This window comes from Ptiloglossa arizonensis, chromosome 5 (genome assembly GCF_051014685.1).
Source record: "Ptiloglossa arizonensis isolate GNS036 chromosome 5, iyPtiAriz1_principal, whole genome shotgun sequence".
Lineage (NCBI taxonomy): Eukaryota > Metazoa > Arthropoda > Insecta > Hymenoptera > Colletidae > Ptiloglossa > Ptiloglossa arizonensis.
In genome coordinates, this window is record NC_135052.1 from 20,273,953 (window position 1) to 20,562,310 (window position 288,358).

General features: G+C 37.5%; 4 protein-coding genes and 1 long non-coding RNA gene across 9 annotated transcripts in view; 3 read left to right on the top strand and 2 right to left on the bottom strand.

Moving 5' to 3' along the window:
- Positions 1-664: 664 nt before the first annotated feature.
- Positions 665-138,670, top strand: LOC143146869 (uncharacterized). Of its 3 annotated transcripts, XM_076311586.1 has the most exons (6): positions 665-841; positions 2,311-2,419; positions 108,319-108,635; positions 111,013-111,224; positions 128,600-128,934; positions 129,773-138,670. In XM_076311586.1, exons 2-6 carry the CDS (start codon positions 2,412-2,414, stop codon positions 129,900-129,902), a joined length of 1,002 nt encoding a protein of 333 aa, XP_076167701.1. In that variant the 5' UTR covers positions 665-841; positions 2,311-2,411; the 3' UTR covers positions 129,903-138,670. The 3 variants fall into 3 exon arrangements, with proteins under 3 accessions (XP_076167701.1, XP_076167702.1, XP_076167700.1); XM_076311587.1 differs by lacking the exon at positions 2,311-2,419; XM_076311585.1 differs by lacking the exons at positions 665-841; positions 2,311-2,419 and adding an exon at positions 2,963-6,432.
- Positions 138,671-139,801: 1,131 nt separating this feature from the next.
- On the bottom strand, positions 139,802-145,600 carry LOC143147661 (cytochrome b5). Of its 3 annotated transcripts, none has more exons than XM_076313108.1 (2): positions 145,396-145,600; positions 139,802-141,132 (listed from the first exon to the last, which is right to left on the bottom strand). In XM_076313108.1, exons 1-2 carry the CDS (start codon positions 145,446-145,448, stop codon positions 140,637-140,639), a joined length of 549 nt encoding a protein of 182 aa, XP_076169223.1. In that variant the 5' UTR covers positions 145,449-145,600; the 3' UTR covers positions 139,802-140,636. The 3 variants fall into 3 exon arrangements, with proteins under 3 accessions (XP_076169223.1, XP_076169224.1, XP_076169225.1); XM_076313109.1 differs by lacking the exon at positions 145,396-145,600 and adding an exon at positions 144,442-144,765; XM_076313110.1 differs by lacking the exon at positions 145,396-145,600 and adding an exon at positions 143,559-143,971.
- On the bottom strand, positions 145,507-145,986 carry LOC143147663 (uncharacterized). The gene is made up of 2 exons (XR_012992315.1): positions 145,865-145,986; positions 145,507-145,747 (listed from the first exon to the last, which is right to left on the bottom strand). It is a non-coding gene; the product is annotated as an uncharacterized LOC143147663 (long non-coding RNA).
- Positions 145,987-162,868: 16,882 nt separating this feature from the next.
- LOC143147444 (uncharacterized) lies at positions 162,869-264,790 on the top strand. The gene is made up of 11 exons (XM_076312690.1): positions 162,869-163,311; positions 184,528-184,739; positions 258,214-258,509; positions 258,664-258,831; positions 258,940-260,055; positions 260,360-260,613; positions 261,039-261,176; positions 262,573-263,129; positions 263,241-263,378; positions 264,071-264,285; positions 264,737-264,790. Exons 1-11 carry the CDS (start codon positions 163,001-163,003, stop codon positions 264,788-264,790), a joined length of 3,459 nt encoding a protein of 1,152 aa, XP_076168805.1. The 5' UTR covers positions 162,869-163,000.
- Positions 264,791-281,187: 16,397 nt separating this feature from the next.
- The window catches only part of LOC143147662 (uncharacterized), a 9,600-nt gene continuing 2,429 nt past the window's right edge, over positions 281,188-288,358 (top strand). The window contains exons 1-2 of the mRNA XM_076313111.1: positions 281,188-281,577; positions 285,512-285,727. Coding sequence (XP_076169226.1) covers positions 281,473-281,577; positions 285,512-285,727 — 321 coding nt within the window. The 5' untranslated portion in view covers positions 281,188-281,472. The remainder of the gene's footprint in view (positions 281,578-285,511; positions 285,728-288,358) is intronic.

The window sequence follows — 288,358 nt, forward strand, 5'->3', positions numbered from 1 at the left end:
ACTAATCGGTACATTCTCATATTTACATTCAAAAATACATCGTACATTCCATAATAAACCAAAGAGGAAGGTAAAACGTTTCGTCCACATTGAAAAATTCTTCTCCATTTTTTCGTTTCACCCTTGCCGTTCCAACCCCTCCGTCCCTTAATTTTCCAGCCCTTCTCGGATATACAATCAAATACATTGTACCTTTCACGGTGAACCAGGAAGGTTAAACTTTTCGTGTACATTGAAAAAAATCTCTTCCATTCTCTCGTGTTCCACTCCTGTCTTCCCAACTCCTCGGTTTCCTTCCCTTCAACACTCCCCCTCCCGTCCCTTTTCCCTTCATTTTTCAACCCTACTCGCATTCTCGCTCTTCGCTCGCACTTCCCCCCACCCCTCGAATCTTTCCACGTTTCGTTCCCCTCTCCGGTGGCTCGCGGGCTCTCCTACCCTCTCTTCAACCCTTCTGTCTCGCGCCCGTACCCCCTCCTTCCCTCCACGGCCCCCCACCACACACCCACCGAGCCCCTCGTCGTCGTTACCCCCACCAGGCTGTCGAGAGCGCCGGCCCGAGAGCTTCGGTCGTGTCAAGCTACGACACGGTTCAGCCGAGTTCAGTCGCGCCACTCGGCCGTGGTGTTCACGTGCCACCGCAAGCTCGCAAGCTCCACAGCGCCCGATTTTCGTCGCCAACCGAGAGAGAGAGAGAGAGAAAGAAGAGAGAGAGGAGACAGAAGAGGGAGAGAGTTCAACCGTTTACCGAGAGACAGAGAGGAGAGGGGCGAAGAGAACGAAGCAGGTGGATCGTACGCGTTCGATGTCCCCGCTCGGTGTGTCCTACCACGATCCCAAGGTAGATCCCTAGATCGTAAGCTTGTCCGTGGTTTTACGGTGGTCGGATTGTTTTGACAGACGAGGACCGCGTGCTCGTGCAAGTGCAACGTTGTTTCCATGGATTTTCACACGATTTTCCACCCCGTCGCGCCGAGTACGAACGAAACGTACTTTCGTCGTTCGAATTTCCCGCGCTGTGATTATTTCTTTCCCTCGAGACACCGTAAGTGTAATTGTTCCCATTTCTCGCGAGTTTCGCGACATCGAAGGATAGTTCGTTTTCTCCCGCGATTTTATCATTCGAACGAGAGAGTAATTTTCGAGGGGGGTATCGATTTTTCGTCGATCGGAAGTTACTCGTGTTTGCGAAGGTTTGTAGAAATTTGGACCGCGTTCGACGCGGTTTCACCGATAGTTTCGATGCAGTTTTCAGAGGCGAATAAATGGTACGCGAGCTTCCGTGATATACAGATGATTTCCAGCAACGGTGGGTAGGTGGTGTTGCATTTTAGAACGCGTCGAATATTACTCGCGACCGAATTTAGCGGCAATTGTTGATTCACGTTCGGGTCAATTCGCTTTGCAGAAGTTACCAATTAAACAACATCGGACGGAAATACATTTTACCCGATTTTACCGCTCCGAATGTTTAACGATCGAGACGTATCTCGTTGCACGGTTGTTTGAACAGTTTTCGTTTCCTCGATGATCTAATTCGCGACTGTTTTACGAGAGTTCGATCGAGCTTCGTCCAACAAGGACGAACAATTTTATATTTAATTACATTTTCAAATTGGAGAGTGTCGAGGAGAAATAGCTAGGAATATTTTATTTTACGACGATTGGTTCCTTTCTCTTCGTTTTTTTTTTTTTTTAAATTTGATTCAACGTATGTACCGCTTCGCGGAATCTTGAAATTTAGAATTTCTTCTTAGCTCGGTTCCCTAATTAAATTGCCAGCGGAACGTGTTCGCTCCAGGGTTGATTCAGGTTGGGAAACTTTGACGCGTTTCGTGGCACGATTCCCGCCGCTATATACAATTCTAATTAATCCGTTCGAGAGTACACGGAACCTGAATTAATAAGGGGCGATTTAACAGTGCGATCGCGAGAATTGGATGGATAAATTTCACAGACCGGGGAACAATGGGTCCGCCATCTCGAGTTGAACAAACCTCTTCGTCAGAAACGAACTCTTCACGGGAGGACATATTACGCGTTTTCGAACTCTCTTTCGCCTCGGTTCGGGGAACAATGGCGCTCGAAATGGAGCCATCGACACTTTCGACGAAATCCATCCTCGAAAACATTTTCAAGTTCCCGCTCTTAACGGTTCGTTATCAGTTACGAATTTGAACGCGACTCGGATCATTTTTGTAAATCGTTGCAAGTCACTTACGAATTTCGGCACGCTTGTTGTGTTCTTTTTCTTTTTGTTTTCTTTATATTGGATTGAAGATCACCTTGTATTTCTTTGCTAATCAACAGAATTAGAGTCGAGGCAGAATAAATTGGCCGCTCAAGGCCACAGAGAAGCTATCCCCACCGTATCGTTTGGCTGTCCCCACTGCTCACGTCTCTCCGCGCAAATGTACAGGTAGGCGTTGTTTATCTCTCAATAGTGAAAGTGTTTAACACGATTCATGGGGAGGGGAACGGCCTTGAGCGGCCAGTGTAGTTTCTTTAACGGAGAATATTCTAGAAAGTTGTCGAAAAGTCACTCGGTTCACCTAACGAGAATTAATTAACACTGTTGTACGAATTTTATTCTATACTTGGAGAATAGTGAAAAAAAAAATTGTTTCTTGGTCACTCGTACGTCCATGAATTATTTAAAAATTACAAGTGTGTTAAACGTTTCTATAAAAGACTATCTTTTCTTTTTATCGAATTCCTGATCACATTACGTGTTACAAAGTTTAAAATTTCGATGTAAAGTTTAATTTACAGTGAGTCAAAGGACAGGTCATTTTTGTGAGTCAAAAGACAGATAATATTTTTCATACGCTTAAACATACTACTCAAAACAATTAGAGAGTCCAATAATTTATGATTACAAGTGTGATATAGTAATTACGAGGTGAGTAGTCATCGGGATACAGTCCGGATATCTTTCCGGGAATTATGAAATATTAATTTTCAAGATTCTCTGATTACTTCACGGGATGATTTATTAACTACAATTAGAAATATTTCCACTTTCCATCAAGGATTAAAATCGTCACCGATGAGAGATACGTACGCGTTTCCATTAATTAAAAAAAAAAATGGAGATCCCACGATAAACTTCCGTAACGGTTTTCCAATCTCTCAACACGGTATTGTTTAGTAACTTTATGACGAATTTGATCCTCGAGTTTACGAGCCAGCTACCCTGTCGAACGAATGAGAAACTTGTAATAACCGTGGCGGTCGTTCGATCGTCGATCGTCGCGTTTAATGCTCCATTGTCCGAGTTCCTCGTCGTGGATCGTTATATAAATATTTTTAGGGCTTCGATAAAATTGGACCGCGTTCCTTTATTGCTGTCCAGTTCACGGAATTTATCGTTGTTCCTGTGCCGCGAGATGAAATGTTAATCCCCATTTTGCGACACGATTTTGCGGTACGCTCACTGTGCAGTCGTTACACCTATCGTTACAGTCCACGCGGAAGAACGATCTACGATTCCATAAATTCTATTAAACGGTTAAGTTAAATTATACACGCCCGATTTGTAGTAACCGTAGCAGGCATGTTTATTAACCTTTATGGGTACGAATTATTTCAGCGTCGAATAAATTCTAAACGATATCGATTAGAATTAACATCCGTCGTAGAATCGAACGCGAACATTGATTCGCGATTTTCGTGACGAGTTCTACGTTAGAATGTTTAAAATATTAACGAGAACGTGTCCGTTGATAATTTTTAATTTAATTCCGGATTTGATACAATATGGTGTACCGAGAATTCTACAACGTGAAAAAGGAAATCAAAGGGGAACGTTGGTTCCCGTGTTTGAATGTTTAAAATAAATCGGGAACTAAATAAACACGTATGCGTCGGTGGCCCTGAATTTAATTTCAAATTCTCCGCGATAAAATACGGTTTAATTAGAATTCCACGACAGTGTAAAAAATATGGAAATGAGAGTGGAGTACCGAGTACAGGGCATTGGTTAATTTAAATAAAAAAGAAAAACGACCGGCGCACAATGCGTGTTTTTGTCGCTAAGTTTTATTTAATTTCCATTTCTATTTAAATGTGCCCCGAATATTCGATGCGACCATAATTGGCCCATCGAATACGACTTCGTTTCCAGCTTTGCTCGTAAAATTTACATTTCACTAGACCCTCGGTGACATGATCGCTCGATATCGTCCCCTAATCGGGGGGTAAAACATTTTTCCACGATCTTTTACGTTTATTCACCATGCTCCCTCTAACAATGTAATTGAAACGTTAAAATTCCTCTGCAGGGGGGTGGGGAGACCGAAACGGTACTCGGTTTCCCAACGAATGAAGTCCGCGTATCGATTTTCCGAACAGATTCGTTTCGTTTCTTATTTCTTCTTTCTCGATCGGCAAAGTTCTTCCTCTTAGACCCGTAGCTAATAGCTATGCAGACTCGAGCAAATTAATTCGTAGAAACGTAGAATAAGAAATAAAAAGAAACGGAGAAGAAGAAGAAGAAAAGAGATAGACAGTGACAGAAGAGCGTCACTGGAGTGGACCCGGGATTTGGGGCCTATAATTAATAGATATGCAGACTCGAGCAAATTAATTCGTAGAAACGTAGAATAAGAAATAAAAAGAAACGGAGAAGAAGAAAAGAGATAGACAGTGACAAAAGAGCGTGATTGGAGTGGACCCGGGATTTGGGGCCCGTAATTAATAGATATGCAGACTCGAGCAAATTAATTCGTAGAAATGTAGAATAAGAAATAAAAAAAAAAGACGGAGAAAAAGAAAAAGAAGAAGAAGAAAAGAGAAAGACAATTGACAAAAAGCATCACTAGGGTGTATCCGTAATTTGGGGCCCGTAGCTACACAAATTCGAGCAAATTAATTTGTTAAACTGTAAAATAAGAAAATTAAAATACGAAGAAAAAGAAGAAAAATGGAAAAAAGTCAGCCTTCAGGGAAAAGAGTATTACCGAAGTGGGGCCTGTGGGCCCACGCAATTTCGAATAAATTAATTTGTAGAAACGTTGAATAAGATAGAAAATAACAAAATACGAAGAAGAGAAAGAATTTCAGTTGATGAGAGAGCGTTACTGAAGTGAGGCCGCAATTTGGGGCCCGTGGACCCATAGCAATGCTAGATGGTGCAAATTAATTCCTAGATATGTGAAATAAAAAATAGAAAGAAGAGAAAAAAGAAAAACTCAATCACAGAAAAGCGTCGCTGATATGGGGGCCGCAATTTGGGGCCCGTGGATCCGCATTAACGCGAGCTGGTACAAATTAATTCGTAGACGCGTGAAATAGACAATAGAAACAAAAAGAAAAGAAACAAAGAAATTTAGTCACAAAAGTGTGTTGCCGAGACTGGGGCCGCAATTTGGGGCCCGGAGCAACGCGAGCTGGTGCAAATTAATTCGTAGACGCGTAAAATAAACAATAGAAACAAAAAGAAAAGAAACAGAAAGAAATTTAGTAACAAAAGCGTGTTGCCGAGACTGGGGCCGCAATTTGGGGCCCGGAGCAACGCGAGCTGGTGCAAATTAATTCGTAGACGCGTGAAATAAACAACAGAAACAAAAAGAAAAGAAACAGAAGGAAATTCAGTCGCAAAAGTGCGTTGCCGAGATTTGGGCCGCAATTTGGGGTCCGTGGACCCGTAGCAATGCTAAGTGCGGTTTAATTCCTAGACACGTAAAATAAAAAATAGAAAGAAAAGGAAAGAAAGAATTTCAGTCGCAAAAGAGCGTCATTGAAGCGAGGCCGCAATTTGGGGCCCGCGATATGGACCCGTATCGACGCGAGTTTGTTCGAATTAATTCGTAGACGCGTGAAATGAAAAATTGGAAAGAAGAGGGAGAAAAAAAGGAATTCAGTCGCAAGAGAGCGTCGCCGAGGTACGGTACCGCGATTTGGGGCGGGAATAAAAGGTGAAGTGGCAATCGAATGGGCGAGGGCGAGAGAACCGCGAGTAAAAAACGATATCGTAATTAATCACGTTGGTTCGAGCTCGCGAAGAAGCGAGGGAACGGGCTCGGAAGAGGGGCGGTGAACCGTGGAGAAAGAGAAGGGGGATGATTGGTTGAAAAGAGCAATTTCTCCTTTCGACTTTCAGCAGTTTCATTTCGTTTCTCCGTGTCGGGGCGTCGGCCCTCCCGCGTTCGTCGTCCTTTCGTGTTTTCGTTGGCAGTTAGTTAGGCTCGATTCTAGCCAGGGGGCGGTGGGTCGTGTGGGAGGGTTGCTGGGATTTCATCACGAACAATTTCAATTCCACTCAGAATGTTGCGACGGTCAGGATTGCATCGTCGGAGTGCATCGACGCGAATCTGTCCACAACGAACCGACGATAATGGAATCGGAGTATAATAAAGAGAAAGAAATAATACGTAACGATAACAAAGAAAGGGAAAACGTGAAAGAAACATCGCCAGGGGGACGCTACCGGTACCGTACCATATTGTATTATTTAACGCGATCGAAATAAATAACAGGAATTGTGAATTAGTAGAACCGGCTGCGAGATAAAAGGTACCAGCGAAGGACAGGGAAAGAGATAATAAATAGAATAAAAACAAAAAAATATGTACCTGTCTCGAAGCTCCTTTTCACAGACGAGCGGCGCTTTTTAAGGGAGGGTTTTCCCGCTTTGGATACGGTTTTCCGGTTATCAATTTCTTTCGATTCTTTCGCAGCCCGCTTGCATATCGACGAATCAATTTTCTTTTCACGATCGAATATTGTCCGTGTACAATGGCGCGATATTCGAATCGGTTTTAAAAGCAGGGGGCAATTTTTAACCGAATGCTTTGCAAATAATTGTTAAATGCATCGTCGGTTGAGATATTAATAATAATGTATTACAGAGTGATGTGAAATCCCAGGTTAAGATTCGTTGATGTTTTAATTCTACCCAGTTATTACCAAGGTTTTTAAATCAGGGATATTCACTTCGAAGAATTTATTACGAAGTATTGTAATCTTTTAAAGAGAACTGCGAACAGCTCGAAACAGTTTGTAGTTTGGAATATAATTGTGTGCAAATACCGAGACTCGAAATTTACAAAGTAATTTTCTTGTTTGCGAATAAATTAGTAGTGCCTTTGTACGTGTGCTGCATCGACTCCCTGAAGACTCGTTGGTTGAAAAAGTGCTCGAAAGTGCATCGCTTCATCTGGATAGAACACTCCAATGTTTGATATTGGAGACTCGAATCGTTAAATTTTATTCGCGCTTACAGTTCCTTCTGTAAATAAAATAAAAAAAAAAATTCGAGCGTACACTCGACTCGAAGCAATTGTACAATTCCAATCGTTGAACTCGATTCGTTCTTGCGTTCGGTGCAACGTATCAGAATTTGGAAATTTCAACGTACACTTGGCTCGAAGATATTGTTCATTTCCATGGGACTCGAAAAGTTTCCAACTATTGAATTTTATTCGCTGTAAAATTCGTAGAAAGTATCGAATTTGAAAGTTTAAGCGTACACTTGGTCCGAAGAAATTCATTTCCGTACCGTTCGAGGATTTTAAGGATCGGCTGAATTTTCCGATAAACGAACGTGATTTTCCAATAGAGTACGCGGCTCGACGCGTGTTAAACCAATCGATCTCGCGAATATAGTTTCGTTGCGCTCAACGCAACGACTTACGCTAACACGGATCACAAGTTTCCCGCATTTTCGATCCGAGCTGGCCCAGCGACCCGGAAACAGCGTGGGCGTTGGAATTTCCATAGATCGTAAAATATACCGAATATTTCCGCGGTGTAACGTGTATTTCCGGGGTTAGTTCCGGCCTCACCGTGGATTCACGGCCGGTTATATTTTTTATCCGGAACGCTGGCTTCAGAATGTATTAAGCGTTGGCTCGTCGAATGAATTATGACAAGGAGGACCAGGATAGAGCGCCAGGGGACTCAGGTACAATAAAAAGGGATTTTTCGTCCCTCGTCTAACCCAAATCCAGCTTAGTGCTCGCTCGAGCCTAATTTAACTTCAACATAGATTTATCACGGACCGCCCTTAACTACTAAATCGGGACTACTCCGGATTTAACCCTAATCTGAACCGTAACCCCGACCCAGACCTGACCTAAATTCAACTTCTTGGACTTGCGAGATGCTTGGCAACTATACCGACATCTTCGATTCTGTGTTCGATCCAACGAGTGGCAATCTTGACCGATGCAAACGCAACTCGGTTGTAAACCGTCCGAATCTTAATCCAGAGCAACTGACACACGTTTGATCTAGATTCAAACCTAATCTCGATCCAATCCAAACCGTACCTCCAAAACTTATCTCGTAATCGAGACACAGACGTAACTCGACTCCGATCTCGCGTAATCTTAATTCGATGGGGATTTAATTTCTATCTGCTCTGGATCTAATTCGGGTAGTTTCTACTTCCGGTGTGTCTCGAAACAAACGATCTAGATTCAAATTTTCGAGTATGGATGCTCGAGTACTTGGTTTCAGGGTTGCGAGTAAGTATCGTGTGGTAAGAATTTTAAACGAACTGGTGTTTCTAGATGGTTGAATATTTATTGTGCATCTATTTGTAATATTTTCGACATCGTTGTAAATCCTCGACGAGACCACCAGCTGTGAATTTTAAATGTCTCGGAGAAATGTTCCGATAAAGTTCGCGTTACGTTTCATGATCTATAATTTAGGTTTACTCTCGTTGAACGCCAGCTGTCCCTTTTCTCTCGCCCCACGGTGGATATTGATATCAACGTCAAGTTTTAAGTAACGATTCTTGTCAAAGAAAAGTACGCGGATCAGTGTCTTCCAAAGTAGGGGATGCTACTTCACAGGGGTGCAAAGTAACATTTTTCTTTTGGAAAAATGTAGGTGTACACTTATTTCTATCGACGTGTTAAACATCGAAGTTTAACTAGTTATATTTCAAGAATGGATATAGTTTGTTAGTATAATATACAATTTGTATAATGTAATAAATATTCTAATTTTAAATTGTAGGAAACTTGAAGGAAACTATATGGATTTTTACATTTTTTAATTGTACATTAAATATTGTATATTATAGAATATAAATAATGTTGTGTGTTCAATAGAAAACAAATTCGATGGAAAACACTGAAAATAACTTAATTTCAAAAAAATTGAAAGAAACGTAACAATTCCTTGTCTATGAATATTTCGAGTGCAGACATTTTTTTTTTTCTTAGAGGGATGCCTTTGATGAAGCTTGGAAGTCACTGACATAGATTATCAAGAATTGTGATCAAAATGAATCTGAAGCTGGCATTTCCTTTCCCTTTGATCAGACTTGATGCAATCGTGGGATCAAAGCGATAATTAAAAGCCGGAGTAGAGTTATTTATTACACCTATTCTTGGTGATCCTGAAACTTAAAAAATTTCCAAGAGTCGTGTTCTTGTTTCGCGTTTGAAAATTTAAAAAATGTTCAAGGGTTTGTTCGTATTCCACTAGCATGGTTTAAAGTCTCTCCGAAGCTTTTCTATTTTCCGAAATTTTCATACTCCATAGTTTTCAAATCCTACGATCTTTATACTTCATAATGTTCTATATATTCTACAATTTCCATAACCCATAACTTTTACAACTCACAGTTTTCTTGTTTCATTATTATCATCTTCCACAATTTCCATAGTCCATAATTTTCGTATTCCACAATTTTCTTATCTCACAATTGTCATGTTCCACAATTTTCATACCCCACGATTTTTGTAGAAAAATCATTTTCCAGCATTTTCGTGTTCCATAATTTTCACACCTCACAATTTTCCTGTCCCACAATTTTCACGTCTCACAATTCTCTTGTTCCATAATTTTCACGTCTCACAATTTTCGTGTTCCATAATTTTCACACCTCACAATTTTCCTGTCTCACAATTTTCACACCTCACAATTTTCACGTCTCACAATCTTCTTGTTCCACAATTTTCACGTCTCACAATTTTCGTCTTCCATAATTGTCATACCTCACAATTTTCCTGTCCCACAATTTTCACGTCTCACAATTTTCTTGTTCCATAATTTTCACGTCTCACAATTTTCATGTTCCATAATTTTCACACTTCACAATTTTCCTGTCCCACAATTTTCACGTCTCACAATTTTCTTATTCCACAATATTCACGTCTCACAATTTTCGTGTTCCATAATTTTCACACCTCACAATTTTCCTGTCCCACAATTCTCACGTCTCACAATTTTCTTATTCCACAATATTCACGTCTCACAATTTTCGTGTTCCATAATTTTCACACCTCACAATTTTCCTGTCCCACAATTTTCACACCTCACAATTTTCACGTCTCACAATCTTCTTGTTCCACAATTTTCACGTCTCACAATTTTCGTGTTCCATAATTTTCACACCTCACAATTTTCACGTCTCACAATTCTCTCATTCCACAATTTTCACGTCTCACAATCATCCATAATTTCCGTATCTCCCAAGTTTCCGCGTTTCCCAATTTTCACGACCCACGAAAATCCTCAAGGTGCACGACAGCTTCCGTAAAATTTCGAAGAATTTCCCCCACTCCGAACTGGCAACCGTGTGCAATTTCCTGCTCGCGATTCTTCGGCCGGCGGAAATATCGACGTCGATATTCAATTTTTGTGAACGTTCTTCGCCGGTACGCCCCCTCCTAAATTTTTGAGCATTCGAAATTACACGTTCACGGGAATCTGTCGGCGAGAATTCAGATTCTCCGATCGGGGGTGTCTGCAAACTCTACACGAAAGGATCGCCGCGTCGTTATTCACGCCGCAAGGAATTCCATGCTCCTTCACTCGATAGAATTTTTCTCGCAGGAGATTGTCTCAGGAAGTCCTTCCACTTGTTTATGCAGTTCCTCGAGGAACTTTGGCGAGCGAGACGAGGTCCGAGCGAGCGTAATAACGCTCCGGAGGTCCAGGCGGAAATTTATTCCCGGTTTTCGTCCTCTTTGTCAATGAACGGCTTCCAATTCCGAGGAAAAGCTCACGGCGCGCACGTGACACGTGACTCGTTCGTAAAAACGAGGGAATCGTCCGAGAAAAACCCGGAACGGTGAAACCGGAAACGTTACACGGTCCATTGTGACCTCGTGGAGGTCGTTAGCGACTGGACTCGATCAACAACATTATTTCGGGCGACAGTGGACCATAGTGTTGGTAACACTCGATTCCTGTTCGCGCGTGAAAGCTCCGTTTAATCGGACCGTGCGTCGATTGTTCGAAGTCGATGAAAATGGCCGCTTCCGCCATTTGTCCGCGTTGGTCGGGCACTGTGGTTGATTCCAGAGGTTTGAACAGCGAAACTGCTCCGAAATAAAACCTTCTTTGGCAATTAATTCCGAGGAAATAAATGCAAGCTTGGACTTCTCATCTCGCACGATGTTCGTTCGTACTTCGAAGAGTAAGAAAATATTTTTTTCGTTACATATACACACGATACAAATAAGCTATGGGTTGGTTTTTTTAAAAGGTTATTTTTAAGAAGTTTCATCGGTTTGGAGACGATCTGAGTTTTAAAAATAAATATATCGAAGTTTCTTTGAAACTTCTAGAAATTGTAATTGCAAATTATTAATTTCTAGAAATTTTTAATTTTTAACCGAACTTGTAAACGAAGAAATTAGAAATTAGTTTACTTTTTTCTCAGAAATTTTACTCGTGAAACGTGACAATTTTGAAAATTATTTTTTGGTCGTTTAATCTAATTAACGGAGAATGGAAACATTTTGATCCGGAGGAGATATTTTTCTGAAGGAAAATGTATTTTAACGTTTTTTTGGTCACTTTTTTGAATCGTAGAAAGGGACTACTAACGAGAAAACTTTTAGTGTCACCAGGTTGATTTAAATTTTTCACATACGACGTGTAATGTCCAAATGCACTGTCCAAGATTAATACGCAAGCAAGATTTTAACCACTATTAGTCGGAGAATTATCGAGAAGATATTTGCGGCAATAAAGTGCGAATAAAAAACCGTACGTAGTTACGATTTTTGCGTTTCGACCCTGATGAGGGCCCCCTTCAGAATCTCAGTTTTATCGAGTACCTTCAAACGGGGTCATATTGCCCACTTTTTATCTTCAACGAGAAATTTCATCAATTTTTCTCGTGAATTTGTAACTCATTTTTTTTTCTTCTTACCTCTGGCTAGGGGTATCGTAAATCATGTACATTATGGATGTATTTTTGAGAAGGTAAAAATTTGCAAATAAAATAAATAGATAACATAAGGGATGGGAATGCAGGGTTGATTAGAAACTATTTTACTCATCGTACAAATTCTCCTAAGAAAATCTTTTTTTTAACTCAATTGTGAAAATTGTCAATTGTTCAATTTATTGTAAGAAAATTTTTTTCTTACAACAAACTCAACTGTAAATCGTCAACCTATCACAATGTTATTTACAATGCTTCGACGAGACGAGAAACACGTATCGTATTGTCTGATTCTGTAAAATAGATTTATAAACTTTGCAAAGGGCAAGAAACTTTATCAATACACTTTCGTATCGAATAATAACAAACAAACTTAGTTTTCAACGAAAAGCTCGCAACAACCGAAAGTTCCCATCGAAACTGTTTAAGTAACGTTATGTTTTTAATAATTACAATTATCTCCAGTTAGAAGAAAATCACAGGAATTTTTAGACCATTAAGAGCAATTTTGCCACTTTAGTAATTTTAATCGGTGAATTAATTTTCATAATTTCCTACACTTAATCTTCGGTCGTTATACTTTTAATTGTATTAAAATTTCCATGCAGCGATTATCGTACCAGAGCTTTCCTGTGTATTTTATTTTTGTAATTGCTGTTATCTGCTTAAAGTTTCTTTCGTGTATCTGCCTGTTCGTGTAACGTAACATTCTCCACGGCATGTGAATCTTACAAAGTGACTCTTTTTATTTTAAACACACTCTATACGGTATGCACTAGCAATGTTCACAATTTGAGCCAAGTGGGAGCCTGCGGGCTTTCCTCGCGAGTTGGAGAAACAGCAATTGCAGCGAGAAGTTCGCAGAAATTGTACATTTGCACGTTTGTGCATACAGGGTGATTCAGCAGAAGCGGAACATCGATGTAATTGTTAGTTTCAAAGATGTAAGAGGTACGTTCCCTCGAACTGCATTCAAAGGTAATTACGATGCACAAAGGATACATTTCTCGGATTAGTAAATATTATCGATCACCATTGAAACATAAATGCAACCAGAGCAGAAATTATCCTGAAACGTTGCTCCAATTTTCCAGAATAATCACTTGTGAAATTTTCAGAGACAAAGTGAACCGCAAAAGTCACCCAAAATCCAATAGAAACAAATACAAAGCATCGACCTTGAAACAAATTCAATCGTTGAAGTTTGGTCGTAGATTCAACGTGATATTTCAACTCGTAAATGATATTCACGGCATCCTCAGACACCCTGTATACACCACAATAGTACCACATGGAGCCTACCTAACTTCGCTCAGATTACATGAATATTCCGGCCCACTTTGCACTAACAAAGTTTCGTTTCCTCGGCCACGAGACTCGAATTTACATTTATGTCCGTGACAGAAACGGAAAAGTAGCGTTAATGTTCGAAACTCGTGTCTCCACTGGAAATATAAATACCACGGCTGGCAAAGACGATTGAAGATCGAAAAATGAAAGCGACTTCCGGGGTTTCTTTTTCGTCGCTGGAATCGATGAACAAAAAAAAAGAAAAATTTTTTTTTCGCTATTTCACGTTGCACCCCGTCGTCCAATGGCTCCCAATTTCGTCTCGCGCGCGACGGGGTACACGCGCTCGCAATTTACTACTTAATCAAACGCCTGGGTAAAAAGCCCGCCTAATTAGACAAGCAGCTGAAAGGCGTGCATTTACTTTGACACGTGTATCGAACTAGGCCATTGCGAGGGAACACCGTCGCCGAGCTCGAAAACTTTCCTTACCGGACTCGACGCAACTTGCCTCTCGCTCTGCTCTGATAATTAAATTTCGAACGACTTACGTGGTTTCGTTCGATGAAAACGTCAAAATTTAACAATCTGGAGGGGGGGGGGGGGTACAGAGGAATAATCGTTAATGATGTAAAAATACTATTCTATGGATTTACAATTTAGAAGTATTCATTACTGACTCAAAAATACTATTTTACGAATTTTTAATTTAGAAATAATTAACAATGACTCCAAAATACTATTTTATGAATGTTCAATATAGAAGTAATCATTATTGACTCGAAAATACTATTTTACGAATTTTCGATTAAGAAGTAATCATTACTAACTCAAACATACTATTTTACGAGTTTTCAATTTAGAAATAATCATTATTGACTCGAAAATACTATTTTACGAATTTTCGATTAAGAAGTAATCATTACTAACTCAAAAATACTATTTTACGAATTTTCAATTTAGAAATAATCATTAGTGGCTCAAAAATACTATTTTATGAATTTTCTATTTAGAAGTAATCATTACTGACCCAAAAATACTATTTAATGAATTTTCAATTTAGAAGTAATCATTACTGATCCAAAAATGCTATTTAATGAATTTTTAATTTAGAAGTAATTATTACTGACCAAAAAATACTATTTTATGAATGTTCAATTTAGAAGTAATCATTACTGACCCAAAAATACTATTTAATGAACTTTCAATTTAGAAATAATTATCAATGGCCCAAAATACTATTTTATGAATGTTCTATTTAGAAGTAATCATTACTGACCCAAAAATACTACTTAATGAATTTTCAATTTAGAAATAATTATCAATGACCCAAAAAATACTATTTTATCATTATCTACGTAGAGATATTCATAAAGATCCATAAATATCTACTAACGTAATTTGCGCGTTGCCTTTGTATTTTAATAATCCTGGAAACAATATAACGTATTGAAAAATTGTATCGATTAATTTATATTTGAATGCATTTGTTCAATATGAAGAGAATCAACTCGCCTCTCGCTTCGCTTTTATAATTAAATTTCGAACGACTTACGTGACTCCATTCGGATGAAAATTTCTAGAATTAACAATTTAAAGGTGGTAGTGTGGTTTCGAGCGGATCTCGACGATTCGATTTCGTCTCAATTACTATTTACTTGTAGTCGCGTGCCATTCTGGATAGTGACCAATCGCGAAACTTTCGAAGATGTTTCCGCATTAGTATTTTACATCGAGCGAAAGAGAAGTACTTTTACTCGATGATTTTCCAAGTAGATAAATTGTCCGTTTGCGTAAGAAATTTATTTAAATTCTCGACGTTTCGGGTCTATTCTCGAGACCCTTTCTGGAGATACGAAATTAGAATAAATATAATAAAAATGGTAATAAGGTAGGGAAAAGGTTAGGGAAGCATAAGCATGGATACAGAAAAGACAAAATAAAGATTTGCTGGATAAATGAATCACAGAGTCGATAGAAAGTATAGATCACTCTTTGGATAGCAAGGATTAATTAACGATTAATTTGGAATTATTAACAATTAAGCGTGGTAGACTTCTAGAGCGAATTTTTATTAAATCGAAGTTTATTAAAACGCGAGCGTGCCCTAGTCACGAACGATAGTCGATTTTCATAGAAATGAAGCCCGGTATAAACCAATTTTTACACCACATTTTCGATTTATTTTTTAATATAGAATCACCCTGGTTTTTACGATCCAATATGTAACACTCTATATTCAATATCGATGATGCTCACTTCATCATTCTTATAAAGATGCTCGTAACATCGAAAAAGCAATACATAACAACGATAAAAAGCGATACAAATAATTCTTTCGAAAAGAGAAAATTTAACACATTTACCTAGAAAACTTTTTCGCCTCCTCAATAGTTTTCAAAGTAGCGTCAGAGATTTGAAGCTTTCAAAGTTTCTTTCGTTCTTCAAATTTAAATTTACATAACTAGAAAATAATAATACATATCTTTTATTTACATATCTTACATCTTATCTTTAATTTACATATAATTTTATTTTTAATTGTTCTACGAATCTGAGAAAAGAGTTAAAAATTTCTAGTCCACGAGCCGGTGGTTCATCCTTAAGAAAGTGATTCTTCTTCTTTGCTTGGTATAGTAACAATACGATGCAACGTGATTCGTGAAATCGATCGTACGAGCATCCCTCGCAAATCAAATTCACTTTCGTAACGGAAAAGTGTACGCGCGATAGATCTACGTGTCGTAAGCTCGAGGTCGCAAATTCAATATGACCATTAAGCTTCATTTCCACTGACAGTACCGTGTTACGACTGTGTATGGCTCGTGTTTCGTCACAACACGTAACACGAGTGTATTAATTCCCATTTGAACTTCATTCAGCCGTCAATTTTAATTTTCTCGTCCCGTGCTGGTCCCGTGTTCTTGGAGATTGAAACGAGTTTCCTCTAAACGACGATGAAATACTGAAGAGACATCGAAACATTGTTTCTGGATACTATAGTACAACTAAGTAAACTATGAAAGGAACGATACACACGCGACAAATGCATATTGTGCAAGTCTAAATAAATAAATAAATAAATAAATATATAAATATATATGTATAAATAATATATATATAAATATTTTTATCTTAGCTGAGTAATTTCTAGGATAGCCTTTCGAGAATCGTGCTCGAGTAATTCCATAATTCGATATTTCTCAGTTAAACAAATTAATACACATAATCTTCGCGATAAAACGTTCATCCTGGACACCTCGGTTAGTATCGTAGCTCCTCTTCGACTCGTAGAATGAAATTCCTTCCACGTCATCGACGAGAAGGATATTTACTTTGAAATGGTAAACGATCGGTGAAAATTGTCCTCAAGACTGCGGGAAATCGTTCGATGATCAAAATATTTTCCTTTCTACGTGGAAAACGAAGAAAAACAGGAAACTAGGACACGTGGGGAAATATTGAAGGTAAATATTGTTTCGTAAAATTGCTTCTACAACGAAAAGACCGAGCCGGGAGTAGAAATAACAATTATAATTATTATAATTCTCAACGGGTTCGTACTGATATTTCGAAATAACATGTTCCGATTAAGAGGGATGATTTTACCAACTGGAATGTAACACTGTGATGTAACACTATAATGTAACAATTGATCAAAATAACCGATGCAATTATCGAGAACACTGCAACACTGTACTGTAACACTATAATGTAACAATTGATCAAAATAACCGATGCAATTATCGAGAACACTGCAACACTGTACTGTAACACTATAATGTAACAATTGATCAAAATAACCGATGCAATTATCGAGAACACTGCAACACTGTACTGTAACACTATAATGTAACAATTGATCAAAATAACCGATGCAATTATTGAGAATTGCCCTCAGTTCTCGTTCTATCTGCTTTTCTAAATCGATTGGTCGCGCGAATTTTTTAGAACGTTCGATGGAAGATGTGTAAGTTCTCTAACGACCGAATATTAATGACGGTGGCCGTGTATCGGATGAAGAACGAAAATGCGGGAAGAAGAAACCCCGGACGAAGAAACACAAACGAGTGGGACTCCTTTTAGTAGAATTGGACCAGATCTCCCAGGGGTTTCGGAGTTTCCAGCGTTTGCGTTCGTTTGAAACGCGTGGGTGGATTCCACGGTGAAGAGTGGGGGGTGGAGGGGTGGTGGGCTTTGGAATTTTAATTAATGCGTCTACGTGGACAATATCTTAGAGCTACCTTCCTCCCTTCCGCATCACCGCCATCCTATTCGGAATATTAAAGCGAAACGGCTTAATTATTTATCCCAGTCCCCTTGTTTTTTCTTACTCGTTTACTTTTCTACTTGAATCCTCCACGCGCTTAAACGAACTTAACGAAACACTCGTCCTCGATGTGGTTCACTTCGTACCTTGTGTCCCGGTCATCCGTTTCGTTTTAATATTTACCTGGAAAATATATCCTTCAGCGAAATTTCCGCTCTTCGACTTCGTTCAACTCTGACGCGCGTGCTCGTTTATCCTGACGAATGATTATTAATGAAAATTAAAGTAGCACGGGATTGTCCAATTCGAAGAACGACGAGCTTGCTAGATATTTGTGTATGCAAATTAATAGTAATTTAATGAACACCGTGGGTCACCAGGAACTGATCGAGTTTCAAAGAAGGAAATGTATCGTTCAGTGTTAAATATTTGCGCATTGCGCGAGACGAACAATAATTCGGGATTTTACGATTTTTTAAATTTCGTTCGATTTTAAAGAAAAAAAAAATAATAACCGACATTTCTTGCTCGTAGATTCAAATTTTTCAAGTATTTCGAGCAACGTACGTTAAATAAGGTTTAAAGTCATTTCAAGGTTATTTCGAAGTTATTTCAAGATCATTTCAAGGTCATTTTTATTATAATCATATAGTACATTTGAATTTCTCAAGGACTGATAATTTGCTGTTAAATTACACTTAAATTACAGTCCTTTGCACGCAACAATTGACATCAAGAAAAAAATTCAGAAGCATGACATTGAAATAACTTTGAAAAGTAATTCAATAATTTCAAATTAAACAATGGAAAGAACCAAGAAAACAATTACTCCAGACTTGACTATACAATTACTTCTATTGGGTTGTTGGGAAAATAATTTCATTTTTTTTGGTGAAAATGAAACACGATTTTTTTAAAGCGTATAAACATTTTATTAAATTACATATTCTCCATATTGGAAAAAAAAATGATTTTCCGAACAACCCAATATATTATTTGATATAAAGTACTATTGCTGTTTTTCGCACCATATTTCTGACAAATAACTAGAATTTGTATACATATTTTTATATTTTTACCAGCAGGCAGGAACAAAACAAAATTGTAAGAATTTGAATTTTTAAGACTTGAATTCATTGTAGCACGCATAATTTTTTTTCAAAACTATTACGACAGTGCTCCCACGATCCTCTTTGGTAAAATACACGAATGTATTTGGTAAAATACAGACATGGAAAACGAAGGTTTTCCAATGTTTACGTTCAAATATAACAATTTATTCTCACGCTGCAACAATTCCACCTCGTCCCTCGAGATCGGAATCGTTGATGCATCGATTGGTCTTCTGGTCCCGGTTTCTCGAGAAAGAAAAAAAAAAGGGAAAAAAAAAAAAGGAAAGAAGGTGGAAGGTAGAAGGCTCTTATTTATTTATCTTTTCGGAAGCCAGAAGTAGGTTGCGGAATGGAGTGGCTCCACGGTAGCTACTAATTACCGCGCTTCGTGCATTCAGAAAGAGAATCAAGGAAAATAACAGAGAGGGGGGGAGGTGTGGGTCTCCCTGAATAAATCCTGGCCAACCGAACTCAATGCTCGGAAGACGCATTATAGAAAATCGGGGACAGGTGGTTCGGTTAAGGGAAAAGAACAACGTACGATTGTTCCCCGATGCGTCTTTTTCTCCAAAATCTCCTTCGTGATCGCAATTTGCGCTCGTGTTTACTTCCTCTCGATCTTTTCGTAGCAATTTAACTTCCGTATTAATTTGGTAACAATGGACAAGCTTTTAATTCGTCGTGATTTAATTCTACCTCGACAATTTATTAAACCGTGGAACGTGCAATGTGTCGAGTAAATTTTCCTCACGTACGTTAGTTGTTTCAGTAGCTTCTCAGAATGGTTATTATTCTTTTTCGTTGCTGTACATTCGGTACGAAGTTTATTTTCAGAAGGTAATTAAGGTTGAGATGTGTAGGGTGTGTTATTTAACACGATGGATGATTTATCAGATATTTGTAGTCTGTCGAAAATAGTTTTCGAAGTATTGATATCGAGTATGTAAGTGGGGATAATAGAAATTTCGAAAATATGTTTTTTTAATGAAAACTATGTCATCTTGAGTTTTTCGAATAGGTTCAGATATTTGTTGTATCGTAGGGGACATTGAGACGAATTTGAAAATCATGTATTATATTTTTATTAACACGCTATGGAGACAAAATATTTTCGTAGGAAACTTTTTTTCGTCAAATGATCGCAAATGGCTGAAAAATTATGTCTCGAGGATCAGTATTCTGTGTACTCTTCTGTGTAAAGAAACATTTAAGAAAAGAAAATTTTGTTACGTACACTTGCACAAAATATGAAGGGTTTGCTACGTGCAACGTATAAATTTTGTCACATAATTTTCTTGGAAATACAAGCGCGTGAAGTAGATGGATAAATGAAAAATGAAATACGAGTGAAAACTTTCGATGGATACTTTTCGATGGAACACCCCATAGAAACGTCCCGATCAAGAGGTTATTCAAAATATTATCGAGAGAGGTGCTCGTGGTATTGATTCTTCCAGGCATTGAGCGACGTTCCGCATTCTTTCCTTCTTTCAGTGAACGTTTTCGATTCAGAGCCCCGGCTCCATTGTCGCGAACATACTCCAGCTTGTAACTAAGGACGCAGTTGTCTCTTCTCAGAGCCATTCTCGCGATGCTCCGGTGAATTCTGTCGTTTCGAGGGAGTCGCATGCAAGCACTCTTTCACTACTCGAAGAAATCGAGCAAAACCAGGGAAAGTAGCAGGCAGCCCGTGGGAAACGAAGGCGTGGGCTTGAAATTCGAGAAACGACCTGGCTCGATACCGCGCGACGAAACCTTACAGCGAATTCTTATTATTTTTCGATTAACGGGATCGTCGGTGTTTTCGAGAAACGTGACATTTTCGCACGTGTGTCACAAAAACGCGCTATCTACGGGAGCTCGAGAAGCTCATAAAATGGAAGCTCAAGGTTTCATTCTCCGTATTTGACAGCTTCAAAAATTTGAAAATTTCGAAAGCTGTAAAAACGTTCGAAAGCTTTAAAAATTTTTGAAAGCTTCAAAAATTTGAAAATTTCAAATAATTTCGAAAGCTTGAACAAATTCCAGAAGCTTCAAATAATTTCGAAAGCTTTACCAAATCTTGAAAGCTTCGAAAGTTTTTAAGTTTCAAATAATTACGAAAGCTTTGTCAAATTTTGAAAGCTTCAAAAATTAAAAATTTTCAAATAATTTTGAAAGCTTTAACATATTTTGAAAGCTTCAAATAATTTCGAAAACATTACCAAATTTTGAAAGCTTCAAATAATTTCGAAAGCTTTAACATATTTTGAAAGCTTCAAATAATTTTCGAAATTTTAACAAACCTTGAAAGCTCCAAATAATTGTGAAATATTCTGGCCCGAAAAGTCAGGATAGAACTCTATTCAATATTAAAAAGCTCATAGACCGAGGGCTCACTTACGAATAGATGCAGTTTTAAAAGTTTTAATTGTAGCGCACTTTAAGTCTGGAAGCTCGATACGAAACAGGTACTCCCAACGAAAAACTCCGAAGTCGAAAGCTCGAAGTGAAATAGTTCCGGTCGCGAAACTATTGTTCGAAAAACGATCAATGTCAGAAAGCTCGCGGGCGGAGAACAACGCGTTTAAATAGATGTAAATTTGGAAGCTCAATGTCAGCACGTCTGGTCCCGACATCCAAAGATAAAACATCTTTGATAGCGAAAGCTGAATGCACAGAAATTCCGACAATCAAAGCTCAAGGTAAAAAAGCTCGAGGGTCGAAAGCCCATCGTTAGGGAGGTCTGGCCTTGAAAGTTGGCCGCTAAGAATTGTTGACCTTGAGAGTTTACTACCAAAAAGCTTCCACCCTTGAAATCTTAATATCTGAAAGCTCTGTCTCCTCGAAACGAAGGTCGAGAAACTCTAAAGTGTAACTTCCTAATATGCGTTAAATTTTATGCCAAGTATTCAATCGAAACGTTTCAATACGAAATCGATTTCACAAATGAAATTATTTCCAAAAATCTTCTACAAATTTTAAAAAATGTGCTTTCGTTCACCCTGGTTACCAATCGTGCTCGTTTGTGGTAAGTTCGATCGCTTTTGGTTGTTTCAATACAAAATCGATTTCACAAATGAAATTATTTCCAAAAATCTACAAATTTTTAAAAATGTGCTTTCGTTCACCCTGGTTACCAATCGTGCTCGTTTGTGGTTAGTTCGATCATTTTTGGATGTTTCTTTGACTTTCTCGTCTCTCGTCCGGTTCATAAATTTATTTCCTCGGGAAAGCAACTGGCACAGCCACGGAAAAAGTCGAAAGCACAGGGCAAATAGTTCAGGTGTGAAGATAACGTGTGCTGGCACCTGGGAAATCACTACCATTGTCCCGGCACAATAAAGACAACCCGGATGCGTCCAGGGAGTGTCAACTGTGTCAGATATCGGGGGAGGTGCACGGCTACACTGCGCAAAATGGAGGTGAATGTTCCCGGCGGTTAAAGAAACAAAATGACGCGATTTTACGTGCCATTAAACACGTAGACGAAAACGAATATTTTTGAGCGACGAATGGACGATGCTCGTCGAATTCGATGGCGTACAATATACAAATACACGATTAACTATGAAAATATCTTACTACTTTTAACGAAGAAAAATTGTTATTTATTCGGTGGTTACAATTGTTCTATATATTTTCAAAGTAGTGGAAGATATAAGTAACGTACACGAGAGATTGATCAAATATTATTGTGTTGTTCGGAAAGTCATTTTCCAGAATGGAGAATATATAATTTAATAGAATGTTTATACGCTCTAAAAACAATCGTATTTTATTTTCACCAAAAGAAGAAAAAAAACGAAACGACTTTCCGAATTTAAATAATTCTTAGGTTCGTTTCGTTAATTGTTATCACGTTTCCAATGACCCAAGATGTAAAATTTCGTGTTCCAAAAGCTTCGATTACTCGATTCGAATTTTTCGAAGCTCTCACCTCGAAAGCTCGAATTCACCAAAACCATTGGAACTCCACGTGCATCGAGCTTTGAAGCATCAAGCGTATTTCCCGCGAAAATTCAAAATCATCGAGAATCTTTCGTCTAGGTGTGTTGCATCCGCTCAAAAATTCACCCCCACTTGGTGTAATTATACTTACAATTATATCGTACAATTAATCGGTCTCGATTACCAAGAATGAACGCAAATAAAAAAAAAGAAATTCTCTAACAACGTTCCCCAAGTCCGTGTTCCGTTCTCCCAGAGACCTGAAACTCCTTTCCAGCTCCAAAATACGCGAGCTCGTTAAAAGTATACAAGCTCCAGTTGAGCCTGGAAGAAGCTCAAGGGCTTCGAAACATCCACGCTTCGGGTTTCGAAACGAATTATCATGCGAAACGGAAGACCTTAACGAAGGAGAGAATTACAGAACGATGGGGGGGGGGGAGGGGACGGTAGGAGTGGGGTTTTGAAATCATAATCGAGTCCAAGAGTCTCGTCTGTACACCCTCCTCCCCCTCCCCCATTTCACCCCCAACTTCTTGGTATCCCAAAGGCCCCCTTTTTAATCCAAGTTAAACGACCGCTTTAATTGCTCCGTTAGCCGATTTGCAATTTCGAACACGCAACTTTCAGCCCCTCGTTGTTTCCTTTCGCTCGTGGGGTGGGGTTTGGAATGGGCAGGGGGATGAATATCGAAGTACGCTCGTTATCTCGCCGCGATTAAATTAGAGAACGACTACTTCCTTTTACCAAGGACTTCCGTGGTCCCGAACCACGGTCCTTGGGCATTACGATGCCTTTAATTGACGTTCGAAGGTCCTGGGGACGATCGAGAGAGCTCGGGCGGTTCCACCGTCGCGAAACAACGAGGATCTCGTCGACTGGGCTACCCTTCGTTCGACGAACCGACGAGCTCTTTGATAGCGATGTTAATTCCTGCCGACGATGCTACCGCGATCGAGTATTTTCCGATGGTTCGTCGGTCTGCGAACGTTTTGCGGTCCGCGGCGATCACGATTGCAACGACCAACTCCGGGAAATTGAGAACGACGACGAAATAAGGGGAAACGAATTAGGAATCGATTAGAACCACGGGCACGTGTTAAACCTTTGACAAGCTCGGGATTAAAAGCACTCGTGGTCCACGAAACGGGAGGATTGTTATTCGGTGACGGGTTACCTGGAACTTTCTACTCACCAGACGAGAGCATATTTGTACCGTGTGTTTCGTGTGTTTCGTGTGTTGCGTTTGGTTGAATAGTTTTATTTTTCGAAACGATGGGAGAGAATTTTAGAATTTTTTGATTGTTCGATGTATCGGGGACGAAGGGTTGGTTGCACTGGTAGTAAACTGGTTTAAATACTGTAGAAATTATTATTATAAAATGTAGATGAATAAAGATTCAGTATGTACGTGAATTGAATGAGGTAGTAGTAGAAACGAAAAAAATTAACAAGGCACATCAATTATAACTACTTTGACTATGTATCAGGGATGAAGGGTTGGTTGGACTGATAGATGTAAATACTGTAGAAATTATTACTGATTATTATGAAATAAAGGTGAATAAAGTTTCAGGATATACGTGTATTGAAGAAGGTAGTAGTACAACAACAAAAAATTAACAAGGCACATAAATTATAACTACTTTGACTATGTATCAGGGATGAAGGGTTGATTGGACTGATAGATGTAAATACTGTAGAAATTATTATTGATTATTATGAAATAAAGGTGAATAAAGTTTCAGGATGTACGTGTATTTGTAATGAGGTACTAGTACAACCAAAAAAAATTAACAAGGCGATAATATAAATAATTTATGTTAATGGTTCATAATTAATCTGTGTGCACAATAATTTATAACATAAATTATAACTACTTTGACTATGTATCAGGGACGAAGGGTTGATTGGACTGATAGGTGTAAATACTGCAGAAATTATTATTATAAAATAAAGATGAATAAAGTTTCAGTATGTATGTGTAAACACGTACGTGAGCACATGAATTATAACAACGTTGACTACACTATTCTTATTTCACGTGACATGACACGCTATTTTCCAACAATGACTGATTTCAAACACGCTTCTCTCGCACCTTATATTCTTACACACGTTCGTTCCCTTTCATTCTAATGCTTAAACTTTCTCACTCCGTGCATCTGGTCTACGTTCGTCCAAAATTTCCCAGTCTGGCGCCATCTCAATTGCTCGTCTTTCACGCCTCGAGAACACTTCACTCGCTCGTCTATTCCAACCACTTTACATTCTCCCCGAACCACACGCAATTCCTTTCATTCTCACGCATTGCTACAATACATACATTGCAATAATGTATACCATTCTTAGGGTACAGTGCGTGTCTTATTTAATGTATCGTATATAAACTGTCCCAAACATCACCGGTCGATTTGAATTTCGCGCCATTTTTAAACCGTTGAACCGATTAATTTGAAACTCGACGTGTGTCATCCAGACAGATGGGAAATCAATCTTGGGGAAATACACGGTGAACGCGTAGAAAAAATACCGAGATGAATTTTGTATTTTTTTAAATAGAATACAGGGATGAATTTTGTATTTTCTTAAATAGAATCTCGAATTCTTTATGCTCAATTTCGATAAAATAACGTACTCCAAGTACAAAAGTACCGAGGTAGAATTAACCAGAACCATTTTCTAATTATCTGATATTATTCTTTATACTGTTACGAACAGAATGAAATATCTGAAAGATAATAAATTTTGTAATGTATCGTAGTACTTGTACAATTACAATACCTAATTTAATCGAAATCGAGCCTAAAAATTATACCTTCCGTTTATAAAGAGCAAAATTAATCTCTGTGCATCTTCTCTACATCTCCATCTACGAAAAGAAAACATTTATACTATATTGTGCGCTTTCTTAAACCCGATGAATTTCACAAGTAACATTGTTGCGTACTTTTTGACGTAACGAAGATATTCCGGACGCGTGAAACCCACTGCACAAGAGATCGTTCACCAACGAATATTTCGACGAGAAATTTCGAAGCGCGTTATGGCACGTAAACCAAAGTTATAATTTGTTACAGTACTACTTTGGCTCTCTTATCGTGTTTTGCACAAGCAACTCACCGTAGAGGGTGGATACGTATGGCCTTCATAAATAACTGTCCACTTTTAGAGGGCGTGTGTACATGTCGTTTATAAATGGCTGTCTACATTCAGAGGGTGTAAGATACGCTAAAAGTTAAGAGGGTGGTCAGGATTAAACGATCATCTTCGAGGTGACCTTTGCGAATTTACGCAAAAGAAATGATCAAGAAACGGAATATTTAACTTACATTATCATCGTGGAACTTTCGCAAACTTTTGATCGAGTCTCGATACTCTTATCGGTTAGAAAATACTCGTTACAAAAATACAAATCTCTCGATTGGATAAAAGAAGATGGAAAAAATGTAGGTCGTCGATTCTAAAGATCGAAAACACGGGACAGCACCGATTCGACCTCGTCGTTCGATAAATGCATCAAGTCCCGACAATCGTTCGTTAATTATGCAAGTGTTTTGTAATTCTTGTCAGAAAGTTATGCAACCGCGACGATGCAACATTGTTCGCGGAAATTCGTTCGATCGACACGCGCCATCGAATTTGAATCCCGCGGAACACCGATTGCTGGTTAACGGTTGATCGTTATTTTGTTCTTGATTTAATTCAACCAGTGACACATTTCGTTCACGTGGGCAGAAACAACGATCGAGAGTTTAATGAAGTCAATTAACGAGCCGGTTGTGTTCGTGCGCGTTCGCGTGCATTCGTTCGATTAACGGTTGTTTGAACTGGAAGAAATTACGAAATAATAAGGGAATAAAAGCGTCAATTGTCGAACGAGCTTCGATCGGAAGACCGACGGCTGCATAAATTACGGAACGAGGAGCTATTTTAATCGCGCGCCACGTGTCAAACATTATAAACGATCGTTGCGTGTCATCGTGCGGCATCACCGCGGCCACAATTCTACACGATGATACACGGAAGTTTACGAATCACCAGCGATTCGGTATTTTACGTTCGAGATCCGTTTGGTAATATTTATCAAATCGTTCTTCACTATGTAATCGTGAACATCGAATAATTTCTGGTCAGTTTTACACTCTTGGCACGTTTGAACAGTCGGTATGCAAATTTGGTTATAAAGGCATGCTTCTTCCGAAGTAATAAATTTATTTATTTTCTCGGTCTTTCGACCATTTGCTGGAACTCTTCGGGAGACACAAAGTGAAAATTAGAATATAATTCTATAGACGTAAGATAATAAATTTTCCATTTTCCTTTATTATTTCGCCGACCTCTATTATTATGTTTCGATGTAAAAATTCTTTTCATCGATGAAAAATTAATATTACTTTTTATATTCTAGAATTTTCAAACGTTGTATTATCAATTATGTTATAGAATTATCGATCGTGATACTATTATTTATATTATAAAATTATCATACGTTATATTTTCTTTTATATTTTCACCGTCAAAAAGTTAATATTACTTTTTATATTCCAGAATTTTCAAACGTTGTATTATCAATTACGTTATAGAATAATCGATCGTTATATTATTATATATATTATAAAATTATCAAACGTTATATTTTCACCGTCAAAAAATTAGTATTACTTTTTATATTCTAGAATTTTCAAACGTTGTATTATCAATTACGTTATAGAATTATCGATCGTTATATTATTATTTATATTATAAAATTATCAAACGTTATATTTTCTTTTATATTTTCACCGTCAAAATGTTAATATTACTTTTTATATTCCAGAATTTTCAAACGTTGTATTATCAATTACGTTATAGAATCATCGATCGTTATATTAATATATATATTATAAAATTATCAAACGTTATATTTTATTTTATATTTTCACCGTCAAAAAATTAGTATTACTTTTTATATTCTAGAATTTTCAAACGTTGTATTATCAATTACGTTATAGAATCATCGATCGTTATATTATTATATATATTATAAAATTATCAAACGTTATATTTTATTTTATATATTCACTATCAAAAAGTTAATATTACTTTTTATATTCCAGAATTTTCAAACGTTGTATTATCAATTACGTTACAGAATCATCGATCGTTATATTATAATTTATATTATAAAATTCTCAAACTTTATATTACCTTTCATATTGTAAAATTATCAAACGTTGTACTATACTTTATATAATACAATTCTTTTATTATTTTTAGTGTTTGTCTCCCGAAAACGTTTAGTAAATGACCGTAACCAAATACCGCGCACAGTGACTGTATTGTAACAATTTCACCCGAAAGTGAACTCTTCGCATCTAAAGAATGCGGCACGAAGCAGAAGGTATTACCTCGTCTCGACCATAACGTACCGCCATAAATGAAACGCAAATCAAAATCCGTTTTATGTCCCCGATTGCTGTCCGCATGAAACTAAGAAAGAAAATAATGAAATTGCGCAATACGACCGCGATCGTTCTGAAATAAATCCCCGGCGGAGGAGGTTGAACAATACTCGCCTCGGCCACAGGAAACGTCTACGCGGATCCTGGTAACAATAAAAAGCGAAAATAAAATTCCGCAGCTTTAAGAAGGGGATTCCCGAGCAGCGATAAAATTCGACGACCGCGAAAGTCGTGAAGGGGTGTAGCTCCTTTCTCTACATCGACTATTTCTTTCCCGCTGCAATCAGTCCGCGCACGTATTGCTCCCTCGTAGAAGTGTGTAACAAAAGCCCGGTAAGACGCTGTTCGCGGATATGTGCTTAGAAGTTGGTCGTCTTCCGGTAAACGAAGCTAAAAAGGATCGTGGAAAAACGATAATGCATTTACCAGCGACCACGGGGAGAAGAAGCGGCGCTCCTCGTCGGCTAAACGAATTTACGAAGCAGTAATTTATCGTGAAACTCGCGTCTATAGCGTACGCCGACCTTTCATTCCTCGTGCCGTGGCTCCTCTTGGGGACTTTTCAATAAAATTATACAAATATTGTCGGCCGTGAAGTTTCCCCGAAGGCGTTTCAATTATCCACACTTTCGCGGATCGTGTTTCGTTTTGAACAAAGTTACCACCCTCACCGCCCCTTTGCGCGTCGAACGGGAGTATTTTTTTTTGTTTTTTTAATTACTTTCCTCACTTTCGTTGATACTCGATGTCGTCTGGGGAAAAACGAAAAGTTTCTCGCGAAGCATCGTGCTTCGCGTTTCGCTCATTCGTGTAATAATAACGACGCGTCCGGGGTCGTTAGACAGTCGAAACGTCGCGGGAGTCGTTTAATTGAACGACACCGAAGAGAGTGTGCGTATTGTGGCTCGAGACAGCTCGCGCATGCGCGTGTCGACAGTCCCTGCGCGTAGACCCCGTATGTGGACCCCGTGTACCGTGTGTGCGTCGTTGGTCGTACGAGACGCGTATTGTTTTCGATCAATTCAAATTACACGGATTGTTACTCAACGTTACAACGCTAGTCGCTGGTTCTTTTGATGAAAATGGAACACGATTTTTTTAGAGTGTATAAACATTTTATTAAATTATATATTCTCCATTTTGGAAAACGAAATGACTTTCCGAACAACCCAATATATTATTTGGTATAAAGTACTATTGCTGTTTTTCACACCATATTTCTGACGAATAACTAGATTTTGTGTAAGTATTTTTATATTTTTACCGGGAGCAGGAACAAAACAGGATTGTAAGAATTTGAATTCATAATAGCACGCATAATTTTTTTAAAATTGTTTTAACAGTGCTTCCAGGATCCTCTTTGGTAAAATACACGAATAATGTAGACATATAAAAATAACAAATATGTACGAGAGGTGTAAAGTTGTAATAATATTTTATATTTGTGTTCGGGAGAAAATGTAGTAAATGAAAGTAGTTTAAATATGTTTTAAAAACAAATAATTAAAAAATGTACATATGGGCAAACTCTGAACATCTGTAATTCCGTTTTCGTGCGAAAGATGAATCGAAGTTAACCGAGATTTAAATCGAAGACGGAATAGGTAATTAAACGAGTATTATGAAGAAATATTACATTCGAATAAACAAGTGTGGATAATTTCCCCATACTTTGTACTATTGCTATTAATACACGAACGAATTACAGATAGAAATATAAAACGATGTCCAAAAACAAATATTAACAACGCGAAGTGTATGTAGATCTGTAAAGGCAATACAACGTGAAAAAGTAAAGTCAATTTGAACATTGAAAATGGATAAAAAATGAATAAAAGAAAAAGTAAAAGGACATATTTACTAACTAGCAATTTTTTTCATCTTTTAATTCAATTTTTGCACGCAGTACGCGTTTTTTCAACGTGATCATACTTATAACTGTAACTGATATTACACTGTCAGTTAGAGTTACGATATAATAATATTACGTTTTTATTACGCACAGACGCACAGTAGTCGCAAAAGGAAATCCGATACAATGGGAACGAGAAATAAAATAATACAAGAGAGAAAGCGAGAACGATGTTATCCGTATTTGTTATTAAATTTAACCCTGGTAATAATACATATGATTTGTAAGCCTGTTGCAAAATTTATAACGCCAACTTCTGCATATCCGAAAGGCTTTTTAATTGTAACCATGCCCAGATCTTGTTACATTGTAATGAAATTGTGCTTTTATCTGGTACACGCTTTCGAGCTTACGCCCACATCGCATGCTCATTTTAGTCGGCGAAAGGAACATCGAAACTTTATTGCGGTTGTAACTTCCGGGCATTAACTTCGATATGTGTGTTTTATTCGCTGGAGTATTTGCGTTCGTAAAACTGCCTCTGTCTTCCACGAAATCGTCGAATTTCCTTCTAAAGGATAAATTTAGTCGGAAATAAAAATAGGTAAAGCTTTCTTTCTGGGTAAAAGTTTCGTTCCGGACAGGATGAAATAATGATAATACTTACTCAGAGACTTTTCGTCGAAACCGACGATTTTTGTCGAAACGAACGACATAAAAGTACTTTAACGAATGAAAGAGGATTTCAAGTAAGTTGACCGCGATGGAACTAATAATTTGATCATTCTGTAGAACATAGAGTTGATTTTATTTATTCGTAGACTTTGATCAAAGTTTCTGAGTATATTCTATACAATTGTAAGAACGAAAGCTTATTATGCAAAGTTTATGGTAGCCAGCAAAGAGGAAGTTTCAAATCTTGTTTAATTCGGCAATTAATGTCTGCTTCTGGACAGAAAGTTACTGAATTTTAATTTTTAAAATCGGATGTTTATTGTCTACAAAAATCGCGCGATATTCGAGTAAATTTTACATTATTCAAAAAGGAATCATGTTAGTATAAGTATAGAAGATTCTCTAGATTTCTTAGACCGTAAAAGGACCATTACAAATGACATTTTCAAAGTTAAAATAATCGCATTGAAACTATATTTATTATCTTTTACACTCCCATTGTTAAGGGTCGAAAAAATTTGAAGAAAAATCGCTCCACAAAAAACAATGATCACCTCTTATCTTTCACAATTCTTTCCAACACGTTTTTATTATTTTCAAAAATAAAAACTGTTTCAAACAAATCTCCAAGAAGATACACATTCGTCCTTTTTAAAAATAGTATACACATTTCAAACACACCTCAAAGAAAGTCAAATTCCCAAAGTAAATTCATATTAAATTGAATCGAGAAAAATTAAATCGAATCACATTTATCGTGTACTGGAACCGCACTGTCGCAATTCGACGAGTACAGCGACGCGTTCTCGTTAACTTTCCACCTACTTTCTCGCGATCAGCGTTGCCATAATTTCTGTTCGACCGTATTGTCGAAAGAAAGAACGAAGATCGGTTGCATTCGCGAGCCGACAATCGAACGTTTACCCGGCAGCTCGATTCGTTCGGCTTTTGCAGCGAGCGGCGTACGCGATGGAATTTATAATTAATTCGCAGTCGGCTGCAGCCTCGGTCTGTGTCGGAGCACTTTTCGCGGTCTGTGAGTGACGGACCGTAACTACTTGCGCGGAAGGCGCGCCTGAGCGCGTTCACGCGCGCGGAATTTGACAGAGCGTGCGGCCGTGTGACGAATTCAACGACAAGCGCGCGAAATCGGAGCGAGGGTTACACCAGGTCACCGTGAATTATTCAAAAAGGGTGAACGACGCGAGCTCACCGACGAAATGCCAGCGAAACGCGCCTCTAATTTAACGACCAACGTTGCTCCGGCTGCAATAAACCATACGTCACGCGTCAACCGAGTCTCGTGCGACCACTGTCACGAGTGTCGATTAACGATCAAGAAATATTGCGAGGGTTAATATACAGAGGGGTTAAATAGAGTTCAATCTTCGATAAACAACCGTTGAGAAATATTAAAACACAGTGGTTTGAACGATCACGAGTAGGATCACCCCCTGGGTCCAAAGTGACCCGTGATTTGATCTCACAGAAAATATTTGGGATGAAAATTATTGAATTTTATAGTGCTTTTTTTAATTTTTAAAGAGAGTTGTATTAAGGGTGTAAGTTTGTTTGGGTTCGAGAAGAGCTAAGAGTGTTAAAAATTGTAACGAAATTGATTACACGAATGATTGTGAAATGAATTATCACTAATCGAATATCGGTTATTGAGGAAATGCGAATCGAAGTGTGTCGATTGTAGCTATCGCGATACGAGCTTTGAAATTTTTTATGAAACTTTGTCAATATCCAGGAGCAATAGTTTGCGATCGATTGTATTCGAAGAAGGATAAAGTTTGTGGAAAGAACGTTTATGGAGCTGTTAAGTTTCGAGTGATGATTTCTGAATCGCGATCGACTCATCTGGTCGTGATTATTTTACGCGTAGAAAATGACGCGAGTATAAAATCGTGCGTTATTATTCTGTATGTATCGCGTCCCACGCGTACACCGATGACAAACAATGACTGGAACGGGGGGCATTTTGGCTCAACGATTGTTTTGCATAATGAAAATCGTCTGCATTCGCAGCTCGCGGACGTCATTTACGTAATATCTATATTTCCAAATGGTCAATTAACCGCGATTAAATCCCGTTTCGAGAAACAATTTTACATATTAACACAGAAATCGTTCGAGAACTATTTATCGCAATACAAGTAGGATAGATGTATCAATTATCGTCAATTTAAGCATACCGCTTAATTTCGTTCAATTATTTCAAAAGATACTTAACCTAAAAATCGTTCCAAATTGGAGCACAACGTTGCTTAACGTTTCCATTATTTGTGAAATTTTTCTTTACACATTTTTTACATTTAACTAATCGATTAACCAGTTAATCGAGAATGTACAATGAGTCCAATTGTATTTTTCTTTTTTTTATTGTAAAAACTTTAAAATACATGTAACTTATTGTTACCGAATGAATGACATTTTCAACTCCGTTCTCGATCAAACTCTGAATAAGTAATAGTTTCAAAATGTTCGTAATAATTTCATCAGCCGCTGTGTTTCGTTTAAATTAGAAACAATTCCTGTATTTCAAATATTCGCGCAGTGCAAATTCGAATAACGCGATCAACTTCTGGGGTTTATTACTCGTGGCCGGGTAGACCTAGCCCTACTCGTTTCGCGGGAGCAATTGTAAAAGGAACGTTATAAAAACGAGGATTGAAAAAAATGCATCGTTAAAATTTTATAACAACAATGTATATGTATACATGTATCGACTTTCGCGAGGGAAGAATCGCGAGCGTTCGTTCGTTGAAATTGTTTTGAAACGTTCGGTTATCGTTAAGGTACACGTATCGTATCCCCCTTAAACTCGTAGCGACGCGAACGTATGACATTTCGATACGTAAACTCTTCGCGCTTTATATTTTTCGATCCACGTGTGTGTTTCTTTTTTATTTTATAAACTCCTTACAGAAATAAAAACACATCGAAGATAGTTCCAAGTCCTACTTGGAAAATTTGCAGAAATTTTACGGAAAATTTTTACGTGTTCTCACGTGTGTGTTTCTTTTTTATTTTATAAACTCCTTACAGAAATAAAAACACATCGATGATAGTTCCAAGTCCTACTTGGAAAATTTGCAGAAATTTTACGGAAAATTTCTACGTGTTCTCACGTGTGTGTTTCTTTTTTATTTTATAAACTCCTTACAGAAATAAAAACACATCGATGATAGTTCCAAGTTCCATTTGAAAAATTTGCAAAAATTCCACAGAAAATTTCTACAACCGACAAACACAAACACACACGTGAAAACACGTGTGGGTTTTTTTTAATTTTATATATTCCTTACAGAAATAAAGACGCATCGATAATAGTTCCAAGTTCCATTTGGAAAATTTGCAGAAATTCCACGAAAAATTTCTACAACCGACAAACACAAACACACACGTGAAAACACGTGTATTTCTTTTTTTTTATATATACTTCTTACAGAAATAAAAACACACCCATAATAGTTCCAAGTTAGACTTGGAAAGTTTGCAGAAATTCTACGGAAAATTTCTACAACCGACAAACACAAACACACACGTGAAAACACGGGTGGGTTTCTTTTCATTTTATATATTCCTTACAGAAATGAAAATACACCTATAAAAGTTCCAAGTTCCATTTGAAAAATTTTCAAAAATTCTACGGAAAATTTCTACAACCGACAAACACAAACACACACGTGAAAACACGTTTTTTTTATATATACTTCTTACAGAAATAAAAACACACCGATAATGGTTCCAAGTTCCATTTGGAAAATTTGTAAAAATTCCACAGAAAATTTCTACGATCGATACACACAAACACACACACACACACAATCAAACGTTCGATCAAGCGTGAAATAAAAGTGTCTCCGATGGTTCGCGTATCATTCGAACGAATATTCCTGGGAACTTTAATATTCCGATAAATTCGTGTGTCGCTGAAAAAAAAAAGAAATAAAATACACGCACGCGCACATCGAGCAAAGTTGCGAACAGAAGCGAAAAATTGGTTCGCGGAGGTGGAATATGCAACGCCAATCAGGAAAATCAATTCAGATGCAACACGCACCGTTTCGCCGGATGCGGATAGTCTTCGAAATTCCCGGTCCGAAAATTTCAATTTTCCCTGTCAAACATTGTCACTCGAAACACCGGAATATTTTATTACCCATCGTCACGGGACGATTCATTTACGCGAAAGTGAAACTCGTTGTTCAACGAAAACCGAAATTCATAGATCCAGTGGAACGAGTAACCGCCCTTCAGCGAATAACGAGAAAATTTCCCTTTAATTGCGGCGCAACGTGAACCGATTGTACACTTCCGGGGAAAAATGAAGAAACGTTAGCTCGACGCGTGTTGTCGCGTGCGGTTGAGTTTGAACGAGAACGTTGAACGAACAGGGACAAATTGCTGTATTGCACCACACATTGTTACAATGGGTTACTATTTACAGGAAAATGTGATTTAAATAAGCAAGGGAAAAATTGAACGAAAATTTTGTTTCGTTAAGGAAGATGGAGACTTTATTTTACTCTCTTTCATAAAGGATGATTCTTGAGGTGAGTTTAAAATACTTTTCATTTTTTTGGAAATAAGGAGTATGTAACAAAGAATCTGAAAAAGTATAGAGGATGATCGGAGGAAGATTATTTAATTTTCTATGTAAAATTGAATTCTCTGTGAGACTTCATGTTGGAATAAGTACATAAGTAATGACCAGAGTATTTTCAAAACAATGTACTCTCTTGTTGGAATTTCTCATCTATATACTTGAGTTATCCTTGCAAATTTAATCCCTTGATAAAAAATTGTTCACTTTCGTCCGTGCTTTCGTAAATTTTCGAATTCTTCTTCGCAACCTCCAGACATTACATTCCATAATTTCTTAAAAACGTGTCTGTGACTAAACAGACTCCAAATCGCTGCTCCAAATTCAAAGTTCATCGGTGGACAATACAAAAGAATTGCTTACGAATAAAACATAAAACGGAGCCGGTTTCCAAAATGAGAATTTCAAATTTTATTGGAATCAATCGACACATATACGTACACATACTACATCCAAAAATACACACGACAAAATTGTTTACGAATGTAAAATGTGAATGTAAACCATAAATTGTGTATTCCATTGGAATCGATCGATGCGCACAATCAGGTGCATACGTAAACGCGACGAAAGAATTGCAAACTGTGTGCCCAAAATTCGAGCCCGGAAAAATATACTCCACGTTACAATAACCTTATTCCCTTTTCAAAAATTGCAAAAAAAAATCATCCACACGGAATATCTAACATTCCAAGAGTATCTTCTCGAGGATCATCCTCGATGATCGACGCTCGGCTAGTCTGGAAGGTCATCGCGAGCATCGTTGTAAATCCCGAGCGTGTCTCGTTAAGTGCAACGCGTATCGCGCGGCTGGCGAAATCGAGTGAATGCATCTCGAAGAGACCGCGGGGCGTTATATAATTCTTCGAAAGGGAGCACACGGAGATCTCGTACTCGTTCGAGCGGAAATCTCTCCTCTAACCGTCACCCCGCGACCCGTGCTTTCATTCGTCGACGTTTCCTTCGCAGCTCCGGGCGGCGAATCGACAATATTTATAATTAATTCGCCAGCGAGCGGATCGACGACGTGGCTCGTTTTATTTGTCGTCGAGGGGCGGGTTGGGTGGGGTACGGTGGCGGTGGCGGTGGTGGTGGTGGTGGTGGTGGCTCAGTGACCTGGCTCTGACCTGGTTTTCGAACCCCCGGATCGACCTTCCCGCCACCCACCTGCTCCCGGTTCGCTGCCAGCGGACCGAATTCCTGGTTTCCGCTGGCCTCTCGTCATTTCCTACGGTCGTCGACGCGTACGACGACCACCCACGACCGAGTCGGTCGTCGGCTGGGGCTCGACACGACGCGTTATTGTTGCCCGCGACGACCGGGGACGTGTCATTTAAATAAACAAGGAATACAATTGCATGGAAATTCACCTCCATTGGAGAAACAGACGGGGAGTTTATTCTACATTCTTCTACAAACGATATGATTCTTCTCGATCTGCGTCCGGAACGTGTTTTTAATCTTTTCGCGGACAAGGAACACTTAATTTTAGGTTTCCAGGGTAATCGGAGGGAAATGTATTGTTATATTTATTAGGACACTTTGCAATTAGTTTGAAGCTTTTATGATAGATATGTGTATGTGTCTGTGTGTGTGGGTCTGTATATACAAGTATTTGATCACCATGTTTTTTGTATCTAACAGAGAGTTTATTTTATATTCTTTAGAAATGATATAATTCCCCTCGATGCTCGTCTGAAATGTATTTTAATCTTCTTGGAGTAACACATATTGGAGAAATTTTTTTTAAAGTTTGCAGGGTAATCAGAGGGAAATATATTATTATATTTATTAGGACACTTTGCAATTAGTTTGAAGCTTTTATTATAGATATGTGTATGTGTCTGTGTGTGTGGGTCTGTATATACAAGTATTTGATCACCATGCCTTTTGTATCTGACAGAGAGTTTATTTTACATTCTTTTATAAATTATATAATTCCCCTCGATGCTCGTCTGAAACGTATTTTAATCTTTTTGCAGTAACACATACTGGAGAAACTTTTTTTAAAGTTTGCAGGGTAATCAGAGGGAAATGTATTATTATATTCATTAAAACACTTTGCAACTATTTTGAAGCTTTTATGATATATATGTAAATGTGTCTCTGTGTGTGTGTGTTTGTATATAGAAGTATTTAATCACCATGCTTTTTGTATCTAACAGAGAGTTTATTTTACATTCTTTTATAAATTATATAATTCCCCTCGATGCTCGTCTGAAACGTATTTTAATCTTTTTGCAGTAACACATAATGGAGAAACGTTTTTCCAGGGTAATCAGAGGGAAATATATTATTATATTCATAAAAACACTTTACAACTACTTTAAAGCTTTCATTATAGAAATGTATATATGTGTGTGCCTACATATATTGGGTTGTTCACAAAGTAATTTCGTTTTCCAAAATGTAGAATGTATAATTTACTAGAATGCATAATTTACTTATACACACTAAAACAATCGTGTTTCATTTTCACCGAAAAAAAACAAAAAAAAAACGAAATGACATTCCGGACAACCCAATATAAATATTTGGTCAGCATGCCTTTTGTATCTGACAGAGAGTTTATTTGACATTATTTCATAAACGATGCAATTCCTCTCCATGTTCATCCGAAATGTTTTTTAATCTCTCTACAAATTAGTAACACGCACCAGAGAAATAAAAAAAAAAAAAGTATGCGGAATAATCAGAGGGAAATATATTGTTATATTCGAAAGAACATTTCACAACTATTCCAAAGCTTTCGTAACAGAAAAAAGGTATATAAATATTCGATCACTCGGCCCTTTGCGTGCACATGTAACGAACATTAATAGAGCTTATTTAACTTTTCCGCGTAAAATTTACAATCTGAACGAGAGAGACGATCAGCTTGACGCTTTTTCTCGACGAGCCCCTCCCCTCTGGCCCTCCTCTCTGGCCCTCCTCTTTGGCCCTCTGGATACCGAGTTCCAACGCGATGTTCCGTAATCGATCGTTCGAGGGCTCCACTCTCGCTCCATTATAATTTGAAATTCTGCGCCAGAATTTTGTCCGGACCGCCAGCTTTCACAGGGGTCGCGACGCGGAAGGGATAAACGGAAACGGTCGTTCCTCGGGGATTAATGTAGGGCATCAGGAACAGGTGGGTCAAGAAGAATCTTTTATCGCGAATGTCGGATGGACGTTAGGCTCATTGGTTGGGACCAATCGACCGGGTTGAGAAACTCGTTAAAAATAATATATATATACTTATATACATACGTGTTACACGAATGTGCGAAATGGTTTTTAACCGAGTAGATTTTTAGGTAAATATATAGGGAGATTGATGTAATAAAAGAGGATGGGAGTATGTGGAAAAATGACATGGAAAATATGGAATTTGTCGATCGATCATTTTTTTAAGAATTTGCAGTGTTTAAAATTGTTTACTATTTATTTGTGAATAAAGGGAAGGGTGCGTAATGTTTTCTATACAGGGTGTTTCAAGATTGATGGTGAAATTTGGGGGTAATTTTATTTGAAACAATGAGTGGAAAATATTGGATTATATTTATCGATTGTTAATTTTTCTCTAGAATTTACACGTTACAATTTTTTACTATTTGTGATTCAATGTGATGGATACGTATGGTTTCCTGTACAATGTGTCCCAGGATTTATGATACAAGAGGGGATAATTCTACGTGAAAATATAAGTGGAAAATATAGAATTAAATTGTTGTTCGTGGTCGAATGTATTTTGACACAGACTATTGTTTCATTTCCCTAAAAATATTCTTTTTTTTTTAATTTATTTCAGAGAGCACGATTATGTATACAATAGAAGCATTTTCAACCATTCTTGCAACAATAAGGTAAACCTTGCAAATAACGTGTCTTACTTTCATTTATAAACTCCCTTCGAGCAGACAGTAACATATAATATTGATAAGCAATCGACATTATTTACAATATTAATACTATTTGTAAACATATATTTTCAATCATGATTCGTTCAACCACGACACAATTGATTCAAAGTATTTTGCGTTAAAGAAAGCACCCTGTATAAAATCTATAATACGATCCCATGTGGGACGTTACCCCCTCCATTGTTTTTTATTTCCATCGTGTGTAAATTCGCAGAATTGAAACAAGTTCATCGATATACCGATACGTGTCCCTGGGGTGACAATCCGTAAATTATTGTAATACTTTGGGGTATTAAATTTAATTAATAATTATTTCAAAAGAATAATTATTTATAGGAATATGCAATGTAGTGATTTGTGAAAGTGTACACGCTGTTTAATTTGCGATTGATAAACGTGAAAAATAAATATCGAAACACCTTTGAAGACGTGTCTTTAACGTGAAATGATTTCCCGTGGATTTTTCAATGTTCAAAGGCGTCTACAGATATTGAAGAAGCGAGGATCTATTAAATTGTAGGTAACAACCACTTTGAGTTGCAAACCGTTTCGTTCGAATGGAAACTCCAAGTCCTGAAAGAAGAGTCCAATTGGACACTTGCAAAGCGTAGCATAGAATTGCAGTTAATAGATATTTAAATAGTGCTTTCAGTTGAAATAAGTCTCGAGTTCCTATATATTATAGCGGCCCACTAACACCTTTTGATTTCTTCGTTCGATTATATTTACCAGGCAAGAGAACTTTTATCGTTAGGATAAGTGAGAGTCGTTCATAAAAGTCGTTAACATTACTCGTTGTTTGAAATAAATTGCAAATACGCCGTGCATCGATTTACCTCCATTCCCCTGTAGTTCCGAATCCAAACTACTTTTTAATCGTACGAACATAATTCTCACGTCCGTGGAAAGTTGCTCGGAAACTCTCGTCCAAAAGCACGGGACCAAAACTCCGGGGGCTTCCTATCATTTGCGTACGATAATGCGGAAAGTAAACTGTTGTTCAGAAAAAAGGTCGATGAAAAAATCTCGAGAATATCGGTAAACTTTTCTCATTTCCTAGCCGAGCGCAAAACACCATTAACGAGCATTAGCTACTTCCTTTCGCGAAAAGATAAGCTACCGGGAAAATTGCGGACTACGAACGTATCAAAAATGTCTTCTTCCCTGTAGATTCCAAATTCTGTGTGAAATATCGCTCCAATGTATTACAAATTTCTCGTTTCCTTATTTTACTTATTTTTCTCATTTTCCCTACTTTCCTGCATTCTTTATTTCCCTTACGTTCCTTAATTTCCTGACTTTCTCAATTTTCTAGATTTTCCTTACTTTCCTTACTTTCCTTACTTTTCTTACTTTCCTTACTTTTTAAATTTTCCTTACTTTCCTTACTTTTCTTACTTTTTAAATTTTCCTTAGTTTCCCTACTTTCCTTACTTTTCTTACTTTTTAAATTTTCCTTAATTTCCTTACTTTTTAAATTTTCCTTAATTTCCTTACATTTTAAATTTTCCTTAATTACCTTACTTTTCTTACTTTTTAAATTTTCCTTAATTTCCTTACTTTTCTTACTTTTCAAATTTTCCTTAATTTCCTTACTTTTCTTACTTTTTAAATTTTCCTTACTTTCCTTACTTTTCTTACTTTTTAAATTTTTCTTAATTTCCTTACTTTTCTTACTTTTCAAATTTTCCTTAATTTCCTTACTTTTCTTACTTTTTAAATTTTCCTTAATTTCCTTACTTTCCTTACTTTTTAAATTATCCTTAATTTCCTTACTTTCTAAATTTTCCTTAATTTCCTTACTTTTCTTACTTTTTAAATTTTCCTTAATTTCCTTACTTTTCTTACTTTTTAAATTTTCCTTAATTTCCTTATTTTCCTTACTTTTCTTACTTTTTAAATTTTTCTTAATTTCCTTACTTTCCTTACTTTCCTTACTTTTTAAATTTTCCTTAATTTCCTTACTTGCCTTATGTTACTTATTTTCCTATTTTTCTGATTTTTTTCGATTTTCTTTATTTCTCTTACTTCCCTTACTTTCTTATTTTTTAAATTTTCCTTACTTTCCTTAATTTCCTTACTTTCCTTACTTTCCTTACTTTCCTTACTTTCCTTACTTTCCTTACTTTCCTTACTTTCCTTACTTTCCTTACTTTCCTTACTTTCCTTACTTTCCTTACTTTCCTTACTTTCCTTACTTTCCTTACTTTCCTTACTTTCCTTACTTTCCTTACTTTCCTTACTTTCCTTACTTTCCTTACTTTCCTTACTTCCCTTACTTTCCTTACGTTTCTTATTTCCCTATTCTTCTGATTTCTCAATTTTCCTTATTTTTCTTACTTTCCATACTTTCCATATTTTCCATATTTTCCATATTTTCCATATTTTCCATATTTTCCATATTTTCCATATTTTCCATATTTTCCATATTTTCCATATTTTCCATATTTTCCATATTTTCCATACTTTCTCTACTTTCCTTACGTTCCTCACTTCCCTATTTTCCCATTTCCTGATTTTCCCAATTTTCCTTATTTTCCACCATACAACGAGCTCCCCAAATCTCCTCAATGCTCCTCGAGCGCGTCGAACCGCGGGAGAGAAAGAAATCTGACCACGGGTCCTCGAGCGTTGCAAATCGTTCCAAATTCCACTCGAAAGGCAACAGAACCGTCAAGAGACGGTATGTGCGCGCGCGTGTGTGTGTGTGTTTACGCAACGCGTTCTCCTTCACAATGTTTCGTGGTCCACGCTCGTTGCACAGAGCGAGCAAAATTCAAACACGAACACCGAGAACAAAAGCGCGGAACTGACGGCGAGAAGCCCCGCGTACGAATCCCAATCGCGAGGGAAATGGGCCAACGGAACGGAGCTTACAAAGTGGATGAAAGCTCCGTTCGTGGATAACGTGGACAAGAAATTGTCGAGTAATACGGCCGGGAGGCGTATTGGCAAGACGCGCACCGTGGAATTCAACCCCTCGTCTCATCCCGCTACGAACGTTCACGGAGACTTCGGATTGCACAGACGTTGAGAGTTGTAGGTCATTCGGAAAGAACGCGGGTTACTGGCTTCACGGGTATTATTATGTATTGTTATCGGCATCGATATTGGCATCGGCATTGTTATTTCCGGTGTTATTCCCCCCAACAATTTCGTATCGCGTTATCGGCCGTGTCTGAACTTCCATTAATTCGAAATAATGGAACGGTTTCTTCTTTTATCGAGAATTATATTCGACGAGGCTCGCACAAACATTTACCGATCTCGATATCAACATGAAAATTTTCTCGTAATTATAATCGTATCGGGAAACAACCGTGTAAAAATATAAAATTGTATCGGTAAACGAGAAAGATCCTCCCTGAATATTCCCTAGTCGTTGATTTTCGCACTAGATAATGTACGGTTGATACAGAGAATTCAAGTTTCGTGTTCATTGTATCGTACTTGCACCCAGAAGGGGGTTCAATTCGTTCAATTCGTGTTGCTTTCGACGAGAAATTATACCGAAGGTTCGTCTCTTAATCTCAATGAGAATATCAATAACAATCTGATGTTTAGTCGGATTTTGTGTTCATAGAACAAACTGGTATATTATATCGTAGAAGTGGGTACTGTGTTGCCTCGAGGTACAGAGGAAGAAGAACAGGATTGTGCTGGGTCGGACAATTAGCTCTTGTCGTTGACTAGGAAGTAGAATAGACCGGCATAATGACCGCCAAATAGGATAAACCCGCAGAATTCCGGCCAAGTGGGGTAAGACAGTATGTTTCCAGGCAAGTGGAGTCGAGTCACTGACCGTACAAATAAACCGGTAATTCATATCTGTAAACAAGTAATACCGGTTGGCACGTGACCGGGCAAGTACAATAGGACCGTGTGTTATCGGACGAGTAGAATCGCGCCGTAAATTCCGAGGGAGGCAAGATAGGAACGTAATCTATCAGAAAGCACGAAGAATGGGACTGTGGAGCCCTAAAAAGGTGAAATATGCTCAGCGGGGTTTGAGAGTAGTGTATAAGAAGAGTAGTGTATTGTCAGTCGAGGCTGGAGTTAAATTTTGGGATTCTAACTTTTCTTTTTTTTTTTTTACTGGGAAGGAATAAATGGATCGGGCTGAAAATTAGTGTATGTGTAGCTTGTTCGTCGTTGTTTAACGAGATGTAGTTATATTTGAGTAATCTATCAGAAAGCATGAAGAATGGGAGTAGTGTGTAAGAAGGTATTGTCAGTCGAGGCTGGAGTTAAATTTGGGATTATGACTTTTCTTGTTTTTTTTTTTTTTACTGGGAAGGAATAAATGGATCGGGCTGAAAATTAGTGTATGTGTAGCTTGTTCGTTGTTGTTTAACGAGATGTAGTTATATTTGAGTAATCTATCAGAAAGCATGAAGAATGGGAGTAGTGTGTAAGAAGGTATTGTCAGTCGAGGCTGGAGTTAAATTTGGGATTATGACTTTTCTTGTTTTTTTTTTTTTACTGGGAAGGAATAAATGGATCGGGCTGAAAATTAGTGTATGTGTAGCTTGTTCGTTGTTGTTTAACGAGATGTAGTTATATTTGAGTAATCTATCAGAAAGCATGAAGAATGGGAGTAGTGTGTAAGAACGTATTGTCAGTCGAGGCTGGAGTTAAATTTGGGATTCTAACTTTTCTTTTTTTTTTTTTACTGGGAAGGAATAAATGGATCGGGCTGAAAATTAGTGTATGTGTAGCTTGTTCGTTGTTGTTTAACGAGATGTAGTTATATTTGAGTAATCTATCAGAAAGCATGAAGAATGGGAGTAGTGTGTAAGAAGGTATTGTCAGTCGAGGCTGGAGTTAAATTTGGGATTATGACTTTTCTTGTTTTTTTTTTTTTACTGGGAAGGAATAAATGGATCGGGCTGAAAATTAGTGTATGTGTAGCTTGTTCGTTGTTGTTTAACGAGATGTAGTTATATTTGAGTAATCTATCAGAAAGCATGAAGAATGGGAGTAGTGTGTAAGAACGTATTGTCAGTCGAGGCTGGAGTTAAATTTGGGATTCTAACTTTTCTTTTTTTTTTTTTACTGGGAAGGAATAAATGGATCGGGCTGAAAATTAGTGTATGTGTAGCTTGTTCGTTGTTGTTTAACGAGATGTAGTTATATTTGAGTAATCTATCAGAAAGCATGAAGAATGGGAGTAGTGTGTAAGAAGGTATTGTCAGTCGAGGCTGGAATTAAATTTGGGATTATGACTTTTCTTGTTTTTTTTTTTTTACTGGGAAGGAATAAATGGATCGGGCTGAAAATTAGTGTATGTGTAGCTTGTTCGTTGTTGTTTAACGAGATGTAGTTATATTTGAGTAATCTATCAGAAAGCATGAAGAATGGGAGTAGTGTGTAAGAAGGTATTGTCAGTCGAGGCTGGAGTTAAATTTGGGATTATGACTTTTCTTGTTTTTTTTTTTACTGCGAAGGAATAAATGGATCGGGATGAAAATTAGTCTATATGTAGCTTGTTCAATGTTGTTTAACGAGATGTAGTTATATTTGTGAAATAATTTCTTTTTATTGTTTTTTTAAAATTCGAGATAAGATGAGGAACAACTGCTTTGATTTTGTGTAAACTACTTGTCTGATGGACAAGATCTGGATTGTGAAAATAAATTCGATGGATTGTGTAATTTTTTAGGTAGTTCACTGATAAATTTATTTAACAAATGCTTCTACAGTTGAAGAAAAAGAAAGAAGCTTATTGTTGAATCTTACTTTGATTCACGATTATAATTGTATCGCGTGGTGGACGAATTGGGCGATTGAATCGATTCAATTTGTTAAGATTGACTCAATAATGACAATAACAGTTCGTGTAATCGTGCACAAAGTCTCGTGGTTCGAAAAAGAATCCGAACGATATGACAGGTTGCTCAAGAAGGGAAAATGAAAAGAGAATAGAAATTGAAATAAAGGAAGATAGATTGCCAAAGGAGAAAACGAGGCAGGAAAACTCAAGGGAAATGAAGGGAAAGCGAAGGGACCAATAACAATGTAGAGACTCGTGCGAAACTGGTCGCCAAATGTGGCTCCGGGCTAAACAGGCCAAAACGAACCCTTGAGAGACAAGTTGACGAAGGAATAGACTGAAAGTTCTGAAAGAGTAAGAAAAATTAAGAGAATAAAAATTGAAGTATTTAACGAATCGAAAAAAAACAAAAATAAGAAAAACAATTTCGATAAACCGTGTACAAAGTTTTGATAAACCGATACAAATTTTTTATACACTTTACCCAATATTTTAATAAACTCTACAAAATTTCAATAGACTCTACCAAATTTTTTTTATTTTCCAAAAAAAATTCTCTATTTTCGTTTCTCTTCTAATTCGTTTCTCTTTCAACGCGATTGGAGCAAGAATCCGGCTCAATGGTGTGTATAATTTTAAATAAGTCGTTCACAACGTTCTTTTTTCAATTTAGGTATAATTATTCGCTAAATTCGACGACCAAGTTCCCAGGACCTCGACGACGAAATTTCGCCCACAATTTTGCGAAATGAGAAATGTAAGAAAAGGGAAGTGACAGTTCCGCGCACCGGGTTCATACCGCCTCTGCCGTTTCAAAAAATTCATTTTCAACCTGTTTCTGTATACTCTCGGTTCGTTTTGCCTCTTTTTACGTCTTCCGGTGTAATATAAGCAGCATTAGTGGCGATATTGAGCGTAACTATACGCTCGTCCACCAAACCCCATATCCATGGCCATAATTATTTTTAAAACTCGAAACCTTCGTCAAGGATTCAGAAAACCTAACCAACCCACAATTTAAACTTGTACATCTCGAAACGAATCGACAGAATACCCAATTTGATCCTTCGTTGTTATTTTGCAAAAATTCTCCGAGATATACTTTAGGTGAATCGTACGAAACTTTGACAAATAAATTTAATTGCTGTTTGCACTTTTGGCTCAAGCGGAGAATTACGTTCGAGATTTCGAAGAGTTCCAGGAGCTCCCTATCGGTGATATTTGCGTATGTGTGCACGTGTTAAGCGAGCGCGGTCGATCGACTCGCCAAACATAGCGTGAAACAGTTAATTTTGCGAATTTTGCAGAAAAATTTACGGGAGCATTCTCGAAGGAGTGTTACTGTAATTTTTGTTAAATTAAAGTTCGTTGTTAAGCACAGTGAAATTTCGTGGCGATCGTGCCACTGAAATGGTATTGTGTGCTTTGAGTAGAATTGGTACGTCCTTGATCAGACACGTTACACGTGAGTGTTTCTTTCGTAAGAAACTCCTTAAGTGTTCGGAGAAATCACTCGAGGAATGTAAAAGTGCTAGAGAGGAGACCTCGCTGGTGGATAGTCGCCAAATGTATGAAAACTGTGTTAACTCCGTATACTATATATAGATTGTTAGCTCAACAGATGTTACGTATTTACTTATCCGAGGGAAAAACTTGATTCTCGGTTATCTCCTTCTCGTCCTTTTGTCTACCTTTTCGTGGTGTGTATTTTTTCTTCCATATTTATTTTTTTATACTTCTCTACAGTTTGCGTATTTTTTCCGCATGTAAAACACATACACCGTGCATGAATTTTTTCTTAATTATGTACATTACCTCCAGTGTTCGAATAATAATTCCGATCCTTCCTACCGTAATAAATAATTTATACATTTTTACGAGAAGAGCACTTCTTTCTCAAAAAATGTGACTTCGTTTCACACTGCTCTTGCAACGAAGATTTTCCAATTTTTACTTAAATGTAAAATAATTTATTCATTCGCCGACCTCTTCTCGTAAATCGGTCTTTAAGTATCTTATACTCAATTATTTAACATTTGTTTTTTCCGTATTCCGGTGTATATAATTGTTGGAATTATATGTTCGCGTACTCTTATTTATTTTATGCGCACGTATATTTACGTGTACATCAAGAAAGATCTGGGATTAAAATTGAAACGTTCACACGTTTTTATACTGTATTGAATATTTGAATTATTATCCAATTCGTCCAAGAAACATTTCTTCTGACGTTTGCACAGGTGTCGGAATCGTTTGCGGATTTAATCGATTCCAAGTTACTAATAACGCGCAACACAGAAATTTGTTCTCAACTAAGGGGCTTCGGTGCAGGAGTTGGTTTCGAAATACTTGAAGGTACTGTAACAGTTGGCGGTTGTGCCTCGTGATAATTTAATTAAAATACCTTCAAGATTGATCAACATTCGAACCCGATATTCTCTTGTTAACGTATCACGGCATCGGGGCTGGAATAGGATTTATGCAACGAAATGACGAAAGCATAGGCACTCTCTGTCAATTCCACACCGCGCGCGACTTTATGAATATCGCTTTGACAGAAGTAGGTCGTTGTTGCCTCAATGGAAGGAATATTTTTTTTAATTCAGTTCGTATATTGTACATATTCTAACTTGTATCGACCAACGGCTCATACTATGACTTAGAGCACGCGTTAATGGCTGTCTTAGAGAAATCCGTACACTTTACCTTGCTAAGAATGCCTTGTTAACGACTGCTCTTAAATCACTAGGAATAGTTACACAAGACCATCGTTATATTGTTACAAATTCCATTCCGGAACTCTGGAAGCACCATTAAGCCCCCCCCATAAATTACAAAATATTTCCCAACCTCGAAACAACTTTGTTACAAATGTGCCACTTTGGATAACTTCGTTACGAGAGAGTTGTGGAAAAATGAAATGGCACCATAATAATTCCATTTCGAATTCGGTAATTATCGTACGTCGCCTGTTTTAAAACAAGTTAATTTTGTATTAATCTATCGTTAAAAATTGTCAAATGTGAACAAAGAGGAATCAACTCCGAAATAAAGAATTCTTTTTCTTATTATTATTATCATATGTCATATACTTGTCTGTCACTGTTATTCTAGGATTTTTCTCACTATTGTTACTGTCTCCAATAGTGATTCTATTTATACGTTTATGTGTATTTGTGGGTGGGGAACTTTTTCTGACGCGATGCCTGTTGTAGACATAATTATGGATACTATTGTAACTGTTTCTCGTTTCCATATTATTTTTATTTCGGTCGTCGATGGTGTGTGTTTTTCGTGACATTTTTCTGCTTATATTGTGTTTGTTCGTATCTGTTTAATATTGCCGTATCTAGAGGTAGATTTTCTTTGTATATTTGTCAATTACTGCAATGTCTGGTGTATTACGTATAGTAGCTTTATTATTATTATTGTTGTCGTCATTGTAGTAGTTATAGTTTACGTCGTCGCCATAGTCGTTGTCGTCGTCGTTGTAGTATTTGTTGCTGTCTTTGTCGTTGTAATAGTTGTTGTCATCGCCATGGTCATCGTCGTTGTCGTTGTAGTAGTGGTTATCGTCGTCGTTGTAATAGTGTCGTAGTCGTCGTTGTAGTAGTAGTAGACGTTATCGTCGTCGTTGTAATAATTGTCGTAGTCGTTGTTGTGGTAGTTGTTGTCGTCGTCGTTGTAGTAGTTGTCATCGTCGTCGTCGTCGTAGTAGTCGTTGTCGTCGTCGCCAAAGTCGTTATACAATAGTTATCGTCATCATCGTTGTCGTCATATTACTAATAATAGTAGTAGTTATCATCATCGTTGTAATAGTTGTCGTAGTTGTCGTCGTCGTGGTTATAATAATTGTCGTTGTAGTCGTCAACGTCGTTGTAGTAGTAGTTGTTGTCGTGGTCGCCAGAGTCGTCATACAATAGTTATCGTCATCATCGTCGTCGTCATATTACTAATAATAGTAGTAATTGTCATCATCGTTGTAATAGTTGTCGTCGTCGTGGTTATAATAATTGTCGTTGTAGTCGTCAACGTCGTTGTAGTCGTCAACGTCGTTGTAGTCGTCAACGTCGTTGTAGTCGTCAACCTCGTTGTAGTAGTAGTTGTTGTCGTGGTCGCCAGAGTTGTCATACAATAGTTATCGTCATCATCGTCGTCGTCATATTACTAATAATAGTAGTAGTTGACATCATCGTTGTAATAGTTGTCGTCGTCGTGGTTATAATATTTGTCGTTGTAATCGTCAACGTCGTTGTAGTAATAGTTGTCGTCCTGGTCAAAGTCGTTGTAGTTATTATCATCATCGTCGTCGTCACATTACTAATAATAGTAGTAGTTGTCATCATCGTTGTAATAGCTGTCGTAGTTGTTGTCGTCGTGGTTAAAATAATTGTCGTTGTAGTCGTCAACGTCGTTGTAGTAATAGTTCTTGTCGTCGTTGCCAGAGTCGTCATAGAATAATTATCGCCATCATCGTCGTCGTCACATTACTAATAATAGTATTAGTTGTCATCATCCTTGTAATAGTTGTCGTAGTTGTCGTCGTCGTGGTTATAATAATTGTCGTTGTAGTCGTCAACGTCGTTGCAGTAGTAGTTGTCGTCGTGGTCGCCAGAGTCGTCATACAATAGTTATTATCATCATCGTTGTAATAGTTGTCGTAGTTGTCGTCGTGGTTAAAATAATTGTCGTTGTAGTCGTCAACGTCGTTGTAGTACTTATTGTCGTCGTCGTCAAAGTCGTTGTACCTATTATCATCATCGTCGTGGTCGTATCAGCAGCAGTAGCAGTCGTCGTCGCTTTTGTTATCATCATCATCATCATTGTCGTCGTCGTCGTCGTGGTCGTTGCTGTTGCTGCAGTCGTTGTCGTTCAACATCCCCCAACAGCACACAACCGTACCACCCTCCTGTTCTTTCGACCCATCCTCCTTCTCGAACTTCTCCGATCGCGTTTCTCATAGTTCCCCTAAGCGCCGAGGTCAACGAGATAAAGGCTCGAACGTTATCTCGAGCGTTCGAACTCGGTTGTTCGCCGATGGTGAATCGAGCCGGGACTCGATGACCCGTAACTCTTCACCGAGTGGCGGGAACCTCTATCGGGGTCTGTTCGCCTCTGTATCGGGCATCTCGATTAACATTTTCGTTTATCTTCGCAATTACCGCGACGCTGTAAGCTGGTGAACCGCGCTCCGCGGTTTGCACGGCGTGTTTGACGGTAATCTCGGCGAATATTGGAATTCGATGCGCCGTCGTTGTACACAACGATGGCCGGCGCAGTCGGCTCGGATATCGTCTACGTAAACTCGGTTCGAATCGACGGCGGGATAACCGGAGATAATGATGCACCCGGAAGCCGTTCACCGTTATTTTCCCGGATGGTGCACCATGGAGACACACGAAGCGGGAACGGTGGAACAGAAATTTGAAAAACGAGAATCGACCAAGTAGAAAGGAAACGCGTTAACCTTCTTTGAAACACGTCTGGGTCTTTTCGGACCCGGAGAGTCCTTTGCATTGCTCGAATATACCGCTAGCACAACTTTCTTTGGAAATTAAGGGAGGTACGATAAAATGATGGAATTTTAATTAAAAATATTTGTCTTGGTTCGAATGAGACAGAAAGGAGGAAGGGAAAAAGAAACGCAAGACCTAACCCAGACCTAACCCAGACCCAAAGAGACTTAAAGAGTAAGAAAATTTTGATTCAGTTACATTAAGTTCGTTTCTTAGTTTTCGAACGAAAATGTACATTCCTGACTATTCATTTTTCGAATCGACAAGCTGCAATGTTACTTAGAATAAACATAAGGCAAGGTTTGAAATAAATCTCCAAGCAAGATGGATTGCATTAGATCTTAGAGCCAATGGGGATGATTCTTTCCGTTGCGATCGTGAGTGTATCTTCGTTGTTTACAATTGGAAGAATAGAAAAAAGCATGCATTGGCGGCGGAGAAAAAATCACACGATCGTAGGTTTTTCCTCGTTCCTTCGATTGAAAACAACGAAGACGAACACACGATCGCAGGGAAAAAATCGCACGTCTTCATCGACCCTAATCGAACTCCCCGCGTTCGATTTTGCGCAGTCGGTTTTTATTTTCATTGGCGCGTCGCGTCGAATTCAGGCCGCGTTCCTTTTGCCACTTTCCTCGCTTTCTTTCTCTTTCTTCCCTTCTCCTTCTCTGTTTTGTTTTCTTTGACGTTTCTTCTTTTTTTTCTTCCCCATTTTCCTACGGTCGTTTATCCGCGAGCCAAAAAATATGCCACGCCGTTGAGTCGAGACGTATCGACAGCTTGATATCGGGGAACCGAAGCGTGGGCTCGGATTGAAAAGTGGAAAGTGTGGCCGACTGGATTTTTATTTTACCCCGAAAATGGACGGGAAACAATGACGATCGCGACGGACGGACTACGAAATGCTCTTGACGTTCCCGAGTCCATTCCCCTGCCCCACGCCGGAAACTCGTTATTCAATCTTTTATCGTACGAAACGCGAGAATTGTCCCCCATTTGTGAACGCTCTGGTATTCGAACGTTCGGTTAATCGAATACAGCGTGAACTCGTGAAACGTTCTTATATCGAAGTAATATTATTTTTCTATTCAATTATTATTATTAGTATCATTATTATCGTGCGATTAAATTATTATTATTATGTATTACGGTGCTTATATCGAAATACGTTATTATTCTATTCAATTATTATTATTACTATCATTATTATCGTGCGATTAAATTATTATTATTAGGTATTATGGTGCTTATATCTAAATACATTATTATTCTATTCAATTATTATTATTACTATCATTATTATCGTGCGATTAAATTATTATTATGTATTGTGATGCTTATATCGAAATACATTATTATTCTATTCAATTATTATTATTACTATCATTATTATCGTGAGATTAAATTATTATTATTATTATGTATTATGGTGCTTATGTCGAAATACATTATTATTCTATTCAATTATTATTATTACTATCATTATTATCGTGCGATTAAATTATTATTATTAGGTATTATGGTGCTTATATCGAAATACATTATTATTCTATTCAATTATTATTATTACTATCATTATTATCGTGAGATTAAATTATTATTACTATGTATTATGGTGCTCATATCTAAATACATTATTATTCTATTCAATTATTATTATTATTACTATCATTATTCGATTGAATCATTATGGTTACTGTTACTAATTATTTCTCTCTCGGGGAAAGGATCTCGTTTCTTGCAAATTTTACAGAAGATCGACAGTACGTTTTCATACAGTGGAAAATAGCGTAAATGTGTAGAGACGAAAGTCTAAGAAAATAATTTTAATTACATATGGAAGTAAAATGATTTTTCTTATAGATGAACGAAAGTTGGAAAAATAATTTTTGGGTAAATAGGAGAGAAAAGTAACGACTTCTATGGTAAATTGTGATTTTCTATATATAATGTAACATTCATTACCTTTACATTTTTATTTTAAGTCTACGAATAATTCGTCGAATTTTATGTCGATGTCTACAGCAATTTTGGTAAATTTTGAAAAATTTTGTTACACTTTAGGTAATTCAGCTTTCGCAATTAAATTCAAAATATACTCGTACATAGCGTAACAATTATAAAAAATATACTTTCTTTATCTCTGCTATTCGTTCCATAAAACAAATACTGTTAGCCTCGTAACACGTTGCTTCTCTGATAATTCGTACACAATTCCTTCTCGGGCAATTTACATTATTTTCATGGTTCATTTATTCTACACTTTCGATCTATTATCACCAACAGGATTCCACCTCCTGTCCGTTTATTAGCACTCTATATAATTACAAACGCAATTATAATCACTGGTCCGTGATCTTTCACCGGATCCATATCGTGCTTCTCAACGAAGATTTAAAGTCGAATCGATTTCACGCTCAATTTCCACGGTAGAATTCTTCCTTGTATATCCAGTGGATGCAATCTCCTCGTTGATAATGCGTGTCAGTGAGAAAGGTAATCTCTGTCGAGGATTAAATTTTCCGCGATGTTTTATACGCAGAACCTTAATATCTTCCGCTGTCGGTGAACGAGGCCGGAGAAATCAGAAATAATCTTCGAGAAGTGCGATAAATGGCCCGTAGTTTCTTCCTGACATCTCGAGAACAATACAACACCCTTCGAGTCCCTTGGCCCTCGGTCCTCCGACCCTTGGTCTCGAACTCTGCAATCTCGAACCTACGAACACCCGTTTCCACTATTCCTGGTGAAAATTGAAATTTATGGCAACAGACGAGAGGAAATATTATTTATCATTGCATCGTTCGAATACTGCTGGTATATTATTAAATTTGAATGTTTCGCAACAGTGTTCATATTCGTCCAAATTTCACGCAACAGGAAACAAATTGAAGCTCGATACGCACACTTTTTCATGCATCGATACCTCATTTCGAATTTTATCAATCGAATACCTCGATTTCATATTTCATACACACTTTTCGACATCGATGACCAATCGTTGAATCATCCCTTTCAGTAAGGGATAGAGTAATTTTTAAAATTTCTTCGTATTTGAAAAATAACGTGGTTTACATTCAGTAGTATTAAACATTTATAATATAACAAAAGTGTGAGTTCTCTCGAAAATAAACTTTGAAAAATTCTCTTCTCCAGAGAAATTCCCAAATCGTACATCATCGTTAATTTTATATATTTTTAAACAGGTTCTGGGTTCACGCGACGCGTACTTCTGTCACGAAAGAAAAATATTTGATTTTTTTTATTTCAGATGAAAAACAAGCTAGGTTACAAGCCGTTGACAGAAGAGCCCATAAATACTTATTAGTACGCGAGGACATTTATCATGTCGCGAAAAGTCGATGAATCGTAACAAAAAACGGAACAATTTATATCCTGGAATGTTAACGAATATATATATATATATATATATATATATATATATATATATATATATATACACGAAAAGTGACAAGAAATGTCGTCGAGGTTTCACGTTGGAGAAAAATTACCGAAAAGTATTTTTATTTTAACATTTTACTCCTCCCCTTTAATAAAAGGCCGCCATTGTTTCGAAAGTTTCGCTTCGTTACAGGGCTCGAGAGATCCGCTGGTCTCTTTTTCTTTGTTTTTTTTTTTATTTGTCACTCGTGCTACTTCGATGAAAGAATCGCGATGTGTTACCAACTCGGTGTAATTCGTTTCCGGTCGGAGAAACAAGAGAAAAGCGAATAAAATAATCCCGGTTGATCTCGTTACCAGCGAGCCTTTGAAAATCGAACTTTGTATCGTTCTCGTGAAATTTCCGATCGATAACTTTTTCCCGGATGCTTTCGACGTCTGTACCCAGTCGATGTATACTGAAACTTTGATCACGGATTCGAGCAATTTCCTTCGAACGAGCCCCTCGAATTGAATATTAAGTATCGTTTAATACAGATCGAGCACGCTCGACAAAGAAAAATGGAGTCTTCGAGACGCAGCGCTTTGTGCATCCAACACTCGCCAATAATTGACTGGTGCTTGCATAACCAATTGTCCTTGAAGTTTTCCATTGTCCCTGATCGGTTGTCCCCCCTCTGATTATAAAAAGATAGCCTTTGATCGTGGAGTCGCGTAATCGTACATCGTGAGCACTCTCGGGATACGATAAATTCGTGAACCGCCTTTGGTACGCTTCGAAGTATCGTGGAACGTTAATAATCAAGTTGAAGATTGTAGGAATTTATGGTAAGCGATAAGAGTGACTTGCGCGCGTTTATAGTGTACCACGACACGCGAGAAGCGTACACTGTTGCTTGAGAGATCGGAACTCTGTCAATCTTTGAATTGTTGTAACTTTGTGAAAAATAGTCCTATAATAATTTTTATTGGGTCATTTTAAAGAGGGAATCTTTTACTTTTTTTGAGATGAATTTATGATTCGTGAAAATTCCGGTGCACTTGGGAGCGATTAAAATAGCAAAGATGGTTTTCTAAAAAAAGTTAGGAAACTTCAAACTGATGTTGATTGGTCGGAAAATTTTTCACGTATCTGAAATTATAGTGTATTTAGAGAATGAAGTTTGTTCTTTATAATGACTCCTTGAAAGTTAGTGTACGATTTTTTTTCACTGTGTTACTATAGTTTGAACGAGAAGTGTCTCGTTGACATGGAAATGCAGTTCGGTGTTTATAATTGTAAAATTTGTAAGAACAACGAATAAATATTAATTAAACTTCTAAAGTAACAATTGGAATCGATCTTTGTAACATTCTGGTGATTGGAGCGATTTAGAGAAATTTCTCATCCGAATCGAACATACTTCTCGTTCTTGTGTCTAAAATGAAAGTGCAATTCTGTGTTACTCTGCTCGTCGTATTTTAATACACCGTATACTCCATATTGGAGATTAGATTAGTAACCTACTTTTAGAGAATCTTCACAGAGGAGTGTGTTCGGTGCAAACATTACTTTCTAAATTTTCAATTATCATAAAAGACCCAGTAAATGGTACAGCTTAAAACTGGACGAAGAAATGATTCGTTATCGTAGCGTAAAAATAGGAAGTTTCCATTCTCGATCAATTTCGTTAATACCAGTTAATTTAGAACTTATTCATTCGTTTATCCCCTAACTGACAACTAAATCCACTTACGTAACAAATAACACTCGAACGTTCGCTCCAAAATATTACACCAGTATCTTTAATCGAATCGAAGTTAAATTTAATCGCAACATCTGTGCAATGATACAATTATTAAGATAGAGCTGCACTTCTTCGTAACTTCCGCGATAAAGCTGTAATAATGGTAATAATTTAACACAGCATTTACGTCAGTTTCTGGTACATTACTGTCGTGATTTCTTCGGTGACCCGTGCATTAACCTCCCCGGAGGTTAGAATCGCCTGATCGAAATCTCACGAACCGTCGTTGAGTAGTATGTTCAGATGTAGCAGAGTCTCCTTACGCCACATTTATCTTCCTAGCCGCTTCCAATAAGTTGTTATCGAGGTTGAACTCAGACAGCGCAAGACGAATCTGTTCCCCGAAGATTACTTCTATTTTAAAGCTCGAGAACGGGTAAACGATATCTAATGAAAATGGCAAGACACGTAATTGACATTGAAAGGGATAACATTTTCTGCAGAAACGACACGCCATCTATTCTCATCGAATAGAAATTAGTAACTTTGTTCCAAGTACAAGTTCCAACGAACACTGCGAGCCTTTGCAGGAAATTAATAATTTTCAACAATTGGGATAAACTTTGACAGAGTTGCAAGAGAGATTCGTACGGATGAAATAGTAAAAGTACGATTAATCTTCTAACGTTGGTCTTTTAATGTCCATTATTTAATGTTAGTTAACCTTTTAATATTAATCCTTTGATATTAATCCTTTGATATTAATCCTTTAATGTTAAAAGATTTATTCGTTTTATGCTTTGACGGAATGGTAAGAGAGATTTATACGAATATGATACTGAAAATACGATTAATTCTTTAATGTTGGTCTTTTAATATTAATCCTTTAATATTAAAAGATTTACACATTTTGAGTCTCCCTTTCTACAAATTTCCATAATATTGAGCCAGGCCGCAAGTTCTTGCGCGTGCACGCTACCGCTTGCATTAAAAGTGATTTCTCTTTTTATTTCGTTCGTTCGCGGGAAAACTGTTTACCAACTTGCCCTCCGTCTTTTTCACTCCTTTGGCATTGCTCCGGGTAATTGCTCCCTCGCGGAACGAATTTTTTTTCGATATTTTCCTTCAAAGGCGGAATTATAATACCGGGATAAAATTAAAAAGTTGCTTTTAAAATAGCAAAACGGTATAGTTTTATTCCGTCCTGTATACTTTGAACAAGGTGCACGAATTTATGGTCCTATCCGATACTATTATACAATCCCCTTTCCATCTATATACGCAACTTTAGAAACCTGTATCTTGTTTAAAAATACAGTTAGTTAAGTATTGGTCAGATTGACGGATAGCGCAGTCATTTGCCTTTCAAATGAGCGCGAGAGAATTAAAATGCGATGATTTTCAACGATGTTATGGCCATTATAGTGGCACAGAATACTCGTCTGATCATAGACGGGATCATACTACTTGTCTGACCATGGGTTGTCTAATACTCCTTGGCTAACCACGAACGGTCTGATACTACTTGGCTGACCACGAACGGTCTGATACTACTTGTCTGACCATGGACAGTCTGACACTACTTGTCTGTCCATAGACGGTCCGATACTATTTGTCTGACAATGGACGGTATGATACTACTTGTCTGGTCACAGACGGTCTGATACTACTTGTCTGAACATGGACTGTCTAACTCTACTCGTCTGACAATGGACGGCCCGATGCTACTTGTCTGACCATGGACGGTTCAATGCTAATTGTCTGACTATGGTCGGTTCAATGCTACTTGTCTAACTATGGACGGCCCAATGCTACTTGTCTGATCATGGACGGTCTAACAATATTTGTCCAACATATGCGGTCTAATACTACTTTCCTGACCACAGACGGGATAAATTTACTTGTCTGGCCATAGACGGGGAAATACTACTTGTCTGATCGTGGACGGTCTGACACTACTTGTCCAACATAGACGTTCTAATACTACTTTTCTGACCACAGACAGTAAATTTACTTGTCTGGCCATAGATGGGGGTAATATTACTTGTCTGACCAGGAACGGCGATAATACCACTTATCTGGCCATGGACAATCGTCATTCTCAAATAAATATACATTACGTTACAATTACTGAACCACACTTCTAGTACAATACACAATTATTTCTTCCTCTTATCAATAAATCCAAAGTTATATTCCAAAAAAATTAATTTCAATCACACCTCGTCCGTTCCACAATCTTCTCTCATACTCGTTCATCATACTCGCTCGAAAAATTCCCCAAGCACGTAAAAACAATACAAAACCTCTGACACCCACACTGTGCGTGGAACGCCCATGTGCGTCCACCGCGTATACCTTTCACACGCAACTACCCCGTGTCCGCACACGGCGCGTGCCCCGTGCTTGTACCTTCCCAGAAAACTCGCAACGAGCTTCTGAACCCGAACAACCTGAAGCAGAAAAGTCCATCCCGGTTTCCCGTTTAACAAACACGAGTTCCACGAAACAAAGAAAGCCACGTGATCATATTTACCGCTTCGTTCTCGCGTTACTCTCTCCTCGAGGCCCCTTTTCACGACCCCTCGCCCCAAGTCCCGTCTCGTCACGCAGTGTTCTTCCGCTCGAGGACTTTGGAACACAAATTTATTTAACGTTTTTGCTCGCTTCTCTGTCAGGAGCAGCCACGTGCTTTTTCCCCGTCGTTGCTAATAAAAAGCGAGCACCCTCTCCCAGGGTTCTCTCTTCGGTCGGTTCTCATATTTCATCGTCTATTCAACGCCCACGCGGGATACGAGCGCGTTGCGAGCTTAATTCAGGCGTCCAGAGACCCTCGACCCCGCCCCGTGGTCCCTGCCCTCCCCCTTTCCACGTACAATTCTATATCCATCTCACGAGAACCGCGCGAGCGCGCTTCATTTCCTGAAGAAGTAACCAGGAAGTACGCCGGTACGCTTCACCTTCGGATATCGGTGTCCGGCGTTAAAGTGTCGGCGAGCGTAATCCATGATGGTCACGTCCTCTCTCCAGGGAAGGGGCGAATGGTTCCTGGAGCAACCACTCGCTAATCCTCCAGGAGTTAATTCCGTCGTTCTCGATTCCCCGACCGAGCCGAAACAACGCGTCGATGGACACGGCGGTGATAGAGTAGCACCGACGACTCTCGAAGTTTGTAAAGGTTTTTTCCTTCTTTTTTTTTTCTTTCTTTCGTTCTACATTTTTTTTTTTCTTCTTTTTTCTCTTTTCGACGACTTACACACCTTTTGTCGGCGAACGCCCCGAGCGTATCCAAATAAAGGATCGAGGGAGGGCGGTGGAGTTTTTTCTCGTTTCCTCGTTAGGGAATGGTCGAAATTCCGGCAACGCTTTCGAAAGGAGAGACACACTTCGTGATGGGGGAACTTAGGTTTTTAATGCACTGGGCGACGAGAACGCGCGATGGGGAAGCTTGAGGAATTTTAGTCGAGAGATTGGTGGTTTTAGCAAGTGGAGAAACCGTGGGGAGTATGTTTAGGAGTGAGATAGAGATTTGTGAATCTCTAGATTTTAAAAAATAGTGGGTCGTTCGGAAAGTCATTTCGTTTTCCAAAATGGAGATATATAATTTAATAAAATTTTTATACACTTTTAAAGAATCATATTTCATTTTTACCAAAGAAAACGAAATGACTTTCCAAAGAACCCATAATATTAAAAAGTGATCAAAATTTGAGTGACTTTGTCATTTGAAATATTAACAAAGCATTATTTTACATTTTCCAAGAAATTGTAAATTCACAATTCACCACAAATATGACGAGAAAATTATTAAAGAAGCGGACGAAACGATAAAATAACTCATTGGATGTATAAATTGAGCAAGTGAGAAAATTTTATTCAAGTGTGATACCTAATCCTGACAATAATCGTTATTGATTAGAATTTATCGAGATTATATTACGAAAGCTACAGATATATTTGTGTTTCGTTGATGATTAATATTCTGAGTCTGTGTCTAAGCCAATGCTCTCAGCCAATAAGAAAAATGCGTGTAATTCGAGGTAGAGAAACCAATCTGATTCGTCGAAAACTCACGATCTCCTCACGGTATCGTACATCGAAGACGAAATCAAAATCAGGGTCCGGGAAGACCCAGTCTCATCCGCGCGAAGGCTAACGGTAAGCGCGAGTGCTTCACGGACGCGTTTTCCGCTCGGTCGAGCCGACTGAACGGGACGAATAGCCTTGAATTTCACTCGAGGCCACGTTTTCCAGAGTTTCCCGCGTCGAATTCAATACCAGACTTATTGTGTGGCCGCACAATACCCGGAGGATTCGCGTACTCCGTCGGTAACGGTTCTAACGAGCGCTTCGGAAAAAAAGGAAAAAATAAAGTAGAGACAGGAGAGAGAGAGAGAGAGAGAGAGAGAGAGAGAGAGAGAGAGAGAGAGAGAAATAAAGACAGCTTGAAAACGAAGTAACAACTCGAGATCGAGTGATCGATTCACAAAGCTAGGTTAACTCGTCAAATTTTGGGAATTGAGAATCGTTTGATCGGATTGTGTCAACTAATTTCGTGGTAATTAAATAGAAACCTGGTTTAACATTGTTTCTTTTGATACAGCACGTGTAAGTTCATAGAAGCAGTAGATGTACAGTACGCGTGGCGAAAGAATGCATTTGGGTACTACAAGTGGCGCCACGTGCCACGAATTAACAACTTGAGATCCACAAAGCTAGGTTAACTCGTCGAATTTTGAGAATTGAGAATCGTTTGACAGGATTGTATCGTCTAATTTCGTGGTAATTAAATAGAAACCTGGTTTAACATTGTTTCTTTTGATACAGCACGTGTAAATTCATAGAAACTGAGGATGTACAGTATGCATGGCGAAAGAATGCATTTGGGTACTACAAGTGGCGCCACGTACCACGAATTAACAACTCGAGTGATCGATCTACAAAGTTAGGTTAACTCGTCGAATTTTAAATTCGATTGAGAATTGTTTGATCGAATTGTGTCGCTTAATTTCGTGGTAATTAAATAGAAACGCGGTTTAACATTGTTTCTTCCGATACAGTACGTGTAAATTCAAAAAAACCGTGGATGTACAGTATACGTGACGAAAGAATGCATTTGAGTACCACAAGTGGCGCCACATGCGACGAATTTTCGAACCTTTGACCCAGCTGCCATTGACGTTTCTATACTACGAGGAAATGGAAAGCTGTCACTTGGATTGATTCTTTTTCTATGAAGATTCTTCATACTGGAATGTACTCCGCTGAATAGTTTCAGTATTTAGGTTTTAGGTCAACTCTAAAAAAGTTCTTCTCCATAATGATCTTTGTAAACACAAAAACTTTTCTATAAAGCACGATATTCGTAAGTTCTTAACCTGAAATTTGAATTTTTTCGTTCGTGAATACGTAAACACGCCAGAATTTGATGACAAAAGATGAACCTCAGAAAACACGAAGATAGTGCTATGTGTGATAAAGTAGATACACGATGAAAACGATGAAAATCTCCGTTATAAGTACACATGTATATTTTCCAAGTACTCGTACAACATACTAATATATTCCACTGAAATGAATATTCTACATGTAAATCATTCGTTATCGGAATGACCTACTATTCGGTCGTTTCGTTATCTGAACCAACGTGTGCCTGTAGAATGTCCCTTCTTCTATCGAAACCATCATCTGTAACAGCTATCGTCAATTTCGATCGTAATAATTCTGTATAAAATTGGCAACGATCGCCCATGGAGCCATTAAAGCGGGAATAAAGTGAAAAATTCAGGAAGCAACGAACTCTTAAATTTATTATCTCGTACCAATACCATTAATTCCGTTATCTTTATCTTTAGTGGCTACCTGCCATTTAATTCTCCATACAATGGTTCTGTTATCTGAACGCGACATACCATTGTAGAATGTCCCATCTTCCATCGAAACCTTCGTGTATAACAGTTATCACAAATTTCGATCGCAATAATTTTGTACAAAATTGGCAATCTACCCGTTTGTATATAACACGACTAAACTGCAAGTACATTAAAAACTTTGGAAAGTAATCGATTCAAAAATTGCCCATTTTGTATCTGTGCCATTAATTACGTTATCATTATTTTTAACCATTATCCACCGTTCAGTTTTCTTGATTCCATTACAAAAACCAGGACTACGTACGATCTGATTGGTTATTACTGCATTTTGCGAAGAAAATTTTCGAGTCGCTGCATGTAATGCGAACTATAGGAACGAGACACGATATTTCGTATAATTCACGAGTTGGGAAGTAACGGTAGTGTCGTGGACGTGGTAAAAATATATGACAGCGATAGGGGGCTTAGGTGAGGTCTACTAAAAAGAATTGTGCGGTTTAGCAGCGGCGAAGATACGGTACACGTGACTTTTTCAGAAAATCGTTTTCTCGATATATTATTTCGTTACGTCTATTATCGAAATTTACGACACTTTTCTCGAAACGTAAAATATCGTTGTACTTTCCACAACAGAGATTCGATCGTTTCCTCGAAATACGATAAGAACTTCGTTGTACGATCCAATACAGAGTGAAAAATGTTCGCATAAGAGAATTTTCAAACAAGTAGTTAGCACTGAAGTTTATTCGATATTCGAGTCAAAGTGAACCGAAACGAATACAATCTGTAGTAGATAATTTCGTATGTGGAATACAAAATAAAGAAGAAAAATATTCTTCGATCCTCTTTAAAGGAATAAAACCTATGGATCACGAATTCATTTACAATTTTTATTGCATTAAAATATTATAATAGGAAATATACTATTCGTATAAAGGAACTTTTACATAACAGAATTTGTCATTATTTGCAACTGTGATAAGAAATATACTGTTCGTATAATATAACTGTTACATAACAGAATTTGTCATTATTTGCAACTATAATAAGAAATATACTGTTCGTATAATATAACTGTTACATAACAGAATTTGTCATTATTTGCAACTATAATAAGAAATATACTGTTCGTATAATATAACTGTTACATAACAGAATATTCATCCTAATGATTCACTTTGTTATTATTATCTGAAACATTAAATATATTACAATATTTAATAAAACCTGTAGTAAAACTTTGATATAAATAATGAAACTTTTTCGTAACAGATGATATAAATAACAAAACTTTCACATAACAAATGATATAAATAATAAAACTTTCACATAATAAAATGTTCATATAATAAAACTTTCACGTAACAGAATATTCATATAATAAAACTTTCACGTAACAGAATATTCATATAATAAAACTTTCACGTAAGAGAATGTTCATATAATAAAACTTTCACGTAACAGTATGTTCATATAATAAAACTTTCACGTAACAGAATGTTCATATAATAGAACTTTCGAATATAACCGAATATAATAAAATTTTCACGTAACAATAAATAACAAAACTTTCACATAATAAAATGTTCATATAATAAAACTTTCACGTAAGAGAATGTTCATATAATAGAACTTTCGAATATAACCGAATATAATAAAATTTTCACGTAACAATAAATAATAAAACTTTCACATAATAAAATGTTCATATAATAAAACTTTCACATAATAAAATGTTCATATAATAAAACTTTCACATAATAAAATGTTCATATAATAAAACTTTCACGTAAGAGAATGTTCATATAATAAAACTTTCACGTAAGAGCATATTCATATAATAAAACTTTCACGTAATAAAATGTTCATATAATAAAACTTTCACATAATAAAATGTTCATATAATAAAACTTTCACATAATAAAATGTTCATATAATAAAACTTTCACATAATAAAATGTTCATATAATAAAACTTTCACATAATAAAATGTTCATATTCACGTAACAGAATATTCATATAATAAAACTTTCACGTAACAGTATGTTCATATAATAGAACTTTCACGTAAGAGAATGTTCATATAATAAAACTTTCACGTAAGAGAATATTCATATAATAAAACTTTCACGTAACAGAATATTCATATAATAAAACTTTCACGTAACAGTATGTTCATATAATAAAAGTTTCACGTAACAGAATGTTCATATAGTAGAACTTTCATGTGTTCATATAACGGAGGTTCTACCATACTTGCATCGGATCCGAACGTCAGGTGTTCTGACAGTAGTTTCCATACGCTCGATTCCATCGTTGGTTCTCGATGCACTTCGGTCGTGGACGAGATATAACGAACACGGATGGACCAGATGATACCGTGTCTCCGCGAGGGGAGCATTACAACGAGTATGTAAATTTCCCTGACGAGAAAAAGAGGGAGCACAAGACGGAAACGCGGAGCACCAGTTGGCCAGGAATTTATTCCTTTGGATTTTCCTCGCGACTCTCTCTTTGACGACGAAGGACTCGGTACACTTCACCGTATTATAATACTTTGCACAGGATTTTGCACTCTGCGTACTCCCTGGCACTTTTTCCACCCGAAAGGACTCCATCTCGATGGCATCCACCAGAGTTTTGGAGCCACGAAATTTCGCAATGTCGGTTCCAGACACTTACAATTTATCTCGTAAGAGCGTATGGAAAACATGGTTGAAAATTAATACTAAATGTAAAAAAGACTGATAATTTAAGTGGTAAGCTGGGGTCAGGCTCCAATGAATTTTGTTATTTTAAAAAATTCAATTTATTCGTTTTTTTTAAATAGGTTAGTAAGAGTTATTCGTAACGAGAGATTTTGTTTTCATACAAATTTCTACTAGTATTTGAATAATTATATCGGGTCTTGCAGACTCTACCATAAGTGTATGTGAAAAAGTGACCACTTTGCCAATGAATGTTTAAACATATACAGTGTTCTGGAGTATCGTGTTGGTTAAAGTTCTTTTAAATTCGTTTGCGTCACCGAAGGGAACAGAGTTTTCCAAGGTGAGTGCTGCATATGCAAAACAGTTGGAAGTTTGAGAATGGAAAGCGAAAAAAACGCAAAGAAGCGAAAAAAGCATCAACCTATCGACTTAATCGTTCCAGTCTTCTGATGGAAATTCAATGGAAAATGGTCCATAATGAAGCACAAAATTAAGAGGAAACGTATTTCAAAATTAAGAACTCTAATAGAAAATGGAGGTCAAGTTACGATCGCTAATGGAGGAGATTGAAAAGAAAACGTTTTTTAAAATTAAGAACCCCAGTAGACCGTATTCGACAAATATGGAGGTCAAGTAAAAATTCAAATATGGAGACTCTGTCAAGCTGTGTTTAATAATGGAGAAAATTAGGTTCGTTATTAAGTAAAAACGTATTAGCGTTCTGTATCGTATAATAATTTTTACAAATAAAAAAGGATGTTAAAAAATACCCATTTCTTGCACTGGAAGGAAATAAAAAAAAAAATTCGTACACAATCCTGCACGAGTGTCTCCCAATGAAGAAAAAAGTATATTTCGATTCAGGTGATGCCAAAAATTCATTCTTCATTATTCATAAGAAGTGTCGTGTGTATCTATTGTGCACTTAAAACAATCAATACACTTATTTAATTTATAAAGCACCAATATCTTCTTGTGTAAAACTGACTGTAAAATGTTCTCACTCGCTCGTGGCACGTTACGTTTCTCGAGCAACGATTGTTCGTTAATCGCTCGAAAAACTCTGCGCGCGTCAATTTTTTACTCCTCCGTGTTCTCGACGCGTTTCAGACTCTTTTAAACAATCGTTGCACAGATTGACGTGGAAGCTTCGAAACACTGTTACAATTACCACTCCTTTTTCGCGCGAAAAGTGTTCTTCGAATCGCGACGAAAAAACTCACTACTCGAGAATCGTTTATCATAAATACAATTGCGGTGAAATTTCGCTGGAAACGTTTCGACGACGATCTACGTGGGCGCCCAGAACGCGATAAAATAACATTGGCGCGTGTATAAATGCGATCAGCTCGTGGTCGATGACCATCGATCCGTGAGAACGAATCGATAACGGGGTGTCGTCGAGATCCGAACCAAACCGAATGAAATTCTACCGATGTGTCCTCTCGGAACGGTATTGCAATAGAAAACCACAACAGTATTTAAATTTCCCACGCGCAGCGTTTCCGCGGCGATTAACTTCGTCGAATTTCTATTTTTGCGACCCGGCTCGCGAATTTCAAATTCTTCTCGTAATGCGATTTCTTGTGACGCAATTCAATTCTTCTTCGCGTAACGAATCTTCACGATTTGATGAAAATTTAACAGGATTTGAAATTTTCGATTCTCGTGGACAATTCTGCTGATTTTATTAAATCTCTGGTAATTTTTTTTTTTGTTGCAATCGAGTCTTGGGGTTTATTATATTCTTGCAAAGGGGTGTGGAAAATTTTTTGTATTTTGAGGATAAATTTTACTAAGTTATCATTCTTCCAGAGAAATTTTCAATTTTCCAATTTTTCGAAGTTGGAATTTTCAACAATTTTCGTGAATTTTCTAACTATGGATATTTTTAATTCTTTTTTTCTAGTTGGATGTAAAAATTTCTCAGAATAAAGATCGTTTATGTTTTTACAATGAAGCGTAAACATTTTTCCATATTTCGCGGATAAATTTGACTAATTTATCATTCTTCCAGAGAAATTTTCAATTTTCCAATTTTTCGAAGTTGGAATTTTCAACAATTTTCGTGAATTTTCTAACTATGGATATTTTTAATTCTTTTTTCTAGTTGGATGTAAAAATTTCTCAGAATAAAGATCGTTTATGTTTTTACAATGAAGCGTAAACATTTTTCCATATTTCGCGGATAAATTTGACTAATTTATCATTCTTCCAGAGAAATCCAATTTTCCAGTTTTCTAATTTTTCGAAGTTGGACTTTCAAAAATTTTCCCCATTTTTCTAACTATAGATATTTCTAATTTTCATTTCCAGTCGGATGTAAAAATGTCTCAGAATCAGGATTGTTCATGTTTTCACAATCGAGTGTAGAAATTTTTCCATATTTCGCGGATAAATTTGACTAATTTATCATTCTTTCAGAGAAATCTTCAATTTTCCAGTTTTCTAATTTTTCGAAGTTGGACTTTCAACAATTTTCCCCATTTTTCTAACAATAAATATTCCTAATTCTTTCCCCGAGTAGAGTGTAAAAATCTCTCAAAATCAAGATCGTTTACATTTTCACAATGAACCGTAGAAATTTTTCCACATTTCGCGATCAATTCGGCAATGTTTGCAATTTAAGCAGCAACCAATCACTTTGTAAACATCGTAGCCACGTTTCTACGAACTTTCGCAAATTTCACGAGCGATTTATCGAGAAATATCGCAAATTTCCCATGTTTACGCGACCAATTTGTCAACTTTGTCAACTTTGTCAACTTTGTCAACTTTGTCAACTTTGTCAACTTTGTCAACTTTGTCAACTTTGCACAACACCGTGAGTCTCCCATTTGTTGCAACGTACCATTGTCGCCTGTACAATACACACCGGTCTTGTTTTCCCTACTGTTCGTGATTTCCCTCTACGAACCCGTGCTCTCAATTTTCGCGAGACATTACAAATTCTTCATCCGCGTTCTCGCGGCTAATCTCCGTCTTGTCGATCAACGAATTCGCGAATCATCGATTTCTACTATCGAAAAGAGAAAACTCTGCGAGCTTTGCGCGACTGCTCATTAGCATTAATCACGAGCGGCTTTTATCGCCTGGCGCGAGTCACCATTTGTCGTTCGGCTCGGTTTAACGCTTTAAAATATCCCGCGAACCGGTGTTGAATAACGAGAACGTTTTTACACCCTCACCGGTGAGATTTCATTTTTTCTTTTTTTTCTTTTTTTCTCTCTCTCTCTCGCGGAGAGGAAGCCTCATTATAGTCCACGATCCTGCAGCCGCTGTAATTCTCCCTTTCAGGTGAACGAAGGAAAAGAGAAGCGTGACCTCGATCCGTCGCGGCGGGGTGTCGGGCATCCTGGTGGAGATATCCTCGCGTTTTTTTTTCTTCTTCTTTTTTTTGTCATCCAATATTCTTAATCCGGCCTGATCTCTTTTGATTAGCCGCCGTGAAAAGCACCTTTTCATCTCGGATTCCCCGACACCTGGCCGTGCCTCGTTTGTTCGCAGGGCTTTTGACGTGGCTGCCGTTCGCGAATCAATTGTGCGTTCGTATTCGAAACTTTGAATAAGTCTGACGCGAGACTCGCGCCGTGTGCCTCGAGAGAAATTAAAAACGAACATCAGGGGCAGGTGGTGCTGCTCGAAACTAGTAGAAATATCTCGGTAAACGTGGCTTCGAATATCATTCGTTGAATAGTTGCGAAATATTTTTAACAATCGAGAAAAATACACTGTATCAAGAAATTTTCGAATGTGGATGAGAGTCACTTTTCCTGTTTAAATATGTGGAGTCTAGTGGGAATTACTTCGAGGCAGACGTAGATTTTGACGAAGAACGAGATAAGTAATTCTGGTTGTAATTTTCTACGAATTGTTCGAAGACGCGTTCGTGATAGTGATAGTGTAATTGAACGATGGGAAAGTTTCCCGGGTTAGAAAAGACCCAGGCGTTGGACGACTGGTGTGAAGAATCCACGAGCAACGGACGAGTGAACGGAGAAAAGTCGGGGATGAGAGTTTATCGCGCGTGATACTTCACGTGAAAAGGGGGACAATAATTTCGAACGACTTGCGTTACGTTCGGCAGTGAAAGAAGTGGGCAGTTCCTCGTAGCCCGGAACGGTTAAAGTGGACCGTAAGCTCGCCTTTTATTAAGAGTTCGCGGAGATTCTATCCGGCTTTACAAGTTCTTTTTATTGCAGCGTGTATAGAAACGACACGGTGAGTCGGTTACTACCGGATCGTGTGCGATCGGATAAGTAGAATAGGATCGTCCACGGTGGGCAAAGTAACGGGGACTACTCGTCTGATCATTGACGGGGGTCATACTACTTGTCTGACCGCATACGGGGTAAATATACTTGTCTGACCATAGACGAAGGTCATACTACTTGTCTGACCGCATACGGGGTAAATATACTTGTCTGACCATGGACGAAGACCATACTACTTGTCTGGCCATAGACGACTCCTACTATTTGTCTGACCATAGACGGGATAAATCCACTTATTGGACTGTAGGCGGTTGAATTTACTTGCCTTGCCACAGAGCGGGTAATACTACTTGTCTGACCATGTACGAGTTAAATCTACTTGTCTTGCCATAGACAATAATACTACTTGTCTGGCCATGGACCAGTTAAATATACTTGTCTTGCAATCGACGATAATACTACTTGTCTGACCATAGACCAGTTAAATCTACTTGTCTTGCCGTCGACGACAATATTACTTGTCTGACCATGGACGAGGTTAACCTACTTGCCTTGTCATAGATGGTAATACTACTTGTCTGACCATGAACGAGGTAAATCTACTTGTCTTGCCATAGACTGTAATACTACTTGTCTGACTATGGATGAGTTAAATCTACTTGTCTGATCACAGACGGGGTAAATCTCCTTATCGAACCATAGATGGATAAATTTACTTATGTGGCCGTTTAGGAGGAAAATATACTTGTCTGACCGAGTACGAGGAAAATCTACTTGTCTTGCCATCGATGGTAATATTATTTGTCTGACTATGGGCAAGGTAAATCTACTCGCCTGGCCATAGGCGGATAAATCCACTTGTCTGGCCATAGGCAGGTCAAATCTACTTATCGAACCATAGACGGGTAAATTCACTTGTCTGGCCACATACGGGACGAATCTACTTGTCTGGCCATGGACGAGGTAAATATACTTGTCTGGCCATAGGCAGGGCAAATCTACTTGTCTTGATACCGAACGGGGCAATGATACCTGTCTGACCATGGGCGGGTAAACCTACTTGTCTGTCCATGGACGTGATAAATCTACTTGTCTGACCATGGACGGGTAAATCTACTTGTCTGTCCATGGACGTGATAAATCTACTTGTCTGACCATAGAAGTAAAACGGAGTAATAAATAATTGGACGAGTAAAATACGGCCTCAGGTGTATCGAACACAAAAATAATTTCACACTCGCTCTTTTTGCATTGAAAACCCACCAACCGAGGAAGAGTGCTCACTTAACGGTCATTTGAATTAATGTAAAGCTTACTACCATTAATGTAATTGATGTCTTAAAAGAAAAAAAACGATATTTATAAAAGATGAACTGCGTCTGCATTCTTCTCAGTCTCGTGATACATTGTGTAGTTGGGATCGTTATATCTCCCGCTTTGTGCGGAACGCAGTTGAAAGGAATATTGACAGATTATGGATTCTTTTGTATCGAAATTGCATCCGCAATAGGTCTTCGTTATATACAATTACACGACGTCGATAGGAACAGTTCAGCCGTAGCAGAGGACGCGGATAGTAATTTATTTAACTCGTCGAAGCACGGCGTCGTACGTTTTGGCAGGCGGACAATATTTTTCAAGTAGCTGCGGCCGAGAGAACAATTTCCTTGTCCCCGTTTCCCGGCATTGAATATTTGTCGCGCTCCTAAATATTTTGGCACCAACAACACGTTTTTCCGTCCATCGCTTCCGCCACGCATTTATCACTCCGGTTTCTTTCCGAGGGTATGTGTCTTCGCTTCGCGTCTCGCGAAGGGAATAAAGAATTCATGGGTCGCAAAAAATGTCGCGGCGTGAAACGGGAACGCAGACCAGGGACACAATGAGAGAGAGAGAGAGAGAGAGAGAGAGAGAGAGAGAGAGAGAGAGAGAGAGAGAGAGAAGAAGAGAGAATAAAGCGAGCGCGAAACCAAAGGAACACGGAGGATCGCGACAAGTTCGGATTAACTATTCTCTAACGGCCAGAAAACTCTGACGAGTATTTAACTTTGATGGGATTCATCGCTCGCCTGTCGTGCATTAACCGAGCGCGGAAATTGCAAATTTTGTGCCATAAGTTTTTATTCTACACCGACATCGTGTAACGCGAATCGATGGAAATATCGCTGCGCGGACTATTCTTCTTAAATTCTACCTCGATTCTGGTCCTATTCCGAATACAATTCTATTCAAAGTTCAAAGTTCTTTCAGACTTTGTCGAGTTCTACTCAAATTCGATCAGTATTCGAACAGTCGAATTTTATGAAAATTTTCTGAAATTCTACTCGATTCTAATGATATTGTACGGAATGCCATTTGGTACTACTCAAGTTTCGTTTAAATTCTACTCAAATTCTACTCGAACTCCCTGTAAAGACTACTCATATTTTACTGGAAATTCAATTTAATTCCAGCGAGTTTCTTTCTCCTAATTTTATCCCATCTTATTTAATCTTTATCGAAATTGATTATAGGTTTGTTCAATATCTAAACAGAGTTACTCGTATTATTCGAATCTACTTAAAATCTACTCCGATTCGTGTATCATTCGAACTTACTCAAAATCTACTTCGATTCGACTGGTATTATTCGAACTTATTCCAAATCTACTCCAAATTAATTCGTACTACTCAAGTTTTGTTTAAATCCTACTCAAGTTCTACTCGAACTCCCCAGAAAGACTACTCATACTTTACTGGAAATTCAATTTAATTCTACCTAGTTTCTTTCTCCGAATTCTATCCCATCTTATTTAATCTTTATCGAAATCGATTATAGGTTTATTTAGTATCTAAACAGAGTTACTCGTATTATTCAAATTCACTCAAAATCTACTCCGATTCGTATATCATTCGAACTTATTCAAAATCTACTCCGATTCAACTCGTATTATACGAACTTACTCCAAATCTAGTCCAACTTAATTCATACTACTCAAGTTTCGTTTAAATCCTACTCAAGTTCTACTCGCACCCCGCAGAAAGACTACTCATATTTTACTGGAAATTCAATTTAATTCCACCTAGTTTTTTTCTCCGAATTCTATCCCATCTTATTTAATCTTTATCGAAATTGATTATAGGTTTGTTTATTGATATTTATTTAATATCTAAACAGAGTTACTTGTATTATTCGAATCTACTCAAAATCTACTCCGACTCATGTATCATTCCCCAATATCTACTCCGATTCAACTCGTATTATACGAACTTACTCCGAATCAACTCCAACTTAATTCGTATCATTAAAACTCTACTCAATTTCGTTTCGTATTCCACTCCAGATCCGTTGGAGGTTTAATCGAGATCTGCTCGCAATTCGTTCGAATTCTACCGCAATTTGGGTCCGTGGGCGCAACATCTAGGTGATCTTTATTTGCAACACACGGGCCATCGTTTCCTCGAGAAAGCGTTCCCCCGACGATATATCAAAGACACGGTCAACGTAAACGTCCTGTTCACTCGCCCCTTTTTCTCTCCCTCGATAGAGCTTTCAGCGGTCGCAGCACTCCACTAGCTCCTCCTTTGTGAAACGCGTTCGTTCGTGTTCCCACGGATTCTTAACCGACACATTCGAATGCCGACCACGATTCCGGTTCTTGATCTTTATCCATTTATACGTCCACGAAAGCCCGCGCGAAAAGCGCACGTGGTTTGAATTGTCGTCGCCATGAAACGCGAGACGATGGAGAACCGTCAGACCCCACGAATCTTTTCTCACGACGGAACACTGGTTCTGGATTACACAAATCGCATCACGAACCGCGCTTTAACAACTGCAAAGTCAACGCAAACACCTATTAACGATCCTGGTCGCTTCGAGACACTTGATAACGGAGCCTCGACGAAGGATTACTACCAACAGGGACGCAGTAAAACAGAAATTCATGGTCAACAAATTACTCCATAGTCCACGCGTTATCGTTCATGATTGGGATAATAGATAATGGGAACTGGTGGCTAGAAATTACGAAATCTTGCTGAAGGTGTTGATTCGAGACCCTGGATCGAAAAATTAAGTTTGAATACTACGTTGCACAATGTGAATTATTGGAAACCTAATCCTTACGAAGATCGTCGAGACACTTTTATGGAATTTGAGCGACATAGTTCTTTATGAAGACGTTTCGTGAGTTTTTAGTCGTTTGTAATTTACTTTGGATATTAATTAACTCTGTAACCGAGAAATAATTTCATTTTTGATAGATAACATTGATACAACAGCCTTGAGATTATTAAAAATTAATAGACTGAGATTGGAGGAGAGAGAGAGTTAATTTTGGTTAAAATTCTGTTACAGTTTATGTGAATATTTTTGAAAAATGTGTACCATTGGGAATTGTTTTTGAAAATAGTCCTTGTGTGAGGTATTTTAAAATTCGGATACTAAATATTGTATGGAAATAATTATTTCGTAAGTTCATTGAAACAAATTTTATAAAAGCAGGAACGTTATTTTACGATAGTTATTATCTGTTACATAGATTGTAGTTTTATTTGACAATATAATATATTGCATACAATATAGAGGTATATTATTAATATATTTTATATTAGAAATATAATAGTTCTGCAAGAGACACTGAAAAGGAATGAGAACTTTCAAAACGTAACAACTAAAGAAAATTTATTTTTATAATTCGATAGAAGTAAAATACGTAGTATTCTTCGTGAAATAAAATACAAAACATATTTTTTATTTGGTTTTATTTAAACGGTATATATACATTATTTAATAAAATGCACGCAATAATACAATATATATTGTAAATACAATAATTCCCGTTTTATGCGACAATATTTGGACCATCGATTCAATTAAAAGCAGAGTTGATATCAACAGTGCCCATACATTTAACGACTGTATCGTTGCAAATGTTCGAATTACTGAATGTCCATTTAGAAACGTGTTTTCAATACTTCAACGTGTAAAAAATACAAAAAAAAAAAAACGGAAACCGATGTTTTAACCTAATTCGTATCTAGGCATATCGTACCCGTATTTACAGGATCTAACCAATATATTCGAATAAACAGTCTCTGTTTCCATCAACAATTCAAGAATCATAACATAAGTAATGTATTTATTAAGAAAAGAAATTGTTGATTAAACATTTCAGAACATACATTAGTTATATAATTAGTCGGCACATAAAAATTATTATACTCTTCAGTAGTTTAATTCAAAAATTATTACATACTTTTGTTAAAATATTACTAATACGGATTTTTTTAAAATACTACTATGTACTTTCGTTAAAATATTACTAATACATACATTATTAGGTTGTTCGGAAACTCATTTCGTTTTTTTCGATGAAAATAAAACACGATTATTTTAGAGTGTACAAACACTTTATTAAATTATATATTCTCCATTTTGGAAAACGAAATAATTTTCCGAACAACTCAATAATTAAAATACTCCTAATACACACATTCGTAAAGTTCCTCCGCTGGACAAAATTAATCAAAACAGAATTTTCAAGCATATATCGTTTCTTCATCACATGCTCCAAAACTTTCTCGTTCGAACCCCACTTGGATCAAAAGGTCCCATCGGTAATTTATTAACACAATTTCACCGGACGTTTTGTAATCGAATAGCATTTGAATAGACTTTGAATAGTCAAGTAACCGAATATCATTTGAATAGACTTTGAATAGCCAAGTAACCGAATATCATTTGAATAGACTTTGAATAGCCAAGTAACCGAATATCATTTGAATAGACTTTGAATAGTCAAGTAACCGAATATCATTTGAATAGACTTTGAATAGTCAAGTAACCGAACATCATTTGAATAGACTTTGTATAATGACGTACTCAAATAGAATTTGAATAGTCAAGTATTCCAATAGACTAACACAATCACCGTAAGACCGGTGATTCGAGAGTCAACCGAACCACGAACGTCCAAAAAAAAAAAAATCAACGAAACGTTAGAGAAAGGGACCAACGGAACGGAAACAAAATTAGTGCGATGCACCGACGAAATAAACATCCGGCGTAGGAAAAGTTTCGCGAGAAACAGTCGAGGGATTAGCAATTCCGAGGCCGACATTGAGCGACGGAAGTTCCGGGGCGAAACACGTCGAGCTGAAATTCCGCGCGTAGCCAAGCTCTCCGCGAACGACTCGCGGGCAAGTTTTAATGACGTCCTCCCTCCCCCTCCGCCCCCACCACGAACCGTCTGCCCCAATGGTGGGGCCTTTTCACCGTCGAAGCCCTGTGGCAGCGAGAGCTTTGCGGGCACGTTCACCCGACTCCGTCGGGGAAACGCGCAAAAGGATTTCGGAATCCCAGCGTTCGAGCAATTAACGCTGTTGGACTCATTACCGGCCAAACGGCGTGTCACTCGTTGTTAGAAACGTTGTCATCATTGGCCAGCAGGCTGGCCTGCTTTCCCGCTGGCTCGATCACAGTGTCCCCCCCCCCCCCTCCCTCTATGCCTCAATCGTTCCCACCGACCACCCTCTCCTATCCACCCTTATTCAGCCTACGTCCGATGGTCGGTCCGACAAACGATTTCGCGCAGATCAAAACGGTCTGCCCCGTGCAGAGTTCGGAACGGGACAGGATCATTTTGGCCGCGATAGGAAACTCGTTTCGAGTAGGATTGGAATTATCGGGTTTGTCCACAGTCGAACATTCGGACGTTTCAGAGATTCGTACGGTTGGCGAGTCTCGTACCAGTGGTGTACTCGAATACTGGATTATTCGAATTCTATTCGAGTAGTCTGCGAGTACTTGTTTCTTCAAATTCTAATCGAGTAAGTCTATTCGAATACTTGGGAATTTAAATTCTATTCGAATAGTCTGCGAGTACTTGTTTCTTCAAATTCTAATCGAATATGTGTATTCGAATACTTGGGAATTTAAATTCTATTCGAATAGTCTGCGAGTACTTGTTTCTTCAAATTCTAATCGAACAAGTCTATTCGAATACTTGGGAATTTGAATTCTATTGGAATACTTGGGAATTTTAATTTTATTCAAATACTTGACCATTCGAATTCTATTGGAATAGTCTGCAAGTACTTGTTTCTTCAAATTCTAATCGAATATGTCTATTCGAAAACTTGGGAATTTGAATTCTATTGGAATATTTGGAAATTTAAATTTTATTCAAATACTTGACCATTCGAATTCTATTCGAATAATTAACTATTCAAATTCTATTCGAGTATTTGATTATTCAATGTCTATGCAAATGATATTCGGTTACTTGACTATTCAAAGTCTATTCAAATGCTATTCGATTACAAAAATTTTCAAATTCTATTCGAATAAGTCTATTCGAATACTTGACTATTCAAATTCTATTTGAGTACTTAATTATTCAAAGTCTATTCAAATGATATTCGGTTACTTGACTATTCAAAGTCTATTCAAATGATATTCGGTTACTTGACTATTCAAATTCTATTCAAATGCTATTCGATTACGAAACTCTTCAAATTCTATTCGAATAAGTCACTACTCGAAATGCTTAATGTCTAAACTTAATTCGAATAGTATTCGCATACTTTATTACTTAAATTCTACTCGAATAGTATTCGAATACTCGCGTGCTCGAGTAGACAGTTGATCGTAATTCATTGCAAAACGGATTCGTCTACTCGATTATAGGATGAACAAGTAAAAATTTCCTTATTCATTAATTATCAAGTTACAAAATAGTTTCATGTTATTATTTTAACCATCTATAAAATTATTCGTTCTTTGAGCAATGTAGAACACTTTACCACGTGTTGAAACTTGAGTGTTCAAATACTCCAAATCCCAGTTCTACTTTTAAGCGCGATAAATGTATATTTAATCTTCAGAATGCTTCGCACAGGGACTGTCAAGCCGATTTTGTAGAATCTTCCCTAAAGAGACGAGCTTTTCCTATAATCTTGTTCCTTCTGAGGTAGAAACATTATTCTAGACTCACACAATTGTGCTTTGAAACTTGGAATTTCTAGGATTGGTGTCTAGATGTCATTAGTGAATAAATTACTCGAAATATTCTAAGATTGCAAATGTGATTAAATTTTAAAATTGCTTCTGCATTGGTGTCCATTAAAGATTCGAACTATTAACAGAGATCGAAATAGGATACCGAGTAATTGTACAATTTCTAGAGAACGGGTATAATACCATTCTCTCTTTAACCATACTTAGCGATGCAACGATGTTTAGATAACGTGTATTTAAAGCAATTAACCTGCACGATATTCAATGCTAAGAAATCCATTTGAAGTGTTCTTAGAGTCGATGAAGATTTAATTTTCTATCCTGTTTCTGAAACTTGCGCGTAATTTAATTGACAACTCAATTTGCGAAGTTTTGAGTTGAGTATGATTTAAAATCCCACTTCTGAACCTGTAACTACAGGTTTAACTTGAATTAAAATCTCGCTTCGATCCACTATTGATTACCACGAGAACTGTTTTGTTGTACGATTAATAGAGATCGAAACAGAATACTAATTGGATGCAGAAGTATAAGTAGGATCATCTGTTGAGCCTCACCACGCGACGTAATGTGTTCAAAGGACGTGATTTATTCGATTCAATTAAATTGCATAATGCTTAATGCAGAGTAATCCGTCTGAATCGTTTTACCACATTATAATTTTATCCCAGTTAAAATTGACGCGCGTCGTACGGTATACATTAATGTTCAATTATATACAAAAAATTGGTACTGTTCACATATAGTGAGGGCTGGTGGTGAATTCGTTCTGATAATCGACCTCTTTTATCTCGAGCTAGGATCCAACCATGTGTGATCAATTCGATAAGGAGAATGAACGAAATATTTTAGGAGTGAGCGCAACAGCGATCGAATCACTTACGATTGTATCAATGTATCAGTAATAGGAACTATACTTTTATATATCTCATTCTATCTTCATGAGAGTATCATCAACGAATTGGTGACATTCTTCCGATGAAAATGAGACCAAACACGACCCTATTCGGACTATTTTCAGTTACTCGTTATTTAAATCGCTTTCGAAAAGAATTGAAAAAAAATTTTATGTAATTTTTGTGTCGTTAAAAATTGTCCGAATGTGGTCGTGTTTGTACTTATTTTTAACGGCACAATCTCGGTAATCTATTGATAATATTCTCACGAAGATGTCATGCCAAATATAGAAATAGTACTAGGTGTGATTCTTTTGCATATATCCGGGCAAAATTTTCACATACAATCCAGTACTGCCATAACACGTTTCTCGTTGTTTACGTGTGACTTCTGCTGTACGGTATGGTACGTTATTTAATGTTAAGGTGTTCATTTACACGGTATTTTTGAATCGTACATGAAATTTAATATACATTTTACTTCTGCATCACGAAAATGAAATTTAATTTAAAATCCTACTTACGAAGTTGCAGATGGAATTTTATCTAGAATACAATTTTTGAAGTTCGAAATTTAATTTAAAATTGCGTTTACGAAGTTGTAGGTGGAATTTCAAATTCAATTTCTAAAGTTAGACGATGGAATTTTATTTAAAATCCCACCAGTGAGTCGTAGTTTGGTATGAGAACTGGTTTAATGAACAATTAACAGGGACAAGGTACATTGGATACTGAGTCACGAACACGACCTTATGGTTGACTAGGCGATGCATCATTTTTAACATACTGATGTAAATTTGCTTGCATTCTATGCATATTTTTTCTTTCGCTGTAGGTTATCAGTTAATAAGTGTGCAGGAGGAGTCCTTTATTTCATCGTTAAGAGTAACTGTGTTTTAATAATATTATTAAAAATCAGAAAGTCGCTCTTAATGACCAAAGAAAAGACAAATAAAAGACCAAAGAAAAGTTTATCGATAGTATAACATTCTGATATATAGCAAGAAAATAGCCTTGATGGGAAATTGAAACATTACACAAGTTGGTGCAACACGTAACATCAATCGAACCGACAACCTCGATAATTGAAAATCCTGAATGAAAGCGATATCGTGTAACAGGAATTACTGTGACGTTAAGGAAGTCGAATGAAACGAGCTCTTACATTGTCGAACACAGGAAGCTGATGTGTATAAATTTCGTCTCGTCGCCTTTACCGCGCTGCTACATACGTACTCGCTTAGGAAAAATATTTCTCCTGAAAGCAACGTTCCATTTCCCCGTAGGAAAAATTCCATTACCCTGCGAAAGTTCTACAAGAATCTACGGGGTCGTGACTGAATTTTTGTAAGTTTTACGAAATTTCCGCATCGGTTGCTTTAAAAGGAACAAGAAAAACGTTCGCGGTGCACTGTTACTTCGAAGAAAAAAAAAGGCGAAGCAATTTCCACAGGAAGGATCAGAATCGACTTTTTGGAGTAAGATTATTAAAATTAGAGTACTTTTGTATGGAACTTCGAGTAATTTGAACATCTGAACATTGGATTCATTTCAAATCGACTTACTTGGAACTGACTCGATTGAAGTTGGCTCAGTATCGATCGAATTACTCGAACTTGACTCACTCGAGCTCAATTTGTTTGAACTTGAATTACTCGAACTTGACTCGCTCGAGTTCAGTTTACTTAAGCTTGAACTAAACTCGATCAAGCTCCATTTACTTGAACTTGACTCGCTCGAGCTCAATTTTCTTGAACTTAGTTCACTCGACTTCAATTTTCTTGAACTTGAATAGTTTGGCCTTGACTCACTCGAGCTCAATTTTCTTAAGCTTGAACTGGACTCGCTCTAGCTCAATTTGCTTAAGCTTGAACTTGACTCGCTCGAGCTCAATTTTCTTGAACTTGGTTCACTCGAGTTCAATTTTCTTGAACTTGAATAGTTTGGCCTTGACTCACTCGAGCTCAATTTTCTTAAGCTTGAACTTGACTCGCTCTAGCTCAATTTGCTTAAGCTTGAACTTGACTTGCTCTAGCTCAATTTGCTTAAGCTTGAACTTGACTCGCTCTAGCTCAATTTGCTTAAGCTTGAACTTGACTCGCTCGAGCTCAATTTTCTTGAACTTGGTTGTTCACTCGACTTCAATTTTCTTGAACTTGAATAGTTTGGCCTTGACTCACTCGAGCTCAATTTTCTTAAGCTTGAACTTGACTCGCTCTAGCTCAATTTGCTTAAGCTTGAACTTGACTCGCTCCAGCTCAATTTGCTCGAACTTGACTTACTCGTGCTTGACTTGTTTGAGCTTAACTTTCTTGAAGTTTCTTGCCTCTGAACCTCTCGTACTCGATCCAGACCTAAGACAGTCTCATCTTAGAACCTTCGACAGTTACAAACTGTGAATATTTATTTAACTTTCTACTGCTCAATGCTCAATAATGGCTGATATACAAATCCATATCATTATATACCGATTTTTCACATGCCATCTTTCAATAATTGCACTTATAATTTTAAAAATATTTTTGAGTTCCTCTCATACTTAAAATCTTTTTAATTTACTTAACGACAAAGTACTTTTTTTTAATTAAACAACAAGTCAATCAATATTGATTCATAACACTTATTACTCTTGTGACGATACTATTGTATAATATCATTGGAAAATTTTCCTATAAATAAATATAACAACGTGAATTATTCTCATTGGATAAACGATATCAAAATGGTAAATTATGCACGGTAAAGATACATATAATATATTTAGGACATTTATTAATTATAAACATACACCGACGAATTGTTACGATTCCTCAAGACTATTTTAAGTAACTTAAAAGCTAAAAACACACGTGATTTCTTGAATCCTTCAAGAAATAACTACACATAGTTTCAACAAATGAAATTCTTTCGAAAACCCAGTAACAGATTGCAATTAATTCTTCGTTTATTCCTCAAAGAGGGGACTCTTCTCCCTTTAATGACCACTGTCACCACGAGTTTCGTGGCCATTTCGACGCCTTGTATTTTATTTGTTTGTCGTTTACGATCACGACGTGCCGTTCGAGAGGCAAAGGGTGCGACCAAGTGAAACTTGACAGACGTGTCCCGTCGCCGATTGCCTAGACGACAATCGTATCCAACGTTCTGACGTTTATTGTTTCGGTTAATGGGGAAACTGTAGCCGGGAGTCAGTCCCGACGATCAACGTAGCGCAATAACAGGAGACGGCCGTAAGAAATTCAATTACGCCATTGCCGGTGGAAAAGCACGGGACACCTTCAGTTTGCCTCCGGGCAGTGTATTTACCGACTGTTTGCCAAGGAAACGTCCCACCGTTGTCCGTGCAATTACCAACGGAACACGTGATCGCCTGGGAAAAATATCGCCCGTCGACGAATCCAAGGATAATTGCGATTTCACGTTCCGGGAAATGTGACTGTGCATTAATAAACCTTGCGAAATTCATCGAGATTCAATCTCCACTTTTCCGCGGACTTTCTAACGAACCGTTTATATCAGACTATATTTGTACTACTTTCTTAGTGAAAATTCCTTTTTTTTTCCTATTATTACTGGAAATACAGCAATATTCAATATTCATACAGCAATTCAACCGTTGAAGATATTAACTGCAAAATATAGTAATAACGAACTACACGAAATAAAAACTATATTCAAGTTCCAGAAATTTGGAAACATTCGTGGAAAAATTAAAGTAAATGTATCACCGTAGATGCTCGACTGTTATAAATAATTAAGAACACCGAGAACGTCGCAGCGTGGATAAAAGTTGAAAAGTTTGCGCGTGAAAGAGAGAAGAGACAGTGACGATTGATCGTTCTTAGAACCGACAGAGAGTGGAAGTTTAAAATTCGTGAGAAATGAATGTAGAACTGCGCAAACGATGCAAGCGTCAGGTTCGTTCCCGCGAACAAGAAGTTTTCATTTTCCGTGCAATTTACCGATAGAAACTGTTCGATTATACGGTACCGTGTTGCGTTCGTCCGATCACGCGTGTCCTGTTCTACTCGCCCAGTCACGTATACTCGATTCTACTCGTCTGTCTCGCGTTGATCTATTCTACTGTCTTCGTACACCACTTTCACGCTAGCTCGAACCACGCTCATTGCTGGGTTACTTCGTTATTAATATAGTCTAACGCGTGATGGAGAATGGGTTAGTTTTCCCACGTGGTGTCGAAGCTTCGTCTCTGTGGTCCGTATCGAGAAAAAAAAAGAATAATTTATACGATGTCTGATGATTTTCGACACGGTTTTTTTTAGAATAACATATTTTTTGTTATATTTTCTTATACACCGTTTTGCAATACCGTCTTACTTTAGAAAAAATCACACTCGTCCCAACGAAATCTTTTACACGTTTCTTCGTCTTTCTTTTGTTTTCCACGCTGGTAAAAAATAATATTTAGTTTTTTAATGAATTTAGATACCGACGCGATAAATTCTTATCGCTACACTGCTCTGTTGCAAGTGTCCGAGATCATGTGTTCTTTCTTTCGTTCGTTGAGAAACTTCCGTATCGAGCAGCTCGATCGTCGATGGTTCAATTTCGCATATTCGTACGGTGAAACGATATCGAAAAGTTTGCGTATGTTAGAATTTCGAGAACCTAAAGATACCGTAAAGCAAAGATCCAGCTGTTACGGACACTCTGGAATCCCGGGAGCTTGGGAACCTTTGGAAATCTAAAATTCATGAAAACATAAAAGGAGATAGAAGTTCTAGGAATTCAATGGCAATGGAGGTCGGGAATGAAATTTATTTCAAGTACTTCGGTACTTCGGAACAAAAATCTTAAAATTCATGGAAAATTCACAAAAATGACGAATTTTCCGAGGGGCTTGAAATTTCGAAGATATTTTCGCTGATTGTGATTTAAAATTAGGGAATTGAGAATTATACTTGCGAAGGGACGATCTATTTTTCAATCTTTCGTATATAATACGAATATAATAATTATTTCGTATTGTAATGATTTATTCGAGTTTCCTGGGGCTGGAGACATCTGGAAGAAAAATTTACCATCGCATAATAATTTCTAGCAACGTCACTACGATCCACCGGTAATTCTTTACGAGGTATACGGTACATAGAAAAGTCGTTGCCGTTTGAAGTTAAAAATGTCATTCTGGACGCAAGATTTTTCACCCTAGACGTAAAATACGATCGACGAACAGCACGACCGAGAACGCGGTATGAAAATACGAAGTCGAAGCGTTTATATTTTGAGAAACTCGGTCCCGCGGTAAACGAGTTCGAACTGTCAAGCGAGCAATCTGACACGCGCTCGAAAATATTCCGCAACTTGGTTATTTGTTCGGTGTTTCCGACCGAAGTTTCAGCAACACATACTCAAACAATTAAACATTTTATAAAAAGGGGAAACGAAATGTATTTTTCAATTTGTCGGACTCCTTTATCCTTTCTTACCAATCATATTTTTCAATTTTTCGAAATTCCTCCGTTCCTTTCTCACGAAACATATTTTTAATTTTTTGAAACAAGTCCATCCCCTTCTTACGAACTATATTTTTCAATTTTTTGAAACTCCTCCATCCCTTTCTAATCAAATATATTTTTCAATTTTTCGAAACTCGTCCATCCCCTTCTCACCAATCATATTTTTAATTTTTTGAAACTCGTCCATCCCCTTCTTACGAACTATATTTTAAAATTTTTTGAAACTCCTCCATCCCTTTCTAATCAATCATATTTTTCAATTTTTCGAAACACGTCCATCCCCTTCTCACCAATCATATTTTTAATTTTTTGAAACTCGTCCATCCCCTTCTTACGAACTATATTTTTCAATTTTTTGAAACTCCTCCATCCCTTTCTAATCAATCATATTTTTTAATTTTTTGAAACTCGTCCATCCCCTTCTCCTGAACCATATTTTTCAATTTTTTGATACTCCTCCATCCCCTTCTCCTAAACCATATTTTTCAATTTTTTTTAAACTTCTCCATCTCCTTCTCACAAACCATATTTTCAATTTTTTGAAATTCCTCCATCCTCTTCTCACCAATCATATTTTTCAATTTTTTGATACTCCTCCATCCCCTTGTCCTGAACCATACTTTTCAATTTTTTAAAAATCTTCTCCATCCCCTTCTCACGAATCCTATTTTTCAATTTTCCAAACCTCCTCCATCCCTTTCTCGCGAACCATATTTTGCAATTTTTTGAAACTTTTCCATCCCCTTCTCCTGAACCATATTTTTCAATTTTTTTAAAACTCCTCCATCCCCTTCCGACGAACCATATTTTCAATTTTTTGAAATTCCTCCATCCCCTTCTCACCAATCACATTTTTCAATTTTTTGATACTCCTCCATCCCCTTCTCCTGAACCATATTCACAATTTTTTTAAAAACCCCTCTTCAAAATTCCAAAATCCGTAACGACAAAGTATCTAAAATTCCCCCCGGTTCGATGTAAGAAAAAATCTCACAAATCCAACGTCGTGTCCGAACCGTTCGTAAATTCACCCTCTTTGATAACTCTCGTTGGTTCTTTCGCCGCCCCTTTCTCCGCGCGACCACAAGATGTTACGAAAATCCGTGTGGCTGGATGTTACGACACACTTACACCCGACACATTTTATTAGCGGGGCTTATTAGGTTACCAGATCCATCTCGTAGTGGGTGGATACATAACTCGATGAGGGAGCACGGGTGTACGGTGGTGAGGGGTGGGTTACGAAGGGGGACGGAGGGACTGTTAGAGGACGAGAAAAGGGAGGAACGCTAGGTAGGAGGGTGTAGAGCAGGTGAATCCGGGTCACGCCGGGCCAGGAAGCAGTGACACCAAACCCACCCCCTCGGGCCACCCTTCGCGAACTGGGTCACCTTTCACCCTTATTCCCTTCCTTTGCTCGCGATTCGTCGTTTCCGATCGTCTCGTTCCACCGGGAAGACGAAGAGTCTCGCGTTCCTTTTTTTTTCATCCTTTTTTCTTCTTTCATCCGCCAGCGATCTCCTTTGTGGCTTATGGGGGTGAGCGAAGGGGAGAAAGAGCAGGATGGTACGATAGCGTATAAAATTACACGGGGCGTGATAATTCGACGATTCGCGCGTACGATCAAGTGTATTGTTTCGAATCGTTGGAATTTCAGGGGTGGGGGTAGATTCTGGCGCGCGTTATCATAATCGTTCGTTCTTATAAATTATACATAACGTGGTATCGGTGTTGTTACAAACCCTCGCGAAATTTTCATTCCGCGAGATTCGACGAAGCGACTCGCTGAGACACGAATCGTCGAGTCGAGAATAAATTTATAGGGTACGCGGATATTTGATCGTTTTCTAGTGGAAGGATTGCAAGCGTGTTTGAGCGGTTCTTTGTAAGGATATGTACAGGGTGTTTCAAGATTTAATTGTGTGGAAATATTTTATGAGTATCGCTAAGGAAAAAGTGTCCTGTACACATAGTCTAATAAACGCTTCGTTAGAAAGATATAACAAAAGTATGAGATGATACTTTTCTTCGACCTCGTAAATGTACAGGGTGTTTCAGAATTTAACAGTGTGGAAATATTTTATAAGTATCACTAAAGAAAAAGTGTCTTATAAATATAGTCTAATAAACGCTTCGTTAGAAAGTTATAACAGAAGTATGAGATGATACTTTTCTTCGACTCGTAAATGTACAGGGTGTTTCAGAATTTAATAGTGTGGAAATATTTTATGAATATCACTAAGGAAAAAATGTCCTGTACACATAGTCTAATAAAGGCTTCGTTAGAAAGTTATAACAAAAATATGAGGTGATAATTTTCTTCGGCCTCGTAAATGTACAGGGTGTTTCAGAATTTAAGAGTGTGGAAATATTTTATGAGTATCACTGAAGAAAAAATGTCTTATAAACATAGTCTAATAAACGCTTCGTTAGAAAGTTATAACAGAAGTATGAGGTGATACTTTTCTTCGGCCTCGTAAATGTACAGGGTGTTTCAGGATTTAACAGTGTGGAAATATTTTATGAGTATCACTAAAGAAAAAATGTTCTGTACACATAGTCTAATAAAAGCTTCGTTGAAAAGTTATAACAAAAGTATGAGATGATACTTTTCTTCGACTCGTAAATGTACAGGGTGTTTCAGAATTTAAAAGTGTGGAAATATTTTATGAGTATCACTAAGGAAAAATGTCTTATAAACATAGTCTAATAAACGCATCCTTAAAAAGTTATAAAGTATGAAATTGTAAAGAACTTCCTCTTGGTAGATTATAGTATAAAACTACTTCGATGATATTTATGCGTCTCGTGCTTACTACAAGTATTTGAAGTTCCTGTAATTGATAGATGTAACTTTTATTAAACTACTTTATTTCAAAATAATGGCCATAGTTGTCGATACAACACTCACATCGCTGAAGAATCTTCGGTTGTACAAGTAATTGATAGTTACTACTATTAATAAAAGCGATATCTAGTAAACATAATGTATAGAAACAAATATCATGTTTATATACTTTAGATATATTTATACTTAGATTATATTTATGCTTGGATTTATTTCTATGCTACAATGTACTAACTAAAGGAAAGTTTGTTATGATTTTATATTTTTCTTACAATTTTTTAACGAAGCGTTTATTCGACTATATATGTAAGACTTTTTCTTCTTATTTCTACTCACAGAACTACTCAGAGTCTTGTTCTGTCTAATTAATCGCGTGCAACGAGACATCATAATTGTATTTGTTAAAATACTTTGAATCGCGATATTTCTTTTTCGTAGAGTGAAAAGAAACACAAGGTATGCTTCTACACTTGACCTTGCCCGACTGAATTTATTTTTAGTATTTTATTCAATTTTTGTTAAAACCTTTTCTTTCTTCGCAGATACTCTAGTTTCGAGAACTCGAATTTCAGGGAATTTTCTCTTTGTGCACGATGTATTTATATTTTAATTAAAATTTGTAGAACTAAGAGTTGGGCTCTTACAAAATTTCGAAAGTATTCACTTGTGAGTATTCTACAATTTTTTAATGCGCAAGAAGAATGTTATTTTTGATATTGGACAGTTAAATTTATTACAAAGGACGAAGAATAATTAAACACTTTTTCTTCTAAATAGTGAACAAGGGAAACACAAGGCAGCACCCGGTATATAACCACGAAAATCAACAAATACTGCGCGACAGAACGAAAAAGCGACGGTTCTGTTTCGTTGGTCTTGCAAATGAACGTTTTAATCGTATTGGCGCGTGTACTCTAACATAGTTTGAAACTATTTTGAATAAATGGCTCTCGTGCCCCAAGAATATGAGAACACAGGCAGAAGCCTGGTCTACGTATACGAATCTAATTTCACGATCCAATACTCGACACTGTTCCTAACAAATCATTCCCGAGCATAAATGAATCAAACCACCGAAATAATTTTAACTACCATAATTTCGATTAATTCTTCGTTCTCAATACTTAGTAACAATTCATTTCTCGTTTCTGGTGTACATCCATTTAAAATTGTTCCATTCTTGTTTATATAAATTCCTATTGTCTCCGAATTATTCACGATGTACATTGACAAATTGAGTGAAGAACCAATAAAATTTATTTTAATCTCGATCTCTTTTTCAGATCGATCACAATACAATGATCACAATTTTCGTTACCAGGTGCTCTAAATTTATTGTAACGCACAAGAAAAATCGGTACAGTCGAAACATCGTGTAATTAAATTTAATTGGAAAGCACTAGAGTTAAAAAAAATTCATTAATTGATAGCAATTGGACACAGTTATCGCCGACTCGGGTTTCCGTGTAAGTCGAGACGAAGTTTCTACGAACGACTTCTCATTAGCCGGGAAATGTAAATTGCATGTGCACGAGAAAAATAACGATACTGCACTTTCTGTAATGAACTCGACAACTGATAAGCGGACGGAACGAAGACACGTATACGCCGACGTTTCGTTCGTTTTAAGAAGGTAATTTCGATTTAAACGAAAATTCACAGATAATTTCTCGTTGAACTTTCCAACGAATTTTGTTGAGAAAAAAAATAGTTCGATTCTTCCAGAAACTATTTATCTTGCCCTGAATGTCGACACGCAGACATTACATACATATCGAGTTTCGTTTGTTCTACGCTACATAAAGTGTCTGACCATGTACCGCCATGTTTCACTTGCTCGGTTGTTTCTTATTGTTAGCCTATTCTACCGAATCGATAACTTATTATTCTCTCTGGTCTGGACAATACTGGCTTAACCTACTGTTACACCCATGTAATGGCCCATTATTCCGTTCCTTTACCGCGTCTATACCGAGCTGTTGGTATCTATTATTCTGTTTTCGTACTATCTCCTCCAGGCAGAAAATCACTGCGCCTCTCGAAGGGTCTGACTACGAATGCCATTATTCCACTTATTACTCCGATAGTACACAATTCTCTTTCACTTGTTGCAATTTTTCTGTTCACGAGACACAAGATGCTTCGAGGGGAGTAAATATTTAGTAACGTACTCCCAATTTTATTTTCACGCGAGAATCATTATTCTTTAAAATAAAAATTCTCACATTATCTCAAATATTTTTTATTCAATTCATATCACGATGTATCTTCATTCCATCGAATGCGATATTAAAATTGAATACCGCAGAAAATGTTCACTAATCGCGAAAGAAATCTACAAACGTAGAAAATATTTTCGATATTCATTTTTAACGATCGAATCTAGAAATGATAAAACGATCGCGAAACGTGCAAAAAATATTACACGGACGTGGAAAATATTTTCGATATTCATTTCTCATAATCGAATTTAGAAATCGTAAAATGATCGCGAAACGTGCAAAAAATGTTACACAAACGTATCCACGGTATTCATTATTCATTTTTAATAATCAAATTTCGAAATTATAAAATGATCACGAAACGTGCAAAAAATGTAACACAAACGTATCCACGATATTCATTCTTAACAATCAAATTTCAAAATTATAAAATGATCGCGAAACGTGCAAAAAATATTTAAAGCCTAAAAAATATCTTCGATGTTCAATTTCAATCGTTAAATTTACTAACCATAAAATTACCACTAACGTTGCAAGAAATATTACACGAGGATAGAAAATAAGTTGCAAATATTCTTGTAGAATTTACGAACAGGGAAAACGATCGAAAATGTTCGTTAATCTGATTCCGTTCGATGAACTCGAGTCGCCGGGCTGTCAGTAATATTATATCGACGATTTAATCAATAATAGCACCTGCACACCTATATCTCAGCGCGGCAGGAGTTGCTATAATTAATGCAGCCATGCGCCGGCGGCCTATCCGAAGAAAATCCACCGACCACGTTCAGGATTCCCCAGAAATTAATCTTGACCTGACGTCAGAGCCGCGTTTCACTTCGTACGTAACGTTCTAAAGCGAGTTATCTTCGAGTCCCGATAGGTCCCGACTGATTCGCTTCCCTCGAACGCGATTCGACTCCCTAATCCACGAAGCACGTTTCTCAAGTTGAACGCATCGAGTGTCCCTTTTTTACTCGCGATACCGCTGAATACACGAGACGAAGTTTAATACTTCCTCTGAGCGGAGAATCGTCAAATGACGTTGTTTTAATATATCGGGTTGTTGGGAAAGTAATTTCGTTTTTCAAAATGGAGAATATATAATTTAATAAAATGTTTGGACGTTGTAAAAAAATTGCGTTTCATTTTCACCGAAAAATGAGATGACTTTTAGAACGAGCTAATAGTATGCATATATAGAATATATGTACGTGGTAAGAGTATTGAAAATTGTTTAACGTACGATTGAATGGAATTTAAGTGTGATGATAGAAATGTTGAAAATATTAATTTTGTCAAATATAGATTATTCAAGATTTTAGCTTGTATATTTGTTAAGTGTGACCGAGGCAAAGAAAAGAGTACTGTATGTACGTTGTAATAATATCTACAATTTTTTATTACACGTGGTCGAAGGAAACGTAACTGTAATAATAAGAATTTTGAAAATATTGATGAAATAAAGATCGTTTCAATATTTTTTAACTGCAATCGAGCCAAAGAAAAGAATATATACTGTACACGTGTATATGGTAATAATATTCATGAGTTCTGGTTACACGTGATTGAAAAGATGATAATAGAAATTTTGAAAATACTAATTTCGTTAAATAACGGCCGGTTCGACATTTTTCAAGTACGGTCGAGCCAAATAAAATATTTAAAAACACGTAGAATTTCCTCTATAAATTGATCACCTCAGTCGAACAGGTAATCCGTTAATTATTTTTCATAATGGCATAGAAAAACTTCAAGCACCCAAAAACTTCTAGTTTCGAACCCATTACCTTTTAAGGCAAGTTTTATATGGTCGAACGCTTCGATTCACTGCATTTCCCTTGCTCGTCGGATTATTCAAAACTCGTTAGTCCGTATAATCGCAACGCCATATATAGAGGGAAATTTCAAATTTCGAAACGAATATAGGATTATTTAAGTAGTCGAGAATGTCTGACGATGTAACTAGACATTTTTTTATCTGTACTAACACGAATAGGATTTAGAATAGTTTTTTTTTGTAGAAATTTAATACTCTGGACCAAAATATTAGCATTTGTATACATCTTGTACACAGTGTCGGTGAAGTTATTGAGAAGTTCATCGTGAAATTCACCGTGTTGTTTGTAAATTTATTCTGCGTAAATAATCGAAGCGAACAACTCGGTGATCGCAAATTACGCGACGTCTGGGTCGAAGCAGCCCAGTGGTAATCTCAGTTTTCCTTTAAAGTCCACTTAATTCGAATTTTATTACAAAGACGACCGAGTAATCGAGATACATATCGCGTACGCCATAAAGCGTAATACCTCGACGAGGTGTAATAACGTTTTATTCTCTCGGCAGGGAGGCAGCAAACACTGATATTGCTTCTTACCTCGCGGGGAGCGAAATTGAATGCATCGTGCTTGCGTTTGCGTAACCTTGTCAACGGTTCTTATATATCTACTAAGTTACGCTCACCTTTACGATGTATCGCGCGAAGAAAAAATTCAATTGTCTGAATAGACTCGAAGGAGGCTCGAGAACGTGGAAAGTGGAAATTATTACTTCCATTTAAAACATTAAGTTCGATAGAAATTGCCATTAAGAAACCTCTGAGATACTATAGGTAGCTAATGCTCTACTCTTTATTCTCTACTCTTTACTCTCTACTCTAAATTCTCTATCCTCTACTCTCTACTTTCAGTTCTCTATCCTCTACTCTCTACTTTCAATTTTTTGTCCTCTACTCTCTACTCTCAGTTCTCTAGCCTCTACTCTCTACTCTCAATTTTCTGTCCTCTACTCTCTACTCTCAGTCCTATATCCTCTAGTCACTAATTTCTACTCTCTACTTTGTATTCCTTATTTTCTATTCTACCTAATACTCTACTCTTTATTCTTTACTCTTTACTCTCTACTATAAATTCTCTATCCACTACTCTCTACTTTCAGTTCTTTATTCTCTACTCTCTACTTTCAGTTCTCTGTCCTCTACTTTCTACTTTCAATTTTTTGTCCTCTACTCTCTACTCTCAGTTCTCTATCTTCTACTCTCTACTTTCAGTTCTCTATCCTCTACTCTCTATTTTCAATTCTCTATCCTCGACACTGTACCGTCCAGTCACTAATTTCTACTCTCTACTTTGTATTCCTTATTTTCTAATCCCTACTCTCTACTCCTCATCCTCAATTTTTTACTCTTTACTTTTAATTCTCTAGCACCAACTCTGAACTTCTTATTCCAGATTCTCTACGCTTTAAATTACATTTTTCACTCCCTACTCTCAATTCTCTATCGTCCAACTCTATACTTCTTATTCATTACTCCGTATTTCTTACTCTTTGCTCCCTAGCCTTTACATTTTACTCCTTACTCTCTGCTTCCTACTTTTTCCTCTCTACTCACTAGCTTCTATTCTCTATTTTTTACCCCCAACTCTCTATTACCCACTCGCTACTATCTATTCCCTATTCTCTACTCACTACTCCGTACTCCCTACTCCCTCTTCTCCATCCCCCGCTTCCTGCACTCCGTGTTCCATACTCTTGAACAAACCCTTCCCCAAATTACCCATGTATCTACCCTCGAATATTCATGTCCCTAGTATTTTTCACAAAACCCCCAACTCTCTATTACCCACTCGCTACTCTCTATTCCCCATTTCCTACTCCCTACTCACTACTTCGTACTCCCCACTCCCTCTCCTCCATTCCCCGCTTCCTGCACTCCCTGTTCCGTACTCTTGAACAAACCCTTCCACAAATTACCCGTGCATCCGCCCTCGAATATTCATGTCCCTGGTATTCGTTCGCGAAACACACACCGAAGTAATTATTGCACTTCCGTCGAGTTGCATAATTCCAACCGGTCACATCGGACGTTAATGACCGCGGAAAGAAACGGACGTTAAAATTGGCCGCAATTCTGACCGACCAACGGTGAATTCATTCGCACAGGTTAATAAAACCATCGCCGTACACCGCTCTCCAATTACATGTAATTTCGCCCGCGGCCTATCGCGATACAGGAGCCCGCGTATTATTCCTCCGGCCGGAATCCCGATCCATAATGAAAAGCAGGTAACAAAGCGTGGGAAACGTGGATGCATCGGTACAAACCGATGCCCCACTTTTACACACGGATTTCCATATACTAATAACGTGACCGCTGGGGCATGCATAACGCAGGTTACGCGGTTCAATGATTACGAAGGAGCGGCTCAAACGGGAAACGGGGAGGACGGGGAGGGGGGGGGGGGGGGGGAAGGAACCTCCCTTCGGGAAGCTTAAAATTTTCTTCCACGCGAGATTGGTACGAGGTTTCGCTCAGTCGATATTCAGTCGGTATCGACACGCTCGACGAAAGACTCGCGAATTTCTCGAGCGTATCACACGGAACATTCTTTTCCGCGTCATCGGGCAGCTAACCGCGTCTTCACCAGCCCTTTCACCGCCCGAGATTGCCCTTATGTAAATACAACGCGTTCGCGGGTTATTGCGACCCTTTGATCGAAGGGAGAGACTTCGAGGGTAACTTCGCGTGGAAACGAGGGAAAAGAACACGAGCCTTAGATTTAATTCCATGTAACGTCGGTGAAGGTACACAACTTATTGAAAGTTCGAGATTTGATAACGTCCCGGGGGATAATACATAATCCGAGAACGTAACGATGAACGGGAGGTTTTCAGGTTGCAATGGAATCGTACGAATTTTTAGAACACTCGATATCGACGAAGACTGAAGTTTATTGTATTTCATTGTAAGATATTGTGTGTTTTTCTATTTGTATGCGTATGTGTACTTGAAATACTTTCAATAGATTTTTCCATTATTTTTTAATACAGATTTTTTGTATTTTGGTACTTTAAAGGGTTTGTTAATAAGAGTCTGTTTGATCAAGTATTGTTTCTTTTTCTACTTATTTATTCGTGTAATTTTATTTCCACTTCATATTATTCATACGGTTGCTTCGATTAACAAACCATATGCTTAATTTCAGAGAAAGCAAATCTTCCTTTTGAAAAATTAAAGAGCCAATATTCCTTCGAATATTCGCCATCAAGTACTTTCTAAATAATTATAGAAATTTTTGTACCTAACTCTCAGAGTAAACACAGTTGGTTCGCAATTGTTGCAAGGATTACGCAGTTTGCCGAGAACATTCGTCACACGTTTATTAATCGACCGATAAATCATTCGAGACGAGTTTTAAAGTCTCAACACGCATTACCACAAACGACAACGCTCTCAATATTTTCAAATGGTCAGCCAAGATTAAATCGACAGCTGATAAATCCTATTGAGCGTCCAATGGTGGCCGATCCTGAATGTTGCAATCCCAGTGGGCTTTATTCAAAAATCCACGCGATTAATCGATACCTGGTGCACATAAAGCTCGTGAATGTAGAAAATTAAACCTTAAAATTTCCGAAATGTGTGCGTCCAGTTGTATAATTTTATTCGTAGATAACTCGATCGTATACACGTTTCCAACACAATGTTACCTGACATCGAATGTCCACCGTGTTTATACGAGTTCATCTCGCAAGCCATCGTGCAACATCCGCCAATGATGCATAGGGTATGCAAGAACCTATTCAGCTATTGAAACCATACACCTTTGGAAACGAAACAGCGTTGGACCAACTGCGCTCAAAATATACTCTAAACGCGTTGATATCAACGTATATATGTACGTAATTATTACTGCAAAAGAAATTCTTGATTAACATCCTCGAAATGTATATTTACATTCGTGTTGCGTTCACGAACAACACGAATCAATATCATTGCAAGTTTTCCTTCTCTTCGATAGACAAGTTACATCTCGTCGAAGTCTTGATGTAGTGTCAAGATTTTTTAATATTAATGTCAACTCAGGGATGGAGCCATCTCGTGATAATAGTGGTCGGTTTTAAAATTTTTCAACAACGAACCGGTGAAGTAATATTTACACTGAATGGTGATTCTTTTATGAAGAATTTTGAGGTATTGAAAGTGTCTAGTATTTATAATTCGATATTAAATATGTCAATTATGTCAATTGTCGCTCAATTTAAGAATTGTTACGTACCACATATCGATGAGTGTTATTGAATCGATTGACAGTCGAAATATTTCTCTATTTCCACATTTTCTCTCATTCTCTTCGAACTATATTAGTGTTACACTTGTCTGACAAATCACGATCCTCTTTCACTTATCCTTTTCACTTGTTAAACAACTTTCTGTTTCCGATATTTTCTACCCGCCGTAGTTTCAAAAATTCAACTGGAATTTATTACGAATGAATTACGAACAGAACGAGAATTCGATCGACGTTCGTTTCTCACTCGTGGAAAGATTAATTAGTCGTCGAGGTTAACGACGTAGTTCTGTCGCCGGCGTTTACAGGCCAGCGGAATAAACGAGCAAATAGAAAAATCAGTGACAAGAGCTATTTATCAACGGAACGAAATGCATTTTCGTTTGTTCTTTGATAGCCAGACATCGATACGAAACGTAACACGGTGAATGGTTCCAGTAAAATCGAAAAGCCTCGATACGCACTGAACATCGAAACGCGACATAATTACGTGGTTTCGGGCGGCTAATTAACGGGCGAAATTAATTAGAAAACTCTCCCGACCCGATCGTTATCCTCTCCGTGAACGAGATCCGTTTCGTGCTGCTCTTCCGCAGGGCGGAAAGAGGGCCGCGTCAAAAGGTACGCGGCAACGATTTTTCGATTCAAAACTCGGCAAGAACATTATTCGGCTGGCTGAGATTTTGCATAAGTTAATTGCCAGTGGGATTATACGCGGGTATCGAATATAAAGAAAGGCAAGGGGGAAGGGGAGGCTGCGAGGATATTAACGTTGGATGACGCTGGCGGCTTTAAACCAACTATGGAGCGCCGATGAAAGACGTGAAATTAAATGAAAAACAGATTACACGAACCGTGATTCTGGTAACCGGGCTGCAACGGTGACCGAGAACAAAATGAATCGGAAATATTACTGTCGACTCGGGGGATGAGGCTATCTCGTGATAATTATGGTTGGTTTTGACATTTTTTAACATAGAACCGGTGAAGTAATATTTACATTGAATGGTGATTCTTTTTTTGAAGAATTTCGAGGCATTGAAAGTGTCAAGGTTTTTTGATGTTAGTGTTGACTTAAGGGATGAAGCTATCTCGTGATAATTATGGTTGGTTTTGACATTTTTTAACATAGAACCGGTGAAGTAATATTTACATTGAATGGTGATTCTTTTTTTGAAGAATTTCGAGGCATTGAAAGTGTCAAGGTTTTTTGATGTTAGTGTTGACTTAAGGGATGAAGCTATCTCGTGATAATTATGGTTGGTTTTGACATTTTTTAACAACGAACCGGTGAAGTAATATTTACATTGAATGGTGATTCTTTTTTTGAAGAAGAATTTCGAGGGATTGAAAGTGTCAAGGTTTTTTGATATTAGTGTCGATTCGAGGGATGAAGCTATCTCGTGATAATTATGGTTGGTTTTGACATTTTTTAACATAGAACCGGTGAAGTAATATTTACATTGAATGGTGATTCTTTTTTTGAAGAATTTCGAGGCATTGAAAGTGTCAAGGTTTTTTGATGTTAGTGTTGACTTAAGGGATGAAGCTATCTCGTGATAATTATGGTTGGTTTTGACATTTTTTAACAACGAACCGGTGAAGTAATATTTACATTGAATGGTGATTCTTTTTTTGAAGAAGAATTTTGAGGCATTGAAAGTGTCAAGGTTTTTTGATGTTAGTGTCGATTCGAGGGATGAAGCTATCTCGTGATAATTAGGGTTGGTTTTGACATTTTTTAACATAGAACCGGTGAAGTAATATTTACTTTGAATGGTGATTCTTTTTTTGAAGAATTTCGAGGCATTGAAAGTGTCAAGGTTTTTTGATGTTAGTGTTGACTTAAGGGATGAAGCTATCTCGTGATAATTATGGTTGGTTTTGACATTTTTTAACAACGAACCGGTGAAGTAATATTTACATTGAATGGTGATTCTTTTTTTGAAGAAGAATTTCGAGGGATTGAAAGTGTCAAGGTTTTTTGATATTAGTGTCGATTCGAGGGATGAAGCTATCTCGTGATAATTATGGTTGGTTTTGACATTTTTTAACAACGAACCGGTGAAGTAATATTTACATTGAATGGTAATTCTTTTTTTGAAGAATTTCGAGGCATTGAAAGTGTCAAGGTTTTTTGATGTTAGTGTCGATTCGAGGGATGAAGCTATCTCGTGATAATTAGGGTTGGTTTTGACATTTTTTAACAACGAACCGGTGAAGTAATATTTACATTGAATGGTAATTCTTTTTTTGAAGAATTTCGAGGCATTGAAAGTGTCAAGGTTTTTTGATGTTAGTGTCGATTCGAGGGATGAAGCTATCTCGTGATAATTAGGGTTGGTTTTGACATTTTTTAACAACGAACCGGTGAAGTAATATTTACTTTGAATGGTGATTCTTTTTTTGAAGAAGAATTTTGAGGCATTGAAAGTGTCAAGGTTTTTTGATGTTAGTGTCAATTTAAGGGATGAAACTATCTCGTGACAATAGTGGTTGGTTTTGAAATTTTTTAACGAACCGGTGAATATTTATATTGAATATTCATGGTAATTGTGATTTTTTACGAAGAATTCTAAAGCATTGAAATTTTCAAATATTTTTAATACTGATGTCAACTCAAAGAATTACATCCCACTTTGCGTTGATTATATAATTCTCCTTTTAATATTACCAGTAATTATTTATGAAAATTTGATTGGTTGTACTGACAAGATTTATTGATCAAAATAAATTCTATCGACGATTCGACCGAATAAAAATTCTATTGAGGAGAAATTATAGATAGTATAAAGTGAATAAAAAACGTAAAAATAGAAAATATAAATCAGAAATAATTTTAACTGGTTCCATGAATTAAGTAATTCGCCTAAAAGTAAAAATAAATTATGGTGTAGAGTATTGTAACGAATAAAGTAATAATAATTCGTAATTTAGGTTTGTCCTTTTATGTACAATATTTTAAATATCCCATAAAATGTTGCTAAAGATAAGTTCTTGTTTTGCATTAGTTAAATACTATTCACTCACACATCTTCCCAGTTTCATTCATTTTATTCATATTATTTCTCATTCATATTTTTTGTATTTATTTATACACATTTCAGGTTTCCTATATTATTATTTTCCCTGAAGAGGGTAAGCTCCACTTGACCGAAACGTCGAGAGTATTTTTTTGTATGGGTAAAGTTTGCTCACATGTCCAAACAAATTGGATGCCTTTATTGCTTTTTTAGATCAACGATATCGTGAGCGAAAAATGTTAGACGTTTCGCTCCTTCAAATTTTCCAAAATTTGGCATTATGATATACAAATTTTACATAACTTATATTATTCTTTTCAATCGCGAAATTCATCCATCAAACCTGGCCTGTATATCGTGTTATTTTCTAGTAATATATACATATTTCTGTCATGTTAACATCTATAATATTTGTTACCATTTCGTTTCAATACATTTTACATTAGAATAACTTTCTCTTACTTTACATGCATTAAAGTATCTTTATGTTATCTTATATTAGAATAACCTTCTCTTACTTTGTATCTATTAAAATAACTTTCTAATTTTCTATTAGAACAATTTCTCGATTTTCGAAGGATTCCTTTTATCTGTTAACAGTAGTTTCTAGATTGCTGTAACAAGTCATGCTAATAACCAGTACGCGCATACGTAACCTGATAAAGCATTATTCAATGGATATCGAATACGTGTGCAAATCAGTCTGATACTCTGTTATCTATTTATCACTTGGCAGACTTTGAAAATCCAGAGTAATTCGTCTTTCAAATTAGGTTCCTCGACTCTTTACACTGATCTGTTTCTTTGATATACGTTTCCAATTTTTTTAATTTAACTTTTCAGACGATTACGATATTCATTGCTCGGATAAGACACTAGTTCACTCTGATAACAGTACATTTGTTCAATTATTTAAAACACAAATATCCCTATATAAAAATTGATCAAATAATAACTAGTAGTATAAAGTCTCAAACAATCCTTTTTATGTAATGTCAAGTCATCTTCGGTAAGAAATAACATAAAATTATACAGTCATAAGATAAAACGAAGGAAATTGTAATCTACGTAAGATAAAATAAAGAACACGAAGAGTGACAAAATACCTACTAAATTATATTATAAAAAGGTAGAATAAAAATTAGAAAAAGTAAAAGCATGAGTGGAATTAGATATGATGTGAATTATACAAATTAAAATATACATATATATGAAAATATGTAGAATGTGAATCCAAAACACAAATTATCATTGAGTCGAGTGAAAATTATTTATACACAACTTACAATTATGCATATTTCTTTTTGTACATAATTTGAAATCTCACCACAAGCAATGTTCTTTTGTAATATTGGACTTTACTTAGTATAATTCACAATAACTTTTATACCGTTCGATACAAAAATTCCTCGAAAGAATCGAAGAAAATTTTTCACTTATCTACGTGTGCATGTTATCAATGATCGACTTTCCGCTTTTATTACTATTCCAGAAGAGTATCGTGTACTGATTTCCAATTCCCTGTTCCTGGTTTACTTTCCTTTAACATTTCGTACAGGATTTCTGCATACATATTGCTTCTACAAGATATTACGTTTTCTTACCTCGTACCTGCGAGATTCATTCCGCAAATAGATAAACATGCAAATGAGCACCCCGAAGGGTTAAGGTTTCTTTGTTCACTTTGACGCGTAGTGTAAGTATTCGAAATTTGGAGTAACCTTTTTCCGCTACACTGTGCAAATGCTGGATCATGTAAATTCCCCTTATCGAACAGAGGGTAGACTAAACGGCTCTCGAAACGTTAAGGGCTTCGAAGTTTCGCGTGAAACTTTCCAGGGAGCCATGGATCTGCGAACTTACAGGTTTTGCAACATCTAAGAGAGCTTCAATGGATATCGAAAATTTCGTTCTTAAAATTGTCGACTGTCCCATCGATCTGCATGTATTTGCAATGCTCTTGACTTTACAATATTGAAATTCTTTTCTGCGAACGTGGACAGTCTCGAGTGCTTTTTGTTTAATACTAATACCATATATTGTAGAAAGAGAAAAAGAAAAGTTTATTTAATACGCGAGTACGTACACGCACACGTAATACGTATTCTATGGAGAAGAAGAAATCTCACTCGACAAATTTATTAAAATAAAATTAGACAACCGTCGCGAGGCAAACTCATTCGACGCTGTTATATTATTTACGCGTTGTAACGCGTTAGAAAAAAAATTTTATTCGAGATTGTTTTCTCTTTCTCACTACAATACAAGAACATAAGTGGAGACACTATCATTTGTCTATGAATTCGTGTAACTCGAGACCGTGTCGCTCGAGGACTCACTCTACCCACTCTACTCACTCTACTCTACTCACTCTACTCACTCTACTCACTCTACTCACTCTACTCACTCTACTCATTCTACTCATTCTACTCACTCTACTCACTCTACTTACTTTACTCACTCTACTCACTCTACTCACTCTACTCACACTACTCTACTCACTCTACTCACTCTACTCTGCTCACTCTACTCACTCTACTCTGCTCACTCTACTCACTTTACTCACACTACTCTACTCACTCTACTCTGCTCACTCTACTCTGCTCACTCTACTCTACTCACTCTACTCTGCTCACTCTACTCTGCTCACTCTACTCTACTCACTCTGCTCTTCTCACTCTACTCCACTCACTCTACTCTACTCACTCTATTCACGTCTCTCTACTCGCTCTACTCTACTCACTCTATTCACGTCTCTCTACTCGCTCTACTCTACTCACTCTGCTCGTGTAACCAAATACACGAGTGTCTTTTGATACTGATTCGCATAGTTCGTTTGTAATAACAATTATCGAGACGAAGTCGCGATTCCGGGAGACGCGCCTCGGCGTCGATGCAATTCCTTGACAATCGTCAAAATTCAGTTTCTATGTGCCCCAGGAACATGTAGGAGACGTTGATTGCAAATTGGAGCCGAGTTCAAAGTAACCAGGATTCGCGGTTAATGTCAAACGCGACTGGATGTAATTTCAGACGCTGGAAACGATGTTCATAGCGATACCGGCAATTCGGGATTAATTGAAATTCAAGCGAACGAACGAAAAAACGTATCGCTGTTTCGTGACGCGCAATAACCTTGTTGGAGCTTTAATTACGGTTCGCATAATTGGTTTCAATCCGATACATCGTCGTTCAATTCCTAGTTAAATATTTTCCATTTCGTTGAATTTCGTGAGAGAAAACTTTGACAAACTTTTATTATTACTTCGATGGTAAAAAATCTTGAAAATATTCTCTCGTATTTGGACTTTTCTACCCATATTCAAACATACGTTCATTAAAGAATGATTTTTAATAGTAAAAATTCCATGATCATGGTATCTTGAAGAACAAATTTTGTTGAAAATTTGTTCCATTACGATTCTTTCCTTCCTTGTACGAAATATAGAAATACAAAGATGTGTATAAAATACAAAAGAAACGTAAATGTTATAAAGTAAGAGTAGTGCATTCGAGAAGAGAAAAGCAGAAGATGAATTATTAAAGGAATAAAAAAGTTTTCACTTTATACTCTTGTGCATCACGAGCAGGAACAGTATTGCACAAAGTCGATAGACTTTGCTCCAATAGTAATTCTCCTTCAAAAAATAACTTGTCAAAGAATATCTAATTGCAAGAATATTCACTGTCGAGGTAACTACAAGACAAAAGAAGATCAAGAATCTGCCTTTCTTTTCATTACTAATACTATTCACCAATCTTCAAAAAATTTAATCTGAAATATCTCTTTCGACAGTCGAGCTCCAAAAGAAAAAAATATACAAAGAAAATCAACTTTTGCAAAAGTGCTCGACCCTGATGTCTCCCTTAAGTATATTCTACCTTATCATAGTTGCACAATCCATCATAATTCTATTATATTTGTCTCGTTCGCAATCGACTGTCATCTCCACATAGTATTTTTTGCACGAACTGTCCCACTTCGAATTGTCCGGCTACACTTCTTTCTATTATTACAGCACGAGGACGTCTGGCTCGTTCGATTGAACACGAACAGTTATATTCTACTTAAATACCAATCTACCTAACTTCCATAAACGAGTAACCATTCCTCATTGAATCGTCCGACTTTTCACGATCCTCTTCTACTGCCACGAACAATCCCTGTCCTCTTGGTTCGAAGACACACGGTTCTGTTCTACTTATGGATTGGCCCAGCTCCTCCACGTGAAAAGCACTTCCCTTTTTCAAAAGGTCTGACTTGGTACGATCCTCCAACACTGGCACGAACAGGCAGCTTCCGTTCGTCCAACGATGCATAATCTTATTCCATTCACGAACTATGTCTACCTGATCCTTCCAATGGAATGCAGCCAATTCTTGGCTGTCCGTGTGTTTTTTTTTCTTCTTTTATCCAACGTAAAGATTCTGTGTTCGAGGAACAGTTGCACAGTTCCACTCGATTTAAAAATATTCGATAAGCGTCTTCCTTCGCCGAATAAAGCGTGCTAGCTTTATCAAAGTTGTGTGGCAACGAACGATCCTCTTCCACGACAATGAAGATTTCCGTGGTTCATTTCTCGGCTCTATTGTACTTGGAAATGTCTGTTCTACCTGAGAACATATTATACATTCTACACGAGAATACCTATTCTACTTGGGAAGTATCTGCTCCATTTGGATTTCTCTGATGTGAAGCACCGATTCTTTTTCATACACCTGACTACGTATTATTCTCTTCTACTGACACATCGAGAAGAAACTTTCAAATTATTGAATCGAATCTGAAAATTGTCACTAAGAATAAATTTTATCCCTCCAATTTCCCTGTGTCTACTATATGGACTGTTCTACTCTGATTAAAGAATATTCTCCAAGTGAAAAATATTTACAGACTATCGGTAACTTTTTCCTCCGAATGAAGAACAATTGAAGATGTGATTATCCGCTTCGAACAAAGGACACAATTGTATTTACCTTTTCGTGGATTCTTTTCTACAGAATTTCGATTTAACACAATCCAGAAAAAAAAGAACCAAGACTTAGACGATAACTTGTTTCTCTCTACACACTGTACTCCGAGTCTTGACTTCCACGTGAAGACAGAATCGAGTGTAATACCACGCTTTGAGTCGATCGTTTATGCTCAATCCTCTTACAACTATAAGCACTTGGTCTACTCGTCCGACCGTGCACAGTTTCATTCTACTTGACAAACGATGAACATCGCTTCCGATGACCAGAGAGAGGAAACGGGACGAAGAATCAACGTTCGTAACGAACAAATGAAAGCACCGTGGGGGTTTCTCTGACGGATTCGTCGCCATTTGGTAGTAGTCGTCGCGATGACGGAAAAGGCTTCCGTGGTAGGACGACCGGAAGTTGGCCAGGAGGGTAGACAGGCTCGAATGAATAATAACGGGACCGTAGCGAGTGGTTTGTCGTCGAAACTAACTAAGGTCTCCAGGAGCTCATTTCGCAGCGCGCCGCGTAATTTAATTTCCGTGCAGCGATTTCTCCATTCCTTCTAAATGTATCTTGCCTCCGCATCGAAACCTGACCCGCTCGGAGATATTATTCCCCGAGATATTATTCCTCGTGTTCCCGGTTGGAAAATTAATTTCATCGATTACCGACGTTATCCAGTTTCGTTCGCTCGGCTAGGCGTTTCGGTATTTCGACCGACTTGAAATCTTGGCGAGAGCACACCTCCACCTTGCGTTTCGAACACCGAGGTTTCATTGTTCATTGTTCGCGAGAGAATTGATTTTTTTGGGACTCTGGTGTTTAGTCTTCATTTTCTGATCGCTAGTCTTTGGCGATCTCTATTCTCTATTCTGTATCGTTTATTCTCTGCTCACGGTGCAGAGTAGTATAGGGTAGGAATAGAGCAACTATTTTGTGCTCAGAGTATTGAGTAGGAGTAGAGAGTTCTATTCTCTGCTCAGAGTATTGAATAGGAGTAGAAAGTTCTATTCTCTGCTCACAGTACAGAGTAGTATAGAGTAGGAATAGAGCACCTATTTTGTGCTCAGAGTATAGAGTAGGAGTAGAGAGTTCTATTCTCTACTTAGAGTATTGAGTAGGAGTAGAGCGTTCTATTCTCTGCTCAAAGTATTGAATAGGAGTAGAAAGTTCTATTCTCTGCTCAGAGTATTGAGTAGGAGTAGAGAGTTCTATTCTCTACTTACAGTATACAGTAGAAATTGAGAGTTCTATTCTCTGCTTAGAGTATTGAGTACTAGTAGAGAGTTCTGTTCTCTACTCAGAGTATTGTATAGGAAGAGAGAGTTCTATTCTCTACTCAGAGTATAGAGTAGAAATTGAGAATTCTATTCTCTACTCAGAGTATTGAATAGGAATAAAGAGTTCTATTCTCTACTCAGAGTATAGAACACACATTGAGAACTCTATTCTCTACTCAGAGTATAAAGTAGAAATTGAAAGTTCTACTCTCCACTCACAATAGAGTAGAAATTGAGAGTTCTGTTCCCTATTCACAATGTAGAGTAGGAATAAATTACTCTGTTTTCTACTTTTTATTATGTAGTACCTACTCTTTTCTCCCTATTACGTAGTGTATACTTTCTACTCTTTCTCCTGTACAGTTTCTACTCACTATTCTCTATTATCCACTCACCCACTCACCCACTACCCATAATTCCATATTAATCTATTCATTCGTACAATACAAGTAAAATGTCCACCCCTTGGGAGAAATCTTCTCTAACTTCTTATAATCAATTTTCATTGGTCGCTAGAACAATGAGCATCTTAAATACGCCAATTATACTAGGTTGTTCGATAAGTTTCGTCGTTTCTTTCACTGTAAAAAAATACAATGACGCTTCAACTTCGGACAACTGCAAATATACGAACTAATCGACAAATCTACATGAAACTTCGCACACGTTCACCAAACAACAGTACCGTCTTTAAAAATAAAAATAAAAAATAAAACGACAAACCTAGTAGCTCCATTTCTTATCGAACGACAAAACAAATCGAGCAATCTATTACATTCTTCTGTTTCGTTCCCTTTTCTAGTGGAGGCAAACCTGGATGGAATATCGAAGTACCGGAACGTTGTTTCGCATAAATTTCCGTTTCGTTCGTAATAATTTGCAAACGAACTTTCATTTTGCAATTGAAGTTGTATCCCCCGAGGAGGGTCCGCGGCCAGAACGGTGACACGGGATTACAATTTACCTCGTGTCGTCGGGTGACCAATCACCGTGCTACGTGTCTCTGCGAAAAAGCTGAAAGCTTCAAGTAGTCCGAAATTCAGTTTTCCGTGGAAAATGGTGCACGAAACGAGGTTGGTGGGGATCCGCGCGGCCAGATACTCCCCAAGTAACTCTTTCTTAATCTCTCGGGGGAGAAAAAATCTGATCCACGGGACAAGAGGAGGGGTGAACGTGGAGGAGGGGCGTCCCTTTCGAATCGACGACGATACGAAAATTGGATTGCGCCATTGGCGGTGGATGTGCTCGATGTCGCGGCAACCGAAACGTTTTCGCGCGAAAAAGCCCGAATACTCGTCACACCGGTAGCGAATGAAATTTGCGCGCGCGTAAAAAGAGAAAAGCAACCTACCCGAGGAATCTCGGCAAAGCAGACGATTCGTTGCCTTCGGGACCGTGACGATTCGTGTCTCCCTTTCAAACGTTTGCATTCGATTTGAAAGAGTTGTCGCAGCATGGGCCGACGACTCGATGATTCAGTGATCTCTTTCTACAGTTTTTTTTAATGGAGAATTTTATTCGTGCTACGTAACTGCTTCTGTAGAAAAATTACACTCGTGAATAGTTAATTCTATCAGGTTGCTGGATACTCTTCTTAGTACTTATTTGGAATATTTAACGTTTCAACGAGGCTGGCTGGAAACGTTACAGCGAAATTTTAAACGTTAAATGCGTTTGTCCGTTCGTGTACTTTTAACGTAATTTTTTAGAAACTGTTTTTTTTTCTAACTTGAGTATCTATTCTTGGAAAGTGTCCAGTTGGCTCGAAACCTTATATTCAGAGTAAGATTCTCCATTTAAAAATTTGAATTTTATTCAATTTTGATGTTTTATTACTATTACGAATATTAAATATACACACGGAGAACGGATACATTAATACATGGAAAATAAATATTTCTTCATGGAAGTACGAAAGGAAAAATATTATACTTTCTTTTCGTAGATATTATATTTCTTCTCTTTTACACTTATTGTCTTACCTGAAAATTCAAATTTTATCCAACTCCGATCCTGCACTGTATTAATTACCGTTACGATTATTAAACATACACGAGAAAGAGATTATTAAACATACATTAATACGTGTAAAATAAAATATAAAAGAAAAAGTATTCTCATCTTTCCTTTTTGTATATATTTTATTTTTCCTCTTTTACATTTATTTATATTTCTGTCGTCGCGATCGATCTATATACCGAATTTGTATTGTTATCGATTTAAAAATTGAAAGCTTAATACGTAGAGGCGATTGGCTACGGTACAACCGGGCCTGTGAAAAACGATAACGTTCCCAATCTCCATTCGAAGACAAATTAACGAGAAAGAGAGAAAGCCTCGTAGCTTTGTAAAAGGATCGAAGCCATTGTTCCGGCAAAGTAGTCGCCGACAGGGAGAAAAGAAAGAAAACCACTCCATTCCAGATTGCAGTAAATCACACCTTTAAATCTCGCATCAAAGCGACTCCCTTTGACTTGGAGCTTTCTCACCGCACGTTGAAAAGGGGGCCAGACTTACCCGAAGATCGAATAATTAACCGAAGAGGACGTCGACGGGCTTCATCGACGGTTATCGATTTATTATTTGGTCCAAGAGGCTGCACTTGGTTCGAAGTCTGTTTGAGAACACTGGAATCGAGAACGAGTTTACGATGTGTCGCTGTCCACGACAGAACAAACTTTTTCGTGCTTTAAAGGAATCAATTACTATCGAGGAAGATATCAAGGCCTTTTCTTATTTTCCTTAATTGGCTGCAAACAATGGGGACAGGGTTTCTCTTTTGTTTCTTTTTAATGAATTTAACTCTTCCTCCTTTTTCATTGTTTCTATCCTTCTTTGACTTTTATTACTTTTTCCTTAACTATTCTCCAATGATGTTCTTCAACGTTAGTTAATTTCTTGTTTGCTCTCATTCGAGAATTTCTCGATGAAATTTCAGATATTTATTTTCTTCTTCAATTTAAATTATAACAAACCCAAATTATTTATCGTGATAATATATTATCGTGATAATATTCTTTGAAATTCTTTAACGTTGTTAATTTCTTGTTTGCTCTCATTCGAGAATTTGTCGATGAAATTTCGGGTATTTATTTTCTTCTTCTTCAATTTAGATTATAACAAACACAAATTACTTATCGTGATAATATTCTTTGAAATTCTTTAACGTTGTTAATTTCTTGTTTGTTCTCATTCGAGAATTTCTCGATGAAATTTCAGATATTTATTTTCTTCTTCAATTTAGATTATAACAAACCCAAATTATTTATCGTGATAATATATTATCGTGATAATATTCTTTGAAATTTTTTAACGTTGTTAATTTCTTGTTTGTTCTCATTCGAAAATTTGTCGATGAAATTTCGGGTATTTATGTCTTCTTCTTCAATTTAGATTATAACAAACCCAAACTACTTACCGTAATAATATTCTTTGAAATTCTTTAACGTTGTTAATTTCTTGTTTGCTCTCATTCGACAACTTGTCGATGAAATTTCAGATATTTATTTTCTTCTTCAATTTAGATTATAACAAACCCAAATTACTTATCGCAATAATATATCAATAATATATTAATGAAAAAAAGATTATTATTATGATGATATTCTTTGAAATTCCATCTATCGTGTCACATCGTCGTAGCAATTTAATTTACGACCTTTCTATAATATATCTCGTGCTCTGCTATACTTTACTTAATTTCGAAGAAAAGCTCTACTCACGGCATAATTGAACGTTACAAGTCTCTCTTGGTTCGAAAAGACCCGGCAGCGGTACGACGAGGATTAATCACGTTCATCGAGAACGAAACGGTGAACACCTGGTCCTGGTTCACGGTAAACGTTGCAAAGTGACTTCAATTAGGGGCCATTATGGCCTCGACCCGTAGGCCGGATAACGCGATTCCACGAAACGCGTTGTGTTATTCCGCCAGATTATGGAACGCTATTGCCGAGAGAGTGTCGATGTCAGGTGTTCGTTCGCATTTCCTGTGAAATGCTGTTTAGTTCGACTATACCTAAATTCCTAAACGGTTTACTCTATCCACGGTTTCGAACAATTTGATTAACCCTCGAAGTACCATGTCTGGGTCTTTTCGAACCCAGACAGACTTTTATATCGTACGAAGAATAGAATTTTTATTCAATGATACATTTTTTACGACGACACAAAATATGATGTAAAATCAACTGAATTTAATTCCATATTAAATTAATTTAAGTGTACCGTTACTTGTACTCTTTCCTTTCGATAAAGCAAAAAAATACAAAGAATAGAATTTTTACTCGATGATATTTATTTTTTACGACGATATAGCGTATGATATAAAATCAACAGAATTTAATTGCACATCACACTACTTTAAGTGTATCGTTACTTTTATTCTTTCCTTTCAATAAAACAAAAAAATACAAAGAATAGAATTTTTATTCAGTCATATATTTTTTACGACGATACAAAATATGATGTAAAATCAACTGAATTTAATTCCATATTAAATTAATTTAAATGTACCGTTACTTATACTCTTTCCTTTCGATAAAGCAAAAAAATACAAAGAATATAATTTTTACTCGATAATATTTATTTTTTACGACGATTTAGCATAAGGTATAAAATCAACAGAATTTAATTGCACATCACACTACTTTAAGTGTATCGTTACTTTTATTCTTTCCTTTCAATAAAGCAAAGAAATACAAAGAATAGAATTTTTACTCGTTGATATTTATTTTTTACGACAATATAAAATATGATAAAAAGTCAACAAAATTCAAGTATTACAATAATTTAAATGTACCGTTACTCGTACTCTTTCCTTTCCTCGTCAAAGCAAACAGTTGGAAAGATTTATTTTTTATTGGTTCCGAGAGTGAATAATTGAAACGTGTAACAAAATTGTTCACTATTTTGGCCTCTGTTTACGACTATTTTTAAATCGTAAATCGGCTAGAAATACTTATCTCGGCTAGAAAATATCCAAATACCATGGAACGTTTATCGAGTACCAAGAATATTTCACTAACCCGTGTTTCCAACGGTAAAACTACAATAAAAAAAAAAATAAAATGAAGTTTCTTGTTTATTCGCAGAATGTCTAACGAGAACGCGCCAGTCTGCGGCTGCGGGAAGGTTGTCGAGATATCGAAATCTCGAAACGGGGCGCTGTCCTCGAAGAAGGTGACACTCAAGTTACAAAAGTCGAAGGGTGGAAAATCGGAGGTATGGCCCGTGAAGAAGCAGCAAGACGAGGCTCGTTCGAAGAACAAAACTTCCGAGACTGGAAGCAGCAGTTCTGTCGCGGAGCAAGCGAGACAAACAACGAAAAGCAGCAAATACGAGAAACGATTGAATCACTGGAGGAGGACCAGAAGCGCCGATAGAATGGAGTCACATTACACTTACATAGGTCAGTATCGTAACACGTTATCAATTTTATTAATTATTTCGTCCACGGACCCGGATCCCCGCACTGTTTAACGTTTCGTGGAAAAAGTTCGATTCGATACTAAACGTTCGAAGCACAAGTTGGAAATATAAAATGCACTTGGCAGTTAGAAATAACGAAAGTTTTTCATCGAAAGAAGTAAATGCACTTTGGTGGTCATAGAAAATTTTCTCACGATTGTTAAACCAAAGTGGCAGAAATCACAACCGAGGCAATGACTAAACTTTCTTGTACATGATAATCGAAATGTAGTATTTTTATGATAATATTAAAAATACGTGTACGAGAGCGAAAAATTTTCCTAACTGGGTAAAATATTCAATCAAGGCTGATGGAATGTAGATTAAATGTTAAAATTATTTCAGAAATATTCAGATCGTTGTGACGTACGTTTGTGAAATATCTGATGAATTATTTTACGAAAGGAATGTAATTTTGTTCGCCCGGTCGTACTAATTATTATTTCAGTCAAATATGGAAAAAGAAGAATTTTCACCTTCTGGTTAAAAGAAAAATATTATAAGTTGAAATTGTAATATGGGATATTTCACAATGAACAAAAAAAAATTTCATCATCCAATGGAGTAAATGTCATTCCATTCGAATAAAAGTCTGCTTGTCTCCACAGTAGAGAAATCCAATGGGTATTTAAAAGTGCAGCCTGCGTAGAAACTTTTAATCAAATTAATGGAAATAAAAGTACCAGATTGGAAGTATAAATTATAAAAAAAGAAGTCTGGAACTCGGGAAAAGTTTAATAAAATCGACCTGGTAGCCAATGTGTTGAACGATGGTGACACCAATGAGAAACGTTTGTAAAGTATCAGATGTTAATTTTAACGAAAGTTCGCAGATTTGTGCAGCAGCTAAAAACGAAAGACGTATACTTTTCCGAATGACGAAAATTCACGTTCAAATAGTAAAATACTCGTCAAAGTTTCAACTCTCTAATTATATCTGCAAAACTGTCGGAGATGCAACTAAATTTTTCGAACAAATTTTTTACGATACTTTTTAGAAAATAATATGACGTTTCACCAACGAGCAAATCGATGAAAAAGTTTTTATCTTACTCTTCGCAACTATTATTTTCAGTTGTCTATTCAAAGGCAGTTGTAGAATTTGGTATCGATAGCTCCTAATTAGTAGAATCCAATCTGAAGGACCACCTGAATTGTGAAACTCGATATCGACGTATATTCGAGTTATAGACCGCGGTATCGACGGTTCTTAAGTAGTAAAATTCTGTATCGGTGATTGCAAAGTCGTAAGACAAAAGTTTGAAGAACTCTCGAGTCGTAGAATCCAATATCGACGTCTGCCGAAACGTAGAATGCTCTGTAGTTCGCTCTCGAGACGTAATACTTATGTACAGTACCGTGCAAAAGTCTTGGCCAGCCTAACCAAAAATAATACGTTACTTCGCGAATAAATTTAAAGACACCGGGTGTTATTTCGATTCGGTTATTATTTTTCAATAGCATTTCTACCCGATAATTAGAAACTATGGAACAATTTAAGAAAAAGAAACAATATTTTGCGTGACGAGTAATTTTGAATGATTTTTTTATATTTTTGCCATTCTGACGAAAATATTACAGTGAAATTTCGAGGAAAATAAAAATAGAAGGAATAGGTTTACGTACAATGCACTTTGATTATGTATAAATTATAATTTTTCAATTATCATATTTTCTGTAGATTTTTTACCAATGTTTTTGTTATATATCAATAACACTGACTTGTTATTATTATTACTTTCTTCCCCTCGTACTTTCTCTCGTTGCACACGTACAATATAAAAATAGTTGTCCCGGGATAATAAATTCACTGCAGAATTTTCCAAAGAGAGTAAACAAAATAGAACAAATGGTCTAAATATTGTAACAAATACTGAACATTCTTACTTATAATTCCAGTACAAATGTTTCCAAAATAAATATCTTAATTGCTTCTACGATAACAACGCTACAATTCTCCACAGAAAATAAACAAGATAGAACACATGGTCTACATTTTCAAGCAAACATTGAATATTCTTCCCAACAATTCCAGTTCGAATATTTCTAAAATAAATACCCAAATTGCTACTACGATTTTCGAGCAAATATTTAATAATCTTCCCTACAATTCCAATACGAATGTTTTTAAAATAAATATCCCAATTGCTGCTACGATAACAACAGTATCGTAGCTCCGAGACTTTTGCACAGCACTGTAGACGACATCCAAGTCGCAAAATCCGATATCCCATCGATCCCAGACCGTAAGACCCCCACCTGAATTTATTTCCAGCAGCGAATAATTAATTAGCAAAGTTTGCTTAAAATTTGCGCAGATTCTGCGTCTAGCATACTTGCCAGTGGATATCGGGACAATGCTATACCGGAGGCCCTGTACGCCATCATTTCAGACACGACGAACCCAAATGCCAACGAAACCGGAAATAGTCAATTAAATGCCCAAAGTAGATCGCAACCCGTTTACGCCATTCCGTCTATGGTATCGCCGCCACCCACCTACGATGTAGCGATCTCGAAAACGTGGCAGGTGAGTGGATTATTAATAGTCACGAATCGAGAATAGGACACTGAACGGAAAATATCGACAGACACGGTTAAACGAATCACGCGTAATTGTTTCTCTTGAAATTTCCACGTTTTGTTTCTCTTTCAGCCGTGTATTATTATTCGTTGGACAAAAGTACGAATCTGTACATTAAAACGAGTGAAATATGTTCGATAAACGTATATCCTGTGTACTTTGGTTTTCGAATTTTGGACGATTGAAGAAAATGTTAGGTGTAAACGAATAGTGGAATTGTTTCTATTGAAATTTCCACGTTTTGTTTCTCTTTCAGCCGTGTATTATTATTCGTTGGACAAAGGTACGAATCTGTACATTAAAACGAGTGAAATATGTTCGATAAACGTATATCCTGTGTACTTTGGTTTTCGAATTTTGGACGATTGAAGAAAATGTTAGGTGTAAACGAATAGTGGAATTGTTTCTCTTGAAATTTCCACGCTTTGTTTCTCTTTCAGCCGTGTATTATTATTCGTTGGGCAAAGGTACGAATCTGTACATTAAAACGAGTAAAATATGTTCGATAAACGTATATCCTGTGTACCTTGGTTTTTGAAATTTGGACGATTGAAAAAATTGTTAGGTGTAAACAAATAATGGTATTTCTTTCAGAGGTCAACTTCTCAACTGCGCACAGTACATAGATTCCAATGAATACACGATAGATTTTTAATAGAATTTGAATTCGAGAGGATATTTTGAATATTTTTTTTAATCATACGTAACTCGAAAAATAAGACGTAGGATATGCGTTTGTAGGATATTTTTTTATTTATTTTAGTGGGTAGATTCATCGCCTGAAGTAGGGATATGTATTGTTGAATCACTCTGTATATGGTAAAATTTCCTGAACAATCTTAAAATCACGTTACTACGATGCTGGTAGAATTAAATTTTCAATGAAATATACTTTTACTCTAACAAATGTAATCAAAGATTTATCACAGGAAGCAACGAAGAAATTGTAGAGACTCGTGGAATACACAAGATAAGGGTAATTAATAATCGATTTACAGGAAAAAGTGGGCAAAATGGAATATGGTAGTGTGATGTTTACGATGAAATTAATTGCAATGCGATACACGGGTAATTATTAATGGTTGTAGAACGAATAAATGGAAAAGTTCGTAATTTTAAATACAGAATGTAATAATTATAATTCAAATGAATTGTGTACATTCGAATATAATATACAATTTGGGTTAAATTTCATAAATGTTACCAATACCTTATTTTCTATAGGATTATAAACGTGAAAAGCACAAACATGATAATACTAATGGAAAATTAATGAGCGTAGAGGAACGGTCAGTATAGATGCCAAAGAGGATTAAACAACAATGCATTAAACTTGCTTCCTATGACTATTATTAATCCAATGTACTTTGCATATTTAACAAGAACGTGCATCTTTAAGTGGTAAAGTACTAAAGTACGTATTACACGTTAACCTAATAGTTGGAAAATGTTTAGAGATGTTTAGTCTTGCAGAGAATAATGCAATAACGATAATAATTTCTTCCACTTATTAATTTAATTGGTATAGAAATATTCAACGAATCGTTACAATAAAAACGCAAGTAAATAAATGGAAGAAGTATATAAATTTCAAGAAACAAAATCTACTCTCGGTCTCGACAAAAGTGACCCTTCCATTCTACAATAAAAATAATTATTCGTCCCATTACACATGTAAAATCTTTGACTAAGAAACCATAATCATCCGCGAAAGAAAAGAGCAATGAAAATTACAACCGGTTCAGTCGAATGGTTCTCAAACATCTCTTACACGATATTAGCACGAAACATCTCTTACCCGATATTAGCACGAAACATCTCTTACACGATATTAGCACGAAACATCTCTTACACGATATTAGCACGAAACATCTCTTACACGATATTAGCACGAAACATCTCTTACACGATATTAGCACGAATCATCTCTTACACGATATTAGCACGAAACATCTCTTACACGATATTAGCACGAATCATCTCTTACACGACATTCGCACGAAACATCTCTTACACGATATTAGCACGACACATCTCTTACACGACATTCGCACGAAACATCTCTTACACGACATTCGCACGAAACATCTCTTACACGATATTAGCACGAAACATCTCTTACACAATATTAGCATAAAACATCTCTTACAAGATATTAGCACGAAACATCTCTTACACGATATTAGCACGAAACATCTCTTACACGATATTAGCACGAAACATCTCTTACACGATATTAGCACAAAACATCTCTTACACGATATTAGCACGAAACATCTCTTACACGATATTCGCACGAAACATCTCTTACACGATATTAGCATAACACATCTCTTACATGATATTCGCACAACACATCTCTTACACTATATTAGCACGAAACATATCTTACACGATATTAGCACGAAACATCTCTTACACGATATTAGCACGAAACACTCTAACAGAGATTTCGATATACCTGTGAAACGACAAATTGGAGACTGTGCGCGTGAAGTCACGCGGCGTGAAACGACCATCGAGTGAATGTGTCGGAGGAGCCACGAAATCAGAGACCTGTCACCGTTCGCGACACTTGAGGATTTAACTACCCAATAGTAATGGCCGTTCTCGGTCAGATGGTGTACACAGTGGCCACAGTAGCTCGAGAACGTACGTAGCCAGACTTGTTAGACAGTAGCCTGCAATTGACGAGCGTCCCTAAATTTTCTGTAAACGCGTCGACCTTTTGCTAATTGCGAACTTAAGCTGCTAATTGGATCGAAGGTCAGATTTGCAAACAGGATTACGTAACCCGAAGAACGAGAAACCCTTTGTCTCCCTGTTAAAGGGGGATTAATAATCGAGGTTGTAGATTGAATTTATTAAATCAATTTCACGTGTCAATTTCATGCACACGGAGCACGAATAATACATTTTGTTATCGCGTTGGAGAAGTCGAACGAGTTTTACATTTATTCGATACATTCTTCGAACTTTGAGCTCTACGACGCGAGATGCAAAATTTTTTCACGAAAAATTGTTTTTCCGGTGACGTTGAAATTTAACTTCCCCGCAGTTGAGAATTCTCTTTTCTTTATCCGATTATCGTGTTCCTTTTTTCCTTTAATAGTTCACATCGTCTCTGATATGGAAATTTAATATTGTTTAATCAATATTCTAACAGTTTACCGCGTCTTGGAGACGATCGCAGTAATCGAGAGCGTAGACTTTTGGTAATGTATAAAAATGATCCATCGAACGAAAATTAATAAAGTAGAATATATTTACTGTAATATTTAACATTCTACTAGAATTACTACTGTTAATTTCGAACACGAAAAGGAGCGAATATTTTCTCGAGAGAAATTCGTACATTTTTGAGAATCGTTCAAAGATTGATTTTTCTAATTTCCAGCTACTTTAAATATAGAATTCTAATTGTCATTGAACGATGATAAATCGTATCGATGATAATTCGGTATCCAATACTCGATGTAATTCAGTTGTCGTGATAAACTAAACGGAGTACTCGAGAAAAGGACTGGAGACATTAGACATGCTCGAGAGAACAAATTGAATCCTTGCTGACCAATCAAACTGAACGAGATCGTGCAAAAAAAAAAAAAAAAATAATAAGAACGACCATTGGCGAAATCTAAGGAACCGGGCCATTCTTCTCCAGCCACCTGAATTCAGTGTACCGAATTAAAATAACCGCAGAGTGGTTCGATCTAGAAAATCGATGAACCGACTACCCAGTGGCCGTCCTAATTCCCCAATAATTGCAAAAGAATTTTTTGCACAACAGTTCGCCGATTCGTTTTCTTCTTCGGTGATTTTTCACGAGGCTCGAATCTCGTGGCTCGATTTCCGCGAAAAATTCTCCGATCTTAGAAGAGTGGAAAGGTAAGACCGGAACTACTCGAGACCAGCATAACTCATGAAGCGCGTGTTATAAATGCGCAAAACGTGGTCTGGATACATTCAGTTCGAACTGCTCGAAGATTTTTAAAAAGGGACCGGATACCTCCGTGTGCCAGAAACGCCACTAATTTCCATCTAGAAGATGAAAGCAGTCAAGATTAAAATGCGACCTTCGATAAAGGTGTGACTATAGTACCGATAGAGGTTCATGATAATGATAGAGGTCTGTGATATTGATTGTTGTTTAACGACGACGCAACTGTCAATTGTTAATATTTGTTCGACCTGGAACGTAAAAATTGGTAGTCAATGAATAGTAATTTGAAAAATATAAAGAATAGTGATTTTTGAAACTGGTGTATTTAAAATTTATTTAAATTGAATAGGCGACTTAGAAAGGATACTGTGCAGAGAACTGAATATAAGAAAATGGAAAAATGATTGTGACACAACTGTCGATTGATGAAATTTATCCAAAGTTGAACATAAAAATTTATATCCAATGAACAATGATTTTTGATACTTTAAGCTAGTGATTTTTGTAAGTTTCTGTATTGAAAATTTTACCAAATGGAGAAAAGACACAAAGGGAGCACTATAAATGGTACTGTGGTACATTATAGTAGAGAGAATTGAATATAGGAAAATGAAAAAATGACACAAGTGTCAATAGACAAAATTCGTCCAACATGCAAACATAAATCGATATCCAATGAATAGCAATTTTAGCAATTTCAGAGTTGTTAAAATCTCTCAAACAAACTTAAAATCTTTACAAACTTCTTTATTGAAAATTAATCTCAAACGAGAAGACTTGACCGAATAAAAGAATACTGAAGGTACTAAAGTAGAAACTGAAAGTAGTACTGTAATATTTCACAAAGAACCAAATAGAAAAAAATGAACAAATTATAACGATTGTTCTAATCAACTTCGTGTTTCCAAAAAAAGTTTTCTAAAATAGTAACTAAAAGTGATACTAAAGTAGTAACTAAAAGTGATACTAAAGTAGTACTAAACATACTAAAAATAGTACTAAACTTACTAAAAATAATACTATGATACTCCACAAAGAACCAAATAGAGAAAACTGAACAAATTATAACGATTGTTCTAACCAACTTCGTGTTTCCAAAAAAAATCCTTCTAAAGTAGTAACTAAAAATGATACTAAAATAGTACTAAACATACTAAAAATAGTACTAAATTTACTAAAAATAGTATTGTGATACTCCACAAAGAACCAAATAGAGAAAAATGAACAAATCATAACGATTGTTCTAACCAACTTCGTGTTTCCAAAAAAAGTCTTCTAAAGTAGTAACTAAAAATGATACTAAAATAGTACTAAACTTACTAAAAATAGTACTATGATACTCCACAAAGAACCAAATAGAGAAAAATGAACAAATTATAACGATTGTTCTAACCAATTTAGTGTTTCCAAAAAAATTCTTCTAAAGTAGTAACTAAAAGTAATACTAAAATAGTACTATACTTACTAAAAATAGTACTATGATACTTCACAAAGAACCAAATAGAGAAAACTGAACAAATTATAACGATTGTTCTAACCAATTTAGTGTTTCCAAAAAAATTCTTCTAAAGTAGTAACTAAAAGTAATACTAAAATAGTACTAAACTTACTAAAAATAGTACTATGATACTTCACAAAGAACCAAATAGAGAAAAATGAACAAATTATAACGATTGTTCTAACCAACTTCGTGTTTCCAAAAAAAATCCTTCTAAAGTAGTAACTAAAAATGATACTAAAATAGTACTAAACATACTAAAAATAGTACTAAATTTACTGAAAATAGTACTGTGATACTCCACAAAGAACCAAATAGAGAAAAATGAACAAATCATAACGATTGTTCTAACCAACGTCGTGTTTCCAAAAAAATTCTTCTAAAGTAGTAACTAAAAATGATACTAAAATAGTACTAAACTTACTAAAAATAGTACTATGATACTCCACAAAGAACCAAATAGAGAAAAATGAACAAATTATAACGATTGTTCTAACCAACGTCGTGTTTCCAAAAAAATTCTTCTAAAGTAGTAACTAAAAGTAATACTAAAATAGTACTAAACTTACTAAAAATAGTACTGTGATACTCCCCAAAGCACCAACTAGAGAAAACTGAACAAATCATAACGATTGTTCTAACCAACGTCGTGTTTCCAAAAAAATTCTTCTAAAGTAGTAACTAAAAGTAATACTAAAATAGTACTAAATTTACTAAAAATAGTACTATGATACTCCACAAAGAACCAAATAGAGAAAAATGAACAAATTATAACGATTGTTCTAACCAATTTAGTGTTTCCAAAAAAATTCTTCTAAAGTAGTAACTAAAAGTAATACTAAAATAGTACTAAACTTACTAAAAATATTACTATGATACTTCACAAAGAACCAACTAGAGAAAAATGAACAAATTATCGCGATCGTTCTAACCAATTCTCCCGAAAAAATTTTCCTCGAGGATGAAAAGATGTAAGACCAATAAACAGTCGTTAAATCGAACAATGCCACTGGAATATTCGTCGTGGACTTCGGAGCCAATTTAAAGAAGACCGAGCACGAGAAAGTAAAAATTTGTGAAAATATTCGGATCCCGCGAGAATTCTTCGAGCGTGAAATAGGTAGGAGAGTGATGCACAACAGGCAAATTCGAGTCGCTAGCAAGTTCGAGAACCATTTTGCTTCTAGCTGGCCGCTCCGCATAGTTGTACGGCGCCTGGCGGCACATAAATTGTCGTGGCACATCGCGAGCATCCCCTACGAAAAACACTGTTACCCCACTGTCGACCCACTTGAAAGTCCCGGTGACGATGCCAGAACACTTCGAATTTCGCTGAGTCCGTGCCGTTCCATTCTCACCGCGTTTTATCGACTGGCATGGCTCGCAGTCGACTCGATACTCGGAAACTTCCCTCACACCGACGACTGTTCGACAAGTTTTGAATTAACCCGACGTTGAAATTCCTTGAATCCTCGAAGGAGCATCGTACGCCACAATTTCAACCAAACTGGTCCGCTCTCCTCGATTTCATTCGAGCGATACCTACGATCGAGAGACACGAAACTTAACGAGTCGTTCACGTAACCATTTTCGACGTGAACTCGATCGTCCTCGTCTCCCACGAGACGCGATTAAATCGACACCAAATTCGGAGAAAAATTCTGTAACCGATCGGTATAGCAATTAACGTTGAATACACGTTTCATCGTTTTTTTGAACCGTGACGCGTTAGAGACGCGTTTAACTTTGAATTTTAACGTACAGTATTGAAAATTTATTATACGATAATTAAGTATTTGTTTCAACGATTTAATAACCGAGTCATTCATTTAACAAACGGTCGTGTAATTCGTTCAACGATTTAATAATTAAGTCGTTTATTTTGGATCGAATCGAGTTGTTTGGGTAGATTTATTAGGAAAATATTATTCGATTAATGAATAATTTCAATGTACTTTGTGAAAAATGTAATTACTTTAGGAAAAATTCGTGTTTCGTTAATGGCGATTTTTAAGGTTGATAATTATATGATAATAAGGTAAAAGCATTCAGCGATTGATATAACGTTGGTACGACGATGAATTTTTATTTTATCAGCGTTATTTATTTTGCAACTTATCGCTCTGACGTCGACTCGTTAAAAAACTGTCAAAGAAGGAGAGAACACATTAGTATCCCGGTTTGATTAATGCAACGCTTGAAAAGAACTTTTTGAACTAATTATATCATTCGTCATGGAGTAACAGATTCCTCCGAACGTTGAACGTAAATTCAGCCACTGGCAAGAAGGTAAAGCAAACTAGTAATTAAAGGTGGACTTAATTGGTCTCGCTTTTTGTCGTCGGTTTGCTCGGTTAATTAAATATCCTTCCTACGTGGGTGGAAAATTTTCTAACGAGCGTGCGACGAGCCGCGATTATTTATCACGGTAATTCGTAATGTTTAGAACGGTTTTTCTATCGCGGGCCGTTTCGAACGACAAACAAGGACTTAACGCATTAACGACGGTGTGTTTTCAAGGGCACGTGACCTTCAGTTCCGTACATTATTCGGAATAATCGCTACAAACTCGAAAATAATAATATTTCCCGAAGGACTTTGGAAATTGTTATAAGTTTCTTAACCTTAAAACGTGGAATATTTTATTGAAGTATAAAATGTGTAATATTTCACAAAAATATGAAATGCGTAGTATTTGATAAAAGTATAAAATGTGTAGTATTTGATAAAAATGTAAAATGTGTAGTATTTTATAAAAGTGTGAAATGTGTAATATTTTATAAAGATATCAAATTTATAAAAATATAAAATATTACACATTTTGTCAAATATTACACATTATGTAAAATATTACACATTATATAAAATATTACGCATTTGATCAAATATTACGCATTTGATTAAATATTGCACATTCTATAAAATATTACACGTTTTGTGAAATATTACACATTATGTAAAATATTGCACATTTTGTAAAATATTACACATTATGTAAAATATTGCACATTATGTAAAATATTACACATTTTGTAAAATATTACATATTTTGTAAAATATCACACATTTTGTAAAATATTACACATTATGTAAAATATTGCACATTATGTAAAATATTACACATTTTGTAAAATATTACACATTGTGTAAAATATTACACATTTTGTGAAATATTACACATTTTGTAAAATATTACACATTATGTAAAATATTACACATTATATAAAATATTACGCATTTTATCAAATATTGCACATTCTATAAAATATTACACATTTTGTGAAATATTACACATTTTGTAAAATATTACACATTGTGTAAAATATTACACATTATATAAAATATTACACATTTTGTAAAATATTGCACATTTCATAAAATATTACACATTACGTAAAATATTCCATTATTACAAAACATCAAAATATTACACATTCCACAAAGTATCACACCTTGTGAAACATTACTCAATCGAAAACAAAAATGATTGAATTCCTTCTGGAAAAGTTGTAACGTTAAGACGGTTGTACGACGATTTATTTCCCCGTGTTTCCCCAAGCAAAGTCTTAATGCCGCGTAAACTGCGACGTCCGACAATCTTCATCGCGGCGGAGATTAATGCTTACACACCACGAGTGAAACAGTATAAAGTACCCGTGTCGAAAAGTTTCCACGGATTGATACGGAAACTTTCGAACGCGTTACACGTCCCGGGCGAGAAATTCCAACGGCGGTTCTTCCAAAATGCAGTCACGTATTCGCCGCCATCGAAGAAGGTAATTCAACTTCGCTATGAATCCTGTTTTCGCGACACTTTCTCGTTTTCGAACTGCCGTCACGCGCCCCCCGTAGAATCTCGAATAATATCCCAACGGGGGTAGAAACGTCGAAAAAGAAAAAAGAAAGAAAAAGAAAAAGAAAAAAAAGCAAAAAGGAACCCCTAAGTGATAAAATATATTTCACAGAAACGCACGCACGGTGGAGTGAAACATCGTCGTCGAAAGAACGCGAAAAGTGTCGCGCTTGAAGCTCGTAATGTAATACTTTCCACCGTGAATTCGTCCGAATTTATGGTCCGTCTACCCCCACCCCAACGGAATAAAATAAAAACAAATACACGTACGCTCCTCGTCGCGATTCGTTTCGAACGTTTTTCCCGAAAAACCTCGTAAATTCTAGCTCGTGCAACGCGAAGAACGAATTCAACCGCGAGTCGATTCACGTAATTATACCACGTGCTCTGTCATAGTGACTTCGATGCAACGGAGAGTAGGTTCTTCGAGAAGAATATTCGAAGAGGAAAATTGTAAATTTCATTCCATCGTTTCTGTACAGCTTCGAGAATATTATCATTCCTCTTTTCGTCGCAAAGACGGTCCCAATCGACAAATCAATATTTAAGAAATATTGATATGAGAAATTATAATTTTGTTATAAAAATTTTAAAAATTAATTTTTTAAATTAGACGGAATTCGATGTAAAGAGCATACCTCTCTCGAGTTAAAATAGAATTCAATTCTCCTTGTTATAATAAATAACGTTCAACTTATGATAAAAACTAAACATATTCGAATTGAACGATAAAGAAATTCTATACACTGGATGTATAATATAAAAGCAAACCTCTATTAAATCAAAAGTAAAATAAATTTCTTCGCGTTGCACGTAAGTAAATAAATAGGAGAAATATATATATATGAATCTCGAAAAATAAAATCTGGGAACACGGCGTGGCAATTTTTTTGAAAGGTTCCCAAGGAGATGAGAAATTCGAACAAAACAAATTCTCCCCTTGTGTTTGTCACGTTTACAGAGTCCTCGTTACATTTTCCTCGGAATTTCGATGACGCGACACATTCGTCCGTTCTGTTTTCACGTTTACAGAGTTCTCGTTACGTTTTCCTACGAATTTCGATCTCGCGGGCTCGTTTTTCGATTTTTCGATACCCACGGTACGAATAAAACCCAGAATCTAAATGACCGTGGAAACGGGATCGGAAGCAATTCTATCTTGGCCCAGTTTCACACCCCCGCATGATCGAAAAGCGTTAATACATTTCGTCGATCTGTCTCTGTGAAATCTTGGGAAGAATCCCCCCTCCAACCTCACATAACCTCTTAACGCGTTTCTTGCGTACAGAGATAACGACGAAGTCTCGTTTGCGCTTGATTTTCTTGCACGTGGGCCGAGTACGGTGAAAAACAACGAAAACGAGGCTAATTTTCAACTTCCAGCTTGGAATGGAAAGGATTTATTGATTATACTATCCGCAGAATGACTTTGAAGGGAAAGAAATAATGGCGGGAATTTCGAATACGTGATGTGGCGCGAAGAATTATTCTCAATGTGAATCTGTTTATAAAGATTATTGTTTTGATATGTGTTCATTGATGTACGTTTCTTTTAGAAATTTATTAAGAAAACTATCGTGTAAGCTTTCTCTTATTCTGTAAACAGTGATAACTATAATAGTAAGGAAAATAAAAATATTAATAAGAATGGTCCATTATCGTGACTGAATTGTATACAACATGAATTACAGTGTTGAGTAAATATAAAAATAAAGATGAATATACAGTGGCAAGATACAGTTCTATATGTTAACTTAACTTATAATTGTTAACTTTCAAAATGCAGTCACGTAAGCCATTAATTAACTTAACCTTAAATATGCGTAGGATGTGTCTCTTCGTATTTCATCGATCTGTAAATTTGTGCTTTGATTTTCTATCGATTATTATTATCATTGTTGTTATTATCAAAACTTTGGAACGCTATTCTCAATATTTCACGTATTACAACGCAAAGTTGTTACATTAATGCGCACTGACGAAGCACAGCAGAAGTTCGCCGCTAAACCTAACCTCGAAGTTTACTTCCTTGAAAGTAAATTAAAACATGTCAAAATGAAGGATCGAGGGAAAGTTAGTTAAACTGATAGTGGATAATGGATGTGCTGCAGCGTTTAACCTTTTCAGAGATTATTTCGCGCGAAGTGAAGAAAAATTCACATTGATATCGATCTGTGTTGTGCAATAATCCAACGACGATCGTGTTACGTTATCGAGAATCGTGAATATTTATTTAACGTTTCTGTTACAATTTTCAAATGAACTTAAACAATAAATGTACGTATGCACGCGATGATATCTCCGAAGAAGTTGAATACAAAAACGATTTAAAATATTTCACACGGTGACTCGAACGAATTACACCCGATCGAACGATCGTGGTGGAATTTTTCTTTTTTTTTTTTTTTTTTTATTTGTCTGGTTGCTTCCGTTTTTTAATTATTTTAATTGGAAATTCCGTGGACCGCGGTAACGGGTACTGCTCAATTTGTAAACGATCTACAATTTTTACCGTTCGATCCGATAAAAACAACGGCCATTTAAAAGCAGTTAGGAGGAAACGTTTCCAGTGTTGCTCTGAACCGAAAGGGCCCGGACGAAACGAAATTAAAATATTTCTTCCATTAGCGCGGGCTGAACGGTCGCTTTCCAGGCAAACGAGCCGTAAAATTCGCATCCAAGAACAAAAAGTATCCGTCGTCCGAGCGAATAAATTCCACTTTGGTACAGCGCGGCGGTCGATGATCGCGCGACCATTTTTCCGCGACGCGTGTAATCTCATTAAACTGATAAAACAAAATACCGAGGAAAATAGAAGCGTAAAGTTTCTCGGGGTGGGAGAATGTGGGCGATTATAGCCCGCTGGAAAATGTATCATAGTGCAATAATCTTAAAAACACACTCCCCCCTTCTCGTAATGACTTCCACTATGGGACTGTCAGTAAAAATCAAGAGAAATGAAAAAAGAGGGAAAGAAATGTACCTCTTATTGTTCGAGAGAGGAAATCTTTTTTTTTTCTTTAGCTTGAAACTGTTAGAAATTATACTGTCTGTAAAAATCAACAGAAATGAAAAAAGAGGGAAAAAAATGTACCTCTTATTGTTCAAGAATGGAAATCTTTTTTTTTTTCTTTAGCTTGAAACTATTAGAAGCTATACTGTCCATAAAAATCAACAGAAATGGAAAAAAGGGAAATAAATCTACCTCTTGTTGTTCGAGAATAGAAATCTTTTTTTTTCTTTAGCTTGAAACTATTAGAAGCTATTATAAATTGTATTTTTAAGTTCGAATATAGATTTTGTATAAAATTTATTAGTGAACAGTTACGTGTACTTATCTAATTGCATTGCACGTTCGTGTATAGTGATATTTGAGTTACGACATCACGAAATCGAAGAATATTGTTATTTTGATCTTTCGTTTTATTTACATTGCTTGTCTGTATCGCGTGATTGCGCTGGATAAAGAAATTTCAAAGATCAAAGGTCAAGCAAGAAATTAGGAGTGATGGATCGCTTCAACGATGATGCTCACGTTTCGCACGATTCTTTATCAAGCTTAACTATTTGACGTGTCAAGGGAATACGAGGCAACTGGAATCGTCTAAGTACGATATATTGTGAGGAGGAAAAAATTCACTTCAAGAAGTACTGTTGCGAACGAAGAGAACGTGAACAATGTCGATTAACGTTTCTTCGGTCGTGAATGACACGTTATTTTATGCAAATTAATTTATCTCGAAGCATTTCTCAATTCATGGTATCTATAATTTTAATTAAATTAAAAATACAAGAAACACAGGCTGAAGAAACCCAAAGTAAATTATTATACTAAAATAATATTAACTCATAGAATACTAAACTATCCTCTGATCTCTCTTTTTCTTCAATATCTATAACCATTCTACAATACTCCGAATCTTTGCTCCAACTTCGTACCTTCGTTAGCCCAATAACGTCTATTGAATACACATCGCCCAGATCGTGTACCACGAAAATTATTTAACTCCTACCCGCGTACTTTAAATTCTATAATAATTAATAACAGTGATACCGGTGATTTCGTAAAGTAATTAACACACGTACGAATACATCGTAGAAGGAAAGAGGTTTGCACACTGATTTATAACGTACAAGCACGGTACGTGTTCAGGAACACTCAGGATAATGAAGTTTCTCGTACATAGGCGATTCGATTTTAATATCGGATTAAAAGTCACATTTTCGCGAGCGTTTTACCCCTGGAAACGATCGAATTCGATCAATTTCAAAATCGCGCTACGAAAGAACGTAATCGTCGTCTGTCGCGTATCATTCGCGCGAGCAATTATCGAGCAATTTTTTCGGGGAAATTCTTTCGTGCGAACGATGACCCGTTAAATTAATTCGCCAGTTCTAATTAAACGCGCGTACAGCAGAGCAACGGGTAATTAATTCTGCTTCGAAAGTAAAATATAAATCTACTGCCATTGTGACGTTTAATGCGACGATGTGAATTCCTGCGCGAACAAAGACAACGATGATACCGTATCGAGGCCCGTGACATAAACGCGGAGAATCTTACCGACGTTTATTGTTCGTTATGGAACAACGGGAATCGAATGCTAGACTTCCCCGAGACGATGCAGATTCCCAGTTTTCAATAACTGAAACTAGACGCTGCGACGAAATTGGAACTTCCACGAGACAAATACTTAACAATGCGAATAACATGGAATATTAGTTGGACTATAATATTATATACTAATATTAATTAGTTGAACTATAATATTACATACACTGATATTAATTAGTTGAACTATATTATTATACACACTAATATTAATTAATTGAACTATAATATTATACACACTAATATTAATTAATTGAACTATAATATTATATACACTAATATTAATTAGTTGAACTATAATATTATATGCACTAATATTAATTAGTTGAAGTATAAGATTATAGACACTAATATTAATTAGTTTAACTATAATATTACATACACTAATATTAATTAGTTGAACTATAATATTATAGACACTAATATTAATTAGTTGAACTATAATATTATAGACACTATTATTAATTAGTTAAACTAGAATATACACTGATATTAATTAATTAAACTATACGAGAAAGTGTAAAATTAGAATGTATGCTTTGTATATTTATATATGTACTATTGTAAGTTAGGTCAATAGAACAATTGAATCATTTACACCATTTTGTACATGTATGTTTTTTTGTATGATCTTACGAGAATGTTATTATTATTATTATTATTTGTAATAGAAATTAGAACTACACATAGATGAACGTCTTGAATTACACATAGATCTACGTTTCATTTATAGTATTATATTTTGTATAAAATGTATCAGAGAGAGGTAATATTTTTAACTCGACAAAAGTTTCGAATAATGAATAAACGGTAAATAACTGTTTATAACTTTTGGTAACTTTCTGGATAAAAATTAGAATTTTCATTATGGAATGAAACATTTTACAATGAAGGAATAAAAATTTAACGGTTCAATTGGATAAATGACACTTCTTGTTCAAATAAAATGTTGCTCTTCTCTGAAATATATGTTTCGAATGGTAAAGATGGAAACATGAGACAAAGATAAATTACTATGTGTTATGCATATATGTATGTCATACTGCATTGAATTAAATTGAATTCCGAAGAGCAGCGATACATCAAAAATTTCAGTCGAAATGTCGTGAACTTGCAGAAGTAACTTTACAAAATAAAGAAGCCAAAAAATGGAAAACAAGCGCGGCGTCTCAATGGCGCCCTGAACGAGGTTTTTGCTTTTCAAACAATTGGCACGAGTTCAAATCCCGATCCAGAACAAAAAACTTTTTCCTTTCTTTTCCACGCTTCATCGCACTGTAAACAGCGATGACCTTCTCGCGGACATGGATTCAACCGTAAAAGAATAAATCAATTTTTACGACGCTCGAGTCCGAAACGAGACTGAGACTATTCGAATAATTTAACATTCAAGTATTTTATAGGTATTCGGGTGCTACGAATTAACTTCGAACGCGTAAGTATTCAAATATCATTTGAGTATTCACATATCATTATTCGAATATCATTTGAGTATTCACATATCATTACTCAAATATCATTTAAGTATTCACATATCATTATTCAAATATTATTTGAGTATTCACATATATTTAAATATTTTCGTTAAAATTTGAAGCGAAAATAAACCTTAAAAAAGAACGATGAACGTAAAGCATCTTACTTATGATCAATATCTTTCCACATAAATATTACTAATATTCAGATACTTAATCAGTGCACGAAATATTCGAATATTCGAGTATTCGAATAGTCAGACAATTGAATAGTGTTCGAATAGTATTTAAATAAGTAGATAACTCGAATACTGTTCGAACAGTATTCGAATAATCAGATAATCGAATACTATTTGAACAGTATTCGAATTACATTCGCTGAATATTTGAATAACCAAAGTATTCGAATATTCGTCTTCAGAAAATCTGACTAGTCACAACCTACTCAGATAATTGAATACTGTTCGAACAGTATTCGAATTACATTCGCTGAATATTTGAATAACCAAAGTATTGGAATATTCGTCTACAAAAAATCTGACTAGTCACAACCTACTCAGATAATTGAATACTGTTCGAACAGTATTCGAATTACATTCGCTGAATATTTGAATAACCAAAGTATTCGAATATTCCTCCACAAAAAATGTGACCTTGTCACAACCTTAGTCCTCGACCCATGCCCGGCATAAATGTGTTTCGGTAACCCAAGGATACACTATGTGTATCGTGCATATTCGATCAAATTTCCGGCGCAAGATTAAACAACATTTCCCGTTAAACTTCGTCCGAGAGTAATTAGTTGAATTACAGTGGCAAAGCCCCTGGCAGCGTCCTTCGAAATCAAAAGATTAAACAAAGCGTCGGTCGCATTCCTACTGTTCAACACGATTTCCATCTCGGCTTCCCAGAAATCCCACCAATTACCACGAAACAATATAATTATTACCAACTGCCAGCTGCCTCGTTATCGAATTATTTTTCCCAACAGTTAACTCTTGAACGAAATCCTCAACAGACTCATCGACGCAAAACCCTCCATTACATTCGCGTGAGAAATTCTTGAACGATATCTGATGTTTCCAGTGCAACAATTCGAGATAGCTTGCAAGCTGGGATGCATCCTTATGTGTACGAATTTACGTTGCATGCAATTGACCAAAGGTTGCATACCTTATGTAGACGTACCGAGTTTATTTCCATTTTACTCCTTCAGCTGCATCGTGTTTAACCCTGGTTCATTCCTCGGGTCCTTTCCGACCCGTGGTGTTCTGATAATATATTCTTCCCCTACAATCAAAGTTACTGTAATAAACACAACTGAATGCTCCTGGATTTCCTTAGTCCTTTCAGTGGATAACAAAGTTAAAAACATAGACATATAAATAGTGTCTAATTTTAATCTACGAATGCGAATTCTTCGTAAACTATCCTTTGTGTAAAAATAATTCAAACAAAAATTGAATCGTTTCGAGTAGAACATACTCTATTGTAATTAATTTCTCTGTACATAGACATCTAGAGATCGTGACATACGTTCTCTTAAATGAAATAATATAATTTTTAACAAAGCTTGTTATTTCTTATGAAAAAGTATCAATCATTTACATTGAATAATTTACTTAATTTAAAACATATTTCAATCGCAATATTCGATTCCCGTCCAAATCGCTTTTCATTCACACAACTGATAATTTCTAAGCATATATAAATTAAAATTTATATACAATTCGCACATATAAATTAAAACCAGACACCCGGTACAACAGTTCAGTTCCTACACCCGAAGAAATACAAGCGTTACGAAAAGAAAAATCGAATAAAAAACAAAAAGAATACCAAATTAGGTAACACCAAGAAATCGGAATCGACGAGCGGAGAGAAACAACGATCCTCGCGAAGAGAGCTCGGATCTCTTAACGAATGGTCTCTGATTTCAGTCTGGTCTGCCGCCGACCTACGAGGAGTACTTGTGTCACAAGGACACGATGTTAACGCGTTCCCACACACCGCCGCCACCGTGGTCCGATTCCGCGACGACGACGACGCTTAGCGCCCAGACGCGTCGCGAGCTCTTAGCGAGTCAACCGGAGCTCAGGGAGTATCTGGCGCAGTTGTCGCTCTCGCAGCACAACGATCGGTCCAGCGGTCATCATCAGCATCATCACCAGCAGGCCTCGGTGCTCAGGGACAGTAGCTACCTATCGAACCAGCAAGTCCCCAGGGAGAAGCAAGTCAGCAGGACGCAGAAACGCGCGCGAGCGATGCCACCTAGGTGAGTCACGTGACCGTGAGCGGGTGAGGGATAGGGTGGGGAGGGTTGTGGGTCTTCCGGGACCGGGACGAAGAGCTGCGAAATAATTCAACTGGTCGTTTTGGACGACCACGTGTATACGACACCCCAAGGACCTGTCCAAAGCTTAGCTGACGCGAGTGCAATTGTCAACGACGACTCTTTTCGAGCTTGCTCGTTCCGCAGCGCGAGAATTCGTCTCCGTGCACCGATTTCCGCACCCTTCACGACGCGAGATTCAAATCTTAACGACTGTTTCGCTCCTGAGAGAAAATTTCGATATTTGTCCCGCGCGTACGTTTCGTTATTTTATATAATGAAACACGAACAGGGGAGAAAAGAACATTTAGTAGTACTTTGTTAATTTTTGTCAGTGGATTCTTAATTTTGGAGAGCAAGTTTTGTAAGGAATAATCATGGAGTTATATTGGAACGTATTTCATTTCGATGTCTCGTGTATTTTTATATTCGTGGTTTTTACCCGTGAACTCTTAACGTGTAGGTGTTATTTAGAAGATTCTCGTTGCTCCACGGTAACCCAGAAGCTGTACGTTTTTCGTCCTAGTGGAGTAATCTTTCTTCTTTCAACGGAGAGGTTACAATATTTAATCGCGCAGATATCGAATAGAAGAATGAGAAGGATGGAAAAGTTTAATCTCGATTATCGAATTCGTTTCGAAAGCTCCGCGGTGGCAAAAATTGTGGCCCGTAAATTTTATGGAAATCCTCTCCGGGAATTTTGAAAAAAAACGAAAAACAACGAGGAATTTAAATTGAAAATTTCGTCGAGCACTGATTGATCCTTGGATGTGATTTTCAGATCGCAAAGCGAGAGTCGGGTACAGCAGCAAAGAATCTCAACGATGTACGATGACGGCGCGTTCTGCATGGAGACGACCGCGCTCCAATCGGCGGTCGAGGACGGAATCTCCTTGTGCAGTTTGATGTAAGATCACCGGATATACGGGGAACGAGACGGAATAGACGAAGGATTCCAGAGATCCGGGAAAATTGTATTCGAGCGCCAACTCTCATCGCGGTCGCTCGAAGCGAAGAATTTCATTGCGGGTGCAACGAAGCTCGTCGAAGTCGCGACGAGAAAATCTACGAACGACTTTCATGTAAACGATCTCATGTCCCAGCTTGCCCGTTCTTTTCTCGTCACGTTCGACGGAATCGAAACGCGAGTCGAACGAATCCGATTGTCCACGGTCGATTAAGGTGCCCCCAGACCAACGCGAACTGTACGCAGGGCAACGTAATACGGTAGTTCTCGACTGTATGCGAAGTAGCGGGACCGAAGATTCGTTTGTAAACGGGGTCGGTTGAGAATTCGTTCCAGGAACCGATATTCTTTGTCTTGAACAGAGATACAACCACGTTCGAACTGTTCGACGAGCAGAGTGAACGAAATACACCAGGAGCGAGTACAACGACGAGGAAGTCTCGTATTACTTCAAAGCGAGATTACCGAACTTTAAACCGAGGTTACCCGCGTATCGGTATGACGGTTTCTAATGCAAACTGGACAATTTTATATATCTCATCGTATCTACACGAGAAGTCCTGATGGAAAAATGAGAAAATTCAACCGGATTCGGACTGTGTTTACTTATACGTTGTGCAAATCGTTTTGCAAAATTTGAAATTACGTATAATCGAAAATAGTCCGAATATGGTCGTGTTTGGACTCGTTTTTCACGGGACAACCTCACCGATCGATTGATACTAATCTCGTAAAGATACTATGTCGTATATAAACATAATAATTTTCTTTAGTGGATGAAAATTGATCCCAGAGGAGTATCGTATCGTTCTTATTTCGAACGCCACTCGAATCGATTGGTCGTCGAGTTGAGAAAATATGAACAATGACGAGGATGATTCTGTTGCTTGTATCCGGGAAAAGTGTTCACTTATAGTCGAGCACTACTGTATTCGCAACGACAGTGAAATTTACGCGTGTCTTTACGTTAATTGTTTGTCGCCACTGGGAATATTTTACATTGATCTATGGGGGACTCAATTTTTTTTTTTTTGCAAGTTTAACAAACACTTCAACTACAAATAAGTAGAAAACGTCAAACACTCTTGTTTAATTTTTTTCTAACTTCAATCCATAATTTGTTCTTCTTTAATTGCGGTTTTATAACCATCACTCCAGTCACACAGACCAGGATAATTCTTAACAATTTCTCGTAACTTTTCTACGTTTATCGTGTCGTTTTCCAATCGCGAATTCAAAACTTTAGCGACGAGACTGTCTCAGAGAAATAAATAAACCACCACGAGGGAGAACGCTGAAAATTGACGATGTTTGCGAAAATTGTTCGCTTTGGTGCGAAAAGAAAACATACTCGCTGTCGCCACGAATATTTCGCGTTGGTCTGGGGGCCCTTTAATAAAGCTTCGTCTCGACTTGGGGGAAAAACGAACCGCTCGACGTCTTTCTCGGAGAAATTTCGAAAGTTCGGGACACTCGAAAATTTCAGGGAACCCGGGAGTTGGAAACTTTCCAGACACCCGAAACCATTGGAAATGTTCAAACTCTTTGGAAGTCCAGCCGCGAGAAGTTCCAGAGGAAAAGAGTTTAACCGCGAAAAATTCTCGGATTCGCGAAACTTTTGAGCGGCCGCGAACCGTAATTACCGTCTCACGTCGATTCTAAAAATTAATCATTTGCAGAGGACGCGATCTTCTCGTGCTCTACACGATTCATTCTAACGTTTTTTCGTCTTAAACTTTACGTGATCGACAAAATTTTATTCACGCAAACCTTAAAATTCTAACATTTTACGACTGGAAATTTAATTCAAAATTCTTAGCTTAAAAATACCACAAGTATCAGAATCGACATCAAGTCGACAATGTTTAAAAATTGCATTAATTACGAATTTTTCAAATCATTCGACTAAATTTTGTTTTCAAATTTTTCACTTTCAAGTAGACTTTTTCTGCGCTCCTAAATCTCCTAATCTAAACATGTGAGAGATGAAGATTAATTTTTCAATTCGACAACTCTCTGCTACAAAATGGTCCCTTGTGTCTAATACTAAAAATCAATCGAGATAACTTGGTTTTTGTACAATAAGAAATATTTTCCCAAAAGCGATCCAACAGTTTAAATTGAAAAACGTGTAAATCGCATAAATTCGCGAAGAGCGCCTTTTCCGCAAATTATTATTCTTACAACGCAAGCTGGTAACCTCTTCCGGTTCTGAACACTCTTCCAGCCGTCGATCTTCGAATGATCACCGTCATTCGCACAAATATTTCGTGAAACACCTTAACCAGAAACGCTGTCTCAAACGATTCTACCGCTCGAGTCACGATTTTTATTTGAACGAACTCGATCGCGCCGACCAATCGAGCGTAGACTGTTCGACTGTGAAAATTCTATACGTTACTCACGGTTCATAGACGAGCAATCACCTTTGTGTGCTCGGCGTTTCATCTTCGAGACGCGAGGAAAATCGTCCTGCACGCTGCGAATGATTTTCCACGTGACTTTCCTGGCTGGTCCAGGTTCTGCGCGGCTAATCGGAACCGAAATAAAAAAAAAGAAAATAATATAATTTATCGCATGGAAAAGCTTCTTTTTACGAACACTTACCATCCAACTTGCCAATATCGGATCAATCACGTCGACTGTTTTACCAACGTTCACTGTTTTACCCAGTGAACTTCACATTCCTTGTCTCGAAAATTAATCGCGAAAGTGCAACTGCAACAGTTTCGTTCGCGGTGTAAAGAGAAGGTGCAACGATTCGAAAACGTTGTGTATCCAGAAATACATAACGATCGTTTTGGGCCTAATTTTTAGAACGCGTAGAATCATTCCGTTCCTTCTCTATCGATAACTTATCAAATTGACTCGTGTCTTTTTATCAATTTAATCCGTACAGTATTATTATTATTATTATTTGCACGTGGCACGTTTCTGCAAACGTTTCGTGTAACTCGACGCCAATTCTGATGTTGGATCGTCCAACGTTCGCACGACGAATGCAATTTCAAATCGATACACGTGCACGATCACGTGAATCGGTTTCCAATTCAATCGTAACCTACCTGTACGTACGCTACGAATGAATTTTATGAATTTTTGGACAGGAGAGAGACACCATGGTGAAATTCTCGCGGTGTGTTTAACAATCGCGAGAAATTCTGAAAAGTTTCGATTTTTTTCGATTCTTCCACTCGATAGAAAATTTTCGTTGACGTAACGAATAATTTCACTCGCGGTGAAATCGATTAACGAAATCGTGTCACTTCAAAGACGATACCATAATTTTACTTCGAAAAAAGAGAATGTAGAATTTTGCTGGCGAAACGAATTCGAAATGTTTCAACGAATCACGCGCAGTCTCGATCGCGAACGAACTCGTGATAGATGATACTGATCGAACTCGTGATCGATGATACTGATCGAACGAGAAACGTAACGATCCACGACGACCATCATCGTGATCGCGAATCGTCTCGAAAAGGAATTAAAATTCGTCTTTTTAGTCCCGAAACTTTTAAGCACGTAATGAAATTACTTAAGGCCGCGCTCTGTGTTCACTAAAAAAATATATTCATGATCGTTACGTTAAATTATCAACAAACGAAAGCAATCGAACCTCTCTTCTATTAATTTTCTCGCGTAAAAACACACTTTTGTCCTTCTATTTTTTCGAATATATATATATATATACTTCATTTACCCCAAGATCGTCACTTTTTCCCTATACGTTGTAACGATTGATACAATGTTAAATATTAACGAATACGATTTGTTTTCGGCGATCGAAACGAGACAAGCGGACTCGCAACCCGTAGAAGCCGCGCCGGTGTGAAATTTTTATTTTTGTCACTGTAACGTTTAATACGAACGAATGTCAGTAGTTTGTTCTAGGTATCGTACGATTTAAGATGGTGGATTACGGGCGTCTAACGTGAAAACGGGAGATGGTATAAATTTCTGTACGAATGTAGGGATACACGAGCCAATGGTCGCTGTCCTGTTGTATATAAAACGTAATCAATTGTGAAACACGCGGTGAATTTTTTCTCGAGCTCCAATTGTGGATGGTCGGATCAACGGTCTGGTAATTGTTTGCAACGCCCCGAGAGTTTTTATAACCGAATGGAAAGTATCTTTCATCGAAACAGAGCAGAAAGAATTTCTGAACTATTTTTGCAGCGGACAATTTTCTCAGTCATACTGTGGGTAGAATGTTTCATTTGCAGGATATTTATGGAATTACGTTCGTTCGTTTGCGCCACCGTGTTGCTTGGAGCCAGATCGAATCGTTTCGTTTCCTGTCAGTCTGAACATTCGACGAAACAGAACGCGAGAGCACACTCGTTAATTTCGAAACACGGTTCCGCGATACAATATTCCAGACGTTTCGTTACACATAAATGTACGTGTACTTGCATGTGAAATACGTAATGTAACGTGTCCGTTAAGTAATCATCGATGATGATATAGTTTTACCGTTTCACTGGCCGAATGCTCGCGAAGAAATGCGGTGGAACGCTAATTATCAGGATAAATAGAGATCGATAGAGAGGAGTGGGTAACTTACGAGGAATCGACCCTTACTCGAACGATGTGATCCGAGTAAAGGGAAAATATAGTGTGTTAAGTGTATCTGATAAGTTGTATCCAATGTACAGGGTGTTTCGAACAGAAGTTAACAAATTTCTTCACGTAAACGGAAATATCTTGGGAATTCGATATTGTGCGAAAGTCTCGGACAATTCGGTAAATAATACGTCTTTGAGAACGAAATTCAAAGACATTGGATTGTTTATTGCGAGGAGAATTGTTATTCTACGTCCCAAAATGAATTTCGATCGAAATACGAAATTTTCAACAAAGAAAAATCAAAGTTTGCTAACCCCGCTCCGAAACACCCTGTAGTGAAAATAGTTTTACACGTTGAAGCGGTCGTCGGTTCAAGATCGACCATTCCGTGAAACGAAAACTCACCTACGATAAAAACGAATAATAAAAGATACCCAACGACTTGTCTGTCCAGGATCGATGGTCTCCGAACTCGATGAACCACTTCGGTGTCTGAGATACGTTAAAGTTCGGAGTGGAATCGATCCACGATAACTCTCGATGTGACAACATTGACGTGTGCTGTATCGTTAGGGAAATTTCAACTATGAATATTTATTTCGCAATTCCAGTGGCTATTTACCGCGTCGCCGTGTACGAGGCGTTTCGAGAACGTACACGCGCGCGTATACTTGAAACAGATTAATCGCTGATAATGTGTCTGTCTCGGTATTCCAACGCTGACGAAAGAAATCTCTGATGCGTCGAAAAACCAAAAAAAAAATACAAAAAACAAAAGAAAAAACCCCAAAAAAAAAAACAATAATAATCAACGTCTTGGTAACTGGCGTTTTACCGTAACACGATGAATTAACGAGACACTCGTTACACCAGATATTCGAACGAAACGAGTGTAACCCCATTTGGATTAAGAATCGGGCTATAAATTTTTCTACGCGAGTCGCTTCGTGTTCCTCGAGACACGCATTGGAACTCGGTACGAGATCGCATTACATAGAGGCGACCTGATCGTAGCTGCTAAACGTAATCGTAATTTTAATTTTAATCGCGACGATTGAACCGCGCGAAACTTATCGAGCCACTCGACGCACCGTATCAAACAGATACGGTGAAACGTAATCGAGTAACAGCGCCGCGTTAGGCGGCGCGCTATCGAATAGGCTGTCCTACGACATACAAAGCAGAAAGTAGCGTGTTAAGTCGATGTTTAAATGCAGAAGCATGTTAAACGTGTAGATTAGCGTAACGATGGTTGTCAGCGTCGACGCGTATTGCGTAGTGAACAACGTTCCAATTTTACGTGTAACTTAGACGGCAGTGGACTGTCGATTAGAACTTAAAAGAGTTCCCCTTTACGAGCGTGCGCAATGTACTGTACTTCGATCGACTGTTTCGCGTCGTAAGTAAACGTACTTGTAAATATACGGTGTTGTTCGTCGAACTCCAGAACGCTGTTCGAGAATTTTGGAGACGTTTCGGAATCGTCTCGACGAGAGGGAATAATTGTACTTTGAGAAGAAACAAGTGAGAATTTATTATCATTCTCCTCAAGAATTACCAATTGGTAAATTGATCGTAAATTTCACCGATCGTTGTGTTTGGAACGGTTGGACGAGAATTGTGAATGGATACTCGAGTAATGGAGAACGAATAAGTTAGTGTGCTTGTACTCTGAGTATTTAGTTGAGTGCGCGCGTTAAAGTCTCCGTGATGGAAACCATGGAGAACTTGGCCAATCGAGTTTCCATCCACCTCGGAGACGTTCCCCGAAATTTAACAACAGCATTCTGCGAAAGATGTTTTACACTAATGTGTTGCTTCCGATCGTTCAATGGCACGAAACTGGATGTACGATATTCGTTACTCATTATTGTATATAACGATTGTCATCGTTTTACGGAGAATTTGACGTATGTACTCGTGTCGCAAACAGCGAATAATAATACGATTTATGGGTTCCCCTGTTCGATGGACACCGCGCCACCATGGGGAATGATGTTTCATGGGGAAACGAGTCGTTTTTTTTTAACGCTACCGAATAATTGAGAAACGTTGCTATTCTCGACACCAAATTAACTTAATCTTCTTTTTTTTACGTTCAATTAATTTACAATTAATTACCACGTGATATGAGTATTGATTAATTCACGTACGTTTGAAGTGCCGAGAAATAATTTCCTTCCGTGATATTTTTAAGTACAATTCGTACGATAGAGGACCGTGTGAAATTTAATAGATTTCTCTCGGTAATGTTGTATTAATTTATTATGCGATTGATATCCGAGTTTGTTACGAAATTATAGCGAAATTAAAGTATCGATAATTCCTCAACGCGTTAACGATGTACAAATATTATTTCGGTTCCTCGCTCGAAGTAATTACAAAATTCGAAAAACGATACATTGTTAACAATAACGCTGATCGAATAAGTGTTCCACGTGTCGCGATTGAGGGATTATCGCAATTCGAATCGATTCACCATAGAGACGTACACTTGCGCGCAACGTGAACCATCGAAATGTCAAATTTTCTAAAAATTCAGCTGTAACGAGACAGTATATATATTAATGTTCCAATGAAAGAATCGTGTAGATTTAGAATCCGCGGCGCTCGCCGCCTTTAAACAATCTAATGTTAGTAAACCTTCAGTCAAGTTTCACGCCGATGCAACACGCCGGTGATTTTTCTGTCCGCTGAGAATTTCGCTTTCAACGAAGTGCAGAGATAGACTTAACATCGAAACAAACGCCGGGTCATTATTGACCCGGGTCGTAATTGACCCGGGTCGTCATTGACCCGGGTCGTAATTGACCCGGGTCATTATTGACTAATCTGAATTTTCGGAGAAACGAAACGTCACTTTTGAGAATTTCGAAAAAATGAAAGAAAACAGCGGAGTCTAAAAATTTGTCAAAAATATCGCTTTTGAGAATTTTGAGAAATAAGAAACTACGTTCGTGCTCGAAAGAATTATCGTAGGGTGAATTACACTACTCCAAAGACGGGTGGAAGAAAATTATGTTACAGTCGGGAAATTATTGGTGCGTTATGGTCACTTCCCTCGCTAGAAATTAGTCTGTGTACGCGACAAAAATTATCCTCTGAGACATCAGAGGACACAGCAAATGGAGCGAACCTGGAGAAAGGAGACTGTAGACAGAGTGGTGGGGATAACGAAGTGGTGGGGAGGGTAACGTGGTGGGGAGGGTAACGTGGTGGGGATCGAAGTGACCTTGACCAGCCAATCGAGTCTGTCTCGATCCCGAGAGCAAAGAATGTATCTGCATTAATTTCTTTCTCTCGTCTTTAAAATCGAAGCTGTCTTTCGGAGACGAGTCTCAGCGACAGAAAAATCACTATGCGAGCTGACGTACGTCTAAGCGCACACGGTCGATCGTTTAAACGACAAGAGATGATAAATGTGAAGATGCATGCAATGCTGATGCATTAATGTGGGTTTGTTCTCCAGCTTCCACCGTCATAATCGCAGAGAAACGGAACTCAAAACTGGCAAAGAGCGAGAAATTTCTAAAATTTGTAGATCGAAGATTTATGTAAATTTGCAAAAGCGTAGCGACTCGTACGTCATTCGCGATACGAAAGTGTTTGCGTTGGATTGGTTCACGAATCGTGGTACTTCTCGAGGGAGGGGGAGGGGAATCTTTGGTTGAAAAATTATATACGCGAGGACTGATTTGAAACGCGAATTATTCAGCGAATTATTCTGCGAGCGAACCGAAGTGAATCGCTCGATGTGGATATAATAGGAGACGTAACGGTGGAGAAAAGGTTTCTGAATTGACATCGGAGTTGAAAAGAATAGCATTGTAAGTAAGTAAAGCCTACAATGGTATCTCGTAGATGCATTACTCTGACATAGAAATATTTTTCTCATCGTCGTGTAACTCGTATTATTTTCCGTGAATGTCGCCGACTTTTTCCTGCCGTCGAGCACAATGACACGTTCTAGATGTACAAGATTAAATGATGGAGCAGTCAAAATGTTCGTGATTAACAAGAAACTAATTATAACGTTCTCTCGGTACCGCATTAACGAAGAACTAAAGCTGAATTGCTATGTCATATTGTATGTTGTGTATATTATGAATGTTTAGAGGACCAAGAAATATACTGTACCGGTGTAAATCGAGTCCTGTCATTTCTCCCCTGCTCTCTTCACATACCAATCATTCACGTTTCATCATTATCAACGTCCATAAATAATTTCCATATATTTTCCAAGTTTTCCATTTTACTATTTTTACCTTACACCTTTAATAAAATTTTAACGATTTTTGACAAGTATAAAAATAATATTACACTTACAAGTATAAATAAGAGTAACTGATACATTACTCGAGTGACCTATTTATTTTTCTTATCCAACAATTGAGCAACATTTGAGATTACGTATTAGAGGAAACTGTTGAACGAAACTATTCGATTACGCAAAACATGGTATTAATTTACAGTTTCGTTATTTAATATCAATGGTCTCGATTCCACGGAGAATTAGGGTGGCAAAAGACCAGGATAACTATACAAAACGAGCACAAAGAGACAAGCAAGTGGAATGATGTAAAATGATCGCGCAGGCGTGACTTAAATACTTCAGCCCGCTACCGCAGACGCAGCGAACGTGTCTAATTTCACGATATCTAATTAAAGAATGACACACCTCCCGCAATAACTCAGACGGCTTCCCACATATACATATCAATTCAATTGGGACAATGGTCTCGAAAACCAATTTAACACCTCTTGGATGCATAGTGTATTATACGGGGTGGACCGATACAAATTTCCATCCGAAGTAACTCGTTGTTTAGTGATTTTATGAGAATTTGTTTTTACATAAAATATGTTGAACTCGAGTTACAAAACTCGTCCAATAAAAATATTAGTTTTTCGAAACATACAGGCGGTTTTGAATTTTTTTAACGATGATGTGTATTTCTTTTTTTAGTTCTGTTTTAGAATTACATGACTTGTGATAAGTGTAGTGACCTTCACTTTTAAAATATGCATTATTTCCTTAAACTTTAGTGTTCGTAGAGGAATCTCAATTTGAAGTATTGATAATGCTCCATGTGTTTTTATCGTCACCTGAAATATTCCAAAATGTTAAAATTTTATGTTTCGTAGAAAAGAGACTTTTTCTAAAATGAATAAACAACAGTTTATTTTTATGGTAACTGTTATTCACTCAACTGATGATAATTTTATTTATTTCTTAAGACGAAGGAATAATAATAATTAAGAACGTATTAATTGCAAGCTTCATATGTTGTTCGACATGTTTATTGTCTATAAGTAATACACTAAGAGAATAATGATTATCTTCATTTTATAAAAAATGAATCGTTCACATTTATAATTTATTTCATAGACGAGTACTAATAACAAATGTGGAACCTACTAATCTAAAATATTAACCTTAACGTGGGAAATAAATAGATTATTAAATAGAAAACCAAAAATAAAATTGTCTCAAATTGTAAATCACGACTTATTAAACATAAACTTACTGAATGCTCCAGTATTAATTTTCAGGTCGTAGATAATTTTTTGTACATCCATAATCCTTTAAAATCTCGCTATTCCTATTATGTGTGAATAAATACTTCTCAATTATTCATAAGAATAATAATTTATAATAAATCCTATCATAATGCATGGTGGATTATAAACAACAGAATTTTACTTTCAGGTATACTTTTGTATCGATTCCAAAGTAAATAGTATTTATATTCCACCAACAAAACTGTAGTTTTAACATAATACAAATATCTAGATTATTTTTATCCAATCCTGCAATTGGCACAAATTTTTCTCAACAATAAATATGGTAATCTCAATTCTTGCAGTAGACTTTGATAAAACAAATTTGATTTGATTGTTGCAATTGGCCATTTGAAACGAAAAATCGAACGATTATTATTCTTAAGAATTATTATTCTTTCATAAAATACTAACACAGTTTAGGTTAAATTCAACTACGACGTAGCACTAAAACTAGGAAAAAATCAGTCTTCGTTCATCGAACGAACGATCATTATACAACGAAGGATCAACCAATTTTTTTTTTCTTTTTTTTTTGCGCGCGTTAAAATCCAGGAACCTTGAGGCCGCTAGGCACACGAAAGATCCTCTCTTCCGGCGGAAGTTCTCCTATGAGAAACCTTTCCAAGCTCTGTCTAGCGGCTTTAGAGTGTCCAGTGCCGATGAAAGCGAATGTGGCGTCTCTGCCAGCGTACTCGAGTATCACATCAGAGCCACCTGGATGATTTTTTAAAAAGTCGGTGCAATCGTAAACGAAATCGTGAACAACGATCCAGCAATTGTCGAAGGTGTCATGCCAGGCGACTTCGTCCAAAGTGATCGTCTTCAACTCTTTCGAATCTTGCTTCGGGGATGTTCTCGACTCGTCTCTGCTCCGCTTCGACCCTCTTCGCGTTTGCTTCGAAGCGTCTTCCTTTTCGATATTCTCCTCTTCCAAATTCCGGAAATCCTCCCGCTGTGTCGTCGAGTCTCTCAAACCGAACGATTTGAAGGTCAGACTCAACAGATCCATGCTGTCGATCGATGCACTTTCGCTCGGTCTGAAAAAGAAGGGAAATATAGTAATCCCCGCTTATAAGAAACGAAATCGATTCAGTTTGTCATAGATTCAGGGAAAGGAATGTTCCTTTTCAAATATCGAAGTTTATTATTTTAGATAGATGGAGATTGGAACAAATACACCGAGAGTGATCGAGATAGACTAATAGTGCGAATAGAATATTAAGAAATAGAATGAACAAAAATTAAATTTTCATACTTAGCATTGTATCTTCGCGAACATATTGTCAATGAATTCGCGAGACTTTCCCAAGGAAAATGAGTCCAAACACGACCCCATTCGGATAATTTGTGATTACCAAAAATTTCAAATTTTTCAAAAATTCGAATAACATGTAATTGAAAGTAGTCCGAATATAATCGTGTTTGGACTCATTTTTATCGGGAGAACAGCACCAATCTATCGGAGGTATCCTCACGAAGGTATAATGAGAAATATACAAATTTCAACAGTATATGATGTTCGATCTCGCGAAAAGATCACTCGCATCGAAACAATTACGACAAGGACAATTCTCCGATCTGTTTATGTAAACGACAATGGTATATAAATGGAGATTACCATACTGGTTGTTTTCTCGTATTGTAGATGAAACAGATGATGAGAGTAATAAATATTATCCAGTTAGAAATGAATATAATAAAAATTTATAGTATGAATAAAATTTCTGGTGATATTTATTCCAAGACCGAGACAACTTTTTGAAAAACTTTAATGAGTTAGATATGTTAGAATCGACACTGAACGACCTTCGGAGAATGAACAAATTTCTGTGGAATAAATATTGACAATTTAATTTAATCACTTACGATACGAAGATACGTTGTTAAAAAACTCCACGAGTATGATATTGACACGCGACGTAAACATTATAATTTACAATATAAACATTCAATTTTAGATTATCAATGGAAGCCAGTGAAATTCGAATGTTTCGACCGAGAAAGGTTATCGCTTCCATTTTCAGAAGAATTATAAGCAATTTCACAAGAGACCCAATTGGTGTTTTATCATTCGAACAATATATTCCCATATTTACAGAGACGAGTCCAGAACAGTCAAAGACCAGCAGATTGCTAATTGTTCGATTCCGTCGCTTCAGTTACGCGGGAAACTTCGATACCAGTATTTGGAAATGAAATTAGCGAAATGAATTTCCATTTGATCGATCGTTAAATAATTGAACCACCTCTTGCAGAGCACACTACACTGCAAAGTTATAAGTAATTATCGAGTTATTATTTATGAAATTTACCAAGTGAAGATAATTTGGTATTTATAATTTTGTTTAAAATTTTATAAATATAATAATCGATATATAAATAAAAAATTTCGCACTGGGGGTTATTTTTAATGCAATAATGACACTAAGTAACTCGTCTAACAAAAGGTGGCTCAAAAATAGAGTATGTCTCATAATATATAGTGCAACGTGTGAAGGTGTGATTTTATGTGAAAAAATAAATCGAAATTACAGAATAAATCTTTTTTGTAAGAAGCTTCGTTTTCAAGAAAAAATATTTTGAGAATCAACTAAGAGCATGTATATACGATTAAAAGAACGTTTAGAAAAACTCAATGTAAATTACTATTTACGTTCATATTTATATATAGATCAACGACTTGACCCGTGTGTGATGCAATATTATGCGTCGCATGCAATTTCCTTATCTTCCTCTCGATATCAACTGTCTCTAAACAGTCGCAGAATGCTTCCATGTATAGACGTTCCCAATCGACAGAATGAACATTTTCAGCAATGGACTAGTCGATAAAAGAAATTAACAACGTTCGTCGAATGAGTATTATACTCCAGAAAAAAATAATTAAATTGCTCCTAGTATCAAAAAAAGGAGAAACACACCGCAAACCCTCTAATAATATTGAATTATATTGATACTCGAAAGAAAGATTACTTTCTTCTATTTTGTTTAGATTAAACATTATTTACAAATTCCTTTAACCAGGAAATAAAGAGGAGAATGACTCAGAGAATGAATCAAAGACGAGCAAAATTTTTATCTAAATGAAATTTTCGAATAAGGAATGAAAAATAAACAACATCCGTTATCCGTTGAATAAGAATTTAAATTTAAATTATAGTATCAAATATTTCGGAACAAACGAATGAAAATTGAATCATCAGATCGCAAAAATGTCACAAATAATGTTTACACATTGATTCAATTTCTCATCCATTAGATAACGTAGAATATAAATGATGCAACGAAAGATTGAATTGGAATAGAAATGTACAATTAAAAGAATCCACACGTTACTAATGTCTAAAATAGCTGACTGCTGTAACAAAAAGGATACAACAGTTTGTGGATCTAACACAGCTCTTCTCGACCCAAGATTATCTGCCGAGGATTCACTATAATAAACCGAATGGAACTAACTTACTTCGTCCTCCTTTGTCAGCCGAATTGGAAGCTTCTGTAACTGTTGCAGAACAGAATTGCAGATTCACTCGCTATGCACCTCGCGACAGATTCACTCTTGCGATAAATTAATATCTCAAGAGCCAGTTCGAGGAATAAACTCTGTAGAGAATTCTCTACACAAGTATGATTTACGCGTGTTGTAACCAAACCAAGTATATACATAAACAATGACGAATGTTCACGTTGCGATTTATCGTATTCTCGAATAAATGTGTAATTGACGTTTAAACGGAAGACAGAAGCTGTCAAGATATAATTAATACAATCTTGATGTTAACGTTGAGAGTCTTCTATCAATTTGTTGTTAGAAAATATGTTACGTATAACTGATACGTTAAGAATAGACGATTACAATATCTAAACGTGTTCTGTCAAAGTTCTAAGTTATACACTTAGAATTTTCTATTGCTTGACACATTCGTGATCGATATGTCTATGTGTGTTTGTACACTTAACGAAAACATGGTGAAACGATGTACGTCAAAAGAGATGGATAGTTACCAACTCTGACATCATCTGAATATTTCTCTGGTATTCTTGAAAGTCGACTCACTATGACGAACGATCAATTGATCGAGTCCAGGTGTCAGAGAGGTACCAAAGGGACTGTCCAAAATTCACGACTTACAATGTGCAACGAAACCGATTTCTAAAGTGCAACAATCCTCGCCTCGTCTATATACTTTGCACCCCAGTACTGACGTTTCGTCAGTAAATCAACAGGTAATCTCATCCTGGAGAAATTTTTCCAACACACCGCAGACTCGAAGATTCAATTTCGTTTCGTACGTGCAATCTCACCGAAAGACACCGAGACCGAGATTTGAGAAATCGACAATTACTTTGGCTGGTCCTCACAGCTCTCCTCCATTTTCTTGGCTACCTCTGTGGCTACCTACGCGCGTTCTCGTCGAAGTGACATTGCACGCAGCACTGAACGCCATCGAGAAATCGTTCCCCTCGAGGGAAAGAAAATAATTCTATTACCGGTTGAAACCCGATGCTTTCGTGCAAGGTGTTCACCTAGCCGCGCACTACCTCGGTAATTCAACACTGACGCGAGCGTAGGCTAGGTGCATGGTTATTTCAACCAGGTGGGATTCTTCCTCTAATAGTTTCCTGATGTTTGAAGAATTCTTAACATCAAACGATAATATGGTAGATAAAATCAAAAACGATAACGTTCGAGATTCTTCTTCTAATAGTTTCTTGATGTTTGGAGGATTGTTAATTTCAAACAATAATATGGTAAATAAAATTAAAAACGATCTGGAGGATTGTTCATTTTAGGTGACAATGTGGTACATAAAATTAAAAGAAATAACGTTTGAGATTTTTTTCTAATAATTTCCTCATGTATGGATCTAAACCGTATTTAGAGCTTATACACTTTGGATTTAGGTCCTCTTTAGATCTTGTATGATTAACAAAATCGAAACGTTATCGATTTTGATGCCCCACGTTGCGAATTGAAAATAAAAGAACCATTATTTGGAATTTTTGAATTTTCGATTATTTATCATTAATATCAACCGTAACTTCACTAACGACCTGAGGGATTTTCTCAGAATGGATCTTATCTCGTATATAGGAGAAAGTATTAGAAGTATACTATTAATCGATAATTGTGGTTTTTATTTAAATTTTCTGAAATTCGTACCAAAATTTCTATGTTCAAGTCAGTGTTTATATAAATATTCACAATCACCGTAACGTAACAATCTTCGACAAAAATTATAGAACCAGTATTCATATGTATCATTTCGAAATTATATTAATTATTAACCTGTACTTACCGATAGAAATTAATGTAGAGCTCAACTTCTTCTTTAAGAAACAATGCACTCATAAAACAGCATTAGTAACAATAACTGATTTCAAATAAAAAATTATTTGGAAAAATGTCTTTAATTACAATAAAACAAAAATGTAGATACTCTTTCCGTTTGCCAACGATCAGTACTTGAGAAGATACGCACCGATATTGTGATTAATCTTCGATTTATGTCACTAACAGTCCCGAGCAAAGTTTCTGTAATGTGCGTCTCTGCTACTAGCGACGAACTTTGATTAAGCTGATTCAACGAATCATCGTGGAGATCCCACTTCATAGATATCAGTAAAAATCCCGGGCTATAAACGCAGTAACTAAATGCGGAAGTAAAGATTGTAAAGAAAGCAAGAAACATGACAACTCGTTTTTATAGTTGCAAAGTGATTTCAATTTTAATAGAGGTAACAATTAATTTCGATCGAAATGCTTACGAAAAAACATGACTTCGGTAGTGTGAGACTAGGGCTACAATTTCGAAACTCTACGATCTGTACAAAAAATAAACATCGGAAAACAAAGAACGAAAAGGACTCCTTCGTCGCGTCCAGCGGAGGACTGTTAATTTTAAATTTAAACTAAGTTAGTTTTAAGGCCACGATACAAACATCTGTACTTTGCTGAGCAATTATCGAATCATTAGCTAATTTTTGCTCGCTTCCTTGAATCAAAGTCCAACCACCTCTGCTTGTTGCATAAGCAAGTGACCGGCCGTGTAACTGGTCCGAACGGTCAGTTGCCGGCTCTTCTGGTGCGCCTGCTTCCAGAGGTAATGTGTTGCGAACACAGAGGGAGGTGTTCCATCTCTGTCTCTGTGGAAGTCACCGATTGCAGGAGAGGACCCTCTCTACCATAATCCTTCGTAAGTTATGTCCACGTGAACTTGCGTGGCTCGCGACGCGGAGTTGTGGGGAAATGAGGCATTCCTTTGCGGCTCTATTTGTTCGACAATGAGATTGCTTGGCAGAACTAAACGAGGGAGATCAATGAAACTTTGATTCTATTTATCTTCCTCAGGGTCTCCGCTCGCAGCAACCTCCACGTGGTGAGACCTGGTAATGGGTATTACTCGCGACAAACAATTATTCTTCGTCGTGGGTAGTACCGAGCTGATTGGCTGCAAACTTGGAACAGTTGCTTGAGATATGAGAAAACTATTGACCATCAAACTTTCTTTCAGGGATATAAATTCCAATGAGATTGAAAAACTAGTTGGTCCAATTGGATAGTCGACGAATTACCACGAAGTCAACAAAAAATTATATTAATTTTCTAACTGTTATTTAGGGTTCCCTATCTTAGAATATAAGATATAGCAAAGCAAAAGTCTGAAATGAACTAAGGTCTTAGATAATTTTAAAGCCATTATGATATATCTATATTTGAAAGCATTTTTTTAATTTTATGTTGTTAGAATGTTTCAAGTTCCATCTGTGAGAATGAATGAGACTTATTATTACAATATTTTCTGACACTGATTAATTTGATAAATATATATTTTATACATAGAGACAATTTTTCTGAGATAACTACCTTCGACGACATCGGTTGTTCGATTCTATCTAATTCCCAAAATCGTAATTAACAAACGTACAGATTACTCTAAAACCACTGTTAGTTTGCAACGTCGGTATTTCAGATCGCGTAGCATCGGTTTCTAAATCATTCGATATCTGGGCACAGTTCTAAGAACGTCAATATTTAACTGTTGGTCGATACAGCAGATTCTCTTCATTACCACGAAACGTGTTACCATTCCATAGAAGAATTTCTATTTAACAACAACCAATACACGATACCGACCGAGAGAAACTCAGCACCTTCCGACCGGAAAATAAATTCTCATTCGAAAAAATTTTTTTCTTCGTAAAGAAAGAATTACACTAAAAAATCAATAATTCGTCCTTACAAATCATACAACAACAAAAAACAAACTGTAAAACCAGATTTTTCTTGCTACGGAGAAAGTATTGAAATAAACTATAATCGAAGAGTGTGCGATCGAATCTGAAATTTTGCGTGTAATTTTCGCGAAAGTTATTAATTATTTTAAATCGAATTATTTGTAATTTTGATTCGACGACGATTCGAATCGTCTCACGCAAGGGACGACAAAGTCACGGGTGACCCCCTTTCCCTTGTCGACAGTAAAATCTATTGAATTTTATGAAGCACATTACAGAAGTGGCTGCCTTCGATTTTCCGGTAAACGCCGCCGCGCCTCGATTTTCCAACCAGTGCGCACATATTCTACCCTACATTCGAAATATGTACTACATGGGTTACGCGACACGTACGTAAATGCGTTCCACCGTCTCCCCCTATTTTATACTCTTATTTATACACGGCACGTTACTTAGGGGAGGCAACGTTCTTCGAACTAAAATCTTGTTTTATTACGGGGAAAACAGCGGAACGCGAGACAAAATATTCCAACGGAGTACACACTTTCGTTCGGTGATGAAACAAGAAAACGTTTAGGTTCCTTTCGTAACGACGATGTTCGCGAGCTTTGTTGAAAAGTGTCGTTGCGAGTTTAAAATTCTTCGTTATGTCTCTTGTCAATCTTAAGAAATTGCAGTTACGTTCGAACATAATGGTAAATTAGAATTAATTCTAATAAATTAATATCAGAAATTAATCATTCTTGTAATTTTCTCTGCTGGAAGTCAATTGTTTATCTGTATTCGTACAGAGTGGGTTAACGAACTTGTATTTAAATAGATAGGAAATATTTGTCAAATAAATACGATGAACAAACGTAATATTTAATTCATAGTTTGAAAATGATTGTTTAATTTTTTTTAATTTTTTTCAGTTTCTTTCTTTTAATTTCTTCCTTTTTTAATTTCTGATCTAAGAAAATTTCGTAAATTTTGAGCTGAGAATCCCGGACAGCAATTTAGCAAGATTAAAATACGGTATAGCGCTTATGCTATATCTCTCAACACACATGTCTTCCATTGGTCGTGTAAATTCTGTTCAAATTATACCGGTCCAGCTGCGCTGTTATTAAGCTTAACCTATGACGACAGAAAGGAAGAGATAAACTCGTAGAAGAAAAAAAATTAAATAAAAGAGAAGATTCTGCGCTTCGAAGAATCACGAACAAGAGCATTCGAGGAAAATTAGGTTAAAATAAAGAGGAATGGTTCGAGATGAAGGCATCTCACGAGTACTAAACTATTCATAATATTCATGGTAAATTGAAACATTAAAAAGTAACAAACTTGTGAACAGTTCTGCACACTGTTTAAACAATTAGAAGATCCCTAGCTCCGAAATTCTACACGAGCAGTGTATTAATTAAAATTATAGATATATTCGATCGTGTACATGAAAGAAAACTCTTGAATTATTTCGTGTCAGTTTATAACAAAGTTTCGTAGTTAATCGTTCGTTATAAATGGACATGACTTCAGTGGCAACTCCTTCGTAACACGACTTATAGATTCTCAATTAACAAACTCAATTTGTTTCCTACTGTGACTTCATACCATTGGACTTTCGTCTTGTAGATTTCGTAACGCATGCTGAAGCAATAAACATAATAATTCTTTTGTTTTTCATAATCGTTTTAACTTCCTGTCGTACGATTCAATGGGCAAATAATTTTTCAAACGTATATTATTACATTCGTTTTTTATTGTTTGCGTATATAGTGTTTACGAAAAAATAACAAATTATACTTACAAATATTTAATGTATAAAATATTCTCGTGTTTCTAACGTTTCTTATTAAATATCATCACGAATCTAACTCGTCCTTGTCCAATTTGACATAAAGAACTTATGTCGAGTCGAATTAGTTATTAGATTATTTTACAATCGTTCGTAGTTCGATTTGTTTTTTAATTTTCTAATAAGTTTTATTTCGTCCCTGTACTTGGCAACGTTTCAAACTAACTTTGTCAAAAATCTTTATTACAATCGTTATTTGATATCCTTTTTCTTTCTTTCCTGTGTAAACATTTTTTATTTCATTGTACGCAAATGAAAATTTGTAGTGTTTGTTGAAAATCTTGTCAAATAGTCGATTCGTCGTGTTTCGATTAATACGTGTTGGTAAAAACGAAACCGTTACGCAAACATTAATATTGATATCAAATTATAACATTGCACAATTTTTATATGACTGTATCGCAGGTACGTTAATAATAACACAGTATTATTACTAATATTTGTTTCGATTACACGCAGCCTCCAGTAACTTACAAATTCATTCGATTAATTTTAGAGCTGGAGCAAATATTAATAATAATACTATTATTATTGGAAAAAAAAAATATTATCGAACAGAAGTCGGTCAATAATAGTTATTGTATACTTGATATTAAAGAAGTTCTAACCGTGAAACTATTACAAAATGAAATTGTATTCGATTTATTGTTTCATTTTGGTTTTGCACTTTTTGTTAGTCTAAAATCTTAAAAAAAAGTTCCAAAAATATTGAAATCTCAAAAACATCATAGTCCAGTTTTCTAAATATTCTGAATCGTAAAAATTCATTTCTTTATCTCCAAACCAGACAAACTCCTCGATCGTTTCCCCTCGACAATTAATAAAATTGTTCAAACCGCGATGAAACCGCACAGATTTTTCTACATCGAGTAAAAATACGATTTGAAAATATTATCGATAACTGATTCAGGAGGTGGATAGCGATATTTTTATGAAAAACAGTCAGCGACTTCTGGACGGGAGTTTTCGGAACTTCAACTGTTAAAATATTTTTAAACGATTACGAACCTTTCCCTGATCGGAAAATATGATCTATAAAACTGTGTCGACACGTGGGCACCGCTACATGTTATCTTTCCCCTTCTTTTTTTCCCATCTCTCACTTTTCTACGCATTTTCTTACCGACTTCCGTTTCACCCTCGAGATAAAACCGGTTTCCAATAATATTTTTAAATTATCATTTCAAACCCGAGGTAACTCGAAGTTAACTTAAATAAGAAACAAATAAACAAACAGTCCAAGACCGACAATGCGTCCTTTTTCTGTTCCTTGGATCGACGAGGAGTTATTTATTTATTTTGAAATTATATTTTCTTAAAAATCCATACGATTTTTACGTAAACGTACGTAGTTGATGCGGAACGCTGCAAGATCTCGACAAATAAATAACAAATTCTATTCGCTATCGTGCGAATTACTTCTTTGTACATAGATAGCAGCCATATTGTTTTTTGAGCTTCGATCGAAAATCCACGGATGAAAGAAAAATATTTTTGCTTTCGAAAGTGCTCGCGGTGGGTCGAATAATTAAATTTTTCAGCGAAGGTGAATTCAAAAGTTTTACTTCTCGATCGTTCGACAATGGTTTATCGTTGAATTTAATTTCCTTTTGGTGAAATTATTACATTCTCCCGTGGATAGGCAATATGGAACACGCATGTTTGATATTAATATTATTATATTAGATCTCTACCGTTACAAGTATTATTATATTGTATAATTTTACGCAGTTGTTATTGACGAAATTACACAGATGGAAATGAAAAAGAAAACCCTGATCCTATTAAAAAAATATAATAGAAATTCCTTCGTTCCCCTCGTTTCCAAACAAAATATGAATTTCCAACAGCAAAAATTCTTCCCATTTCTTTCACAAATTCCCCAAATATCCCATATGAAATCCTACTTTCTCAAATCGTTCCCTGTAACCATTTTCATTATTTACATATATGCCAATTTTACGCGGGGGATGTTCTACAAAAAAAAAAAAAACGCTCTTATTCGAAAACCTCTCAAAATCCAATATTCCGTATTACGATCAATCCTAGTTACTGCACAGTAAAAAATAAAAAAAAAGCAAAATTTCGATCTCGATGAAAGTTTGAAACTTATCGAGTAAATTCAAAATTCGACCGAATGTGTAACTTTATCTCGAACGAGGTTTCAACCGTGTTATACAATCTTACGACTTTTTTTTTTCTTTGTAACTACCCTGTAAATAAATAAATTAATAAATAAAATAAATAAAATTTGCTTTAATTCGCGAACTCAAAATTCGACCAAATAAAACATTTCGTTCCAAACGAGGTATCAATCGACCGTGTTATACATTTTTATGACTTATTTTTTTTCTTTTTATAATATATACCTCGAAAATAAATAAATGAATAAATAAAATAAATAAAATTGACCCAATTGCTTTAATTCGTAAACTCAAAATTCAACCGAAAGAAAAACCTTGTTCTAAACGAGATTTCGATTGTTCCATATTATATTTTTTTCTTTTCTTTGTATTTTAAGAATGTTATCCTGGAAATAAGCAAATTAATAAATAAAATTGACCCAATTGCTTTAAATCGTAAACTCAAAATTCAACCGAAAGAAAAACTTTCTTCCAAACGATGTTTCAATCGTTCCATATTATATTTTTTCGTTTCTTTGTATTCTAAAGGGTTCACTCCATAAATAAACAAACAAATAACTAAATAAACTAAATAAAATTGACCCAATTGCTTCAATTCGCCAACTTAAATTTCAACTGAAAGAAAAACTTTTCCCCAAACGATGTTTCAATCGTTCCATATTATACATTTTCTTTCTCTTTGTATTCTGAAGGGTTTACTCCATAAATAAACAAACCAATAACTAAATAAACTAAATAAAATTGACCCAATTGCTTCAATTCGCCAACTTAAATTTCAACTGAAAGAAAAACTTTTCCCCAAACGATGTTTCAATCGTTTCATATTATACATTTTCTTTCTCTTTGTATTCTAAAGGGTTTACTCCGCAAATAAACAAACAAATAACTAAATAAACTAAATAAAATTGACCCAATTGCTTCAATTCGCCAACTTAAATTTCAACTGAAAGAAAAACTTTTCCCCAAACGATATTTCAATCATTCAATATTATATTTCTTTCTTTTTCTTTCTATTCTAAAGTTTTCCCTCGTAACGAACCAACCGAACAAATAAAAAAAAAAAAAATAAATAAATAAAATAAGCTTCAATCAGCAAACGACAGTTGTAAAATGTTCGTCGTTCCGGCGGGTAATTTCCCGGCGTCGCGACGTCGTATCGCTCGAGTGAATCCCGCCCGAGTCGTCCGCGGCGCTCTCGACGAATCGCGGCCATCGGTATCGAACAGCGCATGTGTCCCGCGAGCGGCGTCGACGTGAGGCGCCACGACGCTGGCGTCGCACGGCGTCGAGGGCAGCGCCGACGGCGACGCACGACGAGGTGGATAGTCGCAATCATGCCACCACCCTGACGCACGTTCCCGTATCCACGGTGCGTGTACGTACGACGAACGCAAAGTGGGAGCCGAGAACACGAATCCTCCCCTACTACGGGCGAAAGAAAAGAAAAAGGAAAAGACAGGAAAAAAAAAGAAAAAGAAAAAAAACCGGAGAGAGATCGAGCGAAAGAGAGAAAGAGCGAAAGAGAGTGCGAGCGAGAGAGAGAGAGAGAGAGAGAAAGTCGAACGAACGCGCACGGTAAATTACGGTTGTCCCGCGTGAATCAACGTGTTATCGAAGACGAGCCAGTGGAAAGGTGGAACGCGAACGAGCACGCGAAAACCCCCGTGAAACACGAGAGCCGTACGAGGAGACCGGTGGGGACACGTCGAGTACGCCGAGCTACGATCCGGGGCGTCCCTCTACGAACGGAGCGTCGTGACGCCGCAACGCGGGGTGCACGGTACATCCCTCTGGTTGTTGTCTCGTCGACGACGTAACCGTGCCTCGTCCGTGAACGAGGAACCGACACCACGTATCGATGAAATTGCGCGTCGAGTGCGTGTGCAGGTCGCGGTTCGTTGCATGCGTGGCGCAGCTGCGGAGTGAGATTCGACGAGTGTCGTGCGCGACCACGGTGGTGCACGTGTGCACGTGCCGGTGACGAGGGTAGTAGAGAAAACGAGAGAGAGAGAAAAGGAAAAAAAAGAAGCAAAAGGGAGAAGACGAAAGGAAAAGAAAGGAAAAAGTAACAACGACCGATCGAAGATATCGTTTCGTCTGGTAATAATCCGTAGGAAAACTCACGGTGGAGTTCCACCGTTGTTTCCCGTTGGAGAGTGCGGTGTTACGAACGCGCAGCACGCTGGAGCGTACGTCTCGCACGTGTACCGCGGTGCCGCGCGCGATCGATCCGGAAGTGCGGACGCCGAACCACGCCGATCGTGCTCCAGGTGCGGGATTAGAGAACCTGAACGTTCCGTTGCGGAGCACGCGACCGTTGAAGAGAAACGTGGGAGCTTCCATCAGGGATACACCCGTGAAACGTTTCTCTAAGAGGTGCTGGCGGTGGTCGCCTCTAGCGAGCTTTCCGCTCTATTTCCGTGTGTTTTCTTTGGTGATGCCTGCAGCTGCGCCCGCACCGTCGATTTTTCCTCGTGTATTTTCGGATAGCGATTTTCGACCGAGATCTCTGGAGGAAATTCGCTGCTTCCCGAGGTCGCGGAATCGATACCAGGGGGGTAGGGAGGGAACGGTGGGTCGGGGTGGGAGGGAGGGAGGGGTGTACGTGTACTAGGTGCCCGGTGCGCGGAGGAGGGGGTTGAAGTTCGCGGAGAGCGCGTCTGGGGTGCACGGAATTCGGACTACTCGTCGGTTTCTATTCGGTCGTGTTGGTCTAATTTTAATTCGCCGCGTACGTTTTCCTCGAGTCGAATATACACGCGATGGCGCGTGACTCAGGACCCAGCACCTGCGGCGCGCGTTTCTGACTCCGATCGAGGATGGTTCCACCGTAACCGCGATCCTACTCCCCCCACCATCGCGCGTCGCGAGGGGAGGAGTAACGGGCGGGTGGGGTGGGGAGAGAGTTTTGTTCGCGCGACCGGAACGAGGGCGTCGCGCTTACTGTCTAGGTTCCCGGTTAATGGAAATAGCCGACGGAATCGAAGGGAAAATCGTGTTCGTCGATTTCGTTTCGCGAGAAGGTAGGTAGGGATGGACGTGTACGTACGGATGGACGGACGGACGGACGGACTCTACGGAGATCCCCGCGTTTCAAGACCGAACATCCTCATAGGAGTTATTTTAATAATGAGGGTGTGCAGGCGCTTTGTGTAGCCTGTTTCTTTTCCTCCTCGCCGCGCCGGGGAACGCGAGAGCATCGTCGCGGCGATTATTTCTCGTTCTTGCGTGCAACGGATAACCAACCGTCGATTAATCGATCGTTGGGTGTATATACGTGTGCGCGTGTAGATGTATATATATATAAAAAAAAGGAAGGAAATTAACAAAGAGACGCACAGGGAATCGGTCCCGTGAACCATCGTTCCGCGAACAACGCGATTCGATCTTACGCTTCTCGAGACCGCGTGTATCGGCCGAGTCCGCTCGCGGATCGTTGACACCGGCGCGATCCTATTGCTCGAATACTATTTTAATAAATTCAAGGAAAGTCTACTTCTCGCCGGGAGAGAAAAGTAACTGACCGACATCGCCGCGTCGCATGTGCAGCATCAAAAATGCAGCCCCGTGCACCGGCTATAGTTACGCTCCGTGTTTTCCAACCGAGTCGATCGAAAGCACGGCTAGAGCGTTCCGCGTACGGTTTCGATCGGATTCCACGCGGAATCAGGAAGCGAACGATTATCGACCACGTTCCTCGAATCACTCGTTGAAACGTCCGATCAACGTTATTGGGTCGTTCCATAAGTCTTCGCGTATTTCATTGCGAGAACAACTGGACTCGATACGTGGGGACGCAAACACGGACATACGGACGCAAACGGTGACAAACGCGTTGCTTTTGATCGAGTCGAATAATTGATCAACGTCCATCGTCTTTTATCGGCTCTTTACACGAGTCTCTGGATACTTAACTTTGAGAGAATTCGATCGAGGTTGAGAATACTTAAACATACGTCTACGGATACAAACGGTGACAAACGCGTTGCTTTTGATCGAGTCGAATAATTGATCAACGTCCATCGTCTTTTATCGGCTCTTTACACGAGTCTCTGGGTACTTAACTTTGAGAGAATTCGATCCAGTTTGAGAATACTTAAACATGCGTCTACGGATACAAACGGTGACAAACGCGTTGCTTTCGATCGAGTCGAATAATTGATCAACGGTCGTCGTCTTTTATCGGCTCTTTACACGAGTCTCTAAGTACTTAACTTTGAGAGAATTCGATCCAGTTTGAGAATACTTAAACATACGTCTACGGATACAAACGGTGACAAACGCGTTGCTTTCGATCGAGTCGAATAATTGATCAACGTTCGTCGTCTTTTATCGGCTCTTTACACGAGTCTCTGGATACTTAACTTTGAGAGAATTCGATCCAGTTTGAGAATACTTAAACATACGTCTACGGATACAAACGGTGACAAACGCGTTGCTTTCGATCGAGTCGAATAATTGATCAACGTTGATTGTCTTTTATCCAATCGTTACACGAGTTTCTCCGTATTTAACTTCGATCCAATTTAAACATACGTAAACGTGGACCTACCGACACAAACCGCGACAAATCCGTAGCTTTCGATCGAATCGAATAATTGATTAACGTTCATCGTCTTTCATCGGGTCGTTACACGAGTTTCTCCGTGTTTAACTTCGATCCAAATTAAACATACGTAAACGTGGACCTACCGACACAAACCGCGACAAATCCGTAGCTTTCGATCGCGTCGAATAATTGATCGAGCATTGTTCTTTGTCGATTCGTCGCACGAATCTCTACGTATTTGACTTTCAGAACCTTCGATTCAATTTCAAAGCACATAAACACAAACCTACCGACACAAACCACGACAAATCGATCATTTCTAGTCGCGTTGTACAATTACTGAAATTTTTCGCTAATTTTTTATCAAATCGTTTCAAAAGTCTTCGCGTATCCATTTCACAGCTTCGTTGCGTTGAAATTGACATTAAATATTGCTAAAAGGTGACTTGGATAAATTAATTTACCAAGGAGAAATGATTATCCGAGAGAAGGATCGGTGAACGATTAATATTTTTCGCATACGTGTAGATGTTCCCCTCCGATGTGATTCGGCCGAACAAAAATACACAAAGTTTCGCGGAACGACCCGATACAGTGTAGGTTATGATTTAGCGGGGAATGCACCGAGATTCTTGCGGGATTAGAGAGCCATGAGTCATCGAGTATTTTCCACTGTTTCTTCAACTGTTTCGAGCATAGAGACTTTAATAAGCGAACGAGGGATAGAGGGGAATAGCGAATTTTCTCAAAGTAAAAATAGAACGAATACATGTTCTCCTGTTAAATTCAAAACGTACCATCGGAATAGGTATAATTACCCCGCATTTAACAACGAATCGGATCGTTCGAACGTTTCAAACGTACGAGCTACCTCGATATCTAAATTAGGAATTGTATAAACCCCAATAAACAGGCGTCCCGTGATACTTCCGTTTCCATCGTCAGAATCCACGAGACTTTACCAATGTCCTCTCCTGCGTTGGTCGTACAATCGAATCCTAAAAGACAGGATTAAATATACGCAATCCGAGCAATCTCTATGCAGATACTCGTTATCGTAGTCGAGTTCGTAGACTCTGTTTTCAGCTTGATCTCTGGCACGAACTAAATCCGGACTTAACGAATACCTATAACAGACCTAATCCAAGAACGACACAGATCAAACGTATATCCAGCGTAGACTTAACGCAGACCTAGCGCGAATCGAACTCGTCTAAATGATCAACATCGGTGTAGACGCGTTTCATCGGACATCTGGTTTATCGGACGCATCTTTTTAGTTTATCGGACCTTTCTCCACGTTCATAAACGAATAAAGTTTGCCGAGCATCGCAAAACACATCGATCTCAATATATCTCAATAAATGTTTGCTTTATTTTCATTCGTAGACTCTTCGGTAGATGTTGGAAGTTTGCGATAACACAGTAACTCGGTAGACATTTCACGAGACTAATTTAATCAAGAAAACAACCGGTATTCTCTCTCTCTCTCTCTCTCTCACACTCTCTCTCTTTCCGCGATCGTCGACGAGTCTAAACAATTTCAAACTTCGAGACACTCCAGATCAGCTGTACCTCGATCGACAATTATACAAATTTCAATAAACGGTTCTATCGCGTGTTACAGCTGCGTTCATAGACTGTGAACTCGGCAAATGTGTATCAACACTGTGTTTCAATAGACACGCGTTCCTCGAGACACCTGATTAATCGAAAGCACCGACTATGTTCATAAACGGATCGAGTGGATCGGTCTCTCCATATATGGACACCGATCGTACAAATTTTGATGGTATTTTCACTTCTGGACTCTCTTGCGAAAAATTAGACGTTCGTTTCATCGGGAACAGTGGCAGTATTGGTAAATAGGTCAGATGGTCTACACATTCCCAATGCATCGATTGTACTTGGGTCGTACGATTGTACAATACAATTGTACAAATTTCGGTAGATGCACGTTCGTTCGTAGATTCCACCGCTGAGCATCGGAATCTTGTAGCATTATCGCTCCTTCACGGATACGTTTCGTAATCCGGTTAATCGGGGAACTGTATTCGCCAATAGGTGAGATCATCTGTGTGTAGTCTTAACCCGTCGATCTGCCAGTACCTGAGTCGTCGATTAGAGAAATTTCAATAGACGTTCGATGCAGCTCCGCTCCTAGAGTTCCAGGACTTCGACAGACACGTTTCAGGGGACATCGGGTTAATTGGAAGCACGAGCAATATTCCTAAATAGGTCGGATCATCCATAGAGCCCAAACACGTCGTCTACTCGTACCTAGGTTGTCGATCGTACCACGTTTCAATGGACATTCGCTTCGCCCGCGTTCTATTGCTAACTTCAATACATTGATCGGAGGTGCAAGCAGTGTACACGGACATATCGGATGGTCCACACAATCGAAACGCGCGAATTATACCTGTACCTGGATTATGGATCGCGAGCATTTCAAAAACTGTTCGATTCGTTCGACGAGAGACTCCACGAGACCTGTACGTTGATTTCAACATTGTGACCCAGCAGACGAGTTTCACAGGACAGTTGATAGGAAAAAAAATACTATTCGCAAATAGATGAGATTCTTCGAAGGTTGAAATTTCTACGGACCTGGGTTATAGATCGTGAACATTTCAAAAATTGTTCGATTCGTTCGACGAGAGACTCCACGAGACCTGTACGTTGATTTCAACATTGTGACCCAGCAGACGAGTTTCACAGGACAGTTGATAGGAAAAATAATACTATTCGCAAATAGATGAGATTCTTCGCGGATTCAAATTTCTACAGACCTGGATCATACGGATCTGGATGAACATCCTCTTTGTTTTCGTTAAAAAATCCTATTCGTCAGGTCCTACACGTCTATTTCACTATTATGACCCAGTGGATAAGTTCCACGAGACAGTTCATCGGAAAAATTACAGTGTTCGCTAAAGAACGAGATTATTTTCGCGCTCCAATTTCCCTGTTCCTAAATCGTAGATAGACATCTTCTTTGCTTCCATTCCTGGATCTCGTTCTCTAGATTCTACACGTCGATTTCAATATTATCGTCTACCAGACAAGTTCTACGAGACAGCTGATCGGAAAAACAAGATTGTTCACGAATGGATGGGATTCTACGCGCGTTCCAATTTCCCTGTATTTGGATCGTACAGTTAACCGGAAGCTACAGTGATCGCGAACGGGTCTCAATAGACATCCTCTTCGTTTTCGTTCATAGACTCCTTTCGCTAAATCCTACACATTTGTCTCAACATTATCACCCAGCAAACGAATTCCACGTGACAGTTAATCAGTAGCTACAGTGTTCGTGAATAGATCTTAATAAACATCCTTTTTGTTTTCATTCATAGACTCCTTTCGCCAAATCCTACACATCTATCTCAACATTATCACCTAGCGGACGAGTTTCACGAGAGAGTTCATTGTAAAAATTACAGTGTTTGCTAACAAACGAGATTCTTTGAGCAATTCTACTCTACCTGGATCGTAGATAGATATTTTCTTCTCTTTCGTTCATAGACCTCATTCACAAGACCCTACACGTCTATCTCAACATTATCACCTAGCAGACGAATTCCACGTGACAGTTAATCAGTAGCTATAGAACTCGTGAATAGATATCCATAGACATCTTCTCTGTTTTCGTTCATAGACTCCTTTCGCTAAATCCTACACATCTATCTCAATATTATCACCTAGCAGACGAATTCCACATGACAGTTAATCAGTAGCTATAGTCCTCGTGAATAGATATCCATAGACATCTTCTTTGTTTCCGTTCATAGACTCCATTGGCCAGGTTCTACACATCTACCTCAACATTATCACCTAGAAGACGAATTCCACATGACAGTTAATCAGTAGCTACAGTGCTCGTGAATAGATATCCATTGGCCATCCATAGATATCTTTTCTGTTTTCGTTCATATACTCCTTTCGCTAAATCCTATACATCTATCTCAATATTATCACCTAGCAGATGAATTCCACCTGACAGTTAATCAGTAGCTACAGTGCCCGTGAATATATCTCAATAGATATCTTCTCTGTTTTTGTTCATAGACTCCTTTCGCTAAATCCTACACATCTATCTCAACATTATCACCCAGCAGATGAATTCCACATGACAGTTAATCAGTAGCTACAGTGCTCGTGAATAGATATCCATAGATATCTTTTCTGTTTTCGTTCATATACACGACTACTTCAACATTATTACCTAGCAGACGAATTCCAAGTGACAGTTAATCACTAGCTACAGTGCTCGTGAACAGATCTCAATAGATATCTTCTCTGTTTTCGTTCATAGACTCCTTTCGCTAAATCCTACACATCTATCTCAATATTATCATCTAGCAGACGAATTCCACGTGACAGTTAATCAGCAGCTACTGTGCTCGCGAACTGATCTCGTTAAACATCCTCTTCGCTGTCGTTCGTAGACCCCATTTGCTCAGTGTCCTAGGACTCCAACAGTGTCCCGTTGGACAAGTCCCGGTTCGTCCGAGGATCAATCGTCTAAACGTCTTCCCCCCTCCCCACTACCAAAGAGCCAGGTGGTCGGTCAGGAAGAATCGTTCTCGAATCCGTATTCCGTAAAATCGTCGCCGATTTTCCGCGCGGCGCGAGAACTCCTACTATTTATAAATGGTTTGAACCCGGTCGCATTGGCGAACCTCGGTCCGCTCGAGCTGCCGCCTCGTGGGCCGCCGGCGTGGGGAACAATTCGCCACCCCATGGTAAAAATAGAAGCTCCTAGCCAGCTAGCCGAAGCTCGAGGCTAGAGCTCGAGCGCGAGCGAGCGAGCGACCGCTCTAGCATCATCGCTAGAGCGGACGGACAGACGTACGGAGGTGTTACGGAGGTGTACGGAGGTGTACGGAGGTGTACGGAGGTACGCGCAACGGCAGAGTGAGCAACGTCGCGACCTCGACGATGATCGACATCGAAGCTACCCGATGATCATGACGAAAACGATAACGACCACGACGACGACGGTGTCGGTGATGCTGGTGTTCCGCGTCGTCTCGTCGTCTCGAGGCCCGTCCTCTACGCCGCCGTGAGAAAAACGGATCAGTGCGCGCGTGTGTGGCTGCCCTGTTCACGTCCACGTCCACCTCGTTCGTTTCCCCGCACGGTTTTCGTCGTGTCTCCTCTACGAGCGAGCTGTTTCGTCCGTTGGTTGCTCGCTCGCGGACTAGAACCGGTCTCGGGGGCAACGTAATCGGTCCACGTACGTTCCCCTGGACCGAGGTAACACCGAGGCTACGTCGCCGCCGTCGTGTGAAACGCTTTCGTGAAGTCTAGTGAATATTTTAAGACCGACAGAGGAGTCCTCGTGTAGTTAGAGAGACGGCGCAGGGCTGATTCACTCGTTTCGCCTCGCGACAAGCAGATCCATCCCCACCATCACGGGGTACAACGGTTACACACGACCTGGTGGTCGTCGACGTTCGTGGACACCTATCCCCAGGGGGGGCTAACCGTTTAACACGGTCAGAGGGACCCGCGGTATACCCTCGGTTACACTGTCCCCACCACCCACCCTCCTCCCTCCTCCCTCCCTCCTCCCTCCATCTACTCCTTCCCCCCCGGGTCTTCGGGAGGAAAGAAAAAAAAGCGAGCTTTCGCGCCTTCGTTTCGCGGGCTGGCCGACCGCGAAGCACAGGAGCGACCGAGAAAGACGAAGAGAGAGAGAGGGCCACATTCCGAGCGGATCACGGATGCTTATAGAAGCGTTGCGTAACGGCGTCAGACGGACGGCGAAACCGCGGCTGGTCGGGGCCGTCGTGTTTCGACAACTTCGACGAAAAACCCTGCCACGGATCCTCTTCTGGCATCGAGGCGTACATCGAACGCCCTGGAGACGGATACCATTATCGAGAATAAGAAACCCCGGGTGTGCTCGTCGCAGTGGTGTTCGGGTCTGTGCCGTTTATATACAAGGTGCTCGATCCGGATCGAACCGATAGTTCGACGTACTCGGGACGTTCCCGTCGATAACCGTGGCGCGTGATCACGGTGTTTCGCGGTTCGCGTATTACACGCGTTGGTACACGTGGGTGCTGGGTGAATAGTGGGTGACGTGTTCGATACCACGAAGGGGTTCAGGACCCCCCTCTACCCCCGTACCAGAGCACGTAACGGGGAAGGGTAATCGATCACGCGTTGATAGAAACGATCGAAGGTACGAGAAGTTGGCAAGTGACGGGACTGGGGGTACCGAGATCGTGATTACGGGGAGGAGGTGGAGGAGGAAGGTGTTTTCCAGGTTGATCCTGGCGGCCGGTGTATCGATTCCGCTCGCGTGTCCCGTGCGTTCTCAAGGCCAGCTACGGCACGACAGGGGAGACGCGCGCGATCCTCGGGGCTGGTGGCCTGTGTCGATCCGTTCGACGGAGACTCGGAGCTCGCCGTGACGATGTTCATCTCGGTTCTCTGTTTCCTCTCCTACCGACACGGGACCTAAAATTAACCCGTGTCGAATCCTAGAAAATTTCGCGTCTAGCCTCACTTCGGGCCGAATCTCGTATTTTTAGATCCGTGTGTGTGTGCACGGGGAACGTGAAAAATCGCCCGCGTGTCCTTGACACCCGCGGGCATCCGTGTCGAATCGATAACGTCGGTGTAACGTGTCGTTAACGACACACCGTGGTACGAGGAGAGCGGAGGATCCGACTGTTCGATCGCACGGCGACTCGCGAGTCTCCGAGGCCCGATCGCGGTGATCCGTACGACCGGTCGTACGGTCGAGGTGAACACGCCCGAATAAACGGACCGTGCGTTGGTGGTCGAACGACGGAGATCACCAGAAGGGCTTGTTCGGTGATATTGCAGAGGTCCGTTGGTACGCGTGAGACGGGAAACGTGGAGACGGACAGGAAGGATGGAGCAACGTCCAGGGGTACGCGCGTGCGATTTTTGCTAACGGGCCAGCGCGACGATAACGACGACGAAGACGAAGACGACGAAGACAACAACAACAATTACGACCACGACAACGACGACCACGACCACGACGATCACGACGAAGAAGAGGAAGAGAAAGAGCAAGATTACGACGTGGGTGGTGGGGAGATCACGAGAAGGTGGTGGAGGAGGAGGCGGTGGCAGAGCGGTGCAAAGAGATGCAGCAACAGCCGCAGTCTGGCCAACAGTCCGGGGCACCGAACGGGGTGGCAGGTGGTGCCCAATTGCCGCAAACAGGTGGCATAGGCTCTAACCAACCTGGAGCGACAGGTACCGCCACGGCGGCGTCAAATCGTGCCCAGGTTAACGGTGGCAGATTCGATTTCGACGATGGCGGCACCTACTGCGGCGGTTGGGAGGACGGAAAGGCACACGGACACGGCGTCTGCACGGGACCCAAGGGCCAAGGTGCATACTCCGGTAGCTGGCACTATGGGTTCGAGGTCTCCGGCGTCTACACCTGGCCTAGGTGAGATCAGATGTTCGGTTTCTTATTAATTTTTGGCATGCTATCAAAACACGTCCGACGCTACTGTCTCGGCTTTTCGAGGCAAACGTCCACGAGAGCGATGGTTCTCGGTTGGATGTGTGGATCGCCACTGCCCTCGAAATACAGTTTACGTTTCCTATCGATGCTCCGAGAACCTTGAACCGTGAGCTTTGAATCTTCTCGATGGGGTAACAACACTTCTTTAGGTGAACACGCGCAGCCTACGGCTGGAAAGAGGTCTTTTCAATGTTTCTGAGATTTTTAACGATAGGGAGAAGCATTGCCTACGAAAGTCGAGTAACTTTAAACGGGGTAAATGATTGCAAATTGTGTCTTTGCGAGTGGAGACGTAGACTGACGATGATCAAAAACTCTTGAATCGAGTTCTTAGGATTTCTTCACCGGGACAAGCACTTTGTTAGGTGGGTACGTAGAGCCTTCAGCTGGAAAGATGATTCTGAAATTTTAAACGATAACTTTAAACTGGGTAAATGATTGCAAATGGTGTCTTTGCGAGTGGAGACGTAGACTGACGATGATCTAAAACTCTTGAATCGAGTTCTTAGGATTTCTTCACCGGGACAAGCACTTTGTTAGGTAGATACGTAGAGCCTTCAGCTGGAAAGATGATTCTGAAATTTTAAACGATAACTTTAAACGGGGTAAATGATTGCAAATGGTGTCTTTGCGAGTGGAGACGTAGACTGACGATGATCTAAAACTCTTGAACCGAGTTCTTAGGATTTCTTCACCGGGACAAGCACTTTGTTAGGTAGATACGTAGAGTCTTCAACAGGAAAGATGGTTCTGAAATTTTTAACGATAGGAACAAGCATTGTCTACGAAAGTCGAGTAACTTTAAACGGGGTAAATGATTGCAAATGGTGTCTTTACGAGTGGAGACGTAGACTAACCAACTATCGATGATTAAAATCTCTCAAGTTCTTAGAATCTTGTCACCAGGACAAGCTTGTCACTTGTCCTTCGTTAGGTCAATACGTAGAGTCTCTAGTTGGAAAAATATTTCTGAAAATTTTAACGATAGGAAGAAGCATTGTTTACGAAAGTCTAGTAACTTTAAACGGGGTAAATGATTGCAAATGGTGTCTTTGCGAGTGGAGACGTAGAGTAACCAACTATCGATGATTAAAATCTCTCAAGTTCTTAGAATCTTGTCACCAGGACAAGCTTGTCACTTATCCTTCGTTAGGTGGAAAGATGTTCCTGAAATTTTAAACGATAGAAAGAAGCATTGCCTAAGAAAGGCGAGTAACTTTAAACGGGGTAAATGATTGTAAATGGTGTCTTTGCAAGTGGAGACGTAGACTAACGATGATTAAAATCTCTCGAAAGAGTTCATAGGATCTCGTCAACGGGACAAGCAATTTGTTAGGTGGATACGTAGAGCCTTCAGCTGGAAAGATGGTTCTGAAATTTTAAACGATAACTTTAAACGGGGTAAACGATTGCAAATGGTGTCTTGGCGAATGGTGACGTAGACTAACGATGATTTAAAACTCTGGATCCGAGTTCTTAGGATCTTGTCACCAGGACAAGCTTGTCACTTATCCTTCGTTAGGTGGATACGTAGAGTCTCTAGTTAGAAAAATATTTCTGAAAATTTTAACGATAGGAAGAAGAATTGCCTACGAAAGTCGAGTAACTTTAAACGAGGTGGACAATTGAAAATGGTGTTCTTGCAACTGCAGAGATAGACTAACCATCTATCGATGATTAAAGACTCTTGAACCGAGTTCTCAGGACCTGTCACTTATTCTTTGTTAAGTGGCTACGTAGAATCTCCAGCTGGAAAGATGTTTCTGAAATTTGTAACGATAGGAAGAAAAATCGCCTACGAAAGTCGAGTAACTTTAAACGAGGTATACGATTGCAAATAGTGTTTTTGCGACTGTAGAAATAGACTAACCACCTATCGATGATTAAAAACTCTTGAACCGAGTTCTAAGGACTTGTCACTTATCCTTTGTTAAGTGGATAGGTAGAATCTCCAGCTGGAAAGATGTTTCTGAAATTTGTAACGATAGGAAGAAGAATTGCCTACGAAAGTCGAGTAACTTTAAACGGGGTATACGATTGCAAATGGTTTCTTCGCGAGTAGGGGCGTAGAGGAGATTCGAAGGTCAACTTCGATTTTTTCTGTTTAGTCGAATGTTTGGTTCTCGAAGGTAGTATGTGGTGGAACGATGCATTTCGAGAATACAAATATCGAGGTAAATTTAACCTAAAATTAGTAGTTTCCGAGATATTCGGCTTACGAGGCAGAGTTAAAGGTACGGTCTGCTGTTTGTTTACATCCGAGGCAACGAGCACGCGCGCCATAGCGGTTCAACGATTACAATTCTAATACACATCTCGCGAAAAACTGATTTTTCGATGGACGTACAGTGGTGTTTTTATTTTCGAAATTTATCGTTCCGTAGAATTCTGCAATAAAACACTCGCGAGGAAAGTATTGTTGTCCGGTTATCATCCTCGATGCTACATAAATTTTTCAAGCAATGCTACTCTTCCCGTTATTTACAACAATCTGAGTATTAAGTCGATCTGTTTGCAGCGAGACAATATGTACAACTTAGCAAATCGAATTTTCTTTAAAGAAAAAAATGAATTGAGTATCGTAATTTTACAAGATTTTATATTGTGGGTATCGAGTGAATCTTATTTCAGTTAACAGACAATTTTGGTGCATTTTTCAAAAAATATTTTACATTCTTCCTAACGCATATTTTGAATCAGACTTTCGTTTCGGTGTCAATCGTATTGTGCACATTCGTTTTATTCTTCATCGTTTTCGTTACAGTCGCGATTCCTCGAAAAAGAAGAAAAATCGTTTCAAAAATATTCCAACCGGTTAGAATTTCACGTTTCTCTCCGAACCGGATGTTTATTTATGAAAATTTCTGAATTCGTTCTATAAATGGGACACCGGTGCACAATGGTTTGAATCGGAGCTAGCAGGAAGTACGTTTAGAAATATGTTAGAAATGTAGGGTATTTTTGCGGCACTTGTACGAGTAAATGCAGCTTCGCTAATGGCAGATATGATACTTTTCGAGGTCTTTCTCCCCCCCAAACCCCGCCATCGTAGCCACTGAAACCTTTTTCGTTTCAAATTCTAAAACGAGGTCTAAATAAACGATGACACGACTCTCTGTACTTAGATAAAAAAAAGAAGAAAACGAAAAAATATTCCAAAATAAATGAAACCCGAGAAAAGAAACGTTCCGGGTTGAAAAAAGAAATATTTGTATAATAACCGACTGCTGTTTCGAAGTAAAAAGTTATTCGGACAGGTGCTCGCGAAAATGTTTCGATAAATGGAGAAAAAGTAATGAAAGCGTTACAGTTCCCTGATTCTCGTTCAACTTTTACGATATATACGAAACCTCTCTCTCTCTCTCTCTGTTCGTTACGGATTAACGTTGATCTCGGCTGAGCCAGACTCCATACACACTGTTAATTCCTAGATTGTATAAGCCAACTTCCGTAAGCGGCGTGTCGTTGTTGGATATCGACTTGGATCTTAAATTTAATTAACGAAAGTTAGACCAATCTCCAAATCGACGGGACGTGTCGAGCACCTTCTTTCTCTTATCGAGCAAACTTTGCTACACCGGACAGTAAAGACGAGGACATTTCACTCGAGCGAATTCTAATTCGCCCAATACGAAAACTTTCAGGTTTCACTGATCGCGCAGTTCGACATCGCTCTGGTCCGTAGACGGATGTTAGATAAAGACGAAGATCGATGTTAATGAAACTGGCTCAGCCTCGTTAGCTCATTCCAATCTACACAGATCACGAATATCTTAGGGATACAGAGGCCGGATCGATATATCAATAGCTCTCGAGAGCCTTCGAGCGCAAACACCCACCTCGAAAGCTAAATCTCCTTGGAATCGGTCGTAAGAGGATTGAAACAATTACAAGTGAAAAAAATAGCCTCCAATAGAAAACGACTCCACTCGACGAGGTTCAACAATAACACATTCTCCATTTACCTCTTCGAACTGTTTACGAGTCTCCCGAAACCTCGTGAAGATTGTTAATAAAATCGAAGGAAAACACTCGGTACTTTCGTTTCGGTGTCAATCTTATTGCGTACATTCGTTTTATTCTTCTTCGTTCCGTTACAGTCGTTATTCTTCGAAAAAGAAGAAAAATCATTTCGAAGATATTTCAGCCGGTAGAATTTTACGTTTCTCTTCGAACCGGATATTTATTTATGAAAATCACTAGTGAATCGATAAATCCACGAACAGGAAAACGGTGCGCGTAACAACGAAGAGGAAAATTTCAGAAAATTAAGTTCCCTTCGCGTTCGATAACAGAGGGGGGAATCGCTAACCTTGATAACGCGGAAATTTTCTAATTTCGAGGGTGGAGGCTGGCGGGGCGAATTAGGGCAAGTTGGAAAACTCGTGGAACGGTGGAAAACGTTGTTGGAAAATGACGTCGTTCTCGTTCGTAGAAATTGGAGCGAACGTTGACAGAACGGAGGGAAGTTTTGAGGAAAGAGGAAACGTTCCTTCGATAGGCTCGACGTCCCGAAATAGTGACCGGTTTTGTTCTACCCCTGCCTAGCCGCCACTAACGGCGTCAATTCGAGATGAACGGGAGACCTTGACACATATATCTCGGCATATACCTGGGGCCGGGCGGGAATCTCCCGATCCTGAAAGTGGGTCACCGAGTGCAAGGACAACGAGTCCGGGTCACTGGGATCCCGACGTTTAGGACCTAGTTCATGGACGCGGCGGATAATCGCTTCCACGAATCTCCCAGGATTCGTGCACTCTCGGCCGGCAACTGGAAACCGGGGGAGAGAAAAAATCATTCTACCGACCAGGGACGTGTTCTCAGATCGTGCGCACTGCGAGCCACGGATCAGGAGTTCAGGAAGCGACTTCGCGACCATTTCAGACTGGTCCGAGAATAGTGTTCTATAGAGAGAGAGAGAGAGAAAGAAAAAAAAATGAGACGAGCATCGTAACGGTACTCTCCATTCGGTTACGAACAACGGTTCAGGAGTTTAGGAAGCGATCTCGCGATGATTCCAATCCGATTCGAGAATAGGTCTTTCGTGGGAAAAAAATATCATCGTACGGTGCTCTTCGTTCAGTTTCGATGGTTCAGGAGTTCAGGAAATTACTGATAGACGATTTCAGACTGATCTGAGAATAAGTCTTCCATGGAATAAAAAAATATCATACAGTGCTCTTCGTTCAGTTTCGATGGTTCAGGAGTTCAGGAAATTAATGATAGACGATTTCAGACTGATCCGAGAATAATAATCTATAGGAAAAAAATATCATACAGTGCTCTTCGTTCAGTTTCGATGGTTCAGGAGTTCAGGAAATTACTGATAGACGATTTCAGACTGATCTGAGAATAAGTCTTCCATGGAATAAAAAAATATCATACAGTGCTCTTCGTTCAGTTTCGATGGTTCAGGAGTTCAGGAAATTACTGATAGACGATTTCGGACTAATAGAATGCTAATCTATAGAAAAAAAAAGAGTATCGTACGGTACTTTCCATTCAGTTATAAACAACGGTTCAGGAGTTCAGAAAATGATTTCGTTACAATTTCAACCTGATCTAAGAATAGAATTTTTTCTCTATAGAAAAGAAAAGTCTCATACGATGTTCTCCATTCAATTTCAAACAATGGTTCAGGAGTTCAGGAATTCAGGAAATAACTTCACGACGATTTCAGACTGATCCGAGAATAATATTCTATAGGGAAAAAAGAGTATCTCCATTAGATTACAAACAATGGTTCAGGAATTCAGGAAATGATTTCGTTACAATTTCAACCTGATCCAAGAATAGATTCTCTATAGAAAAAAAAGTCTCATACGATGTTCTCCATTCAATTCCAAACAATGTTTCAGGAGTTCAGGAAATAACTTCACGACGATTTCATACTGATCCGAGAATTATATTCTATAGAAAAAAATAAATATCGTACGATATTCTTCGTTCAGTTCCAAGAAATGGTTCAGAAGTTCAGAAAATAATTTCGCCATGATTCCAATCCGATCGGAGAACAGATTTTCCATAGAAAAAAATATCATACATTGCTCTTCATTCAGTTTCAATGGTTCAGGAGTTCATGAAGTGATTTCGTAACAATTTCAACCTGATCCAAGAGTAGGTTAACGTTACTCTATAGGTACTCTATAGAAGAAGAAAAAAAGTCTCGTGTAGTGTTCTGCTCTCCATTCAGTTCCAAACAATGGTTCAGAAATTCAGAAAACGATTTGGCAACGATTCAAGCCTGTTCCGAGAGTAGATCTTTCTTGGAAAATATAATTCAAAGAATCTGAAAACAATTCGGCAACCGTTTCAATCCGGATGGATTTTCTTCGGAGAATTCTCCCACGCGGTATGGTATTCGTGACCTGTACGTGTTACAAACAATGGTTCAGGGGTTCAGAAGACGATTTGGCAACGATTCGAGCCCACTCCGAGTGTAAGACTCCCTTTGAAAAATTAATCTTCCCGCGCTGCGCCGCGCTTGATTCTCGGTTCGTGCGCACTACGAGCGAGGGATCAGGAGTTCAGGAAATGATTTCGCAACGATTTCAGCTTTCACCGGAGTGTAGTTTTTAGAAAAAAATTAATTTTACCGCGTAACCTCGTGTTCTTCGTCCGTGAGAGTTACAATGGTTCAGGGGTTCAGGAAACGACTTGGCAACAATTCAAACCCGATTTCGGATCAAGTTTTCCGACGAGAATTAATCATTCTTCCGTGCAGCGTTATCTTTACGGTTCGTCTGAGTTACGAACAATGATTCGAGGGTTCAGAAAGTGATTTGGCATTGATTCAAGCCTGATGGGTGAGTTGGTCTTCTTTGGGAAAAATAATTCACCCGCATTGCGTGGTATTCTAGGTTCGTGCGCACTGTGTACGTCGGATCAGGCGTTCAGGAAATGATTTCGCAACAGTCCCAGCCTTACCTGAGAGCAAGTAAAAAATATTTTTCCAAGAATTGTTCTATTTTCAGTTCATTTAGAAGTCACAGTTCAGAAGTTCGGGAAATGATTTCGCAACAGTCCCAGCCTTACCTGAGAAAGTTTCCCAAGGGAAAAATATTTTTCCAAGAATTGTTCTATTTTCAGTTCATTTAGAAGTCACAGTTCAGAAGTTCGGGAAATGATTTCGCAACAGTCACAGCCTTACCTGAGGGCAAGTTTCCCAAGGGAAAAATATTTTTCCAAGAATTGTTCTATTTTCAGTTCATTTGCAAGTGACAGTTTAGAAGTTTAGGAAATCATTTCATAATGATCTCAGCATCATTTGAGAGCTAATTTTCCAAAGAAAAAATATTTTTCCAAGCTTTGTTCTATTTTCAATTCATTTGCAAGTGACAGTTCAGAAGTTCAGAAACTCATTTCATAACGATCTCAGCATTGTTTGAGAGCTGATTTTCCAAAGAAAAAATATTTTTCCAAGCATTGTTGTATTTTCAGTTCATTTGCAAGTGACAGTTTAAAAGTTTAGGAAATCATTTCATAAAGGTCTCAGCATCATCTGAGAGCTAATTTTCCAAAGAAAAAATATTTTTCCAAGCTTTGTTCTATTTTCAATTCATTTGCAAGTGACACTTCAAAAGTTCAGAATATCATTTCATAAGGGTCATCTGAGAGCTAATTTTCCAAGGAAAAAATATTTTTTCAAGCATTGTTCTATTTTCAGTTCATTTGCAAGTGACAGTTTAAAATTTTTGGGAAATCATTTCATAAGGGTCTCAGCATCATCTGAGAACTAATTTTCCAAAGAAAAAATATTTTTCCAAGCATTGTTCAATTATCAATTCATTTGCAAGTGACAGTTTAGAAGTTCAGGAAATCATTTCATAAGGGTCTCAGCATCATCTGAGAGCTAATTTTCCAAACAAAAAATATTTTTCCAAGCATTGTTCTATTTTCAGTTCATTTGCAAATGACAGTTCAGAAGTTCAGAAACTCATTTCATAACGATCTCAGCATCGTTTGAGAGCTAATTTTCCAAAGAAAAAATATTTTTTCAAGCATTGTTCTATTTTCAGTTCATTTGCAAGTGACAGTTCAAAAGTTCAGAAAATCATTTCGTAAGGGTCATCTGAGAGCTAATTTTCCAAGGAAAAAATATTTTTCCAAACATAGTTCCATTCTCAGTTCGTCCACATCGCAATTGAGGGTTCAGAAGTTCAGAAAAAGATTTCACAATGCTCTCAGCCTCGTCTGAGAGTAGATTTTCCAAGGAAAAAATATTTTTCCAAACATAGTTCTATTCTCAGTTCGTCCACGTCGCAAGTGAGGGTTCAGGAGTTCAGAAAAATATTTCACAATGCTCTCAGCCTCGTCTGAGAGTAGTTTTTCCAAGGAAAAAGTATTTTTCCAAACATAGTTCTATTCTCAGTTCGTCCACGTCGCAAATGAACGTTCATGAGTTCAGAAAAATTTTTAACAATACTCCCAGCCTCGTCTGAGAGTAGATTTTCCGAGGAAAGTATATTTTTCCAAACATAGTTCTATTCTCAGTTCGTCCACATCGCAATTGAGGGTTCAGGAGTTCAGAAAAAGATTTCACAATGCTCTCAGCCTCGTCTGAGAATAAATTTTCCAAGGAAAAAATATTTTTCCAAACATTCTCCTATTCCCCGTTCGTCCACGTCGCAAGTGAGGGTTCAGGAGTTCAGAAAATGATTTCGCAATGGTCCCAGGCTAATCTCAGACCAGGTTTTCGTTCGAAAGGTTTGAAATAGTCCGTAAGGTGTCTATTTTTGGACGAAGCAGTTTTTGATTTTGAAGGCACTATTCTCGATACCTCTATCTCGCAATGCACGATCGTTATGGAAAATTTAGTGACTCGTAGATACGCTGGTAGAAGTGGATCATTACGCGCAAACGAAACGAAGACGTATGGTGTAATGCTAGTGGATTATTAGCAGAGATTTATATTTCCTAGTCAATCTTCGAAAATACCAAATGCACATCGAACTGTTGTTATTCGCAATGTATCTGTATCTACGAAAGACAAATTCATAGAATGATGTACAGAATAGTGTATTAAATTTGTTAAAATGTACTAATCGCGTTGATACATACAAACATTTTTTCAAGTTCAATCCGAGCAAACTTTTACAACCCATTGGGTCGGATCATTTTACAAACAAGCGAAGAGTAATAATTTCTTCGTTCCTTTCTGCACTTTAATCGCATCTGCTTCGAAGATGAGATTAAAATTGCTCGAATGCAGCCACGATTTTTTTTTTCTACAAAACCAAGCGACGTGACTATATTTGAGGCTTCGATCGTTCCGGAAGAAATTCTGTCACGCGGCTTTAAATAGCCCCGAGCGTAACGAGAGTCCGTAAATATAATTGTTATTAACATCTGGTGACACACGATCCGACTAATACGGGAGTCGACCTACATTTTTACATATTTTCAGTCGCGGATATTTAAGAATCGCACGATACAGGGAAACCTCCATATTGGAAACGATTCGCGCGTTCAGTGACTTTCGAAATACTGTAAATCCGATGCCAAAAATAGTAAACAATTTGAATAACCGTGCGTCGAATACTAGAGGACAGGTCACGCGAATGATTCGAATTCTCCGCGAATATTACTGAATAATACCGAAACTATTCGATATATCTAAAGAGCTTCGTGTCTGATAATCGATACAGTCGAATCTCGCGTCACTTTTGCATAAATATTGCACACAGTCGCGTCGAAGCAACGACTTCTTCGGAAAGTAAAAAAGTTAAACAAGAAACTCGCACGAGGAAGATTCTAAATTATTATTTTTTCTCTCCAGAATCTTCAGTCTTTTGTTTCGGTAAAAAGTCTCTTAACTCGTGGAAACTTTGAAGTAGGTCAGTTTTATCTACAAACACGTTAAATCTGGTAACCACTTCCTACTTTTCGGAGCCACTGTTAAACCATGAAACTACTTCCAATATATTCCGAGTTTCGCGATCCTTTTTATAAAAGAATTTGCTTATTTTTCGTTTTTTTTTTATTTTTATTCGTTCAATGACCGAGTTTACAAGGTAAATAACTTTTGCACGCGGAAAGTTAGGTTAATAACATTATGTAGTCGTATCTCGCGTTCGTATAAAATGTATACTTAACTTATCTAACTTACTTTTAAGTTAAATGCTGTATTATTATTTTGTTCTTTTCATTTTTGATGCGTGTAATCTACGTATATTAAAATTGTGTACTAATTGAAACTTTAAGGTGGTAATAATCGGAGTAATAAAATTCTCGAATAATTCGTAACCCATTTTAGTCCAATTTCGAACGAGTAGGTACGCAGTTCTCGTGTGGTCTGTGCGTATCGATTAAGCGACAACGTTAACCAAGCATGTAACAATTATGGGAACACGCGGTGAATTCCGTGGGGGCACGTGATAGAAAAATGTCGGTGGAAGGATCGAACCACGATCCTATCGCGAACGAGAGTCACGCATGTCGAACGGGTTTCTAATTAAGTCATAATAATACGTTTTCCCTGATCGGTGCAATTTCGTGTTAACCGCCTCGGTCGTTTTCGATACTTAAACCGAAATCTGACAGCCTATGTCGATTTTCGTGTAAGATTCGTTGAAATATTTAAGTAAAAGAATTTTGAATTAAAGAAAATGTAGATATAAGAATTTTAAATAAAAGGAAAAATAGACAAAAGAATTTTAAAGAGAATAATTCTTCCTCGATTTTAAATCGAATTTCAATACTTAATGATTGTAAATGATCAATTATGTCGATTTCAAAGTGGATAGTGTAAATTTTTGTGTAAGATTCGTTGAGAAGTTTATGTAAAAGAATTTTGTATAAAAGAATATGTAGACGTAAGAATTTTAAATGAAAGAAAAAATAGACAAAAGAATTTTAAAGAAAATAATTCTTCCTCGATTTTGAATCGAATTTCAATATTTAATGATGGTAAATGTATAATTATAACATTTCCATTTCAAAGTGATCAATTATGTCGATTTCAAAGCGGATAGTGTCAATTTTTGTGTAAAATTCGTTGAGAAGTTTATGTAAAAGAATTTTGCATAAAAGAATATGTAGACGTAAGAATTTTAAATGAAAGAAAAAATAGACAAAAGAATTTTAAAGAGAATAATTCTTCCTCGATTTTGAATCGAATTTCAATATTTAATGGTGGTAAATGTATAATTATAACATTTCCATTTCAAAGTGATCAATTATGTCGATTTCAAAGCGGATAGTGTCAATTTTTGTGTAAAATTCGTTGAGAAGTTTATGTAAAAGAATTTTGCATAAAAGAAAATGTAGACGTAAGAATTGTAAATAAAAGGAAAAATAGACAAAAGAATTTTAAAGAGAATAATTCTTCCTCGATTTTGAATCGAATTTCAATACTTAATGATTATGAATATATAATTATAATTGGTGATTAACAAACGAAAACTTCGACTGGTAGATCATTGCGAAACATTTCCATTTCAAAGTGATCAATATCGATTTCAAAATGAATAGTGTCGATTTTTGTGCAAGATTCGTTGAAAAATTTTTGTAAAAGAATCTTTCATAAAAGAAATATATAGACGCAAAAATATTAAATAAAAGAAAAGATGGAGAAAGAATTTGAAACGAAAGAATCTTTGCCACGATGTTAAATCGAATTTCAATAGTCGATAATTGACGATTAACAAGCGAATAATTCGACGTGGTAGATCGTTGCAAAACATTTCTACTTCAAAGTGATCAACTTGTGACTCTCGAAGCGTTCATAATCGAGCGGTTTCGATGAGATCATATTTTATTTAAAAGAATCTCGATTCAATTTTAAATCGTATTTCAATAGTCAACATTTAACGAGTTAACGATCAACAAGAGGAAAACTCCAATATGGTAGATCGTCGCGAAACATTTCCATTTCAAAGTAATCGTCGAACGAACCTCGAAGCGTTCGTAATCGTGTCGGCTCGATGAGATCATAATTCTTCAATGATGGAATAGTTTTTATCGCGATCCTATGAGATCATAGTTATCTAATTCCAGAAAAAAATGTCATCTCCCCGAAGCCTGCTGTAATCTTTCAGTTAATCGTCTAATTGAAAATAATGAAAGGATGCGTTACAAACTTGATTAATACACAACCGATTAATTCCTCGTTTTCCTCTCGCGAACTTTATTCGAACATTTTCTCTGTTTTTCGTATCGGTAGATACGTAAAATTACGTGCATCGTTGATATTTCACAAATTCGTTGGTTTCTTTCTGAAAACTATGATTCTCCTCTATGAGATCATTCGCGACAATATCGATCCTATCTCTACTTCGCGAGATGCTTCGTCTCACTAATGAAAAGAACAAACCCAAGAATAATTCCAAAAACAAAATCCAAAAACCTTCATTCTCGAGTATTTTCGTATCTGAAAAACTACAATTTCGATCCAAGTACCATTCGAGATCGATTCTCTCGATAACGAAGCCTCCGGTTAAGAAATATTATTCCCCCTTTTCGATAGATTTTTGCACAAGGAATCTTATCTAATTTAAGAAAAAAAAAAATGAACCAATACGATGGAATAATTAAAACAACGTTAGCGAACGTCGCGGGAGTTAATTACACCCGCGTCCATATCGATCTAATTGCACGTTTGTTTGAGCGTTCAGTAACGCTGGCATAATCACAAAGAGCAATTACCATGCATTAAAAATCCTGGAACTCGAACGATCTTTTAATATTCTCTTTCGAGGGATCATCTCGATCGAAGTCCACCGTTCACGGGGCCGGAAGGGTGGAAATACCGTGGAAAGAAAATAGAAAGAGAGACGGTGGGGCGAGGGGGGGTGTGGAACGAAGGGTGGGGACGAAGATGGGGGACTTGTGTTCCTCGCGACCACGTATCTGGGCCGAGAGATTCCGTCGTTTCGTTTTCATCTAAACTGGAGCAAGGTCTTCGTCAAGTCACGTTTTCCTAGGGACGCCCGGCGTATCGTGGCTCGGGCTGTCGTCGATGGGAGACGCGGCGAGGGACCGGGACGATTTCGGGTACACGTTAACGACGATCCTCGATAAAGGAGCGGGTACACGTTAACGACGATCCTCGATAAAGGAGCGGGTACACGTTAACGACGATTCTCGATAAAGGAGCGGGTGGTACACGTTAACGACGATGAACGTCGTCGCGCGGTTTCTCGGGTCGCTTTGGAAACTTCAAGGGGAGCTTTCGTACGAATTAGTGGCACTGTGGAATGTTTTTTATTGTTCGCGAAGATCGTTGGCGACGACACTCGTCGAACGTGTCAACCAAGATGCGTTAACGTGACGTAGGAAATTAATTGCAACGATGCGTCGTTATATTTAATGTTACGTGTTTGCGTAACGTGTATGAATTTCATCGTAAAGGTGTATCGTTATATTTAATTTTACTTATTTACGTAACCTGTGAAATTAATTATAGAAGCATATCGTTGTATTTAATTTTACTTATTTGCGTTGCGTTTAGGAAAAATTAATTATAGAAGTGCATCGTTGTATTTGATATTGCGTGTTTAGGCGATATATGAAATTAATTGTAATGATGTATCGTTATGTTTAATTTTGTGTGTTTTCGTAACGTACGGAATTAATTGTAATGATACATCGTTACGTTTAATTTTACGTATTTACGTTACGTACGGAATTAATTGTAATAATATATATCGTTATATTTGGTATCACGTATTGACGTAAATCTACACGAAATTTACACGAAATTTTCTTCAGTACGATTTGCCATCTAATTCGAAGAAGTTCAATTCGATTCGAAATTTTGATACTTTTTTTAATTCGTTATTCGAAACGTTCAGTCGTGAAGATAAAAGTGTGACGGAATAATAATCGTAACTTTTACAAACGCTCCATTATGTTTTTTGAATGCACTTGGTAAACCATGTCACAAAGTGTGTTTTCGTAGAGATGGTCGTATAATTAAAGTTCTGCGTTTGTTTTTTTTTTTTTTTTTTTTGCGGCATAAACCATCGCGAAGTAGTCTCTTTCGCCAAATTATTTGGAACAGGGAAAATAAATTTAAAGGATAGTATATTTTAATGATTTGTAGCTGTTCATTTCGAAAGTTCGATATTACTGTTATTGAAAAGTCGTGTGAACATTTTATTCGAATATATCCTGAAATCGATTTCCTTTCTCACATCGTTTGTAATTATTTGAACGCGTGTTTACGGATTATTATAAATAGATGTCATTGAAATCTTGTTCTTATACTTCGTTATTCAAATATTTATACGAACGTGTCTCAGAACGTGGAATGAAATTCGTAAAAGTAGGGTTGTTGTTTACATTATTTTCTTCTTTTCTCAATACCTCGTTTCTGTTTATGCAATTTCGTTGCAATAACGACATATTATTATTATCAACCCATTTCCTTTCAAATCCCCTCTGTAATTATTTAAATACACGTTTCAAAATTATAGCGAGCAGTAATTTCGCAGTCCCAACATCAATCTCTGCTACGTTATGAAATTTATACTACACAAAGAAACGAGTACAATCTACGATCACTATGGTTCAGCAGTTTCATGTATTTTCCGCCCCGTATTTTTCAAACCCGGCATACTTATTTATACACACTCCGAGATAATGTACACCTTTTCCGCGAAAGAGTATTAATTTACACGATCAATTTGTCGCGATGCTCCATTGCCTCGAAACGAAAAAAATTCAATAATATCGTGTTCGATATTGAAATGAGAAAAAAGTGTTAAAAATTCTTTGGTATCGAAATGAAAAGGAAACGTTGAAAATTGTTCAGCATCGAAATGAAAAAAGGTATTGAAAATTTGAATGAAAATGAGAAAAGGATTGAAAATATTGTTTAATATCGGAATAAGAAACAAATATTGAAAATTGTTTAGTATCCAAACGAGAAAAATATAGAAAATTACTCAGTATCCAAACGAGAAAAAATATAGAAAATTAGTCAGTATCCAAACCAGAAAAAATATAGAAAATTATTCAGTATCCAAACGAGAAAAATATAGAAAATTACTCAGTATCCAAACGAGAAAAAATATGGAAAATTACTCAGTGTCAAAGTAAGAAGAAACTATTAAAAATTAGTATGTAAATGAGAGAAGAATATTAGAAATTTTTTAGTGCAAATACGAGAAACGAATATTAGAAATTAATTAGTGTCGAACTCGGAAAGAAATATTGAAAATTGTTAAAGTGACAAGACTTAAAATATTACAGAAAAAAATGAAACAATTTCTTCGAGAATGATAAAACTAAATTATCCGCAATATTAAATCAACAATTCGGTATTTTTTACTGGTGTGTTTCATAAATAGCCAAATATTACCGAAAAAAATGAAACAATTTCTTCAATAATAATAAAGCTAAATTATCCACGACGTTAAATCAACAATTCGGTATTTTTCACAGTTGTGTTTCAAAAATAGCCAAATATTACCGAAAAAAATGAAACAATTTCTTCAATAATGACAAAGCTAGATTATCCACGATTAAATCAACAATCCGATATTTTTCACAGGTGCGTTTCAAAAATAGCCAAATATTACAAAAGAAAATGACAAAATTTCTTCGATAATGATAAAGCTAAATTATCCACAATATTAAATCAACAATTCGGTATTTTTCACAGATACGTTTCAAAAATACCGAGTGGCGAAAAATTTCACAACTTTCCTCATAAAGTGAACGCACACTTTTGGGGGGAGGGGGTTGGTGTTAGCTCCATTTTCTATATTCTCCTGGAAGTCGAGTAGAGTTTCCCTTCAGTCGATATCGACGCAACTTTCAATTACGAGGCTTGTTAATTAAAACGAGCTCCGGGAGCTGTTTATAGGCGGCATCGGTGCGTGAATATCGTCGCGATTGTCGAAGCGCAATTCCCGGGGAAACAGTCGCCCGTTGCACCGTTGACGATGCTGGTAGCGAATAAAAAAGAAAAAAAAGGAAAAAAAAAAATGATAAACAAGAGGAAGACAACAATAACGATTGATCGGAGCGAAGATATACCAGGTTGCGCGTCGCTGATGGTTTCGTAGGACCACGGGGGTGGTCAAGGGGTTTCGTGTGTTCCAGACTTGCGCACGGCTCGTCGAATACGCTAATGGTTACTTAGGATCGCGATCGTGTCCATAGTGATTCATAGTCGATTAGAAAATCGTTGGAACGAAACGCTGAAAGCGAACCTCTTCGTTAACGCGGCTCCGTTTTTATTGCAACGACGAAGTTCTCGCTCGAATAACACTCGACGGAGGGAAAATGTTTAAACTGATTACACGACGAGGTAATTAAAGGATCTGTTGGTTGGAAAGCGGATATCGAAAATTGAACGAGTACTAGATATCCTACGAGTCTTCTTGTGCGTTCTAATCTTGAAATAGAAATTGTAACTCGAAGTGTAAATTGAATTTTTTCTAGTTACTTATCGGTGTGTTTATCGTGCGAATGTGAAGGTAGAAATGGAAGATCATGGTACTAATGATAGGGTATATTAGTGCATAAGAGGAGTAGTGCAAGTGAAATTTGTTATTGAAACTTAACTTCGATTGATGATTAATTGTACGATTTTTGTTCCTCGATCGCGATGGATATTTATGTTTCTAGATGTATGGGTAAACTCGTGTGAGAAATGTGCAAGTTTCGTTTAAAAAATCTTCCGCTGACCTTGAATCGTCCTTGACACTTCCATCCATCAATTTTTCTTACCGGCGTTCTGAAGACTGCTTTGAGTTCTTTGAAGCGCCTCATATATTCAATTTCTCCCATTCAACATGCTGGATTAAAATGGGTCACTCTGTACCTACGGTATACGAGTAGCTTCGAAAACATTGTTCAACTCGTATGAATGGGTGCTTGTCCAATGAAATTAATTTACTAGAAAAGACAGTCGTTCTTTTTTCTTTTTCTTTTTTTTATTTAACAAGATATAGCTGTCTTCCATTGTATCGAAATGTTCGCGTTGATACAAACTGTGTTGTGCATTACGAAAATTTAAATGGCACAACATAATGGCACAAATAAAATGGTTTGTGTAAAAGCGACACAAACATTTTTTTTTTCTTCATTTCATTCAACTCGACACTTCGGTTAGTTAGTTGTACTTTTATTTCGAGAACGTAAACCATTCGTTATGTATGACCACTTTTTTTTTACAAAAAAATAAACTTGCAAAAAATATCGTCGAAACTGACTCCCTACTTGTGGCCTAATTTTTGTGCAAGTTAATTCAGCCACAAAAAAGAAAGCTCTCTCGGATCCTGCTCTCGTTAGTCGACTGGTCGTTAGGAAATCGTACACCATTTGTATATATTTTCTTCTTGTTCTTTCGTCTTGAAAATACGGTCGGTTCTGTTTTTTTTTTTTTTTTTTTTTTGCAATTTGTAGCAGACTTTGTTTTCTTTCGCGTTGGAGTTGGTTCTTCGACTTTGCTTGTCTCGTTGATAGTGTTACGTTCGATTTTCGATAGTAATCGTTGCGGTAACGCAAAACAAACAATTCAATAAATAACTGGACACCGAACAGCGTGACTTGCGCATCTAAGCACAATGACACACGACTCGTCGGATCTATATTTACAGGAGAAATATTCTACGCTTTTGTGACGATAAGATTATTAATACACGAATTATATTACACGCGTTATTAATATACAAAACTATCTATGAAAAAAAAAATAGCGAATCCTCGATAAAAATTTTCAAGAAATTTCTCACGATTCATCGATATTGAAATTTCTAATTTAGAAATTAAGAAAGGAATTCTTCTACTAATAAAAGAAATAATGAAATTTCTCCTTATTTATCATTCCTCGCCAGTGGAAGGAACGAAATAAAATATTACAACAATAGGAAAAATAACAGAATAATATTTCACTAATGGAAAGAATAAAATATTATAAAACGATATTTTCTACCAATTTTCAATATTATTCTATTAAAGTCGTTTAATTAAAATTTCTAAAGTAATAAGATTACGATTACTGGAGAATCTCGTTTCTTTCGCAGAGACGTTCGAACTCTCTTTCGATTTTATTTTACAAACTCGCACGCATCCGTGACAAAGCTGACGAAGAATTAGTCAGCACTTTCTCCGTGGCATGCAAAATCGAGGACAAAGTGCATTTCGGTCGTACGTGGGAAGGAAAATGGCTCCTTCGGGTTCAAGGATCCTTGAACCCGAAGGAGAAGTTCGGTGGCGCGAAATAAATTCGTCTCGAGGATCGCATCGGTGAAAAAGCGCGCGAATATTCAAATAAGCGGGAAAACACCGAGAAGACCCCGATGACGAGTCCCTTTCGTGCGAATCGCCCGTTAGAAACGAACTCCGATCGCTTAGATTCGGATCACGATCGTGTAAGAGGGAACGAGCGATCCTCTAATGGGATCGTCAAAATTTAATTCGCCTAATTGCCATTGTAACCGTGCTTCGAAGGGGAGAATATTACGATTGTTCGTGAACGTACAAACACCACACGAGAAATGTTAGTTTTTCAATTGTCAAGGCATTCTCTAACGATTCTCTGGTACTCGACACTAATTTGTGTTTGATCATCGAGGGTCGTAGAACAGTAGAATTCTGGTAAATTATAATAAAAATTCAACTTTTACTTGATTAATTCAACTATCTTGAATTACTTCGGTATTTTTATTATTTTCTGTATTGTTTGAACTGGTGATACATTGAAATATTGATTGATTGGATAATTAATTATTGTACTGTGATTTTCAAAAATTTATGTTACCTACTTGAGCAAAACAATGTTATTTTTTCTTATTTTAAAGGTAAGAAATATTACCGGAAGTACTTTTCTTTTGAATTTTCTTTTTCTATTTTCTGACACTTTTTTGAACGTATACACTGAAGTATTTCTTGCAAAGAGACACGTTCCCATAAAATTAAACAGACTTTTCTAAATTCAAATGAAACATGACGAGAGGTTTTTTTAATTAATGAGAGCTTTTAGATATATGAAAAGAAAGGAGGAACACTTGCTACTTTTAAATAATTTTTAATGAAATACTTATGGAACATGGGTATATAGTTTAAGAAAGTTTAACTACATTATTAAATTTTAACTCACTCTTATATGAATTTTATTTTAACTCTCGAAAAAGGAATTGATTTTTCGTGATTTACTCGTCGACCAGTTAATTAATACTCCGTCCGAACAATAATTTGTTATACTTGAAAATTTACTAGATACGATTATACGAAAATATAATTTAATCGATTTATAGAAATCTGTTCTCATAAATCTCGTTGTTTGAGAAGATAAGAATTAGTTGAAATCCTCTTAGAGTTTTCTCGTAAGTACACGTCTTAAATCTACGAAAAAGATTGCACGATAGTAAATAATTTGCATTTCAATTTGACGCGATCCATAAACGCATGACAACCCCTCTCTAGCAAGAACCATCGCTTAAATCAGTGACTCTTAAGGGTGTCGTCTACTCTAGAGACCCTAGATAGAGGGTTCTTTTCTGAATATTTTACTCAAACACTATTGGTAATAGCTTTTTCAAACTTTGCATATATATTTACACGTATTTCAAGAAAATGGAACAATTTTTAAAGAAAACAGTTTAACTTATAAGAATAAATATGTTGTCCAAAGTTCATCGATGAATAAAAAAAACCAATCAATACTCCTAATTTTTGAAATTCTATCGATTTGTATTTAGTAGATATATAACTACAATTACGGTCAGAATAAAAGTAAAAATATTGAAAATTGTCGAAATAACGAAATTTTGACGAAAAGTAGCAAAATTTGACATAAAAAAATATAACACTCTTTTAAATGAAAACGGTCGCAAATATCGAGCTCATTAGGATCTCGATCATTAAGATATACTTCCTTTATACATGTGCCAAATTTCGTGAAGATTGGTTCATTAGTGCTAACCGGTTCCCCTAACTTGTGCCATTAACCTAAAAAGATCAGTGATGCTTTCTAAAATTTTTCCGTGAGTTTGAAAAAAGTTGAGAACCCAACTTGTACCGTAAACCTAAAAAGATCAGTAATCTCTTTGCAAAATTTCTCGTGGGTTTAAAACAAGTTAAAAATCCAACTTGTATTATAAACCTAAATAGATCAGTAACCTCTTTTCAAAATTTCTCGTGGGTTTAAAAAAAGTTAAGAACTTAACTTGTGCAATAAATCTAAAAATATAAATACTCTCTTTTCAAATTTTTCCGTGAGTTTGATAAAAGTTAAAAATCCAACTTGTATCGTAAACCTAAATAGATTAGTAACCTCTTTGCAAAATTTCTCGTGAGTTTAAAAAAAATTAAGAAGTTAACTCGTGCAATAAACCTAAAAATATAAATACTCTCTTTTCAAATTTTTCTATGAGTTTGAAAAAAGTTAAAAATCCAACTTGTATCATAAACCTAAATAGATTAGTAACCTCTTTGCAAAATTTCCCGTGGGTTTAAAAAAAGTTAAGAACTTAACTTGTGCAATAAATCTAAAAATATAAATACTCTCTTTTCAAATTTTTCTATGAGTTTGAAAAAAGTTAAAAATCCAACTTGTATCGTAAACCTAAATAGATCAGTAACCTTTTTGCAAAATTTCTCGTGGATTTAAAAAAAATTAAGTACTTAACTCGTGTAATAAATCTAAAAGTACCAATAATCTTTTTTGAAAATTTCTCGTGGATTTAAAAAAAGTTAAGAACTTAACTCGTGCAATAAACCTAAAAATATAAATAATCTCTTTTCAAAATTTCTGGTGGGTTTAAAAAAAGTTAAAAACTTAACTCGTGCAGTAAATCTAAAGCTATCAATAATCACGTTCCAAATTTTTCTCTGAGTTTGAAAAGAGTAAAGAACCCAACCTGTACAATAAACCTAAAAAGATCAGTGATCTCTTTGCGAAATTTCTCGTGGATTTAAAAAAAGAATTAAAAATCCATGTACGATCCTTTTTCAAAATGTCTCGCTAGTTCGAAAGAGAAAGTGAAGAATCGTCGAATTGGGCATTTATCGCGGGCAAAATTAAAAGACTACCGATGGAAGCAACAAGTGCTTGAAAGAGGGGTGGGTCGATACTTTAATTACCCTCGTCGTCGGGGGGTGGGTGGTGAAAAAGCGCGTTGATTCGTTTTCCTGAGATCTCTCTGTCACATTGTGATCACCGACGATATCCAATTTCAGTGGTTCGGCTTACGAGGGCCAATGGCAGAACGGGAAACGACATGGTCTGGGCATGGAGACCCGTGGCCGCTGGATTTATCGCGGCGAATGGACCCAAGGATTCAAGGGTCGTTATGGTGTCAGACAATCGACCACGTCCACTGCGAGATACGAGGGCACGTGGGCGAGTGGTCTTCAAGATGGCTACGGTTCGGAGACCTACGCTGACAGTGGTGAGTTCAAGCTTCATTTTTTTCCACGCAATAACCTAAAAGGTACTTTCCCATTACTCATCGATTCGAGCACGATGCCCCGTGAAAGTCATTCCGAAAGTTCGACAGATCGTGCATCTTTAATTCCAAGCAATTGTAACAGTTTATGGGTCATCTGCACGTTCGAGTGTCCTGAATCAAAATAGCGAATCGAATATTAGAGAAATATATTTACCAAGAAAGCTGCGCAACTATCGAGCCAATCTCGTGTACCTTATCTTTGCTGTAAAATTTGAAACCAAAGTTAGACATTTTTTTTATTAATTTTTGTAACGGAATATCAACATATATATTGGTTTGTTCGTGAAGTTATTTGAAACCAAAGTTAGACATTCTTTTATTAATTTTTGTCAAATTGGACACAGAAGGTGATACAAATTTTCTTAAAAAGTGTATCGAGACTTTTGTGTCGATTTTTCTAAGACGAACGTGGACTTAAATATAAGAACTGAATATTACGAAATAATGGGCGAAAATGTTTTGTTATATAATACTTCGTGAAATTCGTATTTTCTCGATGTAACGGAATATCGACATATATATTGGACTGTTCGTGAAGTTATTTGAAACCAAAGTTAGACATTCTTTTATTAATTTTTGTCAAATTGGACACAGAGGGTGATAAAAATTTTCTTGAAAAGTGTATCGAGACTTTTGTGTCGATTTTTCTAAGACGAACGTGGACTTAAATACAAGAACTGAATATTACGAAATAATGGACGAGAATGTTTGTTATATAATACTTCGTGGAATTCGTGTTTTCTAGATATAACGAAATATCAATATATACATTAGATTGTATTCGTAAAGTCGTTTTATTTTCCAAAACAGAGAATACATAATTTAATAAAATATTTGTACACTCTAAAAGAATCGTGTTTCATTTTCACCAAAAAAAAAGAAAATAACTTTTCGAACAACCCAATATGTAGTATTCCGTTTGAAGGAATTGAGTTGACCTTGGAACGACCTTCGGAGAATATTTTCCCCCAATGATAATTCTATTGGAAAATGTTCTCCGCTCGACTCGCGCGACACTCGTCGAGAATATTCGTAGATGAATCCCAAAAGATTATTACGATCGGAAATTTTTTGTTGGGCTCGACTTCTCTCCAATCTCACTTTCGCGTTAAAAATGGCTGCTCCCTGACTATGTTACGAAGGGCACGTCGTCAACTTTTAATGACTTCTCTGGGTGCAATTCAACTTTGATATTCAAATGATCGCATCTAAATTTGTCAAACCTTCGCCGAGACGAATGTTCTGATATTGCATTCGGTCCAAGAACACGAGGCGAATTTTACGTAGCAATAACCGCGTTACTTCCTCGTTGAAATTCGTGCAATAAGCAACATCGTGGATACATGTTATCGACCGGCATCTTGGCCACACTGTTAGTAGACTAAGTATGTGAACGCTGAAAATTGCTGTCGTGTACATCTAGTATATACCTGCTGGAAAACATAACGAGGGTAGGGAATCATTTATGGCTCGCTATTGATATTCCGTAGCTGGGAAAACTTTGTGCTGTCGGTACGAAGACAGAGCTTTCCATCAGACCTAATATTATTTTGTAAAATCAGTACAGATGTGAATTTCGACAGAAATTTATCTTAGAATATATTGCGTTGCAATAACAGGTTACAATATTTATATTTATACTCGAAAGCTAAGAACAGAGAAATTTAACCGAAGATAAAAGATACTCGACGAGAATTGAACGTTTAGAGATAAATGAATATATTAGGCAAAAATAATCGAGAATGTTTTAAGGAGATTACAAAGTCGAATATGCGATCTCTGATCTCTGATATGTAAATTGAACTTAAGTTTAAGTATTATTAAGAAACAAAACTAAGTAAAAGTTAACTTTGATTAGATACCAAACGAAGCTTTCTAGTAAGTAAAGCTAGTAAAATAATTGAAAGATTTGCACGAGAAACTTTATAAAATATATACTATCTCTTATATACAAATCGAACTTAAATTTTTTGGTAAAAATGAGCTTAAACATTAAGCTTTGCATTAAGAATCTAAAACACTGTAGCTACAAAACTGAGTGAAAAATAACTTCAATTACATACAAAATAAAGCTTTCTAGTAAATAAAACTAGTAAAATAATTAAAAGACTTCCACGAAAAAGTTAATGAAATATATACTCCTAAATCGAACTTAAATTTTCAGTAAAAATGAGCTTAAATATTAAACTTTGCATTAAGAATCTAAAACACTGTAGCTACAAAATTGAATGAAAATTAGCTTCTATTACATACCAATAAAGCATAGTAAATAAAACTAGTAAAACAATTAAAAGACTTGCACGAAAAAGAATGAAATATATACTACTAAATCGAACTTAAATTTTCAGTAAAAATGAACTTAAACATTAAACTTTGCATTAAGAATCTAAAACACTGTAGCTACAAAACTGAGTGAAAATTATTAAGTTGTTCCGAAAGTCATTTCGTTTTTTTTTTTGTGAAAATGAAACATGATTTTTTCAAAGTGTACAAACATTTTATCAAATTACATATTCTCCATTTTTAAAAACGAAATGACTTTCCGAACAACCGAATATCTTCGACAAGACACCAAACGAAGCTTTCCAATGAAGCGAAATAATAAAAAAAAAAAAGTTAAATTTTCATACAAAGTTAACTAATCCACGAGAGTCGTAAATCGAGAGCAGTGTGTTGCCCCGTCTGACTCGATACCGACGCGATCCCTCGTCGTCTGAAAGGGACTCAAGAACAATGCAATAATATGGAAAATAACAAAAACCGTTCGAGGATGTAATGGAGAATTGACGTGTAATAGAAAGTGGGAGGGTACGGAATAAAGCTGTCAGGAACAGATCAAAGGATACGGCGTATCCTGAGCGTCGATGCGAATCGCAGAAATCTGTGTCAACTCCATGTGACAGGACACGTGTTCCTGACGCTTTTGCTCGGATTTCATCTCGACGACAATTAATCGACTCGATCTGTCGATGCTCCGACAACCTTTACCACGTCTACGAACAACGCGATCGGGCGTTTAAAAAAAATTTTTTTCTCCCTTTTCTTTTTTTTTTCTTTTTTTTTTTTTTTCTTTCTGCGTTCAATTTGTAGTTATTAATACGCGTTTTAATTACTGGCCTGTCCACGACACGACGCGACGCGCTCCCCTTTTTCGCACGAAATCGGGAACACTGCCAATTTGGCCACAGGTACGACACGACTGTCGTCTTTCCTGACGCTCTGTTTCTTTGGATCGATAATTAACAACCTGGGACGATCGACTTCCATTCGACTTTCGATCGAGACAATCGTTACTTTTGGTTTTATTTGTATTTTGAACACTTTGGATTCTCATTTGGGGAGAATTTGAAAATGCGAGGGTATAATGGTGATTGTTGGTTGGAAATTTGTTTGAAAATTGTATGTTGTACAGGAGGGATATTTTTCCTTGAATATTATCGGATCGTGGTAAAATTGACGTATTTCATGGTAGAAGGTTTTTGTCTTTGAAGAAGAATAATGATAGAGTGAAAGTGTGAAAAGAAAATCGATATTCGTATAAGTTTTATACCGCAACGATTCGAGGAGGTTCCAAAATAACTAAACTTTACTGTTTGCGAAATATTTGAGCTATTAGTCGGTTCTATTTAAAACATCGACTGCCACGTCATTCATTCATGAATGAGACGTAAATTATAATTTACGCGGGGAATCACGTCATTTCTACGTGAATGAAATTTTTAATTTAATGTTCAGTTTTTGGGAATTTTCAATTTCAGTCAATCGAATATTTTTCTAGTATACGTGTATTGAGTATGGTAAACTACGAATCTGCAAAATATTTATTGACAATTTTTATTCATTGGAAATTTGTGGCTAGTTACTTGAAGCACCTCGAAAAAAGAATACGAAGATACCTAATCGCCAAATCATCCAAAATAAAAATAGAAAACCAAGGCAATTTTTACGATTTTCGGTTGTGTCTTTTTGTTTAATATTTCGAGAGATTATTTATTTGAGAAAATGTTAAAACTATAGAGTAAAATCCAATACTCGACCGTGAACCGATACAATGTATAGAAAAATAAATACAAAAGAAAATTTGAATAATATAAGATACAATAACTTTATAATAGAATAACACGATCTAAACATTTCTGAATAAAATTCAGTAGATTCCCTGATTAGTATATATATTTTTAATTAACGGATAAAAGTTTGAATAATATAAGATATAATAACTATATAATAGAATAACACGATCTAAACATTTCTGAATAAAATTCAGTAGATACCTAGATTAGTATATATATTTTTAATTAACGAATAAAAGTTTGAATAATATAAGATATAATAACTATATAATAGAATAACACGATCTAAACATTTCCGAATAAAATTTAGTAGATACTTAAATTAGTATATATATTTTTAATTAACAGATCAAAGTTTGAATAATATAAGATATAATAACTATATAATAGAATAACACGATCTAAACATTTCCGAATAAAATTTAGTAGATACTTAAATTAGTATATATATTTTTAATTAACAGATCAAAGTTTGAATAATATAAGATATAATAACTATATAATAGAATAACACGATCTAAACATTTCCGAATAAAATTCAGTAGATTCCCTGATTAGTATATATATTTTTAATTATCAGATAAAAATTTGAACAATACAAGATATAATAATTTTTACACGATCCAAACCTTTCTAAATAAAATTTCACAAATTCCTATGTTACGTATTTTTAAATAACGTATAAAAGTTTCGTAAATTTGTTTACTCGTCCACGAACAAATATTTCCAAAATTGATTTCACTTGGTCTGTAAACTTGGTGCAACCTTCCAAGAATTTACGTCATACTCGCGTAGAAATAAACGTATTCGAAAGGGACGAACCTTCGCGAGAAAGGAATAAATTAATGAACAGTTACGTTAATATCGTGCGTGAGTGGATCGCGTGTGACAATTGTGCGTGTCACGTTTCCCGATCTGGCCGGAACTCCATAATTTCAACCCTCCGAAACATCCCCTTTCACGAACGTCAAACGTCTCGCGAAACGACGTTTTAAGGTCGCAGTTCATTTCGAAATCACTCTGTCGTAAGCAAGCTTCGACTCGGCTCAATTCATCGTTTAAAAAAACCGCTGCCGCGTCACCTACGAATCGTAGAACTCAAAGCCACCGGATATTATCTTATATCCTGTACTCGTCGTCTTCGTTCCACTCTTTGAGAAACCACCGAGCCAATCCATCGCGGACTCAACCGACAATTATTCCAACGTTATAATTTCACTCGTGTTTCGCCATTAATTTTCTTTTTTGTGTTCGAAATGTCTTCCCTTCGTTACGTACACCCTGTTCGTAAATACGTACCTGTCTCGTATTTTCAAAGTCACGGTGGCTCGATCTGGCGACGGTATTTCACAAATGGGAATAAAAATAACATCAAAGAATACACCAATGGCAACTAATAATGCCTTTCTTCGTAAAGATCCACGTAGCCAAATTTCCGTGCACATTTGCGCAACTTTTAGCAACAGTGCTCGATAATGACAGAAACAGAGATGAATCTTTCGCGTAATTTGCACTACGACAAACTTTTCATTTATTCTTCGACAATTTGTTCCTTGGTGACTTTTGATATTGTTACTCTTGCTATTATTGTTAACTCATCGTGTACCTGTTGATAAGACATTTAGAAATGTTCTTTTCATCGTGGTTAAAATTTATTGAAATATCACTTTGTGGATAATAAAGGTCAATTTTGAAACAAAATCTGTTACTTGAGCGTGTGGTAGTACGAAGGTACGATTATAAGAAATTTATCATTCATTGTAATACATTTTCAGGTGGAATTGTATTATTGCATGATATTACTCACGTGTAATATATTTAAAAAAAATACGAAGCACTGTTCGCGCGCAGCTCCATGTATTCGTAATACCTACTATAAAGTTATTGGTGTAAAACTAAGTTGATGTGAATATTCATCGTCGAGCACTGTAGGGTTACTACCTAACTTTATCTCGCTCTACTAATGCCTATCCTACCCATTCACAGTCATCTCTTCCAACTTCTTATCATCGTACAATTAAATTCCAGGCTTCGTTCCCCTATATATTCTCTGACTATTACAATTCCCTTCCTCCAGAAATATGTGCCCTTTCGACCTACTTCACATTTACACCTTCTGTTTTATTCGAATATTCAAATATTTCTTAATATACGAACACTGCAGTATGGACTGCAAAGTTTGTTAAATTTATTGTTTTTTTTTTGTTTTCTAATTTATTTAATACGTTATGCAACAGTTTTATTTTCGTAACGATTTAATGCATGTGCACTTGCACTTTTCGATCGTATGCAATTCGTTATCGTATGCAATTCATTATTATATTTGTACGGGATTGTATGCAACTATATTTGTATATTGTTATGTATATGTCCGCGGAGATTATCGATCATCCGCTAAGAATGATCGATTCCAGTCGTGACAACGGTTCATCCGTATATGTGACTCGATGATCGACCGATGACAAGATATATTATTTAAATGCGTCACTGGTATCAGAATTATTCAAATGACGCAAATATATGAGTACACTCTCACTGTACTTTCTCCGAGGCGAATTAATGTCTAAAATACTTCTGGAATTTTATAGTTACGAACATTTTTTCGTACGAATGTACTATTAATTACTAATTTTCAATTATTTTTTACCAGTGTGTTGAAAATAGTGTTACAAGTGTAAAAACTACACGTCGACGAATTTTGTGAAAATATAATTATTTTATGTATGTAATTATACTCCGTCTAATTTAAAAATACACTTAATACTGAATAAAAAAAAGAATTGTACTTTTGAGAACACACAAATTGTTTTGAAACGACAAATAGTAATATAGGTAATACTTGAATCGATCCTTACGTAAGTCTCCATTTTCAAACACAGGAAAATTAATTTAAATTTTACTTTTAATAATATGTGTTTGACAAATCGAGTTTCAATTTTCAATATCAATTTACGTAGAAATTATCAGAAAGTGTAGAATATGAAAACATCGTAAGGGATATGATCGCATATTAACTAAATATTTATTTATTTTTCATTTCTTCAGATATCCAGATGCTAATTGCACAAAAATCATTCTTTCACTGCAGATGATTAAGAATGACCACATTAATTAAATATTTATTCATTTCTTCAGATATCAAGATGCAAGTAGTATAAAAATTATTCTTTCACTGCAGATGATTAAGAATAGTCACAATAAAATTAAATATTTATTCATTTTCCATTTCTTCAGATATCCAGATACAACTTCCACAAAAATCATTCTTTCACTGCAGATGATTAAGAATGATTACATTAATTAAATACTTATTCATTTTCCATTTCTTCAGATATCAAGATGCAAGTAGCATAAAAATTATTCTTTCACTGCAGATGATTAAGAATAGTCACAATAAAATTAAATATTTATTCATTTTCCATTTCTTCAGATATCCAGATACAACTTCCACAAAAATCATTCTTTCACTGCAGATGATTAAGAATGATTACATTAATTAAATACTTATTCATTTTCCATTTCTTCAGATATCAAGATGCAAGTAGTATAAAAATTATTCTTTCACTGCAGATGATTAAGAATAGTCACAATAAAATTAAATATTTATTCATTTCCCATTTCTTCGCATATCCAAACGCAAATTGCGCAAAAATTATTCTTCCATTAATAATGATAATTTTCAAAAGTTGCCCCCTTTTCTGTCACTTTTACTTAAGTATCTACCGTTTCTCGATTCCATACAGCCCCGTAGACGCGTTTTTTTTTTTTTTTTTTTTTTTTTTTTTTCAAACATCGTCCTTTCTCCCGTGTTCGCGGAGCAAACTTTAATCTTATTCTCAGCAGGGGTGGGGAGAAATGAACGCGCGTCGAACGCAACAGAGAAAGAGCGCGAGGGTTGAAATAAATACTCGCGTTCCCGTTCCGGCTGGCTTTATTTAATATTCATCATTCTCGCGCCGACGGTCGAGCGCATTTCTGCGATCCATGAAAATGCAAAGGAACATGTTTGTTCCCCACCGGCGCAACTCGTAAAGCAACTTTTAGATTCATCCGCGATAAAATCGTGTGACTCACCCTCCAACTATTTTCCAACCGTCGGGTTGTGGCGTTTCGAAAGTCCGCGGACGACCTCGATTCGCGTGTACACGCACGCGTACGGACGCGTGCAAGCTCCGGCGAGCCTCGAAAAAAAAAGAAAATAAATCGACGATCTGTCGCTGAACGGAACCCGAGCGTCGCGACGCGCCCGGGACACCGACGGATCGACGAAACCCCAGGAAGACGCGTCGGAGCGCCCGTGTCATCGATTTTACGAACGACGTTGCGAAAGGACAATGGTGAAAGAGAAACGAAAAGGAGGTAAAGGGGAGGATTGGGAGAAAATAATTAGTCAATCGTGGGAAGAATTTTGAAGGAATTGGAGTAGGGGAGAAATGATGGTAGAAAGAAAAGTAGAACGAGAGAATTGAAAAAGAATAATTATTCAATCGTGGGAAGTATTTTGAAGGGATTGGAGTGGGGAGAAATGATGGTAGAAAAAGAGTAGTACGAGAGAATTGAAAAATAATTATTATTTGGTAATTGGGACAATTTTAAAAGGATTTAAGTGGGGAGAATTGATGGTAGAAAAAAATTAGAGCGAGAGAATTGAAAAAGAATAATTATTCAATCGTAGGAAGTATTTTAAAGGAAGTGGAGTGAGGAGAAATGATGTTAGAAAAAGAGTAGAACGAGAGAATTGAAAAATAATTATTATTTGGTAATTGGGACAATTTTAAAAGGATTGAAGTGGGGAGAATTGATGGTAGAAAAAAATTAGAACGAGAGAATTAAAAAAGAATAATTATTCAACCGTGGGAAGTATTTTGAAGGAATTGGAGTAGGGGAGAAATGATGGTAGAAAGAAAAGTAGAACGAGAGAATTGAAAAAGAATAATTATTCAATCGTGGGAAGTATTTTGAAGGGATTGGAGTGGGGAGAAATGATGGTAGAAAGAAAGTAGAACTAGAGGATTGAAAAAGAATAATTATTCAATCGTGGGAAGTATTTTGAAGGGATTGGAGTGGGGAGAAATGATAGTAGAAAAAGAATAGAATGAGAGAATTGAAAAAGAATAATTATTCAATCAGGGGAAGTATTTTGAAGGAATTGGAGTAGGGGAGAAATGATGGTAGAAAAAAATTAGAACGAGAGAATTGAAAAAGAATAACTATTCAATCTTGGGAAGTATTTTGAAGGAATTGGAGTAGGGAGAAATGATGGTAGAAAAAGAGTAGTACGAGAGAATTGAAAAATAATTATTATTTGGTAATTGGGACAATTTTAAAAGGATTGGAGTGGGAAGAATGATGATAGAAAAAAATGAAAACGAAATAATTGAAAAATAATTATGATTTGGTAATTGGGACAATTTTAAAAGGATTGGAGTGGGGAGAATTGATGGTAGAAAAAAATTAGAGCGAGAGAATTGAAAAAGAATAATTATTCAATCGTAGGAAGTATTTTAAAGGAAGTGGAGTGAGGAGAAATGATGTTAGAAAAAGAGTAGAACGAGAGAATTGAAAAATAATTATTATTTGGTAATTGGGACAATTTTAAAAGGATTGAAGTGGGGAGAATTGATGGTAGAAAAAAATTAGAACGAGAGAATTAAAAAAGAATAATTATTCAACCGTGGGAAGTATTTTGAAGGAATTGGAGTAGGGGAGAAATGATGGTAGAAAGAAAAGTAGAACGAGAGAATTGAAAAAGAATAATTATTCAATCGTGGGAAGTATTTTGAAGGGATTGGAGTGGGGAGAAATGATGGTAGAAAAAGAGTAGTACGAGAGAATTGAAAAATAATTATTATTTGGTAATTGGGACAATTTTAAAGGGATTGGAGTGGGGAGAAATGATGGTAGAAAAAGAGTAGAGCGAGAGAATTGAAAAATAATTATTATTTGGTAATTGGGACAATTTTAAAGGGATTGGAGTGGGAAAAATGATAATAGAAAAAAATGAAAACGAAATAATTGAAAAATAATTATGATTTGATAATTGGGACGATTTTAAAGGGATTGGATTGGAGAGAAATGATAGTAGAAAAAGAATATAATGAGAGAATTGAAAAAGAATAATTATTCAATCGTGGGAAGTATTTTAATAGAATTGGAGTGGGGGAGAAATGATGGTAGAAAAAGAGTAATACGAGAGAATTGAAAAATAATTATTATTTGGTAATTGGGACAATTTTAAAGGGATTGGAGTGGGGAGAAATGATGATAGAAAAGAAAAGTAAAAAGAGGATAAAAAAGAATTGGTAGAAAATAATTATTCAATCGTAGGATGTATTTTAAAGGAATTGAAATGGGAAGAATGATGACAGAAAAAAAAAGAAAAAAAGAGAATCAGTAAGAAGTAATTATTCAATCGTAGAAACAATTTTAAATGAATAAGAATAAGGAAAAAAGTTGATAGTAAAAGAAACGTGAAAGAAGGAAAGCAAAGAATCGAAAAGGAATAATTATTCAATCGTTGTAGAAACAATTTTGAATGAATAGGAACGAGGAGAAACGTTGGTAGAAAATAAAAGTGAAAAGAAGAAAAGTATAGAATCGGAAAGGAATAATTGAGATGTCGAGTATAATTACTGGAACGTTGTAAGAAGAATTTTAAGCGAGTAGGAACGACGGAAGGTCGATGATGAAAAAAATGTGAAAGAAGAGGAGAATAATTATTCAATCGTTGGAGGAACAATTTTAAACGAATAGATAAAACGAAAGATCGATGATGGAAAGGAAAAGTGAAAGGAGGAAAAGAATAATTATATAATCGACGCGCGGTAGGAAAAATTCTGAACAAACGAGAACGAGATTTTCATCGATTACGCTACGTTTTCAGAATTCCACTATAAATGTATCTCCTCGAGTACAATTGTAATACACTGCGTCAATAAACACGCTTTTCAAGACCGTACTTTTAAATTTGTCATGTATCTTTATAAAGAACGAATATCTCACATATGAGAGTATCGTTGGTGAATTTCATCCTCGAATTACTATTATATTTCTTTTCAAGAGAATACGCTTTCCGAAAATTTTGAAAATTACTGGCACAAACGAATCCATTGAACCCCATAAAAAATTCCCGCCACGACCACGATTATTTGCTACATCGCGGATTCGATTAACCCCCTGTGCTGAAATGACGCGTGCAGCACGTCATGTGCATTCCGTGCCAAACTGCACAATGACGTGGTGCAAACGTAATACACTACAAACGTTTGAAACAGGGACTCGAATTATGAATGTAAAAATGTCGAGATATATTACGGAAAATTAATTACACTGTACAAGAAAAAAAAAAAAAAAAGAAAAGAAAAGAGAACGTTAATAGCGAGACTACTTAGGAATGTAAATAATGTCAGATATCGTTACATTTACCGGAATAATCTTTTACATTTTGTTACTCCACATTTTTCGTATCTCGATTTATTACTTCATTTCCACGTAATTCTTTTAACTTAGAATTATTTACGGTGAATGCTTTCTTTTATCGAATATATTTTATCGAAATATATAAATTATTAATTGTGAAACGTGTTGCTTTCTTCGTGGCTACTGTACACAAGGAGATGTATTGAGCAAAATTTAAATCGCAGTACGCATGTGCACAATTATTTATAAATAAGGTGTAGTACAGAGGGTTAATTAAATCACTATGAGTACATATAGTTCTAGATATTGGGTGTTTAAATGAAAGAGTGGAGCTAGCTAATCTGGAAGGAACAATTAAAGAGATACGTTTGAGCAGCTCGAATGAAATAATCTTGAGGTTGAAAATTTTAAATAAGATCAGGACTGAGATTGTTTTTCTGTGTTCAAAAGTATTGATTCTCAGTATCACCCTATTAGATTTATAATAACACTAGAGTTGATTCTTTCTAGCGTATTAGAGTATGCTTTCGATAAACATAAATTTAATAAATTTCTACATCGAGATTTACAAACAGTAGGCATATACCCCAGGTGAAGAAAAACTAATGATATTTAGAGAGAAAGTAATAATAAAAGCATCTAAATGCAAGAATGTTATCGTGACCGTGACTTGCATAGTTTATTGCGTTTTATCATCGTTGCTTCCGGATGATGTTTGTAAAATAATCATTGAGATAATTATTAAAGATAGGTCAATCTAGAGAAAGTTGATGTCGAGTATAACATTTTTTATACTCGTTCTCCAATTTCACATCGTAACTACGATTTTATATTTGTCCAGTAATTGGCAAATAAAATATCAAATTACGTTGGTAAGTAATTCGAATATTAACCGTAATAAAATCCCGTAAGGAGTAAGTAAAACATTCAGTATATGAAAGTTCAGTAATGAACAATTAAAGTGTTTGTTAAATAAAAATATAGTAACGAGTAAATTTAATATTTAATGTAGTAAAGCTTCAGTGAAGTGTAAATAAAATATTTACAATAGCGGTATGTAAATAAAATATTTACCATAGCAGTGTGTAAATAAAATATTTAACATCGAAAATTCAGTAGTGTACAAATGAAATATTTGAAAAATCAGGAATGCAATTATTTAATGAGTAAATGCCATTATGAGAATCCACTTGCATCTGATATTTTCTAGAATCTCAGAACAAAAATAAAAAACACGCCTACCATCTTTAATTTCTCGTTTTATAATTGCAACAACGTAAAAGTTGTAAATCGTACGTAAAGAATACCTAACGTGTAAAAATAATTTGAATCGATAAAAAATAAATCAGTTGTCTCGCAAGAAATATAAACGTATAAATGTACACGAACAAAATAATGACACACGTAGAAACTATAAATAAAATATCTTTGCATATGTTTCTAAAAGTGTACAATCCTCCTTTGTTTTCTACATCTTCTACCATTCGTTTACACAACGAATTTCACAAATCTTAAATTTTAGTTTACGACAAATTGTTCCATTCTGTTTTAATACGTTCTTTTAAATTTTTTACATTGTCAAATTGCCCTCCTTCCACGTACTCTGCTTCCGATAGTAATCTCCAACAATTCTCTATTATATTAAACTTCAGAGTGTACGCCGGCCATTCCAGAAGAGAAACTTTTTCTTTGAAAAAATACTGTTGTATAATATAACTTTCGTTGGCCGCACAGCGGCATTATCTCGGAATATTATTCATCCTCCGTGCATTTGATGTCTGACTTTTGTCACTGATTATTAACTGACCTTCCGTCGATGCAAATTATCTTTATACGTTCTAGCAAGATACTCTTCACATACGCAACGTTTACGTTATCGCAATTATAACATGGGAAATTAAAGATAACACGTGTGTGCTATCTTTTTGTCTCGAAGTGTAAGTTCAACGAACTAAAATATGATTAAACGGTTGTTGTAACTTTTTCACGTCGCGTGGTCGTTGAATATGTATCTTTTGTTAATCCTTGAGGAAGTAGAGGTTGCATATTCGGTAGCAATTTCAGTTGTCTTGCAAGTACCCAAATCGACCCCTTTCTACCTTCATTCGAACACGGTAGAATTGCATGCAATGGCCATAAAAGCCGATGGCGCGTTTTCTTTGTCTTCGTATCTGCTTCATACTGGATGCATTCAGTTCGATTGAGCATTCAAACCAGGAAAAATAGGGGAGAATTTTGCGGTGCAATTTAACTGCACAATGGCGAAAAACCTATTATACCGTTTCTTTGTAGCTGAAAATTAGGTTAAGGACAATACTCGGAGTTTCGGGGGGCTCGATAATGTCGAAAGCAACTCAAATCGTAAAAATAGTGATTAAAAACTGCACTCTGCAAGGATAACAGAGTAAGCACAATTACGACAAAGAATTACCATAAAACAGATCCACCACTTCGCGGTGAAATTAATTTTCTGAAAGCTTGGACTCGTTACTTGGTCTAGAATGTTCTATGATGTTTCGACCATACGAACAATACCGCTCCTTTTTAACTGAAAATTAAATTTGGAGAGAAAATTGCACGTTGTTGCAAAGGTTAACATTGGAAATGTCTCGAGAGGAGAAAAAAAAGAAATAGAAATTGAAAACGAGAAACACCGACGATTTGAAAGACAATTAGGACGAGGAATGAAAAACGAAATGAATGCATTTGTTGTCTTTGAAATTTATATTTCAAGTCGGGAGCTTGGACCGAATTATCTGAATTTCGGTGTCATTCGTCGTGAAAATCGATAAATTTCTTTAGGGAGCTCGTGAATTTCTGACGAGTCATTTTGAACAGTGCTGAGACTACTTCTAAATTTGTCTGTATATTGTATAATTTGAATATTCAACAGTCAAATGATTCGAATACTCGGCGAATATAATTCGAATATTTTTCATTTTCAAACTTTACATTTGGGGTGTACAACATTTCTAGCCTGGAAACGAAAAGCTAATGTGCTTACATTCTACGACTGTAAATAATTTCCTTTTACAGTAACTATATTTGAAGCTGCAGAAAAGACACTTCTTACAACGACAAAAATAACCGAAATGTTTAAAAAGCACTTTGCTAATTTTACTACTAGAAGCCTATCCTCGTTTAATTTCCATCATTTTAAGGCACCTGCATTATTTTGAAAGGTACTACATTATATTTCGTTATTCAAATAATTGTGAATATATAAATATTTTCTCACTCGAATAATAATATTCGAAAAGTGATATACTCGAATATTCGAACAATGATAATCGAACGCTCAAATTTTCTAATTTCTTCCTAGTATTCGAACACTGAACATCCATAAAATATTCGAATTTATTCGCAGTACTCGAACACTTTGAATACCTATAAAAAATTCGAATGCATTCGTAGTAATTAAACCTTTTGAATATCCGTAAAGAATTCAAATTTATTCGTAGTACTCGAACATTTTGAATACCCGTATAAAATTCAAATTTATTCGTAGTACTCGAACACTGAATACCCGTAAAAAATTGGAATTTATTCGTAGTACTCGAACACTGAATACCTATAAAAAATTCGAATGTATTCGTAGTACTCGAACACTTTGAATACCCCTAAAGTATTCGAATTTATTCGTAGTATTCCAACACTTTGAATATCCGCAAAAAATTCGAATTTATTCGTAGTAGTTGAACACTTTGAATACCCGTGAAGAATTCGAATTTATTCGTAGTACTCAAACACTTTGAATAGCCGGAGAGTATTCGAATTTATTCTTAGTACTCGAACACTTTGAATACCCGTATAAAATTCAAATTTATTCGTAGTACTCGAACACTTTGAACACCCTTAAAAGATTCGAATTTATTCGTAGTACTCGAACACTTTGAATACCCCTAAAGTATTAGAATTTATTCGTAGTATTCCAACACTTTGAATATCCGCAAAAAATTCGAATTTATTCGTAGTAGTTGAACACTTTGAATACCCGTAAAGAATTCGAATTTATTCGTAGTACTCAAACACTTTGAATAGCCGGAGAGTATTCGAATTTATTCTTAGTACTCGAACACTTTGAATACCCGTATAAAATTCAAATTTATTCGTAGTACTCGAACACTTTGAATAGCTGGAAAGTATTCGAATTTATTCCTATTATTCGAACACTTCGAACACCGAAAAACCAGTAAATTATTGGAACAATCGTGATCCTGTTTTCGAACGAAAGAATCTTACGACGTTGTTTCGCTCGTACGATAAAAAAAAATGGACGATAACTTAGCTCACACGTTACAAGGTGCAATGCAACGTTCACCGTGTTTGAAACTCTTTCAAAGATACGATTACACGCAACTACACCAAAAGCGTAAAATTATCCACGATGGAAAATTGCGAAAGGGCGTCGCGGAGGATTCGTTAAAGATGAAATTAAATCTAACTGCGGTTCTGAAATAAAAGGCTCCGTGGTCGATAAAACCGGGAATAATCGCAGGATGAAACCACCGCGAAACACGTCCACCAGGACGGATGAAAAAAAATTATTCTTCAAAAAAGGCCGAATCCAATTATTCGAGCTGCGTTACGCTTTATCTCGACCACTGAAAATAGCTGTTCCGAATCGCTCGAGAAAACGTCGGAGGAGTACGCCAGTATTATATCTGCAAATAGAACAATCTTGGATTTCATTTCGGTCAATCTCGCCACCGCCGCCACCCCCCACCCCCCGACGTGTTCGAGATGAATAGAAACACGAAATGATCGTGACACTGGGAAAAATCGATACCTTTGAACCCTCCAGTCCCCTCTGGAATTTCTCGTGGAAGGACCAACGAAACCGAAGACTTTTCTTCCAATGATTATTTCCTTTCTCCGCCATCACCCTCAGAAGGATATCTTCGGTTATGTTCTTTCGTTCGAGCAACAGTTCCACCACCCTCCGTTCGTATTGTCTGACCTTTAACCTCCTCCACTAGGGATGAGACCGGTCCAACGACACATCGATTAACACGTTCACAGTGAACGCTTGTAAATGTGAACACCGCTCGAATGTACGGAAACTTTCATCGATTTTCGTAGTAGTAAACACACGACCTTCTTTTACGAACAATACGCACTATTGTCTCTATGGTGTACCTACGTTTTGCAATTTTAGAAAAGCTTCCAGTTTAATGACACCCCCACACGTGGCTCAGGAGACCGTGGAAGTGGTAATACCATTGTGCGTTATAACAATACGTAAGAATAATTGTTATCGTTAGCGTTGTATTCGTTACATTCGTTGTAAATTTTGTGTAATTGAATAATTACACTAATTAGTAAGAGAAATAGAGTTTGTCAATAGGTAAGGATAATTATTATCGTTGCTGTTATATTTGTTACATTTGTGAGGAATTAAGTGTAATTGAATAAATACCAAAGTCTGTCAATAGGTTAGGATAATTATTATCGTTACTGTTATATTTGTTACATTTGTGATGAATTTAGTGTAATTGAATAAATACCAAAGTTTGCCAATAGGTAAGGATAATTATTATCGTTACTGTTATATTTGTTACAATTGTGATGAATTAAGTGTAATTAAACACATATGAAAGTTTACTGACACGTAAGAATAATTATTATCGTTACTGTCATTATGTTACATTTGTGATGAATTAAGTGTAATTAAACACATATGAAAGTTTATCGACACGTAAGAATAATTATTATCGTTACTGTTATATTTGTTACATTTGTGATGAATTTAGTGTAATTGAATAAATACCAAAGTTTGTCGATAGGTAAGGATAATTATTATCGTTCCTGTTATATTTGTTACATTTGTGAGGAATTGAGTGTAATTAAACACATATGAATATTTATCGACAAGTAAGAATAATTATACATTCGTTACATTTGTTTCGTTTACATTCGTTACATTTGCCATAGATTGAGTGCAATTAAACAGATATCAAACTTTACCAAAACCTAAGAATAATCACTATCGTTATTGTTATATTTGTTTAAATTTGAACATAATTTATTTAAAATTTAATTTAATTTTAAATTAAATTTAAAATTAAGTTTAAAATTAAGTTATATTTATTTAAAATTAAACAAATACCAAAATTGACAGATTTATTAAGTATCGATAAATATTAAGAAGTCTTGATCCTTTTGAAGATATTCCATAGAATATTTCGATACGAGAGTATCAATCTTAAACGTAAAATCGATAAAATAAAAACGCATCTCGGTCCCATCGCTACTTGCCACGAAGTGATCCGACAGCGGAAAATGAGCGAGTAAATTGCGATTGATCAAATTTTCTGTCTCGATACACGATAGATTCGCGTGTTTCTTTCGTCGTCCTTGAATGTCTCCCAAGCCTGCCGGTGACAGGGATTGTTTTCACCGATTTGGAAAGCGAGAAAAACGTTTACGTTAGAGGACGAAGGACAAAAAACAACGAAGCATTTGGACAGGATACGTGAACCCATTGTTCCAGCACACCACTGAAATATGATCTGTACTCAAAGCACGGTGTATTGCCTCGATGAACAAATTTTTTTAGGATTTGCAAACATTTCCTGTCGAGAATGTCTGGGACGTTGGGGAATTTCCACTTAGTTATATACAGAGTGACTCTAAAAATTACGAGTACAGCTCGATTCATTGCGCGACATTTCGTCTAAAGTGCAGCGGTGCAAGTGCAACATGCATCTCTATCACCCTGTATGGATCGTAGATATCGTCGTATAAAAAAATTGAAATTACACTATTACAAAATGGAATCATATTTCTTTAATAATAAGAACGAAGGTAGAACTTTGTCGACAAAGTAATTACTAACTTTTCAAACAATACTAAGAACAGTTTAAGACAAGTCTAATTAACGAAAAAATGTTCCTAAGAGGATCCATAACAAAAGTTACGACCGTTAAACGAAAGAAAACTTCCATTAAGTGTCCCAGAATATTATTTAATTCAACTCCTGTTTACTTAACAAAGATTTTGTCCAATTTAGTAACTTCACCGATGGCTGGAATTACAATGTTTAAAATATAATATTGCAAGTTTGTCGTAATGCACTGGATATTACTGGAATAAATAACCGACTGTTGGAATGAAATGGCTATGGTAATTACGCTGTTGGCCTAATGCTCCCGAATCGATCAATAATGACACAACCTATCAAGGTAGCATCAAGGCATTGTCCACAGAGGTTTTCCATGAAATTACATTGGAAGACGATCACGTAACAATTTTAAAAGCGAATAAAACGATTTAATCCTGATGGATTATACTCTGCTCGAACGTGAAAGATTCCAGCGCAAGGATAATGATACTTTTTGAAAGATTCTCCATCAAATTTGTTTATCACGGATCCATCGAAAATAACAACCTACGTACGAGCCACCGGACCGATTTTCCTCCTTCGGGTAACTCGAACGAAGCGGAAAGAGTAACGAAATAGACAGGGACAAATTGGACCAATCAATTTATCGATTTACAGACCTGACAGCCAAACGGACGTTTCTATTCCCTTCAAAATACACGGGAGTTTTTGTTTTCAACGCTCTCGTGGTGCACAGCTCGGTCGATTTGCGATCGGGAACTTTGTTTATCAGATCTTTTCGCGTCTCGCGCGGAAACGAGGCTCGGCTATCGATAATCTCGGTGCAAAGCAACGAGGAGAGCGAGCTCGATGAAAGTTCATCTCTTGAAACTTTGACAGATCTTACACCTTTAGTTCGTAGATGATATCTGAATGCTTGGAGATTACTTAGACACTTGGGTTTCAATTTAACGAGTTGCCTAAACCTAAATGGCGATTCCGACGTTGTACAATTTTATTTGTATATAAAATAATACTACTAGTGCTGAATCTGGTTTACCTTCTATCACTGTATTTGTAGTTGCGGAAAAGACTCTTTCAGTGGAAAAAAAATAGCTGGAATGTTTAAAAAGCACTTCGTTCATTTTGCTACAGGAAGAGCTTCATTTAATTTCCACCATTTTTAGAGGACTGTATTGTTCTGAATTGTACTACATTATATTTCGTTATTCAAATGATTGTGAATCTATGAATATCTTCTTACTCGAATAATAATGTTATTCGAATTCTATTCGAATATTCGAACATTCAAATGCTCAAATATTTGAATATTCAAATTCTCAAATATTCGAATATTCAAATTCTCAAATATTCGTATATTCAAATTCTCAAATATTCGAATATATATCGAATAATTATATTCGAATACTCGAAGATTCGAAGAATGATATTCGAACATTCGAACAATGATATTCAAATATTCAAATATTCAAATATTCAAATATTCAAATATTCAAATATTCAAATATTCAAATATTCAAATATTCAAATATTCAAATATTCAAATATTCAAATATTCAAATATTCAAATATTCAAATATTCAAATATTCAAATATTCAAATATTCAAATATTCAAATATTCAAATACTCAAATACTCAAATACTCAAATACTCAAATACTCAAATACTCAAATACTCAAATACTCAAATACTCAAATACTCAAATACTCAAATACTCAAATACTCAAATACTCAAATACTCAAATACTCAAATACTCAAATACTCAAATACTCAAATACTCAAATACTCAAATACTCAAATACTCAAATACTCAAATACTCAAATACTCAAATACTCAGATACTCAAATACTCAAATACTCAAATATTCGAATTTATTCGTACCATTCGAACAGTTTGAATACCCACTCTTAAATCTACATCCAATCTATTTTACGACGAAATTTAAAATCGAAGTTAACGTTCTTCTCCTAGGAATATTCCAAGACAGTTAAATTCAAATATGTACACTAGGTTAAAATGGTGACAACTGTACGTACATTCAATAATTTGAAAGTATAGTTAATTTCTCGAGCACTCTATTTTATGGCAAACTTTAAAGCTGAAATTAGAAATGTTCCGGAGCACTTGGACACTTAAATTTAAATTTAAGAAGTGTCCTCAACCTAGAAGGTGACTCAAGTGTTACGTAACTATGTATAACTACAAAAATCTACAACCATCGTTACATCCACGTGCGGTGAACCCTGTAACAAAATGAAAAATTACAGTTGAAAATGTCTATAACCTAAAAAATGAACCAAATGTCGTATAACTATATTTGTCAACAAAAATTTGTATCTAATACTTTATCCAAAAGAAGTTTACAATACGTTACAATTTTGCTTCAAGTATAGTCACTGTATAAGTAGAAAAATTATCTTACAATTCTCCAACAGGTCAATATTCTGAAAGTTTTACGAGCAATGAAATTAAATACTTTTTCATTTAGTTGCAAATTTATTCGTGAACACCACTCAGAAATCCTGGTGGAAGTACAGAAATAGTTCATAAAAAGGGTTCGTCATACTTCTACTCTGCCTTCCGGCTCAAAATTAATTTATCAGGAAAACCCCGACAAGTATTCTCAAGAGTACACGTTACACGCGTCTAATATCGCGAATTTGCACGCGATAACCGTGTCGACCATTTTACATTTTTAATAATCCGAGAAATCCGACGCGAAAAATCGATTAATTTTAACTAAGACAAACTCTTATACCAAAACATCTTTTGTTGAACCTGGTCCACTCGGTAGCATAATAAACTATATACATTTTACCTCCATATTTTGTTCTGTTACAATGAAATAAAAACGTCGAATAAAAAACATATGTAAATATAGTAAAGAACAGTGACCAATATTTTACTTAGAGAAAGCATTTCTTCCATTTTATTTCTTCTATTATTACGTTGGTAAAATATAACAGAAAACAATGATCGACCATCTGTTACTTAATACACCCACTTTTTCTTTCGTATTATCTCTTGTATTGTTACGATGTACATTTTGCGTCCATTTCTTGACTCACGATGAAACATCGTGTAGAAGAAAATAGAAACATCTTCTACCGTATATACGCAATTCTTTCGTTTCAATTTCTACCATTGTTACCGCGAGATACAATAAACGATGATCAACCATCCGTTACTTAATATACGCAATTCTTCTTTCGTGTTATTTCTCGTACCGTTACGGTGAAACGAAGACGTTGAACGAACAGAAAAAAAAAGAAGAAAAAAAAAAAGAAAGAAAAATACAACAGAAGAAACAAGACGGGCAGAGATACAGCAAATTCTCGTTTCGCAACAGCGTTAATTCTAATGAAAAATGAAAGAATAAATGTAACACGGTGGCTGGAAATAGAAAAAAAAAAAAAAGAAAAAAAGGGAGCCAGCCAAGTAAAAAATATAAGAAGTTACCGAGAGGAAGGGCACGGTGAGACGAAGGGAGGTGGGAGGGGCGGTTGGAGAGTGGTGCAGATAAGTTTTATTGCGTTTCGCGTTGCCTGGTGTACTTGAGCGCTTTATTTAGAGCCGGAGCAGCCAGCTGCCCGCGTTTTCCGATCCCGCGGCGCCCCGTGTCAAGGAAGAAACGTAGCCGATGATGTATGCTCGGCTGTAAAATCGTTACTTAAGGAATGCCTAACGAGCCACTCGTAATTCTTACGCAGCGCTGTGGAGCCCCAGAACGAACCCCCACTCCGAGCGTTTCCGTTTTACCCTTGGAGAGAACGATTCTTTGAACGAATCCGTACTCTTCGCGGAGAGCGTGCTGTTTGTGAGGTTACGTGTCCATTTGAGAGTAAAATGCTACTCATCGATGAAAATTATGTTTGAGCGCGATCGACAGATTCTCAAATGGAATTTCCGTTGGTGAGAAACCATTGTTTGACCATTATTTGTTAGATGTCCATTTGAGAGGAAAATGGTTGTGACTTGGTCTTGAGAATGTTTTTTACCAATGAAAATTATGTTTGAGCGCGATCGTGAGATTATCAAATGGAATTTCCGTTGGTGAGAAACCATTGTTTGACCATTATTTGTTAGATGTCCATTTGAGAGGAAAATGGTTGTGACTTGGTTTTGAAAATGTTTTTTACCAATGAAAATTATGTTTGAGCGCGATCGACAGATTCTCAAATGGACTTTCCGTTGGTGAGACACCATTGTCTATTATATGTCCATTTGAGAGGAAAATGGTTGTGACTTGGTCTCGAGAATGTTTTCTACCAATGAAAATTATGTTTGAGCGCGAACGACAGATTCTCAAATGGACTTTCCGTTGGTGAGACACCATTGTGTAACCATTGTCTATTATATGTCCATTTGAGAGGAAAATGGTTGTGACTTGCTCTCAAAAATGTTTTTTACCAATGGAAATTGCGTGTGAGTGTAATCAACAGATTCTCAAATGGACTTTCCATTGATGAGCAACCACCAATGTTCATTTGCGAGGAAAATAGTCGTGCCTTGGTTTCGAGAGTGTTTTTCACTAATGGAAACTGCATTTGAGTGTGATTGTCAAACTCTCAAATGGACTTTCTATTGGTGAGAAACCATTGTCCATTTGAGAATAAAATGGTCGCGACTTGGTCTCGAGGATGTTTCTCAAAAGTGGACACTTTTTTTGAGACTCTAACAATCACTTTCGAACGCAGCCTCCACTGTTGAGAAATACTTTTGAGACCAATTCGCGACCATTTTATTCTCAAATGGACACTGGTTTCTCACCAACGGAAATCAGTGACAATTACTCTTAAACGCAGTTTCCATTGAAGAACTAAACCAGTGTCCATTTGAGAATAAAATGGTCACAAACTCAAACAAAGTCTCCACTATTGAGAAACACTCTTAAGACCAACTTGCAGCCATTTTGTTCTCAAATGGACACTATTTTCTCCTCATTGAAAATTCCGTTAGAGAATGATTGTCAGAATCAAAAAATATCCACTTTTGAGACCAACTCTCGACCATTTTATTCTCAAATGGACACTAGTTTCTCACAAATGAAAAGTACGTTCAAGAATGATTGTCAGGCTCAAAAAGTGTCCACTTTTGAGAAACATTTTTGAGACCAACACTCGACCATTTTATTTTAAATGGACACTATTTTCTCATCAATGAAAAGTGCGCTCAAGAATGATTGTCAGACTCAAAAAGTGTCCACTTTTGAGAAACATTTTTGAGACCAACTCTCTCGACCATTTTCCTCTCAAATGGACACTATTTTCTCCCCAATGAAAACTGTGTTTAAGAATGATTGTCAAACTCAAAAAGTGTCCACTTTTGAGAAACATCTTTGAGACCAACTCTCTCCATCATTTTCCTCTCAAATGGACACTATTTTCTCCCCAATGAAAACTTGGTCAAAGAATGATTGTCAGGCTCAAAAAGTGTCCACTTTTGAGAAACATTTTTGAGACCAACTCTCGACCACTTTCCTCTCAAATGGACACTATTTTCTCCCCAATGGAAACTGCGTTCAAGAATGATTGTCAGGCTCAAAAAGTGTCCACTTTTGAGAAACACTCTCGAGATCAACTCTCGACCATTTCCCTCTCAAATGGACACTATTATCTCCCCAATGAAACCACCATTTGAGTATCTACCGATCACACTCAAAGGCAGTTTCCATCAGTAAGAAACATTCTCCAGAGCATCTCGCAACAGTGTTACCCTCGAACATACACCCATCCTAACGTCCTGCCTCACTGAGCGAACCCAAGCCGCGCAAAGGGCGACAGTTAGAGTATTTTCGAGAATCACGAACCGAGTGACCTGAAAAATCATTTTCCCCAGTTTCTTCGCTTCTTAACGCGATCCGAGGTGTTTGAACGTTTCGTTTGAATTTTCTCGCGCGATTTTTTCGCCTACCAGCGTCTCGTCGCGACACGTGTAACGATGATAAAGTTTTCCGCACAGTTCGTTACCCAAGCGGAGAAGTTCGCTGCGAAACGATACATAATGAAGATGGCTGCTCCCGGTGTTTCATTCGCGAATGCAAACAGACTATACTTGGCGCTTATGGTATCTACCCCGCGGGTAATTGGCGTTTATCTTGGTGCAGAACGATACTTTATCACGGTTGTACGTCACAGTTAAATTAAATTGCGCGGTTCGATCCAAGTTGAACAACGTAACAAGGAAACGGAAACCGTTCCCGGAGTCGGTCGTGTTCATCGAGCTAACAAATTTGAAGTTTTCAGACACGGATACCCCGCTCCTCTCCATCTTGGAGTTTTCAGTGAAGAAACACGGGAACGGTACGTGAAAATACCGGGAAGCGTAATAGTTTAATTAGCAGAGATAATGGGCCGAGTGTAGGATAGATTGTTGCATTATAACTTGGCATAAAAGAGGAGAACCACGGGGATCTTACGATCCAAGTTCTCGCGGCTGAAGACCCGATAGACTACTTAATAAGACCGTTAAAGGCTCCCGCGTATAATCTGTGCTCCTTTGGAACATAATTCCAACGTTGCGCCAGCATTCAGGCGAACTTTATCAAAGATCTGAAGATACACCGATACCGATAAATGGGTTGGTTGGCTTCCATCGTTAGAAGGGTTACCGACGAAATGAATATCGTATTCGCTTTTTTAACGAGAAATAGAATTTTCAAGCCTCGTGAAAAAAAGAGGAATATTTTCAACCTCCGTGGAAGAGGGATATTTAAAGTTGTGCTAAAAAATTTCATTAGCGAAGAACATCGGGTCAGCGCTTAACGATCAATGGCGAGTTCGACGCTTTCGCGAAACACGCGTCTATTTATTCATCGTCAGCCTAATTCTAACCGTGTACAATTAAATAGTTATCGTTCTGAATCTTCGTTAGATATTTATAGCATTTCGATAAGATAATTGCACTACCAATAAATCGATTGTGAAAAATTCGATGTTTCTGTATCTCGAGTTTCTCTCAATTCGTGTTGTACCGTAGAGATACCGATCGAACTGGAAAAATAACCTAAGCTTCTAATACAAGTGTAATATAATACACCTTGAATTTTAGCCTTCATTTTTTAATACGTTTACCAAAGAACAGTAATTGAATTTTCTTTCTCGTATGTGTTCAATTTTTTGTAAATTTATTCAACGAAACTACGTTTCTAGAAAAAAGTTCCCCCGTTTAACCAAAATTCTATGATTTTGTACAATACCTTCTCACATTCTCTCGACTATGTTAATTCGAATACCGTGTAACTCGAATAACAGATTCTCAATAAAGATTAAGCTATCGAAACAGCCGCACCTCGTCCATTTACATATTCTTTTCTCCAATTCCCATTACACTTAAGTTTCAAAAAAGCCACATCTTATCTTTTCGCATATTTTTCTATCGCTCACATTCCATTTGAATTTCAAACTAATCGAGTCTGGTTTATTTACATATTTCTTCCATCGCGCGAATTATACTTAAATTTCGAACATCATCCCTGTTCGCACATTTCTTCCAATTCTTCTGTACATGTTCCATTCAACAAAAAAAACCTTACTATTATTATCAAATAATAAAATTCTCCTGTACATCTTCCATTCAAAAAAAAAACCCTTACTATTATTATTAAATAATAAAATTCTCCTGTACACTTTCTATTTAAAAAACAAAAACCCCTTACTATTATTATTAAATAATAAAATTCTCCTGTACATCTTCCATTCAAACAAAAACCCCTTACTATTATTATTAAATAATAAAATTCTCCTGTACATCTTCCATTTAAAAAACAAAAACCCTATGCTATTATTAGTAAATAATAAAATTCTCCTGTACATCTTCCATTCAAACAAAAACCCTTTACTATTATTACTAAATAATAAAATTCTCCTGTACATCTTCCATTCTGAAAAAACCCCTTACTATTATTATTAAATAATAAAATTCTCCTGTACATCTTCCATTTAAAAAACAAAAACCCTATGCTATTATTAGTAAATAATAAAATTCTCCTGTACATCTTCCATTCAAACAAAAACCCCTTACTATTATTATTAAATAATGTAAATCTTCTGTACATTTTCCATTCAAACAAAAACCCCTAACTATTATTATTAAATAATAAAATTCTCCTGTACATCTTCCATTCAAAAAAACAACCCCTTACTATTATTATTAAATAATAAAATTCTCCTGTACATCTTCCATTTAAAAAACAAAAACCCTATGCTATTATTAGTAAATAATAAAATTCTCCTGTACATCTTCCATTCAAACAAAAACCCTATGCTATTATTAGTAAATAATAAAATTCTCCTGTACATCTTCCATTAAAAAAAAACCCCCTTACTGTTAATATCAAATAATAAAATAAAATTCAAAACAGTAAATACAATCCCCGCGTACTCGTTACCGAAACACCAGCAGCGGTTGGTAACACGATTGTCAAACACGAGCGTTTTATTCTTCCTATCTCCGTTGAACGATGTCCATTGACGTGGGATCAAAGGGGCTCGTGGAACAACGAGCTGTTGAATTATTCGCGCGCGAGCGTCGTGCTCGGTTGTTATCGAAACGCGGGCCGCGAACTGCTCGGTGACAGAATTCCAAAAAGCTCCAGGTGAACCGAGAGAGACGGGTGAGGTGGGTCCGTGTTAATTAGCACGTGTGCAAACTACCGTCTCGTGACGTACCGTGGATCGGTCCGCGCTCGAACGCGTCGCGCGACCAATTTCGGTCGAATAATCGTGCTATTTTCACGCCGGCGTGCGGCACGCACGTCCGAGATGACGTGATCGTACCAGGACGCTTCTCCGTATTCGCAGTCGCGACGCATCGGTTCCGTAGCCGAGATTCTCGAAATCAGCACGATCGACGTGCCGCGTTTGGCCATCGGGGGAAACCAGAGGTACCGTCCGCCAAGTGGCGTAGAAATGCTTTTTCGTCGGGCGGTACTCGTTCGGTGGAATTTTAATTTTGAACCGAACGAACGAACGAACGAACCGCAGGAAATAATAAGTCGTGTTTAGGCTCTGTCGATATTCGTCGGCTATTCACCAAAGGACTCGGGGATTCTCCGGGGATTCCAGCGACTCGACGCGTTTTAAATAAATAAATTCTACCGCGTGTTCCTCTCGTCTCGAATGGTTTTTTGCATTTAATCGACTGGCAACGAAAACTCGAGAAGAATGCATTTGAGAGTTTTTGATTTTATTTTTGAATTTTCTTTGATACGTTGATTTATGGAGGGATTAATTCAATATTTGGTTTAGTAATTATTATTATTATTATTCTTTGATTTATTACTAACGAAAATTCAAGAAGAATAAATTTGATACTTTATAAACTTATTTTTGAATTTTTTTTGATACGTTAGTTTATGGAGAGATTAATTCAATATTTGGTTTAGTAATTATTATTATTATTATTCTTTGATTTATTAGTAACGAAAATTCAAGAAGAATAAATTTGATACTTTAAGATCTTATTTTTGAATTTTCTTTGATAAATTAGTTTATAGAGAGATTAGTTCAATATTTGGTTTAATAATTATACTTCCTCTTCTACTTTGATTGATTAGTAACGAAAACCCAAGAAGAATTCATTTCATACTTTTCGACCTTATTTTTAAATTTTCTGCGGTAAATTAATATTCAGACAGATTAGTTCAATATTTGGTGTAATAATTACCCTCCTTTCTCTTTAATCGATTAATAACGAAGGCCCAAGAATGTTCTCAAACATATTTTTAAATTTTCTTCGATAAATATATTTATATAGAGATTAGTTCAATATTTAATTTAATAATTATACTTCTTCTTCTTTAATCGATCTTCTTAACCCAAGAAGAATTCCAATTTTAAAAAATAAATTACCACAAACCGAACTCGTTTCAAAAAAACGACACACTATAAAAAGAAATCCAATTGTCCGCAAAATTTACCTCCACGAATCGTTACTCTATTTATACAATTACGCATATCGTGAGCAATATCACGAGTCCCTTAATAAAAAAAAAAAAAAATATCCCCGTGTCTTTAAGAAGCAGGTCTATATCAATAAAGATAATAATCAAGAAAATAACGAGCGGGTCTCGTTGGCAGAAAACCGGACTCTGAATAATACTAAAAATCTCGTTCGATTTTGAATAATACTAAGAATTACCGAAACGAGATATCTGCGTGATTGAAATGCGCATATTTCGAAATTTCTTGTCAATTCGAGAATCGCGACGAGGAACAAGAAAACGAACAAACATGGATGCATCGCTGTTACGAGGAATAATCATTGAACGATGGATACGTTGCACCATCCGGTGGTTGGAAAATAGAGAATCGACTATTCGTAGGTACACGCGCGTTACGTTTCATTTTAACCAATCCATTTTAACACTGGATGAATATCTCGAATGACACGGCCGTATTCCCGCGTTTTAGTCCACGTTTAAGCACGTGGTAAAATTAACGAAGGAATAACTCTTCGTGACGTTCCGCGAGGAGCCGCTAGCGCGAGCACTCGCCCGTTTTAATGAACGTTCCCCAATTATTCGTACGACGATTACGAATATAACCACCGAAGAAAAGGGAGACGGTGGGAGATCGGTGGAGGTCTGCGGTGCAGCTGTGCACTCTTTCCTGTAAATACACCGGTGGACGATACCAGATACACGTGTACGCGTAGCGACTCGCTTTGTTCGCCGCGAGTTTCCCAGTTACGAAAATCCGGGGTTAAGAAATCGTTGCGGTCGACCGCGACGAATTCGGTGCACCGGTGCATCGGTGCATCGTATCGAATCTTCGCAACTCTCGTGGTCGCACGATCGGTTAATAAAAGAAAAATGTATCGATATCTCCATTTCGATCGTTTCGACATCCTAAGGACCCGCTAATGGGTGATACCCTCTCGCATGATCGATAGACGTACTGTGTGAAATGTTGAATGACTCAAATTGGCAGTTAGAAATGCAAAGAATAATATATTAGGTTCTTCGGAAAGTCATTTCGTTTTTTTTTTTTCTTTTTTTTTGGTGAAAATGAAACGAGTTTTTTAGAGTGTGTAAATATTTTATTTAATTGTATATTCTCCATTTTGGGGAACGAAATTACTTTCTGAACAACCTAACAATTAAACAAAGAAATTGTTTTTACAGATTAGAAATATTGTATTGGGTTTGAATAATATGTACTTAAAATACATCAGAATGTAAAGGACAGGGTGCAATTGGAAATTTTGTGATGGAATCTAATTTTAAATAAATGCATTGTGTAAGATAAGATGGTAGTGGCAAATAATAACATTCTTCTATTTTTCTTTCTATTATTATTATCATTATTGTGAGTATATTTGTACGTACATGTACTTAATAATAATATAGTTGAATTTCATAATAGTCACAGGTGACTGATGGTCATAACTTATAACGTTTCTCTAAAATACTAAGAACTCTAATACTACTTTTAAATAACGTTACTGGCTTCAACAATGCTATAAAATAACTAACACACCGACGAATATTTCTACTTTTCACGCCACTGATCTACTAACCGACGTGTTAGTAGTATATTACAAAGTCGAACCTCTGGAAAATAATTTTTAAACATTCTCAAAATTATTTACAATTTATCCGATTTATTTTCATGAACGTTAATTAAAAAACTCGTTTAAAGTCTACAAAGGACTCGAAAAGGAACCGTGAGGCACAAAAACGCGAAAGAATCGGATTTTTATAATTTTCCAAAAGTGTGAAAGAGTTCAATTTTTCCAAAAAATGTTGATAAAACGTTTGGAAAAGAAACACGATTCGAATTCCTTAGTATTATGAAAACGAATAACGAAAGATTTCCCAAGCGGATCAGAAACCAGTTCGTTATTATTCGTAGTCACATAACAAAACCAAGAACAACAACAACAATAAGAAGAATACCGTCTTGGTTGCGCAATATGTATAACGATTTACTCGCAAGGTTAATTAACATCTAATCGAAACAACGATGGATCGTATACGCGTAAAAGGCGTGACGTAGCCGGAGCGTTCTTACCGAACCTAACCTCACTTTATATAAAACGAATTGTTATCTGTTTATATCTTCAAGGTCGTTGATTACAAAGGCCCGCGGCAAACCGAGTAGGATGAAGAGAACAATCCCACTACGAAGTGTACCGTGTCGGTGCATCGGTTGCGTACAGGCGCGTGCACTCAAGCGCGAACTGGAGGTGCATTTGTGTGCATACCGCGCAGAGAAGGACGAGTCCATGCGAGTATCACGGTTATACTTACCCCAGCTTCCGCTGGACGCGTCCATCTTCAAAGCGGTTCGTACGGAGCTCGTTGATTCATTATCCATCCCTGCTCCTCCCCCCAAACCCTCCCTCTGCTCCTCTTTACTCTCTCGCTACCCTACTTCAATCCTTTGATTACTGGTCAAGGTCAACGATAGTCCGGGTTAGACGATACGATCCTTGAACGAAATGCACAGGATGCATTCTTTAAACGAGCACAACCAAGTGTCCACGTTCACTCACGGTTACACGAGAAAGCCATTTGGAGGGAAGTTTAATAATTGTACTTAAATGGGGCACAGGGGGTGGAGAAGAAAATTTTCTTGCGAGATATTTTTATCGAAGACGTCGAGGTCATTTTTTTTTAACGGAATCGTGTGTGTGCGTGCGCGCACGTGTGTGTGCGGGGGGTGTAAAATATATTTATATAAAATATGTATAAATGTATAAATGTGTGTGTGTGTGGGTCGATGTGTAAAATATATATAAATATATAAATGTGTGTGTGTGTGGGTGGATGTGTAAAATATATATAAATATATAAATGTGTGTGTGTGTGTGGGTGGATGTGTAAAATATATATAAATATATAAATTTGTGTGTGTGTGGGTGGATGTGTAAAATATATATAAATATATAAATTTGTGTGTGTGTGGGTGGATGTGTAAAATATATATAAATATATAAATATATAAATGTGTGTGTGTGTGTGTGTGGGTGGATGTGTAAAATATATTTATATAAAATATATATAAATATAATTTACATATATAATTTATATTATATATAATTTATATATAACATAAATGTGTGTGTGCGTAAAAAAAATATATATATATTTAAAATAGATATATAAAAATATATAATATATTATATATATATATATATATATATATTTTAAGATCGATCGATTATTCTCGTAATTCTGCGTGTAAAAGTATTGGAGTGGGTGTTCGAAGAACGCGTACTATTTGATAGGAGACACTCGAGATTTTTTAATCAGCCGCAAATACTTTATTCAACGTGTTCGAACGTTCCGGTACCGGGGAGAATATAATTTCATTAATGATCAACGATTTCGATTACCGCGCAATTAAGACAGTGATTAATAATTATGATCACTGGGTAATTAATTACTAATTATTCGTGAATAACGGAAGTAATTAACGCGAATTGAATCGTTGGATAGGATTGACTCGTTAATCGTTAAACGAGAGATGAGCGCACTTTTGATTGCGATCCAGTCCGTAACTTATTGTTAGCAATGGGAAGACTTTAGAATATTTTATCAGACAGTTATGAATTATTCGGTCACGACCGCGTATTACTAATATCGAGAACGATTGGTTAATCGCAGAGATGATTAATGATCAATAATTATTACGATTTCTCGATCGATCCTAAAATGATCAATTATTATCCAGCTTTGTTATCATAGTGTAAGAAAAGTTTCTTCAAGCTTCGTACATTGTTCAATCTCTTTGTATATTTCGTTCGATATATTTCGTAGAATATTTACATTTTAACACTATCTTTCAATACTTCTCCGTACAAAACAATAAGAATCTTAACGAAAGATAACTCAATGTTAAAAATTCGATTTCCTATATTTTTGTAACTTTCGAACACTTTCGCTTCAATTCGGTCCAACATTGTCATAACCGAATATAAATTCACATTGCGTACACAAACGTGCAAATATTGTTCCACACTTAACAACACCTCAAGAATCGTAACCATTGGTTACTTTATTATTAAAATATTTATTAAAATTTCCATGACAGTTTACAATTCACGCTTATACAATTCCTAATACACAGCAAAAAATATACAAGTCACAAATGAGTCGACTCCGTTCAGAAAATCTGTTTCTTACAATTTATAAACAACGAACCCCCATAAGTGTTCACCGTTCCCACAAATGTCCCCCTCCAAACATCAAACATAAATCTTACACCTAACCGACTCACCTGGGGTCCCATCGTATCTTCCAAAGTGTTTCGCGTTCAAAGAAACGAATACCGGAATACTGGTTAAAAAGTTCAGTAAACCTAGCCCGAGACCGTCCAATTTCCATAACAATTTGCACGCGTAATTAATCCGGCGTTGTCCCTTTAACACATAGTCGGGAACTCGGTCGTGGAAACTTCGTAAATGGAAAGGTGGGCACGCGTTAAAGGATGATTACTCGTCGAGATAAACCGAGAACGATCCGTTTCACGGTTTCCGTGTAATGGCCGCGTGGAAATTAATGAAAGAGCAACGTTCACGGAGCAGGTCGCGACAACGATTCGACGAGTCGAGATTATACAAAGATGGAGAGGAGCCACGGTGAATTTTCAGGCGTCGATTACAGACACGTTTCGGCTTTCTTTTCTTTTTTTTTCTTTTTTTTTTTCACGTGCACGGATTCTTATCGTCTCTCCTCGAAGACCGCGAGAGCACTCACGGTAGCTTATCCCGCAATCAGCGCGGTTAGGAGCGGAGAGTGGCGAGAGGAACGATCCTACGGGCCCTTCACGAAAGAAAACAGGCTGATGCGCGGGGGCTTGATTTCACGCTGGAAAAGCGGTCTTGAATGAACCGCAGCTTTCCACTCCCACTCGCCAACCCTACCAACCACCCCAACCACCCAACGCTATGGAAACGAACGAGCGGTTTTTCGAGATTAAAAGAGAAGAAACAGAATTTCCTGGATCCGTTCCGAATGTTATGCAGACTGTTCAGGGCCCGGAGACATTTGCTCCTAGACATTTTTAATTTTCATTGAGATCCCGGAGTGGAGTGGTGCAGCGAGAGATTTGTTTGAACAAAGTCATTTTTCAACAGTTTGATTGGGATTCTGGAATTTGTAAGGGTAGGTACAGAGGTGGGCTGTGTTTCAACAAAAGGTGATTACTTTCGAACATTTCGATTGGGTTTCTGGTATTTATCAGGGGAGGTATAGTCAGAGCTGTGCTTGAACAACAGATGATTACTTTCGAACATTTTGATTGGGATTCTGGAATTTTTAAAGGAAGATGTGTAAAGGAGGAGAGCTGTGTTTGAACAAACGATGATTACTTTCGAACATTTTGATTGGGATTCTGGAATACACGAGGAGAGGTATAGTGAGAACTGTGTTTGAACAAACGATGATTACTTTCGAACATTTTGATTGGGATTCTAGAATACACGAAAAGAGGTATAGTGAGAATTGTGTTTGAACAAAGGATGATTACTTTCGAACATTTTGATTGGGATTTTGGAATTTTTAAAGGAAGATGTGTAAAGGAGGAAAGCTGTGTTTGAACAAAAGATGATTACCTTCGAATATTTTGATTGGAATTCTGGAATACACGAGGAGAGGTATAGTCAGAGCTGTGTTTGAACAAACGATGATTACTTTCGAACATTTTGATTGGGATTTTGGAATTTTTAAAAGAAGATGTGTAAAGGAGGAAAGCTGTGTTTGAACAAAAGATGATTACCTTCGAATATTTTGATTGGAATTCTGGAATACACGAGGAGAGGTATAGTCAGAGCTGTGTTTGAACAAACGATGATTACTTTCGAACATTTTGATTGGGATTCTGGAATTTTTAAAGGAAGATGTGTAAAGGAGGAGAGCTGTGTTTGAACAAACGATGATTACTTTCGAACATTTTGATTGGGATTCTGGAATACACGAGGAGAGGTATAGTCAGAGCTGTGTTTGAACAAACGATGATTACTTTCGAACATTTTGATTGGGTTTCTGGTATTTATCAGGGGAGGTATAGTCAGAGCTGTGCTTGAACAAAAGATGATTACTTTAGAACATTTTGATTGGGATTCTGGAATACACGAGGAGAGATATAGTGAGAATTGTGTTTGAACAAACGATGATTACTTTCGAACATTTTGATTGGGATTCTGGAATTTTTAAAGGAAGATGTGTAAAGGAGGAGAGCTGTGTTTGAACAAACGATGATTACTTTCGAATATTTTGATTGGAATTCTGGAATACACGAGGAGAGGTATAGTCAGAGCTGTGTTTGAACAAACGATGATTACTTTCGAACATTTTGATTGGGTTTCTGGTATTTATCAGGGGAGGTATAGTCAGAGCTGTGCTTGAACAAAAGATGATTACTTTAGAACATTTTGATTGGGATTCTGGAATACACGAGGAGAGATATAGTGAGAATTGTGTTTGAACAAACGATGATTACTTTCGAACATTTTGATTGGGATTCTGGAATTTTTAAAGGAAGATGTGTAAAGGAGGAGAGCTGTGTTTGAACAAACGATGATTACTTTCGAACATTTTGATTGGGATTCTGGAATACACGAGGAGAGGTATAGTCAGAGCTGTGTTTGAACAAACGATGATTACTTTCGAACATTTTGATTGGGTTTCTGGTATTTATCAGGGGAGGTATAGTGAGAACTGTGTTTCAAGAAAGTCTTTTTTCAATATTTTGATTAGGATTCTGAAACCTATGAAAGTAGGTATAGTATCCATTAGAGAAGATATAGTGAAAAGTATGTTTGAACAAAAAGTGTTTTTTTTTTAATATTTTTATTGGAATTCTGAAATTTGTAAAGGAAAATATAGAGAAGTTTGTACAAAGTCGTTTTTGAACATTTTTGAAATAGTAACCATTTGAGGAGATATAGTGAAAAGTATGTTTGAACAAAAGGTGGTCCTTTTTTGAATATTTTGATTGGGATTCTGAAATTCACAAGGACAGGTATTGTAAGACTTATATATGAATAAATGATGGTCAATTTTTAACATTTTACATGGTAAACGTGACACTTTTGTTTTTATAAATATTTGATTTAATATATATTTTGTAACGATATTTTTCTCTATTTGCAAATATATTTGTTCTGTTGGTACCTTTAGGGGAAAAACTGTTGACCATTGGGAACTTTTTTCAAATGTATTTTAGCAGAGGAAATATTTTGATAAATTCGTGCAATTTAAAATTTCATAGAAACGGTTATTTTGGAATTTTCATTACGATCAACGATAGAATTGACAAAGAGTGTGTAAATATTGTGTTTACCTTCAATAACGTAACAAATCGCCGAATAGCATTATTTATTACAATGCGAGTCGCGCCCGAAGTAAAAACGTTTTCGGTATCGATGAACAAAAATATCTGTTCCCGTGTCACGGCAATTTTTATTTTTATTTTTCATCCATTCTATTCGAGCTGAAATATTTATTTTCAAATTGTCACTTTTATTTCCCCAATTTTTCTTTTCGAAAACTTACAACGTGGGAACCATAACCTGTATCGACCCCTGACCCCAACGATTAAATGTAAAATAAATCAAAATGAAACAAAAACAAGTTTCACATAAAACGTTATTACATAAAAAATATATCGAAAAATGAATAACAAAGAGGACGTGTGTATTTTTTCGTACAGTGTATCGTTCAATTTCCTGCAAGATTTTCCCCGTTATTTAATCTCGACGTAATTGAAAAATAAAACAAAATGAACCACTCACTGATAGAAACTTTTCTCCCTTTAAATTTTCAAAAATTCAATCAAGTCACTGACATTGCCAGGACGAACAAACTCCAACTTGGTCGAGTGGCCATCTTTTATTTAACGCAGCGAATGCTAATTAAATCGAGGCTTCTGTATCACGGTATTGTACACGTTACACGCTTCTTCCACGTACATTCTTAACGCTAGCACAGTCGCTCGCCAGGGGAAGAATTTAATTTCGTCCGAGATGGAAATAACGCGTTTCCGTGGCCCAAAACGGAGAACGCAAAGCGATACGTATCGGTGATTCGGTAAACATCGGTGATCCATATTTCACGCTCTATCTTTAAACGTCAATATAACCTCGTTAACCGTGCGTACCGGTCGAAATGTCGAGTTTCTATCTCGAACGAGCTTCGCGCCGGCTAAATTTTACGCCACGTTGAAAAATTCCCGCCTATTCTGGAGCAGCGCGTCCTCCCGATCGTGTTCGTAATATTTGACACCGACACGGCACGAAGATCCCCTCGAGCTCTCGTCGAAGACAAAGTACGCGGGAATTTTTAAATCGACGTTAATTAATTGGAAAATTCTACGAATACGCCACGATGACAAATATCGAGGAAAACTCCGCGTAGTTTCATCTGGAAATTTCGATATTTATTTAGATATTTAATTGATGCGCGCTTGATTTCAAAAAAAAAAAAAGAAAGAGGAAATAATATTAGAAATTTAATTGGGAAAGTTTGCACGTATATTTGTCCTCGAGTTAGCTTAAGATTAAAATACAATAGATCGGTGGTTTATTTCGATATTTATTTAGATATTTAATTGATGCGCGCTCGATTCAAAAAAAAAAAAAAAGGAAATAATATTAGAAATTTAATTGGGAAAGTTTGCACGTATATTTGTCCTCGAGTTAGCTTAAGATTAAAATACAATAAATTGGTGGTTTATTTCGATATTTATTTAGATATTTAGTTGATGCGTGCTCGATTCAAAAAAAAAAAAGAAAGAGGAAATAATATTAGAAATTTAATTGGGAAAGTTTGCACGTATATTTGTCGTCCAGTTAGCTTAAGATTAAAATACAATAAATTGGTGGTTTATTTCGATATTTATTTAGATATTTAGTTGATGCGTGCTCGATTCAAAAAAAAAAAAAGAGGAAATAATATTAGAAATTTAATTGGGAAAGTTTGCACGTATATTTGTCGTCGAGTTAGCTTAAGATTAAAATACAAAATGTTTTTCGCCGCAATGTTTTGAGCCCTCTTGGGTAAAGTTACAAAAAGAGGAATTAAATATTTTATTTTACATCGTGTTTCTCTCTGTTCTGAGATATTGTTACGAGAATGATATAACAATGAGAGAACTCTGTTGATAGCTACTTACTTGTTTGTTAACATAATGATTAACACACTCGCTCAATCTTACACATTCCATACACCATTATCAACTTGAATGTATAACCTAATTTATACCTAACCTTACAATCACTCTTCCATTCAAAGATTCATAACCTCGCTCATAATTCGATAAAAACAATCTCACAGATATCTAAATGCAACTTTGGATAACGAAAAATACTCTGACAATGAGACAAGACAATGGAATCTAGAATAATAAAATATTTCTGCAAAATAAATTACACCTAACCTTACAATCACTCTTCCATGCAAAGATTCATAACCTCGCTCATAATTCGATAAAAACAATCTCACAGATATCTAAATGCAACTTTAGATAACGAGAAATACTCTGACAATGAGACAAGACAATGGAATCTAGAATAATGAAATATTTTTGTAAAATAAATTACACCTAACCTTACAATCACTCTTCCATGCAAAGATCCATATCCTCTTGGATATCCCATGGAAACGCAATTTTGGATAACAAAAAACACTTTGACGATGAGAAAGGCAATGGTGTTTGGAATAATAAAATATTCCTGCAAAATAAATTACACCTAACCTTACAATCATTCTTCAATGCAAAGATCCATATCCTCTTGGATATCACATGGAAACGCAACTTTGGATAACAAAAAACACTTTGACAATAAGACAAGACAATGGAAGCTAGAATAATAAAATATTCCTGCAAAATAAATTACACCTAACCTTACAATCACTCTTCAATGCAAAGATTCATATCCTCTTGGATATCACATGGAAATATGGCAACATGACAACTTTGGTTAAGAAAAAACACTTTAACGATGAGACAAGACAATGGAAGCTAGAATAATAAAATATTCCTGCAAAATAAATTACACCTAACCTTACAATCACTCTTCAATGCAAAGATTCATATCCTCTTGGATATCACATGGAAATATGGCAACATGACAACTTTGGTTAAGAAAAAACACTTTAACGATGAGACAAGATAATGAAATCTAGAATAATAAAATATTTCTGCAAAATAAATTACACCTAACCTTACAATCACTCTTCAATGCAAAGATTCATATCCTCTTGGATATCACATGGAAATATGGCAACATGACAACTTTGGATAAGAAAAAACACTTTAACGATGAGACAAGACAATGGAATCTAGAATAATAAAATATTTCTGCAAAATAAATTACACCTAACCTTACAATCTACACCACAACCTTACACCTAACCTTCAATGAAAAGATTCATATCCTCTTGGACATCACATGGAAACGCAACTTTGGATAACAAAAAACACTTTGACAATAAGACAAGACAATGGAAGCTAGAATAATAAAATATTTCTGCAAAATAAATTACACCTAACCTTACAATCTACACCACAACCTTACACCTAACCTTCAATGAAAAGATCCATATCCTCTTGGACATCACATGGAAACGCAACTTTGGATAAGAAAAAACACTTTGACGATAAGACAAGACAATGGAATCTAGAATAATAAAATATTTCTGCAAAATAAATTACACCTAACCTTACAATCTACACCACAACCTTACACCTAACCTTCAATGCAAAGATTCATATCTTCTTGGACATCATATGGAAATGCAACTTTGAATAAGAAAAAAACACTTTGACAATAAGACAAGACAATGGAATCTGGAATAATAAAAAATTTCACCGAAATAATTCCTCGATGAGAAGATCGATCTCGACGAGCCTCGAGAGTAATTCGTTCCACCGAAGAATCCCAATTTGTCACGAGCTTCCTATGAACAGTTTCGCGAAACGCTGGTATCCTCCGCTCTTCTTTCGCGTAGTCGCGACGTCGCGCGAGCATCCATTATTTAAACGAACGACATCCTCGTTTGAGGGCGTAGAGCGGCCGTTTCAATATTTATGAACCCTCCAGGGAAACTAGGGACCGTCCACGAAATATTCGGCCGTCCGTGATTCCGCGCGACCGAGTAATTAATCGCGTCCCCGAACCAACGTGCTTTAATTGATCGGACCTACTTTTTCTTCCTTTTTAGTTTTAACGCGGGAAGATCACACGAATCGAGAACTCGTTAAAATGATTTCGAGGGTACAAATGCTGTTCAGCCACTGTACGAAACGTTCAACGACCGAGCTTCGTTTGAAACACACTTTTATCGGGGTATTTTTCTCATTTATCAGAATTCTTATTAATTCGTAGGAATACAGATAAGTGGAGACAAAGTGACGTTGAAAGTGAAGAGAAAGTCCAGGAACGACAACGAGAGTTTAGCAATTTGTGTCATTGTGTTCAATTTGAAACGATTTTAGGAATTTTGTAGCAGATCTTCGAGGGGAGTTTGAGCTTTAAGAACTTAATATACGTCGAGTTTTAAGTGAAAAATAATGTCGGGTAGAGCGTGGTGTAAATTTTGCAGATTTGATATCGTGGAGAGTTTATTGCAGTGGGGTATATTTCGATAGCGACTGTGCTTCGATGATAAGTACGGTTTGCAATTGCACAGGTTGCTCGCAAAATAGTAAATATAGGAGTGATATTACGTCTTATGTGGAAATAAAAGTATAGGTTATGATAAAAAGGGCGAGGTACAGTAATATGCTGTTATTTATCTAATCTCGGGGACAATGAAATAAGAATGAAGTAATATATAATAAAATAAGGAAAAGGAACGAGAAAAGAAGAAAAGAAAAATGTAAAATAAAATGTGTACGAAATAATAATGAAATATACCTTCGCGATATTAGAAGAATTTTAAACTATTTCGTCAATGTTGATAATTTCCATTGTTCACTTTATGATTAGTTACAGTGTCGTAAATTCATTTTCACACTTTTTTTTAAATTGTCCAGTGACAATCGGTGAGAATCGTTCACAAGTGTTAATTTTCAACTAATTCTTGTTACAATAATATACTATTGCAATACTATTTTTCAAAGTATATTGTGCACAATACAGTAACAAAAAAATGATTCTACACACACATTGGATAAAAATTCCAAAATATTGAAAAATATGCACTCTATAGAAGAGTCGCATAAAATCGGTATCGTACTACTTCCAACGTGTTAACGAAAAATTGTACAAATATTAATAAATTAAGCACCATTTATCGCGATCAGAATATTTTTCCACCGAGTGAAATTTCAACGATCATCATCTCAGAAAATTGATGTTCATGTTTAATTGTTACACTGTCATTGCAACCTAAATATTATAATAAAATTCTGCAACATATAGTGCACAATACAGTAACACTCGAGGTTTCACAAACGTAATTATAAAAAATGATTCTACACACATATTGGATCAAAATTCCACAATATTGAAAAATATGCAAGTGTCTATAGAAGAGTCGCATAAAATCGGTATCGTACTACTTCAAACGTGTTAACGAAAAATTTTACAAATATTAATAAATTAAGCACCATTTATCGCGATCAGAATATTTTTCCACCGAGTGAAATTTCAACGATCATCATCTCAGAAAATTAATGTTCATGTTTAATTTTTACACTGTTATTGCAACCTAAATATTATAATAAAATTCTGCAACATATAGTGTACAATACAGTAACACTCGAAGTTTCACAAACACAATTATAAAAAATGATTCTACACACATATTGGATCATATTCCATAATATTGAAAAATATACAAATATCGATAGAAGAGTATAAAATTAGTATTGTACTGTTTCCAAAGTGTAAACGAAAGGTCTGAAAATTATCAAATAATTAGTAAATCGAGGACCGTTTATCATCAAGCATAGCGAGTTTCCCCACCGAGTGAGATTTCACCGATCCCCGTCTCAGAAAATTGATTTTTCGCGCGCTTGACGTCTCGCTCTATTTACTCGGGCGTGTCTGATCATTAACGGCCTATTCCACTGTCGACAAACAGAATCCCGGCGAATAAACGAGGACGGTATCGTTGCGGGCTCACTTTGTACCTGGCCGCGCATAATTGAATATAAATCGTAATGAAAAGTGGGAAACCGCGTGCCACAAATAATACCGACGTGGGAATACAGTTATTAAAAGATGTAATTTATTCCAAGGCGTCGATCACGCCGCGCAAAAGACTCTCCAGACAGTCTCGCGGAAAATATCGCGAATATTTATCGTCTGTTCTCTATCTTCTTGTCTAACGTCCAGAGCGATAAATATTTGTTCGGGGAAGCCGAACGCTCGGTCGAGAGCCTCGACGAAGATCGCAAAACGAAAACTTCTCGCGGCGGTTCGAGCCTCGTTCCTCTCCTCTCTCTTCCTCGCCCTCTCTCTTCCTCTCCCTCTTGGTCCATCTCGCGCGTATTTGCTCGGGAATTAACATAGCTGTGTCAATTGGGCGGATCCGTGAGTCGACGTGAAAAAATGCGTTCGATGGGGGCGAGCCCGCCACCGTGAAACCGATAAACGTCCACGAACGTCGTGGAACACGAGGAACTGCACCGCGAAGATTTATCGCCGCCCGAATGCATCGAGAAACGCGCGCGAACGAGAGAGAGAGCGTGCACTTAATTATCATTCTTAATTAAAGGTCGACGCGTGGAATTCGTGGAAGATGAAACGACGCGACGTTACCGACGGGGGAAATTTATTCGCCGTTTTTCCATGCTTAGGAAAGGAGTTTCTGTTCCTTTTTCTCGCGACTGTTCGTGTTATTACGTAAATACGCTCGTTACGAGGACTCGATTCTCGAGACCAGCTGTCACATGGGATTAAGTCGACGGGTGGTTTTCTTAAATGTAAGGTGGAATTTTGGGGAAGCGTTCTATCCTGTTCGATGAAGGAAAGTATACATGTGGGTTTGGTAATTGTTTTCGAGAAATTTAAAATCTGTTCCATGGAGGTTGGTTTATTAATTGTATTTTTTTTTTTTTTGAGAGAGAAATTTAAAAACATCGTATTTTTGAAAATTGTAAGTTTATTAACACTGGAACTATCGATAAATTTAGGTATATTGAGGTGCTCATACGTGTGTAAAAAAAGTCGATGATTGAGGAAAAATGGGAACTTGGGAAATTGATTATATTTACAGAATGGAGAAAGACGTAACGACTTTCGAAAATATTTTATGGAGTTTAAAGTAAATTTCTTTGTTGAAGCAGTTCAAACCAGTCATTTTGACCGGTTGGTAAATCTAGTGTTGAATATTTTCGGAAAATTTTTAACAGTTGCATGGATCCAGGTTTATTAATTATTTTCGAGAAATTTAAAAAATTATATACACTCGGGTTTATTAATTATTTTCGAGAAATTTAAAAAATTATATACACTCGGGTTTATTAATTACTTTCGAGAAATTTACAACAGTCGTGTACACGTAGGATTATTAATTATTTTCGAGAAATTTACAACAGTCGAGAAGTAATTACTTTCGAGAAGTTAAACAAGAATTATATACACAAGTAAATTTATTAATTACTTTCGAGAAGTTAAACAAGAATTATATACACACGTAAGTTTATTAATTACTTTCGAGAAGTTAAACAAGAATTATATACACACGCAAGTTTATTAATTACTTTCAAGAAGTTAAACAAGAATTATATACACACGCAAGTTTATTAATTACTTTCGAGAAGTTAAATAAGAATTATATACACACGCAAGTTTATTAATTACTTCCGCGAAATATAAAGAAACACACACGCACACGTGTGAGTATATTAATTATTTTTCTCTTTCTTCGATCGATAAGAGTAACTCGACCATATTTAAAGAATCGTATTACCCTAACACTGTATTCTATAACGTCTCAGTTACGCAACTATGAGCGTACATAATGTACAATCGAACGAAACAAGAGGTACACGTGTGTGTAAGACGAGAGGTGCAGCTGAAATGCTGTTACTAAACCTAACCTCAAACACGTCTCGAATCCGCTCGAACACGGTAACGTAACGTAAACAATCATAGTTGGGTACCAGATGGCGATAGGAACGACGATATAAGTTTGTAATTAGTCACAATATAAATGAAGTTTCCTCGATAAAGACAGTCCCTCGTACGTGACACGGATATCTGCCACAATCGACATTAGAACAACAACGTAACGCGATAAAAAATCTAATGACAAACTATTAGGTTGTTCGGAAACTAATTTCGTTTTCCAAAATGGAGAATACACAATTCAACGAAATGTTTATACACTCTAAAAAAATCGTATTTCACTTTCACCGAAAAAAAAAAAACTAAATGACTTTCCGAACAACCCAATAACATTGTTGTTCCTATTCCAATGCTTAGTTACAATTGTTTACGTTATAAAATAAATACACAAGTCTGTACAACGCGAGGTGCAGCAAACGTTACCGAAACCTAACCTCAAACACGTTACGTGCACTTGTACACATATATAGTTCTACTCGTAGTATCGAATTAATCGGGATGAAAATAATCTAGAGCGTGTTACAAAAATGAATCGACGAACGATCGAGAGACGATGGACGTTGATCGAAGTAACAGAATCATTGCTCACGATTAATGGACCGTTTATTTTTCATACGCGACGTCGCGGTACGTTGCAAACGGTATGAAAAATTCCGATCCCGTCGTTCTGCGTTTCTCATTCCGCATTCGTTACGGGCTATGTTATTCTGATCACACGCGCGTCATTTGGCAGCACCGGTAACACCGGCGCTGTGTACAACAATGTTATAAATCTACGTCACACGGTTACATAAATATTCGTGTTCTTTGCATTATCGAATCGCGCGCGATGTTCTAATAATATCGACATCTAATGATCGTTTTGTCTGTTCCTGGGCACAGCCCGCTTCGTTAAAATCGTACCTGAACACGCGCGCAATCACCGATATCGAATTGAGTTCAATCGAGTGCACGCGTACCCGAGAAATTTTCAAAAGCTTTCCGAAAAACCGAGACACCCGCGCGAAAATATTATTCGTTAACGTTGACTTATTTTTTTTTTTTTAAGGGGATTCATAAACGATCGTTTGCCTCTCGTTTCGACCGTCGATAACACGACACGAGTAAAAATATATACTCGTTTTGTGCTATCGAATTGAGACGAGTAAAATTCGTATCCGGATAAAAGTTTTCGAATAAAGGATAAATAGTGTTCTCGTTCGTTAGTCGTTGAGGATAAATTTCACTTGGAATTATAGAACGAGGTATTTAATAAAGAGCGAATAAAAATTTTACCGATCGAGTATGCATCGAGATTAAATCGTTAAACGTTGCTTTTATTCGTTATTACTTATTCGAATCGAATTTGACTAATTGATAAATTTGCAATTTATTATTGCATATTATTATTATTGAGCATTTGTTTCGCGCGTTGAGGGTAAATGTACGAAATAGATTGAGTTTTTTTAAAAATAAAGGAATTCTTATCTGCTTTGTTGAGAACGATCAATAACAGAACAAATGACTTTATTGGGGTTTCCAGACCAGTATATATATGGGTGTATTTAATCAGGTTAATTTTGTAATTTTGAACATTTCGACTCGTAGTTCTGGAACGTAATCAGGGAACTGTATAGAATATTCAATTTACGATTTGAAACAATTGTTTAATTGCACAAAGCACAGGCAACGAACTACTTTCGAACCTAACCTCAAATTTGATCTCGAAACCAAAACCTCTACACAATGTGTATAATATCAAAGTTACAATTCAAAGCAATATTCTAATTGTACAAATACAAGGTAAAGATAGAGTATTTTTAAACTTAACCTCGAATCTGATCTCGAAACTTACACATTGTGTATAATATCAAAGTTACAATTTAAAGCAATATTCTAATTGTATAAATACAAGATAGAGTACTTTTACACTTAACCTCAAATTTGATCTCGAAACCTACACATTGTGCATAATATCAAACTTACAATTCAAAACAATATTCTAATCGTAAAAATACAAGGTAAAGATAGAGTACTTTTAAACTTAACCTCAAATCTGATCTCGAAACCTACACATTGTGTATAATATGAAATTTACAATTTATAGCGACTAGTTGCACAAAGGTAAAGACAAACCGCTTCTAAATCTAACCTCAAATTTGATCTCGGAAACCAAAATCTACGCAATGTATATAATATCAAACTTGCAATTCAAAGTCATACTCTAATTACACAAATACAAGGTAAAGATAAACCAGCTTCAAACCTAACCTCAAATCCGATCTCGGAAAACGGAAACCTACTGCCCCGAACACCGAGAAGCGACCTAACCTTGTTTCCCTCCGCGAGAAAATTAAAGCGTCTCGACTCGTCGCACTTTCCCACCGCGAGAGAATAATACTCAACGATCGATCGTTTCACCGGCCACGAGGACACTAATCGATTAACGAAGTCAAAAATCCGCTGTGAACTCGAAACACGGTTTCACGCTACTTCCGGTACGAGTTCAACGAATTCGTTACGCGGCGACGATTAACGAGCCCGCGACGGAACAATCGATTCGCAACAAGTGTTTACAGAGAACGGCCATTTGTCGTTGCGGTATTAACACCTCCGTGAGTGCAATCGACTTTCCACGAGGAACGCACCATCCACTCCGTGCTGCAGTGAAAATAGCTCTGACACGAACCAGTCATAAAAATATCGCGCCATCGTTCCGGACACTTCAAACCCGTAACACGGTCTCTGGTGACCTCTACGAACACCCCAGACGGAAACAAAAATGCTCCACGGACCGATACACTTGCCCCAAAGTTTTCGAGGTGACTGCTTCGAGTCACGAGTCCTCGAAACCTCGTGAAACTTGTCCACGATTTATCGCGAAGGTGTGGAAGGTTCCAGGACTATATTAGTCGGTATACTGAGCGAATCAACTATGAATTTTTCTCCTTGCACACCCGAGATGAAAACAAAAATGCTCCATGGATCGATACACTTGCCCCAAAGTTTTCGAGGTGACTGCTTCGAGTCACGAGTCCTCGAAACCTCGTGAAACTTGTCCACGATTTATTGCAATCACGTGGAAGGTTCCAGAACTATATTAGTCGGTATACTGAACGAATTGATGGAAAGTCAACTATGAATTTTTCTCCTTGCACACCCGAGATGAAAACAAAAATGCTCCACGGACCGATACACTTGCCCCAAAGTTTTCGAGGTGACTGCTTCGAGTCACGAGTCCTCGAAACCTCGTGAAACTTGTCCACGATTTATTGCAATCACGTGGAAGGTTCCAGAACTATATTAGTCGGTATACTGGAAAGTCAACTATCAATTTTTCTCCTTGCACAACCGAGATGAAAACAAAAATGCTCCATGGACCGATACACTTGCCCCAAAGTTTTCGAGAGGACTGTTTCGAGTCGCGAGGAGTGTTCAGCACCTCGCTCGTCCGGAAATTTATCCTGAAGGCACGGAAGGTTCAAGAATTCTATTAGCAGGTATCCTAGGCAAATTGATGGAAGGTCAACCCTGACTTTTTCTCCATGGACACCCGAGCAGGAAGTAAAAATCCTCCACGGACCGATCAACCTACCTGAAAGTTTCCAAGGGGACCGGTTCGAATCGCAACGAATGTTCAGGACCTCGCTCGTCCGCGATTTATCGCGAAGGCACGGAAGGTTCGAGAATTCTATTAGCAGGTATGCTAGACGGATCGATGGAAGGTCAAACCCTGACTTTTTCTCCGTGGACACCCGAGCAGGAAGCAAAAACCCTCCACGGACCGATCGACCTGCCTGAAAGTTTCCAAATGGACCGGTTCGAGACCCAAGTGCCCGAAACCTGGTGAAACTCGTTCGTGATTTATCGCAAGGGCGTGGAAAGTCCAAGGAACCCTATTGTGGTATCGTGATTTTTAGGATAACGTGGATTTAGGAAAACGTAGCTTCCAGAGAACATAGTTTTAATGACCGTGGTCGGACGTGGGTAACAAAAGAGAAAGCGGGAGTTGACAAGGGTCGGACCAGGCCCAAGGAAAAGACGGTTGACGAGTAGGGGTGCGGAAGAGTGTGGTGAGAGTGAGGGAAAGCGAACAAAGGCTTTTCCTTCTTTGGGAGGAAACGTAGTGTCGAGAGACGTCAAGCGTTGTATGGAGTCATAATTAAGTTATTTACTGTTATCCTTTTGCCTAAGTATTACTTATTTCAATTAATAAATTACTCCACACTGTTAGTCCGTATTGTAGGCAAATCGATGGAAGCTTAACCCTAACTTTTCTTCGTGGACACCTTAAACGGAAATAAAAATACTCCATGAACTGATCGATCTACCTGAAAGTTTTCGATAGGACCCATTTGAGTTGTGAGTGCTCGAAACCTTGTAAAACTCATCCAGCATTTATTGCAATTACGTGGGAGGTTTAAGAACTCTATTAGTCGCTATGGTAGGCAAATTGATGGAAACTTTACCCCAACTATTTCTTCGTGGACATCCCAAATGAAAACAAAAATACTCCATGGACTGATCAACCAGCCTCAATATTTTCGATAGGACCCATTTGAGTCACGAGTGCTCGAAACCTTGTAAAACTCATCCAGCATTTATTGCAATCACGGTGGAAGGTTTAAGAACTCTACTAGTTGGTATAGTAGCTGATCGATGAAAGGTTAACCGTAACTTTTTCTTCGTGGAAGAAGTTCTGCCTGAAAGTTTCCGATAGGACCCATTCGAGTCACGAGTGCTCGAAACCTTTTAAAACTCATCCGCGATTTATCACGAGGGCGTGGATGGTTCAAGAACTCTATTAGTCGGTACAGTAGACGAATTGATAGGAGGTCAACCCTGACTTTTTCTCCCCAGCCCGCGAGGTCGAGCTTACGCATCCCAGACCGCGACGATTATTCGCACGTACACGTAAGCGTGCTCGCGTTCACCAGCTGTGTGCGGCAGCATTGGTATTTATAAATAAATGCGTCGGCCACGTGCCACGGGAGAAATGGAATGGCGTTTGGAGAGTGCCTTAACTCGACCAAGAAGCTTAAAACGGCCTGGTCTGGGGGTAGCACCGAGGAGAGGGGATCAAGGTGGAAGGAACATGCCAAACCCGCGCGATGAAGCGCCACAAACGAGTTTGTTGCTTAATTTTCTTTGACGCTCGACCGAACTTTGACGGATTCTGACCGTGGACGATATTTCGGAATTTACTGGGGTTTCTTTCCGCCACGATTGATCGGCTATGGTGGTACAGGGCAAGCTGAAGGGTACAGAGGGTGATGAAGGTTTCGAGTTGGGTTCTGACACGATTAATTGTTTACTCGTGATCACGATGTTCGATTGGGTTTTAACGCGATTATTTACTTATTTTATAATCAGATTTGTACGATAATACGATGAAAATGTTACGCGATTTATACATAATGGAATCTTTGGAGAAAAAATTGACCAGACTTATGATATTGGGTTGTTCGAAAAGACATTTCGTTTTCTAAAATGGAGAATATATAATTTAATAAAATGTTTGTACACTCTAAAAAATCGTGTTTCATTTTCACCAAAAAAAATGGAATGACTTTCCAAATAACTCAATATGTTAACTGGTTGATAAATTTTTATTTTTCATCCTATTCGTTTACTGAAGTTTCCAGTCCAACACAATTGATTGATTATGGGGGTACAGAGAGAGCTAAAAAAATTTGGTCTAATTGAGATTATTTATTTGTTCTCGATGTCAGGTTCGATTCTAACGCGATTATTTACTTGTTTCACGAAATTTTTACGATAATACATTGAAAATGTTAGGCAATGTATATACATATATATTGGGGAAAGAACATGATAAGACTTCTGATACGTTAACTATGATAAAAATTGATGAATTGTTACTTTTCATCGAACTTATATATTTGTTATTCAGTAGAATTTTGTAACATTTGCGTCACTTTCCTTGCGATTATCTGACACATTTCCTGTAACATGACTATTTAATCCGACAATTTCGAAAGTTTTTAGTCGCGTCGCTTATCAGTGAATATTTTTGCATCATTTTCCTACTGAGGTTGCGACACGAGTGACGTGCAGATTTTTTTTCGAGAGACCGACGTCACATACGGGTGACAACGTCGATATTTTATTTTATGTTTCGTATAAACAAATAAAGTACAAACTGTGGACCAGTGTCGGATACGTGACATATTATTCGGAAAAGTCGGTCGACGTATTTGATCAATTTTATTTGTGTACGGTTAAAAGCCTGCACCGCGTTAAACAAAATTAATATAAATGTCCCGTGGTCTATGGTGGATTCACGAAATGATAAGGACACCGTTAAAATTTATTAGCTTTCTTTCGGCATTATTTATCACCAGAAACGGGAGTACAGAAGAAGCAGAAACTTTTATCTCGATGATGTATATTGGTTTTAAAATTGTTATTTATTTATTTCGGTTACCCAACGAGATTATTTCGATCGGTGAATTTTGACGTACACTTGAGAATTTGTGAGATGTTTTTACATAGTTTGTGGTCACGAATGGGCGTGTCACAAGGTAATGTCCACTTCAGAATTCTTTTCCAGGATAAATTGCCAAGTGTCGTTCAAACCTTTTATGATTGACACCTCGATTAATTTTCGTGCTCTTTAATTACAAAAATACTTCAAGCTTCCCAAAGGTAAAGAGTCGCGAGCAAAAAGTATTTAAATGATGATGCATCGGGGTAGAGTAATTTTCTTTCAAAAATTTATAAAACGTAACAAACAAATCTATTAAACTAATCAATAAAATTTGAAATGATTCATTCCTCTTCCATAATCATACATTACATATAAAATTATATTATTGAATACAATCTTGAAAGTACCTCCAATCCAGCAACACTTAAACGTTTCGAGAATCTCAATTGCGAAGAAATCTTCCAAATATTATTAAAGAAAAACACCGATGCAAAAAGTTGCATAGTTTCCTTAAAAAAAAAAATAATAAAATATCAAAAAAGAAACATCCTTTACGGTAGAAAAGTCCTTTAATTCGTCTCAAGGCGATAAGCTTAAAAAAACCAATGCCCGGATCGTGGCTGAATAATAAAATATTCGATCACGGTGAACACACGGTACCGTGGAATGAACAATTATCACCTGAGGACCGCATGAACGCTCGAACGCGCGAGCGTGATCGGAGCATTCCCAAAAGACACCGATAAAAGCGTTCACGACCCGGAATGCAGTGGGTCGCGTCGAGTGGCAGGAATGCAACGTGTTGGCCAATGCGCGGGCGGAATAATTTTGTTACGCCTCGTCCTCGAGAACGACCCTCGTGGTCCAACGGGGAGGAAACGAGGAGAACAACGGTCCTCTACAACCGGATACAACCACCCATGAACGTAACCGACTCGTTGTACAATTAACACGTTGACTACCGTGACAATCAACAGCGAGGTCACAATTGTCACTGTTCTCGCGAACGTTACATTTTCTTCTCGTAGACATTGTGCAAGAGTTTCTTCCCAATATTTTCGAGAAAATAGATTTGAATGTACGAGTATGGAGAAGACTCAACTATGGTTCTTATGTTTGACGATGGTTCGTACGAGTATGGAGAAGACTCATACTATGGTTCTTACGTTTGACGATGGTTCGTATGAATATGAAGAAGACTCAACTATGGTTCTTACGTTTGACGATGGTTCGTATGAGCATGGAGAAGACTCAACTATGGTTCTTACGTTTGACGATGGTTCGTATGAGTATGGAGAAGACTCAATTATGGTTCTTACGTTTGACGATGGTTCGTATGAGTATGGAGAAGACTCAACTATGGTTCTTATGTTTGACAATGGTTCGTACAAGTATGGAGAAGACTCAACTATGGTTCTTATGTTTGACGATGGTTCGTATGAGTATGGAGAAGACTCAACTATGATTCTTACGTTTGACGATGGTTTGTACGAATATGGAGAAGACTCAACTATGGTTCTTACGTTTGACGATGGTTTGTACGAGTATGGAGAAGACTCAACTATGGTTCTTACGTTTGACCCGATTTCCATATCGTCTCGTAACGATATTACAGGCAAAGGGATTAAGAATGTTCTCGACATTTGTTCAAACTATACCACGGAAAGTAAAAATATTCGATAATTTATCAATGTACTTGTTACTTCGTAGCATTGTTAATGATGGTAATATTGTTTAAAATTTCATAGAATATTTGTTCAGACTGTACCGTGGAAAGTAAAAATATTCGATAATTTATTAATGTACTTGTTACTTCGTAGCATTGTTAACGATAGTAATATTATTTAAAATTTCATATATTAAAATTTCATTAGATTAAGGTTCGTTCCTTGTGAACGCTTTAAAGAAAAGTTGTGACTTGTCACTCACCAATGACCTAGGATATTCAACATATTAACACTTTGGGTAAAATTCACCATAATATATCTTTGTGACTATAAACAAGTACGTAACGTCAGAAATTAAATTTATTACTCTCTTGTCCAATGTGTCCCAAACTCTACACACTTTTCTCACTAATTATATTTTTTTCGCTGCTATAAATATTCCAAGCCGTGCGATATTTAACCAGAAGCGAAACTGTTAATCACGAACAGCGTGGGGCGTGTACGTATCGTTCACCGTGAACTCGGTTCGTTCATCGAGAACGGTTCGACCTCACGGAACGACTCGAGTAACGAAAACCCTCGACCATGCGTTTGTCGTCCCTCTTTTTCGTCTCGAGAGCCGACTTTGTGAAGCTTCTCGGTGGATTTTTTCCCCCCCTTTTTTTTTTTTTTTTTAATTCCAACAGAAGGATTGCCTTTCGTTGATAAAAACCGGCATTACCTACTTTGCTCAGGTACCGTCATTTCCGTTTTTCGAGCGCCTTGCGTCACGCCTTGTTGCGTGGCGAGAGTAATCGTCGACCGGGGAGTGAACATGTTCGTTACGCTTTTAGAAGCGTCTCTTTTTAAGCGAACAATCTTTTTTCTCTGTTCGTATCTGTACGCCTGTCTTCGTTCCGTTCTTCTCTTGCTCGAATCGAGCTCGCGTTGCACCCACTGACTTTCGTGCCAATAAACTCTCGCGGTACTAGCGGTGACGGAAGAGACGCGTGGGTCCAAACTGACCCGTAACTTAACTTTCCTCGCACAAACATTTCGAACGAAGATTCTATCGTTTTATCGTATTTACTTTCCATTTATTTCCAAGGAAAGCTTCGTCGATGGTATATTTCGAGTGAAAGGTATATCTGGGTCATGAAAGACCCACGCGGAGCAGCGCGTGGGTTAATAGGTCTCGTATAGGTTAACACGCCTTCCACGTGGCGCGATCGACGATACCGCGATAACGAGTCGATGGAAATAACCGGGATTCGGATGATCTAATTTTGATTCTATTTGGGAGCCTCGTTCGGGAAAGGAACTCACTCTCTCTCTCTCTCTCTCTCTCTCTCTCTCTCTCTCTCTCTCTCTCTCTCTCTCTCTCTCTCTCTCTCTCTTTGGCGATGGTGGACAACGCGAGTGAGCGGGAAATGGAAGCTGATTCGAAGGCAGAAAAGAGTGGCTGGAGGCGTTCGATCGAAACGATTTATCGGAGGGATGGAATTTTTAGTGTCTTTGGGAGTGGATGGGATGGTTTAAAAATGTAAATAGGGAACGACTTGTTGCTCGTACGGAGAGAATGTAAAAATTCATGGGCAAGGTGCAACGAAAACAATTTATTACCGAACGCTTTCGATTTGTAGTTTTTGGAATTAGCATGGTAATTATTTCTGAAAAATATATATACCTAATCCAGGTCAAATTTTTTTCACTCTTTTTCAAAACTAATACTGTATTGTTTGTAAAAGAATGCACACGTTGTACTATAATTTTTTATTTTTGGGGAGAATTATTGTATCAGTTCTTAAAAAGACTGGGAAAAATTCCTGGAAAATTTGTAACATATTTTATAGTTTCTTATTGAATTTTCATACCTATTTTTGTTCCTATACCTGTTTAATTCTAAGATCGCTTATTCGAGTAAATTATTGTTCAGTAAGATGTTTGATATCAACAAATTACATTTTATTCAGTAAATATACTATTGTATTAAATACGAAACATTTTATGTGTACAACATTCTAACAATTTCTAGGTTAGGTGATAACTCTAAATTAAATTTGATAACTCTAAATTAAATTCACACTAAATTATTTTATCTCGCTAGATCATTAAACACAGCAGAATAAATAATGTTTAGTAAAATTTTGTCACTATTTGACGTCCAGTTAGCCAACTAAGGTTATATATTTATTGTATATTTTGTCTTGCGCAATAATTTTGAGGTTAGGTTTAGAAGCAGACCTTGGTTGTACCTCGCTATTACGCAACTGTAAAAATTACACTGTTCTAAATATTGTACCCCTTCTTTCCATTCTTTAATTAACTAAACAATTTTTTAAGTAATTGTAACACGTATTCCTTTTCTTTAAACGTACAAAATGAATGCTTTCAATAAATGGAAGATTTTTAAACTCGACACTAATACCCTTTGAAATTTTCGATTACTATTTCCTTCAAACCTAATATTAAATGTTCAGCAAAATTGAGGTTTAATCTTCTGTGAAACCAGTTCTACTTTGATCGCTGTTGCGTCCACCGTCTCGAGCAATTTAAAGCTTCGTTCGAAAAGTAATCGATAATTAATTATTCTTACATCACAGAAGCCGTTCTCAATTATTCCTCTCTTGTGATTCTCTAAAAATGTTCGCACTTGAGAATTTTAATACCTTCTTCAGGTATCTCGGAATGAAGTTTAAATATTGGATAATAAATATTCTTCGAACAATAAAAAATTTCTAATTTCGACTTAAAAACCACGAGTTTGATTTTTCACGGGCAATAATTATTATTACTTTACCCAGATTGTGTACAATTAAATACTCGTTTGGTACAAAGTCGAGGTAGAAGTTAAATATCGTTAAAATTCTAACCTTGAAAACAATATAGTAAGAGTCCTTTGAAAAGAATAATGAGTAAGAAAAATGGAGGAGGTAAAGAAAGAAAAATAACAAACAAGAACGTACGAAACGATGATTACGCTGACGAGAAAGGGAAATATTTCACAACCAATTAAAAGTTGTAACAGTTTCGTTCAATCTCTGTAATTGAAAGATTCTCTCGTAAAAATAAAGAACGAAGAAAAGACAAGAAAGAAAGAAAGTAATGTGGAAAATAAGTACAAATATGCATATAAGACGATAATCGAGTTCATGAGAAAGTAAAATATTCCACGTCTAATTAAAACTCGTAACAGTTTCGTTCAATCTCTACAATTGAAACATTCTCTCGCAAAAAAAAAAAAAAAAGGAAAAGAAACAATGAAGAAAGAACAAGAGGGAAATAATGCAGAGTAGAAAATAAGTACAAACATAAGACGATAATCGCTTTGATAAGAAAGTGAAATATTTCACGTCTAATTAAAAGCTGTAACAGTTTCGTTCAATCTCTATAATTGAAACGTTCCCTCGCAAAGAATACGGAATAAGAAAAAGAAAAAGAGAAGGAAGCAAAATAAAAACTACGACTAATTAAAAATTGCAACACAGTGCATTCGAATCCCTATAATTGAAACGTTCTCTCGCAAAGAATACGAAGTAAAAGGAAAAAGAACGAAACGAAAAGAAAGCAAAATGGAAACTGCATACAAGCGTTTAAAACAATAATACCGTTGATAAGTAAAATATTCCACGACTGATTAAAAATTGGAAGACAGTCTATTTGTGATTTCTATAATTGAAACGTTCTCTTACAAAAAATACAAATTAAAGAAAAAAGAACAAAACGAAAAGAAAACAAAATGGAAACTACATATAAGCACTTAAAACAATAATACCGTTGATAAGTAAAATGTTCTAGGATTAATTAAAAATTGCAACACAGTTCATTTGTGATTTCTATAATTGGAACGTTTTCTTACAAAGAATACAAAGTAAAAAAAAAAAAGAAAAGAAAGAAAGAAAAGAAAGCAAAATATAAACTAAATATAAGCACTCAAAATAATAATACCGTTGATAACTAAAATATTCCACGACTGATTAAAAATTGCAACACAGTGCATTCGATTTCTATAATTAAAACGTCCTCTCGCAAAAAATACAAATTAAAGAAATATAAAAAGAAAAAAAAACAAAATAGAAATTAAGTGCAGGTGCCTAAAATGATAATGGTGTTGATAAGTGAAATATTCCACGACTAATTAAATATTGCAACACAGTGCATTCGATTTCTATAATTAAAACGTTCTCTCGCAAAAAATACAATTTAAAGACAAACAAAAGGAAAAAAAAACAAAGTAGAAAATAAGTGCAGGCACCTAAAATTATAATACCGTGGATAAGTGAAATATTTTACGACTAATTAAATATTGCAACACAGTACATTTGATTTCTATAATTAAAACATTCTCTCATAAAGAATACAAACTAAAGAGAAACAAAAAGAAAAAAAAAGCAAAGTAGTGAATAAGTGTAGGCGCCTAAAATTATAATACTGTGGATAAGTGAAATATTCTACGACTAATTAAAAATTGCAACACAGTACATTTGATTTCTATAATTAAAACATTCTCTCGCAAAGAATACAAACTACAGAGAAACAAAAAGAAAAGAAACAAAGTAGAGAATAAATATAGGCGCCTAAAACGGTAATAGTGTTGATAAGTGAAATATTTCACGACTAATTAAAAATTGCAACACAGTGCATTCGATTTCTATAATTAAAATATTCTCTCGCAAAAAATACAAACTAAAGAAAAATAAAAAGAAAAGGAATTGAGTACAGAAAAAGTGCAGGTGCCTAAAACTATAATGGTGTTGATAAGTGAAATATTTCACGACTAATTAAAAATTGCAACACAGTGCATTCGATCTCTATAATTAAAACATTCTCTCGCGAATAATACAAACTGAAGAGACCCCAAAAGAAACGAAACAAAGTAAAGAATAAATATAGACGCCTAAAACCCCGATAATGGTATCGATACCTAAAATATTCTACGACTAATTAAAAATTGCAACACGTTCGGTTTCGATCGCGTCTCGAAACACGACCTGTAGCGATAGCGTAGGAAAGAGCGAGGTCAGGTACGAAATCCGACCTGTGCGGCGGGGCAAGGTGCGCGTTCGCGTTCAGGTATCGAGGAGGATCGGAGAGAAACAAACAGATGAGAACGACAGGCCCGTGGGGTGGTTGGTGACGATCCGGTGGAGGCTGCGGACCGAAATACACTCGCACGGCCAATTCTCACCAGCACAAACGCGATTTTCGTTGCACGTGCAACCGACCACCATCTCAGAAGGTGGCCGCGCTATTTCAGGCGGGCCAGCCAGTGCCATGTAGCGAAACAGGACCGTACGACGACTTCTGTTTACCCGTGGACCGGGAGAACACCGCGCCAACGCGTGACGACACGCGTTATCGGGACACACGTACACGTGATCGATCGATACCAATCCCGAAACGGATCGTTCGTGTTTCGTCGCGTCGCCGCGCGATCGTTCCGCGAATCGTTGTTACACGCGCTCGAGAATAGTCGGTTTCCATTCACGCGGACGGAAAAAAGGCAGACTCGTCCCGTCCGCGTCGATCAATTTCTCAACGGCGAAATTCACCGATGATTATTTTCGCACGAGTTTCACACCCACCGCTAATAGGATCGTTCGGGCACCGTTCCTATCGGGCCTGCGTCGAATTAAACTTTGTACCTCGATGGCCACCGCCCCGGCACTTCACGCACGACGGATATAAGCCAGAAAGGGTCTTCACCCTCGTAACCTATACGGAACAGGTTGGATTCCCTGCTCGCGCGAGCAGCCGGAGTAAATAGAACGGAATAGAGGAACGACCGCGGTGAACGATTTTTTAGGGACAATTGAACACCGAGAACGTTGTCTCCTGTTGTCTAAGGTTTACGAGGGACAATCACGGATCGATTCGATCGAGAACGATTCCGTGGATGGAAAAGAATAGCTTCGGTTGGATGAATATTGTTTTACACGGAGAAATCAAAAAATGAAATTGAACCGTACGACACGAGATCGTGAAATACGATACTCGAGGAGCAGCGTACTCGGTATCGCACGGAGCGGAGTACAGTGGACGTGGTTCTTCTAAAAAGCAATTTAACGAAGGTTAAATTTAGAGTGACGGATATCAAGGAAATGGTAGAAAAGAGAAACGGGGCTTAGAGAGACTGCAATCGCGAGGAAATGGTGTTTTAGACGCTGGTGTTGAAATTAAATTACACGGGGGCGGGAGATTCGAAACGCGACATTTTTACGCGAACGAATTTTGCGATTGTTTGTATAATATTTTCCGATAAGGTTTCTCGCACGCGTGATACGCGTTTTAATTATTATTGTTCGTTGTAGGATAGGAGTGACGTGCTATTTTAGATCGAAGACCTGAAACTGCAACCGAGCGAAACGATCCTCGTAAAATATAACGTTCGCGTTGTGTTTCCGAGTTTTAATAATAGAATTTTGTCAAGAATTGTCATTTTTCTTTTACTCGTTTCTCCAACGGTGTGCCCGTACATTTGCGCTCGGTTAACAAAGACGTTGAGTAAATAAATGACAAACGTGTCGATGGATCTCTTTCGGAATAAATAGAGTTTCTAATTTCGATTTTAAAATAAAAATACAGTCTAATTAGCGCTCGGTTCGACCTCGATATTGTGCACGCGATATAGTAATATATTTATCGACACATAATGTTATGTAATATATAGACTGAATTTAACAGCAGAACGCTCCGTAGATATTCTTTTTCCGTTTCTACATTTATTAAAATAAATGTGTAATTTGAAATTGTCTAGATCGTTGGAGAATTTGATAATTCGAAAATTTTGTAACAATTTCGAGATCAACTCGTGGTATTTGCAAAGCCAGAGATGAATTCTTTTAATATTCAGTTTCATTAAATACTAATCGCTTGGTTCAAACTCGCGTTAACATTGCTATAAAATATTCAATATACAGCATCTTTCGATTTACTCCGATAGGACCACGTTTAGGCATGTTTAAATTGAAAGAAAGTTTGCACGATTAAACATTTGTGAAACGTAATAAAAACACTATTATTACCATTAAACGTGATAAAAACACTATTGTTACCATTAAACGTGATAAAAACACTATTGTTAGCATTGAACGTAATAAAACACTATTATTGCCATTAAACGTAATAAAGCACTATTATGGCAATTAAACGTGATAAAACACTATTGTTGCCATTAAACGTGATAAAACACTATTATTACCATTAAACGTAGTAAAAACATTATTATTACCATTATTATAATATATGGTTCCTTCACTTATCTCACTATCTATTATTATAATATATAATTCCGTTACTTATCTATCATAACGTTATAATAAAAACACTATTATTACCATTAGAAAAACCTTATTACCATTACTATTATTATTATAATATATGATTCCGTTACTTATCTATCATAACGTTATAATAAAAACACTATTATTACCATTAGAAAAACCTTATTACCATTACTATTATTATTATAATATATGATTCCGTTACTTATCTATCATAATATTATAATAAAAACACTATTATTAACATTACGAAAACGTTATTACCATTACTATTATTATTACTATATACGATTTCGTTACTTACCTATCATAACGTTATAATAAAAACACTATTACTATCATTACAAAAACCTTATTACCATTATTATTATTATTATAATATATAATTCCGTTACTTACCTATCATAACGTTATAATAAAAACACTATTATTACCATTACAAAAACGTTATTACCATTACTATTATTATTATAATATATGATTCCATTACTTATCTATCATAATATTATAATAAAAACACTATTATTACCATTACAAAAACGTTATTACCATTACTGTTATTATTATAATATACGATTTCGTTACTTACCTATCATAACGTTATAATAAAAACACTATTATTACCATTACGAAAACCTTATTACCATTACTACTATTATTATTATATATGATTTCGTTACTTACTTATCATAACGTTATAATAAAAACACTATTATTACCATTACAAAAACGTCATTACCATTATTATTATCATTATTATAATATATAGTTCCGTTATTTACCTCACTATCACAACGTTACTATTATTATATATTCAAACCTAGAGAGCACAGAGAAGACATGTTTCGTTAAAAAAATACCCTCCAATCGTTCAGTGGGTTCCACACGGAGCAGTGCGAATTCATTAAACCTCGAAATTCGATACTCGGGGAAAATCGTCGAGCAATCCGCGAGAAAATGTTACAAAACGCTCGGTTCCCCTAACGATGGAGAATGGAGAACGAAAAGGAAGAAAGGAAAGAAAGAATAATAAATAAAATAAAAGTGGATATCTCGAAGGGACAGAAACTCGAATCGAAACAAAGTCGAGCGACTACAAAAGCGAGAAATTCGATACTTCTTGAGAACGAGCCCCGCAAAATGGAGCAAGCGTTAAGGAGGGGGATGGGGAGGGAAAAGCCGAGTCGACAGAAATTCAATAACCAGTAAAAGTTTCCACGAGAGTGAGAAAGAGAGTAAGAGGTACTCTTACTATCTTTCTCTCTCTTTCACTCTCTTACTATCTTTCTTTCTCTGTCTGTCTGTCTCTCTCCCTCTGTCTATCTGTCTCTCGCCGCGCCAAAAGAAACAGACGGCGGACAGACGAAGCGTCGTGAAATTAGAAGCTCGACGATAATTAATCTGGGTCGTTGCTGGCGGAAAGGCGAATCGATAGGCGCGAGTTTTTTCGGCGGCGCGAACCGCGTTCCCGGTGACTCGTACCGCATGGGTATCTCGACACGGGCATCGCGACGTCTGCCTCGAAGTCGTTAAGGACACGGGGACACCGAGAACGTCGTCGTCGTCGTCGACGACGGGACTTTTTGTCCCGAGGCGTTTCCAAGAGACGAGCAAGAGTTGACCTGAATAGCCCGAGCGGCCGCGCGGATCGCGTCTCGTTGCTACGAGCTTCTTTGATCACGATCTCGTTCCTCGGGAGATCTCGCGGGACGATCGAATCGAAAATGGATCTAGGGAGCAGCACGTGAAATCGATACGATTGCACGTAGTTCGATCATCGGGGCTGGGGACACGAGGGACGAATGGGAACTAATTGCGAGCGAGAGTAAACGAGAGTAAACGAGAGTAAACGAGAGTAAACGAGAGTAAACGAGAGTAAACGAGAGTAAACGAGAGTAAACGAGAGTAAACGAGAGTAAACGGGAGTATTATACGAGAGAGTAGTTGTTTTTATATTGAAGGAGAGTAGGGTTTATTCATTTTCTGGTTCGGTTGTTTTCCATAGAGGTACGTGTGAGTAAACGAGAGTAAACGAGAGTAAATGGGAGTGAATGGGAGTAAACGAGAGTAAATGAGAGTAAACGAGAGTAAACGAGAGTAAATGGGAGTAAATGAGAGTAAACGAGAGTAAACGAGAGTAAACGAGAGTAAATGGGAGTAAACGAGAGTAAACGAGAGTAAACGAGAGTATTATACGAGAGAGTAGTTGTGTTTATATTATAGGAGAGTAGAGTTTATTCATTTTCCGATTCGGTAGTTTTCCATAGAGGAACGTGTGAGTAAACGAGAGTAAACGAGAGTAAACGAGAGTAAACGAAAGTAAACGAGAGTAAACAAGAGTATTATACGAGAGTAAACGAGAGTAAACGAGAGTAAACGAAAGTAAACGAGAGTAAATAAGAGTATTATACGAGAGAGTAGTTGTTATTATATTATAGGAGAGTAGGGTTTATTCATTTTCCAATTCGGTAGTTTTCCATAGAGGCACGTGTAAGCAAACGAAAGTAAACGAGAGTAAACGAGAGTAAACGAGAGTATTATACGAGAGAGTAGTTGTTTTTATATTATAGGAGAGTAGGGTTTATTCATTTTCCAATTCGGTAGTTTTCCATAGAGGCACGTGTAAGCAAACGAGAGTATTATACGAGAGAGTAGTTGTGTTTATATTATAGGAGAGTAGAGTTTATTCATTTTCCGATTCGATAGTTTTCCATAGTGGCACATGTGAGTAAACAAGAGTATTATATGAGAGAGTAGTTGTTTTTATATTATAGGAGAGTAGAGTTTATTCATTTTCCAATTCGGTAGTTTTCCATAGTGGCACGTGTAAGCAAACAAGAGTAAACGGGAGTAAACGAGAGTATTATACGAGAGAGTAGTTGTTTTTATATTATAGTAGAGTAGGGTTTATTCATTTTCCAATTCGGTAGCTTTCCATAGAGGCAAGTGTAAACAAACAAGAGCAAACAAATGTAATGTTAATAAATTTTCCCGATTCGAAAACTTTCGACAGTGTAAATATTTTCTCGTTGCAATACAATGACGAGTATCGTGTTTCTCGTATGTGAACGTTCGTTTTTCAACGACAAACAAAAACATAATTGTGTTTAATTTTACTTTCTTCGTTAATGTAATTTTGAACAGCCCGTGTATCGTTCGGTAACGTTTTTTAATTCAATTTACAACCGAATAAAATATTAGAGTAAACGTATGTGTATGTATATAGGAAATTAAAAAGTAGAGATAGAGGTTAGGTTTGAATCGTTATCGCCTGACTTTTAATTTACATAATTAAAATATGCGTCCATAGTTCGTCTTACAGCCACTCTTTTGTAGAAGTATACTATCCAGTCTGAGTCGCTGTTGCGCGATAAATATTTTATTCCTTTACACAATCGAAGTGTGCACGCTGCTCGAATACGATACACTGCGTTTACTCTTCGATACAGGTCTACTGGTCTGAATCACTCTCATCTGATCGGTATTTTATTTTTTTGCACAATTAAGATACGCTCGTAAATCGAGTCTAATACACTGCGTTCACTCTTCCGTTGAGATATCTAGTCCGAGTCACTGTCACTTGATCAATATTTTATTTTTTATGCAATTAAGATACGAATATAACTCGAGTTTACAGTACACCCATTCTTCTCTAGCAACACTTAAGTCGATGTAAAATCGTTATTGAGTAAGTAACACGAACAAATAGATACAACTTTAAGCGATAACAGTACAATGCTTATTTCACATCGATTGGACTTTGTTTCTTTCATTTTGGATAAATTTCAAACTTCAGTGTCCGCTGAAAGAGTATCGCTACCGAACACCAATACCAATATTCTAATCCGTGTACAACGATGCTTTCGTACAAGTATCAAGGGGTTCGATATAAAATGACGCTATATTATATGACATTGATGTTATCGATTTGGTATTAGTCTCATCGCTAACTGCAAGTTTTTACACCGGAGCTCTTTCGAACAAACTGTAAAATTTCATAAGAATGCGACCAAAGTAATTTTTTCAGTGAATGCAATCGCAAAAAGTGTAAATTGTTACAAACCAAGAAAATACAATGGAATTTTAATATATATATCGATGATTTACCATAATCTACAGATAAATGTTCGAAATAATTTTCTACATTTTTTTTCTTTCAAATTGAAAAACCCTGTGACAATTATTTTTTTAAATTAGCTACGAGAAATGTTCCTCTTGAAACTTTGTTAAATTTGTAACTACACTTTCTTTGAAACAGTGCAGAATTTATTCTGGCTTATTAGTATACAATGTACCAATACCTATCTGTGAAATAACTGTACTAATACTAATCAGTCTAAAAGTCGACTGTTGACGAATGGAGCTAATCCTTTGATGTCTGTTGATGTTAATAAGTTGATCTCTTCGTCCGAAATATAACATCGAGGAAACGCACTGTAGTACACGTATGTAGAGACCCATCGAACGACTTATAGAAACAAATCTATAGCACGCGGTACATAAATAAATACGTGGTATACAGTGTACAAATAAATCTATAGCATCTAGTATATAAATAAATCCATACTATTTTTGGTTCGGAATAACTAGCACGTGCTAGATTAACACCATTCGTACACGCTAGCCGTGAAATTAGCGTTTCTGTTTTCAAGTTGCAAAAGAAAAGAAAAGAAAAGAAAAAGAAAAAAAAAGAAGAAATTCCGAAATATCCGATCAATAATAACGCGCGAAGCTCGTAATGGAGGCTAAAGTAGCGACATCTCGATAAATACGAAAAAAACAATAACAACATCGAGATCATTGTTATCGAAGTGATTTGTCAATGCATCGTGAAAATAAAAATAGAACTCAATGTTGACTGAATATTGATTCCACCGATATCTTCGACGAACGTGATCTTGAAACGAAACTCTTTTCTTCTATTTTTTTTTTTTTTTCTTTACAGCGTGTTTTTGCATTTTCAAGCTTCTTCTCCCGATAGAATTTACTTTAAGAAACAAAGTCTCGAGTTGATCGTTTTCTAATAGACCACCCTGTACCCCGTATGATGTCAGAGAACTCGAAAATTTAAAGCTCTCGGTAAACACGTGTATCTCGTCGCGGTTTTAGCACGATTGCATATTACACAGTTCATACTTTGGCGCAGCAAATCGCACAGATAGAACGGATATCGAGGCAAACAATCATAGCCAATTTTATCGCTTTATACATCTCCTACGAGATATTTTTAGTGTTTTCCAGCCGCGTGTGCTATGCTGGTGGCCCGATAACGACACACTCGACTGTGTTCGACTGAAAATCATTACACTCTTTCGAGGTACAGAATGCTCGCTAATGCCATTTTCTTGATTTCCAACCGCAGAGTACACGGTGTTCCCGAAGTAAACCGGGAAATCTTCGGTGAATCTGTTCAAATCGTTGGTAAAGGCAAAAAATCGTGTAAACACCGATTCGTAAATCTTTCCCAGTTTCAGACCTTGAAACTTGTACATTGATGGAAAGATTCCAGCATCTAGGATAAACTATCGAGGATGTAAACGTTATTTTATGCTCGAGCTTTTATCGGTGTACTCGTGCTTAAACAAATTCCAAGTTTATTCGATGCTAACCATTAGAATCAGGAAATTTGGGTAACACGTGGTACGATTAGATTTTTTCCCCCGTGAAAATCGACAGAAATATTGTTCCAAATATTGATTCGATCCTGCTCGCGTTCTTTTTGTAATTTTTGATAGAAACAACCGGTAGAAAAATTATCAACACGTTCCGCGATGTTTCAATATTAACGATAAAATTAAAATTACCATTGAACTAAATATATGTGTAACAATGAATTTTATTCACTTTCACTCGAATACATTTACTAGACTTTGTCCTATCGGTCGCTATTTAAATAAATAGATTTTATTTTCTATGCTATTCAATTTTTAAACGCCGAATTCCATGTCGTCGTTTATATTATTGGATCAACCTCCGATTGTTTATCCGATCAGAGATCCGGTCACATTTCGTAAACAGAAAAACCAGTAAAAAATTATTACTTCACCTTCACCGGAATAACTGTACTAATCTGAATCTTATTTTGCGTCGTATTAAATTTTTAAATGCTAGATTTCACATTATCTTACGTACAAGATCAGTTAAGAAATCTACCATTTATACTTTCGACACACGTAAGAAACATTTACACCTATCAAACATTCCCAGTACTGTCAAAAAACAAACAAAAAAAATTCCCAAGTATATACATTTTCCAATCGTGACATTCGTCACGAGTTGATCGACCAAAAGTTAAGACGAAATTCGCGCAGGAAATTCGTAAAGGAAATTCGCCCAGGAAATTCGCGCGGTTCGTTTTAAATAGGACACCCTCTATACCGGCGAACAATCAAATGCACTCTGGGTGGCGTCCAAAATGATTGCCAATTACCTATTGACTGTCGATAAATGGTCCGGAATATTCGCGGGTTCGGAGCCCCTCCTCCCCCCACCCTTTGATACGAAAGAAGGTAAGCAAATACCACGTTGTCGTGAGCAGGGAATGGAACTCGAGAGTTGGTACGAATCGTCGATAGAGGTCTCGGGAAAAGTGGTCGCCGAATCGGTGGTGAAATTAATTAAAGGTGGAAAGAAGGGATAGCAGCGCGGTGGGAGTTTAGACACGGTGGTTTACGGTCGTGGAATTTCGTGGACCGAGGCTCGGCATCGTCAGCCGAAGCGTGTCGAGAACCACGGCGTGACCCACTTGCTTAAACGCTGGCGAAATAATATTCCGCTCGGGAAGGGAGTCGACCGTTTCCATACGTACAGTCGGGCTACGATAATGCCCGTCCGCAGACTCCATTTTCCCTAGCCCTCTACCGCGCCCCCACTACTCGCTCCCTTACCCCCACCGCTCGCTCCCTTAACCCCCCACTACGCGACCGTTTGGCCGTGCTTCACCGAAACGAGGCTGCTGCCGCTGCGATCGATCAGCTGGAGACGAGCCGCACCGTAACGACCTTAGTAAACGTACGATAGATCGGCGAATGTTGACGAACACGTGTCCGGAATTTAACCTCTTCAAGGATACCGGCGCGTACCTGTTTACCGACGCGATCGAATCAATGTTATCCCTAGAGCAATTGGGTACTGGGGTTTTTTTTTAGTTTTACTCGTCGATAGTGGAGAATATTTTTTTTACTTTTTTTCGCGAAGGGAAATTTTTGAAGATTTTGGAAGGATCGACACTGTCGGTGAATAAATATATTAATGTTAATTAATGCGAGAGCAATTGGGTACTGGTTCTTTTTTTTTTATTCGTCGATAGTGGAGAATATTTTTTTTACTTTTTTTCGCGAAGGGACATTTTTGAAGATTTTGGAAGGGTCGACACTGTCGGTGAATAAATATATTAGCGTTAATTAATGCGAGAGCAATTGGGTGCTGGTTTTTTTTTTAATTCGTCGATAGTGGAGAATATTTTTTTTTCTAAGGGGAATTTTTGAAGATTTTGGAAGGATTGTCGACACTGTCGGTGAATAAACATACTAGGATTAATTAATGCGAGAGCAATTGGGTGTTTTTTTTTTTATTTTTATTCGTCGATAGTGGAGAATATTTTTTTTACTTTTTTTTTTCGAAGGGAAATTTTAGAAGATTTTGGAAGATTTTGGAAGGATCGTCGACACTGTCGTTGAATAAACATACTAGGGTTAATTAATGCGAGAGCAATTGGGTGATGGTTCTTTTTTTTATTTTTATTCATCGATAGTGGAGAATATTATTTTTAATTTTTTTTCTTTTTTGAACATTTTGGAAAAGTCGTCGACACTGTCGGTGAATAAACATACTAGCATTGATTCGGTTATGGTCGTAGATGTAATTGTATATTTTTGTTTACGAGTAACGAAAGAAATAACGTTGTCTTTAAGAAAGATGGAGGGATAGAAATAATTTCTGCACGAACGATTGTGTATTTTTACGCATCGATAAGGCGGAGAAAAGAACATTGTTTTTACAAAGATTCTTAACCTTGAAGGGTCATCGTCACTATGGAGCGGTAAAAATACTTAACTTGTGCAATCGCGGTTAGTTTAACTGCGTAGTTACGATTGCACGTGCAATTATGCATTTGTATGCATCGACGATGCGAAGGAAAGAATTTTTTTTTTGTAAACATTTTTTACTTCAAGCGGTCATCGTCAAAAATAGATAGTTGCTTGTTTGAGTATAATTATTGGTATTAAATAATTAGCAAAATACTGACTCTTGAATTTTTAAATCCGTAAATTTTACCAGTAATTGTATTCGTTTGGCCGTATCTATCGGTTGTTAAATTATTCGAAATATTGTAACGTAGAAATAATCGTTACGGTTGTAAATGTATGTTTGAAAATAAATTTTGAAAATTTGAAATTTTCGAGTATTGTGCAAAATAATTCATCCTCGAAGAAGGTGACTTCCGGTTTTATTAACGATTCAGCCAGTCAACGTTCCAATAAACTTGCACTAGACACGTGTTCGTCGAGAGTTTTTGCGATACAATAGAGCCCCGATAACACGACACCGTTTATTCGAAAATTTGTTTATCAAATATAGTTCAATTGTGCATCGTCGTCTACGAAACGAGGACGAACTTTTTATATATTTTTAATATTACTTTCTCACGTATTTTAAATAATGAATAATGTAAACGAAGAGAACACTGTGTTGAAATTCTAACCGTTATTATGGAAGGAAATGGATAGGAAATGATAACGCTAATCGCATAAGGGACGATGAAATTATCGAGAAAGTTGTCGTAAGCTGCGCGAACCAAGAAGATAATTTTAATAATATTCTTACACACTCGCCCAAGTGTTTATCGCTTTAGAAATAATTTTTAAATAATAACTTTACCGAGCAGAGAGTAACTCTGTGAATTAATATAAACTTCTTCAGAGACGAATTGTTTCGTTAAAGCGAAATAAAAGTTCGAACCGATATTAACCTACATACTTAATTTTTACGCAACTTTTACATAAAGTACACACAAAAACCTGTAATTTTTTATTCATACCAGAGACGAAAATAGCACTCGAAACCAGAGATGAAAAATATATATCTACCCCGATATCTAGTTACACGTAGAAAAAAATGTAAATACAAAAATTGTACACTTTCGAACAACTAAAATAATAAACTGAACATTGTATCAAAAACGAATACACAATTGCAGATTTTCTTCGTAAAATGTCGATCAATATTCCAAGAAGAAATTTCAATTTCTGGTTCGCAGTAATAAAAATAATCAAACATCGTACTACATTCAATTAACATTCTAAAATCGTATATTTAACTGAAAAATTACCCACGTGGCTCGACTCTTCGTTCAAAAAAATACACGATTCTTATCCACGAACTTTTTCACTGTATTTAATCATTTTCGAGGTACTGAATCCTTGAAAACTGGATCTTTCGACGTGTGCTCATCGCGATGGTTGGAATTATTTTTAAGCAATATGATTTTTCACTTCCGTGTGATTCCACGATACGAACGATCGAAGTGAGTCCCTTACACGCGATTCGAATCGGCGGGAGGGCCGCTTTGTGATCGCGACGTGCATAAAGGAAGAAAAGCACGAGCGGTGCATCGTGGAACGACAAACGACGATGCACCGTTCCCGGTGCAATCGCGGCACTTTTTTAATGTCTCGCGAACACGAGACACGAGGCTTTGATGATTATTGTTGGCCGAATAATAGAAGGTTGCGGGGGTGGCAACGAGTGGAAACGCTTTCGAGAGTCCCAGCCACTTTGTCGATCGTTGCAGACTGCTAAAAACTGCTTGCAGGTCGCACGAGTTTCGTTTCACTCGGTAACGAGATACACTATCGAGCGAGCCACGTGTAACGCTAATTCAGCGACAATATTGGTAATTTAAATGGCAAAAGCTTGGAGCACGGTCCTTTTATAAAAGGTGGTTTCTCTCTCTGAAAATGATTTCTCGTAAATTCGAGACAAACAGAGAAGCCGTACCACGTTCTGCTCTCTTATTGTTGTAAAATTAAATCTCAAACTTCTTCCGTGTTCTCGCCGCTACGATTCTCTTCCCTCCGACGTGGTAGAGGTTTACGCGCACCGTGAGACCTTTTGTAGCAATAATGTGTCTTTATTGCGTAAGAATTGTGTACGAAATTTAAGAACGCGGCGAGTAAAAAGGAAGAGAACGGTGCAGAGGTGTACGTTACGATACAGAAGGAAGTTGTACACTTTTGTTGAATTAAGCTGGAAAAGAATGCAATGAGAATGCAATGTGATAAGGTAAGGAAATGAAAATATATAAAGTGTTCAGGTATTAAGTTTAACGATTTAAACGTTACTAAAAACAGAATTATAACAAAGAATTGATATAGAAGGGAGTTATACACTTTTGTTAAATTAACTTGGAAAACAATGCAACGAGAATGCAATGTGATAAGGTAAGGAAATGAAAATATATAAAGTGTTCAGGTATTAAGTTTAACGATTTAAACGTTACTAAAAACAGAATTATAACAAAGAATTGATATAGAAGGGAGTTATACACTTTTGTTAAATTAACTTGGAAAACAATGCAACGAGAATGCAATGTGATAAGGTAAGGAAATGAAAATATATAAAGTGTTCAGGTATTAAGTTTAACGATTTAAACGTTACTAAAAACAGAATTATAACAAAGAATTGATATAGAAGGGAGTTATACACTTTTGTTAAATTAACTTGGAAAACAATGCAACGAGAATGCAATGTGATAAGGTAAGGAAATGAAAATATATAAAGTGTTCAGGTATTAAGTTTAACGATTTAAACGTTACTAAAAACAGAATTATAACAAAGAATTGATACAGATGGGAGTTATACACTTTTGTTAAATTAACTTGGAAAACAATGCAACGAGAATGCAATGTGATAAGGTAAGGAAATGAAAATATATAAAGTGTTCAGGTATTAAGTTTAACGATTTAAACGTTACTAAAAACAGAATTATAACAAAGAATTGATATAGAAGGGAGTTATACACTTTTGTTAAATTAACTTGGAAAACAATGCAACGAGAATGCAATGTGATAAGGTAAGGAAATGAAAATATATAAAGTGTTCAGGTATTAAATTTAACGATTTAAACGTTACTAAAAACAGAATTATAACAAAGAATTGATACAGATGGGAGTTATACACTTTTGTTAAATTAAGCTGGAAAAGAATGCAACGAGAATGCAATGTGATAAGGTAAGGAAATGAAAATATATAAAGTGTTCGAGTATTAAGTTTAACGATTTAAACGTTACTAAAAACAGAATTATAATAAAGAATTGATATAGAAGGGAGTTATACACTTTTGTTAAATTAACTTGGAAAAGAATGCAACGAGAATGCAATGTGATAAGGTAAGGAAATGAAAATATATAAACTGTTCGAGTATTAATTTTAACAAGTGTTTCATATTTTATAATTACATATGAATATCATATTCACGATGGAATTATTCCAATATGACACAGACACTTTCTTACATTTTATAATAATATATGAACATTACATTTACTCTAGAATTACTCCAAGATGTCACGAGCACTTTCTCACATTTTATACTCATAAATTCACAATCGTAAAAAATGAATATCATTCACATTCTTACGCAAATATTCTCTCGTTCGTACAAACTGAATAAATCGTCACAAAGAGCGTGGCAACAAGTACCAGTGGCTCGAGAAACGATATTGAAATGTTGTTCGTTTTATCGTTAATCGTTCGCTGTAAAATTGTAATAATTGTTTCAGTAAATTGAACACGGAACGAAATAAAAGTCGACGAAGTGCGAGACTAGAGTGTCGAGCGTTCAACAAAGAGTGAAATTCTTCCGCGAAACACCGTGTGGTCGTTAATGACTCCTTTTTACGATCATCGTCCATCCGGTTACATCGGCGGTCTGCAGACGGTTTGCGGTATCTCATCGACGTGGAATTTACATTTTCCCCGAAGTAGGCGGTCACTCACACGTTCACACGGGGTAATTCCATCCCTGTGCCTCGCGCGCGTAACACGTTTCGTTCGGTGCATCGTGTTGCACCGTGTGACTCACGTGGGAGATTTTGAAACACGGTCACGTTTTGGCAAAAACAATGCACCTTATTACCAAGTGCAGGCGATCCCGTGGATTCGTCACATCCGTCTGCACGTATCCAGAATGCGATTTTCTGGTCTCCGAATTCAGCACGGGTTATTGAACTATTTCGGTACGGTTGTCTCGGGGAAAATGTATCTATCGGTGTTGGTCGATTTTTATATCGGTTCGTTGGGTACACGTGCAAGCACGGAGAACTTTTCCGGAGCGTACGTATTATGAATATTTATAAGAAAAGTACGCCGATAGAATAGTTTCGGGTGGGTAACAATTAGCGGTTGTCGATTGGATTTTTATTTCAGCATTTCGAGCAATGTATGATAAATTTTTATCGAGAATATCTATTGTAAATATTTATTAGAAAAGGATGACGATAGAATGTTTTTGGGTGGGTTGTCGATTGGATTTTTATTTCAGCATTTCGAGCAAAGTATGATAAATTTTTATCGAGAATATCTATTGTAAATATTTATTAGGAAAGGGTGACGATAGAATGTTTTTGGGTGAGTAACAATTAGCGGTTGTCGATTGGATTTTTATTTCAGCATTTCGAGCAAAGTATGATAAATTTTTATCGAGAATATCTAGTATAAATATTTATAAGAAATGGGTGACAATAGAATGTTTTTGGGTGGGTAACAATTAACAATAGTCGATTCGATTTATACTTTTGTAGCTTCGAATAAACTATGATAAATTTATATAGAGAATATCTATTGTAAATATTCATAATAAAAGTATGATAATGAAATGTTTTTGGGTGGGTAACAATTAACAATAGTTGATTCGATTTATACTTCTGGAGCTTTGAATGAACTATGATAAATTTATATAGAGAATATCTATTGTAAATATTTATAAGAAGAGTATGATAATAGAATGTTTTTGGGTGGGTAACAATTAACAATAGTCGATTCGATTTATACTTCTGGAATTACGAATAAACTATTATAAATTTATGTAGAGAGTATCTATTGTAAATATTCATAAGAAAAGTATGATAATGAAATGTTTTTGGGTGGGTAACAATTAACAATAGTTGATTCGATTTATACTTCTGGAGTTTCGAATGAACTATGATAAATTTCTATAGAGAATATCTATTGTAAATATTCATAAGAAATGTATGATAATAGAATGTTTTTGGGTGGGTAACAATTAACAATAGTCGATTCGATTTATACTTCTGGAGTTTCGAATGAACTATGATAAATTTATGTAGAGAATATCTATTGTGAATATTTATAAGAAAAGTATGATAATAGAATGTTTTTGGGTGGGTAACAATTAACAATAGTCGATTCGATTTTTACTTCAGTATGTCGAGCAAAGAATGATAAATTTATGTAGAATATATCTACAATGAGTATTTCTAAGAAAAGTATGCTAATAGAATAGTTGTTAGTGGGTAAGAATTATTATAGATTTCTATTTCAGTATTTCGAATAAAATATGATAAACATACATAAAATGTACGTATTACGAATATTTATGTTTATTCACGGTAAAATAAAAGAGCTTGTATTCATTTTTATTTCCAGCAGAATAAAAGTATTCTTTTAATTTTATTTTATAAAAACATGATGATAGAACATTTTCGTGTGGTTAACGAGTTAACGACAGTAGATTCGATTTATACTTCGGTGCTTCGTATGCACGTGGACGCATTACGAACTTCTGCGGGGTACTATGAATATTTATAAGAAAAATACGGTGATAGGATATTTTTGGCCGGGTAATAATAGTTGTAAGCACACGTCGATTCAATGAACTCTTGCACGTTTCGAGAGAAAAATCTTTTCTTAGCCGGGACAAAGTGATTTAATCTTCAACAAAATTTTCATTCTGCAGTATTTCAACTTGTTCTGGTTATTTCTTTCGCGATGGTTTCGTGACTCGGAGAGTAACGACGCGACACGATCGTAGTTACGCGAACAAAATAAAGGAAAAATACTATACTGGTCCAATAACAATACTGCCAAGAATATTAGCTGGTCGATGTTGAATTTAATACCTAGAATTCAATTTGGCGAAGCCTCTTATTTTGCGCTCGAAGAATTACAATTGAAAGAATAAAGTTAATCCAGATAACTTAAAACTATCGACTCTCCCTAGAATAATATTATACACAACAAATTGTTCAAAAAATTTTGTCCTTCGATAAAAAATTGAGCTTCTAGGTTCATCGTTCCATCTCTCTAAACCTATTAAGTTGTACAGAAAGTCGTTTCGTTTTTTTTTTTTTTTGTAAAAATGAAAAACGATTGTTTTAGAGTGTATAAAAATTTGATTAAATTATATATTCTCCAATTATACATTCTCCACAGATGTTTGATAAACATGTACAAAGTTCCGCGTAGATCCGTCGACTGGTTCGTACATTTACAATTGTTCAAAGTTCAAGTGTCCTAGTATATTCTCATACCGGGAAAACCCATGAAAACTAACCAAACAACCCACATTGAAACGCCGATCCCGCGAATAACAAGACGGTAGATCGTTTCAGCGATACGAAGGTGATTAAGGTCAACTGATTAACGGAAGGGTGTCTTTTTTGCAGGCACGTATCAAGGTCAATGGTACCGCGGAATGAGGCACGGATACGGTGTGAGAGCCAGCGCCCCTTTCGGTTTAGCGAGTCACTACAAACCGTCGAAGCAAGTCAGGGCCTCGTTGACGTCCTTGAGGAGCGCGGACGGTGGTGGACCGACTGCACCGACCCCGGAACCAACCGACAGAAGGGACCGCCGTGTGGACGACAGCAGGGGCGGTTTCGTGCTGAAAGCTAGGAGCGACGATCCACCGGCCCGCAGGAAGAGCCTCACGGAGAAATCGTTGAAGAAGGGTATCCTCTCGGTAAAGCGTAATTTCAATCCAAACGGTAAACGTTCGTTGGTTGTGCTCGTTCGCGCTGATGAGACGTGTTCTCCATATCGTGATAAAAGTGATATACCAAACGGAGAACGGTCGTAAACCCGGTGAAACGTTTCAAGGATGAAAACAATTCCAGGGCCTGAAAATTCGTAAACAAAGGAGTACGGGCGACCTGGAGAAACGTGGCACCGGTGGTAGTATCAGAAGCAACGCGAGCTCGGCCTCGTGGATGTCGACGGAGAGCTCGCAGAGTCAAGCATCGGCGTCCGTTCACACGGACAGTAACGCGTCCTTTGTCATCGAGGTGAGTTCTCACTTGATAGAGAACGATCGTCTGTTCGAGACAAAGAAGTAGTAAAGTGTCTCAATAGCGATCACCTTTTTCCCTGAACACTGAACCCTCTGTTCGCAGGACGAGCAAATGGACGCCTCGGTGACGGAGACCTACCTGGGTGAATGGAAGAACGACAAGAGGACAGGTTTCGGTATATCGGAGCGTAGCGATGGTCTTCAGTACGAGGGCGAATGGTTCAACAATCGAAAGTACGGTTACGGTGTGACCAAGTTCCGCGACGGTACCAAGGAGGAGGGCAAGTACAAGAACAACGTACTGATCACCAGTCAGAAGAAGAAGCACCTGTTCCTTATCAGATCGGCCAAGTTCCGCGAGAGGATAGAGGCAGCGGTGAGCGCTGCTCAAAGAGCGAGCAAGATCGCACTTCAGAAGGCAGATATCGCGATCTCGAGAACAGCTACGGCGCGAGGCAGAGCCGAGCTGGCTGACATCGCCGCTGAACACGCGAGAGAGGACTCGGAGCTCGCTCAGCAAACGGCGAAACAATTCGCACCGGACTTCCGGCAACCCGGATTGGAGAGGTTAAGGAACAGGGAGATACCGAAGTACGTGCCACCGCCGCAGGACACCGTGCCGGTGAAGAGTATACTTCACAAGAGCAACGTGGATCAGCATGGTTCAACGTCGATGAAAGGCGGTACCACCACCGGGGAGCCAACGTCCACCACGACCACGTCCGCGACGTCCACCGCGAGCAACGTGATGCAATCGATCAGGCGGGCCAGCATGAAGCCGCAGAACCAGATGATGCAGAATCAACTGCCCCAGAATCAGATGACGCCGAACCCGTTGCCGCAGAACCAGCTCACCCAAGATCAGATACCGACTCAGGTGACTCCCGCTCAACTCGTGAACCAGTTGCCAATGAGCCAGTTGAATCAGACTACCCTGAGCGATCAAAATCCTTACCAAACGCAGTACCCGCAGCCGATGGCTCAAAATCCTGTCCAACCGGGCCAATACCCTAACAGTATACCGAATCAGTATCAGCAAATGGGCCAGTTTCAGGGGAGCCAGTACGCTCCGCAAAATCAGTTCCCTGTTCAGGGTAGTCCGTACGGTCAGGCGCAGTACCAGCCTATGAATCCACCCCAGGCCGATCAGTATTCGTATCAGCAGCAGCCGGTTAGCTCGCAAGGCTACCAGAATATGCAGGCTTATCCGAATCAGCAGGTGACAACGTTAATTGGATTGCTTACGTTTGCCCCTATCTTGCCACGTTCAATGTCCCGAACGATCGTTTCTCGATATCTCCACCCCACCACCCCCCCAGTACACACCACCACCTACTGACCAGTGTTGTTTTAGCCCCAGATACCTAACATTAGGGTGCACGTGTTTCCCCAAACGAAGGCTAACGTCCTAACGATGCGTTGGCAGTTAACCAAGGAACTGCTTCGTGACTTCTTTAAAACACCATTTGTGTACCTTTCGTGTCAAACGAGCATTAGAATCGTCTTTGTCCCGATTATTGCAGACGATACCGAATCAGTATGGTCCAGGACAGATGAACCAATACAATTCCCAGCAACTGTACGGTCAACAGCAGCAGCAGCAGCAGCAGCAGCAACCACCACCGCCCCAACAACAGACCCAAGTTCCGCAACAGTACCAACCTGACGGAATGGGGGACCCGCAACGACCACCCAGTTCAACGAGTATACGAAGGAACAGCAGGATCTTGAGCCCTCAGGACCGACCTGGCACCATTGGCCAAACGCTGAACGACAGGTCTAGATCTCATTATCGAGAATATCGTATAGATTCTAGAAATCACGATCCTATACAATCCTAGAGGAACGTTTAACCATTTGGACTCGAGAGGAGATCCTGGCTTGCTACCTGATTCAGTGTACTATTTTCAATCCGGAGAAACTTGATGGTTTGGAATTGAAATTGGAATTGAAATATTACGTTCTTGTAGAGCGTGAACACATGTATACGAAGTTTATAAAAATGTTCCATTCCAGATGAATTTTACGACTTAGAGAATTTTCTCGGTTTCTGGTAGCAAAGAAGCCTCGAGTGCAAAAGGTTGGATAAGGGTTAGGTCCTTAGAAATTGGAGATTTCACTCGCGTTTTGGAATAGTTCGCTTCATCTCGATCACAAACGGCGAGTTTTCAATCGAATCGATCCCGATCTGTCGTTTTACAGACTAGACCATTACAAGAGGCCACCCAGCCGTGATAGTTCCGTAGACCGTTACGCTAGAGCGCATTCCCGGTTGATTGGATCGAGACAGCCGTCCGTCGATAAAACCATCACGAATCCGCCCCAAGATATGCTCGACAGGTGATTAATGTCTCCGTTGTCTTATATCTTTCGACTAAAAACTCTAATACAATCCCGAGTTCCTGGACTTTCACTTTTTTTCCATTGGAAAGACTCCATGGAAGGTTCCAGAGTTAAACACTGTACAGTATTCCCTGTCAGGTTGGTACAAAATTGAACTCGATCAGAAGCTGTTACACAATCCCAAGATCCTGCACTTTCATTCTCATCCCAACAAAAAGACTCCTTAAAAGGTACTAGAGTTAACAACTATGGTATCCTCCTAACAAAGTTATCACAGAGTCTACCAGCTGATCCTCACTCGCTCTCCACCGTTCTCAATCTCCTCAATGTTCACAAAGTCTATGATTTCACCTACCTCTTTCTTACATCATTCCATCTCCATCTCAAGTTTGTACCAACTTGAGAATACTGTACGTCCATTCCATGTAAAGCTCGACAGGTGATCAATGTCTCCTTTGTCTTATGTCTTTCGACTAAAAACTCTAATACAATCCTGACTTCCTGAACTTTCACTTTTTTTCCATTGAAAAGGCTCCATGGAAGTTTTCCAGAGTTAAACACTACAGTACTCCCTATCAAGTTTGCACAAACTTAAACTCGACCAGAAGCTGTTACACAATCCCAAGATCCTGCACTTCCATTCTCATCCCAACAAAGACTCCTTGAAACATACTAGAGTTAACAACTACAGTACTCCCTATCAAGTTTGCACAAACTTAAACTCGACCAAAAGCTGTTACACAATCTCAAGATCCTGCACTTCCATTCTCATCCCAAGAAAAAGACTCCTTGAAACATACTAGAGTTAACAACTACAGTATCCCCCTGACAAAGTTATCACAAAGTCTACCACCTGATCCTCACTCACTTTCTATCGTTCTCAATCTCCTCAATGTTCACAAAGTCTATGATCCCCTACCTCCTTCTGACATCATTCCATCCCAAGATCCTGCACTTCTATTCTCATCCCAAGAAAAAGACTCCTTGAAACATACTAAGTTAACAACTACAGTATCCCCCTGACAAAATTATCACAAAGTCTACCACCTGATCCTCACTCACTCTCCATCGTTCTCAATCTCCTTAATGTTCACGAAGTCCATGATTTCACCTACCTCCTTCTTACATCATTCCATCTACATCTCAAGTTAGTACCAACTTGAAAGATAGTACTGTACGCCCATTCCACACAATAATATAAACTCCATCCACATCAAACGTCACGATTATCGTCATCGATGCACCTCCAGACCCACGTCAGTGTTAGCTACCCGCGATCATGTTGAAACTCTGGCACTCCGCGTAGATACGATCGACAAATGGAAACTTTTAATTGACACTGACCGTAACGTTGATCACGGAGTGTTTGTCAAACTCTGATCTTCGAACGCAGATCAACGAGAGCACCGAGCGCGATTCGATCAGGCACTCCGCTGAATGGATCCGTGGTGGGAAGCGGTAGCGCGACACCAACGTACGCCGCCTCGACTTCCAGTCAATTCGAGGGTGCTTTGCTGAAGAATCGCAACCTTGGACAGGACATTCTGCCCAGCCAGGGACAGCCTAAGCGTACAGAGAGCCTCTATGTCACTCCCGGACGCGGTTCGATCGCATCCGGTGGTGGTGGTGGTGGCGGTGGCGGTGGCGGCGGGGGCGGTATGCCGAAGGTGAGTGTACCTCCTTTTTTGCATTCACTATCCACGATATTAGGTATTAAATTTATATTCCTTTCTCTCTATTCGTCACGCGACACCGTCGTCCTGGCACTTGCGTCACGAGCCTCGAAAAAGGAGTCGCGAGCGTTATCGGATAAACCCACACCACCCCTCGAGGATGAATATTTTTCCACAGGTTGTAAAGTCGTTGTAGACGTTACGTTCAATCGACACTCGTTTCGGTACACGGTGTATACCATCGAACAAACATTGAACGATTTAAGCTACTCCCACCGTATCGCTCGATAACTTTCATCGATCGGGGAAACATTGGTAGGACGAACGAAATATATATATATAGATCGACTTACCGAGGACTAAATTTAAAAAATTGCTCTCCACGTAGATCTTTACCGAGCTAAATGCACGGTTTACGAGAATCTTTTAACGAATCGAGTACACATGGTTTTCAACGATGAAACGTTTAGAAAATATATCGCGTTTCGAGATCGCGGTAGAAGCTGGGAGAAAAGATTTGTTTCGCGTACGCAAAATTTATTTGCGTAAAGATAAACAGGAATGTTTACAATACGTTGTTCGAGCGGTTCTCGGTTCTCTTATCGGTTCTATATCGGTCTAGAACGGTTTCGAGCATCGATTCGTCGGAGATCGAAACTGTTAAATGTGTGTCATGTGTGTACAGCATTAACGCGGTATTTATTACACGAAATGTTTGACGAATAAATAAATTCACCATTTCGCGAACATTTGTCCGTATTTCGATAAATATATAATTATTCTGACAAACAAACGGATGCCCAACGGATCACAAATTTATTAAAAATGAATAATAAATATATACTCAACTCTCGTTTATTCACCCAACGATTTTATTCGTCGTAATAAAAAAAACTATATAAAAATTCAAGCACACGAAAACTTGACGTAAAATATCACAAAATTTCTGTTCCACCGTGCAACTATCGATAAATAAACCCTAGAAATCGTCCATAAATAATCAAACATACGAATTCGTATTATTTCAAATTTATCCCCAACGAATTCGAAACACCTCGCACCTATCCACGTGACACACATTTAACAATTTCCATTTTCCAAGGAATAAATATTCGAACCGTACAGAACCGTTCGTTTCGCCAAAAAAATCATTTATCATCGTCATAGTCACCACCAGTGTTTCAAATTCCGAATCAGAAATTTTTCTATCCCCGTTAGACTCTAATCGAAGATATCGCGCATGTTTCGAGGTCAGTGGGTACTATCCAAACGAATTCGCCGCTCCTTTTCCGCCCGGTCTCCCTTTAGTGCATCATTTAGGCGTTTGTCACGAGTCTACTCACCAAAGTTCCCCCCGTCGGATGTACCACTTCTCCGTGAAACGTCAGTGGAACACCGAACCCGTTCGTGCGATCGTGTCTCACGCGTGTGAAGTACGCGCGGAGAAACCGAATTGGTCGCGCACGGCGTAGACTGCGCCGACTTCGTCGTAATTCCCGCGCGGTGTTTCCGTCGGACGTGTCGTTTCGACGAAACGGAACGACGAGACGGTTTTCCGCGGAGTGTTGTACAAAAATATCCCGCGGGCGTTAAACAAGATAACAATCGTTCGCTGTTACTCGTTCATTCACGCTTCCCGCGGGAACGGTGCGCGAATTTATAGCCGAGTGACTCTCTTGCGGGACAAGAGAGAGAGAGAGAGAGAGAGAGAGAGAGAGCGAGAGAAAGAGTTTTTAGCGCGTAAAGGAAATACCTACGGGGCGACGTAATCGTTCGGAGAGCCAACCGAACGAGAGTAGAATTTCACACGGAACCGAGAACGGTTTCGAAGATCTTCGTTCGAGACGATTCGCTCGTTGGTCGCACGAATTTTCGTTATTCTAGGCGAGTGCTGCGCCAATGTACGACCATCGACGAGAACAATTTAAGTACAAATAGTGCACACCGGGTTCTGTTTCTCGCCACGATCGCTACTTTTTTAATCCAATCGGTTTTCTCTCGCCGAAATCTCGAACCGAAGAACAATTTCTCGAAAGTTGCGAACGCGATCGAGCGTTGCGCAGGAACAGGACCAGAAAACGATCCGTGGATCGTTTTCTGGTCCTACGCCACTGGTCCACCATTCTCCCCACTCCTCTCGCTCCGGAATCGTCGCTCCCATGCAACAAACCGATCACCGTCCCCCACCATCGACCGCCCAGATCTCCCCACTTTTCTCTATCTGTATCTTTTTCTTCTCTGTCGATTTGTCTGTCTGTGTAACTGTGTGGCATTTTGTGCTGTGTTCTGTGCATGCCACCCCAGGACGCAGGCCGGACGGTCCCCGCCTTCGCCGCAACGTCAAAGGGCCGCGCAACCCTATGAGTATAAGTATTATAATAATATGTACACACTGCGATAGCGAGAGTTTAACGAAGCTTGCCGCCATGTTTCGTAAGAGAACGAGATTCGAGGCGGATTTCGGGGGGCGTGGTTCGCGCGTGGACCTTGGATGTCCTCGAGGATGACAAGGAGGGTCGAGAAGAGTGCACCGATAACGTGGAATAGCTTGTCGTGTTAACGGTGCGTTCGACGTTGGATTAATTTCGGGATACGGTAATGCCTCGGTTATTGATCTGCCCGGATTCGTGATCAGGTGTCACTCACTGCGTTTCTTCGAGCACCGATAACATGGAATAGCTTATTGTGTTAACGGTGCGTTCGACGTTGGGTTAATTTCGGGATACGGTAATGCCTCGGTTATTGATCACATCTGCCCGGATTCGTGATCAGGTATCACCCACTGGGTTTCTTCGAGCACCGATAACACGGAATTGGTGATCGTGTTAACGGTGCATTCGGTGTTGAGTTAATTTCGGGATTGGGATACGGTAATGCCTCGGTTATTGATCACATCTGTTCGGATTCGTGATCAGGTGTCACCCACTGCACTTCTTCGAGCACCGATAACACGGGATATACGATCGTGTTAACGGTGCATTCGATGTTGAGTTCATTTCGGGATTGGGATACGGTAATGCCTCGGTTATTGATCACATCTGCCCGGATTCGTGATCAGGTATCACCCACTGGGTTTCTTCGAGCACCGATAACACGGAATTGGTGATCGTGTTAACGGTGCATTCGGTGTTGAGTTAATTTCGGGATTGGGATACGGTAATGCCTCGGTTATTGATCACATCTGCTCGGATTCGTGATCAGGTGTCACCCACTGGGTTTCTTTGAGGTGCTAAAATTTCCATGCAAGCCATTGGCGTAAACTCTGTTGGTAAAAAATTCTATAGTCGTGCTTCGCGTATTGATAACCTATGATTTTCGATCGTTAGCACTCGGACAGCGAGCTGTAGGTTATGTTGGGTCCATACAGACCCCTACGTAAGCTCGTACTATACTATTTGTTTTTATTTATTTCTACGATTGGATAATAATAGTCGATAATAAGAGCAGAAGAAGAAACGAATATATTTAATTCTATATCAGCGACTCTTCGCAACGTACGTCATCGCGTAAACTTTGTTCTCACGATTATCTTCGTTGTCTATCGACTCGTGGAAAGCTCTGATTGGTTATTTCTTACAAACATTCTATGATCAGAAATCGTACGGTAGAATATTTTAGAATTTTCGAATAACTATTCTCTAAATTGGAACATGCTTGCTTCGTTATCGCTCCAAGGTGAAATAATGCTCGGTTTCAAGTACCAAAGAATAAAATATTTTACGTACAGAGTGGGGTCAGAACAGACCCGAGGGTCGTCGTCCGAGTGTTAAGAGAGGCACTACGTGTACTGTCCGTCCGGGAAAAAAAGGTCAACCGATGTTTACATCCCCACTCCAGTTCAGAATCCACTGACTCCGCCCCTATCATCGTACGTGTTATCGTTATTGGTCGCTGTCGACCTTCGTCGTCGTCCTCGGCCAATAGCGACGATGCGTGCAATGGTGGGGAACTGGTAAACTGTAAACTAGAGTGGGGATGTAAACACGTGTTTACCTTCTCGTACATAGGTTGTACGATATGTGCAACGTACACAAAGCTTAATTTCGTAGCAGGATGTAACATTGCTCGTGTAAACGTGACAATTTTGAAAATAGTAATTTTAATTGAAATCAAAGTATCTAATGTTGATTACTGAAATCAAAGTATTTAATATTGATCGTTGAAGTCAAAGTATCTAATATTGACTACTACTGAAACGAAAGTATCTAATATCGATTACCACTGAAACGAAAGTATCTAATATCGATTACCACTGAAACGAAAGTATCTAATATCGATTACCACTGAAACGAAAGTATCCAATATTGATTACTACTGAAACGAAAGTATCCAATGTTGATTACTACTGTCGATTCGCGATCAGTTGTCACTCACTGCGTTATCTTCGACTGTAGGCATTGGTTTCGGTAAAAAGATTCCCCACTCGTGCTTCGCATATTGATAATCGAGGACGTTCGATCGTTACGCGAGGCACTACCGTACCAGCTTGAATTTTCACCGTTCCCTGAGAGATTCGTGTACGTTACAGTGTATGTTCAACGTACACAGAGCTTAATGTCGCGGTGGGTAGTAACGTTGCTCTTGTAAGCGGGGACAATTTGTAACTGCTCGCGTGGCGCGCTTGTTGACGGTAGAGTCCAGACTCCCGCGCCATTAAGGTAAACTTGGACCGTTCCAGGAGTGAACGTTGGAAGATGTATTTTTTATTCACTCCGTAAAATCCAGGGTCCACTCGCGACGAAGAGCCACGGACCCCGGAGCAGTCTCTCGAGCTTCAACGAACCATTAACCCAGCCGACTAGACGTTCGTTCCTGTATACACTCCCAGACCCCGGAAATCAAATTTCACGTAACCTCACGTTGTCGAACGATGATGTTTAACCGAAGTCCAGACCAAACCGACCCCCGGGGTTTCTGCATAGATTACGTTCGCGCCTACAGCGAAGACTCCGATCGATCTAAACGCTCGTTGAATGTTTGAACGGAACACGAGTCGTTCGGCGCGCGTTGTATATAGGGTCACGGTTTAGTCAACGGACATCTCACAGTTTACACAAGCATCCACGGGCGACGCGCGAACGGGAACAGAGACCGGAACCATTGTTTGGTGTGCGTCGAAGGAGAAAATATTTTCAGATCGACACTTTGGTCCTCGACGGAGCGATGCGCGCCAGACCCGGGGCTTTCGGGCAAGGCTACCGAGACCTTCCAAGACGAGAACCTTCTTCGCTTTTTATTTTTAACTACGTTTTTCTTTCGTCAGCGAATTTCTGATAATACAAATTTTAGACGGGAAACTGTTCCACGAGTGGAAGTGTCGGAAACTTTAGCTCTTTGTTACGGTCGGTGACGAATCGTGACATGGGTGAGGATTGTCGAGTACGAGTCATCTACTTGTGGTTGTTGAAATTATGTTCCACGCTTTGAGTTCATAATTGTTGAAATTGTGCTCCACAGTTTGGGTCCGTAGCTATTGAAATTATGTTGTACACTTTGGGTTCATAGCTGTTGAGATTGTGCTCCACGCTTTGGGTCCGTAGCTATTGAGGTTAAGTTTGATGCTTTGAGTTCATAGTTGTTGAAATTGTGATCCACACTTTGGGTCCATAGCTATTGAAATTATGTTCCACGCTTTGAGTTCATAATTGTTGAAATTGTGCTCCACAGTTTGGGTCCGTAGCTATTGAAATTATATTGTACACTTTGGGTCCATAGCTATTGAAATTGTGATCCACACTTTGGGTCCGTAGCTCTTGAAATTATGTTGTACACTTTGGGTCCATAGCTATTGAAATTATGTTGTACACTTTGGGTCCATAGCTATTGAAATTATGTTCCACGCTTTGGGTCCATAACTGTTGAGATTGTGCTCCACGCTTTGGGTCCGTAGCTATTGAGATTGAGTTCGATGCTTTAGATTTATTTTAAAGAGTGCATCTTTTTCTGGTGCAGAGCATACACTGTACACTAATTTTCGATGTCACATCTCTTCGAGATGTACACCTACTTTGCAACTAGAGAGAATATCCCTGGATAGAGTTCAAGTTCGACGATTAGAATTGTTGAGAATGTTTACTTCACCGACGATCAGGATATCAATTAACGACTAACAAGACGAATGTCTCTCGCATCGAAAACATTAATCAGAATTATCGATTATTGTAACAATTCGTTCTTGCAAGGGCTAACATTGTTTTATGTAATAAGGGACCGATCAGGTGTTCTCCATTAAGCGACATCTCTTCATAGTATTTTATCGCTTAAAAATTTTGCAAAGACTTAGAGGATGTACACTCGTCTCTGATAAAACTTGTCGAAGGGAATATAAAAAAAAATAATGGTGTCCGTGGCTGCGCAGTACAGATGCGCGGTACAACTATATCACGATAGAGCAGGTCGAACATAACCTAAATTCTACGAGTCGCTATCAAATAAAAAAGGTCTATCTACACCTCGAGGTTATTTAAAGCTTCAAATAGATTATCGAATCGATAAATAAGATACTTACTGAATATATATATATACATATTGTATTTTGAAAATTAAACAGACGGGACAGTCTCGTGGGAATCAGAAACACGTTAAGAAAGAAACACGTAAATCGATGCCTCCTTGGGCAAGATTCGTCATAGTCAGGCGTAGAATCACTCGAATACCAAAACCTGAACACAAATCGAAAAAAGTAACGAACATCACCGATTGACTCACCGCTAGTTTCGTTCTAACAAGGGACCTCGACTACCGCACGCGCCACGAAAGTTGTGAACTCTGTGTCATCAGTTTGCAGTACCGTGAATCACCGATGACCTTTGTCTCGGGTTTAATAAACTCGTCGGTGGTCCGAGACGGTGTCCGTAGCGAGAATTGTGCGTTCAAAAAGGTTCTGTTTACCTTGTTTCGTTCACGATCAGCGTGGACGCGAATCGTAGCCACGTTTTGGACATTCTCCGTTAGCCTTGCCCGAACACCGCGCGGTCTCGAGACTTTTCGAGGTGCGAATTAGCAAAGCAGAACTTGTACCTGGTCGTAGATTGTTTTTAGCTATTACGTAGATAATTCGCGTTGACGAGCGACCGACAGTTAACCCTTTCGGCCCAAAACTCCGCGTTCCATCCGCGAAGATTCCTTTCGCCGATGAATCTCTCCAAACTGGAAAATCAAATCACCGGACCGTACATTCGATCGTTGAATAAACGAGAAATCACCGATGGAACGATATAAAACCTTCAAAAGAAAAAGAAGAAAAGGAGAGAAACAACGAGAAAGCGAAAGATAGCTTCCAGAATGGCATCGGAGCGGCCGAAAGGGTTAAATCGTACTTGGGCATTGAACGAAGCGAGTTCTTCCCGCCTTCCTGACGGGGACAGACGAAATTATTTTTTTATGGGAAGCACACGATAGACGTAGACGAACGACGAACGGAGATTCGTGAGTTCTCGTGGCCGATGAGCGCGATCTGTGGCTCAGTTTCGTTATTGCGCTCCGCTCGGACGATTCTTCGCAGGATGGACTTGAAAACGGGGCGGATCCGTTTCACGGACACTTGTCTCCTTGAAATTCGATTGAAATTGATCCAAATGGTGTCCAAACACCGATTGGTCACAATTGGAGCGAGTCGAAATTTTCACGAGTTCGACGCGCGACAATGTTCGAATTACCTCGCTTATTGATACAGTTCGATTTCGGTGCTCGTTACCGATGATCGTTGTTCATTCCCTCCATCGTTGTATTTTCTCCGGGAGAACGAGACTCGATCGATGTTCGTATCGACGAGAAACCATTCACCAGGTGTTCCGACTTATTGATAATTTGGTTTTCGAACATTAAGCGAGACACCAGCCTGTTTGTCCCGCGAGGTTCGCAGCTACACGGCATCGTGGTCCCGCGCGACGTGAATCGCCAACGGTGCGCAATATCGACCGATAAAATACGGAAACACGTACACGAGTAAGCGTTGTTCCCGCGAAATGAATTCGCTTTAATAACCGGCGCGCTTATCGTCCCGATTGTTCCAAAGCGGCGGAAACCGAGCGCGCTCGAAGGGGATTGGCCAAGATTCGATGCGCTCGAGCCGTTTAATTCTCTGTCACGTTTTCTTATTTCTATAACACCGACGTGGTCGCGCCTCCCTCGCCGAAACGATCGATAATGTACGATCGAGGGACGAGCACGCGCGACTACACACACACACACGCATACATACGTACATACATACATACATACACGCACAGAAATGATTTAAACTTACCGCACGACGATTACGTCCATTGATTGAAGCGAAGTAACGTGATCATGTTACGTCCATTAATTAAGCAATTCCAAGGAATCCGAAAGGTAAGGTACGCGCGCGGTGTGGAGGCGGGGACCGGTTTCTTTTTCGTTTTTTTCCCCTTGCAAGTCTCTCTCGCTCTGTTTCTCGTCCATTTTTTTCTCTAACAAGCTTACGAAACTCTCCTCCTTCACGAATAACACCAACCGACCCGCCACCCAATCCCCGTCGCGACAGGGCTAACCCTACCACCGCTTCACCCGGTAATCTCGAGTCCATTTTTCGTCCGCCATTGTCGGATGCTCGATCGTCGAACGCATTCCCCAGCCATCGTACACCAAGCCACGTTTGCTCCTTGTCCTTTGTTCACACCGACTTCGCGACCTCGGCGAATTTACCGTGGAAAAATAATCTCTACTCCTCCACCTCCACGCCGCTTGTTTTCTCCTGTTTTTTGATCAGAGACATTATTTTTCTAACGCATGCTTCTATGACGTAGCGACTCTCTGTAAAGTCTATAATGTATTGTACCAGTTCCACAGGATGGGATATATATATATATATATATATATATATATATATATATATATATATATATATATATATTTATATTATATATTGTATATGTATATACACACATACACGTTATACAGGGTGGTTCGTCTGAATCGGTGCACCCAAATATCTTTGTACCCAGTGTCTGTTCTCTGCATGAGTGTAGAGAAACCGTGTTACTTGATTTAACTTGTCGAGTATCAAATTTTTAATTTTAAATCGATACACATCGACTGCAATAATCACGGAATTTTTTCCAGAAATTTTGATCTTCAAATCTCGAACGAACTATCTTGGAATTTTTTTTCACCGATTGGTGTGATTGTCCATGTGTATAGTTTTCTTTGAAGTTTTCTCACGAGCGACAAAGATATTTAGATGTGCCCGTTTGAATGGTCCAGCCTGTACATATACACATTTCGTAGAAATAAGTATGTAAAGACAATGTAGCGCGTGATAATTACTTAGGTGGTAATATTGTACAAACGATCGACGACGATAACCCTTTCGAGATCGAAAGTCGTACGAAGGAAATTCGTTTCTTCTTTTCTTTATTCCGTGCATCTTTCACGGCGATATTTTCGTGATCGTTTACTTTGAGGGGCTTAAGTCGCGATATTCGTGAAGATTTTTCAACGTTTTCGGACACTTCGACCGCGGTCGCGACGAAATCAAGTGGCCGCTCGAGGTCACCGGAGAGCTGTCCCCACTCCTCTTGCGAAAGTACTTTACAGCGGGAGGAGTGGGACGCGACGGAATAAAGTGGCCGCTCGAGGTCACCGGAGAGCTATCCCCACTCCTCTCGCGAAAGTGCTTTACAGTGAGAGGCGTGGGACGTGACGAAATCAAGTGGTCGTTCGAGGTCACCGAAGAGCTATCCCCACTCCTCTTGCGAAAGTGCTTTACAGTGGAAAGAGTGGGGGAAGAGTGGGACGCAATGAAACGAAGTGGCCGCTTAAGGTCACCGAAGAGCTATCCCCACTCCTCTTGTAAAAGTGCTTTACAACGGGAAGAGTGGGACGCGACGAAATAAAGTGGCCGCTCGAGGTCACCGAAGAGCTATCCCCACTCCTCTCGCGAAAGTGCTTTACAGCGAGAGGAGTGGCCTCGAGCAGCCAATCGAGTTCCATCTAACCGTGATCTTACAATTTCATTACAACCGATTACTCTTTTTGTTGCTTTATGACCGATATTCGAAATTTATCCGAGCAAGGAGAGCAAGATTTCTCGACTGGGTTGATCCTTGTTACTAAAGAAGCACAAACGTCGGTACCAAATGTGCATTATGAATACGTAACTATAATTCGATATACCTCTATAAACATTCCACGTCGAAGTAAATCGACGCGAGAAAGTATTAATCTTTTGCATTAGGTACGGCCCTAACTCACTGACTTCTCACACAGGCACCCGCAAACACACACACACACACACACACACACACACACACAGAGAAAGAGACATACATACACGTACACATACGCGCATAAATATATCAGGATTTTCTATTTTAATCACAATTTTTCACAGTACAATTACGAACGCCTTTCGTGCGCCACGTTGAATTTTCCTTAACGATACTGGGTATTACTTCTCCGCGAGGTGAAAAACCAAAAAAAAAAAAAGAAAAGAAAAAATTCATACTTGTTCAACGACGTTCGTTAAAAGTATTCGTTTCAAGGACAAAGCATCACCGTTAACAACGCTAAATTCCGACGCGCCACGTTGCTCAAATGTGTACATTCAAGATTAATTAAGTATTTGTACGAAAATTTTTATCTCTTTCTAACGGGAACGAGAATCACAGCTTTTTTACACGAACTGGAAACTCGCCGGGCTTATTTCGAGAGGGTTTCTCGCACGAATTTCCGATTCAACGTGGTTGCAATTGTACCTCAACAACGGTCGTGCCTAAAGGAACGAAGAAGCCAAGACGATCACGAACCGAGATGCGATCGAATGAAACCTGGAACCTTTGCGAACGGAAATAATTTAAAGGACAAAGCTCACTTGGAATTGAATCTCCCACCACCCAACACCCCCCCTCCCTCGTCCCAAGTTCCTGAACCTTTCAAACTATTTTTTATGCGGAATATCGGATTCGCGGGTGTATCGCGAAGCTGGTGTATCGGGGTTGTTCAAGTGCCAAGCTTTTCGAAAGTGTCTTTTTCCGAGAATCTGGGATGCATTGTGATTCCACGGAGTACACCGCGATAAGATTTGATTATTTCACCATTTGCAACGAGTTCTTGCATTCTCGATGTACCGCGTTACGGTACCGCCTCGATAAAGCGCTAGAACGTCCGTGCGGTGCTTTCTCAACGAGGGACGGTAGCGAATTTGTTCCTGGCGAATCGACGATTCGTGTTTCGGGCGGATCGTGTGATCCAGTCACGTGTGAACCGTACGATGAAGAGGGGGAACGCGATAAGACCGTGAGCGAGCGCCTCTCGTATTACAAACGCTCGGTCGCCGAGCTTCAAAGCGATGCCGCTCGCGTATCGGTGTACACGCGCTAATGCAAACTAACAATTTTTACAACTCTCGTTCTATCTCCGTGAGAGTATTATCAATGAAACGGCGAGGTTCTCTTGCGATAAAAATGAAATCAACCTAGGCTGTATACAGATTATTTTCACGTATACGTTACAGGAATCATTTCTGGAAAGACTCGCGTGTAATTAAAAATAATTCGAAATTCCGTTCGGTAAACGCAAATTAACAATTTTTACGACTCCGTTCCATCTCCGTGAGAGTATTATCAATGAAACAGCGAGGTTCTTTTGCGATAAAAATAAAATCAACCTAGGCTGTATACAGATTATTTTCACGTATATGTTGTAGCAATTATTTCTACAATGATTCGTGTGTAATTAAAAAATAATTCGAAGACACAACGATAGAAAAAGTACGAAAGGTTTTGGATCATAGTAGATACGCGACGTTAATGTAAAATTCAATTATGTTTTCAAATTTTCTGTAACCGGTGATTATACGGTACGTTTTACGGAGGGACAACGCGGCTCTTTATCGAGGTGTTACGCGTAGTTCCACGAATTTCGGTGATACGACTTTGAAATTAATTTCTGATATTCTCGATACGTGAACGGATCGATCCTCTTGTTTCTTTGATATTTCGAGGTTAGGTGGATCGGGGGAAATGTTCAAATTTCGTTCGCGGGGTACTCCGTGAAACGGTAGAAACGATTTACAGAGACTTTAAACGAAATATATAACGAGATTTCATGTATTTTAATATAAACGATGGTTCGTAGTGTTGTGTTAGAGAAAAATCAACGTAAGGAGTTTCGTCTCACGCTAGAAGAAAACAGATCGATAAGCGGGAATAGCCGATGCACGCACTCGACGATTTACTTCCAGGTTACATTCCGAGGAAACGATTTTAACGATATAGAGTAATCGGAGGAAAGTCTTGTTAATTACACAATGATACTGCAGACGTTGGTTCGATGTATTGAATGTATTTATGTATATGTAAAACAGCTGTTACTGGCCGACAGATTAAAGCATGTCGATTAGGAGGACGTATCTGAAGGAACCTCGATATCCCTTAACCTCAAAGTCATTTTTTCTTCCCTTTTCGCTCGAAAGAAAGTATTGTCTCTCGATTGGAAATTATCCGAAATAATTCGTACAAATGGAAGAATTTGCTCGTAGTTTGCGATCAATTTTAAGATCACAATAATCACTTGCACATAAATGTTTCGATAGAGAATATAAAAGAACTGGTGTTATATTGAAGAAATTCCCATTCAATTATTTTAAGAATTTTTAAATTAAATTAAATACAATTGTCGACAAGATTGTTTCTTTTAAATAGATTTATTCGATGAATAAAATAAGAAGGTAAATTATGTATAAAAAATAATAAATCGAACAAATTTTCTTTGCCTGTTGAAGGAAAGCTGTGTCACTAATACACAATGAAATTAAGAAATATCGGGCATGGGTTGCAAACAAGAAAACGCGTACAAAAATTGCACACTAAAGAGTATTATTAAACAAGCCTCTTTAAAAAACGAATACTTTCTTTTACCTACAAATTTTAACTATTAATTATATATTCCAAATAAAATACCCAATCATAAACGATTCAAAAATTACTTTACGTTAAAAAGGACTGAAAGTCTAGAGATCGAAACATTTGTGTAATTAAATTATGTTTGTACAGAGCAGGATTGTGATCTACTGTGTTTCGGGTAAATATTAAACATTAGAATTGCATAGAAAATTGTATCGTGGTCGTGGACCGGGCAATACAAGAATAACCGAAAATGTCTATCAACACGTCGTAATATCGCGTTCAATGGCATCTTTGTACCGCGGGAAGATTTTCAAGAATTTGGCAAGGAAAAAATCCAGCCGCTGTGCACTTTGCGTAACAAAGTACAGTTGTTTAATTGGAGCCCGCGGACGTGCCAAAGAACGGGCTACGTATATCGAGTGTAAGCAGCGAGACAATACGTGTTGGCGTGAGAACAACGTGCCATATTTTTGCAGCTGCCTTCGGGTGAGCAGACGGAAAACACCGACGTCGAAAAATTATATGTCTCGTTGCATCTTAGAGAAGATTCCTCCCCAAGAAAGTAAAAATTTATAAAATTTATTCTCTCGATCCTGGAGTACCACACTTCTCTTTTATGTACGATACATTCGTAGGGGTGGCTCTCAGTGTCGGTTACCCTAAGGTTCTTAAAAAATTTATCGAACGTTTGCATAACTACAAAAAGCTAAAAAAGGGTGCATAATTTACATTCTTTACTTTCTCGAGTTTACCTCACCGGATGAATTTGTTTGGTACACTGTGTCCGTAAGAAAGCTTCTTCGATGATGATTTCTCTGAGGAGAAATATTCTTTATTCGTTCAATATAAATATAAAATAAAAATACTTATATTTCTCGAATCTATACTTGTGAAGTTTAGTCGAATTTTATCGAATAAAGTGTTATTTATTGTGCAATATTATGGAAGCTTCAGCAATGATAATTTCTCTGTGGGATACAATTTTTTATTGTCGAATATCTCGTAAGTTATTAAGTACTGCAAACGTCAGAATATTTTTTTTCTATCTCTACCTACGAAGTTTCGTTAAAAATTATCGTATACGCTATTTAGTATACCGTATTGTAAAAATTTCTCTAATGATAATTTCTCTACCAAGAACTACTCTTCATTCTTGAATATCTCCTAAATTATTGAATATTGCAAACATCAGAATATTTTTTTTATCTCTACCTACAAAGTTTCGTTAAAAATTATCATATATGCTATTTAGTATACCGTATTGTACAAATTTCTCTAATGATAATTTCTCTACCAAGAAATACTATTCATTCTTGAATATCTTCTAAATTATTGAATATTGCAAACGTCAGAATATTTTTTTTCTATTTCTATCTACGAAGTTTCGTTAAAAATTACCATATATGTTATTTAGTACACCATACTGTAAAAATTTCTCTAATGATAATTTCTCTAACAAGAAATACTCTTCATTCTAGAATATCTCCTAAATTATTAAATATTGCAGAGGTCACGATACAGATAAAACATTTTTCGAATCTCTACTCACGAAGCAACGTTTGTTCAGGTCCCTCAGCGAAGCTATCGCACAATCTTTTCGACAATCGTAAACAATTTTCCTAACAGAGAACAGGACACTAAACGTCGCTATTTAAAAAAATATATTCACGAGAATAGCGCACCGGGGCTCGAAACGGTACTCTTCGGTCAATTAACTCGTTAATTAATCGAATTCGCGCTCAACGTCGTGCGTAATTTTTCCAACGAAAGGCCGAGGTTCCTCGAATCTCTGCGTTCACTATCCAGAACGAGCGGCGCAACGGAGGGGAAAGAAAAAAAGGAAAAAATTTGCAATGAAAGAGCGGCAATATCAACGTTTCTAGAAAACTATTTGCACATTTACGATCGTTTGTTTGCCGGTTGAATCGTATCGGCGGTATCGCGCCGCGAAGTCGTTGCCCCCAGCGTGTCGAATCATCAATTCATCCTTAATTACGTACATAAATCGGCCTATTGAATCGTGAACGTAGAACTCCGGATTTCCGCCATTCACGTTTCTTTAAGCGAGAAGAAGAAGAAGAAGTCGCGCGCAACGAAATCGATGAAAAAGAAAAAACGAAATCGATGGAAAAAGAAAAAATCCTCACGGTGCAAGATCGGTTGAATTTTCAAAGATAAGGGTTAAGGGATGGAGTGATGATGAGTGGAGGAATGTTAATTTGCAACTGATTGAAAAAGCCGTGAAAGCTTCTCGAGTTTACCTTGCGCACCGATAAACCACGGGTCAGGAGGTCGTTGCAATAAAACGCAATCGCAACGAGATATCGCGCTGTTCAACAAGGCTAATTATTGTTGCACCACAGTGATTGGAATTGAAATTCGATGATTAATCGAACGGGAAAACAAGTGTCCGACACGGTCGGTCGACGATACGCGTGTTTTACCGCTTTGAATGGTGAAATATCTGAAATACGATCTTGCCTCTTTTTCGAGGGAATCGACGTTATTTGTTTATAAAAAGTACGTCGAGATAAAGATACGGATTTGCAGTGGTGTTAGAATTTTAAGTTGTTAATTCTGACGAATAATGGAATTGGGTAATTGTTTAGGAATAATTACTTTTTTGAGCTGTTATTTTTCTTTTGGTAAGAAAAAAGAGGTTTCTTGTTTAGTATAAAAAAAGGAGATTAATGCATTCGCGATGAATCGATAGAAAAGGGCGTCTAGAGTGATGTATTATTTAGTCGATTGGCTGAAAAAAATGTTTGAAACGAGATACGTTTTGCTTGGGAGAGTTCATCGAGAAGGTTAAAGAAGGTTAATGTTTTTATGCATTTTACTATTATACAAAATTATACTACATTTTAGTTTATCGTACAGAGTGTCTCGCTGAGAGAACTGTATCTTTAAAATGTTTCCAGATAGAAAAAAATGTGTTAAGGTAAAGTTTAGCGGTTTAGAACGCGGCACGTTTCGGTATTAATCTTATGCAGTTTTGTGCATCCATGCGTCTAAAAAATTCAACCGCTCCAATTTCGTGCATCCTATCCCGTACTTTTAAATGGACTTGCACTTTTTTCTACCCGACGAGAAAATATTAAGGAACTTGTGTCTTGAAACTGTTACCTTAGAAGCTATTGGAATTTAAAGTTTTCCTGGCTCGTTTATTTATTTATAGGAAACTTTCAATCGCAATAACTTCTAAACTAGTAATTTTAAAGCACAAGTTCCTTAATACTTTCTTGCAGGGAAGACAAGAATCCATCGATTGGTGTATTTAAAAGTATTTGTTACGTTACAAAAAAAAACTCGACGCGGTTGAATTTTTTAGATGCACCGGTGCATAAAATTAATATCAAAACATGCTCCGTTGTATTTAATCCGTTTCGTTTCGTGACATTTATTTTTCTATTTACAAGTTTTTTAAAGATACGTCGAAAACATTTTCTCGTAATTTTAATAATCTTCCCCCGTAATTGTTCCCAGAAAAATAATTTTCCTTCGAATGTTCCAAAATTGCCATCTACGGTTCGGTTCGTGTTCATTTCGTAATTCGGGGATAAACAATTTCCATCTATTTCGGAGTCGGGTAGGATCGAATAGGAACGATGGTAAACGTCGTTATAAACATTCCAATCTGGTTCGAAACGTTTGTTTATAAAATCAACCAAAGGTGAGATATTTTAAATGGCATTTTCTAGAAGTGACTCACGCGCGCGTATTAACGACGGTTGAACCGCGTTACGATGTTTCTTCGATAAAATAACGCTTCGTTCGATGAACAACCGTGCAACTCGAAATAATCGAAGGAACGAAGTGTACGCGAAACATTTGTACAGCGACGAGACGCAATAAGGAAACAAGAAAACACAAATAAAGTGGGCCGAGACCCATTTTGGCGTGCGTAGATCGGGAGCAGAATTCTCGAAAACCTCGACGAATTTATTTCGCATGCCAGCCCCGTGAATCAGACAACGCGAATTGCGAGTTCGACTTTATTTGCGTAACGATATTTCCGGTCGCGTTTCGGCCATGAACGGCCCCGAAGAATTTTCTTCGAGCGATTCTGCGTTGCGCGCCACTTTCCGCCATCTTTGCGCGTCACTCGATGCGCGTAGCACCCTTCGAAGACACCACTTACCCGAAACGTTGCGTTTCTACGATTCTTAATTAATAATTAAACGCGTCGATCTTTCCACGAACTCGCAAGATAATATTTATCGATTTCTTTATCTGGATCGCGTTCGTATCTAATTCATAATAAATAATAGAAATAATTGATTGCGTAGTACCAACCACCACAAGAAGTACTATACACTGAAACTCTCCACTTCTCGTTATCGTACTTCTTCTTCTCGCATTCGAACTCTTTTGGGTGGAAATGAAAGAAAGATTAATATATTGGGTCGTTTGGAAAGTTAGTTCTTTTTTTTTTTTTTTTAGTGAATATGAAACACGAATTTTCTAGAGTGTATAAACATTTTGTTAAATTGTGTACTCTCCATTTTGGAGCGACTCATTTTATATTCGTTCTTATGGATGTCAAGATTAATTATCAAGACACCTCGGTTAGAAGAAACCCCGAAACATTATTCGAAGTGTATCAATCGAACAATACTAACCCTATTCCAATGAAGAGTAACAAACTGAAGTTTTAATAATCAATACCAACACGTCGACTGGATTATTCTCTTTGTCAGATGTTTGAAATTGACGAGGTGTTTCTCATCGAATCCTATTTTTCATTGGTGAACCGAGGCCATCTTCTTGTCCAAAATTGTCCTCCCCGTGACAAGGACAATACTAACTCTATTCCAAAGAAAAATAACAAACTGAAGTTTTAATATTCAATACCAACACGTCGACTGGATTATTCTTTTTGTCAGATGTTTGAAATCGACGAGGTGTTTCTCATCGAATCCTATTTTTCATTGGTGAACCGAGGTCATCTTCTTGTCCAAAATTGTCCTCCCCGTGACGAGGACAATACTAACCCTATTCCAATGAAGAGTAACAAACTGAAGTTTTAATATCCAATACCAACACGTCGACCGGATTATTCTCATTACCAGTAGATGTTTAAAATCAACGAGATGTACCTCATCGAATCCTATTTTTCATTGGTGCACCAGGGCCGGGTTCGTCCATCTTGTTGGCCAAAATCGTCCTCCCCGGTGACTAGGCTCGCCTAAAAATACCTATCGATATCTGTCGTTCGACAGAGCGAAAAAGCGAAACGATTCCGAAATAAAGCTAAGCTAGAGCCACGTAGGAGACAAGCTGTCATAAATCAGCGTGCGACGGATCGACAAGGCTCTGGCATCGTCGCCGGTGCACAACCGTGAGCGTCGCGACGCGGTGCCCGTCGCCGCCGCCGATGCTATTTCAAAGTGAAAATAGTGGGGCGTCTCTCTATTTCGGTCGTACGAGCCAGGGCCGTTCAGTCTGCGGCCTGGCTTCCTCACCAGGAGGCTGCGGATCCGAATTTTCCATTTTCACTGTCGCGGTCCAGGAAACGCAACCCCGGACGGGAAAACACGCCCGAGGAACGCACTGAGGGAAGATTCGCGTGATCGCGAATTAAAAAACGACGCATCCAACGTGATGAACGCGATCAGAATGTCGTGGAGGTAGTCCGTGGCAGGTGGAACGTTACTCTCTGGTGGTTCGAGCTAGATAAACTGTATTTCCCATCCGATCGATCGTGGAACGTTAAAGACATTCAGAAGGAAGGGTACCCCCGGGGCTAAGATGTTCTGGTCAGAGCCGGACGAGGAGGAGGAGGCTCTACTATGCAGCCCAGCGCTCATGGCCAGGAGGGCCTCGGAGTCCTGGATCGTCGCACCTCCCGTGGAGGTACGAATAGAGTTCGAAAGCTTCCGAGTGTACCATTCGATGTCCCTTCGCTAGGAACACTCGAGAGCCGCGGTAGTCCTTGCGTCCAATTCGAATATGGACAAACCTTCCTATCGGGTATTCCATTGGTCGATCGTTTCGATCATAGTCCCACGGTGGAGTGACAGTTCTCGCTAAGGTGAGTTCACTTTAGCGAGAACTGTCCCTGACCGGAATATAGGTCAGAGGAGCCACGAGGTTAGTAGCTCCCTGGGTCTAGGTTATCCGATAGACAGTCATCGAAGCGTGTTAACACGTGGGATTGTGATCGCGTTAACACGCTTCGATGGTGGTTCATTGGGTGACCTAGACGCGGAGAGTGCAGAGGTTTGTCCGTAGCTCTGTGTTACCTAATAAACACGCTTCGATGATAGTTTATTAGGTAACCTAGACCCGGGGAGCTACGAACCTCTAGAGTCACGGCTCTTCGGGTCTAGGTTATCTAACGAACTAACGTCTGCACGATCACAGTCCTACCTGGGGGCTGAGAACTACCTCCAGGAGCATCTGATCGGTATATCGGTCAGGACAGCTTCCACTCGGAGTGGTTCGTAGCTTCTTAAGACGCGAGAGTAACGTCTATTTCGGTTTACGGCGACAGCGGACGCGTGAACAGCTTCGAGGCTGTAAAGACATTTGGGGAGTGTTTTGACAGTCGTTGCGGGTGACACTCTTGATGACTCGACGTTGTGGATACCGAGTCCGAGGTGTACATTTTCGAAAGTGGTCAGTCGATTCGTATGCAACGCGAATCGCGACGATCGAACAGCGAACGACACCAGGGAATCATCGCGAAGCAAATCGCTCGATAAGCGAGTTATCGCGGTGGGAGGGCTGCTACTCGAGGAGCAACGCGAATTAAAGTCAGGCTCCTCTTCGCGGATACTGTCGTGACGTTATCGCCGCGATTTACAATGGTTTAGAGAAGTAGCCTCGAAACCGAGGATAGAGTCCCGCTGACCCGTGGCCGGAGATACGACAACGAAATAAGACGAGCGCCACGATCGAGGCTAATTAATGGCATCGGGGATTATCATACGAGGGAACGAAGGCGCCGATCTAATTTTACGTACAGTGTAACGCGGGAAAAATATCCGCGACAGGAGATACGAGGAAGAGGATAACCTCACTTTTCTTGCCATTTTTCCCGCGAGGGAACTTCCAACTGAATTTTACAAATCGAGAAATGCTTGCCTTCGAAGAGGGTAACCTCACTTTTCTTGCAATTTTTTCGCGGAGATATTTCGAACTGAATTTTGAAAATTGAGAAATGCTTGCCTTCACTTCGAAGAGGGTAACCTCACTTTTCTTGCCATTTTTTCGCGGAGATATTTCGAACTGAATTTTGCAAATCGAGAAATGCTTGCCTTCTAAGAAGGTAACCTCACTTTTCTTGCCATTTTTTCATTTTTTTACGGAGATATTTCGAACTGAATTTTGCAAATCGAAAAATGCTTGCCTTCACTTCGAAGAAGATAACCTCACTTTCCTTGCCATTTTTCCGCAGAGACATTTCGAACTGAATTTTGCAAATCGAAAAATACTTGCCTTCGTTTCGAAAAGATTCTGTACCGAACGAATAATTTATCTAGAGTAAAGATCCTTGACAAAGAATAGGGAGTGAAGATAATATCACTCTTCTTAGCAATGTTTATAGGAGACACTTGAAATTTACAATTTCTTTTTCTGTTTGGTTCGTATCAATTCTGACTACGTGTACATTTGAATTTGGAATTGGTGACCTCGCTTTTTCAACAAATTTTATTTAGGACAATTTGAACCACCTACTCCTCCGGTTTGTAACTATTTCGACACACTATTTCGTGTATATTCAATTGGGCAACGTTCTCTTGGGGATAAAAGTTCCTCGAAGATACGCAAAACGCATAACCTCACTTTTCTTGGTAATTTCGATTGGAGACCATTCGAAGCGAATATTATTCCTCGGATTCGCGACCATTCCGACTACTCTTCCGATGAAATGTATCTTTCCGGTTACTGCCAGGAGATACGCGGAAAAGATAACTCGACTTTCCTGATTAATTTCAGCTAGATACACTCGAGTTAAACTTTCCATATCTTCCTTCGTAGCTCCGTGACATCTCTATCTATTTTATCGGGCAATGTATCTCATTGGTAGATAAAGATTACCGAGAAATCTTTCGGGTCGCTCGCATTAAAGTAATACGCTGCTGAAAACATCGTTGACACGTACTTACGTAACCTTTATCGGTTTCTTATCACCGCGGAGCACTTCCCGTAAAAATGGAGGAAAAACTGGTGTCGAAGGTCAACGTATCCGTACCAGAATTCCTGGCCTTTGCATCATTATTACGTACGATTACGAGCGAGGCTGCACGTTTTGGAACGCGTCCAAGGATTCCTTGTCTTCTTCCCTACGTCGGCCCGTTTTCAGTGCTCCTTCAAAATGTGGAACTAATGAACACGTAAATGTCCAAGTGCTTGATGCCACGCCAAACAAATTGCCGCTGTTTTTCACGCAGAACTACGGCCCCTCAAAATCATTCTGACCGTTGAACCATAACCTCGACTGCTATTACGCTCGACGAAGACAAATTCGTTTCGCGCGGGATTTAACCTCAGCTGTTGTCGTACGTTGAAAACCAACCAGAAGAAATCGTTTCTTTCTAGCTCAAACACCGAGTCGGTAAAGAAACTAAGAGTACCTGGAATCCACCGTGGTAAAATCTGATTAGTTTCCGATCCTCGGTCGAATTTAAGTTCTTGTTTGCGGCTATGAGAGTCACGAAAATTTTCAAGAATTTTTTTTTTCATCGAACAAGCAAAGGTACAGGTATGAATCTTTGTACACATATTTGTATGTAATTTGAGTAGTTGTAGGAATTCTTTGCCCCCCATTGTACATATATATACAATATTGTAGCAGGTGGACGAAGGTGCGCAATACGTTTCAGAAAATATTCTTTTACGATGGATTATTATTTATTGCTACGATTCCAATAAATGTGTTAGGTTGTTCGGAAAATCATTTCGTTTTCCAAAATGGAGAATATATAATTTAACGAAATGTTTGTACACTGTAAAAAAATCGTGTTTCATTTTCACAAAAAAAAAAAAACGAAATGACTTTCCGAACAACCTAATAATTATGAAAAATACAAAAGGAATGGAATTATGCAATTATAAGTATTGCAGTATTATCGAGACCTCGAGGGTAAAGAAAACATTAAAAATCGACGAAACGGCAACGTTTGGAACAGAAAGAAACCGAGACGAATTTATGAATATACAGTGAAATTGTTCCAAACATTGAATCATTCCAAATTTCGATATTCAATTTTCGGAAGAATTCTTGCATAATTGTATCATTTCTACGCCACTAGTGTCTCCGAAAACTGTACGGTCGACAAAATCGCGTCAATATTTACACAAATATCAAAATCACGTACATTACACAAATACAAAAATTCACACCGCTCCGATGGTGCATAACCATGCCTAAAAAATTTCCTCGCAATTATATCTTCACCCAGTCACGTCGCGAGAAAGCAATTCCTTTGTGAAAATGGCCGCGCGCGTAATAAACCGCGAGGAAGCAACTATCGTTCGCCGATGACGATTATCGTGAACAGATGGGTCGCGATGGATTCTCGCGCGACAATGAGAATTGTTCCCCGTGAATCAACGCCGAGAGCATCGATCGCGGAACCGATCGCGCGCCGCGGTGATTTCAATTGCCAGGTTTCCGGGAAGACACGACAACTGACCGTCCCGGTGTGTCCCTTTGTCGGTCAGTTGCGCGCACACGTGCACGGACACGCGCGCCCCTTTTAGAAATAAGGCTTTACGCGATCGATCGTGTGTCCGTGGGCCACCTCTCTCTCTTTGTTTCTCGTTTCCTTTCTTCGTGCAGGCGATGCCGGCGGCGGCGGCGGCGATATCCCTTCAACGAAAGAAGTCACTGCCGGATGTGGCGCAGCCCATTCAGCTGACAGCGACGGCACCGCTGTCCAGGGAGGAAGTCAGCGTCCTGAGCAGCATGAGGAGGGAGGAGATCCGCAGGCAGATCGACGAGAGCGAAAGGCTCCGAGCCAATCCTCTGCTGTACTTGGTCAGTCCTCAGGTTAAAGTGAGTATCCGTGCTCGACGCCGTGTAACGCGGAGAGTCTGCGCGTTCACTACGGAAAAAGCGGACAGTCGGGACGACCAGCATCTCGATCTGTTTTTAGCGATAAAGGAAAACATTCCTCTCTGTTGTCCGTTTTCGATCCCGGTTGTTCCAGCGTTATCGTCACCGTACTGTGATCTTTTAGAAATTTTCAATCGACTCGAGTTTTCCTTTTTTTATATTTATTCGAACGCTGATCAAATTTTGGTAGAGTCGATATTTCAACGATCCATCATCGTCGTTCCCCCACCACTCGGTGGGTCTCGAGCGTAATCCGAGCAGGTGAACAAAAACGGTGAATAAATATGGCTAAGAGTAAGGGAAAAAGAAATTGAAGCAAACGCACTACGATAAATTGTACAAATTTTTATTTATACATTTTACGAGTTCTTGTAATATTAGTGTCGATGGATCGACGAGGTGGTCCAGATGGAAATGAGTCCAAACACGGTGTAAATTGAAACACTTTTACTGCGTTTTATTATTTTCGCTATCTGGGATGTTTAAATTTATCGAGAACAAAGTTCGTCCGATTTGCGTCGTGTTTGGGCTCATTTTGATCGAGAGAATCTCGTCGATTCGTTCGTATTGTTGTTACGATGATAAAGTGAAAGAACGGAGAAATGTAATTTTTTGTAATTGGATGATTCATCGTGGCGCGTGGAGCATTCCTTTGAAATTCTCGAAATGGATTATCCTTACTCCGCGCATTGTTCCTTTTCGCATTTATTTTTGCTGTGTTTATTCTCTTTCCTTGCCGAGAGCCTTGAGATTCAAACACGAGATAATTCCTGGAATGAAATCACTACCTGCTCCGGGATCATTTCAACGTCAACCTCCGATTTACTTAAATTTAAATCAGCGTTACTCGTGCACACTTGGAAAATTGACGCACTCGAATTTTTCTCAGCTCGATAAATCGAACTACGTGCTTCAATTTATTCGAGGTATTTCAATTTCTCTCGGCAAGATAAATCGAGTTACTTCAATTTGTTTAGTCGTTCACTTATTGACAGTTAAAGTACCGAGGTAGTACTCTAGTTTTCTACCAGTTAGGTAGAAAAGAAAACGAAAGAAATTAATTTTTAACAAAGAAATCAGCAAAGTAACGAACACTGACGATGAAAAAGAGAAAAGAAAATTTATTCGAACAACAAGAATGATTCGAGTACTTGTGCAAAACCTTGCTTCCGTAATATCGACCTTATTACACTATAATTATATAGTGTGCCGAAATATAGATATAGTTACATATAGAATACAAATCGATAACAGAAATGGAAAAGTAAGAGAAGGTTCTATTTCACAGAAGAACTCAAGTACGTTGACAAAAGTTCTTGCAAAACGTGTCCTATTTATTTATTTATTTAGAGCCCACACCATATTGAGGCTATGATTATTCTTTCCTAATACAAAATTTGGAGCAACGAATATAACTATCTCACGAGAACTCGAAAACTACGAACTCTGTGCTACGAAACATTTTAAATCAACGTGCAGTTCCAAAATGACCACACTCGTAATTTTCTTCCAAAAATAGAAAAATACGTATTGCAAATTACAAAAGTGATTATTTCTCGAGAAAAAGAAAAAGAGAAATACATTTATTATTCTTCGATCCTGAACCAATTTTACGAGCACTCTATACATATATGACTCTGGTACTAAATTGATTGCAAACTTGAAACTAATATTTTCGATCGAAAGAGTTCAGACGATATCGTAGACAGACATTTGCATTGAATCTGGATTTTATCGTCGATATCAGAAACGAAACGAGTTATCTCGAATCGTAAAAATATTTACGAAACGATCGCAAAGGTATCTGCGGAAAATCCAAATTGATTTCTCTCCTCGTGCGTTTAAAATGTATGTATACACATTTTGTGCACAGCTTGAACGTAGAGTGTCGTTTAATAATATCGTGTTAAGCTATTCGCGTCATAAATTTAATACGAATGTCAAAGTTTTAATTAAAGCGTCACCGGTGTATCGCGTACACTTCCTCCCCTCTCCTCCCCCCTTCACGCGCCAAATTTATTTGTATCGTCGTGGTGTTTCCAGTGTATCGTGAATGAATGGCGAAACGGTTTCGCAGGTGTAGTCACACGAACGTTGCGAAACCGACGACGATGTAAACGAAAGAAAAGAAAGAGAGAACGATAATCCGAAGGAATCACAATTTGTTGCGTAGAACGTGAAATAAACGTAATGCGCCGGGTATCACGACCTTGGTGAAAAAAAAAAAAAAAGAAAGAGCGGAGAGACAACCTCACGATCGAATTGACGACGCAAAAACGCTCGCTTCTTATCGGATGATTGCAAGAGTGGGTCGCGCGAGTACTAAGACGTGATTGCGTTTAATCGAATCGGCCGCATTGAATATCCGGTGTGCTTCGATCATTCTTCAAATCGCGATTACGTACCTCGCGAATTTACACCTTTGTTCTCGTGAAAATGATCGCGGTAACGACACGATCGTGAAAGAACGATTGTGGAATTTTCGAAATTGTGGAAAAATTGAAGTGGATGACTTTGGACAAGTTGAGAAAAATCCAATTGTTCGTTCTACTTAACGAGATTTTTGGCCAA

What these genes read in the sequence shown, in the direction of transcription:
- LOC143146869 (XM_076311585.1), top strand. Translation starts at nt 6,338, where the DNA reads ATGGAATCGGAGTATAATAAAGAGAAAGAAATAATACGTAACGATAAC. An exon ending in TCGCCAGGGGGACGCTACCG is followed by an intron (nt 6,433 to 108,318) that starts GTACCGTACCAT and finishes GTTTATTCGCAG; the next exon opens with AATGTCTAACGAGAACGCGC. An exon ending in GTCACATTACACTTACATAG is followed by an intron (nt 108,636 to 111,012) that starts GTCAGTATCGTA and finishes AAATTTGCGCAG; the next exon opens with ATTCTGCGTCTAGCATACTT.
- LOC143147661 (XM_076313108.1), bottom strand. Translation starts at nt 145,448, where the DNA reads ATGAGTGCATTGTTTCTTAAAGAAGAAGTTGAGCTCTACATTAATTTC. An exon ending in CTCTACATTAATTTCTATCG is followed by an intron (nt 141,133 to 145,395) that starts GTAAGTACAGGT and finishes CTTCTTTTTCAG; the next exon opens with ACCGAGCGAAAGTGCATCGA.
- LOC143147444 (XM_076312690.1), top strand. Translation starts at nt 163,001, where the DNA reads ATGCAGCAACAGCCGCAGTCTGGCCAACAGTCCGGGGCACCGAACGGG. An exon ending in ACGCGTCCTTTGTCATCGAG is followed by an intron (nt 258,832 to 258,939) that starts GTGAGTTCTCAC and finishes CTCTGTTCGCAG; the next exon opens with GACGAGCAAATGGACGCCTC. An exon ending in GGCCAAACGCTGAACGACAG is followed by an intron (nt 260,614 to 261,038) that starts GTCTAGATCTCA and finishes GTCGTTTTACAG; the next exon opens with ACTAGACCATTACAAGAGGC.